Source organism: Castanea sativa, chromosome 2 (genome assembly GCF_040712315.1).
Source record: "Castanea sativa cultivar Marrone di Chiusa Pesio chromosome 2, ASM4071231v1".
Lineage (NCBI taxonomy): Eukaryota > Viridiplantae > Streptophyta > Magnoliopsida > Fagales > Fagaceae > Castanea > Castanea sativa.
In genome coordinates, this window is record NC_134014.1 from 2,283,325 (window position 1) to 2,536,164 (window position 252,840).

The 252,840-nt window shown below is 34.4% G+C and overlaps 20 protein-coding genes, 3 non-coding genes and 4 pseudogenes across 25 annotated transcripts; 13 read left to right on the plus strand and 14 right to left on the minus strand.

Annotated features, from left to right (window-relative positions):
• Positions 1 to 1,247: 1,247 nt before the first annotated feature.
• On the minus strand, positions 1,248 to 4,321 carry LOC142623248 (putative calcium-transporting ATPase 13, plasma membrane-type). Its single transcript, XM_075796641.1, has one exon. The coding sequence runs from the start codon at positions 4,319 to 4,321 to the stop codon at positions 1,277 to 1,279; it is 3,045 nt and encodes a 1,014-aa protein (XP_075652756.1). The 3' UTR covers positions 1,248 to 1,276.
• An 11,995-nt stretch (positions 4,322 to 16,316) lies between these two features.
• On the minus strand, positions 16,317 to 17,084 carry LOC142624289 (uncharacterized). The gene has a single exon (XM_075797816.1). The coding sequence runs from the start codon at positions 17,082 to 17,084 to the stop codon at positions 16,317 to 16,319; it is 768 nt and encodes a 255-aa protein (XP_075653931.1).
• A 3,966-nt stretch (positions 17,085 to 21,050) lies between these two features.
• LOC142623685 (late embryogenesis abundant protein D-34-like) lies at positions 21,051 to 23,295 on the plus strand. The gene is made up of 3 exons (XM_075797129.1): positions 21,051 to 21,531; positions 22,257 to 22,544; positions 22,972 to 23,295. The coding sequence occupies exons 1-3, from the start codon at positions 21,190 to 21,192 to the stop codon at positions 23,128 to 23,130; spliced, it is 789 nt and encodes a 262-aa protein (XP_075653244.1). The 5' UTR covers positions 21,051 to 21,189; the 3' UTR covers positions 23,131 to 23,295.
• Positions 23,296 to 39,570: 16,275 nt separating this feature from the next.
• Positions 39,571 to 42,906, plus strand: LOC142624290 (late embryogenesis abundant protein D-34-like). Its single transcript, XM_075797819.1, has 3 exons — positions 39,571 to 39,953; positions 42,047 to 42,319; positions 42,564 to 42,906. The coding sequence occupies exons 1-3, from the start codon at positions 39,642 to 39,644 to the stop codon at positions 42,726 to 42,728; spliced, it is 750 nt and encodes a 249-aa protein (XP_075653934.1). The 5' UTR covers positions 39,571 to 39,641; the 3' UTR covers positions 42,729 to 42,906.
• A 6,016-nt stretch (positions 42,907 to 48,922) lies between these two features.
• Positions 48,923 to 50,182, plus strand: LOC142624025 (uncharacterized). The gene has a single exon (XM_075797525.1). The coding sequence runs from the start codon at positions 49,041 to 49,043 to the stop codon at positions 49,782 to 49,784; it is 744 nt and encodes a 247-aa protein (XP_075653640.1). The 5' UTR covers positions 48,923 to 49,040; the 3' UTR covers positions 49,785 to 50,182.
• Positions 50,183 to 59,915: 9,733 nt separating this feature from the next.
• Positions 59,916 to 60,780, plus strand: LOC142624041 (uncharacterized). The gene has a single exon (XM_075797540.1). The coding sequence runs from the start codon at positions 59,967 to 59,969 to the stop codon at positions 60,492 to 60,494; it is 528 nt and encodes a 175-aa protein (XP_075653655.1). The 5' UTR covers positions 59,916 to 59,966; the 3' UTR covers positions 60,495 to 60,780.
• A 2,218-nt stretch (positions 60,781 to 62,998) lies between these two features.
• Positions 62,999 to 66,987, minus strand: LOC142623142 (prefoldin subunit 2). The gene is made up of 2 exons (XM_075796546.1): positions 66,833 to 66,987; positions 62,999 to 63,582 (listed from the first exon to the last, which is right to left on the minus strand). Exon 2 carries the CDS (start codon positions 63,574 to 63,576, stop codon positions 63,130 to 63,132), a length of 447 nt encoding a protein of 148 aa, XP_075652661.1. The 5' UTR covers positions 63,577 to 63,582; positions 66,833 to 66,987; the 3' UTR covers positions 62,999 to 63,129.
• A 614-nt stretch (positions 66,988 to 67,601) lies between these two features.
• On the plus strand, positions 67,602 to 72,204 carry LOC142623999 (uncharacterized). Its single transcript, XM_075797490.1, has 3 exons — positions 67,602 to 67,736; positions 71,464 to 71,649; positions 71,816 to 72,204. Exons 2-3 carry the CDS (start codon positions 71,479 to 71,481, stop codon positions 71,885 to 71,887), a joined length of 243 nt encoding a protein of 80 aa, XP_075653605.1. The 5' UTR covers positions 67,602 to 67,736; positions 71,464 to 71,478; the 3' UTR covers positions 71,888 to 72,204.
• A 2,567-nt stretch (positions 72,205 to 74,771) lies between these two features.
• LOC142623827 (SART-1 family protein DOT2-like) lies at positions 74,772 to 84,910 on the plus strand. Its single transcript, XM_075797290.1, has 14 exons — positions 74,772 to 74,969; positions 75,060 to 75,130; positions 75,549 to 76,269; positions 76,677 to 76,815; positions 76,909 to 76,963; positions 77,333 to 77,446; positions 77,540 to 77,636; positions 77,727 to 77,793; positions 77,934 to 77,993; positions 78,305 to 78,920; positions 79,272 to 79,669; positions 82,266 to 82,486; positions 83,480 to 83,564; positions 84,387 to 84,910. Exons 3-14 carry the CDS (start codon positions 75,554 to 75,556, stop codon positions 84,456 to 84,458), a joined length of 2,640 nt encoding a protein of 879 aa, XP_075653405.1. The 5' UTR covers positions 74,772 to 74,969; positions 75,060 to 75,130; positions 75,549 to 75,553; the 3' UTR covers positions 84,459 to 84,910.
• A 2,655-nt stretch (positions 84,911 to 87,565) lies between these two features.
• LOC142624693 (cysteine synthase) lies at positions 87,566 to 95,672 on the minus strand. Of its 2 annotated transcripts, none has more exons than XM_075798401.1 (11): positions 95,573 to 95,672; positions 94,699 to 94,752; positions 94,475 to 94,584; positions 94,220 to 94,277; positions 93,647 to 93,910; positions 93,433 to 93,570; positions 93,109 to 93,160; positions 91,469 to 91,548; positions 90,274 to 90,333; positions 89,710 to 89,790; positions 87,566 to 87,961 (listed from the first exon to the last, which is right to left on the minus strand). In XM_075798401.1, exons 2-11 carry the CDS (start codon positions 94,738 to 94,740, stop codon positions 87,869 to 87,871), a joined length of 978 nt encoding a protein of 325 aa, XP_075654516.1. In that variant the 5' UTR covers positions 94,741 to 94,752; positions 95,573 to 95,672; the 3' UTR covers positions 87,566 to 87,868. The 2 variants fall into 2 exon arrangements, with proteins under 2 accessions (XP_075654516.1, XP_075654517.1); XM_075798402.1 differs by lacking the exon at positions 95,573 to 95,672 and adding an exon at positions 95,472 to 95,570.
• Positions 95,673 to 104,101: 8,429 nt separating this feature from the next.
• On the minus strand, positions 104,102 to 104,297 carry LOC142626560 (U2 spliceosomal RNA). Its single transcript, XR_012842556.1, has one exon. It is a non-coding gene; the product is annotated as a U2 spliceosomal RNA (small nuclear RNA).
• A 3,410-nt stretch (positions 104,298 to 107,707) lies between these two features.
• LOC142623726 (uncharacterized) lies at positions 107,708 to 113,088 on the plus strand. Its single transcript, XM_075797176.1, has 3 exons — positions 107,708 to 107,929; position 111,141; positions 112,817 to 113,088. Exons 1-3 carry the CDS (start codon positions 107,708 to 107,710, stop codon positions 113,086 to 113,088), a joined length of 495 nt encoding a protein of 164 aa, XP_075653291.1.
• A 2,090-nt stretch (positions 113,089 to 115,178) lies between these two features.
• Positions 115,179 to 115,374, minus strand: LOC142626538 (U2 spliceosomal RNA). Its single transcript, XR_012842534.1, has one exon. It is a non-coding gene; the product is annotated as a U2 spliceosomal RNA (small nuclear RNA).
• A 3,519-nt stretch (positions 115,375 to 118,893) lies between these two features.
• LOC142626584 (U2 spliceosomal RNA) lies at positions 118,894 to 119,089 on the minus strand. Its single transcript, XR_012842573.1, has one exon. It is a non-coding gene; the product is annotated as a U2 spliceosomal RNA (small nuclear RNA).
• A 2,836-nt stretch (positions 119,090 to 121,925) lies between these two features.
• On the plus strand, positions 121,926 to 122,546 carry LOC142626270 (ferredoxin C 1, chloroplastic). The gene has a single exon (XM_075800074.1). The coding sequence runs from the start codon at positions 121,989 to 121,991 to the stop codon at positions 122,427 to 122,429; it is 441 nt and encodes a 146-aa protein (XP_075656189.1). The 5' UTR covers positions 121,926 to 121,988; the 3' UTR covers positions 122,430 to 122,546.
• Positions 122,547 to 123,096: 550 nt separating this feature from the next.
• Positions 123,097 to 124,142, minus strand: LOC142626269 (uncharacterized; annotated as a pseudogene).
• Positions 124,143 to 137,176: 13,034 nt separating this feature from the next.
• LOC142626268 (TMV resistance protein N-like) lies at positions 137,177 to 142,274 on the plus strand (annotated as a pseudogene).
• A 3,276-nt stretch (positions 142,275 to 145,550) lies between these two features.
• LOC142624291 (uncharacterized) lies at positions 145,551 to 146,294 on the minus strand (annotated as a pseudogene).
• An 8,706-nt stretch (positions 146,295 to 155,000) lies between these two features.
• Positions 155,001 to 161,812, plus strand: LOC142623276 (TMV resistance protein N-like). 2 transcript variants are annotated; one of them, XR_012842092.1, is made up of 6 exons: positions 155,001 to 155,660; positions 157,061 to 158,162; positions 158,269 to 158,625; positions 158,707 to 159,738; positions 159,843 to 160,673; positions 161,232 to 161,812. XR_012842092.1 is itself a non-coding variant. In XM_075796666.1 (5 exons), exons 1-5 carry the CDS (start codon positions 155,158 to 155,160, stop codon positions 160,614 to 160,616), a joined length of 3,768 nt encoding a protein of 1,255 aa, XP_075652781.1. In that variant the 5' UTR covers positions 155,001 to 155,157; the 3' UTR covers positions 160,617 to 161,197. The 2 variants fall into 2 exon arrangements, 1 of the variants encoding a protein (XP_075652781.1); XM_075796666.1 differs by lacking the exon at positions 161,232 to 161,812 and having other exon boundaries at positions 159,843 to 161,197.
• A 729-nt stretch (positions 161,813 to 162,541) lies between these two features.
• Positions 162,542 to 162,928, plus strand: LOC142624296 (ferredoxin C 1, chloroplastic-like). Its single transcript, XM_075797822.1, has one exon. It carries the CDS (start codon positions 162,542 to 162,544, stop codon positions 162,926 to 162,928), a length of 387 nt encoding a protein of 128 aa, XP_075653937.1.
• A 704-nt stretch (positions 162,929 to 163,632) lies between these two features.
• On the minus strand, positions 163,633 to 165,410 carry LOC142626023 (uncharacterized). The gene has a single exon (XM_075799788.1). The coding sequence runs from the start codon at positions 165,114 to 165,116 to the stop codon at positions 164,082 to 164,084; it is 1,035 nt and encodes a 344-aa protein (XP_075655903.1). The 5' UTR covers positions 165,117 to 165,410; the 3' UTR covers positions 163,633 to 164,081.
• Positions 165,411 to 171,643: 6,233 nt separating this feature from the next.
• On the minus strand, positions 171,644 to 173,105 carry LOC142623132 (uncharacterized). Its single transcript, XM_075796530.1, has 2 exons — positions 172,738 to 173,105; positions 171,644 to 172,448 (listed from the first exon to the last, which is right to left on the minus strand). Exons 1-2 carry the CDS (start codon positions 173,086 to 173,088, stop codon positions 171,834 to 171,836), a joined length of 966 nt encoding a protein of 321 aa, XP_075652645.1. The 5' UTR covers positions 173,089 to 173,105; the 3' UTR covers positions 171,644 to 171,833.
• A 5,356-nt stretch (positions 173,106 to 178,461) lies between these two features.
• On the minus strand, positions 178,462 to 188,160 carry LOC142624297 (uncharacterized). Its single transcript, XM_075797823.1, has 5 exons — positions 187,632 to 188,160; positions 186,124 to 186,279; positions 184,437 to 184,571; positions 183,235 to 183,266; positions 178,462 to 178,824 (listed from the first exon to the last, which is right to left on the minus strand). The coding sequence occupies exons 1-5, from the start codon at positions 188,158 to 188,160 to the stop codon at positions 178,462 to 178,464; spliced, it is 1,215 nt and encodes a 404-aa protein (XP_075653938.1).
• Positions 188,161 to 208,885: 20,725 nt separating this feature from the next.
• On the minus strand, positions 208,886 to 213,391 carry LOC142624597 (FRIGIDA-like protein 4a). Its single transcript, XM_075798243.1, has 3 exons — positions 212,193 to 213,391; positions 210,425 to 210,600; positions 208,886 to 209,693 (listed from the first exon to the last, which is right to left on the minus strand). The coding sequence occupies exons 1-3, from the start codon at positions 213,100 to 213,102 to the stop codon at positions 209,181 to 209,183; spliced, it is 1,599 nt and encodes a 532-aa protein (XP_075654358.1). The 5' UTR covers positions 213,103 to 213,391; the 3' UTR covers positions 208,886 to 209,180.
• A 7,364-nt stretch (positions 213,392 to 220,755) lies between these two features.
• On the plus strand, positions 220,756 to 223,046 carry LOC142624064 (zinc finger BED domain-containing protein RICESLEEPER 1-like; annotated as a pseudogene).
• Positions 223,047 to 224,609: 1,563 nt separating this feature from the next.
• On the minus strand, positions 224,610 to 238,139 carry LOC142623354 (uncharacterized). Its single transcript, XM_075796749.1, has 3 exons — positions 236,991 to 238,139; positions 229,991 to 230,298; positions 224,610 to 225,114 (listed from the first exon to the last, which is right to left on the minus strand). The coding sequence occupies exons 1-3, from the start codon at positions 237,950 to 237,952 to the stop codon at positions 224,762 to 224,764; spliced, it is 1,623 nt and encodes a 540-aa protein (XP_075652864.1). The 5' UTR covers positions 237,953 to 238,139; the 3' UTR covers positions 224,610 to 224,761.
• Positions 238,140 to 244,556: 6,417 nt separating this feature from the next.
• Positions 244,557 to 245,702, plus strand: LOC142624302 (zinc finger BED domain-containing protein DAYSLEEPER-like). Its single transcript, XM_075797834.1, has 3 exons — positions 244,557 to 244,686; positions 245,152 to 245,220; positions 245,311 to 245,702. The coding sequence occupies exons 1-3, from the start codon at positions 244,557 to 244,559 to the stop codon at positions 245,700 to 245,702; spliced, it is 591 nt and encodes a 196-aa protein (XP_075653949.1).
• The last annotated feature ends 7,138 nt before the right edge of the window (positions 245,703 to 252,840 follow it).

The window sequence follows — 252,840 nt, forward strand, 5'->3', positions numbered from 1 at the left end:
CCTAGTTTGCCCTAGTTCTTGAAAGAAGCTGTTGTGTTTGTACACCATAGGGTTTTGTGACCAAGCAATTTTGTGATCTTCATGGGGTGAAGAACAAAAGAACTTTTCAGTCAACATCCTTCTAAAGTTGGTGATCAAGTCACGTACTGGGATCCGCACATCTATTTGTTAGCCACGTACTGGGAACCGTGCAATACAAGGAGAGATTGTCACTACCGAATAAGTCCAATTGGGTATTGGGGTAAGGGTTCAATTGTAGGTTAGTATAAGGTACTGAGATTCCTTTACTTGTAAGCGCTTGTTTTGATAATAGTGAATTCTCGGGAGTGGTGACCTTAAAATCACCCGGTGAGATTTTTGCCGTGTAGATTTTTCCCATTCGTAAACAAACCACCGTGTCATTTAATTTTCGCTGCATATTTAGTTAATTGGTGATTTGTTTGTGCTGCCATGCTCATTGCATGTAATTGAACCTAATTAATTCACTTGGCTAATTAATTGGTTAATTCATCACAATAGGTCAATATATTTTTGGCCTATCACCATGGAGTGGCCCAAGTGGAAAATTTTTTGGCCCATTTTGTGGCCCATTGTAAATCCTCTGCATAAGATAGAAAAACTGTTGTTTTGAAGATTAGGGTTCTATGTTGTATTTTAGAGAAAAAATTGTACTGCTACATCTTGTACTTTTCCCTGAGAATAGTGAAATCCTTGCAACTCCATGGATGTAGGCAATTTGCCTAACCACGTAAATATTGTCTTGAGTGATTATTTTTCTTTAGCGTATATTTTTGCTCTATTTTTGCATTTTACAGATCTGGGAATTTCGTGGATATTCCCTTCACTTTAGATATGAAAAAAAATAGATTAGTAAAATATTTTTATTAATTTTATGACATCAAATACTTACATATGTCATTATATCTTATGCTACGGTGTGAACTAAGGCAGTAAAATAAAAAATACAAAGTATATCTTATGCTACAGTATGAACTAAAACAGTAAAATTAAAAATACAAAGCATAAAATATTTGCTTCAAAAGACTACAGAATTACTGATATGAAAACAAAATATTGGAGAAAAGCCCAAGGAGGAACCGTGGTTGAAGAAGATTTTGCACAGGTCTCATTTTATGCTTGTTGGAGGGTTTACATTCCCCAATCACTTGTTGCTTTTTCCATGGGATAAGACTGGCGTAAAATCTACTACAAAAATGTGTTCAACCTTGGGATTGAAATTCAATGAGAATGAAAATGCTAGTGGAAGTCCTTAATTCTATTTCATCCTTAGGTAGCTGAGCAATGGTTTGTGTGGAACAGGTATCCACTTGACAATACAATCAATTGGCCAAGATGCTATTCCAATTCCAATGCACACACCCCATTGCCCCCAGTTCAACCTTTCTGTATCTGCAAACTTTTTCAAAAATTCCACCATGACCACCTGAAGGACTATGGTTATGGCAATGATCCCCAAAAACAACTTGTTCTTATGTATCCCTTCAAACACATTCTTCTTCTCAAGATTTCTTGCATTGAATTCATTGAACACTTGACAGAGAACGAAAGTGTTAAAGATCAAGGTGTTTTTTACCTTCTCGGTCACACCGAAGATTGATTCACCTTTGAATTGCAAGGTCAAGAGAATGATAATCTGATACAAAGCTTGAGCTAAGAGATTTCTCCACATTATGTTGGTAATAAGTGGTTCAGTTCGACATACTGGTGGCTTTGTCATCAACTCTTCGGTGGGCTTTTCTGTTGTAAGAGCTAGAGCACCCAATGTGTCCATAATTAGGTTCACCCATAATAATTGAACTGTTGTTAATGAGACTTTTCCAGTTGAGACAGCTGCCACAAAGTTTATCACAAGAGCAGCAACATCCACGGTGAGTCGGAACTGAATGAACTTTTGGATGTTGTTGTACACACATCTTCCCCACCTTAAGACTGTGGCAACGGAGGCAAATTTGCTATCCAAAATGACAATATCTGACTTCTCCTTGGCCACTTCAGTGCCCTGAATTCCCATTGAAAGTCCTACATTAGCTTCTTTCAATGCTGGTGCATCATTTTTGCCATCCCCAATGACTGCAACAACGTGACCTTTTTGTCTCAAACATTTTACCATCTGTTGCTTGTCGAAGGGAGAGGACCTTGCCATCACACAAATTTTATCAACTCTCTCCATTCTCTCCTTTGGTGTGTAGTTTCTGAATTCGACACCCTCTACCACCGCTCCACTCACGTCTTGATCAAACCTCAATATTCCACATTCAGTGGCAATAGCTTTTGCTATGAAGACATTGTCTCCAGTGATCATTTTGATTTTCACACCCGCATTTTGGCAATCTTCCACGGCTTTCTTTACCCCTAGACAACAAGGGCCCTTAATACCCACTAGTCCTAATAGGGTTAAGCCATCTTCTTCTATCTTTTTTTGTTCGGAATCATGTTCTTGATCTTCTTCTGAAACTTGCTTATGTGCAAAGGCAATGCATTGGAGGCTACTGGCAGCCATACCTTGAATAATTTGATCAAATTTCATCTTTTCACCATCATCTAGATCTTTCATAATTCCAGAAGCGTCATAGTAACTTGAACACATTTTCAATATCATCTCTGCAGCCCCTTTCCAATGTACATGGATTGTGTTGTCTGCATATCTCCTTATTAGGACTCCACTTCGTTTCTTTTGAGAATTGAATGCTTCAACATTAAGAATCTTGCAACTTTGCATCAATTGTTCCATTTCCATGCTAAGCTCCAGAACAGCCCATGAAAGAATTGCTTGCTCAGTGGGACTATTTGAGAACTCAATTTCAAATCCTGAAGCAGGCTTGTAAACACTACCAGTTGTGTTTAGAGAAACTCCTTCTTGTAGTAGTTTGAGAAAATATGGAGCAATTGATGAGGAAGTAGCTAGTACAAAATATTCTTTCCCTATCCAAAACTTAGTCACCTTCATTTTATTCATAGTGAGGAAGCTTGTCTTGTCTGTACAAATAACGTTGGCAAATCCCATGGTCTCATAAGCAGATAGCTTTCGCACCATAGCCTGATTAGCCATCATTCTTTTTATGGAAAAAGCAAGTATAAGCATCACAGCCAGAGGCAAACCTTCTGGAATTGTAAACACGACTATAGCAACTGAAGCAGCTACAGTCCCCACCACAGCATTTAGTATGCAATTAACCTTGGTGCTGCTGCCATTGAACTCTTTATTTCCATTCTCTATGAAATATCGCACCAACAAGAAAGTAACTGCCAAACCAACCTTGCCTATTGATGAAGTTAGCTTGTTGAGCCAAACTTGCAAAGGTGTTTGTTCATTGGCATCTCGGCTGATTGAGCTCATCATCTCTCCCCATATCGTGTTCATCCCAACTGAAGTGACTAGCATCCGAACATAACCATCAACCACCTTAGTACCAGAAAACAAAAACGGATGATTGCAATTTACTTCTACATGGTCACTTTCCCCTGTCATGCTAGATTCATCCACTTGCAATGAATGCCCGTCTAAGAATAGCCCATCTGCTGGAACTTGATCTCCAATCTTTAAGCAAATGACATCTCCAACGACAATTTCAAATATTGAAATTTGTTGATGCCTCCCAGCTCGTACTACTTCAATTTGGATATTGTTAATGACTTCGGATAACTTGTCAAATTGTTTGCTTTGCCGAAAGTTACTTATGGTGGAAACAGCAATGACTAGAAATACAGCAACAAATATGCTTCCACCATCATACCATCCCTCTTTTATTCCATTTTCTTTGATGCCAAATACAAGAGAAAGAACGGCACAGCCTAGAAGGATGAGAATGGTAAGATCCTTGAAGGCTTCCACTACAAAATGGAAGAAGCTCTTTGTGGGCAGTCTTTTGTACGTGTTTGTGCCAAAAGCCTCGTGTCGGTGAGCAATGTCTTCCATATTGCCTGGAATCCCGCTTTCAACATTGGATTTAAGACCCAATGCCAGTCTTTCAACTCCTCCAATAATTTGGAGCTTTTCAATGTTTTTCTCTTTCACAAGCCCTGTGAGAATTTTTTGATCGATTTTTGTGACACTTGCTTGATCAGTTTTCAACCTGTTGTCTTGATTAAGATCCAAACTTATGAAAGAATGGGAGGGTGAAATCTTGGTATTTTTCTTCTCTGATAGGGAAGTCTTGAAAAGAGATAGAAAGGCTCTATAATAATAGATGGAAACAAAAGCCGAGCGCCATCTCTTTTTGGGTTCACTAAGGGTGTTCGGTACATCAAGTAAAGATTGAATGGACTCCAAGTTGTCTAGGAGAATACTACTAGTAGGCATGGTTAGGGAAGCAAAGGATAAATGTACGTAAATTTAGTAGCTTACTATAAAATTATCTCTTTAAGAAAGCAAGGAGTTGACAATGTAGTAATTAGAAGGCAAGAAAAGCAAAAAAATATTTTTCACGAGTAAATTATAAAAGGATGAATGAGCAAAAAGGTTTTTAGGAAATTAAAAAAAAAAAAACAAAAACAAAAGAATTACTATAGAGATTTGGTTTATGAAATAAGGATTTATTTGGCTAACTTTATTTTATTTACTTTAGTAGGTATAACTTTTTAAAATCTGGCTTTAATTTGGTTTCGAAAATAAAATAAAATTATACAAATTTTTTTTTTTTTAAACTTGGAAGTTGGAATGGAATAGGAGTAAACTACTATAAGAGAATTGACAATATAGTAGTAAGAAGAAATAAAATTATCGTATTCTACGTACCCAAAATGATATAATTATGACAGAGAATGATATTATTAGGAAATAAAAGGAGCAATAATTAATGTATGTAAAAGAGAATGGAGATAGCAAATAGTGTTTAAGAAAGAATTTGGAGCCGAAACTTGAAGAAGGAAATGGGAAACAGAAGTAGTAGATGATCTCTGGGGCAGGGGCAGGGGCAGGGGGCTATCGGAAAGCAAAGGAGTTTTGAGTATTTAGGTGTCGTATACTTTTTAGAAGGCAAAGAATTGGAGCTGAGATGAGTAGACGTGTATATATATATATATATATATATATGGTGGAGATGAGTTCGCTCCGCTTGTCGGTCAAATTAAGCCCGTTATTATGAAACTTCTTGGCTGATGCGTTGCTATTTCACTTGACCATCGAGGGTCCCTTCCACTGCCAATCCACTTAAGATTGGATGTCATAAATAGTTCACACGATACGATACGCGCTTTCGCCTTTGCTTAGTTAAGTCAACACGAAACCCTTCATATTTGGGTTACCCACGAAAAAAGGTTTACATTGTGACAATTTATTTGTTTAGGTCGCGAAGTGAGAGTTCTCTCATTTTAACGTGATTGAAGACCACGCGACACGAGTTGAAATTTTATAAGTATTAGTTAATTATTTGTATAAGCAATGTTTGTAGTCAGTTGTGATTCATTTCAAATTAGTTAGATTTTGACTACAAACAATGCTTACACATATTCAAAAAAAAAAAAATCAGTTAGATTAGATTAGGAATATGTTATGACATATTCAAATAAGTTAACTTGCATTACAATTAGTTTTCTTGATAATAAATTATATGAAGCTAGAGTTTTTTTTTTTAGTTGGAAGTTAGTCTTGTATAAATTCAAATGTGGACAATAAATCTCTCTAAAAAAAATGTGGACAATAAGTAAAGATCAATTATGATTTTCCAAATTATGTACAAATGTTTAGCTAGTCTTACTTGGATATTTAGATTTTTCTTTAAGAAAGCCTTACTTTTTCCCCCTCTTAACTAAAACAGAATAAACAATAGATTTGTCCAAAAAAAATTAACATAAGACTCACAAAAGAATAAACATATTACTCATTTTATTAAAAGTAAACTCAGACCTTTACTCTGAAACACCCATAGAGCTTAGGTTGGGGCAGGAAGGATCTTCTCTATTTACCAATTTTTTTCTAGAAAACGATACGATTACTTCCTTTTATGCCAATAAGAAAATTATGATTTTTTTAATATTTTGTCACTACCTAGAAATGTTTGAATTTGTTGAAAAATATTGCCGTAGTAAGGTTCACACAAATAAAGTGGTCAACGTACGGTAGTTCAAAAAAAAAAGAACAAAAAACAAAAAACTTCCAAATTCAAGAGTAATAACTTCCGCCAACTTTCGAAGGCACCAAATTTCAATATTTGTGAATTATTCTTTTACCCTTCTTATTATTTAAATGTCATTTGGTTTGATTATTTGTTTATGGTGCTATGCTTTGAATTTTTAAAAGATGGCATAAGGACAAAAAACACTTGTAATATAGTTGGTTGCTGTTGTTCTAATGCTCATTTTTTTTTAATTAAAAAAAAATTGTCAAATTCGGCTCATATGGATTGAGTTGGACCCATGTAATAGGTTGGATTCAAAAAGCCATTCAACTGGACCATGCACACCACTTCCTTCACGTTAGTAACATTTAGAGTAAATTGCGTATTTGGCCTTTATTCTTTACACTATATTTTAATTTAGTACATAACCTTTTAATTGTGTTAATTTGGTCTCTAACCTTTCAATTTTGTGTCAATTTAGTCCTTGTCTGTTATCTTTTAGATGGAAATTGCTGCTTTCAATTGTGTCAATTGGTCCCTAAAAATTAAAATTAGTTTCCGTTGATGTGTCAATAAACTTTTCTTTTTTTTTTTTTGTCATTTGCCATTTTAGTAATTTCCATTCAAAACATAACGGTAAGAACTAAATTGACATGATACAAAAAGTTATGGATTAAATTGACACAATTAAAAATTAAAAAAAAATTAAAATATAACATAAAAGATAAGGAATAAATACGTAGTTTAGTCGGCATTTTTTTTCCTCACTTCTTCTTTTCACAGAGTAAGGGTATTTTACAACCAAAATGTTCATAGAGTACAGATATAGGCCAACATCATCTGGATCTAATAAGTAAAAACCATGGATGTTCTGTGCTGTCAAAAAAATATTGAGCAAGAAAAACAAAATAAAACAACACAAAGTAAATATCCTTTAAATAATACTGCAGTATAGAGTACAGACAGAAGAAGAATAGATATAGGTAGGCTCATATAGGCCAACATCATCCGGATCTAAAAAGTAACAACCATTGATGTTTTGTGCTGTCAAAAACAAATTGAGCAAGAAAAAAAAAACAAAACAACACAACTGTCCCTCATTAATGGTTGAAAGCTCAAATTAGTATTGATAGGCCAAACATGACTCTTTATGATGAATTAACTAATTAATTAGTCAAATAAATTAATTAGATTCAATTACATGCAATGAGCATAGTAGCACAAACAAATCACCAAATAACTAAATATGCAGCAGAAATTAAATGACACGGTGATTTGTTTACGAATGAGAAAAACCTACACTGCAAAAATCTCACCGGGTGATTTTTAGGTCACTACTCTCGAGAATCCATTATTATCAAAACAAGCGGTTACAAGTAAAGGAATCACAGTACCTTATACCAACCTACAGTTGAACCCTTACCCCAATATCCAATTAGACTTGTTCTGTAGTAACAATCTCTCATTTTCAATGCACGGCTCCCAGTATGTGACTAACCATTAGATGCAAGGATCCTAGTACCCGACTTGATCACCAACTTGAGAAGGATGTTGGCTGCAAAGTTCTTTAGTTTATTACACAATGAAAATCATGAAGTTGCTTGGTCACAAAACCTTATATCGTACAAATACAACAGCTTCTTCAAGATGAACTAGGGCAAATATTGTCTCTGGTCACAATTTGCATGAACAAGATTTTGCTCAATACTTGTGCCACTCTAGACGGCCCTTAAAATAATCCTTATATATGTTTAGAGTTGTGAGAAAATAAATCCCAAACACATACTCATATATTGGATGAAAAACAATCTTGAAAATTTGAGTTTCATAAACCTCGACAGATATCCTAGCTGTCGAGCTGCTGTCGAGCCTCGGGCTGAACAGCTTTTTTAAACCTCGATTGATACTAGTTGTCGAGATTTAATGAACAACATTTCTTCACTTGATTCTTGGACAGACTTGCATGGCTTTAACACTTGAACTTGAAATCTTATTTCTTGAAATATTAAACATATCCTAGATCTACCCAAATACAAGTAAAGTGCATTTTGTCAAAGGATTAGCTAATTACATAAAATGTTGACATATATTCCTAACATCAATCCTATATGTCCTAACAAGTATGAAACACTAATGGTTGTTTAGACCCCAATTTTAAAATTACGGCTAGACTGCTTTTACTCTAACTTATCAAAGTGTGAAACAAGAGTAAATATGCGCAATAAACTGGTAACACTACTCTAAGCCATATTCAACCACAATGAATAGGAAAAGAAAAGCTTAAAGAGTAAGGAAGAGAGATGCAAACACAAGATAACACCAAGACGTGTTATCAAAGAGGAAACCGAAAAACTCAGCGAAAAATCTCTCCGTGACCCTTCAAGTTGAAATCAATCCACTAGCGAACAAGTTGGAGTACACGAATAACAAAAGATTCTTCAAGCCTAGTTTACCCAATGTTCTTGAGCCCTCTAAGCTCCTGCACCAACAGACTTCTCGAAGTCTTGTCTTCATTAGATTTTCGGATCTTGTAATACTACCCGATTGCATCCATCAAGCCTTACCGGCTTCTTTTGGAAAAATCTCCAAAGCTTCTTAAGCTCCAAAACACTCTCTACACTCTGAATAGATGTAGGTTGTGTTTGGGTACAAATCTCCTCTCAAGGTATGACAATATGAGAGGGAAAGAGAAAAGACAACAATGATTTCTCAATAAAGGATGAGTAGCTCTCTCTCTAAAAGTTGGTTGTGTTGTGTTGTAGAAACCTATCTAGGGTCTCTAAATAGCCTCCTTTACTTTTGTGGGTAATGAGGGTATATATAATATGGGTGAAAGGTAAGAAAATTCAACTTGTCTTTAGCGGGAGGCGACAGTTGTTGCCTAGATAGAGATCCCGTTAGCCAATCGTCAAATTCTTTAAGACATCATTAGAAATGCTGGATTTCAAGGAATGAGTGACTTATGTCGTTTTCCACTAAATGGACCTTTGACATTTCTTTGGGATGTTTTTGTCAACCATGATTAGAGTGGCAGAAACAAGGACCTAGATGGAGATATTAAAGGATCTTGAAACCTTGTTCTAGGGAGAAGTTATACCATGCACCGGTGATATGTTTTCTCTCTCTCACAACTGATGGGTCTCACACATTAGTGGGACCTGATGAAGCACAAGTTCATCAATTGTTGTGAATTCGTCTAGATGGAGCCGGAAGTTTTCTTGTGTCGCAATGGAAGTAACAATTCCTTTTAATGGTCACCAGTGTGGTGCCTGCCACAACACCTCCAATGCCAAAGTCAGTACAAGGAAGTTTATAATAATAGAATGTAAGAATGATTAAGTGTATCTCCAAAATTGTCTCTGTACCTTGTGTTGGCAGTGTGAGGGCTTTATATATGTTGTTTTGGATTCTAGCCGTTATGGTAGTTATTGTGGCTTTAATGCCTCTTTTAGTAACGCCTCCTGGCCACTGATATGAACTTTAATGGGCTCTTAACGGTCCATACAGCTGTCATTGTAACCGCCTGAGGTATTTATTTAGAGTGCATTAAGTGGCCTCTTTCCCTTCGTCTGTGATGGAGCTGGAATCGGCAGTAACATCTGATTGCGTCGTCTGTCAATGTCACTTTGTTGGTTTGGATGACTTTGTCCGTATAAGTTTAGTTCATCAATCCTATCAGCTACCCCTGGATTCTGTGGTCGTCATGACATGTCGCTGACGGTCACATAATTTGAAAGGACTTTTAGGATTTTGCTTTGCATTAACTGTGTAATGGCAGCACCACGCATGTTGTGGCCACGTGGCTTATCCTAATTAGTGGAGTTAATGCTCCAGTCATGTGTCCCTTGGGTTTCCTGCTGATTTTCAGTTTTTTGGGCTTTGTTTTTAAAACTTCATCTTTCCTCCTCCTTCCTTATTACCTTTTCAAATTCCCTATCATTGCTCTGAGTATCTCCTCCAATATCTTTCTCTACGACTTTCCTCTGAGCTGGTGCGAGGCGGGGTTTTCTACGTTCTCCACTTGAGGTATGTCCCTCTTCTCTTCTTTTGATTCTTCTCTTTTTACAGTCATATATCGTGGTGAATTTCTGATTTCCTCTCCTTCTTCTTCTGTGTTTGTTTCTGGGATTTTTTTTTTTTTTTTTTGGTTTTTAGGATTTGTCTTTTGGTTTGGTTTCTTTGGTTTTTCCATGGTTAGTAGTTCTGAGGTTCGGACAACTTGCCCCTCAATCTCTTTTCTTTTTGCGTGTTTAGAAGGGTCTCTAGGGGTTTTTCCCAATCTTGAGAATTTTGTTTTTGAGGTTAACGATCTGAGCGTTGCCTTGGCTGATTTGTTGCCTTTGCTTCATCAGTCAATTGTTTGCTTCGAGAACTTGGTGAAGGAGCAGGCGAGGAATTCTGAAGTTAGGTCTAGTGAGCTTGAGACTGGGTTGTCGTCTAGTGACGACCTAGTGGAAGGAGATACGGTTGTTTCTACTCTTCGAGAGGTTAGGGCTTTTCACGCCCTCAAGGAGGTGTGTGGGCTAGATGTTGACACATTAGGTAGATTTAAGGATAGGTTCTAATTCCCGGAGCGGGTTAGGGTCCGTCTGCCCAATGGGGAAGATCGGGCATGTCATTTCTTTCTTGGGGAGGTCTGTTTTTATGAATTTGCTTTAGTTTGTGGGTTGAGGTTTCCTGTCCATCCATTCTTTATGGAGCTGTTATTACTCCAGGGCAGCTCATGCCCAACTCTTGGAGGATAGTGGTCAGCTGTATGGAGATATGGCTGGCCGCTACTTACGGTGGCAAGCTTAAAGTAGATGAGCTCATCTATTTGTACCATTTGAAAGAATCCAAGGAATACGGGTACTATAAGTTGGTTCCTTGGGAAAGGAGGACCAGGATCGTCCGGAATCTACCTTCATCTTTCAGGTATTGGAAGTCCAAGTTTTTCTTTGTGTCTGGGGACGACTTTGAGACTTCCTACGGAGGGGTTTGGGGTGAACTCTCGAGGTTGCATCGTCGATGGGGAACCCCAACCTTAGGTGCGTCATTATTTCCTCTTATTATTTGAGTTTTGTGGTGTTTGCTTCTTCTGTTTTAAATTCCTTTATCCATTGTCCTATGCAGTTAAGAAACATCCCAAGCTTAAGAGCAGGTATAGAGAGCGGGTGGAAAAAGAAATTGAATACGCAAAGATAATCGAGGATTAGGACGATTTGGTGGACCCGAGGACTCTCTCCTTCCATTGTCTCGGCCCAGAGCCTTCTGCTTTTGTCCTGCGCAATCTCAAAATTGAGGGAAAAAAGAGTAAGTGTTTGGCTCGTTAGTGTTGGTTTTCTTTTGCATGTTTCTTCTCTTCTCTCTCTTTTTAACAAGTATTTTCCTCTTCTTAGGGATGACAACCAAGTTCAACAAGGATTTGTATGCAAAGATGAGGTCAAAGAAGGATGAGCCATTGTCCAACATCGGGAAGAAAGTGGTGCGTGTCACAGGGAAGAGTTCCTCCGTCACTCCCCTCGTCTTGGGCACTGAGACAACGAGGACAGCTTCTCCTGCAACTTCGATTGAAGAGATCCCCACTCCTGTGTCAAAGAAGTCGCGTTTGTCTAACAAAGGGAAGAAGAAGGCTAATTCTCGTTCGTCTACCGTATGGGATGACAAGAAGATGGCGGTGGAAAGGGCGCACAGAGTCGTCACTCCTGAGGACTTAAAGGTTTTTTCCAGCATGCCTTTCAACGAAGTTGCAACTCGCCACATCCACAAGCTTGTTCAGGTAAAGACTTCGTGCAATTTTTAGCCTTTTCTTCCTCTTTCCTTTTTTTTTTTTTTTTTTTTTACTGGCAGTTTCAATTTTCTTTTCAGGTGTTAAGGGAGAGCCTCCATATCACCGTTGAGTATCTCACTCAAGAGGCTAAAGTGGCGTCGCTAGAATCCAGGATGGAAGCTCTGGAGTTGGAGAACTCTACACTGAGGAAGAAGCTCATTGAAGTTATGGACTAGGCCACCACCTTGAAGGAGAAGGCCAAAACTTTGAATGACGACCTCAGAGCTGAGCGTCAGCTGACCTTGGAAAAAGACGAACAGTTATTGGGCACCAAGGAGAGGATCAAAACCATTACTGCTGATGTCGTCGAGGCTTTCCAGCAGACGGGCAAGTTCAATACCGTCCTCTTCAGTTGGTATTTCAAAGGTTTTGAACTTCTGAGGAGGTACCTTGTCAAACATCCCTCTGCAGTGGACCTGGAGAACTTAGACTTGGAAGAAGTGGATAAAGAGATGGCCATTGACGAAGCTACTCGGTCCTCAGCTCCTGAAGGTGATGTCCCCGAGAATGCCCCCACTGGAGATGATGTTGCCGTTGGTTCCTGAACTTATCACTTAAGAAAAATTCCTCTCTCTTTTTTTTTTTTGGGTGCCCGTAATGTTTGTGGGCTTATTTTGAGAACAATATCTTCGCCTCAGTGTTTATGGGCCTTTGGTTTGGGGAAAAGTAACGATATCTGCCCATGGTTTTTGGGCTTTAAACTAAATTGACAATTGCACATTTACTTACTTATGATCTGTGTTGCTATAGTTTTCCCTTTTGAGCCTTCTTAAACAGATGCTTTTCCTTAAACACACTTGCTACAGGGTTCTTGTCTTTTTGTTTTATCAGTAGCCTGCATCTTGATGGAATCTCGTTAGTACCTTTACACCCTTCTAGGTGGAGTCTCATTACTCAGTTATATTTGGAGTTTTGTTGTGACCTACACCCTTTTAGGGATCTTATCACTTATCTGTCTTCGTCAGTAACTTACATCCGTCTAGGTGAAATTTTGTTACTTAGCTATTTTTTGGGCTTTGTTGTGACTTACACCCTTTTAGGAATCTTATCACTTATTTGTCTTCATTAGTAATTTACATCCGTCTAAGCAGAATCTTGTTACTTAGATTTTTTTTTTTAGAGGGATTCGTCAGTAATATACATCCGTCTAGGCGGAATCTTATTACTTAGTTTTTTTTTTAGAGGGATTCGTCAGTAATGTACATCTGTCTAGGCAGAATCTTATTACTCAGCCATTTTTGAGATTGTCTTTTGGCTTCGTCAGTAATGTACATACGTCTAGGCGGAATCTTATTACTTAGCCATTTTTTAGATTGTCTTTTGGCTTCGTCACTAATGTACATCCGTCTAGGCGGAATCTTATTACTTAGCCATTTTTGTTTTTTGTGACTCACAGTTGACCAGGCCTGTTTACACGAAGACATTAGTCGAACGATTCTTTTATCAATTTCAGGAATGAATACATTTGTTTGTTACATCTGTTGGTGGTACTTCTTCAAGTGCTCAATGTTCCATGGTTGTGGGAGCCTCTATCCGTCTAGGGTTTCCAAGTGATAGTTACCTTGGCTAGAATAGTGGACGACTCAGTAGGGCCCTTCCCATGTGGGGTCAAGCTTTCCTTGGGCAGAGTCTCTGGTTGCCGTAGTGACCTTTTGTAGGACGAGGTCACCCACGCCAAGTCGTCTGAGTTTTACCCTCTTGTTGTAGTATTCGGCCATCTTCTGCTGGTACTTCGTCATCCTGCTGGAAGCTTTGTCTCTTACTTTGTCCAAGTAATCCAGGATGATTCGTAGCTGGTCGTCATTGTTTTCTTCGTGGAATACTTCTCGCCTGATGCTAGCCACTCCTACCTCGACTGGGATTACTGCTTCAGTGCCATAAGTAAGCCTGAAAGGGGTTTCTCCTGTTGGGGTTCTCGCCGTGGTTCTGTAGGCCCACAAGACATTAGGCAATTCTTCTGGCCAGGCACCCTTCACATCGTCCAGCTTGGCTTTAATAATCTTGAGCAATGTTTGATTCGTCACCTTCGTCTGTCCATTCGCCTGTGGATGCTCGAGGGATGAGAACTGGTTCTTGATGCCCAGGCCCAAGCAGAAGTCCCTGAAGCCTTGGCTGTCAAACTGCCGCCCATTATTTGATATGATTGTCCATGGAATCCCGAATCTGCAAATTATATTCTTCCACACGAAGCTCCTGATTCGTGCTTTAGTGATGGTCGCTATCGCTTCTACTTTGACCCACTTCGTGAACTAATCAATAACAACTAGTAGGAATCTTACCTGGCCCTTACCCAAGGGCAGTAGGCCGACGATGTCGACCCCCCATTGTGTGAATGGCCACGGGGATGATATCATCATCAGTATTTCTGCTAGAAGTCGTTGGACATTCCCAAACCTCTGACACTTGTCACACTTCTTGACGAGTTCTACTGTGTCCGCCTGCATAGTTGGCCAAAAATAACTTGTTCGAATGACTTTGCTTACCAGGGATCTTGGGCCAGCATGGTCCCTACAAACACCTTTGTGGATTTCTTCCAAGATGTATTTGGCTTCTTCTTCTTCGACACACTTCAAGTAAGGCATTGAGAAGCCTCTCTTGTATAAGGTGTCATTTAGGATCGTAAATCTGACTGCCCCTCTTCCTGATCTTCTTGGCTTCCTTGGTATCCTGAGGGAGGTGTCCGTCTTGGAGGAACGATACAATTGGCGTCATCCAGTTGTTTATGTTCTGGATTGCAAATGTTGGAACTTCTTCGATGCTGGGGCGTTTTTGTATCTCCATATCTTCCTCCACACTCATTGACCCTTCCTCTGACGAGGCCATTTTTGTGATCTCGTCTGCTGCCATGTTCTGGCCTCTTAGGATCTGTACAAACTCCAATTTATCAAACTCCCAGGCTAGATGTTTCATCAACTTGAGATATTTCTGCATTTTTTCCTCCTTTGCTTCATACTCTTCTTTAATTTGCCCTATTACTAATTTCGAATCGCTCTGGATGAGCAAGTTCTTGGCCCCGAGTGCCTTCCCAAGTCTTAGCCCCGTCAGTATTCTTCGTACTCAGCCTCGTTATTGGTGGCTGGAAATTTTAGTTGAACTTCATACTTGAGTTTTTCTCTGTCGGGGGTCACTATGATGACCCTTACTCCCCCCCCCCCTCTTTTGAGCTAACGAACCATCAATCTAGATCGTCCATTGTCCTGTCTCGTCGTTGGGATTGTCATCTTCTAGAAGGGTGAATTCAGCAATGAAGTCTGCCAGAGCTTGTGCCTTGATGGCTATTCTGGGGTGGTACTCGATGCCGAACTGGCTAAGTTCAATTTCCCATTAGACCATTCTTCCTGCTACCTTAGGTTTGTTCATAGACTTCTTAATAGGTTGGTCTGTCATCACCAAGATGGGATTTGCTTCAAAGTATGGTCGTAGCTTGCGCAAAGCTACTATTAATGCGAATGCAATCTTTTCAATCTTGGGATATCTAGCTTCTGCTCCTTGGAGAGCTTGACTGACGTAGTAAACTGGGAGCTGTTTCTTGTCCTCTTCTCGAATCAGGGTTGCACTCACGGCCGTGGCTGATGCTGCCAAGTATAAATATAGATTTTCTCCCTCCTTGGATGGACTTAAGAGGGGTGGTAACGTTTGAGTTCCTAAAATGCTGTCTCGCATTCGTCAGTCCAGGCAAAAGCTTGCTTCCATGTCTTGAAGAAGGGTAAGCATCTATCCGTTGCTTTAGAGACGAATCTATTGAGTGCTATAATCCTCCCTGTGAGTTTTTGTACTTCTTTGACGGTCTTCGGCGATGTCATGTTGAGTATTGCTTGCACTTTCTCCGGGTTTGCTTCTATCCCCCTTTGGGACACCATGAATCCCAAGAACTTTCCCGAAGCTACCCCGAAAACACATTTACTAGGATTCAACTTCATCTGATATTCTCTGAGGGTGGCAAATGTCTCTTTCAAGTCGTCTAGATGGGAAAGCTCTTCTCTACTCTTGACGAGTATATCATCCACATATACTTCCATATTCCTGCCAATCTATTCTCTAAACATCTTGTTCACTAATCTTTGGTAGGTTACTCCTGCATTCTTTAGCCCGAAAGGCATCACCTTATAGCAATAGAGTCCTTGGCTCATGATGAAAGTAGTTTTTTCTTGATCTTCCTCAGCCATTCTTATATGGTTGTATTTTAAAAAGGCATCTATGAATGTCAGTAATTTATGTCCGACAGTAGACTCCACCAGCTGGTCTATCCTCGGCAGTAGGAAATTGTCCTTTGGGCAGGCTTTGTTTAGGTCCATGAAATCCACGAACATTTTCCATTTCCCATTTGTTTTCTTCACCAGTACGACGTTGGCCAGCCATTCAGGATAGTAAACCTCCCGAATAAAGTCTATTAATAACAGCTTGTTAACCTCGTCAGTGATCGCTTGGTTTCATTCAGGGGGGAAGAATATTCGTCTTTGCTGGACGGGTTTTTTCTCAGGATCCACGTTTAGTTTATGCTGGACGACCTTAGGGGATATACCGGGCATGTCCTCGTGACTCCACGCAAAAACATCCACGTTTTTCCTGAGGAATTGAACGAGTTTTGTCCTCATTTCGGGGCTTAAGGTCGTTCCTATCTTTATCGTCTTAGTCACTTCTCCTTTAACTAGCCCTACTGTTTCCAAGGCTTCCACTTTATCTTCTTCTTTCTCCTCGATCGTCCATGTATGGTTCTCCCTTGCAGCTAACACGGTCTGGTAGCATTCCCTGGCTAAGACCTGATCTCCTTTCACCTCGCCAACGTCGTCCTCAGTTGGGAATTTCACTTTTAGGCAATAGGTGGACGTAGCTGCCTTCCACCGGTTAAGCGTAGGCCTTCCAATGATCACATTGTAAGAGGAAGGGTAGTCTACTACCAAGAAATTCATTTGACGGGTCAACTTCCCCAGGTAGGTCCCTACTATGACTGTCAATGTCACTAAGCCCTTAAAATATACCTTGTCCCCACTGAAGCTGATGAGGGGGGAGTCAAATGGGCGCAATCTTCCAGGATCTAACTTCAGCTGCTGGAAGGCAGGTAAGTAGATGATGTCTGCAGAGCTACCATTGTCTACATGGATCCTCTTGGTATTGAACCCTTCAATCATGAGCATTATGACCAAGAGGTCATTGTGTGGCTGCTTCACTCCCCTAACATCCTCCTCGTTGAAAGACATGTCCTGATTCGTCCGTCTCTGCTTGAACGGGGGTATCATGTGGACACTATTTACCTGCCTCTAGCATGCTTTCTTAAGGGATTTGAATGATCCTCCCGCAAATGCCCCCCCCCCCCCCGGGCGATCGTCTTTATCTCCCTGATAACATCCTGTGGTGGCTGGAACGAGCAATCCTTATTCTTGGACGAGGATTCATGTTGGCTTTTATTGCCGTCTCTGAACCTGTTGGGCTCCCCCTTCTTCACATACTTCTGCAATTTTCCTTTCCATATCAACTCCTCTATTTGCTCTTTTAGGTCCCTACAATCCTCCATGTAGTAGCCGTGATCCTTATGGAATCAGCAGCATTTGTTCTTGTCACGCACGTTGAAGGATGAATGTAACGGCCTTGGCCACTTGAGGTAGTGCTCATCCTTAATCTGTGTTAAAATCTTATCAACATGCATAACTAAAGGAGTGAATTTTACCGTTCGTGGAGTTCTTTCGTCTCTCCTTTTGTTCCCGTCAGTAGGCTGACGATCTAGATGCTCCTTCTTTCGTCCTTTACGGTCGTCCTCCCTCTTTCCCTTCTCTTCTGTTTTCTCCACATCTTTAATGGCGGCTAGCGCGTCCTCAGCATTCATTTACTTCTGCACTTTAAAGAGCATCTCCGCCATCATCTTGGGAGGATTCTTTGCGAGTGAGACTACAAACTCTCTAGATTTTAACCCAACTTTAAATGTTATCAACTGCACTTTGTCGTCAGCTTCGTCCACCTCCAGTGTTTCCTGGGTGAAGCGTTTCACGTACGACTTCAAGGTCTCTTTCTCCCTTTGCTTGATGGTGAGCAAGTGGTCCGCTGGTCTCTTCTGGCATTGTCCGCTGACGAAGTGGCACAAAAAGCCCCTGCCCAACTGTTCAAAGCTATCAATAGACGATGTTGGCAGTTTTGTGAACCACTCCCTTGCAGCTCCTTTAAGAGTGGTGGGGAAGGATCGACACAGGATCTTGTTGGGGGGCTATTGAAGGCCCAGAGTCGTCTTGAAGGTGTTGAGGTGATCCAAAGGATCTTTCAAATCATCAAACGGTTCAAGCTGAGGTAATCGGAACTTCGATGGTACAGGGTACTCCAAGACTGTTGAAGTGAAGGGCGAATTTGTCGTCCTGACCATTCTGTCCAAACTCTAGTCCGTTTTCCCTCTGATGTCATTTCTCAGCTCATCCATCTCCTTCCTCATTTCTCGAAGGGGATCCGAGCTCAATTCATCCTGAGTGGTGGGGCCTCGACGGTCGCTCCTTCTATGGCTATCTCCCACATCCTCGAAATTAGTCTTGGACAGATCCTCCTCCTGTTGAAGTCTTTGCCTTATTTCCTGATTTTGTCTGGTGAGCTCCTCGACGGTAGCCACAAGAGCCAGAATTTGCAGAGCTAGGGCTGCAGAATCTTGGTTAGACTCCATCTGAATGTAACAGCTAATTGGAAACTACGTACTCGAATCTAGATATGAGAATGTCGTTGTCCCCACAGACGGCGCCAAACTGATGAAGCACAAGTTCGTCAATTGTTGTGAATTTGGCTAGATGGAGCCGGAAGTTTGCTTGTGTCGCAATGGAAGTAACAATTCCTTACAATGGTCACCGGTGTGGTGCCTGCCACAACGCCTCCGATGCCAAAGTCAGTACAAGGAAATTTATAATAATAGAATGTAAGAATGATTAAGTGTATCTCCAAAATTTTCTCTGTACCTTGTGTTGGCAATGTGAGGGCTTTATATATGTTTTTTTGGATTCTAGCCGTTGCGGCAGTTATTGTGGCTTTAATGCCTCTTTTATTAACGCCTCCTGGCCACTGATATGAACTTTAATAGGCTCTTAACGGTCCATACAGCTGTCATTGTAACCGCATGAGGTATTTATTTAGAGTGCATTAAGTGGGCTCTTTCCCTTCGTCTATGATGGAGCTGGAATCGTCAGTAACATCTGATTGCATCTTCTGTCAACGCCACTTCGTTGGTTTGGATGACTTCGTTCGTATAAGTTTAGTTCGTCAATCCTATCAAGACCCACCAAATTGTAAGAGAGAGGAAACATATACCCGGTACATGGTATATTTTTCCATTCTTAAGGTGATTCCCAAATTGTAAGAGAGAGGAAACATATACCCGGTACAGGGTATATTTTTCTATTCTTAGGGTGATTCCCATCCTTCCAGAATCCATCCACTCATAATAATCATTACAATGACCACATTTTCCCAAAAGATGTTCAAGAATGACATAGATATACATATATCTGTATGTGTACTTACTGTGGGGAGTAAAAGGACCCAAGCGGGCATTTGGGCCTTTGGGCTCTAGCAAGGAGGGCCGATTTGTTCTTGAGCTAAGAATTTGTTAGTACTGCAAATCGGCCCATACACCGAGGGTCCGAGGACACATCCGAGGGTGAGTTTCTCCTCGGACAGACCCAAGAGAACTCAGAGATTCACTACGAAGGTCAAGGCAGAATTCCGGAAAGACTGTTGGTTAAGAGGGGGAAACCCTGAACCTTCTAAATACATCGATGTTAGAAAAATATCATGAGCAAAGGCTGCCACCTCCACATTAAAGACTCTGCACCTACCTCCCTGGCCGCATTAATGGGGAAGTGACCCCTGAACAGTAGAACTGAAACTTCTGGTTACTATTCAAAGGCACTAAGAGAAGAAATATCTAGAGGGGAGGGGATTTGAGCAACACGTGGATAAAGCATCAGGGGAAGAAGTATTTAGGGGGGCCAGTATGTAACGAAGAAATAGATTAAAAAATTGTAATCTTTAAGAAAGAAAGAGAAATAATACAGAAGTAGTCCTTGGCTCACATCCGAGGAGGTCCATCTGCAATTATCATTCATTATTTACAAGTGTTTGCACACCATAGCCTGTTATCAAGTTCTCAGTACCTCTAATCTAGATCTCAAGCTCACGCTCTACAAATTTCATTGTTTAAGGCTCGTTGGGCCTGAGCCCATAATTGTCTTTAGGTCCAGGTGCAATTGTGCACTTACACTTTCAAATTTTTTTTTTAAATCCACTTTCTCTTTTAGTCTCTATTGTCTTTTAATTGACTTGTTAACTTCTTCAATCTTTTATTTGTTTGTTAATCTCCAATGCCATTATAAGTTTTTTTGAATCACTTTCTAATTTTCTGATGGCAATTGTACACATCACTGGATTCCTTTACATGGTTGTCACCGTGAATTTTCCCCATTTTTAGTTTCCTTTTGTAATTTGTCAAAAGATCCATTAGTCTTTTATGAATTTTCCCAACTTCAAAGCTTGTTTGTAAGCATTTCAAATTCAGTGATATTTCAAATTTACTTCATTATTTTATTCTATTTAACATTTTATTTTTTATTTTTCTATTTAATTTTCTTTAATTATTAAGCTCTTATTATTACACTTATAATTTTGGTGTTTATAATTGATACATCTAAAATATTTGGGTTATACTAAAATTTGAAAAACAATCGAAAAGTTTGTTTTTATAATACTTCTAAACTAGTTTGTTGCACAAACTAGTTTCTATAATTTTTAGAAGAGAATGATGAAAATCTAAATGTTCACACCTTGTTAAAAAGGTTTCACAGTAACTTAAGCTATTCCTATATAATATAAGCTGTATTTTTGTTTATTCTCTTCAATTCAAGATTTGTTAAGTAGTTGAATGTCCCATTTTTATTTGTCAATAAAACTATCTGTTACTGTTTTTGACAGTGTAATCAAATAAATTAAGATCTGAAACTTAAACCATTTGCTAATACAAACCATGAAAAGAAACAAAAGAAAAGAGTAAAAAAATAGAGAAAGCGATTGACTTAGCCGAGAGAGTAAGGCTAAGAAGCTGGCACGTGTAAAAGCAAGAACAAAACTCATACATCTCTGATCTCACCAACGCTATCTAGCTGCCATTTGTACCACTAAACTCAAACTCTGTCACACTTCTTCGACAGCCACGTCTCCCAAAGGCCACGTCTCCATTCTCTTCCTAACTTCTACGACCCATATATATATGAACACACTCGTTTCCGAAACTCCCACTAACTCAAAAGATATTCCAAGTTGTTTCAACGTATATACACAATCAAGATGAACCGAGAACAGCCGAGGAGGACGAGTCAAGAACATGAGAAACAAGAACAAAAAGAACCCATCAAATACGGGGAAGTTTTCAAAGTCGTTGGGGAGCTGGCTTCCAAGCTTATTGCACCACAAGACGCAGCGATGATGAAGAAAGCTGAAAACATGATTTTGGGTCAGACCCAGAAGGGAGGACCAGCTTCAGTGATGCAAGCCGCGGCTACTCGAAATGAAAGAGCTGGTGTTGTTGGTCACGAAGATTTCACTGATGTTACTGGAGACCGAGGCGTCACTGTTACTGAGACTGATGTCCCTGCAACTCGCTTTATCACTGAATCAGTTGCTGGCCAAGTAAGGAATAGAAATACTCTTACCTATTTTTTGTGTTACAGTTTATGTTTCACCAATTGAGCAGTATGCCAAGTGTTTAATTTTAAGCTTTGTACACTTTGAGCACTTTTTCTTGTATTTTACAAGTTGCTAGTGGTGAATATAACTCAAAATAGTTTGTAATGCTAGAGTTTTTGAATTGATGCGGCAAGAATATGATCATTATAACTTAAATAACATAGTAAATGAGTGTTGATTAAACATTTTTATATGGTAAAATTTGTAGTTTCTTTGTGTTATCTATTTAAATTTTAATCATAGATCAGTTTATAAGGTTTATACGGTAGAATTTGTAGTTTCCTAGTGTCATTTATTGATAAGTTTATAAACATTTTGTTACTATTCAATTTATTTTTGCTACTAATCATAGGTCTCATGGTACTTTTTGATATTATTCATTGTTGTTGTATTTTAACTAAGTTTTACCCTTATTTACAGTACTTTCAACAAAAAGATAAGTCGATTTCAAGCAGATTTTTTGTACTAAAATTAATAGTATTTTTAGCAATTTTCATACAGAATTTATCTTTTAAAAAAACATCCTTAAGGTGCTAAAGCTAAAATAGTTTTAGATATATGGACCTATGTAACAGTGACGATATATTAATCACAACTTGAAGAATAATTATTGATTTTTTTTTTTTTGGTATATCTATCATTGCTGATGGATAACTTCTTTTGGGTAGGTTGTTGGACAGTATGCAGAACCAACCCCAGTACTACAAACATCATTTGAGGTTACTCAAGAGAGTGCACTTACAATAGGGGAAGCACTGGAAGCCAGTGCACAATCAGCAGGAAACAAGGCAGTGGATCAGAGTGATGCGGCTGCAATTCAAGCAGCAGAAGTGAGAGCAACAGGTAGCAAAGTCATAATCCCAGGTGGGCTCGCGGCCACGGCTCAGTCTGCAGCTACTCACAATGCCCGAGTTGATCGTGATGAATATAAGATCAAGCTGCGCGACATTTTAGTGGTAAACCATAAATGAGAAGGGTTTTGGTTCGAAGTTTTTATCAATTAATCAGTCAAATTATTTTTGTTTGTGCACAGTTTTTAAAAACTGTATCTACATTACATTCACTTTCTTTCAAAGGGAAAAAAAAAAAAAAAATCAGTATAAATATTGGTGGACACAGCTTTTTAAAACTTCATTTTGATAATGATTGAATTGAATTTTACCAAACACTTAAAAGTAAAATAAAGGCTCATTTGATACGTGTGTTTAAACAACAGTTTTTAAGTTTTAAATTTTTTTTGAAAATAGGTGTGGTTGAAAAAGTGAGGGAAAATACGTGTAATATTGTTTAAAAACTGAAAATTGTTGTTTAAAAATATGTACTAAACAGCCCATAAATTGCTAATTTTTAGATTATAGATCTTAATTTCATATAATGTGACAGGATGCCACTGCGAAGTTGCCAGTGGACAAAGCGGTGACACGGCGGGATGCTGAAGGAGTGGTCAGTGCCGAGCTAAGGAACAATCTGAACTTGGCGACTCACCCGGGCGGAGTGGCAGCTGCAGTGACCGTAGCTGCTAGACTTAACGAGAATTTGTAACGTATGAGTTAGTGGTAATTAGGGTCGACCGGATGCTAAATAATGGTTTAACACTGCTAGCTCCAGAGTGGAATTTCCTATCAGACAATGAGTTGCACCATGTACTGTGTAATACTGTGTAATAAGCGTACAAATTTTGTTTATGTATACTGAATTTGGCTAAACTATGGGCAATTTTAATCAATATATCCTGGTAATGTTAAACAATAGTGATGTTCTAGCCATTAAAACACTTCAAAAGAGCCCAATCCAGTTTGAAGGAATGAACCAATTTTTGATTGGACGGGACACTTTTATCACGTTACATTCCAATATTCATGCACAATTGAACACAAAGAGAGCACGAATACATGCATCTCCAATTCGTTTTTACATAAAAATCTCTCCATCAGGATTCAGGCTGATATGATTATAGCCCAAGATTCAGTATACATGCAACAAATGCTATTAATTTCTCTCATAACTCGTTCAAACTTCAGACTCTCATTTAGGATTAATAATAATATCCCTTACATAAAATTAAAGCTCATATTGTTGGACTAAGTGGTAATATAGAGTTTTCCTAGACTTGGACAGTAATTAGTGCATTAAGTGAATAGGTGAGAGGTAGATTCATTTGGAAAGAGCAATTGTTATTTCCTAATTGGAAGGGGCTAGGATTCATCACCGACTCAATTAATTGGGCGGTGATTTGGTTGCAAGTATATATGCATGTTTAGAGTGAGAATTAAGGAAATACTTATTATTTTAGTTGTTAAGTTTGTTTTATTATAAAAAATCTTGGCTTGAACGTGTAAACTCTTATTTCTTTAATCTGAGTTGAAGTATTGATTTCTTATATAAGGTTTTGTACTATTAAACAAGAGAAAATGAAAGTAAGATGGTATGAAAATTGTTTTTCAGTATAATTAAAAATTACAATAAACAAGTGGTATAATGGATGAAATTGGGTTAATAAAATTTTGTTCCGTTTGAATTTCCTTCATCTGAGTATATTGAAATTCCTTCCTTTCGTGTTGCGGGCTGATTTTATGGGAGTAATGCATTATTAACAGAATTTTCATATAATATATGATACCTAAAACTTTACTACCATCACTATCACGATGAAAAAAAAAAAAAATGTTTTAATTTTTCCTTTTTTCTATATTTTTTATTAAAAAAAAACTCTATTTACACCGTTTTTATTTACCAAAAACAGCGGTTGGTGGATACAATAAAAAATTACAAAAAAAATATTAAGATACCTACCAGGAAGGAGCCAGGACTTGGAGTTAGGGGGTAAAAGTACAAACAATTTTTTTTTTTGAAACTTCAAATAAGTATTCATTTAGAAGAGCAATGCAATGTCCATAATATTTTTATAATATTTTCACAAAAAATCTTAAGTGGTAGGTTATTGTTGATTGTTATGAGTGGGTAAAAAAGTAATTTAAGTTGTGAATTCAAATTAAAACCAATAACAACTTACCACATGTGATTTGTTATGAAAATGTTGTCGATGTAGCACTTTTCAATTAAATTTTTTTTTGGGTGTCTTGTGTGTTGTCAAATGTGTGTGGGTGTTTACTTAGACTAGTTAGAATTGGCTTAGGAATTTATTTTATTTTTTGTTTGTGTCTTGCCTGGGTTTGTTTTGGGGTGTTGTTTGGGTTTATGTTTGTTATTAGTAAATTTTGTTGTTGAGCTTGTTAAATTTATTTCAAATTTTAAATCAATAAAATTTTTTACAGCCTTTAAAAAGATCAATAATATTGTTGAGAGGGAAAAGTGCAAATTTATTGAAACAAATTGCTAAAATTAATACATATATATACTAAAAAAAATTGAAAAATTTTGGGGGTGGGCCACTGCCCCCAAGTTTAAGTATAGTTCCAAAACTGATCTGTACTAAGATGATAATTTAAAATTATACAAAGCTGATAATCTAAAATAGGGAAATTTCGTATAATTAATTTTCTTTAATAAAAAGGAAAATTTCAGGAGTTAAAATTTATTAGTTTCTTCCAATATCCTATCGATGCTCCTCTCAAAACAGTTATTTGCAAAGCCATTAATTTGACACTTGTATATTTTTAACAACATTAGCCCCAACTAAATTAGTTTCTTTGATATTATTTGTGTATATAATTTTAACAACTTTAGTCCTACTTGAATTAGTTTCTTTGTATTAATAACAATGTTCATCATGCCAAAGTTATGAAATATTAATCATATTGTTGATATTTTAAATGCTTATCATGCAAAATATGGTCACATTGCTATAAAAAACTTTATATGCCTACCTAGAGTATTTTTGGCTACATTGTTATGAAGACACTTCATGGTCTAGGGCCAGACCAACCCACATCTTTTGGGCCTAAGACAAAGAACTATTTTCATCTATTTATAGATTGTATCGTCCAAGATACAACAGCCATGCAGAACTCCTCATTTCACCCTCCCCTATGTGCATGCTTAACCCATTTTATCATGCATTACACTTAGACACAATAAATGTCCACAATTATAAATTAATAATGACTCTCTCTCTAACATGGGATTTCGTTAAACATATTAACTCCTCACACACCACATAAAAACTCTGGTATCTTTTCATTAAAGTTGCCAATTTTTTATTAATTTATTTATTAAAATAATTTTTTAACATTAATATGCTCCAACAAAAGTAATAAGTATAAGAAAATTAAGAATCGAGAGTGACAAGTAAAAGTGAGTCTAATGTTCTAAATATCAATAATATTTCTCTCTAAGTAATATATAGGTTGATGTCAATCTTATATTATAGATTGTACAGATTAATTTATTTAGTCAACAATGTAAAATTTATATTGCTAAAATAATATAAACTAAAAATTTTCCTTTTTTTTTTAAAGAGAACTTGTCTGTGTATTTGAATTTGGTGAGATTACAAAATATTTGAGTAGGAAAATACTTTCCCTTTTAGTGTTGCCGGGTCGTAATAAGTTTAAGTCGCTTATGAATTTTCAGCATACATGGTGTGGTCTAGTCCTCTCTGCATAGCACAAAGTTGTTAGAGAATCTTTGAGCTTACTCTAGGTATAATAAAAAAAAACACTTGTAGCCAAATAATTTTATCAACCAACCCTTTGATGTCATGTCATAAAAGATGGATATTGAGGATAAGAAAAATGGGTTTGAACGGGAAAAGAAGGGTTTAATTTACCTCATCTCTCATGTTAATAATTTGCATTCGCCGTTTACTTGCAAAGCATATTTAAGGTCAAATAAAACTAAGAATTCTTTTGCGGGGAACGATTAAAACCGTTAAAAGAGAGGGTAAAAAAAAATCCACAATTCATTATAACAATTAGGACTACCCACACAAACACTCACAAGCGTTACAATTAACGTAAACTAATCCAAATCTCTAATCACGGAAAGACGCATTTACACCAATACATATTAGAGCACTTGCAGCAATGGAGCTAAATAGCTATATAGCTATTTTAGCTCCACCAAAACACCAAAAAGAAGCATGCAACAGTGGAGCTAAATCTATATTTTTTTAGCTTATTGCTACAGTGCACATCTATAGATAGATGTGCACTGTTCATGAGAGCTAAAAAAAAATTAATTTTTTATTGTGTTCACATTACCTTTTTATTGTGGTGTTTTTATTGTAGTGAGATGTATTATTTTATTATGGTAGATATATTATTTTATTATGATGTTTATATTATTTTATTGTGTTGAAAGCTAAAATAGATCCACTGCTACAGCATGTGTGTAGGTAAAATAGATAAAGTAACTTTTGGTGAAGCTAAATTGCTAAATTTTTAGCTCCACTGCTGTGAATGCTCTTACAAGGTAGGTAAAGTTTGGACTAAAATATTGCCTTTGTCCGGCATGAATTTCTCTTTTTTACCTAAACTTTAATAAATAAAAAATTTCTAAATTTTGTGAAAATTTTTTTTTATCATTTAAGAACAAAAATAGCTTGTAATAAAAAATAAACTTTTTCAATAGCTTAAAGATGAATAATACTTTTTTTTTTTAGATTAGGGACATAGAAACTATTGCAAACTTAGGGATGAAATCAATATTTTTGCCTAAAGTTTTTTTTTTTTTTTTTGGTTTTTTTAATTGAAATGTTGGATAAAAAATACCTATATTCATGTCCGTGAATAAGTTCTTTATTCGTTGACACAGTTTATCCAAATAAAGAGAGAGAGAGAGAGAGAGAGAGAGAGAGAGAGAGGGAGAGAGAAGTGAACACTCAGAGAGATTGACTCAGCTGAGAGAGGAGTTGCCACGTATAAATGCAGTGCAGGTGTCGCCAAAGCTTTGAAATGGTTGGACTAATGTCTACTGTCTACCATGTCTCTCACCACGAAGCTAAAAATGCTGACATTTGCACCTCTATAGCAATCAAACTCTGTCACAATTCTTCACTCGCCACGTGTCCACTATGCCACCTGTCACTTCCCTTCCAAACTTCCATACCTATATATACATACACATAACCATAGTTGTCAGTATCATATAATACATGATATATATTATATGATACGTATTGTATTGTGTACCAAAAGTTTAGTATCGTAAGTGCTCGTGAATCGTCTGAAATATGAGTGTGTATCTAATGCGGGAGATGCAAAAAAATTATTATTTAATATTATTTATGTTTGCAAGTTAATTGTATTTTTATGTTTTAGGCCCTAGAAGTTTACTAGGCTATTAGTATTTTAATTTGGAAGCAATGTTATTTTTGTAATAAGACAATTAGGATTTCCTAGCCAATTAGAACTAGAGTTTAGCAATCCTTTATAAGCAACCTATTGTATTCCTTAAGGAATTAATTGATATTTTAATGAATGAAAAAATGGTCGTTTGGTCTTTATTTGGTCTGGTGCTGACTCCAGATCTACCCTAGATGCTAACTCCTAGTGGTTTCCCCGCTTAGTGCTGACTCCTAGGTCATATCCCTTTATTTTATTGTTGTTTCAATTTTGTTCTGATTGTCCTACGTCAATTTTGGTATCAGAGCAAACACCGATTTGTTGAAGCATTGCCGCAAGAAAGAGCTAGAAAATATCACCAAAAAAAAGAAAATCCCTCACCATTGTGTTTTTCTCTGCCAGAGAGTTGTCTCTGTCAATTTTCTACTTGGTGCAAGAAAGTTGTCATACAGTTGTCTTTCCTATTAAAAAAAAAAAAAAAAAAAAAAAAAAAAAAAAACCCCTGATTTTGAAGCCAACCAGAAACCTCAATTTCAGAACCCACAATCAAGTCTCCTGATCCCTTGCAACCACAAAGAGAGAAGAGAGATAAGAAGCCCTATTGCCATTGACCTGGATCATCAATTTTTGCCCTTCCTCGAGACGGCGTTGCAACAACCCTCCATGAGCACCTTCCATCCCTACCTTGTGCTGCCATGACCTTCACTTGCTCACTATCGTTTCGCCGCAAGTACCCATCGACCCGATCTCAAAGGTAACCCAATACAACCCCCTTTGCGTTATCCACTTTCTAGCCAAAAAAAAAAAAAAATCTAACTAACCCATTTTAGAAACAAACCATTGCCCGACCCATTTATTAACAAGCCCAAAGCCCACATTTTACAACACCAGTTTTCTTTTAAAAAAAAAATTTTGTTATACCCACTATCATCTACACATTTCTTTGTGGTTTTTTCTCAACTCTATCTCTCCATCTCTACATCCTTGAGAGGTTGATAGCCCAAACACTTACCACACCCATTCTGAGTGTAAAGTAAGATTTTTGTGCTATTGGGAAGTATTGGAAAGAGTTATTCATTGACGGATGCAATCAGGCTAAATTGCAGGATCTGGTAAGCTAGAAAAGACATGATTCTGAGAAGCTAGTTGGTAGTAGGAGCTTGAAAGGCTCAAGTACATGGAGTAGACTAGGCTTAGAGGGTTTTTTGTTATTTGTGTACTCCAATTTTATTCTCTAGTGGATCAATTTCAACTTGGAGAGTTGCAGAGAGGTTTTTCACCGAGTTCTTCTATTTCCTCTTCAATAACACGTCTCGGTGTTATCTTGTGTTTGCATCTCTCTTCCTTACTCTTAAGCTTTCCTTTATATTGTTGACAATAGATTGATATGGCTTAAGGTAGTGATAACGGTTATTTGTGTTTCTTTACTCTTGTTCCACACTTAATATAAGTTAGAGTAAAAGCTATCTAGCTATAATTTTAAATTAGGTGTCTAAACAAACTCGTGTATTTACACAAATCCGAGCTTTCAGATTTAAACAAGTTGTTAGACTTTTTAACACAAAATTATTGGAAAACTTAATTGAGTCTAATTCCCATGAGTTTTTTTTCCCTCCCTTCTCTTTCTCCTAAAAAAATTTGGACTATACTCGTAACACTCACTTTCACTCATACAAATATATTTTTTATGCTATTAATAATAAAATGAAAATATAATTATTTTTTTATTTTGTTATTATTATTATGAGTCTTAAAAGCTAAAATGCCAAGAAAAAATATATAGAAAAAATTATTGGAATATAAAAACAAAAATAAAAATAGTAAATGTTGATAATAATGAAAAAAAAATGTCTATGAAAAAATGATTTTGCAAGATACTGAACATGATGATAATATTGATTTAGATGGAGTTAATTCGATAAGATGATGAAAAGATATTATATTTTAGCTCCTATATCATGTATTTTCACTTATGAGTTTAATCAATTTGAATGTACATGTTATACACATTAGTTAATTTGATTTATTTAGTTAGCTTTGTTAAAATTTATTGCATAAGTAACGAGTAAATTGGTATTTAATTGAATATATTTCAAATTTATAATGAGTATATCTTTTATATATGTATATCTATATAATTATTTTATAATTTTATTAGATGTTTGTGTATCTTATGATTGCATACTTTTATATATATATATATATATATATATATATATATATATATATATATATATATATATATAATTGGATACTTTTTATTATTATTTATAATTGGATACTTATACTATAAGCTCTGTTTTAATTTTTTTACACACTTGAAACTAATATTAGTTTAGATATTAGAGTTTTCTAATATAATTTTTTCATTTTAATTGGTATATTTTGTTTAAAAAGTGTACTTATACCTTTAAAAATATAAGGTTGAAAAAGGATGTATTTTTTATCTTTTATAATGAAAATAAATTAAACCAAATATGTTGGTAGTATCTTTCAATGTTCACATTTGTTAATTTTAATTTCTTTACAAATTTTTCAAAAAAATGGTAAAAATTCGTCCAAAGAAATTAGAAGGTTCACTTAGATATGGCATTTTTGAAGATTTTACTATCCTATTCTTCTAGGGATTTAAAAAGGATTTTATATATATATATATATATATATATATATATATATATATATATATATATAGAAGTTGTCTAAGAATTTAAAAATCTCGATTATATATATATATAGCGTTTAAAATCTCAATGTTCTAAAGAAAATTTGCACTTTTTTCCCAGCTTAAATTTTTAAGTAAAATATCTCAATAGATATAGTTTGATCCAAACTCACTCAAATAACGCTTTCCTTTCTTATAGATTTATATAAAGTAGTAGAAATGAGTAGCATATATACTAAAACTACTCTCATACCCTTTTAATTAGAAATTTGAGAAGAAGTCGTTCTCTGTTATGTATTACTAATTGTTTTGTTTTGCTTAGGTTGTTGGGCAGTATGTGCAGTCAATGCCCACCCAAGAAGCAGCAGTAGGGATAGTGCAATGTCCAATTACTATAGGAGAGGAACTAGAAGCAACTGTACAATCAGCCGGAGCCAAGCCAGTTGATCAGAGTGATGCTGCTGCAGACATTAACAAAATGACACTTAACTATATTAGGCAAGCATAACATATTAGGTAAATTCAAAAAGACACGGATCAAATTCATTGAAAAACAACCATCTTCAGTTGGGATGATATTTTTCCAGTTTTCTTTCTCTTATAGAATATTTTGGCAGCTAATGAACTGGAATAGTATTAATCCCTAAGTTTAGTTGGGATGATATTATGGCTTAGGGAGAATCTGAGTTCAAACGTAAAAGCTTAAAGGCTATGGTTTGCAATTGCTTTGTGGGCTGCTGTTTATCTCATTTGATGGCGCATAAATGATGTAATAGTGTAATACACAATGGCAGGCTTGAGACTAATCAGGTTGATTAGATGGGAAGTTAAGAGCAAGGTGGAAACCAAATGAGGCTTTTGGTAAAAAATAAGAGGACAGTACGCAAAATTATAAAATTTCTTGAGCAATCGAAATCCCAGGTAAGTTAAAACTCTAAATACGTATTTGATTAATGACAAAGTTACATGTATTATGTACTAATAAAAAAAATTACTGTAGGAAGCGATTTTCTATTGTATGGCAAAGAATGGATGAAAGAACCGCTCTAAGCATCCTTAAACTTATGAATAATCACTTATGCCACACCTCATGCAAACATATGGAACACAGTTGCTTCAAACTAGATATTATACATAAGATTGCTGGAGAAGTGCAAAATATATCTAGAACAAGACCAATAAATGTTCAAGAAACACATATTTTTTAATGATCTAACAGTGCTACAAAACGAGACCTAAACATATTCAGCAGAGCCTTTCCTACATATATTATTATATAGAAATCCAGATAGGGACTATTCAGAAGTCTAGAAATCACATGTTGAGAGACTGCCCTCAATCTCGACTGTTTTGGGATTCTATTGCAACTCCTATTCAGCCTGATCTATTCTATGGTTCAAATCTTGAAGAATGGCTTCGAATCAACTGTGCTTCACAGCAGAAATCTTTCTCGGGTTTGAACTGGGGTACTGTCTTATCAACTGTACTCCTAGGTCATATCCCTTTATTTTATTGTTGTTTCAATTTTGTTCTGATTGTCCTGTATCAATTTTGGTATCAGAGCAAACACTGTTTTGTTGAAGCATCACCACAAAAAAAAAACTAGAAAATATCACCCAAAAAAAAAATCCCTCACCATTGTGTTTTTCTCCACCAGAGAGTTGTCTTTGTCAATTTTCTACTTGGTGCAAGAAAGTTGTCATACAGTTGTATTTCCCATTAAAAAAAAAAAAAAAAACCTAGATTTTGAAGCCAAGCAAAAACCTCAATTTCAAAACCCACAATCAAGTCTCCAGATCCCTTGCAACCACAAAGAGAGAAGAGAGATAAGAAGCCCTATTGCCGTCGACCCGAATTGTCAATTTTTGCCCTTCCTCGAGACGGCATTGCAGCGACCCTCCATGAGCACCTTCCATCCCTACCTTGTGCTACCATGACCTTCACTTGCTCACTCTCGTTTCGCCACAAGTACCCCCATCGACCTGATCTCAAAGGTAATCCAGTACAACCCCCTTTGTGTTATCCACTTTCTTTAGCCAAAAAAAAAAAAAAATCTAACTAACCCATTTTAGAAACAAACCGTTGCCTGACCCATTTATTAACAAGCCCAAAGCCCACATTTTACAACACCAGTTTTCTTTATAAATAAAAAAAATAAAAAATAAAAATAAAAAATAAAAATAAAAAAGATTGTTATACCCACTATCATCTACACATTTTCTTGTGGTTTTTTCTCAACTCTACCTCTCCATCTCTACATTCTTGAGAGGTTGATAGCCCAAATACTTACCACACCCATTCTGAATGTAAAGTAAGATTTTTGTGCTGTTGGGAAGTATTAGAAAGCGCCAATCATTGACGGATGCAATTGGGCTAAATTACGGGATCTGGTAAGCTAGAAAAGACAAGATTCTGAGAAGCTAGTTGGTAGTTGGAGCTTGGAAGGCTCAAGTACATAGAGTAAACTAGGTTTAAAGGGTTTTTTGTTATTTGTGTACTCCAATTTTATTCTCTAGTGGATCGATTTCAACTTGGAGAGTTGCAGAGAGGTTTTTCACCGAGTTCTTCTATTTCCTCTTTAATAACACGTTTCGGTGTTATCTTGTGTTTGCATCTCTCTTCCCTACTCTTAAGCTTACCTTTATATTGTTGACAATAGATGGATATGGCTTAGGGTAGTGACAACAGTTATTTGTGCTTCTTTACTCTTGTTCTGCACTTAATATAAGTTAGAGTAAAAGCTATCTAGCTATAATTTTAAATTAGGTGTCTAAACAAACTCGTGTATTTACACAAATCCGAGCTTTCAGATTTAAACAAGTTGTTAGACTTTTTTAACACAAAATTATTGGGAAACTTAATTGAGTCTAATTCCCATGAGTTTTTTTTCCCTCCCTTCTCTTTCTCCTCCAAAATTTTGGACTATACTCATAACACTCACTTTCACTTATACAAATATATTTTTTATGCTATTAATAATAAAATGAAAATATAATTATTTTTTTATTTTGTTATTATATTATGAGTCTTAAAAGCTAAAATGCCAAGAAAAAATATATAGAAAAAATTATTAGAATAAAAAAAAATAGTAAATGTTGATAATAATGAAAAAAAATGTCTATGAAAAAATGATTTTGCAAGATACTGAACATGATGATAACATTGATTTAGATGGAGTTAATTAGATAAGATGATGAAAAGATATTATATTTTAGCTCATATATCATGTATTTTCACTTATGAGTTTAATCAATTTGAATGTGAATGTTATACACATAAGTTAATTTGATTTATTTAGTTAGCTTTGTTAAATTTTATTGCATAAGTAACGAGTAAATTGGTATTTAATTGAATATATTTCTAATTTATAATGAGTATATCTTTTATATATGTATATCTATATAATTATGTTATAATTTTATTAGATGTTTGTGTATCTTATGATTGCATACTTTTATATATATATATATATAATTGGATACTTTTTTTTTTTATTTATAATAGGATACTTATACTATAAGCTCTGTTTTACTTTCTTTTTTACACACTTGAAACTAATATTAGTTTAGATATTAGAGTTTTCTAATATAATTTTTTCATTTTAATTGGTTTATTTTGTTTAAAAAGTGTACTTATACCTTTAAAAATATAAGGTTGAAAAAGGATGTATTTTTTATCTTTTATAATGAAAATAAATTAAACCAAATATGTTGGTAGTATCTTTCAATGTTCACATTTGTTAACTTTAATTTCTTTACAAATTTTTCAAAAAAATGGTAAAAATTCGTCCCAAGAAATTAGAAGGTTCACTTAGATATAGCATTTTTGAAAATTTTACTATCCTATTCTTCTAGGGATTTAAAAAGGATTTTATTTAAATATATATATATATTTATATAAAAGTTGTCTAAGAATTTAAAAATCTCGATTATATATATATATATATATATATATATATATATAGAAGTTGTCTAAGAATTTAAAAATCTCGATTATATATATATAGCATTTAAATATCTCAATGTTCTAAAGAAAATTTGCACTTTTTTCCCAGCTTAAATTTTTAAGTAAAATATCTCAATAGATATAGTTTGATCCAAACTCACTCAAATAACGCTTTCCTTTCTAATAGATTTATATAAAGTAGTAGAAATGAGTAGCATATATACTAAAACTTCTCTCATACCCTTTTAATTAGAAATTTGAGAAGAAGTCGTTCTCTGTTATGTATTACTAATTGTTTTGTTTTGCTTAGCTTGTTGGGCAGTATGTGCAGTCAATGCCCACCCAAGAAGCAGCAGTAGGGATAGTGCAAAGTCCAATTACTATAGGAGAGGCACTAGAAGCGACAGTACAATCAGCCGGAGCCAAGCCAGTTGATCAGAGTGATGCTGCTGCAGACATTAACAAAATGACACTTAACTATATTAGGCAAGCATAACATATTAGGTAAATTCAAAAAGACACGGATCAAATTCATTGAAAAACAACCATCTTCAGTTGGGATGATATTTTTCCAGTTTTCTTTCTCTTATAGAATATTTTGGCAGCTAATGAACTGGAATAGTATTAATCCCTAAGTTCAGTTGGGATGATATTATGGCTTAGGGAGAATCTGAGTTCAAACGTAAAAGCTTAAAGGCTATGGTTTGCAATTGCTTTGTGGGCTGCTGTTTATCACAATTGGTAGCGCATAAATGTTGTAATAGTGTAATACACAATGGCAGGCTTGAGACTAATCAGGTTGATTAGATGGGAAGTTAAGAGCAAGGTGGAAACCAAATGAGGCTTTTGGTAAAAAAATAAGAGGACAGTATGCAATATTATAAAATTTCTTGAGCAATTGAAATCCCAGGTAAGTTAAAACTCTAAATACGTATTTGATTAATGACAAAGTTACATGTATTATATACTAATAAAAAAAATTACTGTAGGAAGCGATTTTCTATTGTATGGCAAAGAATGGATGAAAGAACCGCTCTAAGCATCCTTAAACTTATGAATAATCACTTATGCCACACACCTCATGCAAACATATGGAACACAGTTGCTTCAAACTAGATATTATACATAAGATTGCTGGAGAAGTGCAAAATATATCTAGAACAAGACCAATAAATGTTCAAGAAACACATATTTTTTAATGATCTAACAGTGCTACAAAACGAGACCTAAACATATTCAGCAGAGCCTTTCCTACATATATTATTATATAGAAATCCAGATAGGGACTATTCAGAAGTCTAGAAATCACATGTTGAGAGACTGCCCTCAATCTCGACTGTTTTGGGATTCTATTGCAACTCCTATTCAGCCTGATCTATTCTATGGTTCAAATCTTGAAGAGTGGCTTCGAATCAACTGTGCTTCACAGCAGAAATCTTTTTCGGGTTTGAACTGGGGTACTGTCTTCCCGTTTGGAGTTTGGAGATTATGGCTTTGGCGCAATAAGGTGGTCTTTAGAGACACTTCCTCCCAAAGACCCCTCAAGTCAGATACGATTGCTAGAGCTACTGAATTTGCTTTCCTTGGTGTTAATGGCAAGGTAAAACGACCTGTTGTTGCAGTTCAGGTTCGGTGGCACCCTCCTCCAGGGAATTGGTACAAGCTGAATTCAGATGGCTCTTCATTGGGCAACCCAGGCAGGGCTGGTGGCGGTGGCCTTATCCGCGATGCAAATGGGGCTTGGGTGAGCGGGTATGCCAGAGCAATCGGTCACACCACCAATGTGGCTGCTGAGTTATGGGCCATCCGTGATGGTATCAACTTGTGCATTCATTTAAATTTGACAAATGTGGTTTTTGAGCTTGATGCGAAGATTGTTGTCGATTTGATTTTGAAAGATGAGGGAAACACGAATGACAATGATGTCATCATTGCAGATTGCAAAGAAGGCTTGCGAAGAATCCCAAGAGTTCGAATTCAAAATTGCTTTAGGGAAGCAAATAAGTGTGCCGACGCCCTTACTAGAAGAGGCGCCATTAGTCCTCAAGATTTTGTAATTTATCAATCCCCTCCAACAGATGTTGCCATGTTGGCTAGTCTGGATGCAGTGGGAACTTTGTATGAGTGTAACCGCTCCTTGTATTCTGTTTTCTAGTTTATGAATTCCATCTGTTTAACCCAAAAAAAAAAAAAAATCAATGACTAAGGACATGAAGAAATTAAAGAGCATTTATTTATTTATTTTGATGAGGAGCATTTACTATAACTTGGAACTATTCGAAAGTCTAAAAATCCAGATAGGGACTATTCAAAAGTCTAAAAATCAGATAGCATTAATGACTAAGGGTATGAAGAAAATCAAGAGAAAAAACAGAAGGCATTGATTTGGTAACTTGATTTGGCCCTGAGAGGCTTATGCTGTGAGCCTGTGACATTACACCACACAGTGCGCTCAAATATTACATATAGCTCCTCTTATCCCAAAGTTTAACATTGCCAACACATCATAACACAAGTTTAAGTGCTCTCTTCTAAGCAGAATTCAAGTTAGTAATTGAAGTGTGCCCCAATGTGTTATACAGACACAGAAAATTGATAAGATCAATCATTTAACTGCCTTGCACATCCTATCAGCTTAACTAAAACAATATTGACAGAAAAAAAGGTTCAGTCATCCCACATTCAGGAGCCACAACATAATTGTTCTAATGCTCCATAATATTGCATGGATGTTCAATGAACACCTTTGATAGAGCTTTAGGGAACAAAGTACCATTTATTAAAAAATCATACACTCTATGGGTCTGGTGCATCTGACAGGCTCAAGCGGTATGATTTCAGTGAGATATCATATAATAAAAAAGGCAAAAATCTTTCTTGTTGGTTCAGTATAACTAGCCAAGCTATATACTTATGATGATCACCTGTCTAAGTCTAACATACATTCTTTAGTTTTGCTTGTTATGCTTATGCATCTATTTTGTACCCAAAAAATCTGAGTTAATGGGCAATTTCTTAAGCCATCTTCTCCTAAAGCCATTGCTCCAATCAAAGAGCCAGTGGCCAGGCAAGCTGCCTATTTTGGCTAATCTCACACATGTACTGACAGCCACAGCTATTATACACAAATTCTACGATTAATACCATATAAACATTCAGAAGGCTTACAAGTAGACTAGCAGCACTAGTTCCACCAACCATAGTAAGATTTGAACCTAGAGATCCACTGCAATTCCAGCCCACCCCTTACCACTTGAGACATCAAGCCCCAAGTGGCAGGACATGCTCAGGTTGGTCATGGTAATGTAGTAATTGGTATAGGGCTTTGTTCAAAACTTACCTCACGCAAAATAAAGATCACACAAGTCTGAAAAGGAAGAAACCCAATAGTAATTAAATCAATTTCAAGCAATATCACCCTTATTTCCTTCATTCTATCCTCCACCCAAACAGAGCTTTCCACTCCATTTCTTTAAAAGACAATTTTTCCCTTCTTTAAACAAAGTGTAAAGTTCTTTCCTTTTACTTTTCCCCCTAATCTTTTAGTACCTCCTAACACCAAAACAAACAAAATGGGATCTTTCATTTTCCAATGAACAATTTACTAAGAAACAAAACTACCCATTAAAACAACCCCCCCCCCCACCAAAAAAGAAAAAAACTTCAAGCATCATAGAAAAACAAGCAATAATACCAAAAATATCATAGTCACTCAAGGAAATGCATCTAAACCCAGCTCAAAACCAAACCAAACAAAGCTAAAACAGCAACAATAATAATGAAGACGAATTAATGCAAATTATGAATTTCAGGCAAATCCAAATCAATGCAAATTAGGCAAAATATAATAGAGAAAAATTAAGAAGCCAAACTCAAATCAAGAGTACATGCACAACGCAAACTTAAGTCAGATTAAATGCACGAGCCAAACTTAACTCAGATTAAATGCAAAGGCAAAAAAAATTGAACTCAGAATTTAGAAATTACCTTAATGCGTTTCTAATCCTATAACTCTGAAGATGGATTGGGTTGAACTTTGGCTATGGTGAGAGTTATGGTGAGAGTTGCAGGTGTGGATTTGGGTTGAGCTTCGGCCTACGGGTAGAAAGAAGACAACTTCAAAGTATAATGAACTTGGAAAGGGTGTACTGAACAAATGGAGGGAGATAGCTAGAACAGACTGAGGAAGACACGTCTGAAATTACTGATCGGACTGAGGGAGAGAAATTGTTTTGGAGACGTTACATTCAAAATTCTATTTTATTTGGCATATAACTCGATTTCATTATTGCCGAGTTTTAAACAATCCAACTAGAATATCTTATTGCAGAAAAGCCACGGTGGCGATCTAGCGTGGCAAAAACGTGATAAGAACTCGGTTTTAACATTATCGAGTTCCTTATATAACTCAATTATTGGATGATCAAGTATCAAAACAGGGACACACCCTTAAATAGTTTGGAAAACAGGACATATTACTAGTTTTTTGCTGGGCAAAAGCCCAATTTCTCTACCTATATACAGGGACGGAGCTAGAGTTTTGAGTTAAAGGGGGAGGCTTTATTGTTGGTTGTGTGCGTCAATTTCAATCTTTGACTCTGCTACTACTTAGCTGCTGAGGATTTTTTTTTTTTTTTTTTGGTGTTGGTAAGAACAAAATTAATTTTGTTTATAATTTTTTAAATGACAAGGTTGTTTATTTTAATTAAAATTGGTTAATTGAGCTTAATTTTTAAAAAAAAAAGTTTTACTATTGGTAATTTTTATTGTTGAGCTATTTTTTTTGAGCTTGTATATTTTGTTTTAGATTTTAGATTTGTAAATTTTTTTTATAGTCACCAAAATGAGGAAATAAGTGGTTACTAGTAAGTAAAAAAATAATGTGAGTGGTGGTTCATGTGCAAACGAATAAGAATTTGCTACTAAAATAAGTTGTAAAAATGTTTGAGTATAACATTATTCTTACAAAAATTAATGATATTATTTAAGGTTAAAAAATGTAATTATATATAACAAAATTGCTAAAATTAATACACATATATAATAATATTTTTTTTAAAAAAATTTAGCGCTAGCCACGTCCCTGCCTATACATATATAGACACACACAACACATCCATCCCTGTTCAACAAACCCCAACTCTATCAAAGTTTCTCACACACTTCGTCATAATCTCTGTTCAACTCGATACATATAAAAAATGAGCCAAGAACAGAAAGACCCCATAAGATACGGCGACCTTTTTGAAGTCTCAGGCGAGCTAGCATCGAAGCCCGTTGCACCCCATGATGCAGAGTTAATGGAGACAGCTGAGAAGACAGCGTTCGGAGAGACCCAATTAGGTGGAACAGCCACAGTGATGCGAGCCGCTGCTAACTTGAACGTAAGAGATGGTCTTCTTGATCGGGAGATCAACGATGATCCCACTAAAGTTTCAGTTGCGCAAGGTGTGAGTGTTACTCAGACCGATGTTCCTGGACGCCGCATATTTTCTGAATCTGTTGACGGACAGGTACTACTTTTTCCAACCTCTGGTTTAATTTTTACTTCTGAATCCCAAACAATTTGATTCGGGGTCAATACACAAAGATTTAAGGTCATTGCTTCAATTTGCTGTACAACTTGGTTGGTTTTGAAAAGTATTGAATGTGCTTAGTATTATTATCTTCAAGGGTATTAACTATATTTTATATTTTTATTTTTATATAATTGGATACTTTTTCTATTTTTATAATTGGATACTTATTCTATAAGCTCTGTTTTAATTTTTTTTACGCACTTGAAACCAATATTAGTTTAGATATTAGTGTTTTGTAATATAATTTGTTCATTTTAATTGGTTTATTTGTTTAAAAAGTGTACTTATACCTTTAAAAATATAAGGTTGAAAAAGGATGTATTTTTTTATCTTTTATAATGAAAATAAATTAAACCAAATATGTTGGTAGTATCTTTCAATGTTCACATTTGTTGATTTTAATATCATTACAAATTTTTCAAAAAAAATGGTAAAAATTTGTCCAAAGAAATTAGAAAGTTCACTTAGATATAGCATTTTTGAAAATTTTACCATCCCATTCTTCTAGGAATTTAAAAAGGATTTTATTTTAAAAATAATATATAACTTGTCTAAGAATTTAAAAATCTCGATTAATTGGAGCACCTTGTGTGAATCAAAATCCGTGGGAGGAATGGGTTTTCGAGATATCCAGAGGTTTAATGATGCCATGTTAGCAAAGTAGATATGGAGACTTTTTCATCAAAGAGACATCTTCCTATTCAGAGTTTTTAGTGCCAAATATTTTCTCTATGGTAACATCTTGGATGCTTCTGTCCACCCTAAATGCTCCTATGCTTGAAAGGAGTATTTTGCAAGCACGTGAAATCATCAATAGAGGGGCTGTCAGCTGGCGAGTGGGTAATGGTCACTCCATTGGTATTTGGGATCAAAGGTGGCTGTCCGAATCATCACCTGGGCTGATTGTGTCTCCTAGAATCGATGAAAATCTTAATAAGGTCAGTGATTTGTTTCTTCCTCACTCTAGACAATGGAATTTCGACCTCATAGATGCTGTATTCTATCCATGGGAAGCTGCGATGATTAAAGGGATTTAAGTCAGTGAAGATAGTAATGAAAATGTTCTTATATGGCCCTTAACTCCAAGCGGTGTGAGAAGAAACATTGCACATTCATGGATCTTTTTAAGGGTATATTGATGCTGAGTTCAAGTTTCCATATTGCATGGTTTGCAACCATTGCGTGGTGTTTATGGCAGAGGAGAAATAGGTTACGGGAGCACCAACCCACGTGGCCATTGTTGGAAGTTGGACAACGAGCTCAAGTTCTAGTGGAAGAATTTTTTGATGCGCAGAAGCGGCTCTCGGTTCCGTCCTCTAGTAATCTCCCAGTAAGATGGAAACCACCACCAGAGAATTTATATAAGGCCAATTTTGATGCAGCTATTTTTGAGAACTTGGGGCTAGCTGGTCTGGGAGTGGTCTTTTGGGACTCAGGTGGCAATGTAATTGCGGCATTGAGTCAAAAGACTACGCTGCCTCAAATGATAAAATGGCAGAAGCCTTGGCAGCTAAGCGAGCAATTAGCCTTGCAGCAGAGCTGAGTGTTTTCAAGGTGATGTTTGAAGTGAATTGTATGCGGGTTGTACAAGCTTTGAACGCCAATGGTAGATGCCTCACTATGTTTGGTCATGCGATAGAGGAAACCCGTAGACTAGGCTCTTGTTTGGAGCTGTGCAGTTTCCATCATGTCAAAGGTAGGGTAATAAGTTAGCACATTCCCTTGCACGTAGAGCAGTTGTATATGCAGATATGGATGTTTGGGTAGAAGAGCTACCTGAGGACCTAGAGGATGTATTCCAAGGCGATTTTGCACTGTAACTTTTGGTTTGGATTAATAAAGTCTCCCTTACCTTTTTCTCAAAAAAAAAAAAAATCTCTTACCTTTTGCACTGTTACTTTCCTTTCTTATAGATTTATATACAATGAGTAGCATATATACTAAAACTACTCTCATACCCTTTTAATTAGAAATTTGAGAAGAAGTCGTTTTTTGTTATGTAGTACTAATTGTTTTGTTTTGGTTAGGTTGTTGGACAGTATGTGCAGTCAATGCCCACCCAAGAAGCAGCAGTAGGGATAGTGCAAAATCCAAATACTATAGGAGAGGCACTAGAAGCAACTGTACAATCAGCCGGAGCCAAGCCAGTTGATCAGGGTGATGCTGCTGCAATTCAAGCAGCAGAGGCTAGAGCAACTGGTACTGATACTATTAATGAATTCAAGTTCTATTCTTTATCTATATATTTGAGTGATAGCAACTTGAAAAATATATCCTTTGTAGGAGTAGAAGTTCAAATGGTGATACAATATAATTCGAATAAAAGCTAGTTCTTCATCTTTATGCACACACAAAATGTTCTAACTCTACCCTTTTTTTTTCTATGTTTAAAATTTGGTTAGAACAAGGATTTTGATTCAATTAATGTAACCTTTTTGAATACGTAATAAACATTCAATGAAATTGAAATAGTTCATTGTATTCATTTCATAGTAAAAAAAATTTCTTGGACTTGATAAGATGTCACATGTATGCATGGGGTAGGGTGCACCAGCAAAGTTACCTGCTGATAAGGTGGCGACCAAGCAAGATGCTGAAGCAGTGGGGAATGCTGAGTGGAGGAATAATCTGAATCAGGCTCCTCATCCTGGTGTCTTGGCTGCATCAATCTCTGCAGCTGCTAGGCTCAACGAGAACTTAAATGCATGAAAGTAGTTGTAAAATTATGGTTAATTTGTATGGTTTTATCACTCTGTAGTAATAAATATATGTGCTTGTACCTTTTTTTTTTTTTTTTGAGAAACATATGTGCTTGTACATGATCGAACCTTTTGTATAAATAATGCAATCTATAATGTTGGCTCTATAATAATATTTCTCTTCCATATTCAACATTGTAATTGCATCTTTACCCTTTTAAACTTTAAACTAGCTTTCCTTTAAAAGATAATAGAGCCCATGATGTTTAGGTCTCTATGGACCTTTGATGGGCCTCAAAATGAAAGTAGTGCAGGTCTCTAGGACTTGATTAGATGTTGTTCTCCAACAGTAAGATGGGCTACTACTTGGTGATTGCTATCATATCATGAGACTGATAGGTTACATGATATAGGAAGATGAGAAATGATGGGCCTCCGTGGGTTGAGCTGGGTTTTGCATATGGACCGGATCTACAATCAGCCCTATGTTAAAGACATTCTCAATTCATAATCAAGTCCAAATCTAATCTTACTTTACGTAACAAAATCTTAATTTCACTAAGTATCCTAGTTTATATATCAGTTTAGGATTAGCCTTTCATAAATATCTTGTTATGAGTTTGTTGAATATGGCTCATAAAGATCTCTTGCTTCTACTTTTATATATATATATATATATATATATATATATACTACTAAATATTTTCACATTACATTCCAAAATGTATACCGACCAGGACCATTTTGCAGCAGAAGGTGTACAAGGTAATTCAATATTTCAATTGCAGTAGTGGCCCTTTACCTTTGGGTGGCCTGGGGCAATTAATGGACGCATGGGTCCATGACAATTAATGATTCAAACTAGCTGTTTATGGCTAGTTGAAAACCAGAGTTCTAAATTTATATTGCGTCATTGCGTGTGGTTCGATCCTGTCCTTTGGGAATTTCAATTGTCCATATCGATCATAACTATGTATAGCAGTACCTTATGTGTAGGGGCTTGCTTATAGGCCATAGCAACAGGCTCCAAGATGGTCAAACAAATCCTGTCAGAAAATATATATGCAAGAAAAGAAGAACATGGGTGGGACCTAAAATACACTATGACTATGTTATGAGATCAAAGCCACAACTCACAAGAAAACCTGTCAGCTTCATAGAAGAGGAAGGACATGTTCCCGTGAGCCAATTTTGAGGGACAATTATGTGTAAATGTTTCAAAATATTCATAACTTTAATGTTTTAGGTAAGTTAATGTTTCTAAATAGCTAGCCCATTAAATATGGTGTCTTGCTGCTCCTGAGAAGGTAAGTTAGATGCTAGTCTTTCTATGCAGCAGGAAACCTGTGTGTGTGATTTTGCAGTTGGGCCAATAAATTTGTAGGGTATTTGCCCATTTCTTGAAATTGCACGGTGACAATTTTAATTAATGGTTGATGTGATGATTGATGAACTTGTGGGTCATAGTGAATGGATGGGTAGGAAGGTGATGGGCACCTTTGTGTTCTTGTACAAACTGTTAACACGCGTCAACCATACTTGATAAGAATCAACGAGGTGCGAGATAAATGTGGAAGACATTTGAAAATGGTGTATATTAATTGAACATAGGGTCATTGTACAAAGAGAGATGTCTATATATATATAAGCACAAAATCCTTTGTCTAATAAAATTAGCACAAGCAAGTAAAATGATGGATTTTTTGTCCATTATTTTGTTTTCACAAACTTATTTATTATATGACATCAAACGAAACATATTAGCTATGTAGCCTCTGATAATCAAGTTTCAATGTGAAGAATTCAACTCTTTAAAACTCGAGTTTTACTAGAAACTTATAAAAAATCTCAACTCAAATTTTTTATTTTTTCATAAAACTCAAATTTCAAAGACTCAAGTTTCAAAATGAGACTACATAACTAATATGTATCGTTTGAAGGCGTATAACAAATAAGTTTGTGAAAATGGGCAATAAAAAATTCGTAAAATGATAGTACAAAATATACCACAGGAATGGATTGGGGGAAGGGCCTCTTACATTGTGGCTATTGTTGCATGTTTGGAATTTCTTGTAAAAAAAACAAAAAAAAAAAACCAAAAACAAAAACTCAATCTCAAATTTTTCATATTGGAAAGACGCGTGCTAGAGGATTAGGGTTTTATGAATCAAGAAAGGATTACAAGATTCAGGAAACAAAAAGTTCTATCATTTGGATGAGTATTTAAATGTGGACACCACCCCGTGATAGCCCCAAAAGGGTTTTTAGAAAATAGATGGATTTGAAAGTTTTGTCTTGAAAATCATGAGTTTTTGAAAGATTAGAAGTCGTCACTTATTTTATTATTTTTAAGAGAAAACATAATTAAAACCATATTTTATTAAGAAATAACTTCATAGATAAAATTTGCTTATGTTCCACCAAGATGAGTTTGGAGTCATGTTACATCATAAGAGAGTGTGAGGCACCCATGCACAACTGAAATATTTACGGATCTCAACTAAGTGGGTATGTAAGGATAGTTTTAGTGCTTTGCTCATTATTTAATGGACATGGAAATAATATTCAAAATTTATTACAATAACTCAAAAGCAATGAATTTTATTTGAATGACATGGTGGTCTAAAGCTCAATCATGTGACCGGATATGCAACAATAAAAAAGACATGATAATAATGAAATTATCAGTGAATGCAAAAGGGGGAGGGGGGGCCAAGAGGGGCAATCCCCCCCCCCCCATCCCCCCCGGCTTCTTTAAAAAATGCCTTGATACCTACTATGTGATATGCATTTAAGTAGTTTGCCCCCTATAAGTGGAATAAATAGAAAAAGCACTCCCACTATTATGAAACAACCCTGACACCGAAAAGAAAGATGAAAGAATAAAAAATAAAAAATAAAAAAAGGCTTCCCAATTCTCTCACACAATCACACTTTCACCTATTTTACTATTCTTAAATAGTATTTATTTCTAGTTTTGATCTTGTCCCATTCATTATACTGTTTATAGTACTTTTCTTCCCTATTCTAATTTTTCTTTTCTTTTCCTATTATAATTTTATAAACATAACATTTTTCACAATAAATTTCACAATTGTGAAAATAGTTAACTGTGAAGGGTGAACAACTTACATTGATGAAGCCACCACGTTATTTCCTTCACAACTCACAGTCCACTATTTTAACAATTATAAAATTTATTGTGAAAAAATTGTGTTTGTATGACAATTCAATTAGTAGGTTCTATAGTTAACTTTTGTAGATTGATTTATTTATTTTAAGCAATCAAATTATGTCTAAATTTTATGTATTTAAATTAATTTCTCACTTTGGTTGTTAGTAACTATGATTGATTATTTTTGTTTATTTGTTTTAATAATATGAAATATATACTTGTAGTTACAATTGCCTATTTATTTTGTTATTATTATCGATTAATATTTTTAGATTAATTTTGTTTTTAGTATTGTTTTTCAATTTTGTCCTCCTAAACTGAAATTCTGGCTCCGCCACTAAATGCAAGTGCCAAAATTATGAACAATTTTATTATATGAAGCATACCTAAAATTAACCTTTTTCAATTTTAATTGTTATTTTAACAACAAGGTTAAATTCATTATTGTCTTGGAGTCTGCATACCAAATTTCAATTTGTGGCAAACTTCATCCAACAAATCAAACAAGTCAATGCAATTAAAAATGGAATTCCGTGAGTTTAAGAGTTTACCCCCAGCCCTCCTCAAATGCATTTTGCAGTGAGTCACGCCGCAGCTTTACTGACAGCGACGGTGGAGCTCTAAAATGGTGCTCGTCAGGATGAAAATCTCTCTCTCTCGTTCTCAAAACAGTTTTGAAATTCAAAGAAACAAGAAAAATAAATGCATGCAGAAAAGTTGAAATTCTTTGAAAGTTTCTTCTAACCTCTGCTCTATTTATTCCCCAAATCCTAGCAGTTGCATTGTTTTTTCTATCTAGTTTCCAACAGCACAATTCAGAGTTCAAACAGGGCATGCTTTTTTATTTGTTTGATTTTGCAGGATCTCATACAGTTACACTGTAAATGCAACAGTGCATGCAGCGCTGGCTGAATGTTGTAAGCAATAGATGGGGTCGCCTAAAGCTTCAAGTAAAGAAAAGCTCCCAAATTTTAACCAGTAGGATTATTTATAACTAATAAATAAGATAATAACTTTTTATCAAATAAAAAAAAAAAAAAATGTTACGCCGCAACATTTTTCACAATACTTTTATAATAAATGCTAAGTAACAGGTTGTTACAACCCGTTATTGATGGCAAAAAATAACTATAGTGGTGAGTTCAAATAGAAAACAAGAAGCAACTTAACACCTAGAATTTATTATGAAAAATATTGTGAATATTGCACTTCTCAAATAAAAAAGCAATACACAAAATAAATAAAAAAATTATACGTAGTTTATATTAATTAGTAATAATTTTGCATCTAAAACAAAGTAATCAGTTTTCACCTTAGGCCCTGGCCCAAATACATCAAACAGTACTAATTTTTGTATATATATTTTTCACTTTTTTTTTTTTCATTCTTTCTTAATCACTAAAATCAAAATTTGGAAAAAAGGGTGGAAAATTCATTAGATATTAAACTTAAAATAAAAACCCAATTGGTTTAAATAAACGTATGAGATTTGGACAAGGAACGAAATAAGAATTTTTGCCTATTTTTTGAAATTGAGAATTTGATAAAATAGTGGTGAAAATGATAGAATGCATGATAAAAAAAAATTCAAAACCATAAATCAAAGTAGAACCAAAATCAAAGCTAATCAACACAATAAATGAGAAAGAGATTGAAGAATTTATGTGCATCCTTTAATTTGTTCATCATTGTGGGACACACACATAAAAGAGTTTGTATCTAATTGAGGAATGAAATAGGGTATCTACATTAATTAAAACTACACTATATTTTTATTTGACTGAATAAAGCTTTCACTATTTAACAAACTAAATGATGTTGTAGCAGCAAATATATTAAATGATCTCGTTCTTTTGATTTCGTTTACAAAAATCTTCCTATTTAACACTTTTGCCAGTCATATGATCCACAGCTTTCAATATAACAATGACTTTTAAAAAAAAATTAATAAAATATCAAATTCTATTTTAAATAAAAAATAAAATCTATTAAAAAAAAAGCACATATTTTGAAAGTTTTCTTTTGGTCCTGACAACTATGACTGCTAGTACTTGGTAAAAAAAAATCCAATTACCACTTGATGCATATACAAATTATGCCAAATTGTGTGTTAAAAAATGTGTTTAGAATTTTTGTTCTAAAATTGTTGAAGAGTTGGAAAAAGAGGTATTAAAAAGGATGATTTGAATGATAATACCACGCATGATCCATCATTGATTGTCCAAGACAACTTAAAAGAGTATCTCGGGGTAAAAATAAAAAATAAAAAAAAAACCATTTTAGGAGCTCAGAAATAAAGTGCACGAAAGCTTAGAAGTACTATCTTTTTAGCTTCTTAACATCTTCTCATTGTTTTTTAGCTGAGCATGCCTGCAACATCTCATTTCAATGCTTGCAGGTATACCATTTCTGGCATAATATACACCCATCCTTAGATACATTATAATTAATTTAACCTGTATACATCTACAAAGACACTTTAAAAAAAAAAAAAAAACCCTAGAGCATTTAAAAATGGGGCTATAGGTTAAAGGCTTTTAAAAATGCGGTTATAGACCAATTGGGTCTATTGCTGCAGAGTATAAACAATACTACAAAACACAACTATAGAAAACACGAGTATAGCTTAGATGGACCTATACTCAAGTTTTTAAGAGCTACAATTACGCTTTAAAAACATGGCTATAGAGTTTTTTTTTTTTTTATAATGCACATACTACTTTCTAGAAGGGCTAAAAATATATATAATGAAAAATATGAATAAATAAAGCTCTCTCAATCTCAATTATTTGGAGGAGAAGTTTTTCATGCTTTCAATGTGTTGATAATTTCTCTTGTATGGGTCCCAAACGATTATAAGGTTCATATACTGTAAAAAGAATGATTCATACATATAATAATTAATACTAGTTTACAACTCGAAAGAAATTTAGGCTTTTTAGGTCATCAAATTAATAGACAAATAAAAAGCCTACTCTCCCAAACGAACCACCCCCTCCCTTTTTTTCATTTTTTATCCTCCACTAATATGAGTCACAATTCACAACAAAAGTTCCACAACACATTAACACCATATATAACTTTCCAATTGTTCTTACTTGCTTACTCTCTCTCTCTCTCTCTCTCTCTCTCACCCAAAAGCTGAAAATGTCAAACCACTTTTGGAAGACTGTCCACCTCTTCTTCTCCAAACTCAAATGCCTACCCACAATCCAATCCACTCCACCCTCAGACCAAAACCAAGACCATCACAACCATCCCTCCCTCTCCACATCTTCATCAATCATCATAAAAAACTTCAACTCCTTATACAACCTCACCTCATCACAAACCCACTCCACCTCCCTCACCTCCTCCACCACCACCACCACTACCACCACCACCGAATTCTTCTCCTCCTCCTCCGATGACTCCGACGACACAGACTACTCACCCCCACCACCAGACTTCGCCGCCGTCTTCGCCTCCCAACGCTTCTTCTTCTCCACCCCTGGCCACTCCAACTCCATAGTTGACTCCACTCAACACCCTCACCCACCTGATGATGATCATGATCATAACAACACGATGTTTTTAGTCAATGAAAGCGTCAAAGTCCCCACGTACTCACTCGATCCTTACGTTGATTTCAGACGCTCAATGCAAGAAATGGTTGATGCAAGAAATCTCAACAACGACTTCACAGCTGAATGGAAGTATTTGCATGAGCTTCTCTTATGTTATCTTACACTAAATCCGCAAAACACCCACAAGTATATTATTCAAGCTTTTGCCGACCTTGTTGTTTGCATCTTGTCATCATCTTCGTCATCATCATCATCATCGGCTGACAATCACTGTAGTGAATCTAAGAACCGGCGGCATCAATATATTTCACAGCAATTGTTGTAACATGTATCAAATATGTGGTAGCATCTTTTGTGGGTGTGCTCTGTCATTGAAACCCCTTCTTTCCGACCCCACTATCTACCAATCAAAAAACAAAAGAAATTAAGTCTTAACCCCAAATTTTACAGGGTCGGATCTCGTCACATTAATCAGGTCGGCCACATGTATTCTTTTTTGGATTGCTGTAAAATGTATCTTCTTCTTTTTTTTATTTCTTTTTAATAGTATAGGAAGAATATGTTGGCTGTTGTTGCTTTCTTTTATGGGATTTACTTTGTCTTTGATGAAAGCGGATGCTTCATGTTTCAACAATGAAGACAAAGAAAAAATTGTATTTGATTATCACAAAAGCAGGGAGGCGTGGGAGTTTAATGTGTCTCGATGCGTTTTATATTTTTATATGTTCTCGTTTTTGTTATGTAAAAATTAATGTATTTTTTTTTCTTGTTCAGAGTTCCTTGGTTGATTTACATGTAGTAAATAATGGTGGCTCAGCAAACAAAAAAGAGATAAAGGACGATGGTAATTAACAATGTGGTAACAAGGAAAGTTCATTGATTGTCTTTGTTTTTTTTTTTTTGTGGTCCTCCTTGCTGTCTGGCAATATTTTAGTATGAACATGCATGTTGGGGCGTTTTGCACACAGAATCACGAGGATCCTAGCTAGTTTTGTTGGGCGTGGTACAACTGGGCAATAGGGCATAGTCGCTTTCTTGATAGGGACGTATACGTATTGGGATGCTAGGTATAATCGTAAGTTTTATTGTCATTCAATCATCATCATGCATGCATCGAATTGTACTAAGCACAGTTCTTTGGTTTCTGGTATATCCAACCTTAGCTAGGCTGCAGTGAAGGAGTGGAATGGAAATAAAGTGGTACATTTCTCATTCAAATCTTACCTAAGAAAAAAATGGTTATTGATTTCGAAAAAATTGCACTTGAGGCTTCAAGAAAATGAGTTTAGGAAACAAGATTACAGTATCCAAATTGGAGTGACTATTAGGACTTCATATGCAGATTGGGTCAATATACTTGGAAATTTGGGGCTACTCAGATTTCAATGTATACAATCATATAACAACTTTCACAATTACCGACATGATCAATTATAACTGAAGTAATATTATTTGGGTTAAGTTAATGAGTGCTCTTAAAATAATGATTAACAATCTATTTTAAGAAAATTTTGACACTACTTTTGCGGTAAATGAAAAAAGATACCTAAACATTAATTTTTTTTTTCTTTTTTCATAAAAACTTTCTTTAAATAGACAGTTAACCATTACTATAATGGCATCCGTTAACCTTTTCGTATTATTTTTATTTGGATCTATCAATTAATGATATTATCTGTATTATACACAAATTATAATAAGGTTTTTTTATGAACAAATTACAATAGGTTATCTCAACCGTTATGAAAAATATTATATTCCTAAACTTGTAATTGAAATGTGCTTTAAGTTTGTGAGCAATTTGGGTCCTTAAATAGAGACTTTGGCTTTCAAAGCTTAGAGACTAAAAAATTCACAAGGTCCAACGGTTTGGAGGGTGTCAGGTGCAGTCTCCAATCAGTCTAAAAAATACTGCGCAAAAGCATTGGAAAACCAAAAATTTGCATGGAAGAGAACAAGGTTGGGATGGTATATATTAAGAATAAAGTATATGATTAATTACTCTCATATATGACAGAAAACGGAAACAGACAAAAGGGATCCAAATTCCAAAGTGAGCTAAGAACCGCTACAGTAAAAGGGTGAGATGCTTTTGTATTTTATACTGTTGATTATTTGTGAAGTTAGTTGGTTTAGGTAAGGTTAATACCAGACCATTTGTCCTCTTGTATCTGCAGTATTAAATTGCGGAGTTTTTTTGGGCAACAAGTTATGAAATTCGGTGGGATGAGAGACTAATTAAGTCCAATGTCCCAAGTTATTACAGTTTACAGATTACAAAGGGAGAGCATTACTTAACTTCTAATTTCAGATTTCATCAATTATTGACAGTTACTGATGAAATTAACATACCAATGATTCCAAAACATATGTGGGAAAAAAATTTAGCAGTAGAAGTAGAAAAAAAAAGGACATGAACGATTCGGACTCATATGAGGCCAAACGCGCAAGTGGGACATATGGATTTAAATAAGTAGGCCCAAATAGAAGAAAATGGTTCAGAGAATCTCAATATTAGTATAATGATCTTTTAGTTCAATGGAGGCTACTTTATTTTGTAATGAATAGGATAGGAACACACACTCTCTCTCTCTTTCTCTGAATAATAAGAGAATTAGGATAAGATATTTTATACCTCTAACATATAAATTGTCTCCCTCTCTTATAAGTCTCAAACAACTAAAAGATTCACATATGTGAGAGAAATAATGTATAATTGTATGAGAACTATATGTAATGAGAAAAACAATGTGTATATATACACATGATACATAAGAAATTTATCGAAGAAGTAACTAGCTAGTCATGATTACAATCTTAAGATGAAAAAGAATATACTAAAGTGTCTATCTATGGGTGCTTTTGTATAAGTTATTACAAACGACGTTTTGAATTTAAAATAAGCATTTGTAAAAAAAAATTATGAATTGTTATTGCAAAATGATTTTTTGGATTTTAAAAACGCACTTTTAAGTTTCTAAATTGCCTAACCAAATTGACTATATGTCACTTAGGTAGATAGTAATAGATCTGAGTATGGAAACTGCATCTACTCTAAGAGATAAGAAGAAGCTATTATAGGGTGGCACAAGTGTTTGCACTTTGCAGTGATCCAAGATGTTATGTATTTTTTAAGTTGAAAATTTTGACATTCATAATAATTATATATCCAAGAGTTTTACTTCACCCAATCATGTATATCATCATATCAAAGAGAATTCAAGCAGGACTTTTGTTTTGCTCTTGATTTGCTGATTGTCAAAACAAGAATTCCAGAGCAAACTAAAGGACTATGGAAGTTTCGTGCATCATTATTATGTTCAGCCAACAACTACGTAGAAAAAATCACTTGGCGGTGGCTCCTAGATATCAGAATAACCAAAAGAATGTGTAAATCCATATCTTAACGACAATGACTTCTTAGGATTTGATTTGAGTCTTAAGGAGCACCTTAAATTGACAGACAAGACACTATTGAAGTACTATATTATATTAGTAATCCACTACTGACTTTTCTAGAATTTGATCACTACCGTAATTTCTAATTTGATGATGTCTGGTTGGATTGTCAAATTGATAGCAAATTGTGGTAGAGCCGTAGAACACGATACGACCTCTTGAGTATTGACCCTCAAATAATTGAAAAAATAATGCATATATGATTCATCACCGTAACACATGTCCAAAAGTAAGGATTGTCAGATTATGGATTGTTCATCTTCAATCAAATCATATCTGATTTTTTTGGACATGGTGAGTTTCTCTTAAGACCCCACCAAGGTGTACCATTCAAAGTCATTTTGCACACTTGTAACTCCAAATTATTTATATAATTTATTAATCCAAGGCAAAAAAAAAAAAAAAAAAATGCCGACGGGATGGATCATGATTATTATATAATAAAAGAGTTTGGATTTATAGTTATTAGAAAATAATAAAGTAATTTAGGGTTTATTAAGTATACGTGTTTAGACACATATTTTTTACTTTTAAATAATATTACATATATTTTTATACATTTTTTTATTCATACATATTTTTAAAATAATGTTACCAAACGGCTCCTTAGTTAATGAGTTTCGAAATATGTTGATAAAAATTGAATTTTTTATTGCAATCAATTAGTTTTTTAGTTCAGCTAATGTATGCTATTTAATCATTTATTTTATGAAACTTTTTATAAAAAATTAAAAAGGTTGTCAAAAATAGCTAGTTACTTTTTTATTTTCCCATAAAAATAATTTCAAAATAATATATTAACTTATGTCCTTAAGGCTTAAGGCTTACGTTAATAAAACTCTTAATTTTTTTAAATAGTGATACAGCATTTAACTAAAAGAATGTTTGTTTATTTATTTTTATTACTTCTCAAATTTTGTTTTTTAACTGATGCAAGCAAACACACCATTAACCTATCTCATAATAAGAAATTAAAAGGTAATATCAATGTTTTGTGTTTTTTTTTTTTTTTTTTTTTGGAGAATGGATCAATGTTTTGTGTTGATTACTCATATTCTATAGCATCTTAAAATTCCAATTTTATTCAAACCCAATACAGACACAGACTAATGCAGGTTTTGGCAGTGAATACTGAATAGGGGGGCTCCTTCTTTCACAGACTGCAACAAATGTATCAAAGTTTGTTTGATTCTACCGTCTGCTGCTTGGCTAGAAAAGGTTAAGTCTGGAAACTGTTCTCAGCTCCAGTTTCATGGGTATTTTTACTCGGGAATGGTATAGTAGTCAGTAATAGTACTTTGTTTTTGTTTACTATAGACTTGTAAACCCCAGGATCTTGTTTTTACGCATGGAGACAATGCAAATTGCACGCTATATTTTTAAAATCCTTTGTTGTTTGTCTTCATCTCATGACCAAAAACAAAGTTCCTCAATATTTTTTTGAGAAAAAGGTAAGCAAGTCACAAAAATTAAATGCAATGCAGAAGATAGAAATTGATATACAAATCTTATCATCTTCTAAAGTAGTTTAATTGGTCAATGGTCACCATGAATAGTGCAACATTTTTATTTCGAGAAATGATTCAGAAGCATGTGCTTCAGCATTTTATTTTTATTTTTATTTTTTTTGTCTCTCAACTAATATAGCTATAATCTTGTAAATCCTACATTTGTGATCCATGACTGGTTGATCTCCAAAACTCCATTTTCATAAATTAAAAAGATTAAAAAAAAGATATAACATTAAACTACCCAATTATCAAACTTTATTAAAAAGTAGTTCTAGATTTTATTCTGTAATTTAAATCCACTATAAATCTTTCAAGGATAAAAAATAAAAAAAAATTAAAAAAAACAGCTTTATTAATCTCAAAATTATCGTTAACTAAAGTTAAACCATGAACTCTTCCTACAAAGGATTCTATAAAAATAAATAAATAAAAAATAAAAAACTAATTTGAGTACCAGAAAAAAAAAAAAAATATATATATATATATATATATATATATATATATATATATATAGGTTTATCTATAGTGGTGGAAAAAAATAAAAGAGCAAACTTGAATTACATTAAAGACCAAGTTTGTGGGGAAACTAAAAAGGTGGAAGGTAAGGTTACTTTCATGAGCAGGGATAGGTCTTGTTGAAAGCAATTCTTCAAGTCATCACTACTTTTGCTATAAGTTGTATAGATTGCCAAGAGGTCTATGTCAGAATATTGAAATGTTATCTCGAAAGTTTTGATGGGATCAAAGAGGAGATAGAAGGAAACTTTACTGGAAAAAATGAGAATTTTTTTAATTATCAAAATCAACTGGAGGTTTGGATTTTAGAGATCTTGGGAAATTTAATGAAGCTATGTTGTCAAAACAAGTATGACACCTTGTTCATGATATTGATTCACTTTTCTATTGAGTCTTTAAGGCAAAGTATTTTTCAAATTGCTCTATTTTTAGGCAAAATCCTCCTTGGATTCTTTTGCTTGGAAGAGTATTTTACGATCTAGAAATGTAATTTCTATGGGGGGCTAGGTGGAGAGTTGGAGATGATAAGACTATTCTGATTTTTTTTTATGATCCTTGGCTACTTAAGGAGGGTGGTGGTAGAGTGATTTCTCCTCCTCCTACTTTTCTCTCTACTAAAGCTACAATTGATGCTATTATCAATTCACACTGGATGGTGGAATTCCTATCTTATAGACTTAGAGTACTTGTAGCAGTGGAGCTAAATAGCTAAATAGTTATTTTAGCTCCACCAAAACACAAAAATCAGCCATACAGCAGTGGAGCTAAATGTATTTTTTTTACCTTCATTACTACAGTGCACATCTATAGATAGATGTGCACTGTAGCTGAGAGCTATAAAAAAATAAAAAATAAAAAATAAAAAATTTATTCCTCCAGCCGGATTAAAATATTATTTTTTCCTTTTTTTTTTCTTTTTCTTTTCTTCTCAGAACTCTCACGATCTCTCAACTCTCTCTCTCACCTTTCAAACCTCTCATGCCATTAACCCACGCTGCCACAGACCCAGCTCCAACCACGGCAACCCCCACCACCACCACCACATCAATCACAAATCCAACCATACCCACGCTCATCAAACCCACCACCACCAATATCAATCACCACCTCCACCACCACCACCACATTAGTCACAAACCCAACCACACCCACACTCATCAAACCCACCACTATCAGGAAAAAAAAGAAGAAGCAAACATCGGCAAAACCCACGGCCAAAATCCATCACTAAGAGAATCACAACCCATGAACCATAACCCCCTGTTTCGTCTCGCCCATTTCGGCCATTTCGGACGAAAAATGTATTTCAGTCCGAAATGGTTTCTTCTATAATTTTTTCATTTGAACCAAAAAAAAAACAAACAAACAAACAAACCATGAACCAGAGGTTGATAGAGGCGTGGTGGTGGACCTAGTGGCGTTGCTTTAGTTGGGCTGAGCGGAACTGAAGCTCAGTTGGACAGATCGTCATTTTATGGAAGAAATAAAGAGAGAACAGTTGAATAAATAGAGAAGAAGATGAGGAGAAAAAGTAACAAAAAGATAAAACAATAAAAAATAAGAAATGGTTGAAAGTTAAAAGGTGTGGTTGAGGGTGGAGGAGATAAGAGGAGTACGTGTGTGGAGGAGAAAAACAAAGAAGGGGAAAAAAAAAAAGAAGAAGAAGAAGAAAGAAACGTGTATTTGGATGAAACCAAATAAGATAAATAGGATAAATAAAATAAAGAATAATAAGAAATTAAAATTAAGTAATGTTACCATAATATTTTTGCAATAAATTTTAAGTGATAGGTTAATAGTATCTAATATTGGTAAGAAAAAAAAAATTTGATGGTGGCGATTGCGATGGTGGTGGCGGTGGTGGTAGTGAGAGTGGTGGTGACAATGGCTGTGATTGTTGTTTATTGTAAAGAATATATTATTCTATTATATGAAGGCGGTAGCGGCGGAGGAGGTAGAAGAGTTGGCAGTGGAAGAGTCGGCGGCGGTGGCATTGGCGGTGGAAGAGTCGGCAGCGGTGGCGTTGATGGTGGAAGAGTCGATGACGGCGGTATTGGCAGCGGTAGCGATTGCGGTGGCGGTGGAAGAGGCGGTGGCGGCAGCGGCAGCGGTAGTGGTTGCGGGTGGTTGTGATTGTTGTTTATTGTAATGTATATATTATTTTATTGTAGTGAATATATTATTTTATTGTAGTTGATATATTATTTTATTGTGATTTTTATATTATTTTATTGTGTTAAAAGTTATCATAGATCCACTGTTGCAGCATGTGAGTAAGTAAAATAGATAAAGTAACTTTTTGTAATGCCAAATAACTAAATTTTTATTTCCACTGCAGTGGATACTCTTTTGTTTCAATACCCCTGATGCTCATCAAATGAAGTCCATTCCTCTATGTACAACTCCATAACCAGGTATTTTGATTTGGCTGAAGGAAAATAATGGGGCTTATTCTGTTAAAAAGGCTTACCAAACCCTTTGCTCATAATCTTCACGAGATCAAGCTTCAACCATCAACTTAGCAGCATTCAGCATAAATCTTTCAAGGCTAAAAAACAGCTTTATTAATCTCAAAATTCTCATTAAGTAAAGTTAAACCTCGAACACTTTCCTTCAATATTTTTCATACACGCTATACCTTTAGTTTATACTCAACCCAACTTTACATGCATTATGAATATAAATCCTCTTTCCCACTTTTTGGATCTCACTTTATATTTCACCAATAACATCTTATTGCATTTTTTTTTTTTTACTTTTCCTTATAAAATAACCAAATTTTAAAATGAAAACAAATCATACACATGGCATACTGGAATTAGTGAAACATAAAGTAAAACAAAAAAGATATGGAATAGAAAAATTATATTAAATGAACCATGGTTATTTATCCCTCTTTAAAATAAATAAATAATTATGTATATTGGTTCAGTTTATACCTGTTATAACTAAATAAAAATTACACATTTTTTAAACCATAGATCTTTATAAAATCTAATGATTAGAGGGAAGAGCTTGTGTCTAGTATCCAGTTCCACTTGACATATTGGGATGTGAACACGTGTCTAATTTTAGACACATATCTACATTCCAATGTGTCCAATAGAACTGGACACAGGACAAAAGTAGTGTCCATATTTAGAAATTAGAAATACACTACTATTTATATCATCATAAAACCTCTAGTAGTTTGTGGTTTTTATTTTTATTTTTTATTTTCCAATGAATACTGTATTTTGTGTTGTGTCTCTTTTAAGGCTTAGCTTCATTACTAACTTCTAGTCATCCTATACTAATAAATGCTATCTCTCTCCAATCAAACGCATTATGCTCCTTTACAAATATTTCCATGGAAAATATCTTTCTTTCTTTCTTTCTTTCTTTCTTTTTTTCTTTTTTGTTAAGACATGTTCGATTTATGAGAATTTAAAATCTCGAAATTTTAAAAAAATTCTTAAAAGTTTTTTTTTTAGAATTAAACATTCTTAAAAGTTTAAAGTCACACAATAAAAATCTAGAAGATTGTGAGTTAATAGTTCACATCTTAAATCCCTCCGTAACAAATTGAATTTTATGCATGTACGTGCAAGTTAGATTATCAAAACTATGTAAAAGAATGGGTGATGCATCTAACAATACATTTAAGTGAAAAAGCCTAAGGACACTAAAAATGAAAACTTTAACACTTTAACATCGAGATAAATAGAAAGCATAACATAGAGAGTAAAGAAGGCATGAGATATACGTAGAAAACCTTAGAAGGGATGAAAAACCACAAGTGAGCAAGGGGGAATATCCCTCAATCTTTAGAGCTCTCTATTATGTAAAAATGAAGGTCTTTGTATAATGATGATATTTTTTCCCAAAGAAACTCTTTTCTGTCAACCTCACTTTCCTAACCAAACTTTTTGCTCATTCTCTTAGTTTCTCTAGGTTCTTGCCCTAATTGTCTAGAAACATGTTTCTCTTATGGTACAAGGAATGTTGCTGGGTACATAAGGACAAGTATCAAACCGTGATTCCTCCATTTGAATCTCAATACAACTCTTATACTATGTTGAAGCTAGAGGAGAGAGAAAACACGCCGATGTCAAGGTAGTGGGATGGAAGGTGGCTCTATTACAGCGTGGGGAGTAAGCCTTAGACAAGGAAAGGGACATCAGGGATACCAAGAGTGATACACGTGTCTTCAACAGTGGTCCAACACAAGCTCAACCAATAAGAGGTGTTCTATAGCATCCGACCATAGGAGGTCGCTATCTCCGTTTTGTGCTAGTGTTAAGTGTCCATGTCAGGTGCAAATCTCACTCTTTTCCAAGATAGTCACACCATTAGCACGAGCCAAAGATCATATCCTTCAACTAACGTTTCCTTTCTTTTGCTTGTAGCTGCCCCACGTGTAAGGTCCGGATCTAGCCACGTCAGCACTCTCATGTGCCTTGGTTGGTGGGATGTACAATGCACACAATCATTTATTTATGAATCCCTTCCCAATCATTGTTTGCCTAAAACCAAAACTTTAAGACCCTTGCTCTTAACAAAGTCGATACCATTAAAACAAGTAATTGTCATATGTGCTCACTTTATGGAAAGGGCCTCTCAAATGTTGTAGACTCAACACATCTATTAAACTCTCAACTTATGAGAGGCTTACTTCATGGAACAGACACAAGAAATATATCTCCCTTAATACAACCCAAAAAGTCTTCTGTGCCCTCTTTTTTATTGTGAGAATTAGAGGTCTAACCTCCTCAACTTAAACTTACCTAGAATAATAATAATAATAACAACTCAATGATAATTAATAATTAATAATCATTATACACAATCATTTTACAAAATGATAAGAGTTAAAATGGGCCATGGCAAGAAAAACAGGCCCAAAATAAATACAAATCTGGGTTTGGGCTAGAATTGAAGCCCAACCCAAATTGACACCCAAAATTAAAGACATAGCTGTGCTTGCATAGTGCATTACTACCGTCATCCAAATTTTGAGACTCACCACCACACAGGAAAAAATGGCGCTACCAATGTCCGTACAATTCCCGGTAACCTCTCCATTCCCGTCACCCACAAAAGCCGGTCACCCACGCACGTCCGTACTGCTCAAACCGCCACGTGTCGGTCGCCTCTCTCTTTCTCACCCCAAACTCAAACCCCTAAACCCAATATCTCTCAGACTCAGGCTCAGGCTCAGGCTCAAAGCCATTGAAGAGACCCGAGAATCTCCCGAGTCCGAGACCCAGCAAACCGAGTCGGAATCGGAGAGTCAACCCGGCGGCGAGGTGGGATCGGAGATCAAGGAGGCGATGCGGAAGAGGAAGGAGAAGGAGCAGCAGGAGGGAGAGGGGGGTTTGTGGAGCGGAGTGGCGGAGGAGATCGGAGAGATCGAGTGGCCGCCGTTTGGTAAGGTTTTGGGCACGACGGGTGTCGTTTTGGGTGTGATTGCAGGGTCGAGTGTCGTTTTGCTCACTGTGAATGCCGTTTTGGCTGAGCTCTCCGACCGGGTTTTTGCCGGTAGAGGAGTTCAGGATTTCTTTAGCTGACAAAAATAGTGGTGTTAAGACACGTGGGCCCCCAGCCCAGTAAAAAAGGAAGGAAGGCCCATTAAGGTCAGAAGATGTACGTGCCACATTTTGTGACTTTGTGAGTGAGATCATATAGTGTGTTCTAGGATAAGACTTTTGGAGAGTTTTTGAATGAATTGTGTAAATCTTGCTAGCAACCTTTTTTTTTATGCACATTGAGAAATTGTAACTCATGTTGTTTATAGGCTTTGGTGCCTACTTAAGAAGATAAGGCAAAGTTTGGATCTAGTGTCCAATTATACAAGACTTATCACAAAAGTGACGCGTGTTTACTTTTGGTCACGTGTCATCATTCTAATGGGTTCAGTGCAACTGGACACTGGATCCAAACTAAGTCTAAGAAAATATATATCTCAAGAGTCTTAATTGGTAAATTCTTTGCTATTAAATAATGAACTAAATTTAGGCTCAAATATGAAATCTCATTTACACTAAAAATCAAATGATGTCTTCATTCTAATGTTGAGGATATGACAAAGTTTGGATCTAGTGTCCAATTATATGAGACTTATCACAAAAGTGACACGTGTTTATTTTTTATTACGTGTCATCATTCTAATGGGTTCAGTGCAACTGGACACTGGACCCAAACTAAGTCCAAGAAAATATATATCTCGAGAGTTTCAATTGGCAAATTCTTTGCTATTAAATAAGGAACGAAATTTAGGCTCAAATTTGAAATCTCATTTATGCTAAAAATCAAATGATGTCTTCATTCTAATGTTGAGGATATGGCAAAGTTTAGATCTAGTGTCCAATTATATGAGACTTATCACAAAAGTGACACGTGTTTACTTTTGGTCACGTGTCATCATTCTAATGGGTTCAGTGCAATTGGACATTGAACCCAAACCAAGTCCAAGAAAATACATATCTCAAGAGTTTCAATTGGCAAATTCTTTGCTATTAAATAAGGAACGAAATTTAGGCTCAAATTTGAAATCTCATTTACGCTAAAAATCAAATGATGTTTTCATTCTAATGTTGAGGATATGGCAAAGTTTGGATCTAGTGTCCAATTATTTGAGACTTATCACAAAAGTGACACGTATTTACTTTTGGTCACGTGTCATCATTCTAATGGGTTCAGTGCAATTGGACATTGGACCCAAACCAAGTCCAAGAAAATACATATCTCAAGAGTTTCAATTGGTAAAGTTTTTGCTATTGAATAAGGAACGAAATTTGGGCTCAAATCTCATTTATACTAAAAATCAAATGGTGTCTTAACCTAAAAATAATAATCAATCATCGTGAACCCACAACTTCAAATCTCTTCGTATCTTTTATATATATATATAAAAACGTATCTCCACTTCTTCTTACAATATACTTCAAAAGAGTAGAACTAGCTGAGCCATCCATAGTTTCAAAATTTATTTAAAAATTTAAAAAAAGAAAAAAAGAGAGATACATATCTCCTTTGTTATTGTAGTACTTCAAAGAGCAAATCTATCGCCAAAACTTAAAGGTGAAAATATATATCTTGAGATCATGAGCGAAGGATACCATTGAATCAAAGGAATAGGGTTTCTAGAGTAGAGCTGAGATTTTTTAGTCCATAACAAGTGATCAAGCCGAAGGCCTATTTTGTAAAAAATCTTTATTAGACATTCCCGACCTATTCAACTTCTGCTCATAATAAAAATATGGGAATGGGAATGGATTAGACTTGAGACATATAGAATGCTCCAAACCCAAACCATTTAAATATTTTAAATACCAAACCCTATTAAATTTTAGGAATTCCATCCCAAAATTTGATCCATGGACATCCCCATAACCCCATTCAATTGCTTTCAATTGGTTGAACTGGCATTCAAGCATGACCCATAAGCCATAATGATGTTATGGTCAGATTGTTCACTTCTAAGCTGTGGTGGTGATTGACTCAACTCATATGCAGAGGGAAAATTTCTCATAACCAAGAGATTGCAGCCCAAAAATCGAAAGTTCAGGACTCAAGAATATCTACTTGTCTTTCATAGATGCTTTGGACAGAATCCCTTGCAGCAGTACCTTTGGCAGTAATACTGTAATAGCCCTGTCTCCCACATACATACTTCATCGCATAGGATAAAAAAAATAAATGTGTACCTGGAAGATCTTTGCCTTGCAGCATTTGCAAAAGATTTTATAATTCGTTAATATTTACAGGTTTTTCTATTCATTTTTTGCCACTGCCAAAGCAACATGGTTTAGATATGGTTCAACCAAAAAGAACAGCACTGCCTTGGATTTCCTGATATGTCTAACAGCACAACTTCAAGCAAGATCCTTAAGAGGGACTTGATGATCAGAAATATTTGATAATCCTAAATACAGACCTAGATTTTTTAAGTCTAGCAGTCAAATATAATAGAAGACACCTGTTCTCATGCTCAAAATTTTACCTTGGCCTCATTTGCATGAGTAAAACACCAAAAGCCCTCCTCTTCACACACAAGTAACAAACACAAACATTCAGCAATAATCTTAACAGTCTACTATCCTCCTGATCAACCAAACACCAAAGTCTCCAACACCTAGCTCAAAACTAAAGAAATTTTACATAACAATATGAAATATGAAGGGGCAAAAGATACAAGACCTATCATTCGCTTCCACCAGCAGGGCCAACGAGAACTCCCTGAGCAGAACCTTCCTTCCGGCCAGCATCATCCTTGGTCTCACCATCAGGCTTTCTTATCCTAATTTTGTATTTAGCCTCAAAGTCAGAAATTTCCTTTTTCTTCTTTTCCAAAGCCTCATTGAGCCTAGCAATAACCTCCTCAAGCCCCTCTTTATTGCGCTGGACAGCAGGTAGGACTTCTTGGATGGTTCTCTCCACCAGAACACCTCCAATCATCCGGAAGCACCGTCTTGATGGGTCAAGTGGCTGGATAGCATTAATGACCAATGAGTGCTCACCCACTTCCATCTCTAGTTCAGTGATTTTTGAGTAAATTTGGTTTAGTTCAGTCCTCATAGAAGCATACTTATTTGCAACTGCTTGTTCATTTATTGGTTCCCTTTGTTCATCTTCAGCTCTGCTGGCCATGATTCTCTACAAATGAAAGGGGAAGGGACTTTTAAAAAGAAATAAATAAAGAGGATAAGTATATAGGATAGAAGGAACATTCCATATAAGCACAGGTATCCCCGCCAATTAAACCATTATTGTAGGGGATGGGATAGAACCGCTCCCCACCCCCCGGCCCCAAAACAAAAAAAAGAAGAAGGAAATATGATAGTAACTAGGATATGTATTCTGATAGAAAATTCTGATCCATTACAATATCCACAATCAGGGATAAATTTCTTAGTGAAGGGACTTCAATCCCATATGGCAACTCAGGTAATTCATCAGGAGGTTACAAAGTTTTAGCCTGAAGAAATAAGCCCTGTGGTTGGTAGATGCTTAATATTAGCTTTAGCAGTTGCAGGATTTGTCCACTTTAGATAAATCCATAAATCCAAAATATCCAAGAGATTTTTTTTATTTATTTATTATTATTTTTTTCCAGTGAGTTACACACACAAGTGCCCACAATCTCAGCCTCCATCCCATTACTATGGGAAGAGGAAGTGGCATTTAAGCTATAGTTCATTGGAAAGACAATGTTTTCCCTTTCTGTTTTCCCCTTAAAAACCTAATTTTAATGAACTTAATTCATCAATCCAGTTTTTAGTTTTATGCCAATGAGCACTAGCTCATGAAAATTTCTTCTCCCACAAGAAGAGGGTGGAGAGTGAGGTCATAAATTCAAGACTTGGGCGGATGTTTATGAAAGAAAATACAGTTTCAGTTTATATCAAAGCAAAAAAAAAAAATCCGTAGTAATCTACAAACTGAAAACCACCATATAGAACTTGATACATTTATTATGGCATTGCTTTTCCTTATAGAAAAGTGACTCACGTACCAGGTAATATTCCTATGGTAAAACATTTAATTCAAGGAGCCTAATATTATTGTATGCCCATCAGCATTACAGCAAAAAACTAGATTTCTTTGGACCAAAGAATGAAAACAAGCAAAACAAAGCATGGTGGGCAAAATCAATGAAGAAGACAAAATACAACCTTGAGAAAAATCAGTTAAACAACTCAATGCCCCTAGTTCTTTTAATTGTTAGGGCCTAAACATGAATTTAAATATTTTATTTGCACAAGAAACATGGTTTTAAACGACTTGAAGCTTCCATGGATTCCAACTACATGAACTTCATTGTTTGAATCTAACAATACGCTTAAAAACATTATCAATCACTGGATAACTTGCACTTTGTAATAAGATAACCAACAAAATGTCTCCAAACTTTTCTCCTTTAATTTTGGGACAGAAAACCTTGCTAATCACTTCTCAAATATATAATATCCTATTCAAATAACATTTAAAATCCCAAACCCAAGCTATTGCCACTAAACCCTATGAAAGAAAAGAATCAAATTTTAACCAAAATTAAGCAACAAGACCCACAACATGCTTAAAAGATCAAGAGACAAGAATGAAACAATTACATAGTTATTAAAAGCATACAAATTCACTACATTACTCAAGCAACAAAACTACTCTCAACGAAAATTGGATTTGCAACAGAGTAATCTGACAGTCATCAAAATTTAAAAATAAAAAGGTTTTGAAGATGCAGCTTCAACACAGTAATTTCATTTTTCCTTTAACAATAGCCTATACCAATCCTTGTTAAATTCATACATGATTGGCATCTCAGAATTTTTAAATTGCCAACACATTTTATAGTTGCTTTTGGATTTTGATTAAATCCAATAGCATTATGAAATACTTTTTTTTTTATAGGAAAAACAAGAAAGTATATGCCGGCATTCAATTCAATCCCAACAGTGAAATTTTTCGTATGAAATACAAAAAGCAGAATTAAATTCCAGAGTCAAAAATCAGAAAATCTGAGTTGACTTGCATTTACAAGTTCATGACCAGCTTCATTTCAGACAGTGAGACCTGAAGCCATGAGACAGTAGCTAGCAAAACCAACTCTAAAGCAATTGATACATAAATCCATATTCATATAACCTAATAACTCACTACTTTTTGTGATTATATAACCCTTCCATCGTTTTGGTAGTAATCCAAAATCAGCCAATCTTTAATATTTTTTTTAAGAAGTGAGTTTTTGGCCCAACAAGAGCCTTATAGTTCAACTGGCACCTTTTGGGGTGTCTAACAAAGACATCATTCAAACACCCCCTCCTCATTGTAACTATCGAATTTATCAAAAATTAGTGAGCTTTAGGCCTAAGGGGAGGGGTAAGGGGAGAATCGAACTAGTAACCCCAATGTTTAATGATGCAAGGTCCCAAGCAGATTCTGCTACCCCTTGGGGTCTTTTAGAGTAACCCATTATTCCACAGACCTAAATCATATTGGTATAAAGAGCAAAGTTGAGGGCATGTTTGGATCACCATGATTTTGAGTGATATCACTCAGTTTTCATTAGTGAGTTTCCAAAACGCATGGGTCCCACTAAAAAATCTTGTTTGGCTTGGTTTTTGGGTGATGTTTCCATCACTCAAAACTCAAAAATTTGAGTGATGGATGATGGAAACTAAAAATAGAATTTTGGTGTTTTCAATATCTGAAATATGAGTTATGGTGGCAAAAGGTGAGTTATGTGACCAAACAAGAATTTTGGAGTTTTTGAGATAAAGTGAGGTTTGGGTTATAATTTATGGGTTTTGAGTTTGAATTATGAGTATTAAGTTATGAAAACTGAGTCATGACCAAACCAAATAAGCCTTGAAACTCTTTAAAATTACAGTTGAATAATATTTGAAGTTCATTGTGTAAAGCGCTAATAATTATGTAGCTATAATAACTAGCACTTCTTTTTACTTTTTTTTTTTTTTTTTTTGGACCTAAATAACAAAGCTTTGTTAAAAAATCTGAGTTTCAATTCAATAACTGATATAACAATATTTGAACATTAGTAGATTCATTAAATTATTCTATACATAAAATCCCTAACCAAAAACAAAACTACTTATTCAAATTAATATAACCTAGCACAAACAAAGAATGAAAACCCAAGACCAAGATATCTCAGAAATCCCCATTATTCAGATCAAACACTATAACACCCTAAAAACACCAATTACTTTGGTTCAAATGAGACAGAAAAAAATCATAGGAAAAACCAAAACAACGTTATCATTCTTATTCAGATTTCTCATACACCAAACAAAGCCCTGGACCTCCAGTTTAAGAATGCATATATAAGAGGCACAAAAATAAAACAACAACAACAACAAGAAATAGAGAGACAGAGAAAAGGTACCAGGTCGATTAGATGAGGAGCAAAGTGGTGATGGCTTAGCTAAACTGAGTACTATGTATTTGACAAATTGACGCTGTGTTGTGTTTAGAGGGAAGGGGACGAACGAGGTTAAAGAAAAGGAAAAACAAATGACTAAATTGCAATTTAGTCCTTGTCAAAAAAAAACATTACAATTTAGTCTCTTCTGCGAGTTTCAAAATTAAAAAGGCTAAAATGTGAAACAGAGTCTCTAACTTTCTTTAGATTTCATTTTAGTCATTTAACTTTACGTTCGTCCATTTCAGTTTTCTAAATTTTAGATTTATTCAATTAAGTCATTTTTGTTAATTTTTTAGTCCTTGTCAAAAAAAAAATTACAATTTAGTCTCTTCTGCGAGTTTCAAAATTAAAAAGGCTAAAATGTAAAACAGACCCTCTAACTTTCTTTAGATTTCATTTTAGTCATTTAACTTTACGTTCGTTCATTTTAGTCTTCTAAATTTCAGATTTATTTAATTAAGTCATTTTCGTTAATTTTTGTTAAAATCTTTTGAAAAAAAATAATTTTTAATCATTAATTAAATTTTTTTAATTAAAAAAGTATATATAAATTTATAAAATTAAAAAATTAACCACAGCATATGATAAGGGTTGATAAAAAAATTTTAATTGAATAAACTTGAAAGTTAGAGTACTGAAATGAATAAATCTAAAATTAGACAACTGACTTATTATGTATTTTATCCGATTAAAAATTAGACACGTGACTCGCTTGTGCGACAAAACTTTAGTTCACACATCTGATCTGAGTAGCTCTAGTCTCACAGTGACATCTACCTAGCGTCGCTACACGGTTCTCTCTCTCTCTCTCTCTCTCTCTCTCTCTCTCTCTGCGCACCCATCACCGGCGGCGGCGGCACCGGCGGTAAGCTCTTATACCATCTAGTGTTATTGCTTACTGTGTTCACCGATTTCTCTCTATTTGAACCTCTTTTTTTTAAAATACATGTAACAATTGAGACCCCAAAGTGTATTCATGCTTCTTACCTTAGAAAAATATTGCACCTAGATTATTGGGTTTTTCAATTCTTATAAAATACTCAGAAATGATGAAATGCATATATATATATATATATATGTAATGTTGTGGTTCTATATGACTCTTAGCTCTATTTTTGAACATGCCCGTGTTATTCATCTTTGCGGATCATGAAGTACGCTTATTGAAATTGACCTCTCTTAAAACAAGTTCTCAACAAATTAATAATCTGTTTGGGTTTTGAATTCCATATAGAGTCGGGTTTAATTTTTTATAGGAATTATCGACCTAACACGGGTCACACGACTACTCGAAATTGTGTAAGTTCTAGTGGTTCTCAAGGAATCATGAGAGATTCTGTGAAATCCAAGATTCAAAACTTCTAATCAATGTTTTTGTGCAACTCTTAGATGAGGGACTATACACAGTCCAAGGGAATTATCAAATGCTTGAAGAAAGCTAAATATGCACCCACATTAGAATTTGCTTTTTTTTTGGTCAATTGAAACTGGCTAAGATTGATCCAACTAAAAATGATGTATGTGAGAGAGAGAGGGGAAAAAAGGGGGACTAACACCAATAGCAGCTTGACCATTGCTGGTGCCAACATCCCAAGCTAAAGATTGGTGAGGGGTGACAGCAGCAAGCATCGAGAACATGTAGATTGGATAAGTTGGCCTAATATCCACATAAATATCAGCTTGCTTACCAAACAAACTGGCCATTTTTTAGAGTCTAGGGTAACCCGATTTTTGTAGTTCGGAGGTGGGTTGGTTGATTCAGGGGTTGGCTATGAATATGGGGCTTCGATTTATGTTTAGTTTTTACTGTTGGTGCTTGTTTTCTTTATGTCTATGTGAATCATATCTATGATATTTACTGGTGTCTACTGTCTAGATTTTTCGGAAGTGATATTTACAAGTGTACCTATCACATTTATCTTGTCACTTGGTGGTACATTGTATCATATTTTGAGCTGATTGTTAGGGCTTGGTTGTGGAGTATATATTACATTAAAATTTGCTGTTTCTTTTTTCAGACAATGTTTTCATGTGATTTCTGTTGTCTTTATGCCAGTGATTGTTTGTCTTCCATGTGATATTTCTGTTATATTTATGTTAATGATATTTCTGTTATATTTATGTTAGTGATTATTTCCTTGTGATTTTTCTGTTTTCTTAAGGTTAGTGGTTGTTTCCATTTGACATTGTAATATTATTGAATGACTTAGGCTTAGAGAAGTGGCTTGTCAACCTATTATGATGTTGCTAGCACTGATTAATAAAGCGAACTGGTATACTGTTAGTGAGTCTAACATAGAGCGTTTGATGCCAGGCAATTGTAAAAGTCAAATTACACATACACATACACATACAGATTGAGCACCAGATGTCAGACAATCTGAAAAGTATTAGAGTGGATATTGCACTCTTTTTTATTTTTTTGATAAGTAAATAACTTCATTGAAAAAGAAAAGAGAACAAACAAAGAAAGAAGAAAAAACAAAGACAAAAAAACATTAACTACAAAGAAAAAGAGAGCTAAGGAAAAAAGGAAAAGAGTCACTAGATGTGAGTCCCCAAGCCCTAGCCCAATCAAATAGGGAACCAGAAAAGAGAGCAAGCAGTTGGTCCTTAGATTTATCCAAATCCTCAAACGTCTGCCGATTGCGTTCCCTCCAAATACACCACATCAAACACAGTGGAACTAGGTTCCAAATGTAAGATGAATGCTTCCCCAACCAATTCCACCAACTAAAAAGAAAATCTTGCACCGTACAAGAGGGAACCCATGAGATCCCAAAAATCCTAAAGACAAAACACCACAACCGATAAGTCTTCCCACAATGTAACAACAAATGATCCACTGTTTTACCACAGTAATGACACATTATGCAGCAACCAACGAAATCAATGCCTCTAAGTCTCAAGATATTACTGAAAGTGAATTTGTTTCTGGGTGAGATAATCAGACATGGTCCTCTTAAGGTTGACCATAACTTTATAAATATGCTGAATCCCAGCCAAGGATTTAATGTTAATACTTTCCAATAATCAGCAATAACTTTGGGTTTTTTAACGATATCAAAGACAATTTTATGAAAGTTCTCTTTCTGGAATTCATTAGGGCAATTTTTTTAATAAAAATAAATAAATAATGTTTTGGCCTCATGGGGAGGGGGAAGGGGAGATTCGAACTACCGACCTCTGCTTTATGAGGTATGGTTCCCAGTCAATTGTGTGCATTAGGGTAAAATGACCATACCATTTGTCTTCCAAAGAACTATAGCTGGTCTAAAACTTTTCTTCTTTAAAACTCTATCGGACTGGATGTCTATCATAGGAAGTCATTCTATTTCTTTGATCTATGATTTGATGGGTGCTTGTAGTTTATGTAATTGATTATGTTGGTCCCCGGCTGTATACTTCCTGTATACTCGGGTGACTCGTTATTAAGTTCTTGAATCAAATTTCCTTTACTTATCAAAAAAAAAAAAAAAGCTACTCTCCCAAGTTAAATCGATTCATCCTCCTCACCTCCTTAAAGAAACCCATATGCAACCTGAATCTCATAGGAGAGGAAGGGAAAGGGGAAAGAGAATCATGAAATGAGGTGATAGGTATGCAATTTGGCAAAGGCAAGGGTGATCTCAAGTTAACTGCAGTATGATGGCTAGCCTGTCACTCAACCATGTTGATTAGGGAAGAAAGAAACCCATTGCCTACCAACGCAAATCTACTTACCAACCGTCTGACCAGATTAGGCGATTCCATCAATTTGGGTAGAGATCAAAGTCAAGGCCAGCAATCCTACCCAATCTCTGCAAGATCTAATGAAGATGGAGTCAATCTTCATCAGATCTAATGGATAACAAGAAGAGAGGCTGGCAACTAGAAAGGGGTGATGCTGGTGAGGTTGAGGTTTAGGAGGGACAATGACAGGCAAGGTGGGCATTGTATTTTAGTCACATTAACAGTTAAATTCAAGTAGTTTAGCAACATTGACATCATCCTAATATAATGGCTTAATACTTATGTAACTTATCCAAAAGAGAAAAGAACTCCAATATAATTGTGTTGAATTCAACTAAAAAAAATTTGAGAAATTTTGGATTTAAATATGAGTTCTATAGGAGTAAAATATGGGTCTAGAATCTGATTAATGGAAATTCTTGAAACAAGGCTTTGCTGTAAACCTGAAAGATGTTTCTTGGGTTAGTAATTGAAGTGCAAGCAACTTGCTTTTCATGCTAGAGTGCAATCTCCAATCTAAAACTTTTCAGATTCTCTGGTATTCTTTAGTGGATTTATCTTGCAATCAACAGAATGGTGCATGCTCCTTGTCAACGAGTTTTAGCTCATATGGCACCTCCTCTTCCTATAAAAACAAGGGTGAATGGTGCATGTCTGACTTAACTAAAATCAGTGCATGCTCTTTGTTCCTTAAATGGAAATATATCTGGTATATATGTACTTTGAAATGTCAACAAGTCTTGCATTGTTTGTGACGTGTTCTCTTTATTCTTATTATTTTCTTGAATATTGGAACTCTTTTAAGTGTCCTTGTTTTTTCCAAGTTGTTGAGTCTACTCTGTCTTGTTGGGCATGTGCAGTTTAAATATAGGATAATGGGTCGGAAAGCTGGTTCGCTTTATATTAACCCAAAGAAATTTAGCTCTCTTCACAAACCTTGCATGAAGGAAATGATTGCATTTCTCAACTGCTTGGCTGTCAACAACAACAGTAATGATAAGTGCGTCCGGCAGAAGGAACTTTTGAGTGTCTGTATGGACTCTCAGGTGATATGACTTTTCTGATTTATTGCAACATATTCTTCTCCTATCTTTTTACAGGGCTTTTTACTCCTAATTTTTCATCCCAATGTTTTTTGATATTTTGATTATTTTCTTCTGGACTGTCCAAGGCAGTATATATCTCTAAAACTTTTGAATGCCTTTGTTACAGGCAACCAATAAAAGAAAGTCTTGGGGAAGCATTAATTACCACCTGCAGAGGCTTAGTAGAGGAAGAAAGTAGTTTGGGCTTATAGAGAAAGAATGTTTTATTAATGTCTCATCCTTCAAGTTCAGTTGCAGAGCTTTAGCATGGGAACTAATTTGGTTGGATCAGAAAAAAGTTTAGAAATCATTTCCCAATTTGAATTTAATGCATCCTATGAAAACATCTATTGTAGTTTATATTAATTCTTGTTGCAGTGAAGAATTTTACAGCAACTCTACATTCGGTAGAATGAAATTAGACAAGAAGGGCATCAGAGTTATTTCTTTTCCATGTTACTCAAAGCTTCGACATGTTATTGATAAGTGATGACCTATTTTATTTTTATCTGCTCACATTTGTCCATGCATCAGTTACCCCCGCCAAGTAGACTTTATTTTTCCTCTTTTTGTATTTCAGTTGCCCCTACCAATTCTTAGTTCCATGGCTTTCTTTTTGAAAGTATGAAGGGGAATTGAAACCTTTCTATCAAAGTAATGGAAGATAAATTGATCAACAAGCTAAAAATTTAGTTATTTATGTGATGGTTTTTGTTTTTACATATATTTTGGTGATCTTTGCTAAACTGACTTGAAACACCCTGGAGATTTCGAAGCCTAAAAGGTTAGCCCAATGGGGAAGAAGTCTAAAATTTACAAACTTCTCAACCTGTGTCACCTATTATTGGGTAAAATTTGCTTAATAGTACTTGTTTAGAAAAAAATTGGGTGAATAGCATATGTTTGAAGTTATTTAATTAGTTAGATTGTTTTTAGAAGTCAAGTTTGGCAAACTCGAGTTTAGACTGGAAGTCAAGTTTGACAAACTCGACTTCCAAGCAATATTGATGCATCTTGCTTGGAAGTCGAGTTTGACAAACTCGACTTCCAGCCCAAACTAGAGTTTGCCAAACTCGACTTTCAAAAACAGTCTAACTAACTAATAACTTCTTTCATGTACTGCTTTCCTAAAATTTTTCTAAAAACATACTATTTGGCAAATTTTGCCCCTCATTGTATCACTAACTTACTAACTTAGCCTTTCTATTTCAGCTCCCCCTGATTTGTTGAGTTTGGCTAGAAAACATAGAACATAATTTTTATTTATTTTTTAATCCATGTAAATTGACACATAGGTTCCATGTTAGCAAATATTTTGAGTTAAATGATTTCCATTTCTCATGTGATCCATTTCCATATATCAGTTAATAGCAACGACCTTTTGAAACAATATAATAGTATGAGGCTAATTAAATATTTTAAAATATAAGGTCCATTTTGAAACATGAGACAAATGTTGAGGACTAAATATATATAATATAACCTCAAAATTAGTAACATAGTTTATTTTTAAGTAAAATACTATTACCATTTTTTTTTCAAATTAAATTATTACTCTAATTAAAAGTAGATGATAAAAAGTTTTAAGAAATTTAATAGAAGCTTCGTTATTTGTTTAAGGTACCTAAGCTCCCTTGAGGTTTTATCACTTTATTGAAATGGCAATCTCCCGAAATGTTAGTATAAATGACAATTCTCATTGAGGTGTTTGTAAATATGTCAAATAAGTGTGCGTTTGGATTTCAGCCCAAATTATACAAAGTTTGCATTTTTGGTTGGGTCTCACAACATTGTTCACAATCCAACCAAAAATGTGCATATTAATGCATTTTTGGGTTTCACATCACTATTTACACCTTTAAAAATTATTTTGCTATAGTGTTTTCAGCAATAAGTTTTCAGTTTTCAACGTATAAGCAGTATCCAAACAGACCCTAAAATTATTTCCTCTTATATTATTACCTTCTTAACAACATATTCCATATTTTTTTTAAATGATTATTGTACAAACCTTGGGAGACTATAATCACTATATATATCTTAAGAGCACGATGTTTTATTTTTTCTATAGTTAAGAAAATCAGACATAGACTTATCTATCCCATGTATAGAAAGAAATCTCGAAAGGGAGTCTAATGTAAGACATTTCAAGTAGTTGCATACACTTGTAGTTTATCGTAAAAACTAGTAGCTATATTTAACAAAGTTAGCAACTCAATTTCAGCAGCAATCTATTAGTTCAATGCCAACAATCCTCTTGTGATTAATTAATTAGTTAGATTACGATTTAGCACTAGCCAATGGGATTTAGACACTTGTTAAAACTAATGCCAACAATCCTCTTGTGATTAATTAATTAGTTAGATTACTATTTAGCACTGGCCAATGGGATTTAGACACTTGTTAACCATTTAGAAGGCTACCAAGACCAAATAACTAGTATAAGACTATAAGTACCAAATAGTATTTATTTTGTACTCATGTTTGTATATGATTGAAAATAAATCTTGTGAGCTTTTTTTTTTTTTCTTTTTTAAGAATTTTGTGTTTTCTTTTTATCTAAAATGCCTAATCACTTAACTTAACAGTTTATTTTAAGCAACTCACATCCCATTTTAGTTCTAAATCATATCACGGCCTATCATATTTATCTACATCAAAACTTTTTTCAATAAATCTTAAGAGAGGTTGGTCTAATTTACCCTTTACTTAATTTTTTTTGTTTTGTTATGTTTTATTATTATACAACTTAAAGTAATTTTTATTGTTTCTAAAAAAAAAAAGTAATTTTTATTTTATTTTGACTAATTATCATATTGTCTTTATTTTAAATAAACTAAATTATCCTTAACCCTTTAAAAAAATTTGATCCTTTAAATTTGGAAATTTTCATTTGGCTCACTAAGTTTGATTATGTTTTCAAAATGATCATTCTATCCATCTTTGTAATTGATCTAGTTGTTAAGTACCAACAAAACGACACCTCATGGATGGAATGATCACATATTGAAAACAAAATTTAAAACAAAAATAATTAAAAAAAAAAACTCAATCGTTTAATGGACCAAGACGAAAAAAACTCCAAACTTTCGGGTACAAATTGTAATATAGACATTTTATAAAAAAAAATGAATTTTGAGTAATCAATAATCATCCTTGTCCCGCGAGTCGAAACTAGAAGAAGAGCTTTTCCTTTTCTTTTCTTGTATTGCTGCTTTTACACAACGTCGTCGATACCAGAAAGTTTTGCTTATACAATTTTCTCGGCTCCCAAACAGAGGGTAAGCTCATGTAATTTTCCGAGAATTTTAGTTTGTGAACTTACTTTTTACTTCTATATACCTCTAATTATTCTTTACACTACTTTTTAGGCTCATTCGGTGGATCTCTCATCTCTTTGTGTCGAAACAGCATCAATTGATTCGTCAACAGTACTAAACAGGTACAATTCTCTCTCTCACAGTGTGGTTTTTTTTATTATTTTTTTTACCTTAGGGTTCTAAATTTCTGATTGCAATAAATTCGACACAATATCGATTATTGCTTTATTTTCCGTTTGGTTCCCAAGAAAATTTATATGAGTAGATATATAAGCGTTATTTTGAAGAGTATCGTGTTTTTCTTGTTTAGAACTAAACAAAGTATTTGAATAAATAAACGAAGCTAATTATTTAGTTTTCGAATCCATATTCGGTTTAATTTTTGTAATTAATTGCTCACAATATGTTTGATTTTCAGTCAAAAACCTAATTTGAGCTTAAAAAATTTATGTACTATTGGCAATGCCTAGAAATGTTGAATTATTTGTATTTATTCTGATTCTGATTCTGCTTTTATTTTTGTTGTTTTTGTTTTTGAAGTTGTAATGGACATGGAATGGTCTGATTCGAAGTATGAACACCGCGAAGAGAGGGATGATGAGTCTCCAATTCGAGAACATTATGATGATTTAGAACAGGATGGGACTGATAAATCGAGCAAGCACCGAAGCAAGGATAGGAAGAAGAGTAGTCGAGGAGGGGAAGATAAGGAACATAGGAGTAAAGACCGAGAACGATCAAAGAGAAGTAGCGATGATGTTGTGAAGGAAAGAGAGAAAGAAAGCAGTAGGGATAGGAGGAAAGACGATAGAGATGAGCGAGAGAAGGATAGGAGCAAAGATAGTAAGGTGAGGGACAAAGAATATGATAGGGAAAAATATAGAGAGAAAGAGCGTGATAGGGATAAAGATAGAAAAGATCGAGGGAAAGACCGCGAGAGGGAGAGGGAGAGAGATGCAGAGAAGGATAGTGATCGAGGACGAGACAAGGAGAGGATAAAGGAGAAGAACCGGGATAGGGATAGAGATAAAGAAAGAGAAAAGGAAAGGGATAGGCCAAAGGAAAAGGAAAGGGAAAAGGAGAGAGATAAATATAAGGATCTTGAAGGAAGCAAATCTAAGCTGGACCATGAAGATAATAGGGATAGGGATGCTTCCAAGCAAGGGAGGTTATCCCATCATGCTGAGACTGAAGAAAATACTGAGGGGTCATTAGGTGGAGCGCACTTGTCGGCATCAGAGCTTGAGGAGCGAATATTGAAGTAAGGAAATCTTTTTGTATGCCTTCTTTGTTGCATTTTGATATATCAAATCAATAACTAGTATTTGAAACATTAAGTTCTTGAAACCATGTTGACCATACTTTCCTACTATCTTGGTTTTGCTTGTGTTTTGCCAGTAGCTGCTTTGTACTTAGCACTGTATTGGTTATTATTTAAGTTACTTTCTTTTCCAGCATTCCCTTGGATTTTGTGTCTAAATTAGTTTAGCTGAATGGTGATTATTTGGTAGAGTGATTTACATCGTATTTATCTCTTCTAGGTTTTTTTTGCATTCTATGTTGGCGGTGTGACAATTCTTCCAGAACTTTAAAAAGCCATTTTTCCAAAACATGTTTGATGTAATGTGAATATGTTTCTTTACACCTCTTTTTAACCTTTTTGTTCAGGAAAAGAGAAGAAAGATTGAACAAATCTGAAGGTGTTTCTGAAGTTTTGTCATGGGTTAGTCGGAGTCGTAAGCTCGAGGAGAAAAGGAATGCTGAAAAGGAGAAAGCATTGCGACGCTCAAAGATTTTTGCGGAACAGGTTGTGTTTTAATTGTGTTTCTTTTTATTATTTTTCTCAAAATGATTGATTTTATGTAGGATCTTTTATTAATATCAGTGTGAATTTTCTCAGGACAATGTTGGTCAAGGAGACAGTGAAGATGAGGAAGAAAGCCATGGTACTGCACGTAAGGGTTCTTACTCCATATGATTTGTCTTGTAAAATCGAATTCATGTTGTGACATGATTTTGAATCAGTCCATTCTGCATTTTATTAGATTTTGAGTGCATAGATTGGACTGATTCAAATACCATACTCATCAAGTTCTATTGAGTAGTCATGAAATTTCCTAATGACATCCAAGCTCCATAATAGAACTAAATTTGTGTGTGTGTGTGAATGTAGTTAATTATTCTTATGAGTTTGCACCAGTTTATGATTTATGGCCCACTAGTGTGTTCTTCTAGAACCTGATCTGTAAGCCAGTGGTTTTGTTTGATGTGTTCCTACATCACTGATCAATACTGATATTGTTTCTATTTTGAATACTTTATAGATAATCTGGCAGGAGTTAAAGTTCTTCATGGCATTGACAAAGTAGTGGAAGGTGGGGCAGTTGTTTTAACGCTAAAAGATCAGAATATACTTGCAGATGGTGACATCAATGAAGGTAAACTATTTTGGTGATACTTTTTGTTTGTCAGGGCCTTTTAAGATGAGTCGACACATTTATATAATAGAGGTTTTTGGTCTGGTGTGACAGAGATTGATATGCTTGAGAATGTTGAACTTGGAGAACAAAAGCAGCGAGATGAGGCTTACAAGGCTGCAAAGAAGAAAACGGGGATCTATGAGGATAAGTAAGATGGAAACTTATATAATTTGTTAATTATACCCATAATTATATGAAAAAAAATGATTGACATATGTTATGCATTCTGATGTTTTAGGTTTAATGATGATCCCAGTGCAGAGAAGAAAATGTTGCCACAGTATGATGACCCCACTGCAGATGAGGTTTGATTTTTGGTTTTTCCCATCACTCTTTTTTTAAATATTAGTCTGAGAAATTTCTTTTCCTTTTTCAATTATAACAAGAAATGTTGTGCATGGGGATTGGTCATGAAATTTTTCACTTAATTTATTCTTCTTTCCAGGGGTTAGCTCTAGATGAAAGAGGACGTTTCTCTGGCGAAGCAAAGAAAAAACTCCAAGAGGTAATTCTTTCTCCAAAAAATAAAAAAAAAACCCGGAAAATGTAGGAGAAGAATGGTTGTGTTTGAGGATGAGGAACTGTGTGCGTAGTCATTTCATTCTTCTAATTATTGTTTGTTGTGACTTCCTATTTATTCAAGTTGTAGTCCCATTCTTTCTACTTTCTGCTCTTTTTTTATTGTACTGAATTTGTAGGGATAGGATTTTCCCATTTGAAATGAATTTTTGCTTCTGTTGGTGTTTGAATGCATTTTAATTACTCAACTAGTTTTTTTCCCCCTAACTTATGAACATTTTTCCCCTTTATTGCCAGCTTCGTAAAAGGTTAGAGGGTGCTTCCAATAACATTCACTTTGAAGATCTCACTGCAATTGGGAAGATCACATCAGATTACTATACTCAAGAAGAAATGCTTAAATTTAAAAAGCCCAAGAAAAAGAAATCCTTGCGGAAGAAAGAGAAGTTGGATTTGGATGCGCTTGAAGCAGAAGCTCTCTCTTCAGGCTTGGGAGTTGGGGATCTTGGCTCTCGGAATGATGCAAGGAGGCAAGCCATGAAAGAGGAGCAAGAAAGAGCAGAGGCTGAATTGAGAAAAAATGCATACCAGTCAGCCTATGCTAAAGCTGATGAGGCATCAAAATCACTGCGGATGGAACAAACTCTTCCTGTTACATTAGAGGAAGATGAGAATCCTGTTTTTGTAGATGAAGATGATGATCTTTATAAATCTTTAGAAAGAGCAAGGAAATTGGCTCTTAAAAAGCAAGAGGAGGAGGCAACATCTGGTCCTCAAGCAATTGCACGTCTTGCCACTACTGCCAGCAGTCAAACTGCAGAAGATCTAAACCCCACAACTGGAGAGTCGCAAGAAAACAAGGTTGTCTTTACAGAGATGGAGGAGTTTGTCTGGGGTCTCCAGCTTGATGAAGGTATTTTCCTTTTAACGTTCATTCATGTGTTTGCATAGAATGAAATTTGAGCTGGCTGTGCCCTGCTTGAATTGAGATTTCTTCATATTTAATATTTTTGACTGCTTTACTATTTCTGGCCATTCAATATCTTGTGGTCAGTTGATATCCATCTTTTTATCTGGTCAAATTCAAGTTTAATTATGACCATTTTTCTTTGGAAGTTGTCCTGATCTTGTGCCTATTGATTTCCTTGAGCTTTCATTTGTACCCCATTAAAATACAATTTCATGTCTTAGTTTGCTACAAGTTTTCAATTCCTCCAATGGTTTTATAAAAATAGAAATAACTTGTACTTTTGTGCTCTTTCAGAAGCCCGTAAGCCTGAAAATGAAGATGTTTTTATGCAAGAAGATGAAGAGCCAAGAGCTTCCGATGAAGAAGTAAAAGTTGAGGCTGGTGGATGGACTGAAGTTAAAGATGATAGTAAAGATGAGCACCCTGCTGATGAGGACAAGGAGGAGATAGTTCCAGATGAAGCTATCCATGAAGTTGCAGTTGGGAAAGGGTTATCAGGTGTGCTGAAGCTGCTTAAAGATCGTGGAACACTTAAAGAAAGCATTGAGTGGGGTGGCAGAAACATGGACAAGAAGAAGAGCAAACTTGTGGGTATTGTAGATGATGATGAACCAAAGGAGCCTCGTTCATCCGCTCTGGTTGATTTTAAAAAGGAGATTCGCATTGAGCGGACAGATGAATTTGGGCGAATTGTAAGTGCTTCACTTAACCAGCCAATCATTTCTTATTTTTTTTTCTTTAGCACAAATGGCCTCTCCTTCCCACACACACAGATACTGATGTCAGTTACATAAACAATAGCATTATGGTTGAGTTACATTCTCTATTTAATGGTTTAACAGGACATCTGCTTGTGGGATATCATATTCTGCTGGTTAATGAGGGAAATTATCAGAAAAGGAAAGCGCAATTAAGGGCACAAGCCTAGTACACAGAAAGTATACTAGAGAAACACCCCAAAACAAAAGCTAACGTCTCCCACAAATTTGAGATGGAAAAGTAATTTGCATATGATGTTCAATTTTAGTGAGAACCTAAAAAATAGAAACTTCAACTTCATCAAGGGAAATCCACACCCCTCAAAATTCTTCACATTCCTCTCTCCAAATATACCATTTGATACAAAAAAGGGAACTACTTTCCAAATTTCACCACTACCAGGTCCTCCAAATTGTCTGTTCTAACATGCTGACAATGAACAACTGTTTTAGGTTTAACCCATAAAACCTTGGATAGAGCAAACATCAATGTCCCCGATTCTCTGGCTATGTCACAGTGAAGAAGTAGATGATCTGTTTTCTCTCCACTTGATTTAGACATACATACAACAGTAACAACACCAATGCAATAGTATTATTTGATGCTTTCTCTAATTATTTATTGTTACTCTTTCTTACTGCTGTTGTCCAACTAAAATGTGATTCTAGGTGGTGTTCTAACCTTCTAAGGGTATATACTGTTATGTTATTTGACCATTTGGGTGGATGATGCTTATGCTTATATAGAGAGACAATTTACATATGGCGTGAGGTGTAGTTTTTTGAGTGAAACCAGTTGGGATTGTGGTTCTTTAAAATTGTGTTATAATCTACTCGGCTGTTTGAAAGATTATTGTATAAATCTCACATCATGTGGGCTACATTACATATGTTAAGGCCTGATTTTTCATCTCATGGAATTGAATCATCTCTCTCTCTCTTCTTCCTTCCCGCCACTTTAATTGGTACAAAACACATCCATGAGTGGAATTGAGACAAAACTAACTGGGTACAACATAGGTTATTTTTTTACACCATTCCACTTCATGCCACTACGGTTTCATATAATGGTTGTGAAGGGTGCATGCATTTAATGCTAATAAAAAGAGTACTCCAAGAGGGTTGCACTATTAGATGGGGACTATACCTATATAAAAAATAAATAAATAAATAAAACAATTAGATGGGGACCACACATTATGAAGTGGACTTATTTATTCAAAAAACAAAATGTCATGAAGCAGATATCACCAGTTTGAAATTCCCATTCCCCATCCCCTTGGGGCGAAAAATTAATTACAAAAAAAAAAAAATAATAAGGCCATAAAAAAAGTAATACCATTTTAAATGTATTGAAACTACATTGAAACTATTTATTGTGTTGTATATTGAATTGGAGTCACGATTGAAGACAGGTGATGTCATGAAAGCTATTTGCTACTGCTCCTGTTCTTATGTAAAGAGGAGATAGACATGGGTTAGATTATCAGGATAGATGTGGTGTGATATGCAGTGACTTCTTCTCCTATAAGAGTTAAAAAAATTGACAACCTCAAGGAAATTTAAAATTAGAGACTGTTTCTGCATGACCATGTCATAACCTGCTGTGTTGTCTGTGTGCTAGTCCAGTGTTGCAGAAGAACTTACTCAGATCTTTATGAAAATCACAATATGAGCCAACTTTTTTCTTTTAATCCTAGTTTATAGTATAGGGCAAAGATTCCTATGGACCTGTGTTATGACAATATGGATTCAATTTGGTGGTTGATTTTTTTAAAAAGTTGTCCATCCATGAAGTCAAACTATACTTTCAATGGTATTTTCATTCCCTGCCTCCCACTTCTATAATTGGCCATACCTTCTCTGCATCTCAAGGCACTTTTTTTTAAAAAATTTAAGTGACATTTTAAGACAATTTCTCATGATCCATCTTGGATTTTTTTTTTAATACTAAATAATACCTTTATTGAAAAAAAAGAGAGATATTATGGACACAAGGTGTATACACAAAACTCTTTTAAAGAATGGTACAGAACAAGTGATTGCCTATCACTATTGCCCAAGCACTGAGACCACTGAAACAGATATCTCAAAAACAAGGTTTGTAGTTTATGATCTATCTTCAAATTGGATAGAATAGTTTGGATATTCCACTTTGGAGGAGGAGCGGCGGGTTTAATGAGTATTATTAGTTTGAAGTAATAGAGAACATGACAGTGGATAGAATAGACTGGTAGGAACGAATACATGTGGCTGGCCCTAACCACTCTGGTGAGGATCCATAGCTGACCTTAAAATTTGGGGACTAAGAATTGGCTGTTTTTTTTTTTTTTTGTTGTTAGCTGAAGACTTTGAAACTCAAAGTAGTTTAATGGTCTTCTTCTTTCACAAACAAGATGAGAGCATCTTTGGTTCATAATTGAATTCTGTAGCTTCTTAGGAAAAAAAAAAAGATTATGTTATAGCTTATTTTGTATTTTCCTTTTTAGTGTTAGTGTGCATTGTTGACTTATGTCCATGTTTTTACCAGATGACTCCAAAGGAAGCCTTTCGTATGATTTCGCATAAGTTTCATGGGAAGGGTCCTGGCAAAATGAAGCTAGAAAAACGCATGAAGCAATATCATGAAGAATTGAAGTTGAAGCGCATGGAGAATTCAGATACACCATCAAAGGCTGTGGAGAAGATGAAGGAAGCTCAAATGCAGTTAAAGACGCCCTATCTTGTCCTTAGTGGTCATGTTAAACCAGGGTATGCATCATCCATCTGTATCATATGTCTACTTATAATTCTGACCAATTATTGCCGAATTTTTTTATGAGGAAAAGGTAGATGAGAAGCATATTCCCTGTGTGATTGGGGTAGATAAGAGATGGACTGGCATGATACATCATGCCACTATTTTTTTTTGGCAAATGAGGGTATCCAAACCTTTTTGAGTATCTGACCATTCCCTTGGGTGTGTGCAATCCCCCCGTCCCACACACACTAGGTTATTACGAAGAGAAATTCCTTAAGGGTGGCTCCAAGATGCTAGCAAGAGGTTTCAAACTCAGAATCTCATGGATATCATGAGGCTTTAAGAACCACTAAACCAACCTCTTGTAGGGTTAGATACACTTGGACACCTTAAAATATGTGTGGAAATAATATGCATACAAAACTTTAATCCTCAATAAATATCATTGTAGGAGGTTAAATGATTAGTTAGAGCATTGCATAGCTTCTTTGGACGTTCAGATATTGCATATGGTGTCTTACATTTATTCCCCTTTCTATGTGAGTGCTGGTAGTGGTGCAAGCATTTATTGTCTGATGATTATGTCTTTACAGTTTTGGTGTCATGGCAAAGAATCTTAATTTCTTGTTGAGTCAGTTGGGGAGCTTGATGGTTAGGTTCTAATCATTTGTTGAATCATATTGTTATTAAAGACTATCTAGATTAAAGGGGATTTTATCAATTGGGTTGTAGAACCCATGTTGGTTTGTATCAAATTGGAGTCAATACCTGCTTAAAGGATCATCATCAGATTAAGTTTTGGATATCTAGAATTTTGTTATTTTCAAAGATAAACACATCTTGTGTTTTGCATCCCTCCTAGGAAGGCTTACTTCTTAATCAAAGCTTTGAATTAGTGAATCATGATTAGTCTCTAGTTGTATGCTCTAAATGGCATTTTTATTCTTAACATCTGTTTACTCAGTTTATTTACACTTTTCTTTTTGTATGTATTTTATTACCAGGCAAACTAGTGATCATAGAAGTGGATTTGCTACTGTCGAGAAGGACTTTCCGGGGGGCTTGACGCCAATGCTTGGTGATAGAAAGGTCAGTAACACACTAAACTTTTTGTGATATTATCATTGTGTATGTTATATGCATGTGCACGTGTAGAATGTTGAACTTTTCTTTTTTAGTCTTATGGATATGATCTGAGGAACTATCTTGAAATATATCAGGCCTTCTAAATTTCATATGTTAGTACAGTTTTAGCGGTGGTGGTTGCAGTTTTCTTTAGTGAAGGATTTCACAGGACTTGCTTCATTAAAAAATAAAAATAAGGTATCTGTCGAGGTGCAGCCTAGTGGTTGGAGGCTTGAGATGAGTTGCAGGCCTAGACATTTTGGGTTTGATCCCCACTAGGGGTTCCCCTAGATTACCTTATACATGGTTTTGGTGGGTGGGTTGTGTATCCGTGATTAACTTCCTTGGGGGTGGGTTTAAACGGCCTTGCCTTGGTGAGGTTCCACGCCATCAAAAAAATTATAAAATAAGATTAAAATAAAAATAAATAAAAAATCTTTCAAGAGATGCCTAATGTACAACAAAAAAATTACTGCTAATGAGCTCTTGCCCAAATGGCGCCTTCTTCCCATGTAAGAGCAACGTGGTAAATGAAGTTGGGGTTTAAGACCTACCAGCTGCCATTGTATTACAACCAATTAAAAAAAGGAGGGAAATTTTTTTATTTTATGTCTTTTTCTTGAGGATAAAAATCCTTAGTTTTTTAATATCGATCCTGACAAGGTTAAGAATCACATGATCTGCTCAATAGCATTCCATTTAAGGTTTATGTATCATTTAATTTTATTCACTCTGTCCGCATTGCGTGCCCTGATTACGAAGGTGTATTTTCTGTTCATCTTTTAGGTTGAGCATTTCTTGGGGATAAAGCGTAAAACTGAGCCAGCAAATTCAGCACCAAAGAAGCCTAAACCTTGAAGTTAATTTTGGGTGGAATATAGAAGCTGAGCTAGTGTTCTTGCTCTAAAGAGGGTGCCATCAGATGACATTAATGAGTTGGTTTCCTGCCACTATAAATGCGGCATTGGAGTGTGTTAGGCGAATAGCTGGCCGACATCTGTTATGGCCATGGAAGGAGAATAGAGTAGAGTTGGTTGGCATTTCTGTTAGGTGACTATTATTTTTTTTTTCTTACAGAAAAGAGCTATGGCTTACCGAAATTTTGCTCATTATTAATACTACACATCACTTTGCTTGAGCAGTGTTTCATCCCCCCTCTCTCTATCTCTGTGAACTAACATGCTGAATTAACTGGATTTTACCATCAACAGCTCAAGTCAAATATGAAAACTGCATTTTGTTAATTAAGTCGTTGGACTGAACCCCGATTCTTTAACAGAATCCGCATAGATTGATGTAATATTTGCCCCGCTGATACTTGTGTGCATGCTTGCTTCTGTTAAGAGATGCTTTCCATTGTAAAGCCAGACCGAGATACAGTTGCTCAATTTGAGCTTGGCTTTCAATTCAGCCCGACATCCTATGGGTACAACCACTTGGTTGTATTGCAAAAAATCGACTTTATATATATATCCTTTTATTGAGCAAAAGTATTATGTCATGGTAAAATATAAGTTATGCACTTATACTTGTGTACCAACGTGAAGTACTAATTTATTTATCAAAAAACACAAAAAAGAAAGAAAGAAAGATAAAATCATCTATATAATATCTAAAAGTTAAAGCATAGCATTTGGTCTAATTGGTTCACATTCATTCATTTGCTCCATTTCAGTCCACTTTGGTCTCAATCTGTCCATTTAGCGCCACTTCAGTCCATTTCACTACACTTGATTCAATATGGTCTACTTTGATCGATTCTGGTCTAGTTCGGTCCACTTCAGTGTGTTCCTTCCATTTGGTTCACTTCAGTCCCATTCGGTCCTTTCGGTCCACTTCTGTCCAATTTGGTCCATTTTGGTCCAATTTTGTCTATGTCGGTTCATTCGTTCCTTTTGGTCCACTAAAATTACTTAAAAATAAGAATTTTTAAAATGTGATTTTCGTTAATTTAATTTTTATTTCATTAACTTATTTAATAGTATATATATATAAATACACACTGCTTATTTATTTATTTGGGTGATAACTGCTCTATATGTACTTAAATAGTCATAGTTACCATCTAACCTTTTTTATAGTTCTTATTTTATAATTAAGTTTTTATAATATAGTTATTAACAATCTGTTTACTCAAAAAAACTCTGTTCATTTTGATGTTATTTTCTATGTTTTTATATCTTATTTAGCTTACATGGTGGTTGGTAACTTAATTTTCATTTTGAATTTACTTGTCATGACTATAAAATCAATTACAAATTCATCTAATAATTTGGTATTTCAAGTCAATGTGTTTGTTAGTTTTATTTTACGAAGTTGTTTTAAGAATATGATCATGACTGCAATAAAAAAAATAATAATAAATAAAAAAGCTTGTGATCATGACGATAATTGCCTTTTACTCGATGAATATATGGCAACTATAAACACTAGCAATTTTAAACCATTACAAAACCTAACATTTCATTTAAATTGTGTTTATTTATAGTTTTTTTTTTTTAAACTTATTTCCAACATTGTTTAATAAAAATATGATTGCGTTAATGTAATTGACAAAGAAGAATTTTAATTTGAATATAAAAAACTTTTTATTGGTTAGTAATAGCCTAATAGGTTAGTTGTGTTGTTTTCACATAATTTGGTAACCTATGAATGATCGAGGAAAAAAACACCAACCGTTGGTAGCATAGCAATGACTAAGAAATTCATTGGTAGCAAAAGGAGCAATGACATCTACATCATTATATAGAATGTCAGTAATCTTCATAATACGAAGTCTTCCTTTCGATCCATTTTATTTTCTAGCCTTTAGGTTCCAAAGTTTTTATTGGTAAAAAGCTTCAATCTATCAACTCATTAGCTATTGTAGATTATGAAGTTTATTTATATGATTGACCATCAAACTATGATAAGGTTTATCTTTTCCTCCAATTAGAACTAACGCATTTTTACATGACCATAGGAACCTAACAATGAAGGAGTTTTGTTCACATGGAGACCACTAATGAGACTTTGATCCACAAATGAGAGACCACTAATGAGACTTTGATCCACAAATGAACAAAGACCTTGGGGCCTTTCCTAATCAAGGATTCTCCATCTAAGACATTGCAATTTGCCAAGAATGGACTCACCATGCATCAACAAGAAAACTAACACTTTTATGTGATGAGAAATATGGTAGAGACAAGTAGTAGTTTAGATTTCTATGAGATGATTGTAACAATCATCCGGTATGCTCACATTGAGAGCTAATCATAGAGTTTACTAACTGGACCTTTTTTCGGTTCTTTGACATTGGGATTCAAACACCACTAATCAAGAACTCAAATATTCTTTATTACCTAGGAACTTAAGTATCCTGTTCACTTTGTTTTGATTAAGGAATTTAAATGTTATTAACCAATGAAAGTAGGACGTTCCTACTTCCTAGTACTAGGGGAAGAAAAAGAACGGAAATTTTAAAGGGACTACCATTTGAATCCCTTGTTTCATATACCTAATGCTAGCAACAGGTCAAGCATAATTTCCGATATCCTACAATTACTTTGTTAGTTTGTTTCACTTGGTACCTGTGAAGTAATCAGAAAGTCCCTTGCTAACCTTTTGAATCATGAATAGGAACCAGACCTCTTGAGAATTGGGTTTAGTGAGAAGCTTAACTGGATTTTTAACGCACTCAAAATCTGAAACATAATAATTGTTAACCTGAATATTTTCAATTCATACTCACTAAAATGACACGTAAAAGCTCCAACAGTTTTACTTCATTCCTGCTGGAACTTAGCTTTTGAAAAACTCTAGATGGGGGAGACCAAAATAAAATTTTCCACATCAATACTAACGCTAGCATAGGTCAAGCATAATTTCCAACATTCTACAATTCATTTTGTTTCAGTTGGTATGTGTGAGATAATCAGCGTGACCAGAACCTAAAATAACTTAATGCGGGCTCTAAAGAAGGATTAATATAACAAAACCTGGAATTATCGTTATTACTATTTGGTAAGTCTCAAAACCTAGCATTGTACAACGATGTTTGAGCACACAACAATTAGAAAGTACTTCAATATACTTTAGTTCCAGGGTTGGTCCTGGAATCCCTTCTGCAATACAGAGATCAAGTAGTTCAAGACAATCTTATTGACAAAACCATAAGGAAACCAAAATACTGACCCAGGCCCCATACACCTCTTACCGAAACACCATGATCTATCTTCATATTAAATTGTCAGAAGGTTGCAAGTAACCTGGAACTGGGGAACAGCTTATGGCTCAAAAGTCATGCTTTCAGCCTCTCGTCTCACTGAGTCAAATAGCACAGAGGACAGATACCTCTCCCCAAAGCTTGGAAAAATCACCTGCATAAACAAATAAAGAAAGGAGAGGTAAATGAAGAACTGCAAATAGTGGTTGATAGAGTCAGAGTTCAAGCATGGCAATGCTATTTGCCAAAATAGACATAAATGTGCCATGTGAAAATTTGGTTGCCCAATCTGAAGCCCTGAATCAGTGAAGTTAATGCCATTTGCCATTGTAATAGTTGTTTAAAAGGCTCTTAATTTAAAAAGAGAAAAATCAAGACTGAGGTATTCAATTACTAGTCTTTACTTGATTAATAGTAATAAATTCATGGGTAAGAATGAAGCAGAGATAATCAAGCTACAACATCAGCCTAGGACATTTGAAAATGACTTGGACAGTCTTGAAAAGTGACTAAAATTCTACCTTCCATTATGAGTCACAAGTCAAAATAAATGTGCTCATAGACACTTTTATTGTACTCTAATCACATTCTTATCCAAAAAAAAATGTACTCTAATCACATTCTACGTGTTATTTGACCTGGCTAGATGTCTACAGGTTGATACAACCACTGTCCAGTAAAAACTGAAAGCAACTGCTTATAAGAATTTCATGTTGATGGACACAGAAATTTCATTCAACTTCTTGAGGTGGGATGAATAAGGGAAGTTATGCCAAAACCAATCTGCTGCCAGCAACACATACACCCATATCAACAGGGAGCTTAGGACCTATTTGGTAGATTTTACTTAGAAAATACTGGGATTGGCAGCTGTGGTATGCATCTAGGACCAGGATTGTAGAGGGCTGACTTCCGTCTTACACCTGGGAAGGCATTTGATTTTTCATATAATCTAATGGGTCTTATCTCCAAGAGCCTTGTAGTTCAACCAGTTGGCTTGTCTTGGTGTTCCCAAATGAAATATCCAACGTTCAAATCCCCTCACCCCCAAATATTTATTTAGAAAACAATAATAATAATAATCTAATGGGACTTGTCTTGACATGGATCAGGACAAAAGACGCAAAATCTTCCCAGAAGATATGGTATGTGTTGACTGTTAAGTGACACCCATAAGTACACTATGTTATCAGTCAAGAATAAATTGTAAGTGCACAATGTTATCAGTCAAGAATAGTTCTCTACTGTGTCAAATAAAAAAATATACTCTAGTATACCTTGAAAATTACAATATCCTATAGTTAATATACATGAAATTCATAACTGACTCTGTTAGGGTGAAATTTTTTTTATAGTTTCACTCTCTCATATTAGTTTATTGTAATTTATTAACTCTAGGAGAACTATCTGGCTATCCAGATTGGTTATTTCACACGTAGTTGCGAGCATACTTACAATTAGCTACTAAGTGCTTTTAGTGCCTTGAAAAAAATAACGTTACCATAACATCCAAGAGTTCAGAGGTGAATTTTGTTATTCAGATTAAGGGAAATGTCATAGCATCATTCTTAATTCAAGAGTTCAGAGGTAAATTTGCCATTCAGATCAAGGGAGATGTTGCGTCATCATCCTTGGACCATTGCCTATAGCCTAATGCTAGAGTATATAGGACCCAACTAGAACACTAATAAAGTTTAATATTTTCAGATGGTTTAAGGAGAGAAAATGCCATAGACTAATCGTGTCAATAATGTGATCCAAGTTTAGATTGATAGATGGATAAAAAGTTACAGGAAATTAAATAGTTGAGCTGGAACATTATCAAACTTCTATGCAACTAGACACTTCTAATATGCCAATTCTAGGTTTACTAGAATTTGGAGGGGAATGATCAAAACTTACAACAATTAGCTTTCCAGCATTCTCTGGCCTCTTTGCAATGTTAATTGCAGCAGCAGTAGCAGCACCAGATGATATTCCCACCTGGAACGGATGACTCCGAATCAAAAGTGGTACAAAAAAAGATTTAAAAAAAAAAAAGAAGACGTGCAATGACAGTGATTTGTATATGGATAGTGATGCAGGATGCACAACCAAAACTACATCAGAATCTATTATCATAGATTTGTTCTAGATTTCATTTTTAAATGTTAAATTAGATTTCATTGTGAATTTTGAATTTGGGTTTTTAGTTGTGGTGACGTAATTGTGCCCTAACGTAATGCCTGAAGCATATTAAAAAGAAGGCTCAAGAATGGTTTGGTATAGTGCAATTAGAATAAAAATTTTCTGATTAGAGATGTTTCTCTAAAGCTTGGTGATGATTCTAAGCACCCTCAGGTGGTGAAGCCTAAAATTTGTCTTGTTTCTCTTTCTTCCCTGATATTTTTATTTTCCTACCCATCCCATTCTGCATCACGTATGGGACAGATTCAATAAGATGACTCAACAAGGTTCAGATCTTACAAATAAGCCTTCTTTCAGGGCAAGACGCTTTGCAGTTTCAATTGCTTCATCACTTGATATCTGCAAGATTACAAAAGTCAGACGTAGCAAATGGGAAACAGTTTTGGCCATCAAAAGTGATTAATAATAAACCAGGGGAGAAAAATAAAAAGAGAATTGTGGTGCATTACAGATACAGCACAACAATCAGATTTAACAACTGGAAAGAGTCATTAGAAGTGGTTAACAATCTTATAGAACAAAAACAAATTGGAAATGAGGACACGTGAGATTACAAAAATTAGCTTCAGTAACGTAATATAATCAAAATCATACAATTTATCATATAAGCCTTCACCTGGTCATTTCTATCAAAGGTTCAATAGAAATTAAATTCATATCTATATTGTATCAATATATGTGATTATTATAACAATTTTAACAATGTATATGTCATGTAATTATATACATAATAAGGGAAGTTTTATTTATATTAATTTCAATCTCTTCCTTGCATTCTCTAAAACTTTGACGACAATTCTGTAGCAGTTTGAAACATGTCCATTTTTTGGCCAACTGAATAGCACCCTCAGCATGGAACTAACCATGTTTGCAGTCTCTAACAGGGCCACTGCAAAAATAATGATGGATTAACCTCACTATTGTAGAAAAAAAACGTCTGAAGAACTGTTATAGCTGCGAAGAGCTCTTTTCTTTTCTTTTCTTTTTATCTTGCATGTAAAAAGAAGACGAGAACCCCATCTATATCATCAAAATGATAAATATGAAGGAAAATGGCCACTATCAGCTTGAAAATCTATAAATTTAAATTGTTAATTGTGAAAAGCAATTTCTGCACATACTAACAACCAAACCCTTTTTATGATATTACCCATTATTATGTTTTCTAACTGTGCATCATACTTTTGAATTTTTTATTCAATAATAGCAATATAGTGAATTAAATAATTTAACTTTTTGCACTTTGAAAAGTACACAGGAGAGTCTCTCTTAGATTTTCTCCTTTTGAGACTTTGTAATTTTTGACACTTTGAGTTCATCATCGTGACCACAGAGTTTATTTGATTTTTAATGAAATCCATTACTTATTTATCAAAATTAATAGTAAGAATAATACACAGGCGAGTCCTGAACATTTTATGATTTTATGTACTTCTATAAACTGTAAAATCAGTCAAAGACATTCAGCCCTTACTTGAACTACTTCATCAACAATGCTGACTTCCAATACGCCAGGAACAAAACCAGCACCTATTCCTTGGATCTTGTGTGGACCTTGACATTTACACATGCATAATATCTTTAGTTAGCAATATCTAGAAATCCAAGATACTTTAGAAAAGCAGCATTTAAGTTCTTACATTTGAGGAAAAAGCTAAAACCCTTTTTTTTAATAAGCAAAAAGTGGCAAAAAGCTAATATAAAATAGAATCAATACTAAATAAAAAAGACTCATCAAGTAAAATGTGAGGTTATTTAATATATAATCTCAAGGGGAACAAAAAATCATTTGTATGGGATCAAATATTTGATGAAAGCCAATAGGTGTTTGTAATCTTCCTTGATTTCAGGTTTGAGTGGATACTATACCTATAACAACTATAATATGTCATAGAAATGGAATTGTTTGGAAAGCTATTCCTCACTGTTTGATGTACTGTATTTGGAAGGAGTGGAATTCCCGAAGTTTTGAGGATATGGAACAAAATTTGCCAGACCTAAATCTTCCTTTGAACTTTATTAGATTGGATGTCAGTTATGGGTTGTTCTTCTTTATGTTCAGTTTGTGATTTGATTGATCATTGTACTTTGCATGATTGATTGTACTGTCCCCAATTGTATACATCCTGTATACTTGGGTGACTATTTTTTGGTATCAATTAAATTCCTTTTTTTTTTTTTGATAAGTTATAAAATTCCGTTATTTATCAACAAAACAACTATAATATATCAAGGCATTAGGTCCCTAAGATTAAAGCTTAGAAGAGCTACCACTTGCAAATATTGTGCAGACAAAAAAATTATGCAAGTAGGGTTAATTATGTCATGAAGAATAACTCTACATTGGTAGTGGAAATTTTTTTTAAAAGCATAGATAGAATAACATTTTTTTTAAGTAATAAAAATTTTATTAGAAAAGAAAAAGTACTCTATGTTCACAATGGTCAATACATAGTACTTAAGACAATAAAAAATAAATCAAATAGAAAATCTACCAGTGTGTTGGAAATCAGAAATGGAGGTACAATGCGTAAAACCCCAAACCCGAGACCAATAAAAAAAGTCCGGATTAGCAAGGACTTTAAAATGGTCAATAACAACTCTTCATTATCAAGAAATTCTCTTTGTTTACTTACCAGGAGGGAAACCCCTCTTTGACGAAGCACAACAGCCAAAACTGAACAACTCAGTAATTTTATTCTAAAAGAAAGTCCACAACAGCTGTGGCAGAGAGTAAAAGATTGACCATGCCTCTGGTGAGTCTGGTCTATTGCAGCTAGCTACATTTTCTTTTATCTTCTTGACAAGGAAGTGGCTACTTTGTTCAAGTGATTGCTAAACACAAGATTTAGACATTAAAACATGTACATCTTTATTAAGATCCATTTGTTTCCTGCTAGTATAGATTTTGCAATGCAACCCACTATAATCCATTGTTTCCTGATGTATTGATTCCACAGGAGAAAAACACATGTTACAGGGTTTAACTTATTCTTTTTTAGGGTTTTCCTACAATTATAGTAAAACAGGAATGAGAATATCACAGGTTCCATAAATGCAATGAGTAATGAATATAAATTATCTCAGAGCAGCAGTAAAATCGATACAACTCACCGGGTTTCCCTCCAGATAGAACAGGACTTTCAACTGGTTCCACACCATACAACTAACATAAATGGGGGAAAAAAAAAAATTTGTTAACAAAGAAGCAAACTGCTACGGAAGATACAAGTTTACCATTATAAAAAGTCATACCCAATGCACAAGGCTTCTGCTTCTGCAGGGTCTAAGAAAGATTGTCAAATAGACACACTCGAACCCACAACACATTGCTTGGGCAGAGGGCACTTGGCATCACACCAAGGTCTGACCTCTTAAAATGAGATCATAAACAAAAATTACATAGAATTGATGTTCATATTAAAAGCTAAAGCTAACCTTTATATCAGGGTTCTGCTCTTTAAGAAATTTCCCAGCCCCTGTTATGGTACCGCCTGTGCCTATCCCAGAAACAAGTGCATCAACTTTTCCTCCAGAACCTTTCCATATCTCTGGTCCAGTGGTTTCGTAATGTATCTACGATAACAATAATACAGATCACTCAACTTTGGCAAACCAGCCTAATTTAAAATGTATTATTGAGTAACTATACCTTTGGGTTGGCAGGGTTTTCAAACTGCTGAAGGATGTAGGCATTGGGTGTCTTGGCCAGTATCTCTTCAGCCTTCTGAACAGCCCCTTTCATGCCTTTTGCAGGATCTGTGAGAATTAACTCAGCTCCAAAAGCTCGAAGAATGATTCTTCTTTCAAGACTCATTGAAGCAGGCATCGTAATGATAAGCTTGTAACCCTTAGCTGCCGCCATGAAGGCTAACCCAATGCCAGTATTGCCACTTGTTGGTTCAATGAGAACACTCTGCAGCAAACATTAATCAATCATAGAAAAAAGCAAGTGAGATTTATCAGCTCAAAATTCAACCAAACAACAATACACGATAAACATTCTTTCATCATGCTAGTATTGGATATTGTAATCATCTTTTCTTTAGTTCTAATTCAGTCATATCGTTTTTTCATCAACAGAGCAATACCAATCACGAGCATGCTATAGGTAGTTTTAAGTACGGTGTATTTCTTTATGAGACTATTGCCAAGAGGGTGACCACCATTTTGTCATGTGCGTATCCTACCCTAAAGGCCTCTTCATGAAAAATAAACAACTAACCTGCCCAGGTGTGATATAGCCCTTTGCCTCTGCATCCGCAATCATACTATAACCAATCCTGCACATTAGAACACGGTAGTCAGAAGCTAGACAAAAATTAGATTACAACCTCTAAATCGAGCATTCCCTTTTCTCCCTTGAGCAGCATACTTTAAAACAAACAAACAGGGCTATCACAAGTTCATAAATCTGATGAGGGTAAGAATGAACATCAAAGAACAAAGAATTAACAAAAGTAATAGTTAACCATAATACCTGTCTTTCACACTTGAGCATGGCTCCATCATTTCTAGCTTGGCGGCTACACGGGCCACACAACCATCCACAACATTATTGAGATAAACCAGTGGAGTCTGACCAATTAACTATACACAAAATTAAAAGCGCGTATCACAGTTAGCAAACCATTCTAAGCACTAGATAACACAAAGAAATATACATGTTTTTCATTCACAGACACCAATAGTGGGGCAACTTACTTCAGTAACATCTTTGGCGATGCCAGACCTTTCAACTGCCATATTTTCAGAGTGCTGCAACCAGAAAGCAGAATTTAAATATTTGGTAATGAAATATATCTCCTAAATTATTAAAACTTTCACTTCTTTGTACTCCAAAACACAGTAAAATGGAATCAGAAACATATGGTTTTAGAAACAATTTAGGAAAACTATCATCATTTCCAAAGCCTAGATATTTTATCAATTGGGACCCAAGAAAGCAGGAAGGACCTATACTTGACAAAACCCAATTCATCTCTTTTAGCTTATTTGACTTAGGGTCATGTTAACAGTGTCTTAAGGCAATAGTTAACCATCTATTTTAGAAATGTTTTGACACAATTTGTATGGAAAATGGAAAAAAATGTTTTTTCTTTTCTCATAAAAACTTTCTTCAAATGGACTATTAATCATTGTCCTAAGGCATCTGCTAACATTTTCCACTTATCTACGTGTCCTGAAGCCAATGAAAAAAAAAAAAAACTGTAATTTTCAATTTTCCATTTTTTGTTCCCCTTTTCCAAAAATTTCTCCATAGCCAAACAGCTAATTCAAATTTCAAAAAGCTCTAAACTTTACAAACCCCTCTAATTCTAAACCACTCAAAGTGCAAATACTGTTCTTTGTTTTCTCCATTCTCTAAATTAACACACTTACAAATGGATTTTGAGTGATGGGTAATCACAGAGAAGAAAAAAAAAGGATAGAAACAAACGTAAACTATATAGAAGAATTGTGGGTTATGAACTTACTTTTATTCTAATCTAATTATGATTTGAAGAGAGGAATGAAAAGAAAATACAGAACTGTAATTTGTAAATGAATGAACAGCTTGAATAAAAGACAAAATCACCTTGACAAAGACAATAACAATAGTACTAATCGATGGGTTACTGAGCAGTGAGGATGACTACGTTAATATACAAGAAGTCAAGCATGGACTATTTATATGGTAGTTTTTAACTATGTATGATGTCATAATTGGCAATTGTTGATTTGTTCTTTTTCTTTATTCTTTTATTCTTTTTACTGTTTCTTTATTGATTTTTGGGGAACTGTGTGGCTAAAAAAAAATAGTAATAATAAAGCACAAAAAAATCGGTTGTTGGCTGTAAATTGGGATTTGGGTGGTTGAACGTGGCCTCTTTTTAGGGTAAATGAGAAATAACCAAAATGATAACAAATTTGGTTTAGTCTTAATTATCTAGAGTTTTTAGCCTAATTTCATCATAAAATTTGTATTTATTATGAATGGTAAAAAAGAACCTAGCCTGTTTCCAAGACAAATGAGAAAGAAAAAAAAAATGAAAACAGAGCTGGTTTAGCTTAATAGGTCTTGATTATCCAGAGTTTTAAGGTAATTTACTAATTTCCATAAAATTTATAGAAGATATATAATGAAAGTAAAAAAAAAAAAAAATGAAAAAAGTTTGGAGAGAAACTTTTCAAACTTTTCATATATTTTTTTTTTGTGAATTTTGAAAATCTAACCGTTAAATTTCATGTTCTTTATATTTTTAACATACATATCAAATTTCGTTTAAATAAGATATTATTTACTATTTGATCAATTAACTTATTTTTTATATACAACTTGAGATTACAAAAACTTGAAATTATAACATTTATTTGATGACATAGCAATTTATCTTTGATTTTCTTGAAATTTTGTGAGCATTAAAGATATAATAAAAATATGCAATCTAACAGTTAGATTTTCAAAATTCACACTTACTATAAATATATATGATGAGTTTGTGGAGTTTCTCTCTAAATTAGTATGGAGAGAAACTTTGTTAAAAAAAAAAATCCATAAAAATATGAAAGATCCATAATTTATGTAGACAAAAGGATAAGTGTCGGTCAAATATTTGTAATGTTCAAGTATTTCACAAATGTTAATATTTTATGATGAAATTTACTCTAGGCCACCACCGGGGGTAAGCCCAATAACAATAGGCCACCACCCAAGTGGGGTATGTGTGAGTTTTTATTTAATATAAATCTAATTATATAAATATTAAATATTTTTATACCTATCATATTTACATTTTATTTTGGTACATACTCTCTCTCTCTTATATATCTTTACGTCGTTAATATTGAACCATCTTATTAGGAATGATAAAACACCTCTAATTTACTATGCCTTCAACTGGCCTACAGAGGTTTTTCCAGCTTGAAAAAATGAACGAAGGGCCCTTAATCTAACTATTCTCCACCCAATTGCCATCCCTATTAAACTTTAATATCTATCTCAAGTTTTTCCCTACATCTATTACTATTTATTACACTACTATGAGGTTTTGGTGGCTGGTAAGTCCTGAGGCCAAACCCGAAATGGGAAGCCCCTGCGATTAATTCCATGTCATTTGTCCAATGTCCACTAGTGTCTTCGGTAGGGTTGAGTCAAACTATGGCTTAACTGATTTTTTACAGCCTTGATTCAACAATAGAATGCTACTGTGATCACGCTCATGTAAGAAAAGCATATCATTTGGTCGCTCTCTCCTACCCATTGTTGTCTGTTAAAAAATATAATACTATATATGTATACTCGTTTGGATTGAGTAGATTGAACACTTGTTCTCGTCCTGAAAACCCACATTGATAGGGTGGACCTAGGACAAATAATTTTTGTGAAACCCAAAGTTTAAGTATAATGATTAAAAAATAAATTATATATATAGGATGAAAATGGCAATTTACCCAAATTTAATTGGGTGTAATTTGGATTATGATTTTTTTTTCTTTGGAAAGAAAGACTACAAAGCAAGACAAGAGTCCTTCCTTTTACCAAACATTAGTGATGAGGAAAAGACCCGGGAAAGACAAGGCTAAACCGCTAAAGACATTAGAATTCACAGCTCAATAATTCCGAGGAAGAAAGCGGCCTCATTTGTCATCATCGACAATGTATTTTTGGGAAGTTTCAAATCCTTTCATGTCAGCAAGCTCTTGGTTACAAAAATAAATATAAATAGCAGGGCCGGCCCTAGACATTTTGGGGCCTTAGGCGAGAACTAAAAATTGGGCATTTTTTATACTTATATATTAATTAAATTAATGTTTATTTAATATTTTTATATTATAATATATTTCATTTAAAATCTATTTTTCTTGCCTTTTGAGGTATAAATTGATTAATTAAATTTTTGTATTCAAGTTCTTCTAACATCTCTTTTTCAATCGATAATATAGCTAATCTACTTAATCTTTTTTGGGACATTATTGATCTTAGATATGATTTTATTAATTTTAATTTTGAAAAACTTCTTTCTACAGAAGCTACTGTAATAGGTATTGTTAGTAAAATCCTATAAGCAATGCATGTATTTGGATATGAATCTAATCTTTTTATATAATTTAGTATGTCAATTGGAGTATAATCTTTTATTTGTAAAATTTCTTTTAAAACGTTTAACTCTGAAAATAAATCTAAATCATCAATATCATAATAAACATCATGTTTGAGAAAATCTTCAAGTTTAAGACAGTATTTTTGTAAACTATCATCATCTAGTGACTTCAATTTTGTGAAGTTAAATAGAAAACCAAAAATATCTCCATATATTTGAAATTGGTCAAATCTTTTCTCAATTGAACTAATTGTTTTATCTACTATATATAAGAAATAATCAATTCTAAAAGATTCTTTAGCAGAACGTGTTGTCTCATTATGAACATTTTCATCAAATTGTTTCTTTTTATGAATTATACGTTTCTCACGAAATGCAGGTTCTATTTCTATTTCCAATGCAATTTTTTTAGATGAATTTTGCAGATGTAAATCTATTTTCTCTATATCCTTTAAAATAAGAAATGAGACCTTTTAATTGATCTATAGCAACATCAATATGCATATCTTTTGATTGTAAGTTTTTACTAACAGAGTTGACAGCAAATAATATGTCATACCAAATAGTCATACCCAATAAGAACTCAAAGCTTTCAATTTCATATGTTGCTAAACAATCAGCTTCACTTTTTATTTTAGGATCTTCACTTGTTTGTGCTAATTGTAACACTTTCAGTGCGACTTTCCCAGCGTGTTTGTGATAATGACTTAAGAGTTAAACCTGACATATTATCTTGTAAAATTTTCCATCTTTTTGTAGAAGAAGAAAACAATGTATATATGCGTTGTATAACTCCAAAAAATAATATAGCTTTTGGACAAGAATTGGCCATATCACATAGTACAAGGTTAAGACTATGACAACCATATGTTGTGTAAAGTGCTCTAGGATTTATATGAATAAGTCTTTTTTGTACCCCCTTGATGTTTTCCTTTCATATTAGACCCATTATCATATCCTTGTCCACGTATATCATTAATATCGAGCTCAAGAATATTTATTACATTTATAATTTCATCAAAAAGACATTTTCCGGTAGTGTCATCAACTTTTACAAATTCAACAAAATGTTCTACTATTTTTATTGGACTTGTTGAAATATTAACACATCATAATATGAGAGACATTTTTTCTTGATGACTTGCATCTGGTGTACAATCAAGTATAATTGAAAAATATTTTGCTTCTTTGATCTTTTTGATAATTTTACATTTAATCAATCTCATTTGCTAACAATTGTATCAATTCATTTTGTATTTTATGTCCAAGATAATGTTTATGGATTCCACCATCTTGAATACGTCTAATATGTTCTTGCATAACTAGATCAAATTCTGCAATCATTTCAATTAGTAGACATTTCTAATCAAACAATATATTTATAAAGACTAAAATAAAAAATAACATTCAAGTGTAGAGAAAATGAGAAATAGAACCTGATTTATATAAAATGTATTGTTGTAGTTTCACCGAACAATAACAAGTTTTTAGCAATCTCAACCTACATAAATAAAGACTTATTCAATATCTTACCACTAACTAAAAAATATATATATATATATACAAGATTAAAATTTTAAAAAAAGGTTAAGCACAACCATAACAAAAATTTAAGCACATCCATAACGCAAGGCTTATAAATAAGACTCACCCACAAAAAAACACAAAACAAATTGTATCTAATATCTATAACCCAAAAAAAAAATGCAGGCTTTATAAAAATTTAAAAAAAAAAAAAAAAAAACCTCGAAGGCCTAAACAAACGTGAAACATCCAAGCAAGAGGCAGACCCAATCTTATTATCTAAACAAATAAAATGAAGAGAAAGACTGAAAGCCAAGCGCCCAAATAAATTATACCTGATACGCACCATATCAGAAAACTCAAAACATAGAGCAGAGCACTGAGTAATTGAGAGAGGCGGAGAAAGCTTGCTCGAGCAGTTGAGAGAGTTAGAGAGGCGGAGGAAGCTTGCTTGAGCAGTTGAGCCAGGCAGCCAACAACAGTGGATAGAATCAGTGAAAGAATGAGAGAGGTGGAGAGCAAAGAGAACGGTAAAACTAAAAATTTTAGGGATTTGAGTTGTTTTATTTGTTTTGATTTGTGATTGTTTTGTGGTTAATCTCTTAGACCGGATTTGTAGTTTATTTTATTGATTTTTGATTTGTCTAGAGGATAATAATATTATTTTTGGAAAATGATTTTTGTTTAGAACCAATGTTTAACCAGATCTACCAAAATTTTTGTTTTTTGGTTAAAAGGATGAGTTGGATATTTTTAATTAATCTGAAACTTTTTTTTTCCTTTTTTTCCCTTACTACCCCTTCTTTTCTAAAATTTTGGGGCCCCCCTTCCACTTGGGTGCCTTAGGCAATTGCCTAATTGGACTAGTGGAAGGGCCGGCCTTGTATCTAATATCTATAAACCAAAAAAAAAACGCAGGCTTTATAAAAATAAAAAACTTGAAGGCCCAAACAAACGTGAAACATCCAGGCAAGATGTAGACCAAATCTTATTATCTTAATAAATAAAATGAAGAGAAAGGCTGAAAGCCAAGCGCCCAAATAAATTATACCTGATACACACCGTATTAGAAAACTCAAAACCTAGAGCAGAGCATTGAGCAATTGAGAGAGGCAGAGAGTAGAGAATCAGAGAAGGAATGAGAGAGGCGAAGTAAGCTTGCTTGAGCAGTTGAGAGAGTTAGAGAGGCAGAGGAAGCTTGCTTGAGCAGTTAAGGCAGGCAGCCAACAATAGTGGAGAGAATTAGAGAAAGAATGAAAGAGGCGGAGAGCAGCGAGAAAGAAGTAGAGGGAACGGTAAAACTAAAAATTTTAGGGATTTGAGTTGTTTTATTTTCTTTGATTTGTGATTGTTTTGTGGTTAATTTCTTAAACCGGATTTGTAATTTATCTTGTTGATTTTTGGTTTGTCTAGAGGGTAATAATGTTATTTTTGGGTAATAATTTTGTTTAAACCCAAAGTTTAACCAGATCTACCAAAATTTTTGTTTTTTGGTTAAAAGGATATGCTGGATATTTTTAATTCATCTGAAACTAAACTTTTTTTTGCCCCTACTACCCCTTCTTTTCTAAAATTTTGGGACCCCCCCTTCCACTTGGGGGCCTTAGGCAATGGCCTAATTGGCCTAGTGGAAAGGCCAGCCCTGTATCTAATATCTGTAACCCAAAAAAAAAAAAAAAAACGCAGGCTTTATAAAAATTAAAAATAAAAAAAAAAACTTGAAGGCCCAAACAACGTGAAACGTCCAGGCAGGAGGCAGGCCCAATCTTATTATCTTAACAAATAAAATGAAGAGAAAGGCTCAAAGCCAAGCGCCCAAATAAATTATACCTGATATGCACCGTATTAGAAAACTGAAAACCTAAAGCAGAGCACTGAGCAGTTGAGAGAGGCGGAGAGCAGAGAATCAGAGAAGGAATGAGAGAGGTGGAGAAAGCTTGCTTGAGCAGTTGAGAGAGTCAAAGAGGCGGAGGAAGCTTGCTTGAGCAGTTGAGCCAGGCAGCTAGCAACAATGGACAGAATTAGAGAAAGAATGAAAGAGGCGGAGAGCAGCGAGAAAGAAGCAGAGGGAACGGTAAAACTAAAAATTTTAGGGATTTGAGTTGTTTTATTTGCTTTGATTTGTGATTGTTTTGTGGTTAATTTCTTAAACCGGATTTGTAGTTTATCTTGTTGATTTTTGGTTTGTCTAGTTTATTATAATATTATTTTTGGGCAATGATTTTGTTTAGAACTAATGTTTAACCGGATCTACCAAAATTTTTGTTTTTTGGTTAAAATGATGTGCTAGATATTTTTAATTCATCTGAAACTTTGTTTTTTTTTCCCCCCCAACTACCCATTCTTTTCTAAAATTTTTGAGCCCCCCTTCCACTTGGGGGCCTTAGGCAATTGCCTAATTGGCCTAGTAGAAGGGCCAACCCTGTATTTAATATCTATAACCCCAAAAAAAAAACAAAAAACTTGAAGGCCCAAACAAACGTGAAATGTCCAAGCAGGAGGCAAGCTCAATCTTATTATCTTAACAAATAAAATGAAGAGAAAGGCTGAAAGCCAAGCACCCAAATAAATTATACTTGATTCGCATCGTAACAAAAAACTTAAAACCTAAAGCAGAGTATTGAGCAGTTGAGAGAGGTGAAGAGCAGAGAATCAAAGAAGGAATGAGAGAGGCGGAGAAAGCTTGCTTGAGCTGTTAAGAGGGTCAGAGAGGCGGAGGAAGCTTGCTTGAGCAGTTGAGCCAAGCAGCCAGCAACAGTGGAGAGAATCAGAGAAAGAATGAGAGAGGCGAAGGGCAGAGAGAAAGAAGTAGAGGGAACGGTAAAGCAAAAAATTTTAGGGATTTGAGTTGTTTTATTTGTTTTGATTTGTGATTGTTTTGTGGTTACTTTGTTAGACCGAATTTGTAGTTTATCTAGTTGATTTTTGGTTTGTCTAGAGGATAATAAAGTTATTTTTGGGCAATGATTTTGTTTAGAACCAATGTTTAACAGGATCTACCAAATTTTTTGTTTTTTGTGATAAAAAGATGTGCTGGATATTTTTAATTCATCTGAAACTTTTTTTTTTTTTGGTCCCTACTACCCCTTCTTTTAAAATTTTGGGGTCTCCCTTCCACTTGAAGGCCTTATACAATTACCTAATTGGCCTAGTGGAAGGGCCGGCCCTGATAAGTAAAATGCTTTGGTGATTGGGATTCACTTATCAATCAATTAATATGCATGTTTATTCATGGATGATTTTCAAAAGTACAGGGTTTAATTATATTAAACTCTTTTTTTTAGATGAGAGGATAATAAGAAACCTTCTTATAATCTAAAAGTAAGAATATCATTGTGCATGCAAAATTGACAACATAGTTTGAATCGATAGTTGCCTATAACCTTAGCCTTTTGAGCCTAGTTAGTTTATACACGTAACATACGCAAAATATTCGTGTACATTCGTAACAATAAAAATGACTCACATTTAATGTTTGCTTTCCGAAGTCACAGTAAAAAAACGCGGGTTCTTAAATTTAAAAGTTCAGTTGCCGTGTTATTCAGGTAACATAATAAATGTACAGTTAAATATTGACATCAAAATGACTTTTTTTTTAAAAAAAAAACTAAATAAAGGATAAAAGAAGTAAAGGCGATCAGTGATAAAGTGGTAAGTGATGTCAAAGAATCCATTTTCCATCTAAAATTATCGGCTAAAGTCATGCGACTCATGTCAATCCATTTAACTTCATGCATCTAATAGATTCAATAGGCTATATCTAATCTCAACCTAATTGAATATATCTTATGAGTGAGAAAATTCTTACGTAGTTCCGAAATATAGGAAAATGGTACTTTTTTCTCTCACATTAATGGTGGACCTCACCATGAACTTAATGAGCTAACCCTACCATGAATGTGAGAGGAGGGAGCACCATTCTCCGTGCTCCGAGAGTACCTAAGAATTACTCTGATAAGTGATGAGTAATTAGTGATAAACTAATGAGCTAAGGACACAAAAAAGTATACAATTTTTGTCACAACTCATCACATAACTAGCATCATTCACAACTCACCATATAACAAGTTGTGATTTTTTTTTGGTAGTGCCTAACATTTTCCTAAATAGACTGATCACAATAAAGCTCCCATGAATTGAAAGCTGCCAAAACCTAAGTGGATCAAATATAGCCTATCATACTCAAATGGAACAAAAGCTGTCCTCCATTCTGTTAAAGTGTTATTATCATTGATTTGTTAATGGTTACTGAAATAATTCCTTTAATAATTACAATTGTTGAAAATATTCTATTCGACGTAATACAGTGACTACTAATGTCATTGATTTGATAGTGGTTACTGGATTGTCAAAAAGATGGTGGTTACTATAAAATTCCTTCAATAATTACAATTGTTGAAAATATTCCATTCAACGTAATCACAGTCCTTTCACATGTCCACTTATTGGACTCTTCAAAATAGTAGAATGCCCAATCTAAATTTTTGTACTAGTATTGGGTGGGGTGCGCCAGGCCCGTGCAATAGTACAACGCATGGGCGACGCGTAAGAACCCCAGCAGCAAGCTACTGTGGTGGGCTCTTCCCCTCAAGAAATAAATTTAATATCGTGTGGGCCGATGACCCACATATCAGATATTAAACTGATAAGAACAGATACTACACTTGATCTTAGCCAAAAGGCCGAGAAAGGTATGCTTTATTCAACAGCTGATTTTCCATTTTATACCTCAGTTCTGTTTATCCCTCCTCTCACTTACACGATGTGGGACTCGGCATTTGAAAGCAGCAAGAGCGTTTGAGTGGTAGCACATCTATCAATGTATCTCTCTTAAGACGTTAGCGGATGCTATTATTTGCAAGCAAAGAAGCATTGCATTTGGTGGCCAGGGCAGGATCCTTCAACATATTAATGGCTTGCTTGCTTACTTACGGTTACATAAGTTAGATGAAACATATAGCAACTGCAACTTTTCTCTTCGTTTCCTCTTTCTAACAACTCCAGCTGCTTTTTTGTTAAAATTTTCATCACGGTGGCATTATTTTTGGTGCAAAAAATACAGGCACTGGTAAGTATATGTACATACATGATACACCCTCAATTATTCAATACTGGCATTATTTTTCCTTTTTTCTTTTTCTTAATTCGGTAGTTTTCACACTAAATGAGAGAGGATACAAACTATAATTCTCCTAATAAAGAATAGCAGAATATGACACTAAACTACAAGACTCTAGATCAAAGGTTGTTTTTAATGTGAGCAAACAATGAACTAGAATGGGACACATGGCAAAGATGCCAAGAACACTTTGTTCCCCTCTTTCATGAGCCCAATCTTCTCTAGGTCAGAGTCCATAGGCATCTACATTCCATTTGCACAAAAGGTTAGATTCACAAGGTCAGAATTATTGTCAACTACAAGGTTAGAATCATAGACCCAATCTTCACCCATCTGGATTCTAAAGTGGGTGATACTGATGGCTATGGTAGTAACCATGCCATCACCTTTGTATGAATAAGAATGGTTATGAACTAAACATAAGTCCATAAAGTAATTTCAACACAAAATAGTCCCACATGTTAGAGAAAAAAAGAAAAACCAAAATAGTTAACCATTTGCTATGTCGAAGTGGTTTGGAAGAAATAAAAAAAGTTCTCAAAACATGACGTAGGAAGTGAATAAGCTATGAATTTTTTCTTTTCTTTTTTTCTGTGTATCAAAATAACGTGTTTGGGGCTAGCTTATAAGGGCATCTCTAATAGATTCTTTATATTTTTGTACTACAAAAAGTCTATCTACTTTCTTAAATACACTTTCCAGTAGACTTTCTATATTTATCTATGACATTTAAAATAATCATTTTCATTTGTTTTTTTGATAATTTTGTTTCAACTTCTTTAAGAGAGAGAGAGAGAGAGAAAGAGATCAACCTTGTCCCTCCGCTTTGCTGTTGTTGACACCCTCAACCTCTGGCGCTGTACCACATCACCCTTGCCCATCTGTCGCATCCTTATCCCTGATCTCGTCTTCATCTTTGTGGCCTCCACATCGTCAAGATTGGCATTGCAGTTGTCTCGCTTTCTACCTAAGTGTCCATTTGAAAATAGTTCATCTAGTTTTTTGCTGAAAACTTTTTGTTAAATTGCACTAGAATATACTTGTACTTCGAAATTTTTTGAAAAAGTAAGAAAATGCAAGAAAAAATGAGGTTTTAAAAAGCTATACCTATAAGCTAAAAGCTAATGCCAAACTCACCCTAAGTCCAGCTATCCACTGTGAAGCTCCGTGCCCATCCCCTTCCACCGCAGACTCATTGATTCCAAGGCCTAGATTGACATCTCAAATATATTTTTGCCCATTTTGTTCTTATCAATTTTAAGTAATTAATAGAAAATTCTATTTTGTATCTTGATTGTGTGTTTATTATTATCATCAGTTTGATTGTCTACTTTGTACTGTTTTGATTGGATTTGGTCTGAGAAGAAAATGGTTAGTGAGGAGACATATTTGAGCGAGACTGTGAGAGAGAAGTAGATGGGGCTGAATTTTTTATTCAGTTGGGTTATATTTTTTATGCCATAAATTATTTTGCTAATGAATAGTAACACTCTAAACCTAAATTGAGTGTTGCCAATGGTAGTAACATGCCATCATCTTTGTATGAATAACAATGGTTAAATTAACCATGTGCCATGCCAATGGAAGAGGTTTGGAAGAGATTTAAAAAAAAAAAAGAAGTAATAAAAAGGGTTTTCAAAATATAGTGTGACGCTAACTTTAATTTGTTGGGTTAAAAACAATCATTGTCTTAAAAAAATATATGCAATTGTTAGGCATTTTGGGACTTCCAATGGATCAGTGATTAATAAGAGGTGGGATTAATTAGTTTGTTTGATTCATTAACACGTTAGTCAACCGTACTTCAAAACAAGGAAAAAAATTCATTAGCATATTCACTTTCACACCAATCCTAAAAGAGACAATCAACTTAAAGTTTTTGTAACTTAAAAAATAAATAAATAAAACACCATAGACTCCTGCTTGATATTTCACGTGCTTGAAAGGAAACGAGGCAATCAACCATATGGATGTGGGGCTACAATTTTGAAAAGAAAGAAAAAATCAAACATTAAGTTGAAAAAAAAAAAACATGGTTGATTGTCTTGTTTCCTTTCTAGCATGTGGGATTACATTGATGTTGAAATTTGCATTGTGGACTCATGGACCACTGTGGCACTCTAGAATTATAATGCTTAATGACTCAAAGATCTTATTCTCACAAAAAATGTTGGTATGGTTACCAGCTATTACTGTAGATAATAAAATTATAATGCTTTCGACTTTTCGTAGCCGTTTATTTTAGGTTTTAGAATTAACACCCAACAAAATCTTTGAAACGTAAATGAAATTAATATAAAATAGTACTAATGGATTGCAAAAAGTACATCGATGCCCATATAACTAAAACTATTAATTACATTACATTTACATTTAAGTGTTTATTGTTAACAACGGGACACATTAAAAAAAGGACTTGTTGTTGGACTAAAATTGGTAATGGGTGGCAAGAAAGAAAGAAAGAAAAAACTAAAAATTAAAAGTGAAAGTGTGAGAGAGATTGCCAGGCAGCTTATGTGGGAGAAACGATGGCAGCCATCAAATTGAACATGGTGATAAACTGGAAAAACCTTTGTTTTCACGGAGGAATTACAGTTTTGAATAATAATCATACTTCACTATCTGATCAGCTCATATACTTCTTTTCTTGCTTCTTGTGATCAACTAGATAACGAATCCTATCAAATAGAGAGTCTTAGCTAGCAATCACGAGATGGGTTCCCAATCCCAATCCATAATTCAAATACAAATGACAACAAATGGCCAATTCTTGCTGCAACTGTATCCGTCATTCCTTATCTTCTAGCCATTCCTGGCATTGTTCCACGTGGTTTTGCGACATAACACATTTATTTGCAAGCAACTTTCTTGTGGTCATTCGCTCATTCTCTAAGTGCATAAAAGGCCAACGCGTACCTCCTTTCTTTCAGCAAGGCTCAAATTCTTACAAACCATTGCTACAACACAATCAATATCAAGAGTAACAATGGTAGGAGGTGGAAATGAATTCACTGGTGAGATCACTCTTCGACCATTGTATCTTTCTGACATAGATGATTTCATGGTGTGGGCTACAGATGATGAAGTGGCTCTTCTTTGCAAATGGGACGCTTGCGCTAGCAAAGAAGATGCACTAAACTTTATCAAGAATAAGATTATTTCTCACCCATGGTTCAGGGCAATTTGCCTTAATGGCAAACCCATTGGTGTCATTGTTGGGTATATTTCAACAATTTACTTTTGTGATAAAGCAAAATGAACCATACACAGATCTAAGAATCAGCAGTAACACAAATAGATGTGATAGGCAAAAGTAAAAAACAAATATTGAATATATATATATATATATATATATATATATATAAAGAGAAATCTGCAAATAATTAAAACTCACAGATCAAATGCGTGAAGGATGAACAATTCAGATCAAGTCTTGTGTTTGACACAATATCCTTAAAGCAGATTTCGCCCTTCACACAATCACTGTGGTGCTTTGAAACTCACGAACGTCTGCCTCCCAAGATAAAATGATTTACAACAAAAAAGCAAAGCACACAAGGTTGTACTCTGCAAACTAGTCAATGTCTCTTTCTCTCTCTTTGACACAAAATGAAATGCACAAAATATTCTCACTGTAAGAGTTTTTATGAATGAGAGACTATGTAATAACTATTGTGCACAGACCAATTGACTCAAAAATTAAAATAATAAAATCTTATTATTTGGACAAGTCGGCCCAGTCCACATACGCCAAAAGCCCAACCCAATATTCAACTCATGAGCATATAAACTCATATATTATCTCTTTTATTTTCTATGTGGGACTTAGGATTTTTACCACTTTTAATAACATCTTTAAGTGAACATAGAAAATATCAATTTCTTATTCACTTCATGCTATTTTTCCAACAATCTCCCACATGAATAGAAACTAATAAACACAATGCAAATGATGATGTAGACACATAGAGAGTAGAAGAAAAGTTATTGTATCGGGAGAAGTAACTTGTAACTTTGAACTTTCCTTTGTAAAAGACTATCGGATATACTAACTAACCAATGAACATGATGTCTTGAACTGTTCAGCTGTTTGTGTATACCAAGACAATAGAATTCACACAGCTCATTTTTGGACATATTTCGTTCTTATAATTGTGTGCATTTCGACCCTGAACGTATCCTGGTAAATTCATGAAATGCTTTAGAGAATTCAGCCTTGAAACTTTCATGGAAGTGGTCCACTTCACACTCATATAGGTGATTCTTATTAAGAGTATCCTGTTATATCCCACTCAGAATTCCAAGATATAAGAATCATTAAAAGCAAAGTTTACCTTAAACATCGCTTACAAACATCACTATTTCATTATAGAAATGGGAGGGAAATGTTATCTCCATAGTGATAAAACTAGTCTCTATGATTCGGTTGTCCCTTTGAACCTAGATCTTGAGATCTCCCGTCAGCAAGGTTGGGTTGCCATCCCGGAGACTTTTAAGTAATAGGCTTTAAACCCATTTCCCTCGATGAGCAATTTACTTGCTCTCCACTCAAACAACTGATTACGGATCCGTTTTATAATTTGGAACAATTTTCATTTGAGAACAACTACCTCATGGTAATATGTCTCTGACGAATATGTCAAGAATTACCATAACTATGTGTACTACCAAGACACTTAATTGGTAATTACACATTTAGAAAAAGCTAGCATATTTCTCATGTTATTGTTTTGTATCTCAATCAAAACCTCTTTAAATAAGTCACTTTCTTTTTAAGAAGACACCCCCACATTTAAAGAATTATAAAAAAGTTATTTGACATTTCCATAATCCATAGTGTCTTATAAATTTTCTTTGAGATTAGAGAATATAATATTAGCAAAGGAACTCTTCCTTTTGATATATCCAACACCTTTCACACGTGTGAATGTTTTTTCTCTTATGCCTCACTTTGACACTGAACAACTTCACATGGTTTAAGCATAATAAATAATCTTACAAGTCTAACATGTCAATTCATATGCCTACACAACTTTTCCCTCTGTAATATGCCAAACTACTTTCTTTAAAAAGCAGACAAGAGAAAAGTTGAAAGAATCTTATACACAATATAGAGAAGCTGAAAAGTAATAAAGTAGTCTAGATATTTACATTAAACACATATATATAAAATAAAAGTCATCTCTATATCACACAACTACAATATTACACTTAAATTATTACAAACCAATTCCACATTTGCAATAATCCAGATTTACTCTATATTAATTTTGAAAAGCTCATTGCTCATATAACCATTTTCCCATGTACATGCCATTCTTTGTGAGTACAAACTTGTCAGATTCAATGACCAATTTGAAACCATTCTTACTCAAAAGTGAGCAAGAAACAAGATTCTTACGAATATCTGACACATGCAGCACATCATTCAAAGTAAGTTTCTTGCCTGAAGTCATCTTCAATATTACCTTTTCTTTTCCTACAACCTTAAAGGTTAAGGAATTCCCCATGAATATTTCTTCTCCATTGTCCACAGGATAGTATGAAGAAAATAATTTCTAATCTAAACATACATGGCGAATAGAATCAGTGTCCATCCATCATTCCTTAATATCTCCTCCTACCAAGTTCACTTCAGAAATCATTGCAGAAAGGTCTATATCATCCATATCTTTAGCAAGATTTTCCACTTTAGTAACGTTGGCTTGAAAGGATTTCTTGGTCCCTTGATTCTTACGCTTATGGCAGTCCTTAGCATGATGTCCCATCTTGCCACACACATAGCATTTTCCATTGAACTTTGTAAAGTTACCTCCACTAGTTCCTTGACTCGAACTTTCACTAGAGTACTTCCTCTTATTCTTATTATGCTCCACAATGTTTGCTTTAGATTCCATGTAATGATTCCCTACAGTTTTTTCTGAAGAGCGATTGTCTTCCTCAATTCTCAATCTTACGAGCAAGTCTTCTAGCCGCATCTCCTTGCGCTTATGCTTCAGGTAATTTTTGAAATCTTTCCCAGATGGAAGCAGTTTCTCAATGATAGTAGCTACTTGAAATGATTCACTTACAAACATACCCTCAGCATGTATTTCATGTAAGATTAACTGAAGCTCTTTCACTTTACTAAGCACCGTTTTGGAATCTACCATTTTGTAATCCAGAAGTTTGCCCACAATGAACTTTTTAGTTCCAGCATCTTCTGTCTTGTATTTCTTATCCAAGGAATTCCACAATTCTTTTGCTGTCTTGATTGAACCATCCACATTATACAATGTGTTATCCAATCCATTCAAAATATAGCTTTTGCACAGGAAGTCAGCATGTTTCCATGATTCTGCAGCAACAACCACTTGCCTATCTATCTCATTTTCCTTGAGTTTTGGAGCATTCTCATACAAGAATTTTGCCAAATTCAGGGTTATGAGAAGGAATAACATTTTTTGTTGCCATCTCTTAAACTCAGTACCATTGAATTTCTCTAGCTTTTCTCCATGATTAACAGGAACAGTAATAGGGGCAGCAACATGCACAATTTCATTTGACATTTTTGTCAAAATAAAACTCCATCAGATTGAATTCTCAAAATCCAGCTGAAACATTATTTTATATTACACAACAATCAAAATATATAGACATGGCGTTGCATTCAAGTATCACTTTAAAATAAAAATCATATACAATATAAAAAGCTATCTAACCTCTATGCAATGTCAAAAAATACAAAGAATTTTGATAGTAAAAGTATTCTACACAGGTATCAAAGCAATACAATCAAAATTCAAGAGAACATGAATCTGTACAAAAGACAAATCAACAACTGACAAGCACTTAGAAGACTAGACAATACATAGCCAACGGAATAACAGAGGTTCAAAGCCATGTGAATAAGAATGGTCATAATCAAATATAATATATAATATTGTATCCAACAAGTATTTAAAATACCGGATTGCAAACACGTACAGTGATTGAACAATTGAAACCAATCCCCAGCAAACAATAATTCAAGTTTCACAAATATCCTAATATAATATATTATAAGCCAACTATTCTTCAAAATCAAACACTGCAGACACAATCCCAGCAAAGATATAAATCAAAGCCAGTCAACCAAAGATTCAAGAGGCAAATATCCTAATATAATAATATAATAAGGAAGAAAGCAAGATCAAGTAAAACAAAGTTTAATAAATGCCAATCCTCAAAATTGAATTGATACCTTTTAAGTTTCTACACGGCATTGAAAGATTATCAATATCTCTAAATTTAGTCGGTGATTGAATTGCAAAGATTTCGTATGCACAAGTATACAAAACTATTCACAAAGTTACCTAACCATCCGTAACTATAAAAATTTAAACGGATAATTCTTAAACACAATCACGGTCAAAAATCCTCTTACATAATTCACAAAAAGTAAATTACAAAATCAAGAAAATCTGCTTTAACGTTGTTGGGTATATTTCAACAATTTACTTTTGTGATAAAGCAAAAGGAACTATACACAGATCTAAGAATAAGTAGTAACACAAATAGATGTGATTGGCAAAAGCAAAAAACAAATACTGAATATATATATATATAAAGAGAATTCTGCAAATAATTAAAACTCAAAAACCAAATGCATGAAGGATTAAGAACTCAGATCAAGTCTTGTGTTTGACACAAATTCCTTAAAGCAGATTTCGCCCCTCACACAATCACTGTGGTGCTTTGAGACTCACGGACGTCTGCCTCCCAGGATAAAATGATCTACAGCACGAAAACGAAGCACACAAGGTCATACTTTGCGAACTACTCAATGTCTCTTTTCTCTCTTTGACACAAAATGAATGCACAAAATATTCTCATTAGGAGAGTTTTTCTGAAAAGTAATTTTTATGAATGAGGGACTATGTAAAAATTATACGTGACTAAACAGGCACTCTGTTTCAGTAATAACTGCTGTGCACAACTGACTCAAATATAAACTCCTATATTATCTCTTTCCTTCCCTTTGTGGGACTCAAGATTTTTACCACTTTTAATAACATCTTTAAGTGAACATAGAAAATATCAATTTCTTATTCACTCCATGCTATTTTTCCAACAGCCATTTCAGTGGCCAGATTTTCAGGCTATGATGAGTGCAGATGTGAACTTGGCTATGCTTTGGCCCACAAGTATTGGGGCAAAGGAATTGCAACTAAAGCAGTTAAGTTGGTGGTTAATACTATATTTAGTGAGTGGCCACACTTGGAGAGACTTGAAGCTCTAGCTGCTGTTGAAAGTGTGGGGTCCCAGAGGGTGTTAGAAAAGGCTAGATTCCAAAGGGAAGGTATTTTAAGTATATGGTTTCCAAGGGGAAAACTAGAGACATTGTGATGTATAGTTTTCTTTCTACTGATCCCCGAAGCTAAGTACGTGGAGTAATTCTAGTACCACATAAAAGGTTATAATTTTTACTACAATTGTGATTGGTTGTCTATCACTTTCACATAGATTCACAATTTTTTCTTCACCACTTACACCTTGCCACATTATAGTTGTGACAAGAAGTTGTAAAAAAATTTGTGGTCCTAGAGTTTTTCCAGTATGTGTTCACAATTACTGTTGTTTTAATTTGTTATGTGATTTACAAATTATAAGGCACCCACAGCAGAAGACATTGTTAAAATTTTTAATTAATGTGAATGTTGTTTCTTCTTGTAATGTAGAATAATCTTAGGATTACAAATTTTATATCCACAACAATTCTATATAGAAAATGTTACTCCCTTGCAATAGACCATATTAATACATATATCATATGCAAGCAACTACAAAGGATCTAGATACCCTCTATAAATTAACACCATCAAGAACTTGATAAATACATATATATTAGCAAAGGTAAAAGAAAAAATAAAAAAACCCAATCAACCAATTTTTCCCAAAACAAACAACCCAACTCTTTAAAAAAATTAAACAAAATAATTTTTCCCTCACCCAGAAGCAGATGCACACATCAAAGACACAAAATAAAGATAAAATAAAATAAAATCCTAAGCGGCTAAGCAACCTAAGTGAGAGACGAGAAAGTGAGAAACTACAATGCGAAAGGGACCTCATTGCAATAATTAGTACAGATTAAATCATAAATGATTTCAAAGATTTTGATAATTAAAAAAAATGTCAAGTTCCCCTTTCATAAATGATTACATTGTAATGTATTAAGAAACAATGATTTTTTGTCTTTATTGACGGTTTGTCAATACTAAATTAATGTTTATTTCGAATTTTATAATTTTTTTTTATACTTCCGCCATCTAACTCCAAGTTCTAGCTCCATCCATGATTGGTTTGAGATATATATATATAAAGGACTTGAATTGTGGCTTAAGCCCACCTAGAATAGTGTGACCCAGCCCAATAAGACCAAAACAATAGATTTGTTGTAGATGACTAATCCTAATATATGATTTTATGAACATTTTAAAAGTAAATTATATATTATATTTCATTAAAAAATAATCACATATTTTCATGTATCACGCAGGGTTACAATTCGTGTACAATAATAATCACATGCAGTGGATATATACATCCCCTCTCTAAGTATGTGAATCCCAAAAAATTTCACATTAACGGAAACTGATAGATCAACCTTAGGTCATTAGTAACAAAAACAAATTTTCAACCAAACAAAACATTTAAATGATTATTTTGTCAGTTTTTAAGAAGTTGTACATTGTAACATCAAATAGTCCCTCATATTACATATAGAAACCTTCCTTTTGAAGCGCAGCCTTTTCTATAAACCCTTTGTGAGGCCTTAATGTCCACATTAACAATGCCTTTCAATCCTCCATATCTGGATCTCTTCAAACATACTAGAAATAACCATTTTTCACTGCCAATGTGGTTTTACCTTTGCCCCAATACTTTGATCCTAGAGCATAGCCGATTTGCCCGTACACCTCTAATTGCCAGTCCCTGGTTCTATGCATATGAATACAATCAACATTTTAATAGGAAAAGGAATTTCTAGGCAAAAAGGCAAATTACAGTTTGCCCAAAATCAGTTTAGTCCTTTAAATTTTAAGTTGGTTATTTAAGAGTAGTAACTTCCAAAAAGAGTTTGTAAGTTTGTAGTATTTCAAAAATCATTTTCAATCCTATAACTATTAAGTTTTTATATGTTTGTAGTACTTAAGTTGGTAGTTTTGGAGTGATTTTTGCAAATTTACATTGTGAATTTTAAGAAGAAAAAATTATTTTTTTGGCAAAAGTTATGGGCTAAAATAATCGACCTAGATTTTGGAAATCCCACTGTGATATCAACCCTTTATCAGAATAATCTAGCTCTTCTAAACCTGAATTTTAGTCAAAATTTTCAAGTACTAAAATAAATGTCAATTGTACCCACATATAGCTTACATTGAAGATACTTCCAACAGGTAAAATTTGACTAATAAAACTTGGCATAGATTTGGGTGGGGTGCGCCAGGCCCGAGCAATAGTGCAACGCTTGGGCGACGCTTAAAAGCCCCAATAGCAAGCTATTGTGGTGGGCCCTTCCCCTCAAGAAATAAATTTAATATCGTGTGAGCCGATGGCTCACATATCAGATATTAAACTGATAAGAACAGATACTACACTTGATCTTAGCCAAAAGGCCGAGAAAGGTATGCTTTGAATTGAATCTGGCTTCGCTGTTTATATCTCAGCTTGGTGTCTCTCTTATCTCTCCTATACGATGTGGGACTTCTGACTTTAAGACCAACACAGCGAACCCGCTATATATCCTGTACGGGCACTTTATGTCTCTATGCTAATGCTATTGCAAGTGATTGCCTTCTTTTTTTTTGGATAAGCAAGCGATTGCCTTCTTCAATCGCCAACTAGATTGTTTGTTTTATCATATTTCTTCCAACTGGTACTTTTTCATATCAGCAGCAAAGGCCATTCACAGTGTGGCTGGAACTAAAAGAGAAGACAACTAGAACCCTCAAGACTACAACTAGCTATATAGCACATAAATTGCTCTAGACCCTACACACCCAGGACTCTTCACTGTAACTTCTTTTAGCTTAGTAATATCTCTGAATGGCTGGCCTTAAAGTACAATTTACCTGGGGAGTAATAATAATATGATGAAATTTCTCCAGCCTCATAAAAATCCAAAAAATGAATCAAGTTTTGAGGTGATTTGCTTAGGCATTAATTGAAAGACATAACATATGAAGGCACAACTGTTAGTTTGATATTGAAATTTTTTTGGGGCTCAGTTTGATATTCAAACTTGCTTTTGTACTCTTAGATTGAATTTGCATAGCATTATATTAGTTTTGCTTTCTGTAAATGGTAGGGTATTATTTTCTGTTTGAATTCCAAGGCTGTTTAAGTGAAGAATTGTTAAAAGTAAATTGTATATTTCAATCAGTGTTTCTAAGTTGTTAGTTGGGTTTAACTAACGGTAATCAATTGTATTAGGCTAAGTTGTGTAGAGGTTTAGCTTAAATTGTAATAGCTTAATGGCCTTTTACATGTTTCATGAAATGTTTGTTTCATGCCTGGGAAAGAATACTCCAAATTATATTTTAACTAGTCGCTAACTCGTGCAATGCACAGAACAAATATTAACTTTGAAAAAAAAAAATCTAACAATGACTAAATAAACATTCTAAAAAATAATTATTAATTGAAATTAATCCAAACAAATAATTAATTAACTAAAAATATAACTTTCAATAAGAAAACAAAAAATTACATGAACCTAAATAAAAAGCATTTAAGGTGAAGAAATAAGATCAACCTATTGAGACGCAAATACCAAAAACCCAAAACTTAAAATTTCAAAATTTATAGAATCCTCAAATTTTACTTTAGAACCAAACCAAATTCAACAAATTTATATATAACATACCAAATAAAAATTTATTGTTCCCTAAACTGGAAGACATAGGTTGCATCTTTGATTTTTCTCCACAAAAAAAAAAATAGAAATGTTTTATTTGCCATGTACAATATAAAAGAATAATTAGTAGAAATTTCAACCAAAAAACTAAACCCACGATTATCAACGTGAATCTCTTTTTTAATGTTGGTCTCTTTTTTTTTTTTTAGTCCTATCATAATTTTTGTTTTTATATAGATTATCAACGTTTAAGTTGGACTTGTTAGAGAGATAGAGTTTCACTTCTTGTTAAGTTTTTATTAAAAAATAATAATTTTATTTTTAAAAAAAATGATAATGATGAGTTTGAATTTAAGTTAGACTTATTATAGAAATAGAGTTTTATTCCTAATTAAGTTTGAACTAAAAATAATAATTTTATTTAAATAAAATGATAATTTTATTTAATATTGTACTGACGTTGAAAATTGTGAGGGATTCAGAGGTTTCGATTTTATATATATATATATATATATATATATATATATATATATATAATCTTTAAGGAATAATGGGGATAAACCATTGCTGAATATTTTTTTTTCTTAGTCTCCTCAACAGTTAATTGCAATTTTAGCAATTTGAAGGACCGTTTGGTAACGTTGTTCTAATAACGTTGTTTGTATTTTTTGAAAATAGTGTGAATAAAAAAGTGTGTGAAAATACATGTAATGTTGTTTAATAACTGAAAAGTGTTACTCAAATAACCATATCAAATGTCACTCATTATCCTCAACTAAAACACTGGGAATTAATCCATTCAAGCCTTGGGGGAATTAAAAATACAAGTTAAACAATTTTTAAACCAATTTCATCTCTAATTGTGAGCCACACTTTCTCGTTTTTCAGCAAGAAGTCTATAACATTACTCTCACAGTCCCACTAATGATAGTTGTTACATGAAAAAGAAAAACTAATATTTGAATTCGAATTTATCAAACACATGATCTTTGTTTTTGCTTTTATTTATTTGCTGACTATAACTCTTTGATTTGGTGGTGAGCGCCAGGCCCTTAGGGCAACACTTAGGGGCCCCCAGCAATAAGCTACTGCGGACTCTACCCCTCAAAAATAATTTTAATTTCTATCTAATTTTTCATGAATACCTAAACTTCATTTGCTCCCATCTTCTTTTCACAATGTCAGTGTGGGATGAGATTGACGTGTATATTCGTTTAATGCTATTGCAATAAATATAATATCTTAGTCTCTCTCTTTCCAAAAAATAAAATAAAATAAAATAGTAACTTTGTCCCTTGCCATCTAGATTCTTTGTTTTGTTCTTTCAGCAAGTACTATTACATCAAAGCTAAAGGCCATTTTTCTTTTTCCTTTCTTTTTTTAATTTGATAGTTATAATTCTCCTAACGAAGGAGAGCATATTAAAGTATGGCGCTAATCTACAGGGCTCTAAATCAAAGGTCGTTTTTAACGTGAGCAAACAATGAACTAAAATGGGACACAGCAAAGATACAAAGAACACTTTGTCCCACTCTTTCATCTCCCACTTTCCTTTAAGAGTCCATTGGCATCTAAATTCCATTTGCACACAAACTGCTTCCTCACCCCTTGTCATTTCACATTGCATATAAGGTACTTGGTACTATTTGCAGGCATAGACCATTGTGGTAACTAATGTTACTTAGAGCCACTTAGAAGAAAAACTAGTCTCATCATACACACTTCGCGTGTGCGAGACTTTTCTTTTTTAGTGGTCCTATTTTGTAAAAAAAAAAACTGTATTTAATTATTTTATATATATATATATGATTTTTATTTTAAAAATCTAATTTATAAGTGAATAAATCAATTTAAAAATTAATAGAAGGATGGCCCTATTGTTTAAAATAGGTAATATTTTAATAGAAGTTGGAGTTGCATTTTTACCAGATTATCCTTTAATTTTGTAGAGGCATCTTTGAACTAAAAAAATAAGTTTTTACCAGATTGTCCTTTAATTTAATTTTGTTTCTATAAGCATTTTTAATCTAAAAAAAATAAAAATCTAAACAGATATATATGAGCATTTTTTAACTAAAAAAATAAAAATCTAAACAAAAAAAACCCAATAATAGTTCTCTTTACTAGATTATTCAAGATTAGAAAGCAATGGTTAACCGTGACTTTAGTATAAATAAAATAACGTGTTCACGAAACCAGCGCAAGTTTCTAAACTAGACATTCGATAGCATACGCTAAAATCGTGGGGCCCTACAAGTGAGCAAGCCGATAAATTTTAGAATTAGAATTGGGTGGGGTGCGCCAGGCCCGAGCAATAGTGCAACGCTTGGGCGACGCTTAAGAGCCCAAGTAGCAAGCTACTGTGGTGGGCTCTCCCCCTCAAGAAATAAATTTAATATCGTGTGGGCCGATGACCCACATATCAGATATTAAACTGATAAGAACAGATACTACACTTGATCTTAGCCAAAAGGCCGAGAAAGGTATGAGTTGGAATGGGTCTGGCTTCGGTTTTTATATACCATCCTGGTGTCTCTCTTCTCTCTCTTTATACGATGTGGGACTTCTGACATTTGACCAACTATGCGTGGCACTTTTACACTTGTTAAATGCAAATATTGCAGTTGATTGCCTTCTTCAATCGGCAACTAGATTCCTTGTTTTATTCTAGATAAATCTACCAACTGCCACTTCTTTCATATCAACAGCAAAGGCCATTCTCAGTGTGGGTTGAAGTAAAAGGGAAGACAACTAGAGAATCCTCAAGAGTCAAGACCTATCCTATAGCACATAATATGCTCTAGATTCTTGCCCCATCCTACACACCCAGGACTCTTTACTGTAGCTTCTTGTAGCTTAGTTATATTTCTGAATGGCTTGCCTTGAAGTACAATTGAATTTGATGGCTTGACTTGACAAAGCTCATATACATGACATGGACAACACGTTTCATTACTTCAGCCTCATCCTCATTTGCTCAACAAAAATCAATCAATCATCTTCAAATTGGGGGGGGGGGGTTGGCGGTTGCTATGAACTTTGATGCCTTTAATTATAAGGAAAACTACCTGGACACTGAAAAAACAGAAAAACAAAAAATCATACACTGAGGAATATCTTACATGATGGGGCTGTGTGAAGTGAGTGGAATATTTATGTGAGAATGTGTGTAACATTTTTGGAGATTTCTATTTTGTATTAACCAAAAATTCCAACCCTTTGAGGAAAATACAGCTTTTTTTTTTAAATCACCCTTTTCAATATATAGCTTTTTAAAACAGTATACATTAAAAAATCTAAACTAATAAACTGAACCAAATAAGCATTAAAATTCTAAAATAAACAAAATTGGAGATATAGATCTCCTTATCTAACACCATGTATAGGTTTTAAGAAATAAAAAGTAGATAGAAGACGTTGTTATGCACACTATAGTCCACTCATATACTTCATTATTCTGAAAATCCAAATTATTTGATCACTTGGAAGAGAAAGGGCTATTCAAGCCTTTCATAAGCTTTTTCCACCTCAAGCTTCAAACCTATTTACCACCATTTTTTCTTCATTCTTTCCTTTCCATGGAATGGCTGATCTCTTGGCCAATTATGCTATTCCTATATTTTTCTTATAGGAATAAACATTGCTTACCATTGAGATATCAACTTCGGTAGAACTATAGAAGGCTATATTCTTTTTCTTTCTTTTTTTGAGAAACAAAGGGACTATAATCGATTGCCAAGAATTTGGATATAGCCTTGTAAAGTCAAGAGTGGAGTATATTACAAAGACTAAGGGGGTGTTTGGTAATGTTGTTCTAGTAACGTTGTTTGTATTTTTTGAAAATATGTATAGGTGAAAAAGTGTAGAAATACATGTAATGTTGTTTAAACACAGAAAAATGTTGTTCCAGTTACTCTACTAAACACCTCCTAACTTGTCTAAACTAGTTCATTGCTACAGCTTTGTCCTTTTAGAAATCAAAGTAATAAAGGTATAACTAAATTGTTTCGGCATGAATCCTTCAATTATATTTGTGCGTACCCAAAATGTAATTATTGGGCTTAAACTCTATTTGGGCTCACAATCTATTTGTATTGTGGGTTTTTGGGGTTCTTACTATGGGGGTTTCGTGTTCAGTTACTCAAATACCTTCGCCTACTTCACTCTTTCTTGGACCTCTTGGAATCCCTTTTTTCTCTTTCTCTCAGTGTCTTTGTTTCTTTGAATACTCTCTCAACCTTTCCCCAGTGTTTACCCTCCCAAAAGCCAATCCTCAGTCTCGAATTATCCTCTCTTATTTATAGCTCAAGGTTAGTGGAAAAGCTATGATTATTTTCATGGTGAGTGGAAAGAAAGGTTCAATGCTATTACCCTTAAGTGGGTGTTTAGTTGGGAATGGGAGGTGGTGAAAGTGGCATTAGAACTAGTTCCACCGCTAGACGGACTACCCAGCGGCGGCACTCCCTAGGCTTTACAGAGCTCCCTAGGACCCATCTCCTCGGGAAATTGCCCTTCCCGACCAAGTAGGATCTCGCCTTCGTGGTTCATGTCATAACTAACTTCGTAGTGGTTTTCGGATTTTAGTTGGGTGTCAAGGATCACCTAAACCATGTTCGTGGACCCGATAGAGTATGTGTTCGCGCATGATACTTTAGCACTTAAGGCCCAACAATTTTTGGGCCTTGTACACGTGGCATTATTGTGATGGGTTTCGTGGGTATTGGGCCTATAGAGGAATAACGTCCTGTACAATATCCTAATAATGCTTAAAGAATAATGGGGATAAACTATTGATGAATATTTTTTTCTTAGTCTCCTCAGCAATTCATTATCCTCAACTAAAGCATAATTTTATATTAATCCATTTAAAAGCCTTGGGGAATTAAAAATACGAGGAGGCAAACAATTTTTAAACCAATTTGATCTCTATTTGTGAGCCACCTTTTCTTGTTTTTTAGAAAGAAATCTATAACATTACTCCCACTAATGATAGTTGTTACATACTTGCACGAAAAAGAAAAGCTAAATATTCGAATTCTAATTTTATCAAATACATATATTCAACTTACGGAATTAATTTCATAATAATTGCTCTCTATCATTGGTAAAATACTAATAAGTTTTTCATGCATCCAAAAAGATTAAATTGATAACAAGATTATACTAATGTAGATGAAAATATAAAGCAAAGCCTTCTTCAGTTTTTTGTTTTGAAAGGCTTTTTTTTTTTTTGGTTACCTAGAAAAATGAAAAAAAGTGAAAAACTTATTTGCAAGCTTTAAAAAAAAAAAAAAAAAAGACAAAACCTTATCCTCTCAGACAGCACACGCCTCCTTAGCACTCCCAAAGCACACAAACCCTCTCTACTTCCTCCTAAGACAAAAGCATGGCAACCCTTCACTTCACTCCATCTCCTACACTCATTCTACCAAGACACAACCACACCACCACCCCCTCTGCTACTGCATTCCATCTCAAAATCAAACCATCCCGGCTCTCTTCACCAATTGTTCGATCATACAAAGTGGTCATCGAGCACGAGGGTCAAACTACCCAGCTAGAAGTGGAACCAGACGAGACCATTCTAGCCAAGGCACTTGACACTGGCCTGTCTGTCCCACATGACTGCAAGCTTGGGGTATGCATGACTTGCCCAGCTCGGCTTTTGAGTGGCTCAGTTGATCAGAGTGATGGTATGCTTAGTGATGATGTGGTGGAGCGAGGTTATGCACTTCTATGTGCAGCTTATCCACGCTCGGATTGTCACATTAGAACTATTCCTGAGGATGAGCTGCTTTCTTTGCAATTAGCAACAGCTAATGACTAATGATTTTGATTTTTGTATTTTTTGATATAGTTTGAGGATGTTGGTTCTTTATTGTTGAATTGAGTTACTTTGTGCTTCTTACTGATAAAAATCATGTTATGTGCCGCATTTCAGTTATTATTTGTGCAATCATCTTGGTTTTCAATCCTGTTCGAATATGGCATTGATTCAAACAATAAATCTAGGGACATAATCTTTTTTTTTTTTTTTCTACGCTGATGATATCATCTATTTTGATTGGCTTATAATAAAGTTGTGTCAATAATATGAGACTATGTGAAGGCGTAACTTTAACAAGTCGTCAAAAAACGCATTGCTTTTGTTAAAATTGGCTATGGCCAAAATGCTGCTGGATCAACCAGGCAGAGGGAGGCGGTTACTCTATGTTATGGGCTAAAACTAGTGTCTATATCACTAAGTTATGGTATTTGCTATTGTGGTGGAAATGTAGATAATGGTATGGTTAGTGATCTATCCAGATAGGATGAACAAAAATATATAAAGCAATTATATTAGAAATCAAAGTTCAAAACCATGTAATGATGAATGGGCCGCAATTAAGAAAGATATGATTGTTATTCATACTTTACAAAGAACAAATCCAAGAACACCAAATGATTGTACAAGATATAATGCAAGACAATACTGAACACCCTAATAAATAACTGAAGCCTACTACAGAATCATGCAACCACGGTTGGCTAAACTCCTCTCGTCCTGTGTTTAGTTGTGGAGCAGAGAGAGGTTAACAAAACTACACTCAGAATATTACAACCTTTGGGGTTGGAATTGTATTGTTGTAGTTCCTCGTCTTCTCATCAAAGGGTCTTCACTAAAATTTTCTTCTGCTGTGAACTGTCTCATGATGGTCAGATCAAACTACAACAGTTCACATCAGAAAGCAATCAGAGCCCGTTTCAAATAAAGTAGTAAAATTAAAAAGTAAAGACTCCGTTGGCAACAGACTAGACTAGCCATATAGAACAAATTGAACAACCTTGCTTCTAACGTCTAAGGTGTAGATGACAGACCACCTCTTATGGGTCTCTTTTGCTTAAGCTTCGACTTCACATTAACACCATTATCAATGATAGATTGAAGCACAATCTAAAGCTTCCCTTCCAATCTGTAATCCTTCCTTGGAGTGTAAACCACATCATGAACATCATCAGCCAATGCTCTCTGAGCCAGAACCGCCCCCACAGCACCACAAGCAGTCACATTCCTAATTGAAGCCAGGTCAAACTTCATGTCTTTAGAAATGGAATGTGCCACAGCAACAACCTTAGTTGTCACCCTGTGAACAACACAGGCACGAACAGAAGCCTTGGATATGTAAATGTCCAAGCAAAAAGGTTCGTGGTAATGACCCATAATCTGATTATAAGTCGGAGTCCTTAGCTTCTTACCAACACAAGCATTTTCCAGTTCATCAAGTGGAGACTTGACAAATTTGTTGCCTGCAACCTTAGGAATTTTTTAAACTCTTGGGGCCATGTTACCACTAGGGATTTCCTTTTTTGCTTTTCTTTCCATCATTCTCTTGATTTGAAGACTTCCTTCGCCAGAAATCAAGATTGTACTCTTCAAATTCCTCGGAATCCAGTCAAGTTTATAGAACAGATTGCCACGAATTCTCATATTATCAATGTCATCAAAGTCCTGATCACACTCAACAACTTGAGAACAAGAATCAGCTGGTTCATCAACCATAAGAGAATTTGTTCCCAATGAAGAACTACCGTCTACTCCTTGCCAAGCTTGTGTGACTATTTCTCAGAAAGTATGTTTTGTGTGTGTGAGACTATTTCTCTGTTTGGCTGCAAGGAAACTTGAGGAAAAGTAATGTCAAAGGGGTAAAAAGCTTTTGAATCCTATCTTTTCTTTTTATGTCTTCGGGGAATTGTAATGCTTGACTAATATGGGCTGAAATAGTGGTGCCAGACTTAGTTCTTGAGTTCTCAACTTTCTGGGTTCCCTTGGAAACATAGAAACTTTGTTTCCTTATCTTATATTATTCATTGAAACTGGACTGAGTGACGAAATGCTGGGGTTTATGCTTTCGTATTGTTTTGTTTTCAGAACACAGAAGCATAGCTCAAGCAAGCCAGTTGTGTTTGGCTTTGCTTGAAATTTCTTTCCTTGACATAAAATGTATTTTTTACCAAGAAAGTAGGAGAAGTTATTGTAGGTTATGTTGTTTTGTATATATGTTTTGAAGGAGAATATAATCGTTTATTTGGGGACATTTTGTGGGAAGACCCACATTGCTGTACTGCTTATACACAAGCTGCGTCACTTGATAAGGATGCCCCAAAAGAAGAACATAAGCCTCTTTCTCGCCCCTACAGTGGCTCTGGTTCGGCAGGTAAGCTACTATTCATCATATTGCTTTGTAATTTAATGTTCAGTTTTGGATTGTATTTAAGTTTGAGACAATTTTTGTATTTTATACGGCTGGTACATTGCATAATAATGAAGTGGTGTGCTTCTTGTTATGGCTGAAGTGGTAGGTGTGTGCCTGTGAGAAGGGGGTTGGGCTGTTGGTTTTAGTGCTTATGTATTCAATTTCTCATCGTGATTCTAGATTTTAAGAAGGAGCTTTCCGATTCCACAGGCTTCAATTTCACCTTGGAAGGGAGTTAATTTGGCATTTAATAAGTAGAATGAGAAGCTTTACACAAGCCTAAATGCTGATAATACCATTTTTTTTTTTTTTATATTCTTAATATTTTCGTTCTTTGCTGGTTTATTGAACATACCACAAAAAATGAAACAGCCAAAGAAAATTTGTTGCATAGAGGACTACACGGCATCAGATAGTTCTGCTTACACTCATTATGGATGTCGTTGTAAATTGGAAAATATTTTCTACGTTATGCTAATACATTGGCTCTCAAGCTGTAAAATTCAGGGGGGTGCAGATTGCTGTTGACACTGCGTCTCCTGCTGATCATGCTCATGTAACTGGGCAGATGCCAGTGGATTAACTATTATCTTCTGGAGATAAAGAGGGCTTTGCTGTTTAGTCTTTGAGGAATTCAGCTGCTATGTGGAGAAAGAGGCTTTTTATAGGATGTATTCCAATTGAAGCTAATGTTGTTAATGTGCAGTTGCATTTTAGTCAGTTTGGCCATGTTTTGGGCATGTATCTTCCCAAGGTAAAAGTAGCTGATTTGTATCTAGTTTAATTGAGAATGATGTGGATAATTAGCAGACTAAAATATTACTGCATCTTTTTCGCGACAACTTTTTTCTATATGCTTAGACCATGTCCATGCAGCATGTAATTAGATGTGTTGTTAAACCTGCTTGCTTGCTGAGCGATACTTTTACCACCTTATCTATATACCAAAATATCAATATTTTGCAACACTAGTAATAATAGTTGAAATCAAGATGTTGTAATATGACTACAATACGGAAAGTGAACACATGAACACTGAGGTAACACCAATTGGAAAACAGATGAGATATTCTGCCAAAATCATCTTGGGTGCAAATTGAAAATTAGTAACTGCTCAAAGGCTTTTCCTGGTACTAATTGATTACATGGTTTTTTCACGTTTCTATTTGCATATCATCAAAATTAATTTTGTACTGTAATTGCATATGTTGTGTTATATATTAGTAGTATTTATCACATCCTTCTGGGGTTTGCCCATATGTTATTGGCTTAACTAATATCATGATGTATTTTTCATCAGAATTAAAGAAAAACCTCTCTTAGGGGAATCGGTTTTGTGACATTTGCTGTAGAAATTTCAGCTCGAGAGTGCATTGGATACTTGGGCAGAGATGTGTCAGCTGATGTTATCGTGAGATATGATATGCCTCTTGTTGGCGTTGGGACATGTGCTTGGGCCTATTAGGCACTCATGTAGTTAGCCGAGTATCAAAGGAAAGAGACTCAGAAATTCCTTAGTCTAAGAGAAACTCAAGAATTCTTGGAGAGGTCAAAACAGAGGAAAGCATAGTGAAGAGTGTGAGAAAAGATTTCAAAATCAGGATGATCTTTGAAGGAAATGGCTTCAATTCTATCCTGAACTGAGTTCTCTATTGTAACTGGTTTGTACCTCATTCCATCTTTAATGACCTCTGCTGAGAAGTTTGCTTGTAGCTGGGTTTGTGATTGTTCTGTTTATAGAAACAAGATGTTGGGCACGATTAGTACCTATCTGGCGCTGTAGTTTAGCTTGAAGACACGAGTGTGTGTCTGTGTAGAATAGGTTGCGATGATGTAATACTGTTTCTATGTTGAGTAGGGAGTTTATGTCATGGCAGATGCCCTTGACTTGTTATACTGTACTAGCTGATGTCTCAATGTTTCAAAGTGTTTCTGATTATATTGGTTTGTTTCATATCAATAAAAATTTCTGAATTCTCAACGACCATTTTTTTTTTTCCTTGGTAGTTGCATTTGTCATTGGCTTCTCACTTTAGCACCTTCGGGTCCGTTTGGATAGAGCTTATTGCTGAAAACTGAAAACACTGTACCAAAATAATTTTTAAATGTGTGAATAGTGCTGTGGGTCCCATTTTTAATTTTAAAAAATCTGAAAAGTGAAGTTTGTGGGTCCCGTGAACAGTACACGGGATCCACAAATTTGCTGAAAGTCAACAAAATCGGCTATTGTTCATGCATAGTAGCATGAACAGTAGCCGCTTCTCCTGTGAAACGCGTGAAGCAGAAGGAAAAAAAAAAAAAAAAAAAAAACGCTGAACACAGACGCTTCTTTTTTCATCCGTATCCAAACTCAGCCTTCGTATCCCGTCACAATGTTTTACTTTTTTTCTTGGTGAAAAAGGGATTTATTTATTGAAACTTAAGAGCTAATACATCTGTCCAGAAGCTATATCAAACAGATGGCTAGTTACAAAAGGGACCATAGGGCACTCATGAGGAGTACCGATATCCCAACATAGCTATACATTACAGTGATCATATTGTTCACAATGTTTTACTGATAAGCCAAGTTTACATATCTTCTTTTCTTTTGAGGGTGAGGACTAGGGAGGAGGGGCGGAGCTATAGCAAGGCTTGGGGGGCCATGACCCCCCAAAATTTTAAAAAATTATTTTATTATGTATAAGTATTAAAAATTTTAAATATTTCGATACAAAAATAGACGTTGGCCCCTCCAAATGTTTGAGTTAGTCCAATGATACTTTTAAAAATCAATAGAATTTATCAATTGGTCTAGTATTTATAGAAACAATATAGTTTTTGTTTTCTCTAATTTGTTTTTTTAACGTGTTTAATATAAAACTAAACAGCTTTTGTATAATATTGGAGTTTAAAAGATGATAAATTCCCTTAAAAAATTATCTTGTGAATATATGTGAAAGTTGTTAATTTTATATGCAATATATCTATAAATTATGACCTACTCTAGTATCAAAATATTAATGTTTATATAACCTACTAGTATCAAAATATTGATGTTTAGATTTATGTACATGCATTTACACATGTATGTGATGGTTTATTTTGACTCAAGACTACCATATTAGTAGCAAAATTTGGCCTCCTAAACAAAAAATCCTAACTTCGCCCCTGAGGGAGGGGAAGGGTCAATGGTGGACGTTAAATAAAGGCAATTTTTTTTTTTACATGACTGCTTAAAGAAAAATAAAAAAGGGAAAAGGGTGAAAAAAAAAAAAAAAAAAGCTTTATCCAACCTTTAGAAATTGCCAGGTAATGACATACCTTTTTTCAAAAAAAAAATGAATTCCAGGTATATGATATTATTTTGTAAAAATGATCCCATAATCTTTCATTTCAAGCAATTACTTAATTAGACTTTTTTTTTTCTTTTAAAGAGTTTCAACTTATAGCGTCCGCTTCTAATGATAGCTCTTTATTGTCAGACCAAGACATCAATTAATATGTAATGTGGACGAAAAATGAATCTTAGATTTCTTATTCAACCATAAGAGACTTTACTAGTTGAGCTAACTGAAACTCACATTACTTAATTAAATTAAGAGTGAGTTTTTGTTAACTTAACTCATAAAATCTTTTATTGTCAATAAGAAATTTGAGGTTTAAACCCTACATACACAAAAACAAATTAGTGTCTTGAGCCTGATGATAAAAAGCAATCAATATAAAGAGAATACTATAGGTTAAAATTTTATTGTATATTTCTAAATAAATAAATAAATAATTTGATGAATAAATAAATAAATAATTAAACTAGGAATATAGCTTATGACATGCCACATATATCAAACCTTGTTCACGTGAAAGCTATCATTAAAAGAAGGCCATGAGCACTAGGCAATAATTATAAGAGTTGCGTTGGCAAGTTAGGGTTTCCAAGGAATTTTCTTAAACTTTAAAGAAGATAGTTGCATCCTATAGGAAAAATATTAGCTACGTGTGAGCCTATAGTGCATGTGAGTGCGGATTAATGTTGCATCTTGAGTACTTCAAATGGACAATGGATCAATGTTGCATCTTGAGTCCTTCAAATGGACTATGGATAGAAAATTTGAATAAAAACGCTAAATGCCTACATCAAGTTATAAGTCCAAAATTAAATTTTTAAATATTAAGGAATGAATTATGAATGACTAAAGTTTAGATGTAATAAATGGTTTTAGCAAAACAGAAAAGAAAAAAAACATATGTGAATGGAAATATATATATATATCATATAATCATATAATATATAATAAAAATTGGGCTTAAAAGCCATGATTGCGCTAAGTGGCTTCACCAAAATGCAAAAAAAAAAAAAAAAAAAAAAAAAGATATAATTTTTTTTTGTTCTTATCTTCTTATCTTATAATTTCTAAGTTGATTACAATCCAAATTCTTCTTCTTATCCTTTTATTATTAATTTATTTTTTACTATTTTTTTACTTAAATTATATTAGTACACATAAAAAAAAACAAGGTTATTTTAATTATTTGTTCATATTTTTTTAGATTAAAAAAATAGATATAATAGTTTGTTTTCTATCCTCTTCTCCTATAATTAATTAAGTTTTACATATTATTGTTTTCCCTTAATTGTTAATATCAACTTCTCTTTCTTTTTTATTTCTCCTCTCCACTTACAATTTTTTAATACTTGATTTTTATCAACTATTTTAAGTGTTAATTTATCCACTTTTAAAATCTTCAATAGACACACGTGACTAAGTTTTAAAAAATACTTTCTAAAAAAAATAATTTTAAAAAGTATAAAATTCTATTTCAACTAAAACTATGATTATTGTTTTTGTATATATATATTTGCTACATTAGAGTTAGCCAAATGAGCAAAAGAAATTGATACAGATGTAATTTGTAATAAAGGAGACTCCTACATTTGTTGAACAATTAATTCCTCCAGTTTTATAATTCCATACGAATAAAACTTCTATTGTCTCACTTGAAAAAATCCTACTTATATAGTTATATTCCTTTGGAAAAGGCATTAGCTCCATCAATTTTGGTGGCTTCTTTCACTTTTTTTTTTTTAGTTGAGAATATTTATCACATTAAATTTCTGCTAGTTATATGTTCTACCTCTTCTTTTGATAAACAAATTATATGTTCTACCTTCAATCATGTTATGGTATTCACTTTAATTAAAATTATTTTCATGTTACAAGTTATCCTGAAGCTTTGAAGCCCAAGTTATGAAGTTTCAAGATCTTAAAACTTTACCCTTCAACATGCTATCTTCAATGCAAATTCCACACAGATGCTATTATATGATTATATCTATTCCATTGAAACTTCAAGTGACTTTAGGTCTAGATGCTACTTTTATTTTATTTTTTTATATGTGGATCTCATATTTATGCCACAAATTTTTATTTTTATTTTTTTCATTTATTTAGTTCATTATTTGTTTTGTAAGGGCTGGCTTTGACTCTTAGGCCCAAAAGATGAATGGATTAAGGCCCAAAGAGCCCAATACAATAAATTTATAGAGAGTGGGCTAAAAAGCTAAGCTTCAATAAAGTGGACCATGCCCTCAATGGGCTAAAGATGGTAAGAGAGCAAGGAAAAACAGTGAATAGACAAATGTGGTGCACATAAATTCTTCCTCGGCAATGTCTGAGGAGAGTAATTCTTGAATATATTTCTCTTCGATTTAATTAATGTTACAGTTCTTAATGCTACCGTGTTTTCTCTACAGATTTTCTACCCCCTTCTTCTTGGAGGGTCTCTCACATTATATAGCTCCCTTCAGGCAATCTTGGCTCTCCATTTGTTGATCGTCCAGTCCACCACTTGAGTGTTTGTCCCGAGTCCAAATCTATTGTCCCACTTTTCGTGCTCCACTCTATACTCCACCAATAAAAACTTGCCACGTATTTACCTAATTAATTAAATACTACTATTAATTAATAATGGTAGCATTAATAAGTCAATAAATGTAGTATTTAGTTAATTAAGTAAACACGTGGCAAGTTTTTATTGATGAAGTATAGAGTGGAGCACGAAAAGTAGGACAGAAGATTTGAACTCGTTTGTCCCATCAAACATCTTCTCAAACCTCTCGGGAATTGCGGCGGCCAAGGTAACACTATTTAGTGGTATTCTCCACATAAATGCAACCAGGAGGTTTGGTGGGATGCATTAAATATAGGGGCAGCTACCATCCCTTCAATCATGCCAGAGCTAACCCCATCTCTGAAGCTTTTTCTCGATAGTAGGACCTCCTCTGGCAATGTGCCATTAACGTGGCCTTACTGTCCGAGTGTGTGGCCTCCTCGGCACGATAATGGACTCCTTGGCCATGGATACGACATGTGGCACAGGTACCTTATTTAAATTCTTGCACCCCACATGTTTTATTGAGATTTGTAAATATTTAATTTTGTAAATTATTTATAAAAGGGTTGTATGAAACCAAACTTACATAAAGGCTTTTCCCCATTTTTGTAGAATAAAAAATGTTGCTGACACCCATTCGGCATGGCAGTGATTTCTTAGAATTATAAATGTTGGTGGGATTGTAGAGGGTGGAAGATAGAATTTAAGGTGAAGAAAGCTTCTATATGAATATTAGAATTTATGTAGACAACTTCTATATGAAGATTAAAATTTTGTTAGATTGGCAAAAAAAAAAACACTTTAATTATTAGCTTTAATATTTTATAGTAATTGTTGTGGAACGTGGGTGGATTTTTTCCTTTTACTAAAGCATGTGAAGATCTCATATTTAATCATCTCAAAAAAACTTCACTCCACGCATAAGATTATCAATTATTCCCTTTTTGCTTACATAATGTCAAGAAAACAGTGCTCATAACCTCTAATGATGTGTTTTATCTCCTCGAAATGCTTATTTCTTTTTCAATTTTTTCACTTCAAAATAAAGTGTTTTGGTCATAGGTGTCATTGGTATAGCTCATTTTAATTAATTATTCAATACTCCGGACATACAATTATAATACTAGGTCATACTACTATATGCATAAAAATATTTTACACTTTCATTAATCATTAAAATAGTTATTGTACATCAAACTCTTTTACCAAGAATTTACTATAAATGAATATATATTTCTTAAGTTATAAGAAATTTAAAACTCTAATTCACTTAAAATTAGATCAGCAAGAGTTTCAAGTAATATTTATTTTGATTATATATAATTATTTTATGTTTTAATATGTAAAATTTATATTTACAGACCAAGTTTATACAAAGTGACTTAATATATGTATATATATATATATATATATATATATGTGTGTGTGTGTGTGTATTATATGTCATAATATTAATAGGTTTTATCATGTGGCTTACTAACTATTAATATAGTTTTAATTTTTTACATATATCTTTTAAATTAAGCCGTGCATCACATGTGCATAATACTAGTGTGTGTGTGTGTGTATATATATATATATATGTATACACACACACACACACACACACACATATATATATATATATATATATATATATATATTAATAGGCAAAGCTAAGAGAAAATCCAATTAAATTCTAAATTAGAGTTTAATTGGATTTTCTAATAGGCAATGCACTACGTGTCTCATCTAATTTTTAAATTTGTGTGTCAAGTAAATTATTAAATGCAAAAATCAAAGAGTATAAATTCAATTAGATTTTAAATTAAAGTTCAATTTTGCGCCATGTGTCCCATCTAATTTTATAATTTTTGTGGAAAATGAATTATTGGGTGCAAAAACCAAAGAATCTAGATCCAATTAAATTATATATATATATATCTAATTGTGATTGTTTTTAAATGTACTCGTGCATGTGCAGAGGGTTATACACTAGTCTCTCTCTCTCTCTCTCTCTTCTCTCTCTCTCTCTATAATAATAATAATAATAATAGATGAAATTATATATATCTAATTGTGATTGTTTTTAAATGTACTCGTGCATGTGCAGAGGGTTATACACTAGTCTCTCTCTCTCTCTCTCTCTTTCTCTCTCTCTCTCTATAATAATAATAATAATAATAGGTGAAATTGAGAGAAACTCAAATTAAAATTCCAAATTAGAGTTTCAATTTCGCGTCATGTGTTCTAAATTATTTATTCTTAAAGAGTTTTATTTCTTAATTTTAGAATTAAATGTGGGACCACATCATAAATATTCATCCAAGTGAGTTATTAAGTACAAAAACTAAAGAGTCTAGAATAAATGAATAAAAAAAAAGTGCTTCACAATAATTAAAAAAAATGAAAATTTTACATTTTGATACCTAATAATATCAACACAAATTTTTTAAAGAATTAACAAAATATAAAAATGACTATCAATAGTATTTAAATTATATATATAAGAATTATATTACGCATTTTTTTAATTTTTATGTCAAATGAATTATTACTTGTAAAAATTAGAGAGTCAAAATCTGATTAGATTCTAAATTGGATTTCAATTGGAGTCCAATATTGTGCCATGTGTCCATCTAATTTTTTTAATTCTTGTGGCAACTGAGTTATTAAGTGCCAAAATCAAAAAGTCTAAATCTAATTAAATTCTAAATTATATATATATATATATATATATATATTTAATGAGAAATCACTACATATTTTAGAAATGTACATTTTTAAAAAAGTGTAAGCTAATACTATGTATAATTTGAATATCTTCTCAAAAAAATGTACAATTCGAACCCTATAATTATGATTGTTTTTAATTGTATTCGTATATATGCATGAAATTACACTCTAGTTTAATCTTAATAGAAAGGAAGATAGCTTTGTTGACTTTTTAAAAAATTTGAGCATTAGCATTGGGGTGGAAAAAGTAAAACCCTACAAATTACTATCTTACACTCACACAAGCCCGAAACATGCAACAACCATGTTTCAATATCTTATAAATTATACAACTCAACTACAGTAGATTGCTACATTTACACATTACTAATCACTGGTTTTAAACTTAAAAATCAATTATTTATTCACTCCACGCTCTCTCTCTTTTCTTCCCTGATAATATTTTACTGTTGATTTATAATATTTTATCGTATAGTTATCGTGCGTACCTAGATGGAGCTCTTAGGTCCAATTTCTATTTGGGCTCACAATCTATTTATTTTATGGGCTTTTGAATTTCCTACAATGGGTGGTCCTGTGCTCAGTAGCCCAAAGCGCTTGCTCTCTATACTCTCGAAATTGTTCTCCCTTTCTTTCCCAGAACGATCACTATCCTTGCTCTGCCTTTTTCCCCTCTAATTGCCAACCCCTTTTTCAAATTCCTATCTATTTTTTATAGCCTAAGGTTGGTGGAAGGATTATGATTGTTTTCATGGTGAGTGGGAGAAGAGGTCCAATGCCATTACACTTAAGTGGGTGTTTAGTTGGGAGTGGGAAGAGGTGAGAGTGGCATTGGAACTGGTTCCACCGCTGGATGGACTGCTTGGCAGCGATACTCCCAAGACTTCACTGTGCTTACGGGGGACTCATCTTTTTGGGAAATTGCATCCCCCGAGCAAACAGGATCTCACCTTTATGGTTTATATCATAACTAGCTTCATAGCGTTTTTCGGATTTGAGTTGGCTGCCAAGGACCATCTAGATCGTGTTCGTGGACTTGATAAAGTATGTGATTTTGCTCGTGATATTTTAGGACTCGAGGCCCAACGAGTTTTAGGCTTTGTATGCGTGGCATTATTGTGATGGGTTTTGTGAGTATTGGGCTTACAAAAGAATAGCGTCCTGTACAGTTATATTATTTGATTATGTTATATTTTAAAATAAAAATTGAGATATTGAATGTATTGTAAAACTAATGTAAATACTCTAGTTTGTAGGGGGACATTAACATACTTTCCCGACTCTTTTTTATTTAATTTTTTTTCCTTTATAGAAGATAAGAAAAGACTTTGAGATTATTTTGTAAAAAGATATCAAAAAAGAAAAAAAAATTATAAAAAGATTATCTAAATCAAGAATGTATTTTGACTAAATTTTGATTAAAAAAAATCTTTATACATATATATATATATATATATATATATATATATAAAACTAAAATACTCTCTACAATTTTTCACGTTAACACAATATTTAAAAAATAAAATTAAAAACTTTATTTTACTAAAAAAAACAGGATTCTTATCTTAAAAAAAATAAAAAACCAAGCTTTCGTTTAGATACAGCTTATTTTGCTGAAAACTGAAAATACTATAACAAAATATTTTTTAAATATGTAAATAGTACTGTAGGACCCATGTTTATTATATTTTTTTCTAAATAAAATAGTTGTGGATCCCATGAAGAGTACATGACAGTATACTTTGTCTCCTAAAAGCTAAACGAACGCGTGCATAAATAAAAAAGTGAATTACAAAATGCCAATGCTGGAAAATAATTCCTATCCAAATGTATACTTAATCTGAAAACATTAAGAATTGAAAATAATATAGTAAAATAATTTTTAAATATATAAATAGTCCTGTATGACTAATTTTTTATGAAAAATTTATTGAAAAGTAAAATTTGTTGCTCTACAAACAATGCATGGTACCTACTCATGTGCACTGTACCATGAGAAAAGTCAACTGCGGCTTTATTTTAAAAAAAAAAAAAAAAAACGTGGAAACGCTGCCACCGTTTCCACCCTCTTCTATTTAAGAACGTAGCATATGATCACTCCAGAACGATCCTGCAATCATTAACAAAAATACGGAGACATATCATGATAACGTGACACTCTCTAAAACCAACCATCCTCTCTACCTCTCTAAGCTCTTCTTCTCTCTCTATATCCCCGATAGTTTCTGAAAATACATTCCAAACGCGAAAGTCTACTCAAAGGCACAGAGAGAGAGGACAGACACCCATGACGGAGCCATAGCTGCCGTTACCCATCAAAGCCATCACAAGATCTCCATTGTCATAACAAGCAGGCCCAGTTACCAATGCTTCAAACTCTGGCCCCAGTTATCCAATCAGTTCTTTTACTGGTGTTGTTGGCATATAATTGGTACTGGTAGTGCTACTGTTGATTTGTACTCCTGTTTACTTTCAAAGAATAGTTGGTTGAATCAAAATCCAAATAATTGGTGTTGGCTAAATTACCAACCCATGAGTTGTGTTGAAATTATATATAAACAAACAAAAGAAAACTATTAGATTATTAGATAGAAGCTTAAGGATAAAACATAAGGATGAGACATTTGAATTTAAATAAAATACAATAGTTGGAACCAAATCCACTGCAAGTTTATCTGAAAGTTGTAGAAGCATTTGAATTGGAATTTTGATTTGCAACATGATCTGTAGAGGCAACGTGAGCTGTAGATCAAAGGCATTTATCTTGACAGGGTCTAGAGCTTACAAGTAAATAAGTAATCAAATTCAAATAGCACATTATGCATTTCTGTATAAACAGAGAAATTGTATCCTTGAATCATGTACCTATGTAAAAATTAGTACACTGATCACACTCCACACAGATTGAGTAATGAATTTTACTTTTGATTTTGGTGAGTGAGTGATTCTACTCTAGGTTCTGATTTTTAGTTTTCTGAAATTTAGCTGCTGTTAATTATTAAACAAAGAGTTAGAGATGGAATTTGAGAAGTTGCTTAATTAAATTCTTTGTTAGTGCTCTTTGATTCATCTTTTCATTTTCTGCTCACAATTTGTACATGGTTTTTTTCCTTAATGAATTTGTATAGCTATTTAATTGATTGGTTTAGAATTGTTATGGTTTCAATGATGTCCAGTGGTTATTTGACTTATTTCTAACTATGATGTTGCTAACTAATTGTCATGTAAGCCAAATCTAAGTTTAATGTTATAATTTTCCTCTGCCATTCAAAGATGTTGCATAATAAATATATTCAAGCCTAATTTGTAGACTGTCCAATCCTCTGGCGTAATCTCAACATGTTCTATTGACAGGCTTATATCGATGATAATTGAGATGTTATGGATTGGAATCCTATTTTAATTTGATTGATATTTTCCATTCACTAATTTAATGTTTCCTATGAAGGATAGGAATTTCTGACATTGAAATCCTAATGTACAATTAAAGAGGAAGAAACAAAGAATTTTTTAAATCTTCATACACAATAGTTTTTCCGTGCATCGCACGGGTTGACGACTAGTAATATATATCTTTATGATTGAAAAGAATCCAACGATCTCCTTTTATCATTTGTCTTTCTTTCCCTTCTCTCTCCTGCAATGTCATCGAATCCAATGCTAATCTCACTTTAACTCTATTCTTCTCCACTTTCTTTGCAGCTGAATGCTGGTGATTTTTTCCGGGGAACAATTGCTTCCATGACCTTCCATGGCCACTCAAACAGCCTGATTTCCTTCTTCTTCTTCTTGGAAATACGATGTCTTCCTTAGTTTTTGTGGTGACAACACCCGCAAGAATTTTACAGACCATCTCTATACTGCTTTGAAACAAAAAGGCATTACCACCTTTAGGGATGATGAGGAACTTGAGAGAGGAAAATATATAAACTCAGAGCTCTTGAAAGCAGTAGAAGAGTCTAAGTATGCAATCGTTGTTCTTTCAAGAAACTATGCATCTTCAAAGTGGTGCTTGATTGAAATAGCAAAAATTGTCGGATGCATGAAAGACAATGGGTTGACAGTTTTGCCTGTCTTTTACCATGTGGATCCCTCTGATGTACGGAACCAGACGGGGAGGACTTTCATCGAAGCCTTTGCTAAGCACTCAAGAAATCCCAAGATTAACAAAGAGGATGTGCAAGCATGGAAAGCTGCTTTGAAAGAAGTTGGCAATATCTTTGGATGACATTTACATGATAGGTAACATTTTTCTTTTCTTCTTTCGGTGTCAACATAGATTACTTGGAAACTTGTGCATAATCAATATTTACTTTTTCTAGTTGAATCCAAACAGAGAAAATTTCAGTTTGTCACCTGTATGTATTATGAACTTAGGAAATTACAGCTCAAGTTGGACTTTGGTTCTTACTGAATTACTGATCAATATGGACAAATAAAGTCACGAACTTCGTAATCCGCGTTTTGTAAGTGGTTTGTCAAGACAAGGAAGCTTTGCCTTTTATAGTTGACCCTTAATGATTTCAAAGTAAATGCTTGCCTCTTTCAGTTCAAGATGTCTAATACAGCCAGTTCGCTCATCCGAGATTGCTAGTGCAGCAACTCCACTTCTAGCATTTGAACCTCTCAACTCACATACAATACAACCTGAAATATGCCAACTCCACTTCTAGCATTTGTTGCATACAAATACAATGAAATTTGACATGAAACATGCCAACATTAAAAAAAATCCTAGCACTTGTGATTTCTAAATGGTTACCCCTTCAAGAAAGAGCAGGGCTGCAGGGGTTGATAAAGAAAAACAAAGAACAAGAAGGGGCCCAGCCAGATGGTGAACCACTGAAATTTAAGATCATTTTGGCTTGAAAAGCAACAATAGAATTCGTACCCCCTCCTCCCAAAAAAAACCATGACATGTATCTCTATAAGTTGCTGTCCTGTATGTCAATCTGAAGAACAATTTGGGAGGGCTGGAAAATAGCCTTCATGTATCAATAAAATAATTTGAAGTTGTGTTATAGATACTTCAATCGGTCTTTTTATATGTTTTTTCTTATTGTGAACATTAAAGAAAAAGAAAAAAGGATCATGAAAATATAAATCCAAGAAAAATACTACAAGGGACTAAATAGAATTAGGCACACTCACAAAGCACTGAATTGTTATATAGTCATGATGCTGCTATAATACATTTTTTGAATTCCCCTTTTGCTATTGAACGAAGATAAGTTTGAATTTATACAAAATGCTTTGCGTCTTTAATGTGGCTAACTCTATCTCCTCAAAATGATTGTTTTACTGTCTTCTTTGTAGGCATGAATCAAAAGTTATCCAAGAAATCCTTAAAAGGATATATAAAGAATTGAATAGAAATTCTTAAGGACTGTTTCTAAGGATCTTGTTGGAATAGAATCTCGTGTGAAGGAAATGTTGGAATTTTATTTGGATGAAGGGCTGGGTGGTGTTCGCTTTGTAGGGATTTGCGGGATGGGTGGAATAGGCAAAACTACTCTTGCACAAGAAATTTATCAAAGAATTTCTGGTAAGTTTGAAGCTAGCAGCTTTATCTCTAAGGTAAGAGAAGAAACTAAAAAACAAGGCCTAGTTTCTTTACAGAAGCAACTTCTTTCTAAGATCCTTATGGAAAGTGAAATAAATTTTGGGGATGTTAGTGAGGGAATCAATCTTATAGTGAATAGAATGTGTAATAAAATGGTTCTTATTGTTCTTGATGACGTGGATGATGGAGAACAATTAGAAGCACTTGCAGGGAAACATGATTGGTTCGGTGTAGGAAGTAGAATCATTATAACAAGTAGAAATAGCCATTTGTTGAGAAGTCATGAAGTGGATGATGTATATGAAGCTAGGGGGTTGAACAGAAATGAGGCTTTGGAGCTTTTTAGTTGGAGAGCGTTCAAGAAGAACTATCCTGAAGAAAATTATGTGGATTTGTCTATGAATTTTGTGAGTTACGCTAACGGCCTACCTTTAGCTCTTAAAGTTTTAGGCTCTTCATTATTTGGTAGAAAAACTAATGCATGGAGAAGTGCTTTAGATAAACTAAAAGTAGGACCTGATATAAAAATTATGAACATACTTCAAATAAGTTTTGATGGGCTACTGTATACAGAGAAAGAATTGTTCCTAGATATTGCATGTTTCTTCAAAGGAGAGAAAAATGATCACATAAGAGATATATTAGAAAGTTTTGGTTACTACCCAGACTACAATATTGACATCCTCATAGACAAATCTCTTATAACCATTGATAATTGGGGAACTTTGTGGATGCATGATTTGTTACAAGAAATGGGTCATGAAATTGTTCGTTGTGAATCACCTAAAGAGCCCGGTGGACGTACGAGGTTGTGGATGTATGAGGATGTCCTTCATGTATTGGAGAATAATACTGTAAGTTGACTATAGTCTAAATCTAAACTTTGAGAAGTATATATAATATTACAAAATATTCTAAGAATTTACGAATTATTCTAATTTCATTGTTTTTGGTTATTAGGGAACAGACATTGTTGAAGGCATAGTCCTAAACACACATGTGGGTAAAGTGGAATACTTGAAAGCCTTCTCAATGATGAAAAAATTGAGATTGCTTAAAATTGGAAATATGCAACTTCGACAACACCTCATTGGAGGTAATTAGGAACTTCCAAAAGGCCTCATTTATCTTTCTAATGAGTTACGGGCTTTAGAATGGCATGGATATCCTTTAAAATCCTTGCCAAACAATTTCCAACCAAATAAACTTGTCGAACTCAGATTGCATTGCGGTTGCATCAAATAACTGTGGAAAGGAATTATGGTAAGATTTTTACTTATGTAAATGTGTATTTCTACCTTTTGAAGGCTTGAGTTTATCTAATTATTTATTGGTTTATAACAGATTTTAAAAAAGTTAAAACTTATTGACTTGAGTGACTCTCAAAACTTGACTGAGACCCCAGACTTTAGTGGAGTCCAAAATCTCAGGCAATTGATTCTTCAACGTTGTACAACATTGTCTAAGATTCATGAATCTCTTGGAAATCTCAAACGACTTATTCGATTGGATCTAAAAGGTTGTGAACGCCTTGAAAGCCTTCCACACAAGATCAACTTGGAATCTCTTGAAGTTTGTATTCTTTCGGGATGTTTAAGGTTGAAGAAATTTCCGGAAATTGTGGGAAATATGTCACATTTGTCGGAGCTTTATTTGGACAATACTGCCATTGAGGATCTATCAGTAGAGCATTTAATTGGCCTTGTTAAATTGGACATAAGAGATTGCAAGAATCTTTCAAGCTTTCCTAATGTTAGTTGTAGTTTGACATCTCTAAAAACTCTAACTTTATCTAGCTGCTCAAAACTTGATGAATTGCCAGAGTACTTGGGAAATGTTGGAGGCCTAGAGGAGTTAGATGTAAGTGGAACTGCTATAAAGAGAGCTACCTTCCTCCATTATTCTCTTGAAAAATCTCAAATTCCTTTCTCTCCATGGATGTGAAGAACTCCTCGGCTTTCCTTTAATGCAACAAAGAAGTCCAAATCCCATGGGCATATTAGAGCATTCTTTGACCCAACTAGTTCTAAGTTATTGCAATATTCGGGAAATTCCGGATGACTTTGGCTGCTTGTCATCTTTAAAACAATTAGTTCTAGAAGGAAATAGTTTTGTTTTCCTTCCTAATAGCATCATTGGACTTTCTGCATTGAAAAGTCTTCGTTTAAATGGTTGCACTAGTCTTCGATCATTGCCAAAACTTCCATTAGGTACCAACTTGATTGATGCATCAGGGTGTGCCTCATTGGAAACATTTGTATTATGGCCAGAAGATAGTATTATCCCGAATCTCATTCTTTTAAATTGTGACAAATTGAGTGAGAATCAAGGCTACGGTGACATGTTGTTAACAATTTTAAGGCATCATTTGATTAAGGTATCTCTCTCTCTCTCTCTCTCTCTCTCCTTGTGTATATGTGTGTGTGTGCTGCACTTGCATGTGAAGTTCTAAGCATCATGATTTGTATGTTTCAGATGTACCATATCAAAAATCAGCTGCAATATGGTCCCGTGTTTCCAGGGAGTGAAATCCCGAAGTGGTTTAGGCACCAAAATGCGGGGGCTTCCGTGAATCTACAAGTGCCTTCAGATTTATGTAACAAATTCATGGGGATCGCTGTGTGCGTTGTTTTTGTATTCTGCCCATATCATCCATTTATAAGACAAAATGATGAGAATACGCTTTGGTTTTCTGTTAAAGCCAACGGAATTCTGATTCCAGGTACTGATCGCTTTAAAATATTTGGTAAGCTCGAATTGTATCAACATCACCTTTACATGAGATATCTTCCCTCTCCATTCTTCGGAAAGGACTGGGAAGAAGCATTGAGTCAAAGTCATGCTGTTGCTACTGGTTTCAGTCATCAGATTGAGATTACATTTGAAATCAGAAATCCAGGCATGAAGGTTACGACATGTGGGGCCCGTTTGGTATATGAGCAAGACATTGAAGCTCTGATTCCAAACTTTATACGCTCTAATCAAGACATTGAAGATGCCAGGCAAACTAAAGCTGAGTGTAGCAGTAGCATCATCAGTATCACTCATAACTATGATGAGGATGTGAATCGGGCTGTACCTTGTGGAGAAGGTACCTCTAATGACGTAGACACACCACACCCAAAGGGGATACAGCTCCCTAATCTAATTGAAAGACTCATGCTGTGTTTGGGAAAATGGATTGGCAATTTATGTACACAAGGACAAGGTGACTCTGATTATGAGTAAGAGGCATCCCAGTGAAATTGGTAGCTTTTGATGAATCTGCACAGCTGATCAACTTCTTCTCTCTGATTTTTTGTAAGTCACCTATTTTTCCCTCTTATGGAACTTGTTTGTTAGTGGCTGTAGATTTCTTATTTCTTCTTTAAAAAATCATTGGCATTTTTTTTATAAAAAAAAACCTGTGACAAGGGCCATACTGGATGCAAATTGTCACATTGATAGCTGATGAGAAAATATGTGCAACTGATTGTATGCCACGGTAGCCGTTTTTGTTCAATTATGTTGGATGTTATATTCGCCACTCTTGTTGTTGCTCTCTTTCTAAAGTGTTTATTAATTTACCACAAGTTTGCATAGGGGAAAGCAATAGATGCATGCCACTGCAGTGTGGTAAAATAAAAATAAAAATTTAGGCCTAATTCCCTGGGAGGTTGGCTTCTCTCATACCATCCTTTTCAAAATTAGACTCAAGAGAGAATTCCTATTTGTTTCTTGCAGGTCCTATTTCCCTGGCGAAGTTAAATTGCAACAAAGGTGATAAAATTGTTTGCAAAGTTTTCTTGTTGAGTATAATAGAAGTAATGCACCTTGATGGCTTATGTTTAGAGATCTGATTTTTTTTTTTAATCATTTAAAAGTGGGAAAACTATTCTAAGACTTCAGGGTCTGGAACAGAAGGGGGATGGAGGGAGAGGAGAGGGGAAGTACCTGTTTCCAGCCACGTCACTCTCTCCAAAGACTACACTTCAGTGAGCTGGTGCTTGATTGAACTAACAAAGATCATTGAGTGCATGAAAACATCAAGAGCATTTCAAAGATATCATAGACAATGTGTACATGTGGAGAGCTGCTTTGAAACAAGCTACTAATATTTCTGGATGGGAATTACACCATAAGAAAGATTTTCTTTTCAAATAATGCTACTTTTATCATTACTTTAATTTCACTACAGTCCAAATTTGGTACTTTTTATATTGGTAGATGAGTTTCTGGTATCATTGATCAGGTTGGAATTATTATCTGGAGCTAATAGGTTGCTTAATGTGTATTTATAGGGAACAAAGGCAAATTTAGGTGTAATTATCTCTCTTTTTTCCCTGGAATAATTAGTGTAAATTTTAATCCAACAGAAAAACAAGCAGCTTAAGCTGCTGAAAGTGACTATAACAATAAGAGACAAGGCTGAATCTTATGGCATCCTTAATGAATTTGAAAATGGCTTCTTCATCTTTAAAATTGTGAGCATAACATCTCCGATTTTCTGTCCATATATGACAGATTTCATCCGAGTAGGCTACTTTTAGAAGTATAGCACATTTGAACTCTGCTTCCCAATGATCAATTTGTCTACATATATAGAAACCGTAGGCACAAAAAAAAAAAATTGTTTTCTGCATTGTCAGAAGATTTGCAGAACACACAGTATTTCTGTATTATTACCTCTGAACTTGGCTATCCTTGGTAGTTGATTTTTAAAAAAGATATGGTCAACTAAGCTATAAAAGAATACTTAAGCATTTGAAAACCTTTTATTTTATTTTATCTTATTTTACTAATCTAGGATTGGAAGAGAATTTCTGATTGCCTACTAAGTAGCTATACAATTTTCTTTATAGTATTGAAGCAGTCCCACTGAGCATATATGCACGTTGATATATTTGAATCTTTACGCATCTCTAGTGATTCCAACTGGAATCTTTGATCTGGCAAAAGTTGAACAATTGCATCGTTGTTTAAGATTTGGATACTTTGGCTTTTGCGGAACTAGAAGTATCATGCTACACTCTGTACATAAGTTTGCAGTAGTGGCCAATTTGGATGCCTATGGTCATGCCATAGAACATGTCCTTCATTTTTCCTCCATATCCAGTTACACACCTCCTTAATATTCCAAAAGGCACAACCTCTCTCTACTTCCTCCTAAGACAAAAACATGGCAACCCTTCAATTCACTCCATCTCCTACACTCATTCTACCAAGACACAACCACACCAACAACCTCTCTGTTACTTCATTCCATCTCAAATTCAAACCATCCTGGCTCTCTTCACCTGTTGTTCAATCATACAAAGTGGTCATTGAGCACGAGGGTCAAACTACCCAACTAGAAGTGGAACCAGACGAGACCAGGGCTGTCTATCCCACATGACTGCAAGCTTGGGGTATGCATAACTCGCCAAGCTCGGCTCTTGAGTGGCTCAGTTGATCAGAGTGATGGTCTCCTTAGTGATGATGTGGTGGAGCGAGGTTATGCAGTTTTATGTGCATCTTTATCCATGCTTGGATTGTCACATTAGAACTATTCCTGAGGATGAACTGCTTTCTTTGCAATTAGCAACAGTTAATGACTAATAATTTTGATTTTTGTTGGTTTTTAATATAGTTTGAGGATGTTGGTCCTTTATTGTTGAAATGAGTTTGTTTCTGCTTCTTACTCATAATAATCATGTTATGTGCTGCATTTCAGTTAATATTTGTGTAATCATCTTGGTTTTCAATCCTGTTTGAAAATGGCATTGATTCAAAGTATAAAACTAGGGACATAATTTTTTTTTTCTACACTGATGATATCATCTATTTTGATTGGCTTATAATAAAGTTGTGTCAATAATATGAGACTATGTGAAAGTGTAACTTTAACAAGTAGTCAAAAAATGCATTGCTTTTGTTAAAATTGGCCATGGCCAAAATGCAGCTGGATCAACCGGGCAGAGGAAGGCTGTTGCTCTATGTTATGGGCTAAAACAAATGTCTATATCACTAAGTTATGGTATTTGCTATTGTGGTGGAAATGTGGATAATGGTATGGTTAGTGATCCATCCAGATGGGATGAACAAAAATATATAAAGCAATTATATTAGAAATCGAAGTTTAAAACCATGTAATGATGTATTGGCCGGAATTAAGAAATTCATACATTACAAAGAAGAAGTCCAAGAACACCAAATGCTTGTACAAGATATGATGCAAGACAATACTAACACCCTAATAAATAACTGATCCTACTACAGAATCATGTGATCACGGTCAGCTAAATTCCTCTCATCCTGTGTTTAGTTGTGGAGCAGAGAGAGGTTAACAAAACCACACTAAGAATCTTACAACCTTTGGGGTTGGAATTGTATTTTTGTAGTTATAGGTCCTCATCTTCTCATCAAAGGGTCTTCACTAAAATTTTCTCCTGCTGTGAACTGTCTCATAATGGTCAGATCAAACTATAACAGTTCACATCAGAAAGCAAAAGGTGTCAGTTTCAAATAAAGAAGTAAAATTAAGAGTAAAGACTCAGGTGACAACTGACTGGACTAGCTATAAAGAACAAATTGAACCATGCTTCTAAGGTGTAGATGACAGACCACCTCTTATGGGTCTCTCTTGCTTAAGCTTCACCTTCACATTAACACCATTATCAATGATAGATTGAAGCACAATCTGAAGATTCCATTCCAATCTGTCCCCCTTCCTTGGAGTGTAAACCACATCATGAATATCATCAGCCAATGCTCTCTGAGCCAGAACTGCCCCACAGCACCACAAGCAGTCACATTTCTAGTTGATGCCAGGTCAAACTTCATGTCTTTAGAAATGGAATGTGCCATACCTATCAAAAAAAGAAAAAAGAAATGGAATGTGCCACGGCAACAGCCTCACTTGTCACACTGTGAACAACACAGAAGCCTTGGATATGTAAATGTCCAAGCAAAAAGGTTCATGGTGAGGACACATAAGCAGATTATAATTCGGAGTCCTTAGCTTCTTATTACCAACACAAGCATTATCTATTTTGTCAAGTGGAGACTTAACAAATTTGTTGCTTACTACCTTAGGAAGTATTTCAACTTTTGGGGCAATGTTACCACTTGGGATTTCCTTTTTCTCTATCTTTTTGCTTTCCTTTCGATCATTCTCTAGATTTGAAGACTTTCTCTGGTGGAAATCAAGATTGTACTCTTCAAATTCCTTGGAATCCCGATCAAGTTTCTAGAACAGATTGCCACAAATTTTCATATTATCAATGTCATCGAAGTCCTGATCACACTCAACAACTTGAGAATAAGAATTAGCTGGTTTATCAACCATTAGAGAATTTGTTCCCAATGAAGAACTCCATCTACTCCTCACCAACCTTGTGCAACTATTTCCTAGGAAGTGTAACACCCACCTCACATAAATTTCATTTAATTGCTTCTAGAGTGAAGTTGATAAATTATTTAATTTATTTTTTAGGTGATATTATTTTATATTATGATCACTACAAAGAAAATAAATAAAAGAAGATGTGATGTAAGAGTTATTTTTGTGGATTATTCATATTTAACTTTTAGTCTCCTTATCAGTTAAGGAAATTGATAAGAGATTAAAACCTATTTAGATTAAGAGTTTAAGTGTTATTGGAATGCTTTAGAGTTCTAAACTATCTAAACAACCTTAATTTGAGGTTGGTCTTGGAAGTCTTGGGAATTAAAGTCTTGGAAGCTTATCTAAGTTTTAGTAGGCCTTAAACTCTAGTTCATGTAGGAGTGTTATTTAAGAGTGCCAATTAGAGTGAGATTGGTCTTCCTAGACTGAATGGGAGCGTTATTTTAGAGGTATATATATACATACTGGATTTTTTTAAGTCAGCCAAGTGAAAGGAATTTTTCTTTTATTTATTTTGGGAGCAACAACTTGCTATTTCCCTAATTGCTAAGCTTCACTAGGACGAAACTGTAGAGGTAATCCTTTATATGTTGAAGTTGATCATTCAGTCTATTATAGCATGTTAATATAGATAGATAATATCCTTAATGGGCTAAGGTGGATGATTGTTAGGGAATATCATAATGGGTCCACGTCCCATAGAATTAATTCGATTGAATAGTACATTGAACTTTTCTTGAGTTTCTATATACATGTTTAGCATGTAACGAGGCTGTATTATATTGGTTACCTGTTGGATTTGAAGACCTTTGGTCTAACAAAGGTTGATATATATATTAGATTAATATATTAGATTAAATTTCTACTAGTCAGTACATGCTATAGATTGCTATACGGGTAGAGATTTCTATGGATGCTATACATATATTTGGATCTTATAGAGTATTTCATGGTGGCATTGAAGTGTTATATGAAACCTTAAAGAAAATATGAATCTGACACTTAACTAGACAATGGTTGTATTGATATTAACCTATTAGGACTTGATGAAAATCTTGGTGAACCGCCAGCATGCATATTCTCATTAGATGATATCCTTACGGGTGGTAATACCTCTATTAGCCTCAAGGACATAATAGTAGCGAGGAGAAGTAATATATTATGGAGGATTGTAGAGATGTTTAAAGGCTAGTAAGTTATTAGGAAGTGTCCCTTACATCCTTATGGTATATGTCAAGGTGGATTAATTATATAATTGTGGAGGAAGAGCTCATTTGATTTTGGATCAAGACTACGAGTATTAGCAACTAGAGGTAAGTGGACTTCAGATCATAATGTCTCTTAAGACGTGTATACTTATATATATTTTTGGTAAAAATATATTTATATATACATAATTGCAAAAGTGAAGTTTCAAAAACTTATACCATTATCAATGCGTTATACATACCTAAATTTTACTATTTCTTTGTGTGCGTGAGACTATTTCTCTGTTTGGCTGCAAGGAAACTTCAGGAAAAGTAATGTCAAAAGGGTAAAAAGCTTTTGAATTCTATCTTGTTTTGATGTTTTAGTTTCGGGTAATTGTAATGCTTGACTAATATGGGCTGAAATAGTGGTGCCAGACATAGTTCTTGAGTTCTCGACTTTCTGGGTTCCCTTGGAAACACACACACACACACACACACACACACACATATATATATATATATATATATATATTTTTTTTTTTTTCTTTTTTTATTATCTTATATTTTTCACAGAAACTGGATGAGTGAGAAAATGCTGGGGTTTATGCTTTCGTATGGCTTTGCTAGAAATTTCTTTCCTTAACATAAAATGTATTTTTTTTACCAAGAAAGTAGGAGAAGTTATCGTAGGTTATGTTGTTTTGTATATATGTTTTTTGAAGGTACCAGTTGGAGCCATGCCAGAAAGTTTTGAAGGAGAATATAATCGTTTATTTGGGGACATTTTGTCGGAACACCCACATTTCTGTACTGCATATACACAAGCTGAGACACTTGATAGGGATGCCCCCAAAAGAATATACGCCTCTTTCTCGCACCTACGGTGGCTCTGGTTCAGCAGGTAAGCTACAATTTATCATGTTGTTTTGTAATTTGATGTTCAGTTTTGGGTTGTATTTTAGTTTGAAACAATTTTTGTAGTTTATACGGCTGTTACATTGCATAATAATGAAGTGGTCTGCTTCTTTCTTGGTATGGCTGAAGTGGTAGGTGTAGGCTGTGAGAAGGGGGTTGGGCTGTTGGTTTTAGTGCTTATGTATTCAATTTCTCATCATGATTCTAGATTTTAAGAAGGAGCTTTCCGATTCTACATGCTTCAAGTTCAGCTTGGAAGGGAGTCTGGCATTTAATAAATAGAATGAGAAGCTTTACACAAGCCTAAATGTTGATAAAACCATTTTTTTTTACATTCTCAATTCTTTGCTGGTTTATTGAACATACCACAAAGAATGAAACAGCAAAATAGAATTTGTTGCATAGATGACTACAAGGCATCAAATAGTTCTGCAGCTTCTGCTTACACTCATTTTGGATGTCCTTGTTGTAAATTGGAAAATATTTTCTACGTTATGCTAATATATTGGCTCTCTAGCTGTAAAATTCTGGGGGGTGCAAATTGCTGTTGACACTGCATCTCCTGCTAATCATGCTCATGTAACTGGGAAGATGCCAGTGGATTAACTATTATCTTCTGGAGATAAAGAGGACTGTACTGTTTAGCCTTGGATGAGTTCAGCTGCTATGTGGAGAAAGAGGCTTTTCATAGGATGTATTCCAATTGAAGCTAATGCTGTTAATGTGCAGTTGCATTTTAGTCAGTTTGGCCACGTTTTGGGCGCGTATCTTCCCAAGGTTAAATTAGCTGATTTGTATCTAGTTTAATTGAGAATGATGTGGATAATTGTCAGACTAGAATATTACTGCATCTTTTTTCACAGCAACTTTTTTCTATTCGCTTACATCATGTCCACACAACATGTAATTAGATGTGTTGTTAAACCTGCTTGCTTGCCGAGCGATACTTTTACCACCTTATTTATGTGCCAAAAATTCAATATTTTGCAACACAATAATAGTTGAAATCAAGATGTTGTGATATGACAAGAAGACGGAAAATGAACGCTTAGAGGTACACCAATTGGAAAACAGACAAGATATTCTGCCAAATTCATCTTGGGATACAAATTGAAATTAGTAACTGCTCAAAGGCTTTTCCTGGTACTAATTGATTACATGGTTTTTTCACGTTGCTATTTGCATATCATTGAAATTAATTTTGTACTGTAATTGCATATTTTGTGTTATATATTAGTATTATTTATCACATCCTTCTGGGTTTTGCCCATATGTTATTGGCTTAACTAATATCATGATGCATTTTTCATCAGGATTAAAGAAAAACCTGTCTTAGGGGGTTTGGTTTTGTGGCATTTGCTGTTGAAATTTCAGCTGATACGCTTCTCAGAGAGTACATTGGATACCTGGGCAGTGGTGTGTCAGCAGATGTTATCATGATATATGTATGATATGCCTCTTGTTGGCGTTGGGACATGTGCTTGGGCCTATTATGCACTCGTGGTTAGCCGAGTATCAAAGGAAAGAGTCTCAGAAATTCCTTATTATCTAAAAGAAACTCAATAATTCTTGGAGAGGTCAAAACAAAGGAAAGCATGGTGAAGAGTGTGAGAAAAGATTTCAAATTCAGGACAATGTTTAAAGGAAATGGCTGCGACTCTATCCTAAACTGAGTTCTCTGTTGTAACTGGTTTGTACCTCATTCCATCTTTAATGACCTCTGCTTCAAAGTTTGCTTGTAGCTGGGTTTGTGATTGCTTTGTTTGTAGAAACAAGATGTTGGGCATGATTAGTACCAATATGGTGCTGAAGTTTAGTTTGAAGACTTGAGCGTCTGTCTAACTGTTACAAACCATGGATAGAACTCACCCTTGAAAACCGGCTTGCAATGGGAGGGTGCCCAAGAGGGTTAAGCTTATACTTAATCCATGTGGGACACTAGAATCATAACAAGAACTGGGTTAGGATGATGTAACACTGTTTTTATGTTGAGTAGGGAGTTTATGTCGGGCAGATGCCCATGTTGTAGTGGACTAGCTAATGTCTCAGTGTTTCAAGGGTTTCCCATTATATTGGTTTGTTTCAAATCAATAAAAATTTCTGAATTTTTTTATTGATGGTTGCATTTGTCATTGTCTTCCCACTTTAGCACCTTCGTATCCCATCACAATGTTTTACTTTTTAATTTTTGGTGAAAAGAATGATTTATTTATTGAAACTTAGAAGCTAAAACATCTGTCCAGAAGACATATCAAATAGATGGCTAGTTACGAGAGGGACCATAGGGTACTCACGAGGAGTGTCGATTTGAAAAAGATCTCACACATAGCTATACATTACAAAACAGTGATCATATTCTTTCACAGTGTTTTACTGATAAAGCCAAGTTTACGTTTCTTCTTTTCTTCTGAGGGTGGGGACTAGGGAGGGGAAGGGTCGATGGTGGACGTTAAATAACAGCAGATTTGTTTTTACTTGACTGCTTAAAGAAAAAAGAAAAAAAGAAAAAAAAAAAAAAAGGAAAAGGTGAAAAAAAAAAGCCTTACCCAACCTCTAGAAATTTCCAGGTAATGACATACCTTTTTTTCAAAGAAGAAAAGATTTCCAGGTTTATAAGACACTAGTAGCAGGTGCGGAAAAATTTAATATAATTATTTTTTATTGGTAATTATTGAATTAATAAATTAGATTGTGTATTTTTAAAAGTCAATATGTGTTATTTGAAATTATGTTTTAAATTAGAAGTTTTTTTTTTTGTATGGTAACAAAATATATTTTGTAGTTGGGAATTATATATAGTGAGATATGTATAAAAACACAATGCAATAATATTTTTTTTATTTTAAATTTTATATTGTAAGATCTATTAGACTAAGTTGTAATCATGTATACTTTATTTATTATTATACAAAAATATGTAATTCAACTCTTATAGGTATATTTTCCTCAAAAAAAAAAAAAAAAACTCTTATGGATATATTTTTATCCAAAACATAGATTCATGTCTCTATCTTCTTCACAATTGAAACTAAAGTGAAAAAGTAAATGAAGATAAATATGCAATAGATCATAATCAATAAACAATATATCATAAAGTGGAAATATAAAATAAAATAAAATGCAAAAAGCAAAAACAAATTTTCATCATATGAACATATGAAAAAATCCAGTAATATATATCTCTTCAAATTCTTAAACCACATGATAACTTAGATTTTATAATAAATCAGACCGACCCATCCATCATGACATTGTAATGTATTCTAGATATATAATCATATAAAAATCACGTTTTGTTTTGTCTCATAAACCAAAAATACTATCTATATATCTAATAAGATCTTTAAAAAGCAACATATGACGAAGAATTCTTAATTTGAACAAAAGATTATATATATATATATATAGAGAGAGAGAGAGAGAGAGAGAGAGAGATGGTGGTGGAGGGGAGATGGAGGGGTTTTGAACTACAAACATGGGACACTATAAAGAATGTCACTAGGCTATTACTTGAACCTCCAAAATTTAATCTAAGAGGCTAGATGTGAGGATATTAGGAATTCCAACAAAGAAATTGTAAGGGCACGTTTTGCTTCCCAAGCCCAAATGGAACGGACAAAGAGTCCAAAACAATGAATTTTTAGAGAGTGGGATAGAAAATGAACTTCAATGAGTTAAGTGGACAACGATCACAGTAGGCTAATTGGTTACTAGAAAGCATAACAAACAGTTTTGAGTAAGGAAAATCCTCCTCGGCAAAGTTCGAGGAAGGTTATTCTTATATATTTATCTTAGACTTAAACACAGGGGCGGACCTACACTAGGGCAGGGGGGCCCATTGCCCCCTCCCCCCACCCAAAAAAAGCTAGTGTATATATATGTGATGAAATTTTAAATTTAGGTCTTAATAGCCCCCAATTAAATAAAAAAAAAAACTGGTATACATATGTAGTTTGAAAAATTAAGATTTTCCCTTATATATATATATATATATTTTGGATTTCTTCTGAAATAGCGTCAAGTTCCATTTTGATAAATGTGTTGAAATGTTTAAAAAACACTTATTTTATATGTTATTTTGTTGACATTTTTATAATATCAAATGTGTAAGAAACACTTATTTTATATGTAGTATTTTGTTGAATATGAAATAGATGTTAGTTTTTATTTTCATAAAAAAAAAATTTGTTTTAAGCTTTGGCCCCCCTAGGTCCGAATCCTGATTCTGTCCTTACTTTAACACAATTACAGTTCTTGAGTGTACAATGTTTTTTCTACAGATTATTTGATGATCCCTTTGTAATGAAGTTTTGCTTCTTTTTATTCCCCTTTTCTACTCCATCTCAGCCCTCCACATGTAGATCAGATTATTGGTTTTGATACTTGTCCCATCAGCACTTTCTTGAAGTCTTTGTGGGTAGTTGTAAGGCTGAATGTTACTGTTCAGGTATCATCTCTACATTAATGCGGCCAGGGAATTAGCTGCAGAGCATTCAATGCGGTGGTAGCTGCTTTCTCCTCAGATATTTCTCAACTCTCTTTTGTCTTATCCTTATCTGATGTTTATGCTTGCCAACATGATTGCTTGTTGCTTTGATCTTGATGAAGGGTCAGACCTTTGACCCTTACTTTGCTTAGCTGAGGAGGTGTTTCTCCTCGGACTACACTCCCAACTCCTTATGACCAGACTTCTTCCATGGACCATTAACTTATATGTCTCCATTAGTATTTACCTGTTATCGGACTATTTAATGTCCTCGGATACAGCCCACGGCCCAATACCCATTTTGGGCCCTTCATCCCTACAGAAATAATCAAGTTCCTTAAGTATTTATACATAAAAAAAAAAAAAAAATTAATAGCATAATGTTGCTCTAGAATAAATTATATTTTGTCTTATTCTCTTTTTAGTCATTTCCTTAAAAGATGATCAACTAAACATAGTAAAAGTTTATGAAGAAAGCTCAGATCAACTAAAAATTTAATGGTGAAAATGCCGATTATTTGTAATAGAATGACTAAAATAAAAATAACAAATGGATTTGAGAAAAGCACATTAGATTTATAAAAGATATTTTACCAAACAAATGGGATGCAACAATAACAAAATTACTACATTGAATACTTTTTTACTCTTTTGATACTCTACAAATAAAGACAAAAAATGTTCATAATCAATATGTTTCAATACACCAAATAAAATTGCATTGACAATGCTAATTCAATTAAGAATAACAAAAGCCAATATCATTCAAAATTTTGGGAAAGAAAACAACAAAATCACATCACAAAATGTAAGAATACTAAAAAGAAATGAAAAAAAAAAGTCACTTTTGAGTGTATATTTTGTTCACCTCAATGGTCTTCCTATTGCTGCCTTAACTAAGAAAATATCTAACAAAAACAATTGATGTCTTCTCAAAATGGTGAAAACTAAAACTTGATTAAAAAATATAGAGAACAATTATTATTGCGCAATTTTTTTAATTTTTTAATTTTTAATTTTTAAAATTTTTTTTTTGTAGATGACGGGGTGATTGTATCTAGAATGTGCATTGGTATATATAACATTATAAAACTTAAATAAATAATCTGAGGGCCTGTTTGTTATGATATCTTAAACTCACATTTTTACATTTTAAACAATTTTACACACATTTTCACACACATTTTCACCCACACAAATTTCAAAAAATTACAAAAATCTTATCTCAAACTACTCTACCAAATACTCCCTCAATGTGTGAGTGAGAGAGAGATAAGGTTGTGAAAAACTAAAATTTTGAAAGAGGAAACACTATAACGGTGGATAAGAAAAAGACACTAAATGCAACTCTAGGTTGGAGATTCGAGTGCTAAAGTTTGGTTTGGGTACTTAAAATTTCAATTGTATATAATAAAAAGATAATGAATTATTCAATTTTAACAATTACTTGAAATTAGAAAGAATAAAACAAAAAGTTGAAATTAATTTGAATAGCTGGATAATCAGATATTTGTATCCAACGAATAGTAACATTTGTAATTTGGAAGAAAAACATTTGCATTTTTTTTTTTTTGCTGAATGAAAAACATTTGCATTTAAGACAATTGAATAGAAACTATTGAATAGTAATAAAGTATATTAACAGGTTTGCCCATGATCTCTATTTAATTATTTTATAGAAAAAAAATAGAAAAATCAAATATCATAAACAATTAAATTATTAAAAAAAAGGAAGAAAGTATAAAACGACAGATGACATGGCTCAATAAAAGTATAACAATGTTAAATACTACGTCTAAACTTTTAGATATATATAAATATAGATATAGATATAGATATAGATTATTTTGTTTGTGTTTCAATTAACTTAACTGATAAAATCTCTCGTACTTATATAAGAGATCGGGTTCGATCTCCACGTACACAAGATGTCGATGATAATAAAATAATAACTTTTATTGAAACCAAATGCTCCTGTGCATTGACAATAACATACTTTCCAGACTCTTTTTTATTTAATTAATTAAATTTTCTATTTCTAGGTAAAGAATCCGATGATCTCCTTTTATCATTTGTTTTTCTCTCCTTTCTCTCGCCTGCAACCTCATCGAATCCAATGTTAATCTCCCTTCAAACTTTATTCTTCTCCACTTTCTTTGCAGCTGAACGCTGGTGATTTTTACCGGGGAACAATTTGCTTCCATTACCTTCCATGGCCACTCAAACAGCCTGCTTTCCTTCTTCTTCTTCTTCTTCTTCTTCTTGGAAATACGACGCCTTCCTTAGTTTTTGTGGTGTTGACACCCGCAAGAATTTTACAGACCATCTCTATACTTCTTTGAAACAAAAAGGCATTACCACCTTTAGGGATGATGAGGAACTTGAGCGAGGAAAATATATAAATTCAGAGCTCTTGAAAGCAATAGAAGAGTCCAAGTATGCAATCATCGTTCTTTCAAGAAACTATGCCTCTTCAAAGTGGTGTTTGATTGAACTAGCGAAAATTGTCGAATGTATGAACAACAATGGGTTGACAGTTTTGCCTGTCTTTTACCACGTGGATCCCTCTGATGTACGGAACCAGACGGGGACGACTCTCATCGAAGCCTTTGCTAAGCACACAAGAAATCCCAAGATTAACAAAGAGGATGTGCAAGCATGGAAAGCTGCTTTGAAAGAAGTTGGCAATATCTCTGGATGGCATTTATACGATAGGTAACATTTTTCTTTGCTTCTTTCGGTGTCAACATAGATTACTTTGAAACTTGTGCATAATCAATATTTACTTTTTCTAGTCGAATCCAAACAGAGAGAATTTCAGTTTGTCACCTGTATGTATTATGAACTTAGGAAATTACAGCTCAGGTTGGACTTTGGTTCTTACTGAATTACTGATCAATAAAGTCACGAACTTCGTAATCCGCGTTTGTCAAGACAAGGAAGCTTTGCCTTTTATAGTTGACCCTTAATGATTTCAAAGTGAACGCTTGCCTCTTTTAGTTCAAGATGTCTAATACTGCCAGTTCGCTCATCCGAGATTGCTAGTGCAGCAACTCCACTTCTAGCATTTGAACCTCTCAAGTCTCAACCCACATACAATACAACCTGAAATATGCCAACTCCACTTCTAGCAATTGTTGCATACAAATACAATGAAATTTGACATGAAATATGCCAACATTAAAAAAAAAAATCCTAATACTTGTGATTTCTAAATGGTTACCCCTTCAAGAAAGAGCAGGGCTGCAGGGGTTGATAATGAAAAACAAAGAACAAGAAGGGTCCGTTTGGATACAGCTTATTGCTGAAAACTGAAAACTGAAAACTGAAAACACTGTACCAAAATAATTTTTAAATGTGTGAATAGTGCCGTGGGTCCCATTTTTAATTTTAAAAAATCTGAAAAGTGAAGTTTGTGGGTCCCATGAACAGTACACAGGACCCACAAAGATGCTGAAAAGTCAACAAAATCGGCTACTGTTCATGCACAGTGCATAAACAGTAACCGCTGTCCCCCCTGAATCGTGCATCAGCCGAAGAAAAAAAAAAAAAAAAAAAAAAAAAAAAAACGCACAGACGCGGACGCAATAATTTTCATCCGTATCCAAACTCAGCCGAAGGGGCCCAGCCAGATGGTGAACCACTGAAATTTAAGATCATTTTGGCTTGAAAAGCAACAATAGAATTCGTACCCCCTCCTCCCAAAAAAAACCATGACATGTATCTCTATAAGTTGCTGTCCTGTATGTCAATCTGAAGAACAATTTGGGAGGGCTGGAAAATAGCCTTCATGTATCAATAAAATAATTTGAAGTTGTATTATAGATACTTCAATTGGTCTTTTTATATGTTTTTTCTTATTGTGAAGATTAAAGAAAAAGAAAAAAGGATCATGAAAATATAAATCCAAGAAAAATACTACAAGGGACTAAATAATATTAGGCACACTCACAAAGCACTGAATTGTTATAGTCATAACACTGCTCTAATACATTTTTCGAATTCCCCTTTTGCTATTGAACGAAGATAAGTTCGCATTTATACAAAATATTTTGTGTCTTTAATGTGGCTAACTTTGTCTCATCAAAATGATTGTTTTATTGTCTTCTTTGTAGGCATGAATCAAAAGTTATCCAAGAAATCCTTCAAAGGATATATAAAGAATTGAATAGAAAATTCTTAAGGCCTGTTTCTAAGGATCTTGTTGGAATAGAATCTCGTGTGAAGGAAATGTTGGAATTTTATTTGGATGAAGGGCTGGGTGGTGTTCGCTTTGTAGGGATTTGCGGGATGGGTGGAATAGGCAAAACTACTCTTGCACAAGAAATTTATCAAAGAATTTCTGGTAAGTTTGAAGCTAGCAGCTTTATCTCTAAGGTAAGAGAAGAAACTAAAAAACAAGGGCTAGTTTCTTTACAGAAGCAACTTCTTTCTAAGATCCTTATGGAAAGTGAAATAAATTTTGGGGATGTTAGTGAGGGAATCAATCTTATATTGAATAGAATGCGTAATAAAATGGTTCTTATTGTCCTTGATGACGTGGATGAAGAAGAACAATTAGAAGCACTTGCAGGGAAACATGATTGGTTTGGTGTAGGAAGTAGAATCATTATAACAAGTAGAGATAACCATATGTTGAGAAGTCATGAAGTGGATGATGTATATGAAGCTAAGGGGTTGAACAGAAACGAGGCTTTGGAGCTTTTTAGTTGGAGAGCGTTCAAGAAGAACTATCCTGAAGAAAATTATGTGGATTTGTCTATGAATTTTGTGAGTTATGCTGACGGCCTACCTTTAGCTCTTAAAGTTTTAGGCTCTTCATTATTTGGTAGAAAAACTAATGCATGGAGAAGTGCTCTAGATAAGCTAAAAGTAGAACCTGATATAAAAATTATGAACGTACTTCAAATAAGTTTTGATGGGCTACTGTATACAGAGAAAGAATTGTTCCTAGATATTGCATGTTTCTTCAAAGGAGAGAAAAAGGATCACATAAGAGATATGTTAGAAAATTTTGGTTACTACCCAGACTACAATATTGACATCCTCATAGAAAAATCTCTTATAACCATTGATAATTGGGGAACTTTGTGGATGCATGATTTGTTACAAGAAATGGGTCATGAAATTGTTTGGCGTGAATCACCTAAAGAGCCCGGTAGACGTACGAGGTTGTGGATGTATGAGGATGTCCTTCATGTATTGGAGAATAATACTGTAAGTTGACTATAGTCTAAATCTAAACTTTGAGAAGTATATATAATATTACAAAATATTCTAAGAATTTACGAATTATTCTAATTTCATTGTTTTTGGTTATTAGGGAACAGACATTGTTGAAGGCATAGTCCTAAACACACATGTGGGTAAAGTGGAATACTTGAAAGCCTTCTCAATGATGAAAAATTTGAGATTGCTTAAAATTGGTAATAAATTGAGATTGCTTAAAATTGGTAATAAATTGAGTTTGGTTGAAATTGTTAATATGCAACTTCGACATCACCTCATTGGAGGTAATGTGGAACTTCCACAAGGCCTCATTTATCTTTCTAATGAGTTACGGGCTTTAGAATGGCATGGATATCCTTTAAAGTCCTTTCCAAATAATTTCCAACCAAATAAACTTGTTGAACTCATAATGCATTTTTGCTGCATCGAACAACTGTGGAAAGGAATTATGGTAAGATTTTTACTTATGCAAATGTGTATTTCTACCTTTTTAAGGCTTGAGTTTATCTAATTATTTATTGGTTTATAACAGATTTTAGAAAAGTTAAAATTTATTGACTTGAGTGACTCTCAAAACTTGATCGAAACCCCAGACTTTAGTGGAGTCCTAACTCTCAGGCAATTGATTCTTCAACGTTGTACAACATTGTCTAAGGTTCATGAATCTCTTGGAAATCTCAAACGACTTATTCGATTGGATCTAAGAGGTTGTGAATGCCTTGAAAGCCTTCCACACAAGATCAACTTGGAATCTCTTGAAGTTTGTATTCTTTCGGGATGTTTAAGGTTGAGGAAATTTCCAGAAATTGTGGGAAATATGTCACGTTTATCGGAGCTTTATTTGGACAATACTGCCATTGAGGATCTATCAGTAGAGCATTTTATTGGCCTTGTTAAATTGGACATAAGTGATTGCAAGAATCTTTCAAGATTTCCTAATGTAAGTCGTAGTTTGACATCTCTAAAAACTCTAGCTTTATCTGGCTGCTCAAAACTTGATGAATTGCCAGAGTACTTGGGAAACGTTGGAGGCCTAGAGGAGTTAGATGTGAGTGGAACTGCTATAAGAGAGCTACCTTCCTCCATTCTTCTCTTGAAAAATCTCAAATTCCTTTGTCTCCATGGATGTGAAGAACTCCTTTGCTTTCCTTTAATGCAACAAAGAAGTCCAAATCCCATGGGCATATTAAAGCATTCTTTGATCGATCTAGATCTAAGCTATTGCAATATTCGGGAAATTCCGGATGATTTTGGCTGCTTGTCATCTTTAAAACAATTAGTTCTAGACAGAAATAGTTTTGTTGTCCTTCCTAATAGCATCATTGGGCTTTCTGAATTGAAAAGTCTTAGTTTAAAAGGTTGCACTAGTCTTCGATCATTGCCAAAACTTCCATTAGGTATCCAGTTGATTAATGCATCAGGGTGTACCTCATTGGAAACATTTGTGTTATGGCCAGAAGATAGTCTTATCCCGAATCTCATTCTTTTAAATTGTGTCAAATTGAGTGAGAATCAAGGCTACGTTGACATGTTGTTAACAATTTTAAGGCATCATTTGATTAAGGTATCTCTCTCTCTCTCTCTCTCTCTCTCTCTCTCCTTGTGTATATATGTGTGTGTGCTGCACTTGCATGTGAAGTTCTAAGCATCATGATTTGTATGTTTCAGATGTACCATATAAAAAATCAGCTGCAAAATGGTCCCGTGTTTCCAGGTTGTGAAATCCCAAAATGGTTTAGCCACCAAAATTCGAGGGCTTCAATGAATCTACAAGTGCCTTCAGATTTATGTAACAAATTCATGGGGATCGCTGTGTGCGTTGTTTTTGTATTCTTCCCATTCCCATATCATCCATTTATAAGACAAGATGACGAGAATACGCTTCGGTTTTCCGTTAAAGCCAACGGAATTCTGATTCCAGGTACTGATCGCTTTAAAATATTTGGTAAGCTCGAATTGTATCAACATCACCTTTACATGAGATATCTTCCCTCTCCATTCTTCGGAAAGGACTGGGAAGAAGCATTGAGTCAAAGTCATGCTGTTGCTACTGGTTTCAGTCATCAGATTGAGATTACATTTGAAATCAGAAATCCAGGCATGAAGGTTACGACATGTGGGGCCCGTTTGGTATATGAGCAAGACATTGAAGCTCTGATTCCAAACTTTATACGCTCTAATCAAGACATTGAAGATGCCAGGCAAACTAAAGCTGAGTGTAGCAGTAGCATCATCAGTATCACTCATAACTATGATGAGGATGTGAATCGGGCTGTACCTTGTGGAGAAGGTACCTCTAATGACGTAGACACACCACACCCAAAGGGGATACAGCTCCCTAATCTAATTGAAAGACTCATGCTGTGTTTGGGAAAATGGATTGGCAATTTATGTACACATGGACAAGGTGACTCTGATTATGAGGAAGAGGAATCCCAGTGAAATTGGTAGCTTTTGATGAATCTGCACAGCTGATCAACTTCTTCTCTCAGATTTTTTGTAAGTCACCTATTTTTCCCTCTTTTGGATCTTGTTTGTTAGTGGCTGTAGATTTCTTTTTTCTTCTTTAAAAAATCATTGGCATTTTTTTTTAAATAACCTGTGACGAGGGCCATACTGGATACAAATTGTCACATTGATAGCTGATGAGAAAATATGTGCAACTGATTGTATGCCACGGTAGCCGTATTTGTTCAATTGTGTTGGATGTTAAATTCGCCACTCTTGTTGTTGCTCTCTTTCTAAAGTATTTATTAATTTACCACAAGTTTGCATAGGGGAAAGCAATAGATGCATGCCACTGCAGTGTGGTAAAATAAAAATAAAAATTTAGGCCTAATTCCCTGGGAGGTTGGCTTCTCTCATACCATCCTTTTCAAAATTAGACTCAAGAGAGAATTCCTATTTGTTTCTTGCAGGTCCTATTTCCCTGGCGAAGTTAAATTGCAACAAAGGTGATAAAATTGTTTGCAAAGTTTTCTTGTTGAGTATAATAGAAGTAATGCACCTTGATGGCTTATGTTTAGAGATCTGATTTTTTTTTAAATCATTTAAAAGTGGGAAAACTATTCTAAGACTTCAGGGTCTGGAACAGAAGGGGGATGGAGGGAGAGGAGAGGGGAAGTACCTGTTTCCAGCCACGTCACTCTCTCCAAAGACTACACTTCAGTGAGCTGGTGCTTGATTGAACTAACAAAGATCATTGAGTGCATGAAAACATCAAGAGCATTTCAAAGATATCATAGACAATGTGTACATGTGGAGAGCTGCTTTGAAACAAGCTACTAATATTTCTGGATGGGAATTACACCATAAGAAAGATTTTCTTTTCAAATAATGCTACTTTTATCATTACTTTAATTTCTCCAGAGTCCAAATTTGGTACTTTTTATATTGGTAGATGAGTTTCTGGTATCATTTATCAGGTTGGAATTGTTATCTGGTGCTAATAGGTTGCTTAATGTGTATATATAGGGAACAAAGGCAAACTTAGGTGTAATTACCTCTTTTTTTTTTCCCTGGAATTATTAGTGTAAATTTTAATCCAACAGAAAAACAAGCTGCTTAAGCTGCTGAAATTAACTGTAACAATAAGAGACAAGGCTGAATCTTATGGCATCCTTAATGAATTTAAAAATGGCTTCTTCATCTTAAAAATTGTGAGCATAACATCTCTGATTTTCTGTCTATATATGACAGATTTCATCCGGGTAGGCTACTTTTAGAAGTATAGCACATTTGAACTCTGTTTCCCAATGATCAATTTGTCTACATATATAGAAACTGTATGCACAAAAAAAAAAAAAAAATGTTCTCTGCATTGTCAGAAGATTTGCAGAACACACAGTATTTCTATATTATTACCTCTGAACTTGGCTATCCTTGGTAGTTGATTTTAAAAAAAGATATGGTTAACTAAGCTATAAAAGAAAACTTAAGCATTTGAAAACCTTCTATTTTATTTTATCTTATTTTTATTAATCTAGGATTGGAAGAGAATTTCTGATTGCTTACTAAGTAGCTATACAATTTTCTTTTGAGTATTGAATTAGTCCAACTGTGCATATATACACGTTGATATATTTGAATCATTTGAATCTTTACGCATCTCTAGTGATTCCAACTGGATTCTTTGATCTGGCAAAAGTTGAACAATTGCATCCTTGTTTAAGATTTGGATACTTTGGCTTTTGTGAAACTAGAAGTATCATGCTACACTCTGTACATAAGTTCGCAGTAGTGGCCAATTTGGATGCCTTTGGTCATGCCATAGAACATGTCCTTCATTTTTCCTCCATCTCCAGTTACACACCTCCTTAACACTCCAAAAGGCACAACCTCTCTCTACTACCTCTTGAGACAAAAACATGGCAACCCTTCACTTCACTCCATCTCCTACACTCATTCCACCAAGACACAACCACACCAACAACCTCTCTGTTACTTCATTCCATCTCAAATTCAAACCAACCTGGCTCTCCTCACCTATTGTTCAATCATACAAAGTGGCCATTAAGCACAAGGGTCAAACTACCCAACTAGAAGTGGAACCAAACGAGACCATTCTAACCAAGGCACTTGATTCTGGGCTGTCTATCCCACATGACTGCAAGCTTGGGGTATGCATGACTTGCCCAGCTCGGCTCTTGAGTGGCTCAGTTGATCAGAGTGATGGTATGCTTAGTGATGACGTGGGGGAGCAAGGTTATGCACTTTTATGTGCAGCTTTATCCATGCTCGGATTGTCACATTAGAACTATTCCTGAGGATGAACTGCTTTCTTTGCAATTAGCAACAGCTAATGACTAATAATTTTGATTTTTGTTGGTTTTTAATATAGTTTGAGGATGTTGGTTCTTTATTGTTGAATTGAGTTAGTTCCTGCTTCTTACTAATAATAATCATGTTATGTGCTGCATTTCAGTTAATAATTGTGTAATCATCTTGGTTTTCAATCCTGTTCGAATGTGGCATTGATTCAAACAATAAAACTAGGGACATAATTTTTTTTTCTACACTGATGATATCATCTATTTTGATTGGCTTATAATAAAGTTGTGTCAATAATATGAGACTATGTGGTGTAACTCTAACAAGTAGTCAAAAAACGCATTGCTTTTGTAAAAATTGGCTATGGCCAAAATGCTGCTGGATCAACCAGGCAGAGGGAGGCTGTTACTCTATGTTATGGGCTAAAACAAGTGTCAAATTATGGGCTAAAACAGAGGGAGGCTGTTACTCTATGTTATGGGCTAAAACAGAGGGAGGCTGTTACTCTATGTTATGGGCTAAAACAGAGGGAGGCAGAGGGAGGCTGTCACTAAGTTATGGCATTTGCTATGGTGGTGGAAATGTGGATAACGGTATGGTTATTAATCTATCCAGATAGGATGAACAAAATATAAAGCAATTATATTAGAAATCAAATTTCAAAACCATGTAATGATGTATTGGCCGAAATGAAGAAAGATTTGATTGTTATTCATACATTACAAAGAACAAATCCAAGAACACCAAATGATTGTACAAGATATGATGACAATACTGAACACCCTAATAAATAACTGAAGCCTACTACAGACCACGGTCAGCTAAATTCCTCTCGTCCTGTGTTTAGTTGTGGAGAAGAGAGAGGTTAACAAAACTACACTCAGAATCTTACAATTTTTGGGGTTGGAATTATATTGTTGTAGTTGTAGCCTTGTAGGTCATTGTCTTCTTGTCAAAGGGTCTTCACTAAAATTTTCTCCTGCTGTGAACTGACTCATTATGGTCAGATCAAACTATAACAGTTCACATTAGAAAGAAACCAGAGCCAGTTTCAAATAAAGAAGTAAAATTAAGAGTAAAGACTTGGGTGAAAACTGACTGGACTAACTATAAAGAACAAATTTAACAACCATACTTCTAAGGTGTAGATGACAGACCACCTCTTATGGGTCTCTTTTGCTTAAGCTTCACCTTCACATTAACACCATTATCAATAATAGATTGAAGCACAACCTGAAGCTTCCCTTCCAATCTGTCCCCCTTCCTAGGAGTGTAAACCACATCATGAATATCATCAGCCAATGCCCTCTGAGCCAGAACTGCCCCCACAGCACCACAAGCAGTCACATTCCTAGTCGAAGCCAGGTCAAACTTCATGTCTTTAGAAATGGAATGTGCCACAGCAACAACCTTACTTGTCACCCTGTGGACAACACAGGCACGAACAGAAGCCTTGGATATGCAAATGTCCAAGCAAAAAGGTTCGTGGTAAGGACCGGTAAGTTGATTATAAGTTGGAGTCCTCAGCTTCTTCTTACCAACACAGGCATTATCCATTTCATCAAGTGGAGACTTAACAATTTTGTTGCTTACTACCTTAGGAAGTTTTTCAACTCTTGGGGCCACGTTACCACTTGGGATATCCTTTTTCTCTGCCTTTTTGATTTCCTTTCGATCATTCTCTCGATTTGAAGACTTCCTCCGGTGGAAATCAAGATTGTACTCTTCAAATTCCTTGGAATCCCGGTCAAGTTTATAGAACAGATTGCCACGAATTCTCATATTATCAATGTCATCGAAGTCCTGATCACACTCAACAACTTGAGAACAAGAATCAACTGGTTCATCAACCATAAGAGAATTTGTTCCCAATGAAGAAGTACCATCTACTCCTTGCCAAGCTTGTGCTAAACCAGACGAAACTCTCCACGTATCATGATCCACAAGCTCAATATCATAACTACCCGAATGAACTTTATCATCAGTAAACAATGGAGAGAGATGAAGACTACTAGAATAACTAAAAGAAGGTGCTGAACGTGTTGTTATCTCTGTCTCTTTATCAAGAATTGTTGTGGAGGCCTTGGAGCAAAAACGACACACCCTCAAAGAAAAATGAGAATTCACAACTGATGAGAAGGCGATACTTCCCCTCAAAAAGTTGAATGTCATGATTACAATATACTGGACTAGGGATGCGTACCAAGTTTACAAAAACAAAAAAAAGTGTGAGTTCAAAGAAGCAAATCATCAAACAGGTGGTGGGCGAGAACTGACTTTGCCATTCTTGTTGCCCCGTGAGAAAATTGAAAGCTTCGAACTAGAGGGAGCGAACTAGAGGGAGCGCATTAAATAATAAACCCCATGATAAAAAAAAATGTTCATTTCTGGACAATAACAACAATGAGCATGGTGATGATGATGATGATGAAGAAGAAATAATTAATGATTTTATTTTTTAGTGCAAAGGGTGAAAATAAATAGAAGGGAAGTGACGCCCCCTTTATTAATTGGATATTTGGATGAACTTAAAAAAGGACGAATTTTTTTTAAAAAAAATTTAAAGTATTAAAACGTGTATTTAGAAATCAATAAAGAACGCTAAAAATAGTTTTCAAGGATAATAATAATAATGAAAAAATTTAGCAACAAACTTTGTTGTAGTCCTAAAGTTATAACTCCACTCAATACGTTCCTATTGAACGTGAATTTTAACAAATCCATCATTTGACTATATTTTCATTTTATATTTTTCATACTTGTAAAATTTTTAGAAAATAAAAAATTAATAGCTATATCATCAATCAAATGTTTAAATTTCAAGTTTTTGTAGTTAAAAATTATGTATAAAAAATAAGTTTATAGATTGAATAGTAAATTACATCCAATTGGCTTTGACATATGTGTTTTTTTTTTTTTTTTTTGAGAAGATGACATATGTATTAAGAACATAAAGACCATACAATTCAACGATTAGATTTTAAAATATGTAGTCATGTTAATTTTCTTAATAAAAATTGTAGCCTAAGGTTTTTTTTTTTAGGGAATAGAATATGACTAAGTTTGTAACTAAATTTTGTCATAATAATACAGTACATAGTATCAAGGTGTATAATAGAAAAATGTGTCATATATACATATGTTTTATTAAAAAAGTACTCACATTACACAAAGCCAAAATTGTGTAAACATACATTGTTGCTAAAAATGTAACTAACATTTTATTTTTTATTCTTTCTTTGCTAATTGTGCAAGTGAATAGTCATTATTTTGTGTAAAAAAACCAATTAAAAAAATCAATATTTTAGTAAATATAATGTAAAATAGATGGTGTTTTGAAAAATGAGCATCTAAAATAAAGAAAATGCAAAAATCCAAAACTGATCATTTAACTTTTACCCTTTTTCATTTCAATTAGGTGGGAGTATTATGCTGAGTATTTTGTTTCACTTTTTGACTTTAGGTTAGGAGCATGCATCAAACCTGCCAACTCGACAAAACTGATCCAACCTGATGCCTTGAGTTGGTGACATGAGTAGGGTTTGAATTTTATTTTGAGCCTTTGGTCAGATTGATAGTTTTTTCAGCTTATCTTACCCAATCCGAGCCACCATGTATATAAGTTTATCTTATTATTACTCTCATTCTAATTTTTTAGTTTGATTGACTTTGGTATTTTGAGAATTAGTTTTAATGAATTTGGAATATAATTTAAGCCCATTATAAATTTTTTTTATTATTTTTTAAAACAATTAAATAATTGATGAAAGCCTATTTTAATTTCTACAAAAAATAATACATATAAGTATGCACAGCCCACGGATCCAACCACACCCAATTCGACCCATGTGAGCTAGGTTAGAAGAAGAGATTAGATGCTAATACCATTAAACCACAAGCTATTCTTCAAGTAAAAATAAAAATAAAAATAAAAAGCTACAAATTATAATGTTAGGAAAATTTTAGGAAACTAAGCTATGAAGTAACGTTCAATTTTAGGAAAATTTTATGTTGCCTTATAAATTATAATGTTAAATAGATAGAAAGAACTAGAAAATTAACTGTTTGTTTATAGTGGATTTTTTAACAGATTTGGTCCCTCATAGTGTGTGTGTATATATATATATATATTATTGAAGTGGTTAATATTATTTTTTTCACTTTGTTATTAAATCTTTCGGTGTATGCTATTACCTTCTTATTTAGAAATTTGGTGATCGTAAGGTAAAATTGTGGTTGAACTATTTATGTGCATGGATTAAATAATAGCTCGTAAAATCAATAACTAAATAACTTGTTGAATCTTAGCATATATAAATCACAAAGAGGTCAAAACAGATTTTCTACATACGTAATACAAACCAAATTCTATTAATTTGATATGCAAAATAAATAACAGATGGTTGCCATGCATGTGTTATATTTAATGTCTATTTGTACCAAAAATGTAGAAAATTGATATGGCACACTATCAAAATGGGGCTACTAAGAGTATCCACAATGGTTTCTCCCATCCTATTCTATTTTACTATTCCAAAAAGTTATTTTATCAATTATACCATACCATTTTACAATACTCTTAGCATCCCAACTTTTATTTTCCTATTCTACTCATTAAAATAATATATTTACATAATAAAATATATATTTGTTTGTTTTTTCCCAATTTTCTCCTTCCATAGGCGTATGAATCTTCCTGACCTCCATTCCTTTGCTTTTCACCTTTTTCTCCTTCCATCTTCCATCTTCATATCTACCCAATAAAACATACCCAGCAAATCCATTAAACATTCCCAGCAAACATATCCAGCAAATCCATTAAACATATCTAGCAAACCCATTAAAATACCCAACAAACCCAGCAAACCTAGTAAAATCTTAATAGTATTAGGAAAACCCAAATCAATCCACCAGCAAATCTTAATAGCAAACCCAAATCAATCCACCACCTGCCGATGCACCACCTCGGCACCACCATGATCTGCCACCATATCAAACCCACATCAAACCCATGACTCCACCAACCCATGAGACCCACTGCAGCTTAGTCACAGCGAGCACGGCACCACCCCGATCCACAACGAGCACGGTACCACCCCGATCCACAAACCAGGGCACCACCCCGATCCACCACCACAACACCACCCTGATCTACCACATCAAACCATGAACTCCACCAAATATGAGACCCACAGAGGCTTGATTCAAGGGAAAATAGAGAAAAGAGAAAAAAGAAAAAAGAAAGGGAAGACAGGGACGAGAGAGGGGGAAGAATTGAATGAGAGAATCATAACTGAAAAAAGAAGAAAGAAAAAAGAGAGAGGAGATGAGATGAGAGTACCGGTGAGAGAGTGAGTTTGATAAAACAAACAATAAATATAATAAAATATTAATATTTAGTTTTACAATTAAGGTACAGTGCGATTCTACATTTAGAATCGCACTGTAGCACAATTGTTTTTTTTTTTTTGCAATACTTAGTACTTACAGTTTACCGATTCTTATGGAGCAAGCAATTTGGGCTAAATGGCAAAACAAGCTTAACATTTGGGATTCCCACAATCCACTATTGATGCTCTAATGGAATACAACTAAAGTATATCTATATAATAATAGCAAAATGGAAGCCTTGACTTTTTTTAAGACATCCTTTGCTGACTGTTGCATAAACTTTTGAAAATCAACCTTTTTTAACATCAACGTTATAACTAAATTTAAAAAATCACCGTTTTATGAAAATAAAACAACCCTACATTGAAAAAATTTCTCATTAACCTATACATTGTCTTCTTTAAATTAGATTCTAGGCCATTTTTTTTAACTAGATTTTTTTACTGGAATTTTATTTTATTAATAATTTTAAATAATATATCGTATAAAAATATTATAAGATTTTCCATTTATTACACGAGTTAACCATTAGTTTTAACTAGCTTTTAACCTCATGTATATGTATGGATACACTTAAAGATATATAATAAGATACATAATATAATTCCTATATATATATATAATTGAAATACTATTGATAGTCATTTTTATATTTTGTTAACTCTTTAAAATTTTTTGTAAAGATATTATTATGTATAAAATGTAAATTGTCCATTTTTTTATATTATTATTGTGAAGCATCTTTTTTTTTTTTTTTTTTTTTTTTTTTAAGGGAAGCACTGTGTAACAGAACAGGGATTGTCTTGTGAATAATACATTGCTCATTCTTTTTCTCTCTCTAATCTTCCATGGAGGTTTGGTCCCCTTGAAGTGACCAATCCATTTTCCTTTCTATGCAATAACAAAGCCTTAACAACGTCAATATGTTTCCCATAAAAATACAAGTGCTTAGAGAACAAGCTAAGCTCATTAATGCACAAACCCATTAGAACAGAGGTACAAGGCTGAACATGCATGTGACAATACATAATACCGCTGAATAAACCTTTTGGATTTTATACTTTTTATGTGTTTTTGGATTTTTTGACACAAAGCAAGTAAAGAATGATTAAAAACAACAAACAACCAAAGCTTTTAAACAACAAAAACAATAAAAATATGCTGGAATGTAGAATAAGCAAACAACCAACAATGTAACATTATATAGAAAGAATTAATGCATGGACATGTTATAATGCTTATGCATGAGTACCCTTCTTCACTTACATGGCATGTGCGTTTGGGGTGATATCATTTGAGGATTGGGTACTTGAGCTATGATTCTCAAACCTTAATGTAAAGTTGGCCAAACATGAGGTGATAGTGTCAATCATCTTCATCACATCACTCATAACGGGTTCTTATTTTTGCCCTTTTGGTTGCTTGGGTTTCTCATTGCCTTTTCCTTGCCTTCTTAGCTGTTGAAGATCCGCATTCTTCAATGCTTGGAGCTTGTAGCAATTTGGTTTAGTGTGCCCTTGGATCCCACAATGATGACAATAGTGTTGGGTTTGTGGACCTCTTTGTGCCTTAGGAAGAGACTTTCATTTTGCCTTAGGCTTAGTCACAATTGGCTTGGGAGACTTCGTCAAACACAAGATAACACCGACACGTGTTATCGAAGAGGAAACCGAAGAACTCGGCGAAAAACCTCTCTGCCGCCCTCCAAGCGGTAAAATGATCTACTAGAAAATCAGTTGTGATACATCAATAACAATAGACCCTCCAAGCCTAATCTACCCGATGCACCTAAACCCTCCAAGCTTCTTGCTCCAACAAGGTTACGCCTAACCGTGTCTTCTCAAACTTACCGGATCCCGCAATTAGCCCATTGCATCAACCAATATGAATTAGTTCTCTCTTGAACTGCTTCCCAAACACCAAGAACCTTCTCACAACACTGAATTTGGTGAGGTATGGATTTGGCTTAATTTCCTCTCATGGGTATGACAATGGACAGGGTCAGAGTAGAAGAATTTGGAGAATCAAACGTATAAAATTGTGGATGAATCAATCTTGTTTTTTTTCTAGGATTTTTCTCTCAAAATTCTCTTTGGAAGCTCTCTACATTTCGTGGGTATAAGGGTATTTATTGTAAGGTATGAGATAAAATGTGAAAGTCAGTTTTCAGCAAAACAGGGTGCACTGGCGAGTCACTTGCGACTGGGATGAGTTGCGAGTTCTAGTCGCCAGTTAACAGAATGGCCAGACTGTACTTTTTGTCTTGTAGTGATCCAGCTGCCCTGACCCTTCAACTTCCTGCATGCTTCACACGTGTGCTACATTTTTGGCGAGTCACCACTTGCGAGTTAGTCCCGAGTCACCTCTTTTTACACTCTTGATCAATTTTTCACACTCTTTCACACACAACCCTTACATTATTCCCACCTAAATACAAGGTTTCTAAATGTTAATTATAAGCAAATTTGGTACAGAATAAAGCCAACACATAGTTGAATAAATTCAACTTTACAAAACATATACTTAAAATTCTAAGGATTAAAAAGCATATTATCCTTTATTTTTTGGGTCTCCTCTTTCTTCTTTTAATTGCTATGTGCCCTTAAATTCTATAACTGATATACTTTCCTTTTCTTAAAATATTGGGGGAAAAGCGCATAAGAAGGGCTGGAGGGTAGATGAAGAGAGTCTCGCGAAAGGTAGTGCAACTTTGCATAACCAGAATGGCATGCCAGACTGTTCTACTTAAGTCTGATGCAGGATGTGAAAGTGACAAGAAACATAACACGTCTATTTTAAGAAAATAGAAGCAAAACACATTTGCTTCTAAAAAATAACCATTAAAACATGGAATTCTTTGAATTCACAATTGTTTCATAGGCAGGGCCAACATTATTCAATATCAAAGTTAAAAGATCATCATCATCCACGAGTTTCAGAGCAAGAGTATAATAGAATTTAGCAATTGTTCTTCAATCCATAACTTTACTTCACGGGAAGTTGAATATTGAGCCACCGTAGAGAGAGCAAATGGGGTTAAGGTAGCAACAATTCAACAATCCAATTGTCTACAGTTTGATCTTGCTGCTTCTATAACTATTCAATAAACTCTGAACTACTGGTTTCAGTTGGTTTCCCCTCAAAATCTAGGGAAAACTTGGAAGGACACGGCTTTGCGCCCACCCCGCACATGGTGAAACCATACTTATATATATAAATTTTTTTATAGAGTGATCTTCTATATGTGTGTTAGAGAGAGAGAGAGAGATTCAACATAAATAAATAATTATTCAATTATTGAACTCGTTCATAACCCAAACATTTCTCAAGTCTAACGAAAACACACTGCACAAGAAGCACAAAACACCCAAAATACAATACATCCCCAGCTTAATTTAAAATAGGAAACACCTTATTTGAATCCTAAAGCATACCATCAAACCTGATCGATATAAAATAGTAGATATATTCAAACGAAAAAGAATGTAGAAGGAACCGCTAGAGAGGAGAGGGCTTATAGCTCGAGGGAGGCACCTCGCTTAAATTAGCCTGAACGTAATCAAGGTAGAGCGGAAGTTGTTGCAGGCAAAAACATAGTATTGGTAGGCATGTTAGTCCTGCATATACATTGAAGGTCTGGTTTTTCAGTTTATAATCAAGCAGAAAGGAATGTCCAGCACAAAAAGAAACCAATATCGACACAATGGCTATGAAGAGAGTAATTAAGGCGATCACAAGTCTCATTGGCAGCTTGAAGTGGAAATCTTTCTGTTTGCATCGATCAGTAATGATGGAAAGAAACGAGAACAAGGAAGTGATGGAGAAAAACAGGGCAATTAGCGAGGAGATGGCAAAGATGGAGAGTCCTGGCCTCTTTGTAAGGTTTGGCATACCATTGCCTGGGTTGAGTTCACCCGGGAAAGCGGTTGACGCAGCAAAGGCAACAGTGGCAATGAGTGCAGCCACAACTGAGCAGGATTCAGAGGTCTTTTTTAGCCACTCGCCTCCCTTTTGGACTAGTTCCTTGTGGGAATCATTGAAGATTTCTTCTGGGGTCTGGTTATCCTTGTTGAGCTGAAAACAGAAGTGTGGCGGCATACTTCTTTTTACAAACTGCATTAAAATATATATCGAGTGAACAGCGTGAGTTTTCGTGCATAGATGATAGATGGTCAAGTTGTTTAATAAAAATGTCACGTAAGGGCAATTATTTACAAACTATTTTAGAAAAATTTTAACATAATTTTTATGGGAAATAGAAAAAGTTGTCAAAACAATAATTGGTTTTTGTTCTTTTCCTATAAAACATTTTTTAAAATGGTTCATTAACAAATGTCCTTAGGGTATCCATTAATATTTTCCTTATTAAAATTGGAGGTCATAGCTGGTTTTGAGTTCACACCTCATACCACTTGATTTCCCACTGCATTTGTAATGCGGCCCCAGACTTCGAGTTTGGCTCGTTCGAAGAACTGAGTCCCCCTTGCTTTACTGCCGGATGCAACGCATTGTTTTCATTCATATCCACTTCATGAATTAGCTTTGCTGCCGGATGCAATGCATTGTTCATATCCACTTCATGAATTAGCTTTGCTGCCAGATGCAATGCATTGTTTTCTTTCATATCCACTTCATGAATTAGTTTGCATTTCACAAATTCATACTTGAGGAGTAGCCTTAATACTACTGCTTGCTTGTACTTTGCTGCCCAAAGCACAATATTGTCACCTTTGTACTTGTCATTAATTGACATTGGAAACTTTTTGAGTATTTGCTTGACCATTGGTGTGATACCATTGCTTGCCGCAAGCATTATGGGAGTGGGCATTTCCTCCATTTTGGCTAATAACACAAGGAAGAAATAAGTGTTAGCAACATATCATCGAAAAGTTGTTCCTTAGTCCCGTCCTAATATTTCCACCTCTCACATGAGGATTCCACGTGAATTTAATTATTGGGACAAATTATTATGTGAGAGGAGAAAGCAATACTACTAGGTGTTACTTTATATCATATCTACTAGTGTGTAGTCTTGTGCATATGCACGGGCACAATTAAAAACAATTACAATTATAAGGTTAAAATTATACATAGTATTAGCTTACATTTTTTTAAACTATACATTTTTAAAATATGTAATGGTTTTAGACTTTTCAATTTTTGCACCAAATAATTCATTTGTCACAAAAATTAAAAACTTAGATGAACACATGACGGAAAATTGGACTCTAATTAAAATCTAATTTAGAATTTTATTGGATTTGGGCTCTTTGGTTTTTACACTTAATAATGTACTTAGCACAAAATTAAAAATTAAATACGACATATGGTCCAAAATTGAGAATCCAATTAAAATCTAATTGGAATTTCTCTAAGCTTAGACTATTTGCGATGAAGGATTTGTTAGTTCTCAACGATAGGAGTGGCATAGGCCCTAGAATTGACGGGCATCAAAGAACGTTAGATCTTATAAATCTAATAGAAACCCTAATTGGTGTGACAAAAATCCTAAAATCACTAATTGCTTTGATTTGGTTTTGTTCACGAGGAAAAAGAAAATTTGATTATCTATATAAGGTTTTACTTCTTGGGGTTTTAGGAGCTCTTTTGGATTTACCCTATTAATTGGGTGTTCCGATTAGAGCACAAGTGGCTTTGTATGAGTTTTAGGGTTTGGAACTTCTAGGTGATACACATATAAGGGGATTTGGTTCTGTAGGATAGACAATGTCGATTGCCAGTGTAGCACTACTTCTAGTGCTCGAAAAGTCTTTATGCTTCCTTGGTGTTTTGCCAGTCAGTATGGCCCATGCTCAAGCAAGTCAATCTTGGTCTACTTTGCTGTTGCTGGGTCTGTGGTTCCCACATGGGTTATGTGAAACCTCAAATTAGTGTGAAAACACTAATGCTTGTTCAGACCCCAATTTTAAAATTACAGCTAAATTGCTTTTACTCTAACTCAACAAAGTATGGAATAAGAGTAAATATGCGCAATAAACCGGTAACACTACTCTTAGCCATATTCAACCACAATGAACAATAAAAGGAAAGCTTAAAGAGTAGAGAAGAGAGATGCAAACACAAGATAACACCAGGACGTGTTATCGAAGAGGAAACCAAAGAACTCGGCGAAAAATCACTCTGCGACCGTCCAAGTCAAAATCGATCCACTAGTGGAGTACACGAATAACAAAAGACACTCCAAACCTAGTCTACCCCAAGTACTTGAGCCCTCCAAGCTCCTGCTACCAACGAACTTCTCAGAGTTTTGTCTTCACTAGCTTTCTAGATCCCACAATTCAGCCCGATTGTATCCGCCACTTAATGGCTCCTTCCAATGCTTCCCAAATTCACCAAAAACTTAACTCAACACTTAGATTGGGTGAGTTAAGTGTTTGAGCTAAGAACCTCTCAAGGATGTAGAGATGGAGAGGTAGGAGTAAAGGAAAACCAAGAGAAAATGTGTAAATAACTGTGGATATAGCAATCTCTAACTCTCAAGTGTTTTTGCTAGGGTTTTTTCTCTGAAAAGCACTCCTTACATTTCATGGGTAATGAGGGTATATATAATGTGGGTAAATAATTAGGTAAAACACTTTTTCTTTTTGCCAAACAGAGAATTTCACGGGTACCTCGCAAGATGGCCTTTCTTACGAAATACTTGCGAATTTGACAGTCTAGCATGACTCTTCAGCTTCTAATCATGTGCTTCACACTTGGCCTTTCGTAGATTACTCTTCTTGTGAGCTAGTCGCAAACTGCACTAATTCTTCTTTGAAGCTTGATTCTTCACCAATCTCTTACACTCATCCTTACAAATAAACCCACATAAATACAGGGCAATGATTGAAGAAATTATAATCAAATTTGACACAGAATTAAAGCCAACAAAGGCTAGTTGGAAATCACAACTTTACATTACGGAGTCAGATTTGATTGCTTTGGTGAAGCTAGGATTCCAGAACCACAAAGGTTTTTTTTGTGAAGAAGCATAAATTGGTTTGTGAAATATTTTCTTAAATAGATTGTGAAATCAATGCATTTCATCTGTCTAAAAAAAAGCCAGTTCAAAGTTATTGTAATTAATGTGGTCTCTTTGGTTTTCAAGTTTAATAACTCATTTGCACAAATATTTAAAAAGTTAAATTAGACAGATGGCGCGAAATTGGATTTTAATTTGAAATTCTAATTGAACTTTCTCTGAGTTTTACCTATTAATAAATGGGTCATGCTAACGGGTGCTCTTACATTTTAGGAAAGTTTTGACATCACTTTTATGGGAAATAGAAAAACTGTCAAAACATTAATCACTTTTTTTTTTTCATTTCCCATAAAAACTTTCTTTATATGGGTTCACCATTACCCTAAGGACATCCGTTAGCATTTCCCTTAATGGATATATAAATTAACCCCCAAAGCACGAATTAAAATTTAAAATTGTTCATAATCGTTTATATAACTCTGTTCAATGTAATACGCAATGGTGGAGTTGAGGGCAGCAATTGTCTCCATGGCCCCACCAAAAATTGCTAACTTTACTTATTATATAGGAATGTGCCCTCCTACCAATACTAAAATTCTATCTTTTATTTTTATTTTCCACATGTATTTATTTTTCTGATGTACATTCTAACTAATAGAAATATTTCTTTTATACATCAAAGCCTAGAAACAGAAAATAAATGTTGGAAAAAATAAAGAAATAAAGAGTAAGAGTTTTAATTTAATTGTAAAGAGAGAAAAAAGAACATTGTTATTATTTTTTAAAAGTGATAAAAATTCATAATGTTATAATTATATTTTTTTGTGTGTAAATTTGTGTCTAGGTAATAAAGTATAAGAATTGATAAAACGCGATTTCGCCTCGTTAGTATGTTCCTTGTCAGTACGATGGACGGTCTGGAGATCCTGTTCACAAGAAACAAACAATGCAATGAAGACACCGGTGTGGGGTCCACCAGGGAGCCTCCGATACTTAAGTTAGCTTATTTCTCGTGAAACCAGAATGATCAGTGTGTAATTGAGCCTATTTGACTTACTTGTTGCTTCTGGCTTTATATAGCCTCTCTATGAGTAAATGCTTTATGCATTTATCTTCTCAGGCGTTATGGTTAAGCCGGAGGGTTAAATGGCTTATTTAATAGCCATTAACCTCCCCATTCAATGTCCTGTAATGGCTGTGTAATGGTTAGCTTGGTTAGCTTGAGGTGGCTGTAACAGCTGTGAGCTGGTGGCTGGAAAAAGTTGTACGTATGTTACACTTATGCCATTTAAGTGAGAAATTTATATCTGAGAATTAATTGTGTACTTTCGATTGTCCTTGGTAATGAGGATCATCCCTAGAAATGACAGCCACTTTATGGACGACCATTTTATACTACTCATCAGTCGCCCCCTTTATTCCTTTGTCGTCTTTTGTTTGGACGAGCATAGGAATATGAAAGGTTTTTGGCAATTCTATCTCTCCTTTGTGTCCCGAGATTCTCATCCCATCACATTTAATGTGAGGCAACTTTCTCGTCAGGAGATTGACATGCGCCTTCTCTTCATTGGTTGCGCGTGTGAAGTTTTCTTGAGCTTCCTGCGCACCTTGATTTTTGTTTTCCTTTTTAGAAAAACTGCTCGTTGGTTTTTCACCATGCTAATTTAATCATATGACTTACTTTCGCTTTAAGAATTTGATCGTCATTAATTATGTTTGTGCTCGTCGGTTTTTAACCATGCAAATTTAATCATATGACTTAATCTCACTTTAAGAATTTGATCGTCATTATGATTGTGTTCATTGGTTTTTAACCATGAAAATTTTAATCATATGACTTACTCTCATTTTGAGAATTTGATCGTCATTATTATTGTGTTTGTTGGTTTTCAACCATGCGAATTTAATCATATAACTTACTCTCGCTTTGAGAATTTGATCGTTATTATGATTGTACTTGTCATTTTTAATCATGCAAATCTAATCATATGACTTACTCTTGCTTTGAGAATTTGATCGTCATTATGATTGTACTCGTTCGAATTGAACCTTATGTGACAATTTTACTCTTATCGAGATTTTTATCATCTACTTGGTTTTACTCGTTGGACTTCAATGATGGGCTTTCATCTTGAATTCTTTTTCTTTTGTATGGTAAATAATACTTTCAAATCTTTCAAGAGAACGGCATTTATTCATGTGGGGAAAAATGCCCCTTATTCATTCCTGCTTAGAAAACAATTTGATGAAAGAAAATTGAAAACGTCATCTAACTAGCGATAATACCTCTTGAAGTGCTCTACATTCCACAAACGAGGTTAATGTTTGTTGTTGAGTGATTTGAGGTAATAAGTTCCTCTTCTAGAATACTTGACGATCTTGTAAGAGCCTGCATATTTTCGTTGTCATTCTTTCGACTAGGGGAACAATCCTTCTTCTCCTTCTTTTTGTGTTGGAGCTCATCGATTTCTTCCATCTTTTTCTTGCCATCTATTCCATTCGCCGTTAATGCATCCTCTTCGTTCATGTACTTCTGGGCTTTGAACAGGAGGCCTCTCATTGTAGTTGGTGAAGTCTTCCCTAGAGAGAAGACGAGGTCAGGATTATTCAACCTTGCTTGGAATCACCTGATCGTTTGCCTCATCAATTGCTAACACTGCTTTGTTGAAGCGTTTTACATACTCTCTCAAGGTTTCCCCTTCTTGTTGCTTCGCAGTTAGCAGGTATGAGGTTGGTCTCTTATGGCGTTGGCCCCCCAATGAAATGGCGGACAAAAGAGTCGCTCAACTGCTTAAAGTTCACGATAGATGCCACGGGCAGCTTGCTAAACCACATCCTTGCTGCTCCTCTGAAAGTTGCTGGGAATTATCTGCAAATTACCTCTTTTGGGGTCTGCTGGAGGTTAAATATTGTCGTGAATGCCCCTATGTGATCTAGGGGATCCTTAGTGCCATTGTAAACCTCCAGTTGTGGGAGATGAAATTTGGGAGGCAATGGGCACTCCAAAACACTGGCAGTGAAGGGTGAGTCTGTCCTCTTGATCATGCCATCAAGATTTATCGTTGTCTTTCCTTTCATGGCGTTCTTGACTTCTTCTAACTCCTTCCTCGTGTTTTTCATCATCTGATTGCTGCCATGAGTCGACTATGTGGTGTGCTTAGAAGTTTCTCTTCTGCTATTTCCTGGACTATGGGCTTCATCGTCACTATCATTGTGATTACGCTGTGATTGTGATGTACTTGTGCCCTCTGGACATGCTCTCTGCTTCAAGTCTTCATTTTGTTTATGCAATTCTTGCACATTGGCTGTTAGTGCTTGGATTTGTTGAGCCATCACCACCTGGTCTGGCGGCATAGTGTGGTTGAGTCCATCGGTTCTAAGGAACTTAGTCAGTAAAGAATTCAATGGCTTATTGGTTGATAGCCTATCGTTTCCCACAGACGACACCACACTGATGAAATGCGATTTCGCCTTGTTAGTATGCTCCTCGTCAGTACGATGGACGGTCTGGAGATCCCGTTCATAAGAAACAAACAATGCAACAAAGACACCAATGTAGGGTCCACCGGGGAGCCTCCGATACTTAAGTTAGCTTATTTCTCATGGAACCCGAACGATCTGAATGTAATTGAGCATATCTGACTTTCTTGTTGCTTCTGGCTTTATATAACCTCTCTATGAGTAAATGCTTTGTGCCTTTATCTTCTCAGGCATTATGGTTGAGCTGGAGGATTAAATAGCTTATTTAATAGCCATTTAACCTCCCCTTTCAATGTCCTCTAACAGCTGTGAGCTGGTGGCTGGAAAAGGTTGTACGTCCGTTACACTTATGCCATTTAAGTGAGGAATTTATATCTGAACATTAATTGTGTGCTTACAATCGTCCTTGTTAATAACGATTGTCCTTAGTAATGACGGTCACTTTATGGACGACCATTTTACACTATTCGTCAAGAATGATTACATAATAAAATCCAAAGTTTAATATTTTTATGTCCTTTTATAAAAAAGTCAATATATGTCCACAACTGTTTAATGAGTCTACATGAATCAAAATATCATAATTTACATGAGTTGTACATAATTGAAGTTAATTTGTAAAAAACCTCTAATAGGTAAACACTAGGAACAAACATATTTATTTTTGGCATTAAAATATCTTTTATCATTTACAGAAATCTATAGTTTATTATTATTATTTAGATTGGTCTAAACTTGTCCGTTTGGATTGAGGGGGAAAGTGGAGGAGAGTAGAGTAGAGTTGTAGAGTTAGTTGAAAATAAGCTAATTTTGAATCAATTTGACCCTACTTTACTTTATTCTTCCTCCCTCCCCTCAATCCAAATGGTAACTACTTGGGTGCATATGCGTGGATGCATGTTGCTTATAAATTTTGTTCCTCAACATCCAATCCTGACACTAGTAGCACTACTAACTAATACACCTCTCTATGTATAGAAGAAGTGGAGAATATAGCAAATTACCTATTGGTCGATGAGGTTCCCCCCCGTCTGAGAAGTTGGTGCACCGGTCGTTCTTGTTGTCGGTACATTTTATAAGTTCTTTCATGATTACAACAGACTGTACGTGCTTCCCTTGTATCTTCCATATATCTTATGATCATAAAATAGAATATATATAAGTCTAAACACACACTAGTAAGAACTAATTAAAAGTAAGCTTGTAGGCTGAAAATCTAATCCTCAGTGGCATACCGTTTAAAACACACCAAATGAACATAATGAACTGATAGCCCGATATTAAAGATATTCTATCGAGTAAATAAGAGAGAATGTCACAGCACTTGTCATAACATTCATGAAGGGATCCTGTACAAAACAAAATCAATTCATTATAAATTATAATTAATGTGCAAATAACAAGGTTTAATTAGTATAGAATTATTTTTCACCGGGCTTTAACAATGACAATAATTAAGGGAAGTGGGGGATATTAGTTTTAGCATTAGCAGTACTTACTTGAAGGTCATCAACCCAAAAATTCAAAAGATGGACAAGACCAGGTATAAAATAAACCCAATTGATATGGGAGTTTTTAACAATTTCAACTCACACGCACTTTTTATAGTATGCATTTCTCACCTTCGAGTTTTGATTGGCTGGGTTTGCTGAGGCTCTCTACATCCACATCCCGACCTTTAAAATGCAAGTTTATTCTTTTAGTTACTAGCAAAGAAAATAACTCAGTTACAGAACTTAAGAAAGAGGAGGAAAAAAAAGAAGAAGGGAAATCAACATTGCTTTCCTTTTGTTTTTGGGTTATGCTAAATATGTTGAAGTTCTAATGCATTTTTTGTTGGGCAACAATCTAGTATCATGTCACATTAAGAATTTCGACAATGAATTTCAACCAATCCCCAACAAATATTTTAACCACATCTTACCAAACCAATAAAATAGATCTAATTACACATTAATAGTGCAAAAATTTATAACCAATAAAATAGATCTAATTACACATTAATAGTGCAAAAATTTACTTGCAAAACCCTTTCTTTAGTATCAATTTTGACTAAATTCACATTATAAAATCAGTTATAATACTATGATAAATTATCAAGTGTACCAAAAGATTAAACTAGAATCTATTGGGTTATAGATTGACCCCGGTCAATTAATTCAATTACCAAGTTGATTAATTAGGTCAAATTACATGCAAATCGTGGAGGCACCAAAAAATCACCAAATAAATTAATATACAACGAAAATTAAATGACACAATGATTTGTTGATGAATGGAGAAAACCTCTCGTAAGGCAAAAACCCCACCGGGTGAATTTCAGGTCACCACTCCCAAGAGTCCACTAATCAATAATCAAGCGGTTCTAAGTATGAAGAATCTTACTACTACCTTGGCCTATCTCAAAGTACCAACCTACAATTGAACATTTGCTCCAATGCCCAATTAGACTTGATCTTGTAGTAGACTTCTTCGCTTTACACGAATCTCTAATCTGTGACTAATTCCTTTGCACAGATCCCAGTACGTAACTAACTCTAGCAACTTCATTGATTGTTGTTGGTTGCAAAGTTCTTTACTTCAAAGATGTTAAAAATCAAGAAGTAATTGGTTACAAAACCCTAAGGCATACAGACACAGTAGCTTTTCACAGAGAATATGAGTTTTGAGTCTTTGTTTCCGTACTTGATGACTTATAAATTAAGTATTTTATATGACTAGGGTTGTAGAGAGAGAAACCCTTATCATTCAAGTCATCATGAGCCGAAATTTAGATCTAAGAATTCTGAATTAGTAAGTCTCGATAGATCGAGCTTGTGTTGAGCTCCCTCATTAAACCTTGATAGATGCTAGTGGAGTTTTACTGAAACAGCTTTTTTTTACTTGTTTCTTAGATCAATCTTCATATCTTTAATGATACCACTTAAAATAAATTTCATACACTTGTTGATACATTAAACCCAACTTAGATTTACTTAATTACAAGTAAAGTGCGTTTTGTCAAAAGATTAGCCAATACATAGAAAATATGACCCTAACAGAATCCATAATTTGAGTTGTGAATTATGATAATTTTAGATTTAGGGTTATTATTTCCTTGATAATATTTTTTTAAGTCAAACTAGAATCCTATTATGATAAGGTATACCAATTAGGATATGTTTTAGAATATATTTTTTTGTTAGTAAAGTTTTATGGAGATTTTAAATTAGCCTCCAAGCTTGTAAATGAAAATCAAGTTCAATTTACATATTAATAAAAATACAAGCTTTTGTTTATCTTTTCTAGTGGATATGAGACTATCACCTTGTGAATTTAAGATTATCTTTCAAAAGCAAAAGTTTGCTTCTTGTGGCTTCCCACTTTCGTCAATAATTTTTTCTATGATTCCTTCCTTGGAGAAGTTGACCAAGAAATCCTTTCCATGAATGAGTTCCTTCAATTTTGAGAAGAAACCCAACAATTTCGTGAAGAAAACCAGTAAGTATTACACAACTTTAGCAAGCAACCGCATCCCTTCTAGATAGAAAATCCTCCCACGGATGCACCGGTCAATCTATTCAAAGATACATTCCTAAATACAACAAAATTCCATTTTTTTATGATGAGATGCGTAAGTTGGATTTTATTGATTGCGTTCTTGATTTGGAAGAATATCTTAACTATTGGAAGATGGGTAGATCTGATGAAGAAAATAAGACTTGTATCAAATAAATTGGATGATGATGAGGCCAAATGGTGGAATAACATACAATATGACGGAAAGCGTTGAGGTAAGCATAAAATTCACACTTAGCAAATAATGGAAAAAATGTTTGAATTCAAGTTTCCTCATGACTATTATGGTATGCTAGATTATACAAGTGTTGGTTATGGATCTGAAAATTCATATGAAGAGAAAAATATTCAAAATTCATAAGTTAACCACAAAATCAAGATTATCAAATCTAAGTTCATGTGTCAAGAAAAGAAAAAGGTTTGAGGGTTGACTAGACAGGGCCAATTTTTAAAAGAAAATATTGAAGATCTTGGGAAAAATCACATTTTTTCATTTCAAGTTAAAAATTTTGGGTTAAAGAATATAATTTGGATAAAATATAGTTTGAAGTCAGTGAGGAAGAAATGGATGTTCTTGATACACTTGATGACAATTATAGCAAAGCGAAAGATCGTGAGGCTGAAATATTAATTGAATAGAAAATTGTCAAAGATCTTAAGGAAATTAGGTTAAATGATTGCAAATCTCACAATCCTATTATTTAGTAAAAGGCAACACATCAAATTTTATTGATTTTACTGGGTTCGAAAGGTTTGATGCGATTGTTGACTAATATGTGATCATCGCAGGGTTGCTATCCTTGTCTAGGACCAATAGATTTTACTATCTTTAAATGATATTTTTTAAATTCCAAAATTTTCACATGACTAATGGGAGACCTCAATATCAATGGATGGAGAAGCAAGTGCAACTGCATAAGTTTGATAAACCCACAGACAGTAGTAAATGATCCTTGAAAAACTTCACTTCCTTAGCATAGGTCTTGATAACCCAAAAATGTATTGACCCTTTTGCCAAATCAATTAATTAATTATTCAAGTTAATTAATTAAGTCAATTTAACATGTAATAAGCGTGGTAGTATAAACAAATCACCATCTAAGTTAAATGCAACGAAAATTAAATTTGACACAGGTGATTTGTTTACGAATGGTGAAAACCACCGAAGCAAAACCCCACCGGGTGAATTTAAGGTCACCACTCCCGAGAATCCACTATTATCAAAACATTCGGTTACAAGTAAAAGGAATCCCAGTACCTAATACCAACCTACAGTTGAACCCTTACCCCAATACCCAATTGGACTTGTATTGTAGCGGCAATCTCTCCGTTTATTGCACGACTCCCAGTACGTGACTAACCAATGATGCACGGATTTCAGTACGTGACTAACACACCAACTTGAGAAAGATGTTAGTTGCGAAGTTCTTCAATTCATCCAACAATGAAGACCAGGAAGCTCATTGGCCACAAAACCCTTGGCGCAAAGACGTAGTAGCTTCTATAAAGAATATGATAAACTAGGACAAATTTTGTCTCCGGTCACAATATGTGTGTATCAACAATTGCAACAACCTTTGCATCACTTGTGACGGCTCTTAAAATAATCCTTATATATGTCAAAGGTTGTAAAAAAAGAAACCCTACACAAATACTCATGGATATGCGTGAAATCGGATCTAGAAATTCTAATTTCGTAATTCTAGACAGATACAGCTTGTGTCGAGCTTCAACATTAAACCTGGATAGAAGTCTTTATGTTGAGACATCTATCGAGTTTTAATGAACAATATTTCTTCACTTGTTTCTTGGTCAAACTTCCATGATTTCAATACTAAATTTGAACACTTGTTTCTTGAAGTATTAAACCCATCCTAGATCTACCAAATTACAAGTAAAGTGTGTTTTGTCAAAGGATTAGCCAATTATATAAATATGTCCCTAACAGGTCTAAACATTGTTTGAGTTGCTGAATGCTGATATCATGTTCTAAAACTGGATTTGCAAATTGCAATACCTTTAAGAGAAGTTACTTTTAAAGTTTTAATTAAAGCAAAGAAAAAAAAAAATTCATTTCATACCGGCATGAGCCATACCTTGAAAGAATTTGATATATTTTTGGAAGTTATTTGATTCAGGAAAGCCTTCAATAACAGAATTGACAAATCTTTGAGAAGCAGGTTCCTGCTTGAGGCGTCCAACGAATAGCCATGTACCTTTCACACAACAACAAAGGATAACTATGGGTGATGTTGGGCAATGGACATAAATCGAAATAAACAATTTGATAAAAGAGAGAGAGAGATGTATCGTGTATATAGAACTGGAAGTGTAACTACTATAAGACGGCTTAATTAAGATCCAATGCATTACCTTGTGCAATAATTTTGAAGTGTGGAGATTAAAATTAAAAAAAAAAAGATTAATCCCAACCATTGAATAAAAAAAAAAGTAAAAGGGTAAAAATTTTATAAAATGAAAAACTTTTGTCAGGTCGATGAGAAGTAATTGCACTCTATCTTAATTCCTATTAGTTGGGTTGCTATGAGCCTATGGCCACCCAAAATCTCTCTCTCTCTCTCTCTCTCTCTCTCTATATATATATATTCTTTTTTAAGATGAAAACCTTTAAAAATACTTAAATAGCTAGTATAAATATATAAGATCTAAAATTTTGAATACAAAGTTTATATCCGAATCATCTGACTCTCCCAAAATTGAAAAGTGGTCCTCCTAATTTGAAAGTTACCCCCCCCCCCAAAAAAAAAAAAAAAAAAGCTGCTTGACTACTTGGCCCATATTTGTCTTTCAAATGACACTTGGATTGTTTGCTATTTGGGAGGGAAAACATTTTGGGCTACGATTTTGGGATTTAGGTGCTGTACTCTTGTTGTCTGACTCCACCTAAAGAATTGTTCTGTTTTATTTTATTTTATTTTTTCATTTTTGTCAATGTTTGGGCGTATTTATTTTTATTTACTTGGCAAAACTTCTAAATGACTTCATAGACTACCGGCAAGATTTCACAAAATTGGAATTTCACTCTTATGAGTATAATGTAGTTCTATATTTTAAATTAATTTTTTCCCATATATTTATAAATTGTGCTAATGGCTGTTAAGGATCAGAAAATCAATAGCAAAGCTTGTTTATAGAGTGGTTTTCTTTTAATTACTCGTATATAGCTTCTACCATAACTATAGAATTAGCATTTTTAATTATGAATGTTGTTAAAACTAGGTTTCGCAAAAAAATAATTTTCTAACAACTTTTTAATTCTATATATATATATATTGAAATTAATTTTTTTGTGAAATATAATAAAATAAAAATCCATAAAATATTTCAAGATTGAAAAAAAACTGAGTTCAATTTTGATAAATCATAATAAATTGAGTTTAAATGTATTATGAAATACTTATTTAGAATTTTTTTTTTTTGTTAATATTCAATCGATGTTAGTTTAATTTTTGAAATTTATTCCTGAATGATTAAAATGTTTTTGTTTGTGATTTAACCCTCCAAGGATAAAATCTTTTATTTTTTGCTAAAGTTAGTGAGTGTAAATTGCATTTTTATTAAAAAATTTATGTGACAATATTATTAGAAGTAATTAAGAATTGCTTTTGCCTTTGTGTGTGTATATATATATTCGTTTTTAATTAAAAAAAAAAAAAGGAAAAGTACGTGTAATATATGTACATACATCTTGGATTTCAACAATTAAAGAGCGCTTGTAATTTGCAGCTATCAATTGAGTAAACTTACAATAATAAATGATGGTCCTCCAGTCCCACAATTGAATGAGGCAACTACTTCTGAAGACCGAAGGCTTACTTGCCAGGATATGTAGAGGGGTGATTCCTCGCTCGTTCTCAGCATAAGCAAGACTAGGTACCGCTCGAAGTATCTCAAATGCCAAATCTGTCAACCACAATATTTAAAGCATACTTCAAATTTGTATTCCACACCACTAGTTGCCCAATTTCACTAGTGTGTTACAATTTTCCAAGCATTTTGTTACAAATAAACACTTATTCAAGATGTTAAACATTACGTGTGGCATCTTCAAAAACACTAATGGAGTAATGGAAGTCGGTTTTTTTTTTTTACTGGAGTTTTAATTAGCTCAATAGTCATTGCAGATTCCATATATGAGGGATGCTAAAGTGATCCAAAAAATATTCTCCATGCTCTTTGGTTGTGTCCAGAGCAGGCAGAGCTTGATATTGTTTGGTCCAGTTCTGAACTTTGGGCGTTTCGCATGACTACTACTTTTCTGGACTCAAGGAATTGCTGTCATGGATCTTGAAAAATCATCGCCACCCGGATTTGTTTGCTATAATTGTGTGATCTATGGACCGAGCAGAGCCAAACTCGTAGGCATCAAGCCAGTTGCAATCTCCACCAAATTGGCCAAGTTAGTAAGGAACGCTTGAACGAGTTTTTGGCCGTCCATCCTCCACTGCAATCTCATCCTTCGCAGCCTCGGACTTACTGGAGACCTCCACCAGATGATTTAGTTAAGGTTAACTTTGATGGAGCTATTTTTTCAGATATGAATAAATCAGGTATTGGGGTGGTTGTTCAAAATAGTAATGGGTTGGTGTCGACTTCTCTTTCGCAACAACTATCACAGGCATACAGCTCAGAGAATATTGAAGCCTTGGCTGCTTCCAAGGCCATTCATTTTGCCTCGGAAGTAGGTTGTACTCGAGTTGTTCTAGAGGGAGACTCCCAGGTATTAATGACAAGAATGATCAATGATAGTGAGGTTCTGTCAACTAGTGGTCTGTGAATTGTAGATGTGAATTGTAGATGTGCGTCGTTTTTCCAGTTTTTTTTAATGAATTATGTTACTCTCGTAATAAGAAAAGGCAATAAGGTTGTTCATAGTCTAATTAAGTATGCTTTACACATTTTAGATTATATTATGTGGACGAAAGATATTCTACTACTGTTTTTTTTTTCCTGTATTTTAGGCTAATCTAGCCGGTTTTTCTTATTAATAGTTTCGATGTCTATCTTCTCAGGAAAAAAAAAAAAATCAATAACGTGTTTGGTCATTAAATAAGGGCTCTGAAGTTCAATAAAAACCTAATAGTGTCATTCTTTTAATACGATGATAAATAACAATCATTATGAGTAAATGTCATGCATTGAAAATCATAATAATGTAATTTTTCTTCTTTCTACGTATTTAGCATTATAACATAATATAAAATTTTTCCTAAAACAGAACAGTAAAAAAGTTAAGAAAAAAAAAATATACACACCGAAATACTCCCTGCTGATGGCACTGTGAAGGATGGTATCACCATCATTTCTTCTGTAGAGGGAAGTGTCTTTTATGTCGCGGCTGGTCTCAGGGTGGAGTGTATGATGGAGGTAAAGGAAAATTTCTTTTTTTCCATGATAAGTGGCTGAAAAGAGAGGGCTCTCACCGCGATTGTTACGAACACCACCTAAAAACCCATCAAACTTAGCAAGGAGGATGGATGTCTCAAGTTTACCTGATGATGCTGCCACATGCAAAGGGGTATTCCCTTCATTGTTTGTTACCCGTAGACCCGACTCCGATGATTTCATAATTTCAAGTAGCTTTTCAACAATACGTTGGGGCGCCATGGAAACAGCTAGGTGGAATGCTGTGTCGCCCGTCGTGTTGATCTTGGAAGTAATGGCCGAGATGCCATGTTCCTTATACAGGTTAACAACCTTTCTCCATTTTTCTGTCACTATACTAATGTACAAGCTCGAGGCTAGCCCATCATCAGTAATCTCTATCGGCCAACTGCACGCCATTTTCTTTCTTACTATAGGTACAAGGACGAAAATGTTTGATATAAGAAAAGCTTTGCATGCAGAGGTCGCGATACTGGAAATGAGAATAGCTTTCACGCTAGCTATATATCAGAGAGAGAGAGAGAGAGAGGATAAGTCGTTTTCCGTCTCTCCCACACCATCCAATAGTAAAAATCATTTATTCTACCCTATGTTTTTTACTTTTCAATTTTATTTTTCTCATATTAATCTTTTATTATCTTAAAAGAAAAGGAGAAAAAAGAAATAAGTGCCATATATTGTGATTGATGAGTATAAATTATAAAATAGAATACTTTGAATGGAATAATAATTTATTTTTTTAAAGAGAGAGAGAGAAAGCAAACAACGAATCATTATTTGAGAATAAAACCTATTACACACGTCTTGTTACACACTTATACAATACACATTTTTTTGAATTGGTTCAAACTCACTATTTCTGTTATATATAAAAAAAGGGTGTGTAATAGAAAAGTAGGAGGAATAATTGTTTTATGATGAGAACTTGTTACTTTTAATTTAAAGATGTCTGCATTAGGTACCGTTATATAAAGTTTGGACATTGGGGACCAACAGCAACATTCATCCTTGATTTCTAGTTTTAATGTATATAATTCAATTTTTTTTTCAATCAACTCATTGTACCAGATTTGATTTTACAGAAATGAAAATCAAGATTAGCACAATAAGGTGTCCAATGTTATGGGCATCAGGTTAACAATTTGAGAACCAAGACAGGGTTGAAAATTATATTGATCAACTGTGTTTCTTGAACTCATGTTCAAATTTCTCTCTCATTGTTGTACTCATTAAATTATAATAAATAAATGTTCCTTAGAGAAAATATTATGTACAGTAAGCTTTTTTTTTTATAGATAAAGGTTAGTTAATAATTTGTATCTATTATAATTTATAAATATATTTTTTTTATTTTTCAAACAAATAAAAATGATAAATTTTAGAAATAAGTAATAACTGTATTTTTTTTTAACGTAAAAGGAAAAAAATATAAAATTTAAAAATTCTCTTTTTAAATTTAAAATGAAAAAAATTATAATTTGACATTCATAATCCTATTTCTAAATGAAGTTATTCTTCATTAATGAATGTATTTTGAACCACATAAAAGTCTAGTTGAAATAATAGAATTCTCTTATATATAGTATAAATAATATCCATCCTTGAAACTGCAACTCTTCCATAAACATTAACACTCATTGCTTTCTTTCTAATGACTTTTTTCTTCACTTGATGTTGATGACAATATGTGGAAATCTAGTTTTATGGAAAATCTAAACCGGTAATAGATAAAAAAGTGGAAAGCACTTTAAAGGAAGTAATTAGAACTGCCATGAACCATCAGGCTTGGACCATGTCCAATGTTTGTTCCGTGTTATGTTTCGAAATTCTCATAAAGGTTTTGCACCATGGAACTTTTAGTTACTGAAAGAGGTTATTTAGAATCCTTTGATTATTATTCAACGGATTAAAAAATTTAAGCCAATTAACTAGTTATGTAAACAGGATTATCATAATTTTATCACCATAAGCAAGCATTTTACCATATGTAAAGCAGTCTCTTTCTATATTCGTGAGTTCACCAGGATGGAGGCTATAATTTTTCTATCTATTTGTTATGAGTTTCTACCTCTATTAAATAAAACACCCAAAACATGATAAAAAAATTTCACATAAAATGGGTCCTCAATTCTCGATCGATCAAGAGTTAATCGAGGGGTTGTCAAAGTTTAGCACCTCTCATATATGCTCAACTTAGGTCATATTCATGTCCGTTTAAATGTCCAAATATGTACTTTTTAATAAATTAAAACAAGTTTCACTCAAAAATTCATTTTAGTGCAAAAGATATGGGCAAAAGATTATCAACTCCTCGTCTTAAGCATATCGAAACTTTGTAAGTTTATAGTCTTTAACTCCATTGATGAATAAATTACATCAATCAATTTAAATTTTATTACAAGAAAATACCATAAAATGTACCAATACTAAGAATTACAAATGCTTTCACGTTATGTATTTCAAGGAGTCTTGACCATGTTTGATGTTGGATAGAAGATGAGATCAGTTTTTGCCATTAACTAATATTTGATATTTTATTTAATTTTTGAAATTTCAAACACTAAGTTTGTTCACTTATTTTGAGATTTTCTTAGTCAAACTAGTGTGTGCTTTTACAATAATAATTAGAACATGTTTGCAAATATTTTTTACTTTGTATTAAGTTTTATGAAGCCAACAACCTGGCATCCAAGCCCAAGTGAAACTTTAAGTTCAATCTTCTTGAATAAAATTTATTTTAAGATTTTTTCTGATTTTTTGTGAATTTTAAAGGTTCTCCTTAGATTTGAAGATCCTTTATAAATTTAAGTATTGTGTCCAGCCATAACAGAGTTAATTTTAACATTTTTTAAACTTTTTATTCTTCATTTTGATATGAAAGCGCTTTTTGTAGTTATTATTGATTCATTTTGCTATATATATATATATATATATATATATATATATATATATATATATATATATAATAAATTAGGTAGTGTTCTATGCTTCTAGCCTTTGGCTAGGTTATGTCATTGGATGCCCATAAAACACCCTAAAAACCTTATTGATTGATAGTGTGACAGCTAGATTGAACTTAGGACTAGGGGTGGCAATTCATGTTCATGTCGTGTCAACTCATGAGTATCTGATTATATGAATCAATACTAACCAGATATATTTATTAAACTGGTCAAGATTTCTCAACCTTAACACGCCAATTTATTAAACAGGTCAGTCGTGTTGGCTTGTTTATCAGATTTTATCAAAATGAAAAAAAAAATAATTAAAAAATAAACAAATAAATATTTTTAATATAAATTCAAAACTAATGAGTAACTGTATCACAAATAATTATTCAAAATTAAAGCATATCTCAATATCACAAATAATCAATCACAATATGTCAAAGAAAATAAGCTACAACAACTAATAAATTTATATATCTAGGGTTTAAAGGGTATATTGGTAAAATGTCATTTAATTAAACGGATCAAATGGGTTCTATGGGTTGAATACTAACCCAACCTGTTTATTAAACGGTTTAGTTGTGTCAATCTGAATATGACATAAACCCATTAATTAAGTCTCAACCCATAATTTGCTAATTTCGTGTGTGTCGTGTCGAATACGTGAATCGTGTCCAATTTTGCCACCCTTACTTAAGACCTCCAAGTTTACATCACATCTCAGATTAATGAGTCTACCACTTAAATATCCTGTGGAGTAATAATTAACTATACATATATATATATATATATATATATATATATATATATATATATATATATATATATTCTTTCACGTTACATGTGATAATAAATTTTGATCAAGACTCCTTGTTGTTCAATTTTAAATTATATGCATCCCATATTATATATTATCATAAAGAATCTTTGTTCAATGTAATCAACATTAAACCTTTATTTCACAAACTCAAGGTGAAGGGGAAGTATTTTTTTTAAGGAAAGGAGGACGATTGTACATATGTTGTACCCGCATAAGCAAATTAAGTGAAAGATCTCCCTTAGCCTAAACTTAAAATAGTTTTTTTTTTTTTTTTTTGGTCAGTAAAGTTATTCTTTTGTCGTTTTATTACGAGGTTCATTTTGATAGAAGACTTGGATCTTATTCGACCCTTGACCTAAACTTCAGATAGTGCTTTACTTCAATAGCAAGAAAAAATAAAGACTAAAATAGTTGCTAATGTCAAAATAGATACTTCGTACAGCGCATCTAATTTAGCTCTTTAATCTTCTTGCTTTTCAAGTAAAGCAATATACTTTTTCTTTTTCTTTTTTATGGTAAGTAAAGCACAATACGAAGTAATTAGAAATGTGAATGTCATGAGCCATCTGGTTAGAATCAAATATAAAACTGTCCTTCAAGATGTTTAAGACTTGGATCTTAAGTTGCTGCGTGGTCCACGTTATGTACGAGATTCTCATACAATTTTTTCACAGTAAAAGTTTAACATTTGCTCCACATAATTTATGAAAAGGAATGCTTGAACTATGATGGATTCATTAGGAAAGAATATGGGATCAGTTGATCCGTTTACTCTCTTTTTTTTTAATTTATGATTTTTTTTTATTAATATTACTAGGTTTTGTTTTGCTTATTTTGAAAGATTTTTTTAGTCTTTCTAGTCAAATTATAGTGATTTTATGATGGTATATTAATTAGAATGTGCTTGGAATTTTTATCAGCAAATAAAGTTTTATGAAATCTGTATATTGACATGTGTTGTTTTGTCAAGTAATGAATCTGTCCCAAATTCCTGAAAAATAAGTAGATCTTTAAAGTTTAAATACGTGCTTTTCAAATTATGTACATGCATTCCATATTACAAATGAATTATCACAATGAAACTAGTTAGGTTTTAGACCCCTTAACACAATATGTTTAACCTAATATTAAGCCAAGTTGATTAACAAGTTTTTTAATTAAATCTAGGTTAAACTAATATGTGTAAAACAAATATACTACGGAAATTAAAGAACACACAAATCTGATGACTCAGGAAAACCAAACCGGTAAAAATCCTGGGAGGATTAAACCTAACTATCCTCAAGATAAAAACAAATCCATTATGAAAGAATTGAAGTTTGTATAATAAGACTTAGACCGCTAACATCTTATAGCTACCTTGTGTAGAAAACTTACTACCACGACCATGTGACTGCTCCAAGTCCATTGACTACTTCTTTCCTTGATCTGCAGCAACCACAAGTTCTCCTATTTGTGACTTTGAGACTCCACTCAAAGGTTTTAGATCTTCTTGAAAGTTCTTTATGCAGCAACTAAAACAACCATCAAGTTCTTGATGTGAATCTTGATCTCGATAGCTCTATGTGTGTGTATGAAGGTAAACACCCCTCAGATTTCATAAAAGATTCAACATACAACTCAACAAAGACCTCTAAAATGTAACTAGGGTTTTTTCTTTATATTGGAGTGAAACACTTAACCCTACACGTCATATGGCTTGGGCTGGTTTAAGAATTCTGTAGAAAATTACTAATCCGCAATTCTCAATCGATCAAGTCTAATTTTTGATCAATCGAGCCTTGTAGAAATTGAATAGTAATTTCTTGTAGTTACTCAATTCCAAACTTACATCAAACCAAACTTTAAGCAAGTCTAAACCTAAACTAAATGTTTTGATCATGGTTTGCCAACAGTACAAATTGAAGTTCTAATACATTAGTTCCTAAAGTCTTAGAACCTAACAATCTCCCCTTTTGTCACTCCGTGACAAAACACATTACACAAGATAAAAAGCTCAAAGTAAAAATAGCCAAATAACATATTATTGCCCACAATACAATTCAACCTAACTACTATCTATCAGCTGCAAAAGTAGACAGCAACTTCGAATGAATCAACCTGTAAATTCTTGAAACACTAAACAAACCATAAACGCATATGTGAAAAATACAAGTAAACCAAATAAACTTCTTATTTTCACAAAACATAGAATAAAAGCCTCATAATATAAATCATAACCAATGTATCATAATGTGAAACAAGAACATAAACATAAATAAAACAAGAAACATAAAAATATAAAAACAATGTCTCCCCCTAACATATACAACTCATCATCAAAACAAAAACACATATCTCCCCCTAAAATACAATCTACATAAAAAAAATCTCATATCTCTTCATCTCCCCCTATCACTATGCACTCCCTCTTTTTGTGACGTATTGTCAATAGGCAATCAAGACTCATCAAAGGGTGGAGTCGGTGGAGAAGCACCTTTAGCATTAGCCAAATATGCTCCTAAGGTCGCAACCTCATTGAGCAAATCTAACAAAAATTTTCCATGTGCCGCCTGGATGGTGAGACACGTCTCCAACATAGTATGCATAGACGAAGAGGATGATGTAGATGGTAGAGGATCCACGGCAGCAGTAGGGTCCACAAACACCTCAGCTGTAGGATCACCAAAAGGAGGGGCTTTAGATGCATCACCTGTAGAAGACTCAACTCAAGGGTGTTTAGAGCTTGCTTTTAACTAAGCAGCCTTTTGCCTAAAAAATGTGGCACCTATGGGAGCGATGATATGAATAGGCTCAGACTCTCGGAAGTCCTCTAAACCTAAATATAATACAATCCTATGAATGAAAACCGAAAAAAACAAACCATGAGATTTAGCTCTACTCCTATGAACCTCAACAATAGAACGTATGAAAAGAGTAGAAAAACTGATAGGAGCATCAGCGATGAAAGCATACAAGAACGCACATTTCTTAATGGGAATGGTATGTATGTGAGAAATAGGCCAAATGTTGTGATAAGAAATCCTAAATAACAAATAATTGAGCTCGGTAAGCTCATGTGTGGTAACCCTAGGATTAGTATCCTAACTAATGGTAGTACCAGCAAGAAGAGACATAATGTCTTCAAGAAGAGGAAACTCTGTGTAAGGATACACAGGCTGCTGTACCAAAGGTACACCAAGAGCAGAAGTCACTACCTCAGGGGTAATGACAAACTCTTCACCCCTTATCCAAGTCTTCACATAGTGAATGTTAGAGTCATCGGAGTGGGTAGAAAGGTTTGAATAAAACTCTCTAATCAAAGTAGTCGGAGGGGGATGCTCAACATCTAGAAGAGGTAACCAACCTCGATTCTCAAAGTTCCTACGTATCTCAGGGTCAACCTCATCTAGGATAATTTTCCATTCAGCCCGAACAGACCTAAAGATATTCAGTTTCTCATAAGCCTCTAAATTTTACCTAAATTGAAACCTAGAGGATTGGAAATCGGAGGAGGAGGTAAAGGTTTTCTTAGCTCTAGTTTTCCTAACCATGACTCTAAGAGTAAAAAGAAAAAAAATAGTAAGAAAAACACAAAAATCAAGGGTAGACTGCATTAGAAAGGGTTAGACCACAAAATATATCAATAAATAGAAAATCTATATGATGCATGTAATGATTGCACATATGATGCATACTCTAATGCACAAAAAGCTTGTTCAATTTTTCAACACATACCAATAATTGACTTGAACCAAGAGTTTTAACCAACAACCCCAATTTTTGAAAAACCCATTTTTCAAAAACAAATCAAATTGAGTAATTAGACATTATACTAGTTAGAAAACATCATATAATGAATTAAGAGATCAATTTCACAAGTCAATTTCATCCATTTTAGCCCAATTGAACAAAAACCCCAATTTCTCAAAATTTCAAGCCCTAGAATTTTCAATTCTTTCAAATAACAAAATTGATCAAATTAATGCATGAGAATTATGTGTATATCATTTAAGAACAAAAACCCAATGATCAAATATGAAAAAAAACAACCCAAACATCAAAAACCCCAAAAATCTCTAGTTCGAAAATCACTAAGAAAATGCATGAAAAATGTAAATAACTTGAAAAAGGAAGGGTATTTAGGTCTTACCTACACTTGAGGACAAAAACCCTTGAAGATTTGAGGAAGAATTCAAAAAAAAAAGCTTGGATTGGATCAGTCGAGAAAGAAAAGGAAGAAAAAAAAAAGGGAAAAGTATTTGAAAAAGTGATGAACACGTGCTGAGAAAAAGACTTTTATTTTCTTTTCTTTCGAATCTCAATCGATCAAGCACCGATCGGGTACCAATTGAGCTAGACAGAATGTTTTCTTTAAAAACTTTAAAATTTTCAATCAGTCGAAAATTGGATTCGATCAATCAAAAAATAGATTCGACTAATCGAGCACCAATTGAACTAGGTAGAGACCAAGCTTAAAAATTAAGGGATTTTCGATCGGTCGAAAAACACATTTGATTGATCGAAATTCTAGAAAACTGGATTTTTTGAAAAATAGCAGAAGTTTTATGGAAAAAAAAAAAAATCAAACCAATCATGATTGAAATGCATGAGAATGAATTTAAAAGTTTTTCAAAAACATTTGTTTTCAACCCAAAACTTCAAAAACAAGATTTTCACACTTTTTGTCCCAAATTTTCAACCAATGAATATATTTTGTATCAAAATCATAAAATATATAATCTTAGATGGCCAAACCAAATTCACACACAATTTCATGTATTAAGTTTAGCAAAGAATAACTTGTGAAGTGTGTGCAACTAGTAACAGCATGAGTTACATGTGAGGTGATATGTAGATAGTAATCAATCACAATTTCTACATTATTCATCACATAAATTTGAAAATGACTATCACCTAAAGAGTTACATCCTATAATTCCCACATTTCCTAGAAAACAAGCTTGCAATCATGCAAATTTTTTTATTTTTTAATTTAGCCTTATTGTATACATGCATTTTTTTTTCTTTTTTTCTTTTTTTGTTTTTATTTTATTTTAAGGCTACACCTTATTTTCTTTTTGTGCATGTGTTACACTTTTTCGAGCACAAAATCTTATGATATGCACTAAAGTGTTCATGATTGTCAAGTAAACAGTGGTAAGATGGTTATTTATGCATTTCTCTTAGGTTTGTTTAGTCTTTACAATCAAAGGCATGTGACTTCAAAATCAAGATCATGTGATCAAAAACTATAAACAGCTCACACACAACATGCACTACATAGCTAAAACTAGCAAAGTGTAGAAAAATAAGCTCATCCAAGCTAACCAAGGTACACAGGCATGTTATGTAAAGATAATATGGTCAACCTTAACTACACATCCATTGTATGTAATATAAAACACATCCTTCCACATTCCACTTTCCATTTTTTTTTTTTTTTTGAAAAACAAAACAAAAACAACCTAATATAAAATGCATGAATGTAATGCAATGCAAATCCTAAAATCAAAAGAAAACAAAAACATCAAGAAAAATGGTCACAAAGGATTTTGAGATGAAGCACAAGGACCATGTCAGAAAGACTCAATTAGATTAAGCCTTTAGCATCCATAACCTCTTAGATGCAACTTAGGTTTTGCAGTTATTATTCATATTAGAATGATGAGCAACTCCAGCATTGGTATAAAGGTTTAAAGCCTTTATCAATTCAACAATAAGTACCATAGGATCTTGTACTTGAGGCACAAGTACTTTTTTCTTATTTGCTCACTTTACAGCTTACAACTTAAAACAGTTTTGGCAAGTATGCCTAGCTTTTCCACAAATATGACAAACCCACAAAGGTCTATCGTGCTTCTTATCCTTAGGGAGGTTAGGATTCTTAGGCTTAGACTCTTTAAGATCAATAATCTTCCTAGGAGCAAGAACATCATCTTTTGGTTTACAAAATCTTGATGAACCATGTGTATACAAAAGACATCAAGATAAAGTAGTAATGTTCCTAGTGCTTTATGTTGATGATATTCTACTCATTGGAAATGATGTAAGGGTAATGTCATCCGTTAAAGTTTGGTTTTCAAGCCAATTTGATATGAAGGACTTGGGCGAAGCTAACTATATTCTAGGGATCAAGCTTTGGCGAGATCGAAAGAATAGGATGTTGGGTTTGTCACAAGCTGAATATATAGATAAGGTTCTAGAACGGTTTAGCATGCAAAATTCCAAGAAATGATTACTTCCTTTTAGACATGGAGTTCCTCTGTCCGATGACCAAAGGCCTAAGACTCTTGAGGAAGAAAACATGATGAGACAAATTCCTTATGCTTCTGCAGTGGGAAGTCTCATATATGTCATGCTTTGTACTAGACCAGATATTTGTTATTCAGTAGGCATGGTCAGCTGATATTAATCAAATCTAGGACTTAAACATTGGCAAGCTGTAAAGCATATTCTTAAGTATCTAAGGAGAACAAGAGATTACATGCTTATTTACCGTTGTGAGGATTTGATTCTCATTGGCTATACAAATTCAGATTTTTAATCGGATCTTGATTTCAAAAAGTCCACTTCAGGTTATGTGTTCACCTTGGGAGGTGGAGCCATAAGTTGGAAGAGTGTTAAACAATCTTGTGTTGCCGAATCCACCATGAAAGCTGAATATGTTGCTGCTTGTGAAACGGCAAAGGAAGCTATGTTGGCTCAAGAAATTCCTTTCTGATCTTGGTGTTGTGAGAATTGAGCAAGTTCTTATCACATTATTCTGCGATAATAGTGGAGCAGTTGCACAATCTAAGGATTCAAGGAATCACAAGAAAGGAAAGCACATAAAAAGAAAGTACCACATCATTCGAGTTATTGTTGCTCTGGGAGATGTAGTAGTAGCAAAGATAGATAGTGCAAAGAATCTAGCAGATCCTTTGACCAAAGCCTTGCCCCAAAGGACTTTTGAGTCACATTTGGAAGAAATGGGAGTTAGATTAGTGCATAATAGTTTTTAAAGCAAGTGGGAGATTGTTAGGATGTGTGTCCTTAAATCCTATTATATGATACTATGTATGACTCAATGTTATGTTTAATAAAATTGTTTTATTATTATCTAAAATAATAGTAACATGAATAGTAGGACATTATCATATAGTCCATGAGATGCATAGTATGTGATTTAAGTGATTTAGTCACAGAAGATATAAATCATAAGTTCTTTGTAAACTCAGAATTTTAGCTTGTAGTCAGTGATGAAATTGAGCATTTCGTTTGCAAAGACTATAACATATCAACTAAAATGATTTGTGTTGATCATAGAAATAGAGATTTCTAGTTGGTATGTTAGTATGTTTTAAAAGTTAAAACATATTGAACTAAACCGCTATGAGATTTATTATTCTCCTAACGATTGTCAAATGAATAATAAACTCACAATTTCTATTTACATAAACTCTTAATTTTGAGAGGATAATGGACCTGATCATGAAGTGTAGGTTGCTTTGATATATCAGGAGTAAAGTCCAAAGTTACGATCAAAATCTCAGTATGTTGGGCAACCACATTTAGTGTTGATGGAATATATATTCTTAAGATGGAATTTATAGTCTCTTAACTGAGATACAAAATATTCCCTTGAAATAAGTTTAATGAGTTTTATTATTCGGAGTGTTAGGCCTAACCACTTTAGTAAGGAGTTACTAAAGTATATATTTATGAAATTGGATTTCATAAATATATGATGAATAACTTAAAGGATTACACCGGATACTCAAGGAATTAAGATGTAGTAATCTTTAAAGTGACAGTCTATATTTATGACTTTGTATTACTACGAATATCTTATAAAGAGGTTGCATATACAATAAAGTTTTGGGATATAATTTATAAATAAGGCTTAGAGTGCAACTATATTTATATAATGGTATTAAATATAGTTAATGGTAACTTTGTACTTGTCAAAAGTTGACAGAAAAGTCCAAGGCCCACTGGAGCTAGTGTCTTATTGGTTCCTTTTGGTCCTACTCCAAGCCACACACTTAAGCCTAATTAGAAAGGCCCAAAAGGCCAGCCCAATTAGATAATCAGTTAGATACAAAGGGAAAAACATACAGAATTTTTAAATAGGAACAACACTCTTATGAAGTAGTGTATGTGTGAGTGTAAGCCATTCTCTCTAATTCTCCATTGGAAAACTGATTGAGAGACCACACTTCTTAGGCGTTAGTGGAATTGGAGTGAAAATTAAAAGTGTTCCCAAGTACTTCTGATCTTTGTTTTTGGAATTCACCGCACCAAGATACACTCTCTTGTTCATGAATTCTAAAATTTGCATAGTACATGTTAACAATTACGAATGAAGTAAATCTGTTAATTTTTCGCTGCGTATATTTTGTATGAGATATAACATGTACTTATCCAACAGTTCTAATAGAGGAAGAGGTAGAAATAACTCTAATAGAGGAAGAGGTGAAGGAAGGTATAAAAACAATTGGTGCTCAACAACATTCTTCTCAACCTCATCAGAATTATCCTCCTTAAGGCTACTCAGGCTAGAACTCATCCTCTCAATTTGAAGGTCAGAACCTAAAGAGTGATAGACCTACTTGTCAAATGGCAAGTTTGGACATCAAGCCCTTGATTGCTACCACAAAATAGATTTTTCCTATCAAGGCTAAATCCTCCAACAAAATTGGCCGCTATGGCTTCTGCATCTAATGCAGCAATTACCAATAATCAAGACCCTTGGTTAGTAGATTCAAGCACATCAGATCATTTCATAGTCAATCTCAACAATCTCTCTATCCAGTCTCAGTACAAAGGTCCAGATTAGATCACAGTAGATAATGGTCAAACTCTTCCAATCAATCACATAATTAATGCCTCTCTTCATACCAAATACCATAAACTTCTTCTTAGAAATGCCCTTCATGTTCCCAAGTTTGCTATGAATCTTCTTTCAGTTCATAAATTTTGTTTGCATAATAACTGTTCATGTCATTTTAATGCCAATGAACTCAAAATCTAGGATATTCCTACAGGGAGACTCCTCTACATGGGCTTGAGTGAAAATGGAGTTTATCCATTTACTCAAAGTTCTTCACCTAGCATCCTACTCCTTCCATATCATCATCTCACTTACATGTTCCTTTTGCTTCAGCTTTTCTTTTTTTTTCTTTTCTTTTTTTTAAGGAAGAAAAAAGGGGACTCGCATGTGGTAGTTATTGTCCCACTCCCCACAATACATTTGGGTAAGCCCATGGGTACCACCAGCTCGAACCGAAGCTCGGAGACTCCGAACTCACATACACCCTAGGCTTTATTGGTTTTTGGGACTTACCAAAAATTGCAATTACAGTCCCCGTGGGAACTCAAACCTAGGATGTGGTGAAGCCTCAACAGTCACCTACCAGTTGTACCACACCCTCTGGTGGTTTGCTTCAGCTTTTCATGTACATAAATCTGATAAGTGGTTGCTATGGCACCACATAAATCTGTAAACCACTATAAGCATTGTCTTAGTGGGAAAATGCATCAAATTTCCTTTAATAAATTAGACTTTCATTCTTCAAAATCCCTTGAATTCATACATAGTGATGTATGGAATTCAGCTCCAATCACATCTATCATTGATTTTAGGTACTATCTTGTTCTAATTGATGAATTTACCAAGATTACTTGGATGTATTTGTTAAAATACAAATCTAATGTTGACATTTTCAAATACTTCAAGGCATATGTTGAAAATCAACTTGATTCTAAAATCAAGATTCTAAGAACTGATGTGGTGGTGAATTCACTTCTAAAGATTTTAATCATTTTTGCTCTACTTATGGCATCATCCATCAACTTTCATGTCCACACACTCCCCAACAAAATGGCACAGTAGAAAGAAAATATAGGCACCTCATTGAGTTTTTACTCACTATGCTTTCACACTCAAAATTGCCTTTATCTTATTGGTCCTATGCTGTTTCTACTACTACACATATCACCAATAGACTTCCCACCCACTAGTGTTACACAACAAGTCACCTTGGGAAACACGTTTTCACTCCAAGCTAAACTTACTTCACCTCATAACCTTTGGTTGTACTTGTTTCCCCCTTTTAAGGCTTTACAATACACACAAGCTCCAACCACACACAAAACTCTGCATTGTTCTTGGCTATCTTGCCTATTCCAGAGGCTATATCTGCCTAAAGCCTACAACTCTCTGGATTTACATTTCATGATGTGTTATTCAATGATTTGAGCTTCTTTCCTTTAAGTCAACCACTTTACCCACTGGTTTTTCTTCTAAACAATCTGTCATTTCCTCATCTCCCATAGCACATTGGTTGTCCTTTCTTTCCAATCTTCAATCTCCTGATATTAGACCTGCCTTATTTCACCACCGTTTCTCTCTCTGACTCTCTCTCTCACACTACTTCCTATTTGTTTTGCCATGTGATTTCTTCTATACAGGAAATCAAGGGACCTGTGTACATTTGTGACTCCAAACTCTTTCTAGGCAAACCTACTTCACTTGTGTTTCACTCTCTTTCTCTCTGATGAGAATCAACAAGCATTCAAGAATCCATTGCATGTTCCAGTTAGGCCTATTACAAGAGCAAGATCCAAGAAGATCAAAGAAGCTCTTAATGGGCTGATTCAAGAGATTTGGGTTGATTCTAATACAAGACATTCCAAACTTGACCCAAAGGAAGATGGAAGCGTAATAAATTAAATCCAAGCTATTGAGGGTTGATCTGGCTTAATTGGGCATGATTTATGGCATGGATTAATGGCTAATTGACTTTCTAACTCCATATCAGTTAATAGAGATTTTTTCCTATTCTGGAGCTACTATTTTAGACCAAATTTACCTGAATTTAGGGCTTTTATTATTTATAACATTTTTTTAGCTATTTTGGATCTGCTAATTTCAAACCAAATCAACTTTTATTTAGGGTTTTATTATTTAGTACGTTTTTTATATTTTCTATTTTTTAGTCATGTCTTATAAATAGCATGCACTCATTGTAATAGAGGATTATTAAATAAAAATCAGAAAAATGTCAGGCTTTGCTCTTCTTTTGGTTCTTTAGGAACTGTGAACTTATCAAGGATTCTTCCTTGTGGCATTCAAACTTTATACATTCGGTTCATGATTCAATTATAATCATTGGGTCAATGTCTGTTACTTATAATTTTGGTTCACGTTTCACTTATAAACGTTGGATTAGGGTTCTATCAAAATCTAAATTTTAGCTTTCTTGGGCAAATATTCCAATATTTTTGTTGGGTCTCAAAGCGTGTCAATTGAGGTTCGCATCACTCTCTCTCACGGCAACCCGCATTTTCATCTGCTTCTACATATGTGGAAAAAAAAAATTTTAAAAAAAAAAACCCCTCCTTTATGATCTTTTGGGCTGTAAAATTGATTTTTATATTTTAGAGTTACCGATGAAATGCCATTTTTGTAAGTACCTTGTTTACATGTATATTTTGTCTGTGGATGGGTTGTATTTTTGGATTTTGGGAAGCTGAGCGTGGTTAGTTACAAGCTAAATAGTAAAGTTTGGAATGTGACTGAGCTAGACATACTTAAGAATGATATTGATAATAAAAGTAACTTTGCCAATGATATGTCGATTTTGAAGCTCTTGAGAGACTGGTTAGTAGGTGCAATTTGTTGAAAGTTTTGAAGGTTAATAAAAATATAACCTTGAAACAATTACACAGGTTGCTTGTTCTTGCTCCAGATCTTTTTGAGGAAGTGAGGGACTCGGGGTGTTGGGATATACTGGGAGTTTCTCTCTCTTTGAAAAAAATTCACTGTTGTGTTAGAAAAAAGTGTGAAACTTTTTCTTAAAAACTCAACCTCATACCAAACACTCAATTATATTTTTGGGTATTGAAAAAACGCTATAGAAACTTGGTCCAAAGACTCCAAACACACTTTTTTTTGCATTATGAGTACTCTAAAAACAGTTTTTCAGCACACTTTGAGGGATTTTGCAGGTTACAACAGTTAGAGGAAAAAATATAATAAGTTAACATATAGTTGGAAGAATTGTGGAAACTAGCATCTCGAGTTTTAAAAACTCGAGATCAATGATGAAAATCGACACTTTCAAACTCGAGTTCTACTGCTGTCGTGGAGCAATTTAGCCACATAGATCTCGAGTCTATAAGACTCAAGTTCTAAAAAGCAAAACCAAGTCTTTGAAACTCGATTTTTGTCGACCTTGAAGAAAAACGTACCTGAAGATGCAACGCCGAAGAAGACGATCTGGTTGGAGATCCGCAGCGCTAAAGAAGCTAGTATTGAGTGGGCGATCTGGTTGGAGAAGAATGCTGGTGGACGATCTGATTTCCAACAACTAGGTGGACGAACGGACGCGAACGATGAAGATGAAGAAGGAACAGACGCGAGGAAGAAGAAGGAAGGGAAAAATAGAATGGTGGAACTCGAGTCTTAAAAACTCAAGTTCCACGTGGATATTTTTTCCACATCAACCACCCTAGCTTACAAATCGAGACTTATAAACTCGAGTTTTATCTTAGAACTCGAGATGCTAATTTTTCAGATTGTTTTGAAACATGACAACTAACAAAATTATTTAATATCTAAGGTTAATTGGAAAGAAAATTCGCACACTTTTTTGAAAACTGTTTACACATTGTTCTGAAAACAAAAACACCAACACCAAGTTGTCAAATTATCAAGCGGTTATGACTAGTTCAAAAAGGAATCAAATTGTCAAGCTATTGAGAGATAATATCCAAGTTATCACTTGATAACTTAAGCTTTGCTTATGAAAAACTTGCTTACAAACTCCAACAGTAGGTGCTTATGAGATTTTGTTGTCTACTATATGCTGCAATGATGATGATCTAAAATATTCTTCTTATATTGTAATGCTTGTGTCGATTTTTTATATATGCATTTATGTGCTTGTGTTATTATTATTGTTAGAATTGACTTAATGAGGGAGCTTTAGCAAATGGGTTGAATTGTTTTGGTGATATCTCAGGGTTTTTGTAAGTGGGTCTTATCTGCTTTTGGCTTATATGAGGTTGTGTAATGTGGGATCTTGATGGTTTTTTCCAATCCTACTTTAAATTAGTAAATTAATAATCAAGATGAGATTTTTTTGGATTCCGTGGGAATTGTGTATTGGTGTCTGTTATATGTATGCAATAATGATGATCTCAAGTATATCTTGTCATATGGTAATGGATGTTATATGGTTGAGACATCTGTGGTTTTAAATACGCTATTATCTTATCATTTGGTAGATGTCTCAGTTTTGTGCATCTTAAATGTATAAATATCAGGAAATCTTAGAATGGTATATGCATCTTCCTTTCTGTGTGCATCCAATGTTAATCTGGTACTATAAGGGTTGATTTGAATTGTGTGGGTTTAAGGTTAGGTTACTCTTTGTTTCTGATGGCTGTGGCTGATCATCTAGCTGCATTTGGACTCAGTTTCGCGGGGATGGCTCTGGCAGTCAACTGCTACCAGGAGCAGAGGATACTTCAGAAATTGGATCTCATCCTTGAGGAAGAGAAGCTGATTGGGAAACACATTAAAGAACTCCATACACACACCAAGACCTTGGAGGCAGTAGCATCAAAACTTGAAGCCAATTGCACAAAGAACTTGAAGGCACTATTGGCAAAACTTGGTGCCAAAGAAATGTAGCTGCTAGCTGGACTCGCCTGAAGACAGTCTTCCCTTCCATAAACAGGACTAGATTTAGAAGTTTAGGATGAAACTTCTACAGTAGGTGATATTTTGATGGTTTTTGTGAATAATACTTGAAATTATTAAATTTACTAATCAAGATGAGAATTTGTTGGACTCCATGGGACTTGTGTTTTGGTGTCTGTTATATGTATGCGATGATATCTCATATCAGAGTCTTTCTTGTTACATGGTAATGGATGTGTTATTGTTAGAATTATATGGTTGATACTTGATACATACATGTGATTTTAGACATGCTATCATATTATTTGAAGCTTGAGATACTAAATTAAAGAAAAATACCGAGTGTTTGAAATACACGCCTTTCACATTTTATAGTTATTTCTACACGCTTATAATGTTATACGTATGGAATATGTATCCTCATAATTTTAATGGGGTCATGCTAACGAGAACTCTTTAAGGTTTTAGTTAACAATCTAGTTAAAGAGAGTTTTTATTGGAAAAGAAAAAAAATAATTAATTTTTTGACAACTTTTTTTCATTTTCCATAAAAGTAATGTCAAAACTATCCTAAAATGGATTGTTAACTAATGCTCTAAAAGCACTCGTTAGCATTTCTCATTTTAATATTACATTTTATTCTTTTCTATATTTTTGTTTTATTTTTAAGGGTGAGTCTCTTCAGTATATCGAAATAACATTTTTCTCCAGGCATTTGTATAATTTATAAATGATACTCCTATTCAGAGTGTGACAAAGAAATCTATTTTCAACTTTGATTTATTTATTTTATTTTTATTTAAAAGAAAACTCAATAAATTTTATTAGGATGAAAAGGCCAAATCAGTTTGTAGCAATACATCTTAGAATTGCTATGGAACACTTTCCATCCACACTAATCATATAGATACCTTTAGTATATCAAGCAAGATTATAAACTTATCTATTACATTAGTGACTTAAGCTTATCTATTGCATTTATAAAAATCTTGAAAGCAAAGTTTCATTTATACAAACCATCTATATTCTAAGATGTAGTAGTACATCTTAGAATTGCTATGGAACACTTTCCATCCACACTAATCATATAGATACCTTTAGTATATCTGGCAAGATTATAAACTTATCTATTACATTAGTGACTTAAGCTTATTTATTGCATTTAAAAAAATCTTGAAAGCAAAGTTTCATTTATGCAAACCATCTATATTCTGAAGTATATTATTTATTGTTGCTACAATCCTGTTGAGCTATATCAGCGTAGCATTTTGGTCCATTTTAGTCCATTTCGGTCCACCTTGGTTCATTCGGTCTACTTTGGTCCATTCTAGTTCACTTCGGTCATTTCGATCCATGATTCTCTCTCTCTCTCTCTCTCTCCCCACTTTAGGTTGATGATTTTTAAAAAAATTTTAATATATTTACTTTGGGTTGTGTTTGGTATGTTTTTAAAATTTCTCATCTTATCACAAGTTCTCTTTCTCTGCCTCTTATAACCTTTGGTTTTTATTTGAGTTAATCCTTAATTTGGAAGTGAAAATTTGAGCTCATATCAAAACACAATCTACATAGTTATATATTTGAACGTATTTATCAATTATTTGAGTAATATATATTATTTATAACAAGATTCTCTTATTTGGACTAATCGTTTATGTGGTTCAAATATATTCCTACACCCAAAGTTTAAGTAGAAACAAAACTTAAGAATAACATGGTAAAAATAAATTTTTAAAACATTTTTTGTTTGGTTTTCAAATTGAGTAAGTGAGTATTAAAAAGTGTTTTTTAAAACAAGAAATTTTTACAATTTTTACAATTTTTTTTTTTTAATTGGCAGCAAGTTTTTTTTCCTAAATGGTTATCTATTTTATCACCTTGGCATCCAATTTTTATTACTTATCAAATTTTTATAATGAGATCATTTTTCTTTACATGATAACAGGTTTTCTTTTTCTTAAAAATTAACGTACATTATCTCTAAATTAGATATATCTCACCAATTTTTTTAAAAAAAAGAAGAGAGATATATATCCTATTCACTTACTTCAATAGATACAATAACTCACAACTTCCCATGCAATCATTTGTGTATTTACTTTGTATATATGTGATTACTTTACTGGTTGGAAAAAAAAAAATAGAGAACTTTTTAAGCACACGCATCATGAAAGCGTGATCAAATGCTAGTATCAATTATAATTATTTGATAAGCTTTTATTTTCATGATAATCCCCTTAAGAGAATAAGAAATTTGAAAATTAAAAACTTTAGTTCTAATAAAAGAAAATATAATACATAACAACAATAGTTAGAAGAATATTAATCACTTCAAGAAAGGGTAAAAAAGAGAGTTTAACACTCATAACTCTCTACCAACTTTTTTCCCCTTCTTTTCTTCTCGTAGTTGTAACTTTGTTGCAAAATGATGATAGGAGTTACGGAAGGGAAGCATTACATCCCATTGTTTAAAGATTGATTCAGCAAAAAGTGGTTTCTTCTTTGTACCATTATCAAGTAAGGCAGCTAAGGTTGGAGACAAAAACGTTCACAACTTTCTTTCCTTTTAAAAAGAAGAAAAAAAATCCTTAAAACTCTTTTTCACAACTTATTAAAATAAAAATTTGTGATTACTACAATATCAATTTCACACAATTCCATTGACATAAATTTTATCATTCACTAATCCAAATATTCCAACTCAACAGTTGGGAAACTTATAAATAAGTTTTTTCCAAAAAGAAATTTGTCATTTAACTTGGTTTTAGCAACCATTCTGTTAGTTGACATGTTTTTGAAACATGTTAACAAACATCTCAAGCCCGAGAGGATCGAGTTCAGTGAAAGAATTCAAGTCTTATAGACTCGAGTTCTATGAGAGAACACGGCAAGGAGAACAACCCAGCAGATCAGAAAAAGAAAACCCACCAGATCAGAAGAAGAAGAACCCACACAAAGAAACCCACATGGCAGATCTGAAGAAGAAGAAGCCACCACTCCCACAGGGCAGGTCGAAGACGAAGAACACCATTGTTAAGCTTTGAATTGGAAACACCATTGTTAAGCTTCGAATTGGAAACTTGACAACTCACAAAATTGTTACAAAAATAATGTTAAATAGCAAATTTTCTCAAGCTTTTCCTAATTCCTTGCCAAAATGGGCGCCTATTCAGATTTACACACCATAGACGTATACAGAGGGCACAAATTCATAGTGGGCATACAGTACACAGTTAATAAACATACATTGATCCATTATGGGAAAAAGGGGGCAATTACTCAGCAACTTCCAGGACAAAAGCTCCAGATCAACTCACTGGTTCAGTGATTCCTCTTGTCTAATTAAAGCTACGATATAGCTCATGATGGGATTAAAAGATGATTTGTTTTACTTTTTACATTGTCGTATCTGAACCACCAATGTTGCTATCGCTGTCCCATCCAACATAAGAGATGGGGCATCATCACTACCACAGAAACAAGTGGTAAAGCACATGCTCTGTGATAATGCAAATTTTCTCGCACCCATCATTTTCCAAATCAAGGAAGAAAAGAGTAGAGGCTCAGATGGAATCAAATACCATCCATTTTTGAAAAGAAAATTCAACTTAACAGATTCAAAACACAGATGGCATTTGTTTCAATTTGAAGCCACATTTTCAAGAATGGGAAGAAGACCAAGACAAAATAGTAAGAGCAGTTTCTATAACTAAACAAACGGCATTGGTAGTTCCTCAAGTCCTTGATGCTGTTTCTTGCCATCCTAATTACTTTCCACAGTCACCTAGATCTAAAGTTTGATCAACATTAGAAATACAACTTCTCACCATGGCAGAGCAAGAAGTAGGACAAATGTTACGATTAACACACATACATCGCTACCATTAAACGGTTAGTGATTACAGACAAACCATTTAGAAAGCAAATGAGATTTTGGGGTCATCATATCAGTGGTTACCATCTTCAAAGAGTAGTCATGTCTATCGGTAGTAAGCCTGCTGATAAGCTGGTGCAATTCCATTGCCATAGCCTCCATATGCAGGATAGTTCATGGGAGCAACTGGGTATGATCCAAGAGGTGGGGCTGCTTCTGGTGAGTACGCATAAGGATTTGTTGGTGGGCTTCTGCTGCCATACATGGGGGGTGGGGAATGGTATGCAGGGATGCCAGCAGGGTACTGAGCATGAGAGGGAGACCTAACAATTGTAGGCGGTGCAGGGAAGGAAGATACATAAGCATTTGTCAAACGTCCAGCCTTGGCCGGAGGCATGGGGCCACCACTGTTAGCTCGTGTTCTTTTGTTAGCAGGGACTGCTGCTGTTCTTTTGTTGGCAGGGACTGCGGCTGGTTTTCTCTTCTCTGTCTTGGCCTTCTCTAGCTGTTCAAGGCGCTTCTTAAGATTTTCTGGAGGGAACTGATCCTCTAGTTTGTACTCTTCAATACACTTGATGACAGCCCGAAGTGCTGACTGCTCCTTACGTCCAGCTAGTTGCTGCAAAGGCAACAAAGAATTACTCGTTAAATAGAAGTGAGGTGTAGATCTCCCACCCTAAGTTGCCTCTCATATGGGGAAAATATATATTACCCACTTTCTACAGCCATCATCTTCCAATTATCAAAGAGAGCCATTAAAGTAGGGGACTGCAATTGTGTTAATCTCATCATAACCTATTTGTAGATATTGTACTGTTTCAAGATAAACAAACACACACACACACCAACTACATATGCAATTCAAAACGATTGGATGCATATCCTTTTCTGCATTATCTATTGTGTTTGTAGAAAACATAACCCCCCCCCCCCCCAAACAACCAAACATTTAAAAAAAATAAAAAGGAAAGAAAAACTCAGAAAGGTTATGCTTGCATAGAGTGAAATCATGGTTCACCCAACATGGATGGCCTTTAATATCCTGAACCTATTTCACATTTTATTCCCTGAAATCCTAGCTAGATGCATATGCATAGTAGAAATTGTATTTCCCCCAACAAAAGGAGGCTTTAGTGCCCAGAACCTTTTTTGGCACAAAAGCTTGCTTCCAAACATAGGATAATGTCAAAGGCCAAAAAAGAGTGCTAGGAATGAGAAAACCTAGGACTGTAAAAAGACATCAGATTAATCACCGAGAAGGGAAGAGAGATAATCTGATTTGTCTAGACTACAACAGCCCATACCAAATATTAGGATATAAGATTCAGGATGTAATAACAAAAGAAATACCGCAGCTCGGCCGGGATTATTGGGATCATCCATAATAGAAGCTGCAGCCTTCCTTGCATCCTTCAAAAAAGCTTTCAGAAGAGGAACAGGAGGGAACTTGTTCACAAGACCAACTTCATAAGTAAAATGCACAGCATCAAGCTGCTGTCCCCTGCTGATTAATTCCTCAATCATATCTGTGCATAACAATACAGTAAAAGTATTAACAACTCAACTAGTCGAGACATTCATGACAGGCACTAGAACAAGCATGAGATGTTGACAAAATATCATAAAACAATGGGACTAAAGTAAACTTGTGTTGAACCTTTAAATATTCCATGTTCTACATGCATGAAGCATACCTCAACCAGGTTCTACCACCCACATATTATAATTCAATTACATACAGAAAATATTCTAGACTTTTATAGACTAGTAGCATATAAGTAACCAGTAGCTTACAACATTGCTAATCTTCACTAATTTGAAATATTTCAATTCCACAAAAGTTACAATTACTGATAACTATTAAATTGGGGAAAAAATGATAACTGAATCTACTCGGAAGACAGCCACAACTTGAGACAACTAGCAGGATTGCAAAATGTATCTTCACAAAAATTTGTTGTTTGCCAACAAATACTTGTTAATGTTTCAAACATTTAAATATTTATAAAAATCTGAACATATCAATGGCGATACTGCCGAGATTAAAATAAAGACCAGCCATTAACTCCTCCAAATACTTATTCTAAACAATAAAGCACCACAACACCAACAACATATAACTCATTCAACCTAACAAAATTAACCTAAGTATCTTTACCACGTGTTTAAAAGCAATATTACATTCATGTAGTAACATATAATTCAACAGATAAAGGCCATATGCTAATGTGCATATCTTATGCCAAGAGTCCTTCAGATGCAAGGAAAACAAACAAAAAACCAATAGAGAAAAGCTAACAGAGGACAAGGAACATTGATGTGGGAGCACAACCAGAAATTATCTGGATTTTCAATGGATTATTTCATATTTTAAGTATTTATTTATTTAGATAGGGATTAGTATTTTGAATTCAACTAGGATTAGTTGATCTTCATCTCCTTATTTCACGGAGGCTTTATAAAAGCTCTAGATAGTTTATTTGTATTCAAACTATTTTGATCAATAATATTTCATTGTTGAAAACTGTGCTTGTGTTTGGTGGTGATTCCAAAGCCAAGTAATCAAATTGACCGATTCCATAATGGACTTTAGAACTCTAAGAATGCATTCATTGGAAATGATATCTTACAATGAAATCATATATACAACAACAACAACAAGAACCAGCACTTAGTCCTAACATTTTGGGGTCGGCCACATGCATTCTTTTCCATCATTCTATTCCATCCAAAATCATATTTCTTCAAGCCCCCAAAAAAAAAATCATACTTCATATAAATACCAACCAAATATAAGAAAAAAAGTCCATGCTTATACTCTATAGGCACATCCTCATACTAATGAAATCACAAGTACAAACACACACAGATCTAGACACCCAAAAAGCCCATGTAACTCCTCTAGAATCTAGATATGTGCCTAACCCCATAACTCTTCCAAAGTGAAATTCATGCATCAATGCATCATTCCCAAAATTTCTTTCAATAAACTAAATAAAGCTTAACCTACAAGCTTCCAAAAATGTAATTAAACTGATACAGAGAAAAAAAAAATTCATTAATTCATTCTAAAAATAGAAAATTCAAAACACACAAAACAAAAAAGATACATATTTACCGGGCATTTTATCGCCGAGGCCGAGCGAGACGGCGAGCTTAGGCATCTGCTTCCGCCAGGCCGAACCGACAACGAGCTTCCGATACAAATTCACATCTTCCTTCTTCACAATCCCGAAGGTCACCAAGTGTTGCAAGAAGGTGTGCACGTCCGGAGTCTTCACGTTCTCGATTCCACCGCGCTCCTCCAAGCTCGCCTTCCACGTCTCCGCGATCCTCTTCGCGCGCTCCTTCACCGTCGGCGTCACCAGCAGCCTTGACTTTCCGATCACCGGGTCCACCACCACAGGTATCAGCGATTCCAGCACCAGAACACAGGCCCAGCCCAAATCGTTCCCTCGCTCACTCTTCTCCACCCTCTTGTCCACCGGAAACACCTCCGATATCGATTCGAGCACGAACCTCGCCGGATCGAGGCACTCAGCTAAAGCCAGAGGCATCTGAGCTCTCAACGCCTCCAACTCCTTCTTCTTCCCAGTCACAAACCTCCAAAACCCTAGCGCGTCCATTTTCACGCAAAACGACTTCAGCACAAGCAGCAGCCCCTCGCCGTCGTCGACCTCACCGTTCTCGTTCTCGTCGACCTCGCCGGAGACTTTCCGGAGAGCGATGAGAGCGGCTTCCTTGTTCTCCCCGAGCTTTCCGAGGGCGATCTCGACGCTGCCTTCGATGGAGACTTCGCGCTGCTCGAGCTCGCTGAGCGAGACCTTGGTTTCTTTGTCCAGACTCTGGATTTTGTTCCTGAGAGCTTCAGATTTCTTCAGGAGGTTCTGCTCCAAGGAAGTGAAGTGGTCGGAGAGCTCCTTCCAGAGGAGCGTGCAGCTCGTCATCAGTGAGGTTTGCCTCTGGAACTCGTCGAAACTCGGCGGAGTCAACTCGGTCAACTCGCCTGGATCGGGGATCGACCCCATGGTTTGCTTTGTTCTCTTTCTCACTTCAACTCGGTAATACAACTCAGAATTCACTAGAAGAGGAAAGAAGAAGAAAATCGAAACCCTAGAAAATGAAGAAAACACGAAGAATCACAGTGATAGAGAGAGAGAGAAGGTAGGAGATAAAGTTAAGTGTGGAGTGAGCAAACGGTGAGCTGACGTGGACGGTTTATGGAGAGACACGTATTTTTGGCGTCTGAAAAAGTTGGGCCGAGGGGCGGTGCTAGAATGCGCTTGGGGTGCGTAGGATTTTAGGAGGAACGCACATGGACATTGGTGGCGCGAGAAAGGTGCTAAAGTGAGCGGGTAAGGGTGCGCAGGATATGGATTGGTAAAGTGAGGTTGATGACGTAGGATGAGTAAAGTTACAGTTACACCAAGTAAAACGTTTTATGCCATTTTTGCGTTAACTATGCGCAAGTTGTGAATAGTAAAGATGCTAATCCACCATTTTTTTTTTTTTTTTTCAAACTCATCAAACGACAAAAGTTTATTATTCTTACACTACCAACTCATCAAATGCCAAAAATAATGCCACACTACCAACTCATCAACTTTTTAAACATTTTTTTTCATTGTAGATCCAATTAATAAGTGCTTTAAGACATTTGCTATCGACTATTTTTGAAAAGTTTTAATAATATTTTTTTGATAAATAAACTATTTTAGTTACTTTTTTCTTTTTTCATAAATAGTCTATTGGCAAATGACTTGAAGTCATTGGTTAACTTTTTCTTTTTTTTATTTTAGAGTGTTTCAATATATGATGTCCGCTCTTAATGATACCTCTATATCATCATACTAAAATATCAATTAGTTTCTAATGTAAACGGGAATTGAACCTTAAATCTTTTATTCAACCATCAAAAACTTTAACAGTTAAGTTAACTGGAATTCACTTAACTTTTTCCTTTCACAATAATTGAGTTAATAAGTTTTTATTAATTATTATTCTCACCGATAAGATCACTTTATTATCAACTATTAACAACTTGTTACCTCAACAATTGTGAAATAATTTGTGAAAATTTTTGTGTTCCTAGAGTTATTAAAATTTAAAACCAAAGTTAAGTGGAATGATTTCAAGAACCTTCGTTTTTATTTTAAATTAAAGCACTTGATTTAAAAATAAATATAATTCATTTTCCTATTGAATGAACTTAAGCCTGTTCACAAGTACTTAATTAATATATTCTTTTCATATATATAGTAAACACTATTAATATAAAAAAAAAATACAACTTTCACAAATTTATGCTAAGAACTAAAAAATAAATTATAGTTGAAATTATATTTTTTAATCTAATTATATAAAATGGTTCATTTAATAAACTTAAAAGAAATTTTTGAATGGCCAATCTTGCAAGGTTTTTAGACCATATATATTATTGATAAATTATAAATAGTAATTTATATCTTACTAAATTTTTTTATATATAAATTTGCACAATTTAATGTCTCTTTATATAGAAAATTCAATATCTATATAAATATACGCACGTGTGCACAACTGTACACACATATTTATATGAGAAATGCTATGTCCATAACATTTTCAAGATGCCCGTTAACACTTTAGCAAACCATCCCTTCAACTCCAAGTTTTTAGGCTACTTTTTGAAGAGTATGAACTCGATTTAATTGAGTATAATATATATATATATATATATAGAGAGAGAGAGAGAGAGAGAGAGAGAGAGAGAGAGAAGTGTTACACTATATCATTTCCACAATACTTTTGCAAAAAATTCTAAATGATAGTGTGACATGTTGTTACCAGTGTTAAATATGAATTCATTTCACTTTTTTATCTATTAATAACAACAAATAACAATCTACCACCTAAAAAGACTTTTAGGTTAGTTTATGTTGCTTTATGTCAAATTTTTTTCCAATTTTATGGGATGTAGAGCTAATAAAATTAACTTTTTGAATTTCAATTGTCGGTTTATTTTCAATCATCTTATCAATATATACAAATTTTTTATTAAGTAGACCCCACAATAAATCCTAAGTACCTATTAACATTTTCCATAAATATAATATGTATTTAAGAGCATACATTAACAAATCCGTTTTTAAAAAAATTTTATCAAAAATTGAAAAAATCTTGCAATTTTTTCAATTCTTAATAAAACTTTTTCTAACAATGGTGCGCAAATTTTTTCAATTCTTAATAAAACCTTTTTTAACAATGGTGTGCGCACACAGTAAAATCTACAAAATATTGGTATTTGTATGACTGTATCTTCGTTCTTCAAGTCAACTAAACCAAAGTCCGAGCAGTTTGGCTTTAGAGGTGTGAGGTGGGTGCAACTGTGCAGGGAGGATAAGATTGGGAAAGTAAGAAAAATGAGGTAGGATAAGGGGGTGTTTGGGTGGTGTGAAAGAGAAGAGGGGGGAGGGGGTGGGAAGAGTACTTTTGCGGAAACCGAAGTCAGATCAAGGGAGAAAAAAAAAAAAAGAGAAGCAAATAGTGTTAGAAAGGAAAAGCTGGGAAAGTTGGGGGAGGGTGGTGGTGAGGTGGGCCAGACGCACTGACCACCACATGGGTGTAGTCAGATAAAGTAAAGAGTAGACAGTACACAGTACACAGTAGACACTGCTCCTCCTGTGTTGTTGTTGTGTTAATAAGAGGAGTTTTGGTGTGTTAATAAGAGAAGAACAATGAGGCATGCGCATCAGCATCACCAATCCATGACACAACGTTTGGGGTATAAATTTGTACAAGGGTATCAATCATCTTCTAGTTTTTTTGTCTTTGTTGTGTACCCCCAAAAGAATCTTTTACTGCTTACATTCCCACATATGTATTATATTATATATATATTTTTAGTAGAAAGGAACATTCCCAATTATACACACCATACAGTTATACTTATACCAGACCAGTTATTTGGATTATCTATCTTTGCTTGCCACGTGAACACGTGGCCCTTGGAATGTCGGGTCCATGCCACGTTAGGGTAGAGATCTGTGTATGTGTTGATTGTTTGTAATATTTTATTTATATTTTTTTATAATTCGAGGAGAGAGAATGAAACTATAAATGTTTATGTTAAAAACAAAGAAATCTCAATCAATTGATATACAAGACTTTTGGTTATTTTGACAAAAATGTTTGTTTTTTATTTGACACGTTGCAAATATAAATATACACTATAGGAGGGCGAAGGTTTGGCCTATTCTGTGCCCAAGTCAAGAATTGTTAGCTTGAGGTCCAACCTTGACGTAATAAACACTAAACTGAATATACAAACCTATGTAACATCGACAACTATATTTGAACAAACTCCATTATCCCTATGCCTTGAGGAAACCCGCCGGCCAAGCACAAAATTTGACGTTAGGCACAAGCTACCATAAAATCATTTCAATAGTAGAGCCGTGGGCCCTAATTTTGATACATGATTGGACATGCTAGAATAGTGACTTAGTCTCAAAAGGCTACCAGGCACCATTGGTGGAGGAATCCACACACATACTAAATCTTCTCCCGTCTTAGCAAATCCACTCTCAAAATGGTATAAAAAGGGTAGAGGGGGGTCAGTCCAGGGAGATGGAACATTATTCTGGGGAGAGAAACAAGAGAGAAAAGTGAGAAACCAGTACTCTTGAAAGGTGATCCAATTCGGGACACCTAAGGGGAACTTCAGCTGTCTAATATTCTCCCCGAACAATCACATTTCTAGCAAATAACCATCGCACAAACGTTTTAAACCACTATTTTTCAACCAAACTTCTTTTGGAATCTCCCATTGTGGGCTAAATCCAAAACAGAATACAAATTAATTAGGAGTTTAGGCCCAACGAGCCCAAAGTCGTTAGGAAGACACAACCACATATATTAAATAAAATAATATCTTATATTAATGAGTAAAATATATAATAATATAGTATACTCTCTTGGTGCGATGACCACTTCATAAGTATAAGTATTTGTAAAGTGTGGGGGGCAAAAGTCGGGGTTCAAGTTTTCACGAGGGAGCTTCACACACATATACACTTAGATTAAATTATAATAAAATTTATATCTTGTATTAAAAAAAAAAAATTCAATTACTATGTAAGTGAAAGAAGGTAGCTACATGCTCTTGGCAGATAATTCTCCTTTTTTTTTTTTTTTTGATAAGACAGATAATTCTCCTTTGAATCAAGATGTTTTTTTTTGATAAGTGAATCAACATGTTTATTAGTTAAAGAAAACCGGCCTACTTATTAGTTAAAGAAAACCGGCCTACTAAACAAAATAATCCGTGAAACATGGGGAGGCTGAATTTTAAACTTACCCCACTTGTAATTTAAAACATAAGACCTCGGAAGCTCGGACCCCAATTAAAGAGTTATAATGACAATGATTTCATGCATGTTCAATGTCTGCTTTTAAAAAAAAATACTAGATTAATATTTTAATATGAAGGAAAAATGAGCAAAGTCCAAGATTTGTTTATCAATTAGTACTAACTCCAACTATAGGTGATAATTTGGTCCACGTCTCTGGCTATATATAAGTGGGAAGCGAATGTAATAAATACCTGACAAAAGGCAAAGCACTATATGCATCAACTTTGGGGCGGAAAAAAAGGATTGACATTGATCTTACTATTAGTTTTTCGAACCATCAGAGATTTGAGTTCTTACTATCAAGTCAAGACATCTAGAAAATAATAAGCACCACTTTTTTGAAGTTTGAATTACTATAATCCTTTCATCAATAAGCTCTACAAAAGAAATTAGTAGAAACAGGCTCTCTTGGCTCTGTGTTCTGTGGGTTATACTAACTTACATCCCCCAATACAAATAGTGGAAACATGAGCAGTATGGATTCAATCTCATAATATTTCAAAGGCCTACATGAATTCCTAGTCCTTTCTTTAATCTTAATTATTAAGATTAAATGTTTGTTTTGGAACAATATATCTAGTTTTTAAATTAAAACTTTTTATTGAAAGTGTACTAAAATGGACTCGTACCTCAAAAAAAGTATGGAAAAAATGAGAAAAAAATGAAGTTTTAAAAAGCTGCACAAAAAAAAATAAAAATAAAAACTAAAAGCTGAGCCTATAAGTTGATACCAAAGAAATATTACCATTTAGGAATAGTTTAATTAGCTGAAATTGAAAACTTGTTACTAAAAGTACGGTAAAAAAAAGCTAAAAACTAGTTGAATAGTACAATGAGACTCATAAATAGTACTAAAAAGTGCAATAAGACTCATGAATAGTACCAAAAAGAAACTAAAAACTCAAATAAGCTGAAGCCTGCATCACATCCCGAATTGGGAGCTTTTAAAACTTCACTTTTTCTCGCTTTTTTCAAATTCTTTCAAGGTACAAATATAATGTATACTTTAGCATACTTTTAGCAATAAATTTTTCAGCAAAAAGCTAAACAAGCTATTTCTAAACGAACAAAATCCTCATAGTTGAGAACCTTTTAGCCAACATATTGCCATTAACGAGTTTGTTTTCAGGACTGAGTTTGTAACCTTTTCTGAACTAATACTTCATACTAATCAATATTTGTCCTTCCCCTTTCAAGCTAACTTCTCATTTTCTGTACAAAATGGCCCTCACAGGTGGAAAGGCTTAAAGCAAGTTAATGGCTGAATTCTAAACACTCATAACCAGCAATAATACAGTCTTACTTTTTGTAGCAACTATGTATTTTTACACAACTTTACATGGCTTGATGTGGGTGAATTTTGGATTTGGTTGACTAAAATGTGGTAATTTTTCTATTATAAGCACTAATAGGAGTGCTCTAATACCCAATAAATATCATTAGGGTTGTCCAACGGGTTCAAGACCCCACCAAACCGACCGACCCGAAGCCCCTGATCAATATGATTCGGTTCCTTCTCTAAGAAAACCCAAATGTTCGGTTCGGGTAGCAGGTTAAGGGTTTGAAAACCCGTATAACTCAACTCGACCAAAAGTTTTAGGGTAAAGAAAAAAAAAATCTCTCGGTTCTTGAGGTGAGCACGTGAAACTGAGTATGATAAGACTAAAGCCCTGTTAAATTGAGAACTACATGCATCTAGAGTCTTCCACGCAAAAGCAAAAATCAAATAACCAGAAGATAGAAGCTCAGAATGACTAAAATTGAAATGGAAATCCCATCTCAAACACTGTTCCACACGCAAGCCTCAGTCTTCAATTCCATCTTAGACCTGTTCTCAGTATCTCACTCTCTCATAAATCAAAATCTCACTCTCAATCTCAGTCTCCGTTCTCTTTACTCTCAACCTCAAGTCTCTCTAGTCTCAAGTCTTAAGTCTCAACCCTTCACTCCATACCCTTCATAATCCAAACCCTAGCTGTTGTCGCCACTGCCTCATCACCACGCTCACGGCTTCGCCTCACTTTCCACCATGGGTTAAGCCTTCTCATGGTCACAAATCGGCTTCTTAGCTCAAGACTCTCAAGTATATTTTCTTCCTTTTTCATCTATCTTTTTCTCTATTTGGGAATATGCTTTTTTTTTCCCTTTAAATTTATGTACATCTCTCTGATATTTAGTTTTTTGTTTTTTGGGGGGTGTTTTAATTTGCTTTTTTCATTAAATTTCTACAAAAGCCATAAATCTGTAATGGTTATCCGATGTAATTTGGTTGTTGGTGGTATCACATATTGCCCACATATCAGGTAAATTTCTTTTTAATTTCATCCTTATAATTGTTTATTTATTTTTACCCTTTTGGTATCATTTACAGGTAGAATTTCCTACATATAGTCGTTCTATTATGTAGCAATATTACATTTGTAATAGTGATTTTTATATTTTATATTTTCTTATTATTCTTTGCACAGCTGAGGTTGTCATATTTGTAACAATATGCCCACTTATTTGAAGTATTTTAAGTATAAATAACTTGTCAAAAAAAAGTATTTTAAGTATAAATAAATGAGTGTAGAAGGTGGAGCACTTTCCCTGCACATTTTCATCCGTGCCTCCTATTTCTGTCCTGCTGTTTCATGTGCTTTCTTATTTCCTAATTTCATTCAATCTTGAAGTTCTTTCTCTATGTTTAATTAGCTCATCTTCCTATCTTTGTAGAGGTCAAACAAAAAATGCATTTTTTTGGCTTTAAATCTTCCTTGTATTATGATCACACTTATGGTTTGTTTACATGACACTTCTTTTACCATATTTAATGAGACTCATTTTCACTGGAAATTCTCAGCCAAAAGTTTGGGGAGATAGCTTTTTGAGCTATCATAGCTGATGAAAAAAGATGAACCCCTAATTTTAAAAGATGAAATCCTAACACATTTTTATTTTGTTTATTTGATTGTATGTTATTGCTAATTTGTTTGATCCATTTTGCTTTTCTAATTTAAAAAATTGAAACCCTAATTTTATACAAGAGTTGAAATTTGTTCAAGAGGCTACTCTATTTGCTTTCTCTTCAAGGTCGAATCCCTAACAGCTAAAGATTCTCTAAGGTATCATTTATCTTCAGTTGTTTCTTTTTTAACTTCTTGTTGTTTGTTTGTTACTTTGTTGTTGTTTTTCTTGCTGCTTTGACCTATTGTTGTTGTTGTGTCACTTGTGTGTGTTCTTGTTATTGGGTTAGTAGTATCATTGTTATGGTAGTTTGCTAATGCATAAATTTGATGTCTTTAGGTTATGAAATCCTCTAGTGATGCACCCCCTTCCCAAACAACACCTACTGCCCAAGCTGAACCTGTTGCCCAAGCTAAACCTATTGCCACTCCAACTAATGTTGAGGTTCCCCCACTTCCACCTAAAGGTAAAGGCAAGGTGTGTAATAATAGGAAAAAGTCTATTGCTTAGGACCATTTTGATAAAGTAGATATTGGTGAGGGTCATTTTAAGGTTGTTTGCAATTATTGTCAAAAAACTTATCTAGCTGATAGTAAGGGGCATGGTACTGCTAATTTATTGAATCATATGCCAGTTTGTGTTAAGAACCCTAATAGAGATACATTTAAAAAGCAGCAAACCTTAGCGTTTGAACCCAAAATGGATGGGGAGGAAGGGTTTTAGCTTGTACCAACAACCTTTACTGTTGAGGCTTCTAGAAAGGCACTCGCTAAAATGGTTATAATAGATGAGTTGCCTTTTAGGTTTGTTGAAGGGTATGGGTTTCAAAGATATTCGACAACCTTACAACCTAAGTTGCGAATTAGGGATATCCCATCTCGTCAAACTGTGGCTAGGGATGTGATTGGCATTTATGGTGTTGAGAGAGAGAAACTTAGGGGGGCCTTGAAGGGTCGTAGGGTGTGTCTTACTACGGACACATGGACTAGTATTCAAAATCTGAATTATATGTCACTTACATGTCACTTTATTGATGATGATTGGAAGTTGCATAAGGGAATTTTAAAATTTTGTCAAGTTGAAGACCATAAGGAGGAGACTATAGGTAGAAAGATTGAGATGTGTTTGCGTGAGTGGGGTATTAATGACATATTCACTTTAACAGTGGACAATGCTAGCCCAAATGGTGCCACCATTAAGTTTTTGCAAACTGTAACTAAAGATTGGGAGGGGACTGTTTTAGAGCATGAGTTCTTACACATGAGGTGTTGTGCACATATCCTAATTTGATTGTGGGGGATGGTATGAGAGAAATTGATGCATCCATTGCTAAGGTGCATGAAGCTATGAGGTATGTGAAGTCCTCACCAAATAGGAATCAAACTTTTATGGGTTTTGTGGAGAGATTAGGTATTGAGTTTAAGTCTCTTCTTTGTCTAAATGTATCAACTAGGTGGAACTCTACCTACTTCATGTTAGAAACCGCACAAAAATTTGAGAAAGTATTCATACGAATGGACTTTGAGGATGATAGTTATTCTTCATACTTTATGAAAAAGGAGAATAGTGGTGGTATGGGATCTCCAAGTGGTATTGATTTCCAAAATTGTAGGACATTTGTGGGTTTTTTGAAGCTTTTTTACAATGCAACAAAAAAGTTTTCAAGTTCTTTGTATGTTACTGCAAACACCTTTTTTGATGAGATGTTTGTCATTCAAGAGAATATTTCCCATTTAAGTAAATCTCAAAACCACCTCTTGAAAAACATGGCAACTAAAATGGAATCTAAGTTTGATAAGTATTGGGGGAAAGGGGATAAAATTAATCATCTCTTGTATGTGGTTGTGGTTCTTGATCTAAGAAAGAAGTTGAGCTTTTTGAAGTTTTGTTTTTTTTAAATTTATGGGATTGAAGTGGTTGATGAGATGATTGAATTGGTGAGGGATTCCTTCGTTAAGTTGTATGATTATTACTCTTGTGTTGATTTACCAAATGTACAAGTACCAAGTGGAAGTGAGAGGACACACATAGAAGGTGAGTCAATTGGTTGTAGCGATCCATATGCGATGGTTAATTCTAGGTTTGAGCGTTTCTTGGAGGTTAAGCAGTCCATAGGGTATAGCAATAAGATTGACAAATATTTGGCTGAAAATTGTGAAAGTAAGAGGGGGGGATGTGAAATTTGAGATATTGGGGTGGTGGAAGACCAATTCAAATAGGTATCAAGTGCTGTCCAAATTGGCTAGGGATGTTTTGGCTGTACCTGTTTCTATTGTTGCTTCTGAGTCAGCGTTCAGTATCGGAGGACGCATACTTGATCCATTTCAGAGTTCACTCTTTCCACTCATGGTTCAATATTGTTTGTGGACAAGATTGGCTTCAAGCCTTGGTTCCAATTTCTTTTCGCAAATCAAAGGATGAGTTAGAGGCCTTGGAAGATGAATTTCATGATTTAGGTAATATGTTAACTTCCAAACTTTTTGTCTATTAAGTGCTATTAAATGTGTCTTATGCAAATAAAATTTAATCTAATAGCCTTTATTTCTTTCTCTTTTCTAGTTATACGTCAAGCAGTAGCAGGTGGTGAAAGTTCAAGCTCAAGCAAAGGTATCTCAATTAGTGTTGATGACTAATCACTAACTGGGTAAGTTTTTGCCCTTACGGTTATTTCTATTGAGTTTGGTTCTGCCCTCTCTATTGTTTTGGTTATTACTATTCTGTATTTTTTGGTCTTGTCCTTATATTTTTATTGATAAATATCTTTTTGCCCATTTTCTTGTAGGAGGAAGGACACATTTTATATAGGAGGCAGATTTTTGAATACATTTTGGAAGTTCTTTTGGACATATTGCTTTTCTAACTTATAATTTATAAATCAACTCTTGCTTATAGGAAAGAAAACTTATTAAGTTTATACGTTTTCTTTTCTATAAGTCATGGACTTAACTATAAAGTAGTTGCTCTTTAATACTTTAGAAAAACTATTTTTTTGGAAATATTTAGGTATTTCATAATTGTAATTAATTAAAATTAGCTATTGCCTTACACACTTGCAGTAACTACCTTTTTGCCTTCTCTGACTCTATGAAAATATTGCAAGATGCTTTTATTATCTTTTGTTGCCAGACTTGTGGTGTGGTTGTGATTGATTTATTTGTTAGAATTTGATTGCTGGCTTGTGTAAGTTGTGTTACATGTATGGAATGGTTGGCACAACTTGGCAGGTTTAATAGGTTGAGATGTGCTTTTGTAGTTATTAGACTTTTCTTGATTTGTTTTTGGATTTTTAAAGTATTGCCTAGATCTTAATGCTAAGGCATTTTGAAAAAAATTTCTTTCTTGTATTGTGTGGTTTTAACAAATGGTTAGAAAGTGATATTATGTGTGTTTTTATGTACTGCCCAAGTCTTAAGGCTAAGGCATTTTTAAAAATATTTCTTTTTTGTATTGTGTGGTTTTAACAGTTAGTTAGAAAGTGATATTATGTGTGTTTTTATGTGCTTGCTAATTGCCTAGGTTTTTACTTGTTATTTACAGTATTTGTTATCATTATATGTGAGCTAAAAACATTAAGTTTGGACTGATAAGGCTTGGAGGCCCAAAAGATTCAAAGTTGTGTAATGGCATACAAGCTGAGCTTGAAGGCCCAATTTGAAATAAAGGATCTGAAAAGAGGCCCATATGATATATATACATGGTTCAAAAATATATAAATTTTTGTTAAATGTAAGCCCATTATTTTGGGCCAAAAGATTCAAAGTTGTGTAATGGCATACAAGCTGAGCTTGAAAGCCCAAATAAATGATGTGAAAAGAGGCCCATATGATATATATATATATATATATATACATGGTTCAAAAATATATAAATCTTTATTAAAAGTAAGCCCATTATTTTGGGCCCAAAAGGCCTATCAAAAATTGAGTTAAAAAAAAATTCATGCAAATTCACAAATTAGCCCAATTCGAAGCCCAAACCCGCCTACCCAACAAATCCGACCCGTTCAACCAATGACCTGAATCGCCGGGTCTAGCCCATATATCGGGTCAGTTGCGAATCACACTTTTGGTAACCTGATCCAGTCGGGTCAAGACCGGGTCAGGCCCAAACCCGAGCCGACCTGACTCGTGGACAGCCCTAAATATCATATCATCAACTCGAATAAGCACCTGTTTCAAAGAAGGCTGCACGAAATATAACATCAGAAATTGTTGGCAAATCACATTAAATCTTTCATCATCAAATGAGACCTAGGTCATCAAATGAGTCCTAAGGCTCAGATATTCTTACAGTAATAACCGAGTATAAATAAGAATACACAACAATACCATGCATGGACACCAAGAATCTACTTGGACAGGTATTCTCTCAGGCTCTCAATCGTAACCTTCTTCTTTGTGTCAAAATCAAATTTCTCCATATCAGAAGCAGTTCCAAGATAACCATAGAAGATCCTCTTTTTCTCTCCTGTCTTCTCATCCACCTTTACAAGGTTTGGGTTCTTCTCATCATCCCTGCTAAAATGTGAGGGCTGTACTCGCGCCCAAGCCTTGCGTCCATGATTTTCTTTCTCAAAGAATTCGGCCATCTGCAAGGCCTCCTTAAGGCCTGATTGATCACCAGAAAACTTAACCAGTGTCGTACCCAAATGACCCTCTCTCCCATACAAAGACCGTGACTTACCACCTCCAAATCCAAGTTCTGAAACATGAACACCAAGGAGAAAAGATAAATAAAATAACTTGTCAGAAGGACTTTGCAGTCTCATAAGTTGAGTGCGCAACAATGCCTCACGGATAATTTGCGGAAAGAGTTAAATTAACTTCAATTTTCCAACTTTTGTTAAATTTGATGATAATGGATCCAAAAAAAATAAAAATCCATAATTGATGGTAACTGGCAAATAAAAAAATTTTAAAAAAAAATACAAAAATACAGGTTCAAACATTGCTACCACCAGATGATATTTCAAGATGAGTAACAAAAACACAACATTTACAAGTGAAAAACCTAAAAGCACCTGTCTTCTTTGGATCCTATCTCCAAAAACCACCACTAAACCTTAGTCCCAACATTTATGGGGGTCATCTATGAATCCCCACCAGAGTAGTCAATGTTGGCCACATGTATTTTTTTGCATCATTCTATTCTATCCAAATCACATTTCTTCAAGAAAAAAAAAGCCACATTTCCCATAAATATCAACAATATATGAGAACCAGTACATGATCCGATACATCCCTGCCTATATCAACACATGGAATCACAGTTGTCAAAAAGCATAAGCAGCACTTATAGAATGACATTAATTACATATAAAACCCCAACGACTCTACAGTGGTCTATTCGCACACGCATCCTCATGCTGCTCATGCAATCACAATCACAAATACAAACACATGCAAATGTAGATACCTAAAATCCCATGTAACTCCTCTAGATATGTGGCCTAGCACAAAAACTCTTCCAATGTGAATGTCCTGCCCTAATAGAATGCATCATTCCCTTAACACCATTTATTTACCACCTAAAACTTACACCCAAATTACCCAATAACCTACAAACCATATTAAAGTTTCTTTCAATACTAAATAAAGCTTAAGCTGTACTCTTTTAAAAATGTGATTAAACTGATACAGAGGAAATTCATTCTTAAAAAAAAGAATTTGAAATTTTGAAATACACAGTGAAAGAAACGCACTTTTCAACTTTTTTTTACTCAGAAAGAAATTAAATATTTAGAAAATGAATTCTAATTCTAAACATCGGAACAAGTGATGGATTTTTTAATTCAAGTGAAATCATACTAATCCCTTTCACTTGGGGGTTAAATCTCCACACCCAAAAAATAAAAAAGAAGGTATATGTGAAACCAACTTATCTGCCGCAAAAAGCTAATTTTAAAATGTGCATCATTCTAAAAATTAAATGATCAAAACCAAGCACAAACTCAAGTAGATGCTAAGCAACATCTGGAGAGAGTGGAGTTGGTGGACAATAGGATTGAAGCTGGAAGTAAAGAATACCTACAAAGACTGAAAAGGGGCAAACTATAATTGAAGTAAAGAAAAAGATAATAGGATTGAAGCTGGAACAATCAAATATCAATTTCTAGGCACAAAGATCTGAAGAAAAATTCAAATATGATATTTCATAAAATTGAAGACTACCTACAAAGTCTGAAAAGGGGCAAACTATAATAGCCTTTAGTAAACCTAGAATCTTTGCAATTAAATTATAACCATCCAAAAATCACATGTTAGTCACACAGCCTGTTAAAATACTTGACATAATAATAGATAAAACATGACATAAAAATAAAAGACAATGGACTAACAGACCCCCCCCCCCTCCTTTTTTTTTTCTTTTCTTTTGGGCTTAAATTTTCCTACATACAATTTGAGGAACAAAAAGAAAATGAGGTAAAGGGGTCAAGGGGAGCCTGTAAGGAAGATCATCTGATCTTACTAGGAATCAACATACTAGCAACCATGAAAGGAGCTGCAATTGTTTGCTCTAATATCCTCTATTATATGAGATAAACTCATGAATCATGATCTAGATGCTTAGATCCCAGTTTTTAGTCTGAGACTCTTAATTGCAAAGGAAGAGAAGCTGATGAGCTCTAACTCAACCAACGCCTCGTCTACCCCATAAGAAAGAGTGGAAAATAGCATCATGGTTTCAAAACATGCTGGGTGCATTTAAACTCACCAATCAAAAATATTGCATAGGAACAGTTGCATGGGCTGTGGGAAAGACTAAGAACACTAGATTCCAACAAGCTTAAAACTGGCAACTTTCTAAGATGGATGCAAAACTCAGTTAACTCTTTCATCCATATTTAGAAATAAGCGGGTCAGGAAAATATGGAAATAAATCAATAGTCCAACTATAGGTAGGGTGGTAACTAAGTGCTTCAAGAACAGATAAGAAAGAGAAACAATATGAGAGAAAACACTCACAAGTACATTATCAATAACAATCTTAACCCTGACAACAATTATTAGGCTTAAATCATTAATAAAGAATGAGCCTTCTTGTATAGCAGTCAATCCTTGTCCGCCAATGCCATCTGCTTTAATATGGGGCCTCACATAACGTGAAGTTAACAAAAATCTAACCCATAATCACCTCCAACCATAGCTTAACAACTGTTTAGTTCAGTGACCAACCATGAGGCCCCAACCCACTTCTTCTAATCACAGCACTAGACATTCCTACAAAGAATTGTACACCCAACACCACCCTCCACCAGTGAAAGTGTTTGGACTGTGGCACCAAGTGAAATCATCTATTGGAATGAAATCCTGATATCGCTCTTCTTTTAACTTGGATCTCAACCTATGAACCTTCCAAAAGATTAATATGGTTTCCAAAGCACCCAATAAAAATTGGGCATGCTCCTCAGGATGCTTTTCCAAAGAAAGGAATCCTTGTGACATCTTTGCTAATTTTAAAAATGAGATTGTTAACAAAAAAAGAAAAAAGAAAAAAAAGATAAGAGAGAGAGAGATTCTTGTTCCCAAAAACTGAAACTTTAAATGGAGAGTCAGACATTGCTTAATATTGCATTACCAACTTTTGTAATAACTCAAAGCCAAAATATGGTTGGTAGTGGTTACAGGATTGCTTTCAACCAACCAATCTGACCAAGTTGAAGCCCTAGCTTAAAAGAGATCTTAGTCATGTAAAACAAGTATACTTCGTACCGTGGGAATAATAAACCCCTAAAATTAAACTTCAGATTGCCTCCAACTAACCAACCTAACCAAGTAGAAGCCCTCACTTAAAAAATATCTTAGTCGAGTGAAACAAGTATAATTCATAATGTGAGCATAATAAAGATTCAGATTCTGAAAGGGTAAGTAAATCCTTATCAAGGCCAAAGCCAAAAGGAGGCCACAACCAACATGTAAACCAGGATGTGAAAGTAATAAAAGTTGCATCCCAAAAGAAAAGAAATTGAGATGGTTGGATGAGAAGGTCAAATTTCGATAAACAAAGAATACAACGATGTTAATGAATCATGACAATCACAAAATGCACCACCACCAAGAGGGGCCAAAGGCATCTTGACCTAGTGGTGCCTTCTACTCCCCCAAAAAGGGAGTGAGCTTCACTTCCCCTAGCCCTAAAAAGACACCACACAGGTATTCATAATGAGAACCATATTTTTAACAAAAAATCAAGCCTAAATACCAGCCAAGACCTTTAATGACAGTCCAAATTAGAGCAGCGGAAGAAAAACTAAAAGACGAAAGCAGATGACTAAAATAATGAGTCATTTAATTTGTAAAACCATAGAACAAGAATGTAAAAACCCATAAAAAAAAAAAAAAAAAATTTATAAAATTACTGTAAGAGTTAAATTGAACTTAACCAAAATGTGATGCAACAGCAAACCATGATTTAGTGCAGAGTTTCTGCATCTTAACAATGTCCTTTAGCAGAAAATTTGAATATATCAAGTACTCTATACTACATCCCCTCAACCCCCAAATCACACTCTTTTTCAACCCTGCCTTGTATATATTGCCTGAAGACTTAAATTCACAATTATATCTTAGAGGAAACCTGGTTAATGGTTCCACAAACAAGCACATCTGCAATAAAGCTAGGTGTTTACTCTTAGCTCAAAATAAACAATGTTGCAATTGACCAACTCAACTGAGCTTTTATAATTACCCTATTATAAAATCAAAGACTAAGAGGAATAAGTACCAATAAAAGAAACATTTTTATGTCACAAACAGACTCATAAATGAAAGAATGCTCCCCCACCCCACCAAAAAAAAAAAAAAGAAGTCAAACCATTTAGCCAGAAAATGGACTCTATTGCAAATGAATAAGTCTAAAGGAAATAACAACTATAAGGCAAGAAACTTTTAGACAACAAATAGACTATAAACGTGAAAGAACTGAGTATTGATTAGATGGCAAAATAAAGTATCATAGACTAACAAACAAATTAAGATGGAGGTGGTCGTAGCACAAGAAAATAAAAAGTGAATTCGGAAGGGAAAATAAGTATATATACACTCGGCATTTGGCAAGGCCTTGATCCTAACTACCTACAGGCAAATACACACATTATATTTTGTCTCTATATAAGGTCAATTCTAAAATGAAAGAAACCCTCAAATCAAATCAATATATCATTAGAAGGGTGGTGTGAAAACTAAACTGAAGGGAGTATGCATGCAACTGTGCCCTAGAATTCTCCCTTTTACAATCCAATTACCCTTAGAAAGGATTGAAACCTTTCTTAGAGGAGATGGGTAGGATGGGGACCATTAGGATAGGGGCTATGAAGGGTGGCACAGCCTGAAGGGTTTATAATGAATTTTTCAACATGGTGCTCCTTAATTGAGACAATATAGCAAGGTATACTTCAAAAAAGGATGGTTCGGTGTAATAGAATTTGACATCCCTATTAATCTAGTAAAACTCATCAACAAAAATCTCATATGCATTCTGCATGATCTGATCTAGATGATCAGTGGCCAACCTTTTCTAAGGGAATTTCCATACAAATAACACAAAGAAGACAAATAAATGAAAGGGCGCATTATACCTCTAATCTTACTATCCATTGCTTTGTTTCCCAAACCCTCCATGCGCCCCTCTTTACCCTTTCCTGTAATTGTATTATGAATGATCACCATAGGTGGCCACATAATCAGATCGTACTGGTTCATTGCCGCTTCATCAGCTGATAGAAACTGATACGTCTTTGAGTTATCAGGAGGCTTCAAGTAGTTCCACCCCATTAAAATGCAAAGAGCTTTGTGTAAGCCCAAGTGATCCACATGCAAGTCACCATGATCTGAGTGGTAAGTGTGCATTATGAGACTATGCACATCTGGAAACTCTTTAGTAGACCTGAAATTTGGATATCAAGGGCATTGAAGAATATAATTCAGGTTTTCCTTTCAGTTATCAATATGTGCCTACAAGTTTGAACTAAAAGGGGAATGAAGACAATGCATTCGCAAGTTTAAGGGTAAATTCAAGGAATTATAATAAGGTACTAAGACTAAACAATATCATATAACAGAGCTGAGTAACAAGCATGAAATATATCAGTTGCATCACAGGAACAAAAGTTACAAGTTACAACACCATATAAACAATGAAGTGGTTCCATTGTGTACAAGATTATTTAACCACTAGAACATTTCAAATGAGTTTAGTTCTCTCACATGGAAAGATCCATTTCCAAAGTTTCATAAAACAGCATCATTTTGATATCAATACACAATTTTCTGGAATGAATCTCACCTGATATGATGGGATTGTACCTCCAAATTATAATAATAATATACGATGAAATTTTTTTCAATTATAAAAATAAAAATAAAAAAATGAATTTTTTTACAAACTAGAGTCCTCCAAATGCACTCCAATTAAAACGAACAATCAAGTTTCACTGACCTCTCAACCTAAAAGCATGGCAACATTAGCCTTGATACTAAAACAGAGTATCAGTACATACATAACATAACTTCAGAAAAACATATATCAGCATTCTTATAGACAGCACATTAATAATTCAGCATCACACCACCCATTAATTTCCAGTATCTGAGTGAATGCGACACAAGCAGCCCTGAAAAACTTGTGTACATTAAATAGCATCATTTCGATTCAAATATTGGGTGATGGCACTAATTTCTGTAATGATCTCATCTAAAAAAATGGTTTTGTGCCTTCAAATTATAATAATAACAGAAGTGGGAAAAAAATCACTAACTAGGGACCTGAAAATGCACAAATAAGATTTGCCAACATTTCAACCTTAAAGTATGGCACCCCTAAGATAAGTATGCATACATATCTAACCTAAGACAAACATATATAATCATTCTTGTAGACAGCACATTGTTTCCATTTCAAAAATTAAAAGCATCATGCTATCCATAAGCTACCAGTATCTGAGAGAATGTGACATATATAGATCTGATGAACTTACGCACCTTCACTAATGCCAACTAAAATATTGAATACATCAGCACCAAAAAAAAAATCCTTAAATGAAGGTGCAGTATGTTTTGAGACTCAGCACCATGTATGAAATTAGCATGATGGTTCTCTATGGAAATGTTCCAGATCATAGGAATCAATTGAAAATGATTCGGAACAGTTGATAATTTTTCAAAAATTGAATCAGTTTAAGGCCTGTTTTTCATCTGATATAGGCCTTTCTTTCTGTCAATTTAAACAACAAGGGCAATCAACTTTAAAACATCAGTGCATAATGGCAGGAAAATTAAAAGAAGAACAATCAGGGTGATTGAAACTATGTTAGCCAAGACAGCAATCAGAAGCCCCACGAGTCAAACTTTAAAAGAAGAAAATCTTAAAAGCCATCTTTTTTTCTTAATTAAAACAGATTTGACCGTTTAATGGATTGATACCATCTTCATATGATATTCCACATCTTATGATCTACTATTACAACCTCTAGCTTCCCCTAAATGCTTCTTTCTCATTCTATACACTTTGGTTGCCAGCTGTTCATCTTGACATCCTCATTACACTCATCTTTTAAGCACAAGGATGCCATAAAATGACTAACATAAAGCAATTTCAATGCCAGGAAATAACAAAACCAAGCACAGAAACAGAAACACACACACAGAAACAGAAACCTTGCACACTTATGATTTAACTCCAGAAACGCAAAACTGAGTAGTGCATAACACTGGAGCCAAAGCTAATTGCAATAAGAGTTAACTTATTGATTACACCCGTCCAGCATGCACCCAAATTACACTGCATTAACAGCAATGCATAATATAAGACACACACACACACACATATATATTGATTGGTAAATAAAATGTTTTATTGAGTAATCAAATGAAACAGGATCCCCTTGTACACAGGTGGTGTACCAGGGGTCAACAAATTTAACGAAAAGTACATAAGAAATTATTCCAAGGAGGAAAGAGTGGCCACTTAAGGCAGCCATCCACTCACACAGAGATCATAATAACAATTATATAATATATACACACACACACATATAATGCTACTACCAAAAAAAGCATGAAGACCAACCATTCAAATGGAGTGCTTCACAAATCTCCACCAATAAGACAACTGGCTATGAATTGGAGATGTTTAGTAATAGAATATAAAGTTTGTAGCCCCTAAATATGCATCTAATCTGTTAAAGTTAGGAAAAAGATAGAACACAAATAAATGCAACGTTAAAATTACAAATCAAAGAAGAAAAGTAGCAACTGTGTAGTTTGGGAACTAATTAATAATCAGAAAGGACATAAATGGATGCAATTAAAGACTGATAGGCCACAGTTCCATCCCATGTACTAAGTTATGCAGTACGGCAAAGAATCTTAACATGGAAGTAAAAGATAATGCCATCCAGACAGCATGACTACAATGCATCAGAACAAAAAAAAAAGGATAATTGGATACAGTCGGTGATTAAAACCCATAGATTTATAATATTTTCATACAGACTCATCCTGCACTGCCAAGAATAAAATATAATAAACTAACCTACTAATGAGTGACTTTCAAGATATTAGCTCTCCCAATCTGCCTTTTACAAAAGCACCAAACTGTGGCACTCAAGGTTCTTTTAATGCTAACCCACATCACAGGTTCCCAAAAAAAAAATGAAAGGCATACATTTCAAAAAGTAAAATGCAGTGAAAGAAATGATGCCAAAGACAACAGCAGCATAAAAACAGAGACCATCACTTTTGTTGAAAAAAAAACATGTTGGCTAGCACTATACTGATTACAAACTTGAAATATAACACAAATCCTCATTCACTAATAAATACATATTCATACATTCTATCAAATCTAGTCCGCAAAAATTAAGTCATAGTCATTAAAGCACTATTCTGGCAAGGCATAGAAAAACCACACCTAACAAATCCCATAGAGAGAGTAAAGACAAGACTTAATTAATAATTACTAAAGAAAACAAAAGTGCATACCATATACACATGGAAACTGTAATGCACATGCAATGAAGTAACTAGCCAATACATCATCCAAACTAGACTCTAACTCTCTAAGCCAGTGCTATATGTCTGGACTTCTAAGTAAGTAGTTACAGCTGCATCACAATTTTAACCATCTATAAGTAGATTAGAATAGCAAGATCTGTGCTCCAAGGTGCAGCAACTGTCAAAAAGCACATACAAAATAAATTGAACAAGTTATATCAAACTTTTGCAGCCTACAACTATAGGAACGCATGAAAGAAGCAATAACATATTTCCATCAATCTTAGCATTACAGAAATATGATAATGCTTCTTGCTCCTTCAATCCAACAATTCTTTCTTAAAATTAGATAAAATCCAAAATTTATTGTTTTCCTCTTTGTTTGCATTACATCCTGAACTATTTGACATAGAATGTGAGGGATCTAAAATAAGTAAAGATAACATAATTGAAGCAGATTTCCCCAAGTCTCCCAGATGTCCATAACTACATTAAAACCTAAAAATAAATACCTAACTTTTAATCAAACAACTGAAGGTGACCACTAGCAATATAAAAATTCAACTCAAAAAAGAAATAATACATATTAAATAGATAGATGGTGCGGTTTTGACTAGATAGATGGTGTGGATCATCTCCTCTTGCTGATTGCTATCCTGATTTATATAGGATTTGTCGAAACAAAGAGACGAGTGTGGCTGATCTAATGAGGTACTCCAATGGAGTCCTTCATTGGGAGATGCGTTTTTGTAGGGATGTTCATAATCGGGAATTGGAAGCTTTTTAGAGCTTCATTAATACCATTTATAGCACTCCCATAAGGGGGACTGGGGAGGACAAGAGATGTTGGCTACCTTGTAAGAGTAAAGGATTTACGGTTAGTGCGTACTACCATCTTCTAGTTGGCCACAGTGATCAGTTTTTCCCTTGGAAAAGCATTTGGAAGCAGAAGATTCTCTCTAGAGTAGCTTTCTTTGTTTGGACCGCTGCCTTGGGGAAATGTTTGACAATTGACAATTTGAGGAAAAGAAAGGTTTGCATTTTGGAATGGTGTTATATGTGCAAGTGTAACAGTGAAACCGTTGACCATCTATTCCTTCATTGTCCGGTTGCTCTGGAGTTGTGGAATATGGTTTTTGGTTTATTTGGAGTTTGTTGGGTTATGCCAATGTCTGTTGTTGAGCTTTTTGATTCCTGGCAAGGTCGTTTTGGTCGCCATCGCAATGGAGATATATGGATGGTTGTTCCTCATTGTTTGATGTGGTGTATTTGGAAGAAAAGAAATAGTAGGTGTTTTGAAGACTATGAGCGTTCTATGCCTGATCTCAAGCTTCTTTTTTTCAGAACCTTATTGGACTAGTTCTCAGTGTGGAGAAACCATCCTTTTTCTTCTTTTTTGGATTTTCTTGATTTATGTAATTTTTGTATTTGATTTGTACTCCCCTGTATGCTTCCCATGTACTTGGGTATCTCTCTCTTTTTGTTATCAATAAATCCTTATTACTTATCAAAAAATAATAATTAAATAGGTACTATAACCAGATATTTCAATAGCATACATAAGCCATGTCAAGATACAAGAGATGAGAAACTTTCTTGCAGAAGCACTATAACTAGCTGACACACAAGAACAAAATGCTGTCCACACACTGAAGCAACAAACAGAGCACCATACACCTATATTCAACTCTCATATAGGTGTATGGTGTTCTGCTTGTTAAAGATAGGTAACACCTATATTCAACTCTCACTTTTTTTTTTTTTTTTTTTGATAAATAATAGTCAACTCTCATATTGGCCAAACAATAGTTTCAAACGTACCTAATAGTTATATCCAGGATGCGACCAATAAGAAATAAAAGAATTCCTCAACAAAGTTGATCTTCGATAAATATGAGATAAGAAAATAAAGGCTACCTTAACAAGCTCATCTTTGAGAAATACAAATAAATCTTTTCCTTTATGACAAGACAACCAAGAGAAAGAGACTTGTCTTCATGAAAAAGCAACAAGTGAGATAAACCATTGAATTCTAAGTGCCCACACACATCTTAAGCATTGAATGAAAAGCATCTCTCAGTAATTAGAGATAATTCCTTCATGACAAAGCAACACCAGTCTTCGTATCAAAGCAAAAGAGTGAGATACACCATTGAATTCTAAGTTGGCAAGTACACAAACACACACACATAAACATCTTAAGCATTGGATGAAATGCATCTCTCAGCAATTAGAGAGAGATTGTTCCTTCATGAAAAAAGCAAGTAAACAAGACCAATCTACATAAAAAGCAAAAAAGTGATATAAACAATTGAATTATAAGTGCGCAAAAACACATACAGCCCTTAATAATTGCATGAAAAGCACCTCTCAGCAATAATAGATCCTTCCTTCATTACAGAGCAACTAAGCAAGACTGGTCTTCAAGACAAAGGAAAAAAAAAATGATATACACCGTTGAATTCTAAGTGCACCACACACATGCACACATCCATCTTAAGCATTGGATGAAAAGTTCCTCTGTATCCTTCCATCATGACAAAGCATTAACGTAAGATATACCATTAAATTCCAAGTGTACAAGGCATGCCATGCACACACATCCATCTTAGGCTGTAGGCAATGATCAATTTTAACCATCTATCGTAAAGTTTGGTTGTCAAAGTACTTACAAAATCCTAATAATGCCAGGATCAGTTCCTCCAAAGCCCTCTCTTTGACATAACATTACAAGGGTACTAATAATTAACAAACTTGCCACTACACAATTTCACGTTGTGACTGGATTGGTAAGTAATGTATGCACTCAATGGATCTTGAAACCAATACCCGCCATCTGTCTTGAACTTACAAGAGGAGGATGTGCCCTCATTGGCGAAAATTCCCATTGTAACTGGACTGACTATGATCAAACAGCTCAGTAACTAATCCCTAAATCAAACTAAACACTCAACGTTTCTAAATAGTTGCAGATAGCTAAAACACAAAATTATCACTGTACCACATCTCCCACACAAGTCCCAAATCACCTCCCTTTGACAATCTCATATCCAAAAAATAAAAACCTTGTCTTGACAATTCACCTCCATAGTAAGAAATACTAGAAGTAAAATAACTAGTGCCAACAAATACAACAACAAACAAATCAAGCCTATATCAGACATAATGAACACCTCATTAGCTCTACATATCTCTCAGCAATCACCAATACATAGACCTATGCTGAATGAATTTAAACTCTCTTTTCTTTCTTTCCTTTTCGCTAACTGGGAGTCCAGGGCTTTTCGAACATCTGACTATTCCCCCACGTGTGTACCTGACTATCTATTCCCCCCACCCTCATCTCCTTGGTAATTAAAAGGAGGAATCCCAACTTTCCAACAATGTGTAAAAACACATTATCAAAATTTGCTAAAACACACACTATTTCGAATCCTAACCTTCCAACAATGTATATGACGAGCTATGTTAAAACACACACACACACTATAAGATATGTGCCCAAATAACCTAAGAAAACAATAGCAACATTGATTATCAAGACAAGCACCCAAAAAATAAAACAAAGAAAGTATGATCATCAACCTGCCGCAAGCAAGACATGGAAGGCGGCCGAGTTTGCCATCCTCCAAGTAAGTCTTTTTCTGATTGGAAAGCTCATTAAGCAACTTAGCGAATTGAAGAAACGCCTTGTTCAAGGCGCTCTGATCGACTTGTAGATGCTTATGAAGCACATTATTTTCATTACCACCACCACCACCACCACCGAGTCTAATATACTTTGAAGCTCTATTGTTACTATATTCATCACCACCACCACCACCACCACTACGCCCAAATGGACCACTGTTTCCCGCCAAAAACTCGTTCCCAATTGGAAACCCATTGCCAATTCCAAACTGTTGCCTGTGTTTCTCTTCTTCTTCGTTCATATACTTCCTCTTCAATGATGATGGGCCTTCCATGCTAGGCCCACCAGGCCCAGGCCCACGTCCATCGAGCCCTAGCGAGTTCCAGTAATCCTGCTGGTGCCGATTAAACCCTCCTCCTCCTCCGGGACTCCCCGGAAGCCGATGCGGTGGCAGCATCGGCATCGGCGGGGGCATCGGATTGAAGTCTTGGTAATCGGGAGGGAGAGCGAAGTAGGATCGGACGGTACCGTCGGCGAGAACGAAGGTTCGCCGTTCGAGCATGTGGAACCCATAAGCCGGCGGAGGCGGTGGGCCTAGGGCGGAGAGGTCCGGGAATTGGATTGGGCCTGGGCCGGAGTGGGGAGGAGTAGGGTGAGCTTGGTGGTGGTGGTGTTGGTGTTGGTGGTGGCGCTGATTCGCCGGGCTTGGAGTCGGGGCGGGTTTTGGAGACGGGTTAGGTTTTGAGTCTCCGGGTTTTGGTGAAGGGTTTGGCTTTGAGGGTGTAGTAGTGTTGGCGGTGGCGGAGGGGTTGTTCTCCCAGCGGGATTTGCGGTGAGAGGAAGAGGAGGCGGCGGCGGCGGAGGACGATGAAGGGGGCTTATGCGGTGCGTTTTTGTTAGGGTTAACTCCGGCCATTTACACGGACCGGGTCGGGTCAGGTCGGGTTGGGAAAATTGTGATGGGGTTTCCGAGTGACGAGAGAGAGAGAGAAGAAGAACAACAACAAGAAGAAGGTCGTCTTTTGTTGTTGTTTGAAGTGAAGAGAATGAGATGCTTTTTGTTGTGTAGCTTGTACTTCGTAGGTGCTATCGAGCGTGAGTGAGTTTTTGGAGTGTGGGGCCAAATCTTTATGTTTTTTCAGCTGTTTTGGAATAAACAATGATGTAGATTAGATCTTGGAGTGTGGAATCAGTGGGTTGAAGTTCATCTCAACCGTTCATTCATTACCAAATAAGTCTAAGCTCAAACTTAGATTTATGCTTGATTATAGTTCGAGTCAAACTCAAATATTATATGTATCTATTAAGGCTGCGTTTGGTTGAATGGAAAATATTTTTCGAGTGTAAAATATTTTCAGGTGAAAAAATTTTTGAGAAAGAAAAATATTTCTTTAGTGTTTGATTGCATTTTGAAAATTATATTATAAAAAATTTTCAAGTGTTTGGTAACATCCTGAAAAATACAAATTTTCTATTGGTTTCTTACATTTTTTTGGCTATTTTCTCAGCTTTCAAATACATTTATAATAGAAAATTGCAAGATGTAAACTTTTTAAAGAAACAAAAATCAAAATAAAACTATAAACTCGGTCAAACAGAGAAGGGGAGGAAGAAAGAGTGAGAGATCGAGAGAGCTTGAAATCGGGTCAAGGCTCCGATCTGTGTGTTGGCGTTGCCGACGAGCTTCAGCGGCGATGAGAACGAGGTGACAAGGCTCCGATCTATGTTTGGCGGTGACGACGAGCTTCAGGCGGCGATTATGAGCCAGCGGCGGCGAGGATGGTATTTGTTGGTTCAAACGAGGGATGGGTCGATGGAGATGGGTCGGTGAGGACGAGGATGAGGGATGGGTCGGTGGATGGAGGACGGTGGCGCCGATGAGCTTTGGGTGGATCTAGATGGCAGTCGAGAACGAGAAAGAGAACGGCGGCGCCGATGAGCTTTAGGTCGAGAACGAGATCGATTTTGGGTGGATCGGTTTTGGGTGGTGACGATCTGGATGGCGGCGTCGATGAGCTTCCAGCGGCAACTCCAATCTCTCTCTCTCTAGTTTCACACTCATCTCTTTCTCTCTCTCCACTTTTTCAGTCCGTAAAATGTTATTTGAAGGTAAAATAACTATGGAAATAGTTTTACAGGTGTGAGGGGTATTTTTCGATCAAAGTGTAAATCATTTTCAGTTTGACCGTATTTTCAATTGGTGCCAAACACAAACAATGGTGTAAAATGCTTTCTGGATTTGGTTTTCATGTGAAACAAATGCACCCTAAAATGAAAAATGGATTCAATTATAAATAGCTTTATATAATATTTAATTATTATTTGTAGTTTATTAATTATATTCCATTCATTTTTAACAATTTATAAATTTCTAAATGGGTAAAATATTGTGTTTGTGGTTTTATTTTATGCAGGAAAAAATAAATAAATTAATTAATCAAGTATCTCACAAACAAGCTCAAACTTGCGTGACAAAGAAAATGAACAAATGCTTCAATATATAATCTTGTTTGGTAATGTACTCAAACACGCCGTGTTCAAAATAAAATTAAATGACCAAGCCTGAATTTTATATAACTCGACTTGGCTCTTCTCATTTACAGCCTTAGCTCTACTCTTTTCAGGATCAGAGTCAAGACTTGTAGTTAGGGGGTGACTCTGCTGTTGGTTGTGCCACTAAGGTGTTTTTTTTTTTTTTTGTGACTTTGATGCAAATTGTTGGGCAAGGACAATTATTTTGTTTGATTTTTTTTTTAAAAGTCAAGTTGTTTATTTTTGGTAAAATTGGTTAATTAGAAATTTTTTTTTTTTTAAATCACTATTGGTAATTTTTGTTGTTGGGTTAACTTTTTTGAGCTTGCATATTTTTTTTAATTTAAATTTATAAATTTTTTATGGTCTTTAAAAAGAAGAAAATGCTAGAACTACAATTTTTTTTTTTTTACAAATTACTGATGTGATGAGTGATCATTGGTAAGTAAAAAAGTTGTGTAGGTGGTGGGCCTAAATGCGAACCAATAAAAATTTGCTACCTCAATAGTTTGTAAAAATATTATAGAAAAATTTGTGGCAATAATATCACTCTTAAAAAGAATTAATGATATTATTAAGGGGCAAAGTGTAATTTTATAGAACAAAATTACTAAAATTAATACCTATATTCTAATATTAAAAAAAAGAAAAAAAATTGGGGGCAACGTCAAAGGCTACGTACGTTCGTCCCTAACTCTCTTATTGTGAATTAGGAGACTTGAGTTTCAACAAAATGTATTCTAACAACTAATTAGTGTCTTTTTTTAATAGGATAAAACTTAGGTACAGTACTTTAAGTGTTGTTCTTTAGGTTCCCGTTTAAATTTTAGCCAAGTGTCCAACTAATTAAATCAGCAAACACCGTTAAACCCATCCGTTAGACTGACACCTTCTTCTTCTTCTTCTTCTTTTTTTTTTTGAGAAAGGACTGACAACTTCTAGTTTGGCCATAAAAACCACCCCTGCTATTGTGTTCTTGTTGTAGCTCACCGATCTTTTTTCAGATTGCCCAAAAAACACCACCGCTTAGGGGCACTTGGTTTTAACGCTCTGTTTGTTTCAGCAATGATGTTTTCTAGAAAATAGTTATTTTCTAAAAAAAATTTTCTATAAAACTTTCTCATTTTCCAATATTTGGTAGCAATTTTAAATGAGTTGAAAAATAACCTCATAACTTCCCTTATTTAGCTTGCTGTGAGATAGAGTTGTTTTCCAAAAAAATTTAATGGAAAACAATCTCCAAAAATAAGCCATACTTTTTATGTTGACCAAAGATAGTTTTCCTTTGACTCATCTTTTTTTATGCTACCAAACACTGGAAAACAAGAAAAACTATCTTTACACAAAGTTTTCCATTAAAACAAACAGAGCGTAAATCCAATTAAAACAAGAGGTATTTGATAGACAAAATAGATCTAGCAAATGATATCATTGCGAACACCATCTCGACAAATAATTTCAAAACTAAAGGATAGGATTTAGAGGTAATGTTCACTGGAACAAATCCAGGTTAGATTTGGAAAATGGCCAGCAAGGATTTCCTTGTACCTATATTTTAAGCACATCATTCGTGGCTGGCCTCTTCTCCCATTCTTATGGGTTTGGAAAGAAAACTCAAAGGCATCGACCTCGCCACCAGTTCACTTCAGGAGCCACCGCCAGTTGTGGCGGTGGCAGATCTGAATCGATCTTGGAGTTTAGGATTATTTAGATCGAGACAGATAAAGAGTGATGGAGAGAGAGAAAAAGGGAGAGAAGGGAGAAGAGAGGTTGAGATAAAGCTAGGGCACTACCTTTGGCAGCGATGAGTGGTGAACGGCAAAGCTCGGAGCTCTCAGCCATGGTCTTCAATAGATGAGAGGAGACTGAGAACGAGAGTTTTTTTTTTTTGGGAAACGAAAACGAGAGAATTGAAGTTTTTTTTTTCCTCTCCTTTGACGTTAAAATGTTTTACCCCGTTTGTGCTAATTTAATTAATTGGATAGTGGCTAAAATTTAAGCAAGTAACTTAAGGAATATCACCTGAGTTACTGCACCTAAGTTTTGTCTTTTTTAATAATATACATCAATCATCATATCATCATAAAGTTAATGTTGTGTGTTTCAAATCATATTATATATATAACCGTGGAATTGGATGAGTTGAGATGGTTTTGATTAGATGCAAATTGGATTAGTTTGGATAATGGATTTATTTAACATATCCCGCTTGTAGTTGACCTTAACAAGGCATACCTTATCAAACTAGCTTTTGTAATTCATGTATTTTAGTATGACAGTGAGTTTGGGCCATTGGACTCTAGTACCTTTAATAAAGCAAGTGTCTAATAAATCTAATAGTCTCATCACACACGCTTTGCATGTGCGATGAGACTTTTTTTTTTAGTGGTCCTATTTTGTATAAAATAAAATAAAAACTTTGTTTTTTTATTTTATATATACATAATCTTTATTTTGAAAATATAATTTATAAGTAGATAAAGCAATTTGAAAATTAACTAGAGAATTCTTATCCCCCTTCTCCTATATGTATGTGTGTGTGTGTGTTTCTCAAAAAAAGAAAATTAATTAGAGAGTGGTCATTTTTTAGGCAATATTTTAGTGAGAGTTAGAGTTGCATTTTTACCGGATTATCTTTTAATTTTGTCTCTACTTAAACATAGGAGTGTAGGGGCATTTTTGAACTAAAAAATAAAGAATCCAAACAAGAAAAGTCCCTTAAATAATAGTATAAATACACAAACAAACAACAATAAAGATTTATTTGATTTAGATCTTGAGCCTACAATCTCAATCTCTCTTGTACTTACAAGGAGATGAGATTTTATTAAGGTTTTATTTGATTTAGAGCTTATTGGCCATATTGTTATTGGAATTGTACGAAGTACCAGCACTTGTCATTGTTTTTAAATGAATCCTTAATTTTTTTTAAGGATTAAGTTAACTAGAACAACCAATTGGATGTTTATCAAAAAGACCAATCAACTGGATTAGTAGGCTTCTTGGATACTAAATAGAGTGGAAGTGACTTAGAAAGATGATTAGAATGCTAGAATACGTTGGAGATTCATGCTAGAATAGGATATTTGTGGTAGTAATTTAGGCAAAAGTAACCAATTTATTCCAATGACTAATTATGGAATATCCATTTTTCTTCAAGGAGGAGAAATCAAAAGTTGGTAAAAAGTTAATTTTACTTGGGTCACAGTCCATTGCGAAAATTCCCTCTTTCTATATCACACCTATTCCATCTAAACTTAAACATCCTCCTTTCTAAAATTTTTGTTTTGCAAAGTGAATGATGTAAAAAAATTTGTTTTGCAGAGTGTATAATGTAAGATAGAGGTAGTCAAACCCAAAACCAACACACATGGAAACACCAAGCACTACAAAATAGGTTGAGATTGAAGTGATAGATCCTAGGTTAAAACAATTTTATTACATGATAAAAAAAATGAAAACCTTATATGATCATATTCATATATACCAATTTTTCAAGCAGTCACACCGATAGTTTTAGCTGCCATTATTGAATTTCGAGTGATTGATTGATCAATGCACTAGTGTTATGTTTGGAGTTCTTGTTTGGTTAAACTACGTATTGGGTCTTTGTCCTTTACACCATATTTTTAATTGGTTTATAACTTTTCAATTGTGTCAATTTGGTCCCTAACATTTTAATGCCATGTCAATTTAGTATATATTGTTATCTCTTAATGGAAATTGCTAACGTGGCAAACAGCCAAAAAAAATTAGTTTATTACCACATCAATGGAAGTTAATTCGATATGACACTAAAATATTAGAGACAAAATTGACACAATTGAAAAGTTATGACTAAATTGAAATATAGCTTAAAGTATAGGCACCAAATATGTAGTTTAATTAAATAAAAAACAAAGTATAAGCACCAAATACGCAGTTTAACCAAAGTATAGGCACCAAATACATAGTTTAACCAAAGTATAGACACCAGATACTTGGATACTAAATAAAGTAGAAGTGACTTAAGAAGATGATTAGAATGCTAGAATACAATAGAGTGTTAAATATCACAAGCTAAACAAGAAGATACAAATCAAGGAAAACCTTTCACGAAAACTCCAAGAAAGCTCGAGAAACAGAGAGAGAATTTCTAAGTGAGAAAGAAAATTTCATTATTGAATTTCTATGATTACAAGAACTTACTGATTTACATTGCATTGCTCTACATTTATACTACTAAATACAGTTCTGACAAGAAAGCAAAAGAACGGGAAAATGTAACTAACTTCTAACAACTTTCCTAAAAACACTCTACCAATAATAATTAGCCACTTGTCACTTAATAACTAACTAACAGCTAACTTCCTCACATGCCTTTCACATGCCTTGCTTTATTTTCTAAAACTACAAGTAGTTTCTTCAAAAAAACAAAAATGCTTCTGTCGTTTTGGTCAGCAAGGTTCCTTTGCACTTTAGCTCTCTTTACTTCAGTCTTGCTTCCTTTCTTCAATGCTACTTCACTCATTTTCGTCTGAGCAGATTTCTTAATAGATTCATGACTAACATGCTTGATCATGGCTTATTCTTGTTAATCATAGAAAGAGCTAACTGGTTGTCTAATTACATTAATTTATGAATGGTATTATTCATTTCCCTCCTCTAATTAATATACTCATAATAAGAGTAACAAAAAGAGAGGGTTCATGGTCATTACTGCTCATTTTATCGATCACACTTGAACGTTGCAAAGCCGCGTTTTAAGGAAATTCTTTGAGTTATGAATGTTAAATTTATTAAACCATATAAATCGTACCATATGTCATTGATCACAGTGTTTATTGAGTTATGTTATAATTATTCCTATTATTTTTCTAGGATTATTTATGTTCCTTCTCTACATGAAAGATGTTCTTACTAATGTCCTTGTTGATTGTTTTTTAGAGTAGAAAATTGATAAGAAGTTGTCCACAATAGCTGTTGATAATTATAGCATTAATGATACCATGATAAGACTTCTCTTGAACAAGTTTGATACTAGTTCTCTTATGTTGAGTGGGTCTGTGTTGCATATAAGGTGTGCTGCACATATTTTGAATTTGATTGTTCAAGATAAGTTGTCTCTTATTAGTGATGGTATTGAAAGGATTCATGATAGTGTAATTTATTGAACTGGATCACCAAAAAGGAGACATAAATTTGATGAAAATGCATGTTAATTACGTGTTCAATGCACCAAATAGTTGGTCTTAGATTGTAAGACACGTTGAATTTCAACTTACTTGCTTTCTACTGCATTGATTTATAAAGATGTTTTATCTCGTTTGGCTAAACGTGAAGCATTTTATACTTGTTTACCACATGATTCTGATTAAGAGGTAGCCAAAGATATTTGTGGGAGGTTGGAGTTGTTTTATAGTGTGACTAAGTTATTCTCTAGTCGTAAGTACCCCACAACTAATATGTATTTTACTTTGGTCTATGAGTTGAAAATAGTATTGAATGAATGAAATTTGTCTTCAAATGAGATGATAAGTAGGATGGTAGAAAGCATGCTTGCTAAATTTAATTTTTATTGGGTTAATGTTAATGTTGTTATAGTTGTTGCTGCCATCTTGGATCCAAGATATAAGATGAAGTTATTGGAGTTTTATTATCCTAACATTTATGGTAATCATTTTGATTTGGAGATTAAAAAAATTAATAATCTTTTTTATGAATTGCTTGATGAGTATAAAGATGTATATGAATCCTTTGTAGATTATGAAGGAAGTTCTCATGTGCTTGCAAGTACTTCAAATGAAGTGGTACAAATTAAACGTAGGTTGAGTGGAGTAATGTCATATTTTGATTTGTTTGTTAACAATAGTTCAAGTATTTCAAAGAAACATGGGAGTACTAGAATGGAATTTGATCATTTCATTGATGAGGGAGTGTTGAAAAGGAATGAGGACTTTGATATTTTGGCATGGTGGAAAAGTAATGGCCTCAAATATTCTACTTTACAAAGGATTGCAAGGAAAATTTTAGTTATTTCTGTCACAACTGTTACTTCAGAATTTGCCTTTAGCACTATTGGGAGACTATTAAGTCCACACAGTAGTTGGCTTCATCCCAACACTGTAGAGGCAATGATGTGTACTCAAAATTAGTTATGGAGTGAAATCAAAGATTAGCAATTGTATAATTTGTATTTATAAAATAAAATTAAAATTGTATTTTTATATTTGCTAGTTATAATTTGATAAAGTTTATTCTATTTTTTAATTCATTGTTGTTGTAAGTTCTTCAACTATGTCAGGAGATTGTACACTTCAATCAATTCTTGATGATGAGGAGCCTAATGAAAAGGATGGGAGTTGTGTCACAACTGTGGAGGATTACACTTGTTATATTAATTTAGTAGCTTTTTAATTTCTTGGACTTGTTGGATTAACTTCTTGGACTTGTTGGAATTATTTCTTAGACTTGTTGGATTTATTTTATTTTTATGTTTAGCAGGTAATCTTGGCTATGATTTATTGATTTATGATTAAATAGTGATCTTGGCTATGATTTGCTGATTTATAGATTTATAATTAACAGGTGATTTATTGATTTATGATCAATAGGTTTTTAATGTTCCTATTATTTGGATTGATTTGGCATTGGGTCACTTTATATGAGCTTGAATCTGGACGTTATAAGGCCTGAATTTGCCATCTGGGCAAAAATGATTTTTTTTTCCCTGTTTGGGCCACGGTATAGGCTTCAATTCAATTTTTTTATTGGGCTACAATTTGGGCCGTAGATTAGGCCCAAATCTGATAGGATGGGTTTGGGCGGGCATAAAAAAACCCATTTATTAAACGGGCTAGGTTCGGGTAATGGGTACCGGTCCGCAGGGCGGGTTCGGGTATAAAGAAACCCGTCCCGTTGCCACTTCTAGCATCATAGGTCATTGATCTTCATGTTTCTGACTTTTATTATCAAAACTTGCTTCCACATGGTGCTAATTTCTTTTATTATCAAGGGCCTTTTTTATCCCTGTCAACTTACTCTTGTCTGCTTGCCCTCTTATCTGGACGTTCTAGTCGTTAGGTCCCAAATGCTATCTACTAGGAGTCGACGGGCTAAGATCAAAGCCGTCGGCTTTGAGTGCATAGACGTTGCCTTCTCCATTAAATGTAAAGTATGGCCGACGAGTTCATTGAGCCCGACGGTTTTATCTATTGTGAATTAGTTTATTATTCCTTATATTTCGTACTCTTTCTTTAGTCTTTTAGAAAATATTAAGATTCATTATAATTTGTCTTAAATTGTTGATTTGCTTTCCTTTATGTTCTCATAAAATATATGTAGATTTTGATTAAGCTTTCTTTTCATTACTTGGTTTCTTACTTTTTAATCTTGTTTATATAGTGGGTTCCAGTTAGCTCAACTAGTAAAGTCTCTGATGGTTGTATAAGAGACCTGGGGTTCAATCTCTACCTACACTAAAAACTGATTGGTGTCTTGGTCTGATGACAAAGAGCTATTATCAGGAGCGAACGCCATAAGTTGAAAACTCTCAACAAAAAAAAAATCTTGTTTATATAATGTATCATATTAATAAATTATATATACTGTTACATGTATGTAAACTACATGCATTGCATTGATTTGAGTTTATGATCTCATATATTTTTTATATTCGGCCTTTAGTTTGATATTCATGCTTAAATGTTGAGTTTGCTTAAACTTTTGGTTTATTATCCTATGCCTAAGTTTCATTTTCCTCCAATATGCTTAAACTCTTGTTTGCTATCACATACTTGATTTTCATTTTCTTCTAACATGTTTAAACTTTTGTTTTCTGTTACATGGTTGATTTTCTTTTTTCCTCTAACATGCTTAGATGTTTGTTCTTCATCACATGCTAAATACTCGAATTCCTTTTGCATGCCAATCCTTGATCTTTCATCTATATGTTGAATTTGTTCTCATAACACATGTTTTTTAACAAATATAGATATTGAATTGTTTCTTGTAATACAACGCGTTTTCACATGAAATTAATGTAATAACATTCCCTAATCCCATAACACATGACATTCAAATTTTCTAAAGTTTTAGTGATACACTTGGATGAACACGTCTAGATATCTCATTGATGTTCCTTTTACATGCTTAGATGAACACTTCCAGGCTAATGAGCAACTTTCACTTGAAAGCTTAGATGAACATGTCTAGGTAGTTGTTTTACTCTCTTTTTTTAAATGCTTAGACGAACATGTCTAAATATTTTGATTTTCTCTAGATGAACATGTCTAAAGGATTTTTCTTTACTTTTTTTTCATAATTGCTTGGATGATAAAATATGCTTAAACGTTTTGTTTTTTCTTTGCCATTGTGTGGATGACAAATAACATGACAATTCTCAGTTTTCCTTCACGAGCTTAGATGAACACTTCTAAGTTATTATTTACTTTTCATAATATGATTGGATGAACATATCTAATTTTCTGATCTATTAAACATGTTTGGATGAACATGTCTAGGCTCAGAATTCTTTGTTTTACATTAACCTCTTGGATGAACATGACATTACTTTCATGCTTTCTTTACATTTACATTGTTATCTAACAGATTTTACTTTTTGTTTCTCTTTACATTAAATTCCCCAACACATGTTTGTTTACAATTCTGGCAAATTAATATGTTTACGTTATATAATATTTGCATTTGTTTGACATGACATGATATTGGCCATTTTAACCTAGGAGACCGATTTTATCGGGCGAGATGGGTGCTTAATCCATTCTCATCTCATAAATTAGCCTCCAAACAAAGATTAAGGGTTCTAGACTGAGCTCTTATATATATATATATGTAATTTTACATATTTTAGAATGTAACTAGGAAACATATCAATGTAATTTACTTTCTTAGATTGTATCTAGGACCAAAAAAGCATTGTAAGTTTTGTTACAAAATTAATACAAATTGTCATATATATTAATACAACAAAAACATTTTTTATAGAGAAGGTTTTCTTATTTTTCCATTTAAATTAAAAAAGTGGCGACTCCATGTAAAACCCTCGATCTAGGGGGGAGTGCATTTTACAGTGAATTCGACATTTGAAGTATCACGATTCCACCCGTTTGTGCGGTTTAGGCCGAGTTTGAGAAAAATTGGTGGGTCGGGGTCGCAATCGCTCACAGTTTATGACTGTGACTTTGCATGTGATAGAAATGAGAAGATGGAGCCGTAGTAGATTCAGCATTTTTGCCGTCCAGAGCATCCCTTGGTCTTCAATCCAAACGAGAGAAGAGGATATTACTGTTTCAGGTGTCGGGAACAAGTATATGGTCCTAGCTACAGTTGTAAAGAATGCAATGATTACTACCATCATAAATCATGTGCATATATACCCCTAGTGTTGCACCATCCCTTGCACCCAACTCGTCCTTTTATTCTCTTTGATAAAGCCAGCAAATGCGAAATCTACAAAGAATATCGTAACGAATACACTTATCGGTGTTCCCACTGCAACTTCAACCTTCACATCACATGCTCTTCTTTAGCGCCCACCATTGAGGAGCCTAAATTACATCACCACCCATTGACCCCCATTTGGAAGTGGATCACATTCGCTTGTGACCTTTGCGGAAAAAAAGATGAAGGTATGCCTTCTTTGTGTCATCCATGTGATTTCTTGATTCATGGAAGATGTACTATTTTCCCTCACAGAGTCAAAGTTATGCGTCACAAGTACCTCCTCCACCTCACCCCTTCTTCTCTTGAATTCCATCAATCTGACTCTTGATTTTGCCAACTTTGTGTTCAAAAACTGGACACACATTGTGGGCTTTACTATTGCTTCAGATGTGATTTTGTTGCCCATCTTGATTGTGCTATAGCCAAGAAAAACAGGGAGAATATAAATTTGTTAGAAATTGAAGATGAGGATTCAGAGGTTGATGAGTCCATTGACTCAGCACCTTATGAAGTCAAAAAATTCAATGTAGGGGGGATGAAAGTCAAATAGCTATAGAAATTGCACACTTTAGTCACGAGCATGATTTAAATCTTACTGGTGGTCCTAATATGACATATTTAGTTAGGAGATTAAAGTCAAGAGGCTTCACACTGAAGAAAAAAAAAAAAGGCAAATCCAAAACAAAATTACCAAAAAAATAAAAGGACAAACTACACTTTTGATCCTCCAATAATTTCAATTTCATTCTTATTCAATTATGATATATTTGTTTAAGATTCCTAACTTCCACTTACAAAATTAAATTTTATTTGTTGAAAAAAAAAGTATTTAATAAAATATTAAGTGAAATTTAAGTAGTTCGGTTTGGGGGTAAGTGTTAACAAAACACTTGGGATGTGTTCACAAAGATTTTGTTATCTTGTAAAAACAATTCAACGGATGCTCAGGGTCTGTTCGAGATAAGCTTATTTTGCTGAAACTAAAATTTTTTTGCTGAAAGTACTGTAGATAAAAGTAAAAGTTAGCTTAAATAGTACAGTGGGACCCATGAATAGTACCAAAAAGTGCAGTGAAACCTATGAATAATAACAAAAATAAGCTGAATAGTAAAATAAGTTGGCAAAAATAATCTTGCCAAACAGGCACTCAGGGTCTATTTGAGATCCGCTTATTTTGCTGAAAATGAAATTTTTTTACTGAAAGTATTGTAAATAAAGGTAAAAGTTAGTTAAAATAGTATAGTGGACCCATGAATAGTACCAAACAGTGCCCTAACACTCATGAATAGTAGCAAAAATAAGAGCATTCGCATCCCATATCTACAAAAATTTTTGTTTTACCATCTTAAAAGTTACTTTATCATTTATACCATATCATTTTACAACACATCTAATATCCCATCTTTTATTTTACCATACTACACATTAAAATAATATAAAATAATATTTTAATATTTCTCACTTCTCTCTCTAATTCTGTTTCTCTTACTCTCTCTTAACCTCTCAACCACTCACCACCACCACCACCGTCCAACTTCCCAGTCACCACCCACCTCTGCTAAGCAACATTCACACCACCCACCACCAAGAATCATTTTATATCAACCACCATGCCACCACCACACAACCACCATGCCAAACTAAACCAAACCAACCAATATATGCTAAACCCAAACCCCATCGGAATCCAAAGTCCAAAAAACAAAAATCCATAGCAAAAAATCCAACCATCCAAATCCAAAAAACAAAAATCCACAGCAAAAAATCAAATCCAAACACCATCAGAGTCAAAATCCATCCCAAACCCCATCTGAACCCACCCATCAAAACCCACTCACCTTTGCCGTGAGTCTGTGACCCACCTCGCCGCAACCCACCTCCATGCAGCCAGACCCATGACCCAGTTCACGCCGTCATACCCACGCCCACACCATCACCTGACCCACGCCGGAGCCCACGCCAAAATATACCCACATCGGAACCGATCCTTCACTAGAGAGAGGGCGATTAGACAGAGAGGGAGGAGAGAGAGTAGGATCTGGAGAAGTGGAAAGAGAAAAGAAGAGAGTAGGGAGAGAGAGGACATGAAAGGCTGAGGAGAGAGAAAGAAGAAGATATTTCAAGAAAAATGAATAAAAAATTAATATTTTGGTTTTGCAAGTTACGACAGTAGGATTCTAAGGGTAGAATACTATTGTAGCTCAATTGTATTTTTTTTTACAATTGGCATGCCAGGTGCTGGGACGTTTTTGTGTTTTGATGGTAAAATATACCTACATTTGGCATATAGCAGTCTAAATATGAATGCTCTAAGCTAAATAGTAAATAAATTAGCAAAAGATAAACTATCCAAACCCAACCTCAATTTTCCTCTCCGCGTTAAATTTTGAATAAATATAAGTTGGTTTTCACTTTTTAACTCAATGACAGTTTTTAACTCTGAAAAAGACACAATCCACATTATCAAAAAAAGAAAAGAAAAAAGACACAATCCACGTGGTCCGGCCCCATTTTGTGAAATACCAAAAATACCCTATACACCTTTCCCTTCTCTCTAAACACACCGACAAATACAAAGACCCACACGAATTTTGTTGCCATTTACCATTAGATATCTAACATTTTCGTTAGTTGTCACTGTTCAAAAGAATGTAGGAAACTAGCATCTCGAGTTTTATAAACTCGAGATCCAAGAAAAAATCGAGCTTTTAAAACTCGATTTGCAGTGGTCGGCAATACCATTACGTGGACAAATTTTCCACGTGTAGCCACGTAGAAATCGAGTTTATAAGACTCGAAATCTACACGCCCATTTTCAAACCCCTCGCTGAAACAATCACACTCTCTCAACCTCACTCAAACACTCACACTCTCTCAATCTCTCAAACGCTCTCTCTGAAACACTCTCACTAAAAATTCAAACACTCTCCCTCAAACACCCAAAGCAGTCACCCTCAACCCCTCGGCGTTCAACGGAAATCACCCTCAACCCCTCGGCGTTCAACGAAAATCACCCTCACCCTCAAACGGTCTCCTCTTTCCTCACAACCGGCTTCAGGCGATCCTTCAACGGAAGTTTGCAGGTATGTTTTTGAGCTTTTTAAATAATTATTCCATCTGGGTTTTGCCAAGTGTTTGTGTTTGATAATGTCTGTTGTTAGTGCTTTAGTTTTTCTTGTTAGTGTAAGATTTAAGTTAGACGAATTTGGTTTGTTACTTGTTGTATGATTTGGGTTGCTGGCATATTCTGTTTTTGTTGGTTTCTGGGTAATATTCAAATCTATCTCCATGAAATATTTCTATTGAGGTATTAAAAAAATATAAGGATTAGGAATTAAAACCACTTGTTTAATATGGTAAAAGTCGTTGAAATCACTCCTGTAATTGAACAGAAAAGAAAATATAACTTTGTTAGAATTTGGCATGTTTTAATGTTAGAATGCTACTATGGTCAATGGTCGTGTCTGGTGGAATATCGCCCCTGCCCATTTTTGTTTATAAAAAGCAATTGTTGTTGATTTGTTATTAGTTTCTAAGCTATTTACCTGGTGTTGATAGAAAAAGGGTTAATAGGGACATCAATAATGTTGTTAATTGAGCCATTAAAACTCAATGGCTATAACAAGAATAGAGAAAGAAGGAAGAGAAGCAAAAAGAATGAGAAGAAGAAAGAAGTTGCATAGGCCAAATCCAACTTTCTTTCTTCTTCTCCGGAGTTGGGAGCAATGTGAGATTCTGTAAGAGCTGTGATGAGTTGATTGGGGGTATTTATAAAGGAATTGAAGCAGCGAATGTCATAGCTTACGTGTCTCCAACTTAGTTTTTATG

Coding starts and splice junctions, on each gene's coding strand:
- LOC142623248 (XM_075796641.1), bottom strand. CDS start 4,321: ATGCCTACTAGTAGTATTCTCCTAGACAACTTGGAGTCCATTCAATCT.
- LOC142624289 (XM_075797816.1), bottom strand. CDS start 17,084: ATGTCTTTCAACGAGGAGGATGTTAGGGGAGTGAAGCAGCCACACAAT.
- LOC142623685 (XM_075797129.1), top strand. CDS start 21,190: ATGAACCGAGAACAGCCGAGGAGGACGAGTCAAGAACATGAGAAACAA. Junction 21,532..22,256: donor CTGAATCAGTTGCTGGCCAA/GTAAGGAATAGA, acceptor TCTTTTGGGTAG/GTTGTTGGACAGTATGCAGA. Junction 22,545..22,971: donor AGCTGCGCGACATTTTAGTG/GTAAACCATAAA, acceptor ATAATGTGACAG/GATGCCACTGCGAAGTTGCC.
- LOC142624290 (XM_075797819.1), top strand. CDS start 39,642: ATGAGCCAAGAACAGAAAGACCCCATAAGATACGGCGACCTTTTTGAA. Junction 39,954..42,046: donor CTGAATCTGTTGACGGACAG/GTACTACTTTTT, acceptor TGTTTTGGTTAG/GTTGTTGGACAGTATGTGCA. Junction 42,320..42,563: donor TAGGAGTAGAAGTTCAAATG/GTGATACAATAT, acceptor TGCATGGGGTAG/GGTGCACCAGCAAAGTTACC.
- LOC142624025 (XM_075797525.1), top strand. CDS start 49,041: ATGTCAAACCACTTTTGGAAGACTGTCCACCTCTTCTTCTCCAAACTC.
- LOC142624041 (XM_075797540.1), top strand. CDS start 59,967: ATGGCGCTACCAATGTCCGTACAATTCCCGGTAACCTCTCCATTCCCG.
- LOC142623142 (XM_075796546.1), bottom strand. CDS start 63,576: ATGGCCAGCAGAGCTGAAGATGAACAAAGGGAACCAATAAATGAACAA.
- LOC142623999 (XM_075797490.1), top strand. CDS start 71,479: ATGGGTCGGAAAGCTGGTTCGCTTTATATTAACCCAAAGAAATTTAGC. Junction 71,650..71,815: donor GTGTCTGTATGGACTCTCAG/GTGATATGACTT, acceptor CCTTTGTTACAG/GCAACCAATAAAAGAAAGTC.
- LOC142623827 (XM_075797290.1), top strand. CDS start 75,554: ATGGACATGGAATGGTCTGATTCGAAGTATGAACACCGCGAAGAGAGG. Junction 76,816..76,908: donor CAAAGATTTTTGCGGAACAG/GTTGTGTTTTAA, acceptor GAATTTTCTCAG/GACAATGTTGGTCAAGGAGA. Junction 82,487..83,479: donor AGTGGTCATGTTAAACCAGG/GTATGCATCATC, acceptor TTTTATTACCAG/GCAAACTAGTGATCATAGAA.
- LOC142624693 (XM_075798401.1), bottom strand. CDS start 94,740: ATGGCAGTTGAAAGGTCTGGCATCGCCAAAGATGTTACTGAA. Junction 93,571..93,646: donor AAAACCCTGCCAACCCAAAG/GTATAGTTACTC, acceptor TTGTTATCGTAG/ATACATTACGAAACCACTGG. Junction 91,549..93,108: donor TCTATCTGGAGGGAAACCCG/GTGAGTTGTATC, acceptor GTAAATGTCAAG/GTCCACACAAGATCCAAGGA.
- LOC142623726 (XM_075797176.1), top strand. CDS start 107,708: ATGGTAGGAGGTGGAAATGAATTCACTGGTGAGATCACTCTTCGACCA.
- LOC142626270 (XM_075800074.1), top strand. CDS start 121,989: ATGGCAACCCTTCACTTCACTCCATCTCCTACACTCATTCTACCAAGA.
- LOC142623276 (XM_075796666.1), top strand. CDS start 155,158: ATGGCCACTCAAACAGCCTGCTTTCCTTCTTCTTCTTCTTCTTCTTCT. Junction 155,661..157,060: donor GGATGGCATTTATACGATAG/GTAACATTTTTC, acceptor TCTTCTTTGTAG/GCATGAATCAAAAGTTATCC. Junction 158,163..158,268: donor ATGTATTGGAGAATAATACT/GTAAGTTGACTA, acceptor TTTGGTTATTAG/GGAACAGACATTGTTGAAGG.
- LOC142624296 (XM_075797822.1), top strand. CDS start 162,542: ATGGCAACCCTTCACTTCACTCCATCTCCTACACTCATTCCACCAAGA.
- LOC142626023 (XM_075799788.1), bottom strand. CDS start 165,116: ATGACATTCAACTTTTTGAGGGGAAGTATCGCCTTCTCATCAGTTGTG.
- LOC142623132 (XM_075796530.1), bottom strand. CDS start 173,088: ATGTCAATTAATGACAAGTACAAAGGTGACAATATTGTGCTTTGGGCA. Junction 172,449..172,737: donor GGGAAATCAAGTGGTATGAG/GTGTGAACTCAA, acceptor ATTTTAATGCAG/TTTGTAAAAAGAAGTATGCC.
- LOC142624297 (XM_075797823.1), bottom strand. CDS start 188,160: ATGGCGTGCAGTTGGCCGATAGAGATTACTGATGATGGGCTAGCCTCG. Junction 186,280..187,631: donor CATCAGCAGGGAGTATTTCG/GTGTGTATATTT, acceptor TGTGGTTGACAG/ATTTGGCATTTGAGATACTT. Junction 178,825..183,234: donor CTCCATCCATTGATATTGAG/GTCTCCCATTAG, acceptor CGGGATCTCCAG/ACCGTCCATCGTACTGACGA.
- LOC142624597 (XM_075798243.1), bottom strand. CDS start 213,102: ATGGGGTCGATCCCCGATCCAGGCGAGTTGACCGAGTTGACTCCGCCG. Junction 210,601..212,192: donor CCTCGGCGATAAAATGCCCG/GTAAATATGTAT, acceptor TGTTATGCACAG/ATATGATTGAGGAATTAATC. Junction 209,694..210,424: donor ATAATCCCGGCCGAGCTGCG/GTATTTCTTTTG, acceptor TTGCCTTTGCAG/CAACTAGCTGGACGTAAGGA.
- LOC142623354 (XM_075796749.1), bottom strand. CDS start 237,952: ATGGCCGGAGTTAACCCTAACAAAAACGCACCGCATAAGCCCCCTTCA. Junction 230,299..236,990: donor CCATGTCTTGCTTGCGGCAG/GTTGATGATCAT, acceptor TCCAAATTTCAG/GTCTACTAAAGAGTTTCCAG. Junction 225,115..229,990: donor AATGGATAGTAAGATTAGAG/GTATAATGCGCC, acceptor TTCATGTTTCAG/AACTTGGATTTGGAGGTGGT.
- LOC142624302 (XM_075797834.1), top strand. CDS start 244,557: ATGATAAGACTTCTCTTGAACAAGTTTGATACTAGTTCTCTTATGTTG. Junction 244,687..245,151: donor GTTGTCTCTTATTAGTGATG/GTATTGAAAGGA, acceptor ATGTTGTTATAG/TTGTTGCTGCCATCTTGGAT. Junction 245,221..245,310: donor TTATTATCCTAACATTTATG/GTAATCATTTTG, acceptor AATCCTTTGTAG/ATTATGAAGGAAGTTCTCAT.